This window comes from Falco biarmicus, chromosome 4, assembly GCF_023638135.1.
Source record: "Falco biarmicus isolate bFalBia1 chromosome 4, bFalBia1.pri, whole genome shotgun sequence".
In the NCBI taxonomy this organism is placed as follows: Eukaryota; Metazoa; Chordata; class Aves; order Falconiformes; family Falconidae; genus Falco; species Falco biarmicus.
Genome location: NC_079291.1, coordinates 84,391,195 through 84,621,298, shown reverse-complemented (window position 1 = coordinate 84,621,298; position 230,104 = coordinate 84,391,195). Strand labels below are relative to the sequence as shown.

General features: G+C 46.4%; 6 protein-coding genes and 1 long non-coding RNA gene across 14 annotated transcripts; 4 read left to right on the top strand and 3 right to left on the bottom strand.

The window, feature by feature from the left end:
• The first annotated feature begins 8,655 nt into the window (after positions 1-8,655).
• Positions 8,656-16,470, top strand: TNFRSF13B (TNF receptor superfamily member 13B). The gene is made up of 5 exons (XM_056338292.1): positions 8,656-8,786; positions 10,816-10,956; positions 12,208-12,324; positions 12,949-13,200; positions 14,604-16,470. The coding sequence occupies exons 1-5, from the start codon at positions 8,660-8,662 to the stop codon at positions 14,876-14,878; spliced, it is 912 nt and encodes a 303-aa protein (XP_056194267.1). The 5' UTR covers positions 8,656-8,659; the 3' UTR covers positions 14,879-16,470.
• A 5,429-nt stretch (positions 16,471-21,899) lies between these two features.
• Positions 21,900-132,859, bottom strand: USP22 (ubiquitin specific peptidase 22). 3 transcript variants are annotated; one of them, XM_056334053.1, is made up of 15 exons: positions 132,600-132,737; positions 112,472-112,547; positions 91,771-91,903; positions 78,249-78,362; positions 77,668-77,712; positions 72,689-72,790; positions 49,251-49,420; positions 42,325-42,472; positions 34,993-35,098; positions 33,143-33,301; positions 30,839-30,965; positions 27,962-28,053; positions 26,400-26,462; positions 24,389-24,538; positions 21,900-22,518 (listed from the first exon to the last, which is right to left on the bottom strand). In XM_056334053.1, the coding sequence occupies exons 3-15, from the start codon at positions 91,880-91,882 to the stop codon at positions 22,476-22,478; spliced, it is 1,431 nt and encodes a 476-aa protein (XP_056190028.1). In that variant the 5' UTR covers positions 91,883-91,903; positions 112,472-112,547; positions 132,600-132,737; the 3' UTR covers positions 21,900-22,475. The 3 variants fall into 3 exon arrangements, with proteins under 3 accessions (XP_056190028.1, XP_056190029.1, XP_056190030.1); XM_056334054.1 differs by lacking the exon at positions 112,472-112,547 and having other exon boundaries at positions 132,600-132,857; XM_056334055.1 differs by lacking the exons at positions 77,668-77,712; positions 112,472-112,547 and having other exon boundaries at positions 132,600-132,859.
• Positions 132,860-152,011: 19,152 nt separating this feature from the next.
• Positions 152,012-165,455, top strand: DHRS7B (dehydrogenase/reductase 7B). 3 transcript variants are annotated; one of them, XM_056334331.1, is made up of 7 exons: positions 152,012-152,068; positions 158,435-158,610; positions 160,208-160,323; positions 160,984-161,194; positions 161,882-161,974; positions 163,457-163,609; positions 163,961-165,455. In XM_056334331.1, exons 1-7 carry the CDS (start codon positions 152,049-152,051, stop codon positions 164,164-164,166), a joined length of 975 nt encoding a protein of 324 aa, XP_056190306.1. In that variant the 5' UTR covers positions 152,012-152,048; the 3' UTR covers positions 164,167-165,455. The 3 variants fall into 3 exon arrangements, with proteins under 3 accessions (XP_056190306.1, XP_056190307.1, XP_056190308.1); XM_056334332.1 differs by having other exon boundaries at positions 152,053-152,179; XM_056334333.1 differs by lacking the exons at positions 152,012-152,068; positions 163,961-165,455 and adding an exon at positions 163,777-163,954.
• A 3,083-nt stretch (positions 165,456-168,538) lies between these two features.
• On the bottom strand, positions 168,539-177,554 carry TMEM11 (transmembrane protein 11). Its single transcript, XM_056334334.1, has 2 exons — positions 177,420-177,554; positions 168,539-169,456 (listed from the first exon to the last, which is right to left on the bottom strand). The coding sequence occupies exons 1-2, from the start codon at positions 177,482-177,484 to the stop codon at positions 168,940-168,942; spliced, it is 582 nt and encodes a 193-aa protein (XP_056190309.1). The 5' UTR covers positions 177,485-177,554; the 3' UTR covers positions 168,539-168,939.
• A 127-nt stretch (positions 177,555-177,681) lies between these two features.
• On the top strand, positions 177,682-179,593 carry LOC130147347 (uncharacterized). The gene is made up of 2 exons (XR_008821196.1): positions 177,682-177,728; positions 178,054-179,593. It is a non-coding gene; the product is annotated as an uncharacterized LOC130147347 (long non-coding RNA).
• Positions 179,594-180,269: 676 nt separating this feature from the next.
• NATD1 (N-acetyltransferase domain containing 1) lies at positions 180,270-192,834 on the bottom strand. 2 transcript variants are annotated; one of them, XM_056334336.1, is made up of 3 exons: positions 192,615-192,834; positions 184,529-184,647; positions 180,270-183,736 (listed from the first exon to the last, which is right to left on the bottom strand). In XM_056334336.1, the coding sequence occupies exons 1-3, from the start codon at positions 192,709-192,711 to the stop codon at positions 183,620-183,622; spliced, it is 333 nt and encodes a 110-aa protein (XP_056190311.1). In that variant the 5' UTR covers positions 192,712-192,834; the 3' UTR covers positions 180,270-183,619. The 2 variants fall into 2 exon arrangements, with proteins under 2 accessions (XP_056190311.1, XP_056190310.1); XM_056334335.1 differs by lacking the exon at positions 192,615-192,834 and adding an exon at positions 186,662-191,298.
• Positions 192,835-197,245: 4,411 nt separating this feature from the next.
• MAP2K3 (mitogen-activated protein kinase kinase 3) lies at positions 197,246-229,843 on the top strand. 3 transcript variants are annotated; one of them, XM_056336881.1, is made up of 13 exons: positions 197,246-197,364; positions 216,471-216,503; positions 216,921-216,990; positions 218,825-218,873; positions 221,639-221,752; positions 222,246-222,365; positions 222,846-222,962; positions 223,119-223,170; positions 223,985-224,112; positions 224,757-224,834; positions 226,946-227,085; positions 227,821-227,866; positions 228,316-229,843. In XM_056336881.1, the coding sequence occupies exons 1-13, from the start codon at positions 197,349-197,351 to the stop codon at positions 228,397-228,399; spliced, it is 1,047 nt and encodes a 348-aa protein (XP_056192856.1). In that variant the 5' UTR covers positions 197,246-197,348; the 3' UTR covers positions 228,400-229,843. The 3 variants fall into 3 exon arrangements, with proteins under 3 accessions (XP_056192856.1, XP_056192857.1, XP_056192855.1); XM_056336882.1 differs by lacking the exon at positions 197,246-197,364 and adding an exon at positions 198,422-198,449; XM_056336880.1 differs by lacking the exon at positions 197,246-197,364 and adding an exon at positions 211,092-211,453.
• The last annotated feature ends 261 nt before the right edge of the window (positions 229,844-230,104 follow it).

Below are 230,104 nucleotides of genomic sequence, written 5' to 3'. Positions count from 1 at the left end.
TGGGGGGTCCATCACCCGCATGGACACCCCAGTTCGGTGGGGGCCACGCAGCCTTGTGCCCCCACTGCAGCTCCGTGCCATGGGGTGCTGGGGACCCACGAGCAGGGACAGGGGTGTGTTCCCATCCCAGCCATGTCCCCAGTGTGCCACCGCCCGAGGCTGGCGGGCAGCTCCTGTTTGCCCAGTGCCTTTTGATCCAGTGGAAACCGGCAACACCAGCCGGTAAATACACCCGACGCGGCGATAAGGACACGGCACAGGGTGCGGGTTTGGCCTCCTGGCTCTGCCCTCGGCCACCGACCCGCTGGCACGCACCAGCTCTGGAAGGAGCCTCCCAGCCCCAGTCCTGCACATCGGCAAGCCAAGGGCCAGCACAGGGACCCCGGTGCCCGTGGGGACCTCGACACCCATGGAGCATCACCGGGGCGGGAGAGAGGTGTGAACAACAGCCCCGGAGCAGGGGGACGGGGCAAACGTGGCAAACGTGGCAAACGGCACCTCCAAAATGCACCCCAGCCTGGCACAGCCCACCACACTTGGATGCTGCGGTGGCACACGGCGTCTCCCGCTCACCCCAATGTCCCCCGCCAGCATGGGATGGGGCCCGGCTATAAGGAGCAGCCACAGACCTTCCCAGGTTTCTTCGGACCAGGAAAAACCCGTCGGAGAAGAGGCGGCGGTGCTGTCCCCTTGCATCCGGCGCTGCCCCACCGTTTGATGTGGGGCCCGGCCACGGCGGCCTCGCCGCGCCGGCTCCACGCTGCCAGCCTGGAGTAAATAAAGGCCAGCTCAATTGCCTGCTCATTTATTAATTTTCGTTTCATCAAAGGCTACTTTAATCATCTCCCTCCTGCCATGGCCACTCGCAGCACGCACCGGGTCGCCGTTCCATGGGTTCAGGACGGGATGGTGGGGCTGACCCACTCCTGCACTGGTGGCACCGAGCCCAGGAGATGCTCCCAGGAGGGACGTGCAAGCTGCGGGGTGGCCACCCCCCCACCCCCTGCATCACTGCTTTGGGGGGATTTGCTCGCCCTTCCCTTGAACCCAAGGTTGGAAAAGCAGCATGGCCCTTCCCCAGGGAAGGAGGATTTTCCTGCGGGGATCTACAGACCCTGACGCCCTCGCTGTGGGTCCAGGGTTCACCCAGCACATGACTGCAGAGCTCCTGCTCTGACGACTTCCCTGACCAGCTCTTCTCCTACCTTCATCCCCCTCTCCTCCCTCCCTGCTGTTGTTGGATTACTGCCCACCACATCCATGCCCTGCATCCCAGAGACACCCAGATATTTTATTCCTATCCAAAAGCCCCTCTGCAGGTTGCCAGCCACCTCCCCGTGCTGTCCTCATGGTCCCCAGCTCTTCACCACCTCCTTAGGACCCCCCTGCAAACTGGCACAGCACCCGCACCAGCACCTTCCCATGCTCCCCAAGCAAGGGCAGGATGAGCAGGGTGCTGCACCCCTGGGAGAGCTTTGGGTGGGGAGCTGGGGGAGATGGGGATGGGGGCAACCAGTGCGTGTCCCCCTCTCATGTTCATGGAGGTGGGGCAGGGACCCCCAATCCAGCCTGGGGGGTCCCTCCAGGAGGGAAGGGGCTGCTTGTTCCCCAGCACCATGGGGCAGCGCTCCCCCCAAAAAAGGCACAGCGTGGGCATGGAGTGAGGCACAGGGGCCAGGACTGGCATCTCCCATGCCACAGGCTGTGCCTGCCCTGAGACGCAGCCGAGGTGCACTGTGGCTTGGGGCCACGACCTGGCGCCACGCACAGCTTCGCCGGAGCCAGCAGCACCTCACGGAAAGTGGCTGGTGCCGGGGCTGGCTCCAGTCTCTCCAAAAATCCAGCTGAACGGGACCGGCCTCTCTGCAAACCTGTTGGGCTGCATTCAGCCGCGCTGGAGCCACTGGCTGCCCATGTGCCGCAGCGTGTGCAGCCGGCGGGGCCACCAAAAACTTGCTGCCCATGACTCCCCCCTTGCACGCCCCAAGCCCCAGCATCGCCATGGCACAGAGGTCCCCCATGTGTGCCACCGAGGTGGGTGTCCCACCCCACCACCCTGCCATGGCCCGCGCCACAGAGACACCCTGTTGGGGCAGCCGTGCGTAGCAGGTCTCTTCAGCTCAGAGCCAGTCCGGAGCAGTTTTCTCAAATGAGGGCAATTAAAGTAATGGGAAAATGGAAAGTATTCATCAGGGAGCTGCCACAGCAGAGGAGGAAGGCGCTGTGGTGAGTCAGGGATCCAAACTGGAGCCCCAGCGCCAGGTAAACAAGCTGCAAACCAGGAGGTGTTAGTCACGGCCCCGGCTGTGCCGGCCCCAGCCTGGGAAGGGCATCAGCAAAACCCTCCAGCTCCAGGACAGGGTTTGGCAGCACCAAACCCCCTGGCGAGAGGACAGCAGCACCCACTCCTGGTCCTGGCGTGGAGGTTCCACCAGGACCATCCACTGCCTCCACCGGAGAGGATGTCAGTGGGATGGGGATGCGGTACCCATGGCCATGCTATCGTTTTCCTGGCAAAGGGGTGATGCAGCACTTTTTCCATCGAGGCAGGAGGAAGACAGCCCGGTGCTCCTCCCAGGTGGCCATCGCTCCCCGCAGGACCTTGGGCAAGTCATTTAATCTCTCTGTGCCGCCACCTCGCCGTCATTACTGTGGAGCCAGACGGATGGATGCCCGGGGAGAGGGCAGGATTCATGGTTTAAAGCTGGCGAGCCCTGGGATCCCCACTGGATCCAGGCTGGGACCAAGTGGCGCCAGTGAGGACTCCCCTCCTCCTGCCCTGCACCGAGTGGAGCCGCAGCCACAGCAGGGCTGGATGTGGCCCCTCCAGCCAGCCAGGCTGCCTGTGTGGGGGTCCAGAGCCCCCAGCACAGCCCTGCCTGGGGAGTATCTGGCAGGGGACCCACTGGCCAGGGAAGGCTTGGACGCCACTCAAGCCACGCTGCGTATAATAGAGGTGAAACTCACAGATTAGAAATCTGTATGGAGGTGGAAAATGCACCCATGGATGGAGGGAAAGTCCCCTGGGCCGCCCCGGGTACTGTCTCTGTGCCCTGCCCTACCTGTGCCCAACTTTCCCATTGGGAAAAATGAAAGGACCCAAATTATCCACTGCAGAAAAGCCACAGTGCTTGACTGCAGCTGATGTAGCTGAGAGAGGAGGATGCAGCTTCCATGGCGCTGGGAAAGACCACGAGGGTAGTTTGCTGGATGCACACGCGCACACACACACAGAGGCTTGAGCTTGTCCCAGAAGCCACATTAAATCATGTCCCACCAAGCAGAGATTTCCTCTTGTCCAGAGATGCCAAAATGCCTGTGAGTTCATACCCTTCTCCTAAAATTGGGCCAATGGTTAATTACACTCCCAGTCGGGTTATCGGTGGCCGGGTCCCATGGCTGCTTCCTGCCCTGGACCTCGCTGTGCTGTAACAGGGAAAATCCGGCTCTTTTGTTCCCACATGTGCCCCCTCTTTTGGCTGGGCTCTGCCTGTTGGGCCGGACAGAGCGGATTGCCGTGCGAGGGGAATGGCTGCCTGTCCCACCGGCTACCGGCTCTCACCACCCGCCTCAGCATCCCTGCTAAAGACATCATTCCCGGGCAAAATCGGGTCTCTCCGGCCTCCTCCATCACTAGCCCCCTTGGGCACTGCCCCTGCGCTGCCAGCTGCAGCCGTCGGATGTCTGCTCTGCTGACTCCATATAATACAAGTTTTACAAATGAAAATGTCACATGGCCGTAAATTAAATACTTTGAGAAAGCCATTATAATGCAGCAACACAATTAGCTTTATCAGCCAGCCCAGAGTCATGCCAAAAACCAAAGCCGACTCACTTGACAGGAGCTGCCATCCATGAAACCAAGCTAACGACCTTAATTATATTTTTAGCTTCTAATTTTTGGCTGACAGTATCCCCAATTACCCAGCCCATAATTTGCTCAGGGACTGAGATGAGCCTACCTGGTCTGTAATTCTCAGGGTCAGCCCTTTTATCCCTTTTCAATATTAGACTCTCACTGGCTACCTTCCAGCCCTCTGGAATTTCCCCGGGCTTTTTAGTGTTAAAAATTAACAGCAGAGGTCCTCGGCAGCCTGCAAGTCCCTTCCTGCGAGGGTCCTGCCAGAAAGGCATCTTGTCCTGAGAAAATCCAGTGTAAGTTGGGACCGGAGACTTGTTCCTGCCAGGTTAAAACCTCCACGTTATCTGATTAGCTGCTCCTGCCAAAGATTGTCCTTTGACTCAGCTCCTTATCTGCTGCCCACGCTTTACACCTCAGCACACAGCCCTGGCACCCAAGCATCTTGTCCCTGCCCCTTCACGATGCATTTATAGGGTTTTGTCCCCTTTTCTGTGCCAGCCCCCAGCCAAGTCAGGTCTTTTCCCACCCGGCTGTCCTTGCTCTCCGAGCTGCCTGCCAGGTTTGAGGAGCTGGCCCTGAGCACAGCCTGGTTTTCAGTAATGCTTCCCTCTCCTGATTTGCACCAGGTTTCAGCAATTTGGTTCTTGCAGCATCATCCCTGCTGATGCATGAGGGCACCTCTGGAGCCTTGCTCACCCCTGGGCTCGCCCGCAGCCCCCCGGCACAGCCGCTGCAAGCGGGCAGACCCCATGGCACAGGGGGTGCTGCAGCGCCCAGACACTGTTGGGTGCTGAGCATCCTTGGGATGATGCCCCGCTGCAGCCCTGTGGGTGGTGGCAGGATGGGACCACGGTACAGAGGGAGGAAGGGAGAAGTGTGGGGTGTCTGGGGACACCCGAACCCCACCTTGCACCAGGGGCTGGTGGAAATGGAGGCGCTGGGGCCTGGCTGGCCCCGGGGAGCGGCCAGGGCTGCTGTGGCTCAGCACCCTCCCTGGCACAGGAGCCCTGGCCTGGCGGGGGGGAGGCCGGAGGGTCCCTCGGAGGATGCGGGCTGCAAAGGCAGCCGGAGCACCCAGCACCCCGCGGGGAGCCGGGCTGGGCTAGCCAAGGGTGCCATCTCCTGGGGAGACACCAAACAGCCGGGAGCACAGCCAGGCCTGGCGTCACACCTAGGTGCAGGGTGGGCACCCCTGGGCTGCACGAGTGGGCAGCTGGGGCTGCCCCCCAGGGCTCTCCGGCCCCCCAGGCTGCTCCATCGCTGCCCTCGGCTCCCGCCTGGGCTGCGGCATCGCGGGCGTTGCGGGCAGCCAGGGCTGCTCGAGATGTGGCCACAAGCACCACAAGCGCTCCGTGGTGGCTCTTTGCCAACGGGATGGCCGTGGCACTGCCATGGTTCTGCAGCTGCACGTGGGTGCAGGCAGCCGGTGTGCCACCACGGCCCTGGCCGTGCACCTGCCCATGCCAAAAAGCCAGGCAGTGGCGCTGGCTGCTGTGCACCGGCAAGCCCGTGGCTTTGGTCACGTAGCAGCTCCGAGCTTTGCCACGAGGCATGGGCAGCAGTGGCAGGACACAGAGGTCAGTGCAGGGGATGGGCACATCCTGACCCCGGCACATTCAAGAGTACGTGTCTGCAGGGAATTAGGGTGAAAGAAATGAGTCCTCAGCAGCCGTGCTCGGAGCCATCTGTGCTCAGCCCAGTCTCACTGTTACTGGTTTCGACCCAAAATGACTCCTCTTCCCCTTCCCCCCGCCACGGCCCCTTTTTTCAGGTCCCAAAGGGAGCACGTGTGTGAGCAAATGGCTGGGCCAGGCCCAGCCCTGCCCAAGCAGAGGGACTGCAAAAGGCAAGTGGGCTGGGGAAAATATCCCAACAAACCTGCTCAAAGGGAAGGCGAGGCATCCCCCAAAAATTTCCGGAGTCAAACATTATCCACCCTGTCTGCCTGTTACCTGCAGCTCTCCTTGCAGCAGTGCCACTGGGGCAAGAGCCCAGAAGGAAAAAAGACTTTATTGTCAGGACAAAACTGAGCCCTGTCACCCCAAATAGACTGTGGCACCTCTGGAGCCGTGTGCAGGTGGGTGCTGAAGGATGCAAACCCATCTGCGTTGGGAGGGTGGAGAGGGGATGCTGTGGTATGTAAAGCTATGCAGAGGGATGCACTATGCTGGGAGGATGCATGGGGAACAGAGCCATGGATGCTCTCCCACCAGTGGCACACAGCAAAGGAAGGGTTTAACCCAGGAACCCAGAACAGGGTGCTGGCAGCTGCTGCCCGATGCTGCCTGTGTCCTGGAGCAGGCAGGGCAGGGAGCAGCCACGGCCTTGCTGCAGGATGGCAGCTCATGGGGACCATGTCTGGAGGCGTTTAAGAGCCACGTACTGTTCTCAGTGGCTGCGAGAAGGCACGGCTTCTCAGGGCACGGAGGGACGGACTGCTGGGGTGCATGGCTGAGGAGATGGGCTCCGGTCACAGCGTACACCGAGAATGTTAAAGCTGAAATCACGCTGCCTGATCTCTGCTCAGTGAGGAGGGACAAACCACCCCCAAGTGCTTCTCACTTCCCCCTTGAAGGCACACTAGGGTGGAAATTGCAAGTCTCCCACTGCTATTTTCAGAGGCAGGTTTCCCCTGCAAAACCCCGAGAGCCGGAGGGCAGGGCTGGGGCCATCGCTCCAGGGCCACGTTCCGCCACGCTCAAGCAGTGCAGGCAATGCCAAATCATTATTTCCTTTGCTGTCAGCTTTAGCTTTGCAGGTGAATGGGCCACGGGCTCCACCGTCTCCCTGGGGCACAGCACCAGCGGGATGAGGCTGTGCGTGGACAGCCACCCTTTGCTACGTGCAAAGACCGGTGCGTTTTTCCCCCAAGCCCTTGCACCATGCAGCCCCCGCTCCCAGCCATGCCTCTGCCTTCCCACTCCCTCCCAGGACCTCCACAGGTTTTCCCAGCGGGAGACTTAAGCCCAGCAGTGATCCCATCCTTCACATCAGATGCACGTGTAGAGCCACGACACGTGGCACAGCACCGGTGCTGCAGTGTCACTGTGGCCATGGTGTGCCTCTGCTCCCAGCCCTCGCTCCAAGGCCTGTGGTCCGTTGGATGGTGCCGATGCTGATGCTGGCTCCCTCCCTCCCGCAGGATCTGGGATGTGATGGGCCACATCCAGCCACTGCGGGGCTGAGCAGCCGCGAGGTGCTGAGTTCCTCTGCTTTGGACTTTGTTCCCTGTGAGCAGGTTCAGCCCCCAACGCCCCTGCAGTGGACACAGGGCATCACACCCTGCAAGCGGCCTTTTGGTCTCTCTCGGTTGCAGATCACCATGGTAAGCACAAAGTTGGAGGTTTTGAACGAAACGGAAAAAACCTTGATGCTGCCCCACTGATGTTTATAGAAAGTAGCAGGTATTACTTCTTCCTTCCCTCTTCAGCTGCTTCTGCAGAAAGGTCCCGACAGACCGAGCTGAGTCACTGTCCTGATGTGCTCTCAGTGCCCCTCGCCCCTTCCTGGTGGCACAGCCACGGCCACGGCGCAGCCCTGCCCAGCCCCTCTGCGGGAAAGGGGGAGAAACCTCCAGAAACGAATGCGCTGCCAGTTGGGAAGGGAGAAACCAGTAACGGCCCAGTCTGGCTTGGCTTTCTCTACATGTTCCCTCTGCAGCATCGTGCCACTGGCCAGAGGCAGCCGGGGTATTTTGCTGGCCAGAGGCAGCAGGGCAGCCGTGGTGGTGATGGCAGCTCGCTCCCTCCGTGCTGGCTACACCGGGGCAGGCGTGCTCAGCACCATGGTGCGATCTGGATCCCACCTCCAAGTGGTGCCGCCCGGCTACTCCTCCACAGCTTTGCTGATCAAGCCCATTCCACTTGCAGGGTGAGGCAAGATCTAAAAATAAATATACAGCTATACTCTTGGAGACTGCCAGCAGCACAGAGGTGGCTCTTTCTCTCTGTGAAAACCAAGCTGTGTTATTAATGCTTCACACACCTCCACTGCCAGCAGCGAGGGCAGTGCCAGGCTCCAAGCCTGGCTGGGACCCCCATCGCCCATGCAGGACAGGGCAGCACAGCCCTCCTGCCTCCAGGACATGGATGCACTAGAGAAAAGCAGGTTTAAAGCATCTTACCGGGGCCCATGAGATGCTCTACGTGTCGTGAGCAGCAGACAGGCCAGGGGCACGGGCTGACTGTCCTGGGGACAGGGAAAGGATGGGTGCACAGTGCCATGCTTGGTCCCAGCTGGAGGCAGGGTAAGCTGCAGCTGCTCTGGCAGGCGGGGGTGTCTGGCCCTCGGTGCCCTGCGATGCTGGTGGGATGCTGCCCCTGGGGCCACAGAGCCCTGGCGAGGGGGTCTTGCTGCTCTCCACCTGCAGCCCCGTGCACTGGCATCCCCTGTGGCTGCGTGGCCTCTTGCTCTGACACAGCTGCTCCTTCTTGGCAAAGCCCAGGAAAGCAGTAACTCACAGGGCTGCCCAATAGCTCTCCTGGCTCAGGGCAGCTGCCTCCTCTACAGAGCAAGAAGTCATTCTCTGCAGGAGAAAACATCCCTCTGGAGCCAGGCAATGCAAGGACAGGTGCTACAGAGCTCCCACCCCTGCTAAGTGGTGCAGAGCTCCCACCTCTGCAAGGTGCCTGGTCCAGGACCCCCATCCCGGCACCCGGTGACACTGAGCCGGGCAGGGTGCCTCCCTCCCTGGCCCCCGCACCCCTGGCAGCCCAGGGATGCCCAGCGAGCCAATGCAATGCGCTGTGCGTACGGCAGATTTGCATCGAAGGGATAAGGGGAAACCCCAGGAAACACATGGCCCAGGCACTAATCAAATCTATCTCTAATAATAAACCTCCCGAGCAATGTGTGGGCTCGGGGCTGGAGCTCGCAGTGCAATGGCAGCAGCCGAGAGGGACTAGACGCCGCAGGAAAGTCAAATGTGAGTCACCCCATGGAGGGGTTGCATGGGGAGGTGGGGGTAAGGGGCTTGTCTGTGCCAGGGCTCGGGGCCACGGTGACATTTCCAGAGAGCTGGCAGGGAGCGGAGGCTCTCCCCAGGCTCTTGCTGGAGGAGCAGAGCCACCACAAAGGGCTTTCACCAGAAGTGATCAGTGCCATGGAGCTGGAGGTGAAATGGTCGCTTAATGCCTTGGACAAGGGGTCCATAGGGAAGTTTGGGGTGCTGGTCCCTGGTGGGTGCAAAGACAGAAGGGGAGATACACCCGCCCCTGCTGGAAAACGCACAGCTGCAAAGCCCAGCTACACCATGCTGGGAGCACCCTGAGGCTGCCCTCCACCACCAGGCAGGATTTTTCCTAGATGGGGCCAAACACCACCTTGGACCTGCCCTCGCAGCAGAGCAGCAGTGGGGAAGGAGCTGCCCACCCTGCAGCCCCCCGGCTCAGCCCCAGATTGCTGTTTCCCATGCAGTTATCCCACCTGGAACCGCCTGTAGCTCAAGCGTGGCCAGGCTGACCGCCATCCCCAGGGCTCACCACCACCCCTGGGGGTGTTCTCATCCTTCTTTGGGTACAAAATATCTTCAAAGAGCATCTGAGGAGAGCGTCAGCCTGAGCCTCGCTCTGCCCTGGGAAACGTCTTCAGTCAGCTTGATAGAAAGTAATTATTTAATTTTATAGCAATGTTAATTGAACAACTGGGACTGTAAGGGCAGCATCCCTGCGCAGAGTGGATTTATCCCTTAGAGTGGAAGGGTTTTACAGGTGCTGCCCCAGGTAGGAGCCAGTTCACAGCTGGAGCTGCAAGGGAGGGTGCTGCGCAGGCAACGGCAGGACAGATGGACACGCAAAGTGCCCAGCTGCCACATGGTCCCAAGCCCTAGAGTGAGAGGAGAGATCCCCATCAGAGGGCAGGGGCTTGGCTATACAAAAATCAAAGTCCGGCTTTGTGAAGGCAATGGCTCAGCCTTTGGGCACGCCAAGGCCAGCGCCATGCTGCAGCATCGAGGAGCTTTAAACCTTTTGGGCCCCATCAGCATCAGTGTCGTCCACTCGTGCAGGAAACAGCTGCGGCTCCCCAGCACGGCTCCGCAGAGGGATGTGGTTGCCCACGAGCCCTTTCAGTCAGCAAATGGCACATTTCCACCACGGCCACCCTGGTGCTGGGTTAGTGCTTCCTGCAGTTGCTCAAGCTTGCTTGCTGCAGACCCCATGCACGGCATGGCACGGCATGGCACGGCACGGGATGCCGGCAGGCACTGCTGAGCAGTGGGGCATTAGCAGGGACCGACAGTGGCACTCAGGTTGTCTCCAAGGCCAAACCCTGCAGTGGCACAGGTGAGGCTGCAGGCAGAGACATGTGACAAATAGCTCTTTGCAGGGACAAGAGCACGTCCCTCTCCAGGCATCCCAGCTGGCGCGGGTGAAACCAGTGCTTAAAGCTCCCCCAGAGAGATGTCCCTCCTGCTGCTCAGGGGAGATTTACACATCAAAATCGGGTTTCGTTATGATGCCAGGACACCAGAGAAAGATGTCAGAAATTACACACAGGAGGGCACGCACTGCCCTGATGTCACAGAGGAATTCAGAAGTTTCCAGAATTCAAAATTGTTTCAGAAGATGTTGCCAGTAGTCATTCTGGTCGTGTTTCTGTTATTTTCAGAAAAGCATGTAAAGACAGGAACGGTTCCCACTGCTCTTACCCCTGCGGGCAGATGCGTGTGTCCCCAGACCCGCAGGGCACAGCACAGGACCACCTGTAAGCCAGGGTGTCTTCCCTGCACGTCCCCTGGGACTGGCACAGGACACGTTCCTGGAGGCTTATAATTTGAAAAGCTTGCCAAGCCTGAAGCAGGTTTGGCCATACGCTCCTGCCCACGGCTAGGACCAGAGAGGTGGGGCACAGGCGGGTGTCCCCCTGCCAGGGGTCCCAGCCCTAGCGAAGGGACGGGGTGCCACAGGGCAGCCCGGTGGTGGCCACCCCGTATCCACTGGCCTCTCATTCTGCAGCCATGGATGGGACGCACGTCGGGCGGGATGCCATGAACAACTGCACAGACCAGCAGTACTGGGACACCCTCGTTTGCCAGTGCATCCCCTGCAGCCTTGTATGCAGCCGGCCCACAGTGAGGAGGTGTGCTGCGCTGTGCGGTGAGTGCTGGGCACCTGGCTGCGGGGCTGCCCTTGGGCTGCGTGCCAAGCGATGGGGCCAAGCTGGGAAGGGGGATCAGGCGCTGGGATGAACTACAAGGCAGGCTCCGAGCCAGCTCAGCTTAACAGAGCTCTGAGCCAAAAACGCCAGAGAACGTGAGAGCTTCCCAGCGGTGTCTGGCAACAGCTCAGCACGGACCAGGATCCAGTTGCCCACACAGAATCATAGAAGCATTTAGGCTGGAAAAGACCTTTGAGATCACCAAGTCCAACCATTAACCCAACACTGCCAAGTCCATCACCAAACTGTGTCCCTAAGCACCGCATTATGCATTTTTTAAACACCTCCAGGGATGGTGACTCCACCCCGCCCCCGGGCAGCCTGTGCCAGTGCTTGATGCACATCTCTGCACTGCTCCTTTTGGGGGTCACTGGGAGCCTTCCCAGAGCTGCACCAACACTCATATCCCCCCAGCAGCGACACCTCACCCTCCAAAGGCCATGCCTTGAGATACAGCAGGTTCAGTCAATGTGGATAACGACAAACTCAAGCTGTAGCTTTGCACGGCTGTACCTGCGAGCCCTGTGTGGGGCAGGCATCAAGGTGTAGTGGTAACAGGTCGGGAGGAGAAGAGACACGATGTACTTTGCACCCAAAGCCTGTACACAGCCCTGTGCATGGCCCCTTCCCTCCCCATCGAGCCGCTGTCTGGGACTGTTGCACCCTGTCCCAGGGCACAGGGGACCCAGCCCTGCACTGCGGCTGCATGCAGTGAAAAGTCACGCCTCCCTGTTGAGGAGAGGAGATGCCATCCCCGGAGTGCTGAGCCAGTGCTCGGGCAGGTTTTGGTGTGTCCCAAGAACCCGTGCAAGCTGCAGGGCAGCGGCAGCTCTAAGAGCAGCAACCCGGAGCTCCGTGCCACAGGTGGGTACAGCTGCATATGTCTGGCTGCGCATCGTCCCCTCCTCGCCTTTCCCCGGCATTCCTCACAGAGCCAAACACCACCTCAAAACCTGTGGATCTGTCACCCTGCCAGCGCTGGGGCCGCTGTCAGCACTCACAGCAGCGTGCAGGTCTCACCTGGCGCCCGTTGGAGCTGCGACCTTGTTCGGAGCAGCCGCGGGCTCGTCCTCGCACAAACCCAGGTGCCCGGGGTGGTGGGAGGGCCGTGGTGTGGGAGCCTTGTGCTCAACTGACAGGGGAGGAGGACGTGCTCAGGGCACCGTGTTCACCTCGCTCCCCTCCCGCAGAGTCCATGGACTGCAACAGGAAAGCCGGCTTCTACTATGACAAGCTCCTGAACAACTGCATCAACTGCACCATGGTCTGCGGGCAGCACCCAAAGCAGTGTGCCCCGTCCTGTGAAGGTAAGGCTGCGCCTGGGGGCAGGTGGAGCGGGGATGTGGGGCAGGACCCCCGGGGCTGGGCTGGAGGAGGGGCCAGGTTATGGGACCTAAGCGAGGGAAGGGGCAGCAAATCCTCTCTGCTTTGTCCTGGGGGGTTGCGATCTCGTGCTGCCGTTTCACTGGGACCAGGGAAGAGGAAACCAGGGCCCCCGTCCCTCTCACGTTTTCTCCATCACGGGGCGTGTTTCCCCTTCTGCGTGTCAGTGACTTGCACACCCGTCCCTCGGCCCCACCAGCCGGGGCAGGGTCGGCCGTTGCGTTTCCCACTTTGCTGAGTCGCCTCCAGCCCTCGGGGCAGGGGAGTGGGAGCAGGAGGGTTCTCCCTGCCATCCACAAGTCCCACACTGGGGTTGAGATGCGATCACTGGAGAAGGGAGGAGGGTGGGAATGGGGTGTGGGGAGGGTTCTCGTCAACCTCGGCACAGGAAAGAAACGCAAGCAAGCAGAGGCGATGCATAGCTGCTTGCAAATTCTTTCCAAGCGGAGCGCACAAGTGCTATTAGCACTTCCCTTATCACAAATTCAGTAGCGTGAAGCACGTGCCTGAAGGGTTTCTAAGCACACCCCTCTCTGCCTGCCCCACAGCGGGTGCCCTGGGGGCCACCCCTGCTCCGCCAGCCACCCTGGTCACGGCCTCGCCACCAGCGGCTGTGCTGGAGCCGAAGTCGTGCATGGAGCAGGAGCCGTGGCTGGTGGTGTACCTGCTGCTGGGCCTCTGCCTCTGTGCCCTCGTCTGCTTCCTGCTCCTGGGCTGGACCCACCTGCGCAGGAAGGGAGAGGTGGTCTCCTGCCAAGCCAGCGCGGGGACCTGCCACCGCAGGGAGGACTCCTCCAAAGGTGAGCGCTGGGGGGACTGGGGGAGGATGGGGAGCTTGTGGTGGACAGGCTCCCAGGTACGGCTGGGACGGACACAAAGCAGGGCCAGCTCACAAGGGGAGGGAGGAAAAGTAAAGCTGGTGACATGCTGTGTGGTTCAGTCTGAGCCTGGAAGAGGGGCAGGACTGGGCTCCTGTGCCCCGGTTCTCCACCGTAACCCCCGCCTCAGTCACTCTGCAAAGCCACAGGCACAGCTTCCCCCTGCCATGCAGGGGCTGGAGCAGCAGCATCAACCACCAGCTCTCCAGTCTCCATCCCCAGGCTGAGGGGCAGCCCAGCCACAGGCAGGGGAGTTGCAAGAAGCCGATCCTCTTCCAAAATGCACCACAGGCCCCAGGGCTTCCACAGCAACTGCAGCAACTGGGGCTGCACTGGGGCAAGCTGCTGCCTGGCGAGAAGCCCGGTACCACTAGCTACTTGCTCCTTCAAATGGGCAAAGGATGCGGCTGAATTCCCTTGCAGGATCAAACACCAGAGTTTTAGCTCAGGAGCCAGAGGGGCTTTGCAAGACTTTGCGCTAAGGAGGAAAGACAGGGAAAGGATGACATGGAGTAAGCCAACATAGAGAAGATGTTTGTATTCTCCCTCCTCCTCTCCTCCCCTGCCTTTACAAAAACAATTGTCTACTTACCTATTTATGCATACACGTAGATGTTCACATATGTGCACCTCAGAGCCAGTCACACTGGATGTCAAAAATCACAGAGAGAAAGCCCACGAGCTGGTGTGTCACTTGGAGCCACTCTCCAGCAGAACGGTAATTCAAGCCATTCCTGTCTGCTGTGGCCAAAGGACACGGTGGCATTGAATGCTTGCTTTTAAGAGAAGCTGCCAGGTTCAAAGAGATTTACTGTGTCCTCTTTAATACTCCTAGTCTAACCTTGCTTCTCAGGCCTCAGATGACACAGCTGAGCCCTTCACAGCCAGCGTCCAGCCTGCGGAGTGCTGTGGGTCCTGCGGGCAGCCAGCCTGCCACGCTGTGCTGGCTGCAGCTCTGGAACCTCACACCACGCTGCGCCATCACATTTGCGTGTGCTACAAAAGTAGTGTTTAATTAGAAGATAATTTACATATAAGGTTATAAATATTGTAATTTCTTTAGTGCTAAACCTCCAGCATCCCTGTTCCAGGCACTTCCCAGTTTCCCCCTCAGCTCTCTCCTGGCAGGACTGGGTGCAAGCGTGTAGGCGATGCATTACATACAACACACGGTGCCGGGGGCTTTATCCAAGAGGTGGGAGGGGGGTGTCCTCTCCCATTCCAGGAGCAGCTCTTTATAGGCTCTTGTGTAGCAGTACAGAGCATTTCTTTTGTAAAAGGTACTCCTAAAACCCCTTAAGCTAATACACATAGTTTACTTGCAGATCATCTGGTGGAAGCGGGCAGCGTTGGTGATGGATCCACTGGCAGCAGGGTCCCAGAGCCAATGGAAACCTGTAGTTTCTGCTTCCCTGGACATGGCTCCGCTGTACAAGAGACCAAACCATGCCACGGCACCTCCTATCACATAGGGGAAAGAGCTGCTCCCTCTCACACCGGGATATGCAGCATGGGAAGTGCTGGGGCCATTCCCAGCCCTGACGATGGTCACTTCAAAATCATATGTTCTCCTTCACAAGAAAAGACGCCCATGGCATGACTGTAGCGAATGTTCCTGCACAGGATCAGAAAAGAGGGATGCTCCCTCTGCCCCCAAAACACAGCTGCTTTACCCTCCGTTCCCAGTGACTGTAACAGCTTCTACCAGGACCAGTGGACCTGGCCCAGCCTTTGCCCAGGGCTGTAGGCTACAGACAGTGCTGCCGGTTACAGACAGTGCTGTTTAATTTGAATCAGGAAAAGAAATTCTCATTATTCTTGTGCACTCCCAGTGATAGAAGTCGCTTCCCATTTAGCAGTATCTTCATCCTCCGCCTTGACCTCTGCAGACCCCTCTGTGCATCCCCGTCATTGGGAGCGATGTCTTGCAGGGGCTTTTCATCCTGGTTCCACCATCAGCATCACTTTGTCTCTGCAAAGGGTGTTGATGCAGAGCCAGGACCAGACTGTGGTGTCCACCAGTCCCCATGGAAAGCACACCTTTCCCTGCTTGAAAACTCTACCATGTAACAGAAGCCATTTACAAGCAGAGCTATAAGAATCTCAGACATGGACTCAGACCCAAGGACTTACTCATGGAGGTTATAATGACCACCGAATGCCACTGAGGTATTCTCAAGTGTGGCGTGTTTTCTGACTTTAACAGAAATTTCTTCACAGGACAGACTATTTGGGAAGATACTATGTGGAAAGCTCCACTGCCAGCTTTCAACACAGCTTGGGAAGGCAGGAGATGTTACGTGTGATGGCGAGGCTTGGCCTTGTGGCAGGACATGATGCTGCATGGGAGGCGCTGGGACAGGCACCAAAATCCCCAGTGGAAGCGGGTTTAATGCAAAGACTCACCCAAGGCTGAGAACTTTCTAAAAGACTGAATTTATGTATGTCTGGTCTAGGTTACCCAAAAAAGCCGGTAAAAGTGATGAACCAGCTAGAGACAGAGCTGCTTTAAGGGAAGATTTTTATCAGCCCTGGCTTTGAAAGCTAGTATGGAAAAATATGGGTTTCAACATGTAACCTGAAGTTCTCATTTCCACTAAAGGAGAGTGTAGGAATTTTTTGCTTGGTGAGAAACCACTCCTGGTAGGAGCTCATCCCCTCCAATTTCTCAAACTAGAGCTTCAAACTTTGAAGAATAAACATGAGTCAAAATATGCAGAAATTGGTGCTGGGAGACAGCAGGAGAAAGTATGAGCAGATAGTTACAACAGACTGTCCCCTTCATATTATGTATTTCTTTAAATGTCAACGTATTCTTACCACTACAGAAGGCACCACTTGAGGGGGACCGCAACAATGGTGCCATGAGTGATGTCCAGCCACCAAGCAGAAAGGTCTGAATGTCCCCGTTAGAATAAGAAAGTGCAAGAGGTGGTTTAAGGTGAGGACTAAGAGCTCATGCATTGGTCCAATAGCTGGCACATGGGCCAAAGCTTTGCCATCTTGAGTTGCTCCAGGAGCCAACCTGACAGTTCTCCAGCCCGTTATCCGTGTGCGTTGCCTCTCATCTCCTCCCTCTGTTTAGCAAAGTCCCGCTCCGACAGCAGCCCAGGGGGTGGGTTTGCATTGTGCTGCATTTGCATCCGAGGGGAGAAAATGGGCGCATGCAAAATGCAAATCTTGTTTTACTCAGGTGGGCGTCCTGAACACAACGGGTGGCCCTGAAGGCCACCGGCTCACAGTGCGATGGGGAGAGCAAGGGCCTACCCGTGTGCATGGAGAGCAACCGGCAGGACCCCGGCCACGAGCTGGGCCTGCTCCCGCGGGACCCCCCCCCCCCCCCGCCACCTCCACCCCCTCAGTCCGTGGGCCCCACGGCCTCCTGCACTCACCCTCCCTGCCTCCCGCTCCCTCAGCCTGAAGACCCTTTTGGCGTCTCCCCTCGCGCAGCCTCCCCCTCCCCAGCACCATCTCCCGTGGCCTTAGCTCCTGCCCTTCCCTCCTGGGGACTCTGCTCCCCGGCCGCCTGCCCCACCGCCTCAGTGCCCACGGCCCCCCACACCACAGCCCCAGGCCCTGGGGCATCCCCGCTCGCCAAAGCTCCGAAGCCTTTCAGCCCCACACGCCACCTTGGCCTACGCTCACACGGAGCCCCCAGCTCTCCCTCAGCCTCTGCCCCCGCTCAGCCCCGGCTGGGCACCTTCACACAGGCTAATCTTCAGCTTCTCCCAGCCTCTTGCCTTCCCTTCTAGCTCAGCCTTACTTACTCCTCCTTGCCCTCCCACCACCTTTTGGCATCTCGTCTTGCTCTGCCTTTCATCTCCCACACCCTTCGGCCTCCCCAAGAGCCCTCGCTTGTGCTCTTGCTCACCCTCTGCTCCTGCTCATCCTCGCGCTCCCCCTCGGCCTCCCCCAGCCCTGCACCTGCTCTCCCTCAGGCTCCTCTTGGCGCTGACCCTTGCCAAGCCTCTTGGTCTGTCCTTCAGCTCCGCTCCTGCCCGCTGCCCTGCTCCCCCTCTGCCTCCTGCACCCTGATGTCCTCCACTCCCACCACACCTCCCCATCAACGTGACCCCCCGCTCAGGCTGGGCCCCCCCACCCCTGGAAGAGCTGGCTTTGCCCCTTCTGCTTCCCCTCCCCACAGCCTTCCCGGGCAAATCACAGAAGGGTTTGGGCTGAAGGGACCTTAAAGACCACCTAGTTCCACCCCCCCACAGTGGGCAGGGCCCCCTCCCACCAGCCCAGGTTGCCCCCAGCCCCATCCAGCCTGGCCCTGAGCCCTGCCGGGGATGGGGCACCCACAGCTGCCCTGGGCAGCCTGGGCCAGTGCCTCGCCGCCCTCACAGGGAAGGATTTCTTCCTGATAGCGGATCTAAATCTGCCCTCTTTCAGCTTAAAGCCATCACCCCTTGTCCTGTCACCCCATCCCCTGTCAAAAGCCCCTCCCCAGCTTTCCTGTGGGCCCCTTCAGGCCCTGGAAGCTGCTGTGAGGTCCCCCCGGAGCCTGCTCTTCTCCAGGCTGAACAGCCCCGACTCTCTCAGCCTGTGTCCATAGGAGAGGTGCCCCAGCCCTCTGAGCATCTCCGTGGCCTCCTCTGGGCTCGCTCCAGCAGGTCCGTGTCCTCCTTACGTTGGTGCCCTGGAGCCGGACGCAGTGCTAGGGTGAAGGGGTTCTGCACTTACCCTGAGGCAGCACCAGCAGGTCCCCCAGGCACCAGGGCTGGGAAAGCCCCCAGCCCTTCCCAGCAAGGACAGGGCTCCAGGAGAAGGAAAACCCTCACGAGCAGCCACGGTGCCTCGTCACGCTGCCCCTTCCCAGCACAGAGCTCCTGCGGGCAGCACTGGGGACACACAGCTTCAGCCCAGCTCCAGCACCCTGTGAACATTCATGTGTCACCTCTGGGGACAGGCGCTTGTCACCCACGGGAGCCCCTGGCCACGCTATGAGGCCCAGTGCAAGGAGATTCAGAACCTTATTTAAAAATAGGATAGAAATAACTGAACACATGACACCAGCTTTGCACTCAGGGCATCTCCTGAGGACCAAGGGGCATCAACTATTCAAACGAGAAAGCTTTTAGGAATGCTCCAGTTGGGCTGGGGCTATCTCTCTCATCACCCTGTGGGCTGGTGCCCCAGAAACTGGGCAAAACACTCATCAGAAGCCAAGTCCTTCTCTCCAGCCTCCATACGGCAGAGGGGAGCATTCCTCACCCTCACAGATACTCCCTGGAGGAGGGGAGGGCACATGACCACTGTTAGTAGCATATAAAAGGTAACATGGAGCAACTCAAACAAATCAGCAGTGAGAATAATATATAGGGTCCCAGCTGCAACACGTAGGTGCTGGAGAACCAAGAGGAATCGATGGTTTTGGTATGGCATTTGCAGCCACTGGCCAACAGCTCTGCGGAAGGGTAGCTGGGAACATCACTGAGTGTTAGAGGGACATTGTGACTCTGGGGCACAAGCACTCACAGCTGGCCCGAGTTTAACTACAGGGCATTAAGGGCACAGATTTTGAGCAAAAGCATCCACCTGGGGGTTTTACCCATTCTCCCATTTCTGCTTTTGCTCAGGTTTTCATTAGGCACCAGCATCAAGTAAAGCTTCATCTCTAGTCTAGTGGCTGAGGGACAAGAAAATATTACACCTAAACCCACTGTCTAGCTATTTTTGTGCCCCAGGTAGAGCTGGGCTCATTGCTGGTAGATAGCAGAACACACACTCCAACGCGAGCCGGCGTCGCACCACTCTCATTTCAGCCATTCCTGCAGATGCTTCCTCACAGCAGACGAAGCTGTGCCAACAGAAACCTGAACCTCAGAATAAACAAGTCACCCCCAAACCGCTCCCCAAAATGAAGAGGGTCAGCCGCTGAGGCAGCAGTCACTGCTGGCGGAGGAGGCAGCCTCTCGCTGTCTGCCAGCACGAGGGAGGCACAACTTCACCACCAGCCATTCGTTAGCACCTCGCTGCGCAGCCAGGCGTTTTGCAGTCGGCGCTTTCCTAAAGGCAACATTAAGACAGTTCTGCGCAGGAGAAACCTCCCGGTTCTGCAGGGAATAAACCCTGCGGACAAGCTGCATGGCTGCTTCTGAAGAGATGAGGGCTGAGAGAAGGCTGTTTGAGAAGCAGCAGCATGAGGGGTAGTGCTGCTTGTGTGACAGCAGCTGCTCTCCCATCTTTAGAGGAAGAAGGAAAATGCTCTCTCCTCCTCTAGCAACCTGTGCTGATTTACTGTGGCTGGAAATAGCAACACGCCTGCTATGATTCAGGGAGGCACACGGGGTGGGATGGCAGGGGGAAGAACAGAGTAAGACCTTTTAATACACCAGGAATTCCGCTTTTGAAACCAGAAACAGAGCACTGAAATCTCCCACCGAAAGCCACCTGCACCAGTGCAGTTGCACAGAGCACAGCCCTCTTCACCAGCTTCAGATGGGGGGGGGGGGGACGACACACGACATATCCCCTCCTCCTCCACTCTACTGCTTTCAGACCCATATGCATAAAAAATGGGCTTGGATTTTTAATTTTTAACTGTTACATGATTGGTCGTTGGAGCTGAAGCACCAAATGGAGAAGAAGCTTTTTGGAGATGAGGGTATAATCCCTTGCCTTCCCACACACGTTTTGGAGGAACATAGGAGATGTACCAGCGCCCGGACTCCTCTGCTCCCATTTCCCCCACCCAGATGGCTGGCCTCAGCCCTAAACGATTTGTTTCTAAAGGATTAACAAAGCAGACTGCATTAGCTTCGGTGCTCGTGGAAAACAGAATTCATTTGTTCAGGCTCCGGCATCCAAAAGCAGCAGCCCAAGGCTCAGCCCTCAGCACCACAAAGCGAAGGCATCGTGCCACCACCAAAGCCATCTGCCGCGCGGTGGCAGTCCTCCTCCGGCAGCAGGACACGGTGGGGACGCCAACTGCAGCAGCCCTGGGAATAATAAACGCCTGATTCTTGTCTTCCTCTGCAAGCTCGCTGCATTATTAAAAGGTAGCAGAAAGCGTTGTCAAGCATCTGCACCATACCGTGCCGGTTCGGGGAGGGAGGGGGCCCCTTCCCGCGCGTGCACCGTGCATCTGCAGTTTGCCAGCCATTTTTCACTGGTGACAAGAACGCTCAGGTTAAATCTTGCAGCACCCAATTACAACTGAAAATTATTTCAAGCATGACAATGGGGAAAGACAGGTTACAAAACCTGAGTATGCCATCACCTCTGCAGAGCTCGGGCTGCCTAGGTAACTCCCACACGCATTTTCTATGTCTGATTTGATATTCAAGGTGCTTCAGTTAGCTGTCCCTTCTTCCTTCCCTATTGCAAGCTGTCATAGAAACCTCCTGATGTACAGAACTGCCTTTTAATCTTCCAGTTTGTGTACAAAGCAAATGCAATTCCACTGCCTTTTTGTTCAGCTGCTCTCGTAAGATGCTTATTTAAAAAGCAAACAAACTCCCTTCCCTTATGTTCCTCCTATTGCTTCTGTTTCAGACCATTTTCCACCTCTGTCTCGGGCAGGCTAGACAGCTGTAACTCGTTACTAGCACAGAATCTAAAAGGTTAAACCCATCCACGTTTTTAACCACACTGGTAAAGTCAAAGAATGGCTGTCTGGATGCATACACTGAGCTTAATGACCTTTTTGGTGTGGCTCTTGCACCAATTTACACTGTGCCCAACTCTTACGCATAGCTCTCTGCAGGTTCCTGTAAGGAGGGGAAAACAAAGCTGGTTTTGCTCTTTTCAGCTCTCTGTTCTGAATGGTTTCTCTCACAGGCTGCAATTCAATCCACAGCCCAGCCTCCCGAGAGCAAGACACCGCACACAAGCGGTTGCTGCTGGTGTCTGGACAAGCCACCGAAGCCACAGAGGGGGAGAAAAGGAGCAAAACTGCGTTTGTGACAAAGCAAGAATAAGCTGGTGCACTAAGTGCTGCAAGCTAAGGACACCGATATGGAGGCTGTTGATTCTGCAAGGAGGAGGAGAGCGTGTGAGGAGTTAATCCATGTGGGAGGATACAAGGAACCAATACCAGCCTAGCACATACCAGGAAAATGTGTTGTTTACTTAAAACCCGAGTGCACTGCAGAAGTGCTCAATAGCAGCAGATCCACCGCTCAATGCTGCCCCCAGCAGCAACCGTTTCTAACAGATGGTACATTTATCAATGCCGAGGTTCTCTCAAGTGTCATACACACGCCTTCGGAAGGCTGCAGGGGGGAAAAAAACCAACCAAACCAAAAGCAGCAACAAGAAAACAAGCAGTTTTGAGAAAATTCAAACTTATTCACAAGGTTTAAAAAAAGAACCAAGACCACTCTTACAGTATAAACACGCCAATTCATTAATTTTTACTGATGGTTGCATTTATGAATTTCATTCTCGTGAAAAAAGGGAATAAAAGGAAAAAAATTAAGAAAATAGCTATTTATAGAAAACAAAACAAAAAAGGGCTCAAACAGAAAAGAATCTGTGCCGATGCTTTTGATGAGCAGTCCGATGGCATTAAACATTACCTGTGCAAGCAGGCATGCTTGAAAACCTTTCTTAGTACTGTAGCTTCAGTTCCGCAATCCAGGATTTCTTTTACGGTTGTTGGAAAAAAAAGAGCCTAATAGTTTCATACTGTATTTATTTAATAACTAAAATTCACAAATAAAAAGATACTTGCAAAGTCCTTTAGTTGTGTCATCCCCTCCTCCTCCTCCACTCTACTGCTTTCAGACCCATATGCATAAAAAATGGGCTTGGATTTTTAATTTTTAACTGTTATATGATTGGTCGTTGGAGCTGAAGCACCAAATGGAGAAGATGCTTTATGGAGATGAGGGTATAACCCCTTGCCTTCCCACACACATTTTGGAGGAACATAGGAGATGTACCAGTGCCCGGACTCCTCTGCTCCCATTTCCCCCACCCAGAGCATTCCTTTCATTTTATATTTCCTCTGTTAAGTGACTGACTGTAGCCTCTTTTTTTCCCCCCTTTCTGTCCTTGCGGGACTGCATACACGTCGAACATTGTTCATTTCTTACTCCGCCAGGCTTTGAGTCAGTGTCAAGTAGGTCCTGTTTCAGCTCAGTGCTAGTTGTTTTTTAATGGGTCTTTTCATTTCAGGTAGGTTTGTGTGTCGATTCAGAAGGCTTGCTTATTTTCTTCCTTGTTTATATCTGACAAGCTGCTGGATAAGGCTATTCATACTCCAGGAACTGTTTGTGATAGAACAGCAAATATCTGCAAGAAAGAGGTACAGCTTCAGTGTTCTGCTACATGTCGGAGCAAATTAGTATTTCTATTGATGCGATCATAAAAAATGAGAACTATTAATTTCTGTTTTCTTTTAAATTGGAAGGAATTCCAGGGACATGCCAGTTCCCAACAGTAACCGTGGATGAGGTGGAGGGAAGCCAGCTCACATCGTTTTAACAGCAACTCAGGAAACAGAACAAGTGTACATCAAGAGGCCAAACCCTCTTGTGGTACAATCCACTTCGAACCTGAAAGCTCCACAAGACTGGGCCATGTTGGTGCCCAGACAGGCAGTATTCATTTAACACTATCCTGACACAAAATACAAGAGGTGCTTTGAAGATGCAACTGTTGCTTTGGAGTGACATTACCAAAGCATCAGACACTTGGGATTATCGCACACTGCCTGCCATTTCCTGTTAACAGGAGCAAAACAAAGAATCAGGCATGTGGGTGAAGGCCCATGTGTCCCAATCAAATATCTAATGTCTCAATCTGTACTCAAATCTGGTGTTTTAATAGGATGAAATTCTTCCTGTCCTTAATTACCTTATGTGTGCTGCTACATAACAGAGCCCAGCCCTCAAGCAGCTATATGTCAGGGGAAGCAGACTCATGCCTGCGGACTCTTGCCACGCCACACACCCCGACACACTCACTGCATGACTCTCCTTAGAGCGCTTCAAAGCACTTTTGAGACTTTCCAATTACTATCTTTCCATCTCACGCCCTATGGAGCTTCCCCTACACAATGCAGATCTACTTAGTGTCAGCTTTTATCTGAACCAGGGAAAGTGGATCGGAGCTCAGACCAGCCTTTAATGACAGGGATGGGCACCAGTTGCAAAGTGTATCCTCTCCTCCTTGCCCATGGCAGTTTCTTCCACAGACATACCCTGTCCCAGGGCCAGAGCTAGCCACTTGTCACTGAAGAAACACAAATTCATTTTTCTGTTGACCTCAAAGCAGAAGTCACCTTGTCGTATCATTTAACACTAAAATTCGGCTATTACAGGACAGATTTTTTTTTACTTCCTGGTTGAAGTTCAAGAAATGAAAAAAGGGGAAAAATCTGTTACAAAAATTACAAATTGAGCATCTGTGCCTACAGCAATCCATGGAAATGTCAGGAAAATTTAAAACAACAACAATAAAGGCTTATCTTTCCAGTACCAAGCCCACAGTTGAAAATGCAAAACATGAAGACTTCAGATTACCAGTGACCTTACTCTCAAAACACGTATCAGTGCCCAATGCATCCCTCAGATGAGAACACAGAGATGCTTCCCTTGCAAGCTACTGCTCTGCACACCCAGTACTTGTCTATGCAAATACCTGAAGCTGTAACGTCACTCTGAAATCAGTTTAAAGCCAGGAGCTAAAAACCAGCTCCTGTTCTACTTTTGCCTCCCATAAAACCTTACCACTCTGGTTCACAGTATTTTCTTAATGGCTTTTCTTCAAATCTTTTACTCTCACGGTAATCCAAAGGTTTTGCAGACAGCCTGGATTGCGTCACGGAGGTAAATACTGCTCCTCCACTGGATGATCATACCCCTTTGGTTTTCAGAATCCCTTCCATTAGCAAGCAAGAATTTGGAAATGAGCACCAGCTACAGACACTGCAGAGTCAAGTGATGTCCCTTGTCCTTCCCCTCTCCCTCTTCTTCCTTCAACAAATCCCGGATAGTAACACAACATTCTGAAGCACTGATATATACACAGAGGCATTAGATAGTCAAAGAGAGAAATATTAAGCCTTCTCTATGATGAAAGGGTCTTTTAACTGAAAGGTAGGAAAACCCAATAAAGGTCAAAGTTTCCCTTCCTTTCCCTTTTCCAGTTCACAACTTACCCTTCACTGTCTAGCACATCCTTAATGCTAGCCTTGGTGATAATGGCATCATCACACTTGAACCACTGGTCCTTGTGCTGCCGGATGAAGCTGGTATAGTGCCCACTCTCCAAGGTTCCCTGGTGATTAACTACTGCAAACAAGGAATACCTGGTACAGAGAAGAGTTAATAAGTGGATCAAAAGCAGAAAAACAACAGACATTTTAGACAGAAGCCTGTGTTCATAAACACGTATAGCAATAAACCACCAGCTCTCAACATTAACCGGGAAGAGGGCATCCTTGCCCAGGGAAAAGAACCACATTTTCCTTTTTCTGTTTTGCTATTACTGCAGCACTGCAGTCTGATGACACCCATCAGCTTTACCAATACTGGCTAGCAAAGATTTTTCTTCTAAAATAGATCAATATTGCTGCATTCCTGAAGAGGACCACTGACTATCTAGTCTGACATTCTATTTCCCTGAATAAGTTACTCCAGTGAAACAGAAAAAGGCATTTGAGGGATGGGGAAGGAGGTAGTCTTAATTATAGCTAATCTTCACTCTTTCTAGTGATAAATTGCTGTACTGTTTAGTTGTCCTTAGTCTGGAAAATCTGTACCTATTTTGAAATACTGAACATACTCAGCCTCGACTTCCAGCTTTCAGATGCTGGTGCACATTTGCCTGCTAGCCTGAAGACTAGCAGACACATCTCTGTTCCAAAGAAAGGTGTACCGATAAGCTAATCAAGTTGCTCTTAACTTTTTTCCCCTTTTCTTTTCTTAAAAAGAAGACTGAAGTCCTTGGCTCTTTTGTTCTAACCTAAGATTTTGTTTCCAGTCTTAAATATACTTGTGGCTCTTTTTCAAATGTTCTCCACTAACTCTTTCTTAAAATGCTATCCCCAAACTGGGATACAAACACAGCTGCACAATGGTAAAATAATCTCTCTAATCTCACTTGATATGTCCTACTTACATTCAAAATCCATGGAGCTCTTTTGACACAGTAGTGCCACAACAAGGCGCCTATTCAGCCGACTGTTTACAGAGCCACTGATTTATAAAGTCACCCTCTTGCTAGTGGAGTCCTGCAATCCAACCAGGACGGACACCACTCCTTGGTCCTCATGGAAGACTCTAGGATTGCCCCAGCTGCTTACCGGCATCCAGCTACTAAGCAGCTCAGGTGCCTCTGCTCTCATTAATCCTCTTCATTGTTAACAACTTCTCCAACTTAAGTCATTGCAAACCTCAACACTGATCAGCTGTTTGCTTTGCTAACACTTTAAACACCATAAATCTCATCAATAAATTGCTATGGGCCACACGTAACACCTGCCTGGTATCTGCTCCTACGACAACTGCACTGAGACCTGGTTAGCTAGTTTTAAAATCTGTTTATTGTGTGATTCCAGTTTCTTAATGAAACTTTTAGTGCCAAATGAAGTGCCCTGAAGAATTTAAATACACATCAGCACATGAACAAGGTTTTTTTAACTTGTAAACTCATTTTTAAAAAAAAGTAAGGTTTGTGTGACCACCTGTATTCCCACAAAGCTATGGATGTTGGTTTCATTTACACTCCCTTTACACCCTTGAGCAAGTCCCATATCAGCCCATCATTTATGCCGACTGGAATGAATACCTGCCCAAGAGAATCCAGAATTGCTGGGGACATCTACTTGGGACTTTTGAGTGTCAGTGTTCTATAAACTTTTTCCGTCCTCTGGAACTCCCTTCGCTACTGCAATAGAATTAGGATTATTTAAAAGGAAATACCCATCGCTTTTAATTTTCCTCATGGACCAATTGCTGGGGTTATCACCTTCAGATCTGACAGTCAGCTGCCACAAAGCCACAAAAGGGTAGGCAACTGCAGTGAACGAAGCTTTCTTTTGCAACAGTTCAGACTCGCTGTGCTGTCAGATTGGGTAATGCCCTTTGCACCGCAGCATACACAGTGGAGCATCTCCTCCTAGAAGCCAACTACCTTTCACAATAGGAGTCACAGAATGTACCACTTACTTATTATCATTGTTTAGACTATCCGTCGGCTGCTGGTACTGCCCGTTCATTCTGCTCTCTTTACTGCAACACACATACACACAAAAATCCAGTCACTTAAAGCAGTGGCTTCCCAAACCGAGGAAATAGGTTTTAACTGACACAGCCTGTTTGCCAAATCCAGATCCTTATTCAAAAGCACAATGCTGCTTAGCAGCAGAGAAGCGCTGCTGATTAGGATGCTAAAGATGCTTTATTTGTTCTTGCAGCAATGCTACATAAGAGACACCGTTTTTCCTCCTGGTCAAGGCTTCAGTGCTGCAAATACAGATTTGTTTACGTCAAATGTCCTATCCAAAAAGCCTAAAAACAGGTTAAGAAAAGATTTGTATTTTAAAACTGGAAAAATACCTAATTACATCAATCCTTTATCCTGTGATGGGTCAATCATCCTGGCTCTGACTTGTAAATTCATTTTGTGTTTTGACAGTAGCAACAGGATTATGCTGTTGATTTCATAGCCGATGAAATTCAGATTACTGAGTTATGCCTGCTGATTATCCCGTCTATATTCCATTATGCTTGATACCTTTCATCAGCAGAGCCTGCTCTATCCAGGGAGAATTCAGCACAGAGGAACACAGAAGTCTCAAAATCTCCAGAATATACTGGAATAAGCCATATATTCTTGATACATCACTATTTGACAGAGCTTTGGGGCCCTCCTTTCTCTCCTAGCAGAAGCATCTACTTTTCTTCAGGGCAGGGGGGTGGCAAGCTTGAAATTGGTAGTAAAATTTCAGCATCAAATAGAGCCCCCTGTGTGAAGAGATGCCATGTTTTGAGAGATGCCATGTTTTGGGGCTTTCTGCATTGCTTCAGGTATAAATTAAATCTGAATATCCTTTTTTATATTTGAATGGAATACCTGACAAATACTTGTTACGTGAGCTGATCAAATTCCTTTCGTAAAGGTATAGTTATACAAATGTCACACCTCTTACAAACCTGGGATGTGGGAGAAGTCTTACTGTTTAAATATAAATTAGAAATACCTATTTTAATCTGGACTATGCTTTTTCTTCTTGCAGCATTCTCTAAATAGAAGTTGAACCTATAAAAACAAAAGCCCCCGGGCTTTGCGTGTGTGCAGGAATGAAGAGGAAGGAGTTTTATAACTTCAGAACGACTAGGTTAGGCATTAGGTTATGTCTAGTCTGCCTAATCACACAAGATACTGGTAGGTGAGCACTCAGGGGATGGGACCAAAGCGGAGATCTGAAGGCAAGATGGATCCGAGTCTATACATTTAACATGCAACCAGAAACATAACACACATTAATAAAAAAAAATAAATAGAAATGTTGAAATATAAAGCTTTTTCTGGCACACAAAACTTAAAAATTTATCTAAAAATTAGGTTTTGAAAAGATGTACGTTTCAAGGAGAAGCTCACAGCAGAAATATCATTATACATACTGTTCTATAACCTTGATTCAAGGATGTTCCATGTTTCATGATGCACATGTATGAACCGGTAAACAGTTCTGGCCAGGTCTTTGGGGGATTTTGTTGGTACACACCTGGAAGCCATGAATGGTGTCATGTCCAGCTCCAGCGGAAACGAGACATACGTAGTGATCTTTCGCCTCAGTTTGGCTGAGTGTTCAAACCGCTGGAGACAAAATGGAAGAATTGTTTTTTCTTTAGAGAAAGGCTAACTTTTCTGTCTTGTATAAATGTCCTACGCTTAGGAACAGTAACATTAAAGCATATTAGCAGTCAGTATCGAGGGACATCCGCAGATTTTTTTCTACCAACTATTTAGGCTGGGAACCCCCATCGAAGTGGTAACTCACTTCTACCAACGGGGGCTGGGGGCAGAATACAGTATTAATTAGAGTCTTTAATATCTATACATAGAAACTTATTCCCATCTGACATTAAGAAAAAAATATATTAAACAGAGAGAGCACGCACAGCCTTTACCCAAACCAGTGTTTGTGCGACGCACTATTCAAATGTACGGCTGCTGCCTACACCAGCCACAGAACTGGTGACAATGGAAACTTGGCATCAGATTCACACGCTTAATCCACCCATCCAATCATCTCAAGTGACAGGAGTCAAGCCTACACAGGAATACCAATTCAAATTAAGGCAAAAATGGAATATGATAATAAAAAAGCCTTGTCCCTTCGCCAAAAGGAGCCTGCAGTACCCACCATCCTCTCCTCATCTTCTCAATCGAACATTAAATGGAAACAGGAACAAATACCAGAAAGAGATGAATGAGTTTCTATTTAAAGGCAGCTTCTCTCCCCATTTCTCAGAAATTCTGCTCTATTTACACTTCAAGTTAATTATTTTCCAATTGTGGTGCCATAACAATTCCCTAGCAACAGATCCAGACATGAAAAGCTAAGACTTCTGCAATTCTTATCTTTTGTGTTTCTTTCTTGCGTTAACACATGAAATGAAATTTGCATTTTGCATGGACAGGACAACACAATCACTTAGGGAAAGTAATTTATTTTCAAAAAAATCTTCGATCATTCTGGGTAACACAAATACTGAACTGAGTGAAGGGAAGGGACTGAGCACATTCACATCGCCTTCCTCAAAGAGCGGAATCACCTAGGTATTGTCTTGCCAACAAAAAAAACCAAGCACCCAGCACCCCCAAAACTCCCCGCAAAGGCCAAGCAGCCATCCAAGCACTCCTGAAACCTCAGGTCAGTCATGCAAGAATACTCTTCAGGAGGACCGCAAACAGCCAAAGCAGAACAAAGGAACCATGCTACTATCTATTCCAGCCAGGCTACTTTCTTTGGCATGTAACACTGCATATCATCTTGGTTAATACTCCAGATGCAACTGAAGAATTGCTGGTGTATATGGGGGTGAGCATCTGAAGGTATGATTGTCCTAAACAGTCTGAAAAGACCTATGATTACAAGAGATGGAATTCTTTCCACCTGTAGCACCTTTTCCAGTAGAAAACAGAATCAATCTTTTCTCATGAATACAGACCTTCCTGTGGCATTCTGTTTTCGTGTCAAGATCTCTGCATTTCATTAACAAGCTTCTGTACAAGCCAGAATTTGAAAACTTAAATTGCTGCTATGCTAGACATGGAGTTGCTATGTAATTTAACAATTCCAAGCTACAATCATTGCTAGAAAACAGTCCGTGACTTGCTCAGTGAGACCATGACACTATAGTTACATGGATTAATAGATTTTCCACTATGAACGTACTGGCCTAGGTTAGAAGACTACTGGAAAATAAGCCAAAAAACCTGCTTACATGCTACAGCAACGTTCGGCACGCACTTTGCCATGACAGCTACAAGATAAAGGTCTAATTCCAACACTATTGAAGTCACCCAGGTGTTTTACTGAAGTTCAAAGCCTAGAAACGGTCCACCAGAATTGAACAACTGAACAAAGTCTCTGGAGCAAAAGGCTGGAGCATGTGTTCTTTCAGTTCACCATTCCAGAAGTGGAAAGAGAAGCACCACAAGCCTTAATTTGTACACAGCACATAGGCTGCAGGTTTAAAATCTGTTTCCAGTCATCATGGCCATAGGTAATATGCCATTTTCCTTCATTTAGCTTATGTGACACTAGTATCATCGTCAGATAAGCAGTTTCTTGAAACACTGGTCATAGTAAAAGCTGAGGCCAGTGACCATCAGTTGCTGCCTAGAAATGACAGGACTATCATTCTGTCCCAGGAGACACTCAAGACCTTAGAGGTCTGCATCTGAAAAGCTCAAGCAGATCGAAGATGCAGTTAAATTACTACGGTGGCTGCTTCTATAGAGGCCTGTGGCATCACTTTTCGAGGACCCTTTTGCCTCTTGACACAGAATGACCTTCACCTTCTGCGATAGCTGCCTACTTCGCACCAGTCACACACTATGTTTAAGCTATAAATTGTACAGGACTAAATATCTGAGGGCACCAACTATGACATCACCTCTCATCATTGCACCTGACATAATCTGGATTGGAAAGGCTGGAAATTACATTACCATTGGGAAGACAGAAGAAGCCTTCTCCACTGCAACTAGTAACTTTTTAATGCTTTTCCTTCAACGCAGAGCTCCTCTGTGGCACTCTTCCAGTAGAAGTGTCGGGTAAAAATTTTTACCATGGATGGTAAGTGTTATTGGAGATTGGTTTCTATGCTCGTTCAGGTATTGTACTAGCCTTCCACTACGTTTCTAGATTCTGGGTTTTTAGGTTTCCACAGACATACTGCAAAGCTGCATTATAGATAACATAATACTATCTTAATAGAAAATCTAGCTGGGCATGCAAGCTGTTCTTTATATTAATTTCATATCATAAAAGATTAGTTCAGCGAAAGCCAGAAGATATGTCCAGGAATTTAGCTCATCCTCTCAGAGAGGAATGCACTTCCTCTGCTCTGACTGCCCCCTGTGAACTTACTTTGAGATGAAAACAGGCCACAATGGGTAACTTCTTCATAGTGAGTTGTTTGGTGGATTCCTGGTAGCTATGGCAACCACTACATTTGATTTTGGCACTGCTTCCTAGATGTTCTGGCCTTGTAAACCTGAAAGAAACATTAAAAAGCAAAAGGGATGCACAAAACAATCAGATGCTTTTCCACACATGCTGAAAACATTTCATTTACTTCTGGGTCACTGGACCCACAAGAGACAGAGCTCATGGCTTTTAAGTGTCATTTTGAAAAAACCCAACGCCTGCAATAACATAAAGTGCTACGGGTCAGATATCCAAATCTGACATTTATCATCACTCTTCTTGGGAACATTGCGCTGAAACGCATCAGTGTCTGAGAAAGGAGCTAAATGTTTGTTCATCCCCTACAACAGGACAGCTACTTTTCATGCAGAAAGCAAAGATCTTTTGTTTTCAAAACCAAAAACATTGATGTGGAAGTTCTGAAGCAAGATGACACAACTTCTGTGCTCAGCTGCATGCTGTCTGCAGGACACTCTTCCACCTTGTAGCCCTCCAGGGCTAGGATCAAAGCTCTGAGATGGAAAGGGCTGTAAACACAAAGTTCTTTTCAAAACACAGTATCTTCCAAGAAAACCCAAGTGTTGACAACTAGGAAATCTCTTTTAAAATTTTCAGACTGAACTACTCAAGGGAGCTATAGGGAGAGGCTATTACAGAATAGGGAACTGCTTAAGAGAAAATATACTGCCTCTGCGTTCTCACAACAGATTAAAGCAAAACGTGGCTCTCTTTCAGAGACCGTCGGCACCAAGAAGGCTAGGGGGGTGGACTGCTAAGTCTTCTCCAAGCTTAGCCTTCCACAGGACAAATGATCATCTCTCCAGAAGCTGCTCTACAACTAGGATTTTTGAGATGAAATACTCTGAAATATAATTGAACATTTTACATTAACACACACACTCAGCATGTGAGGGCAACATGGTATCAGCTTGCCACCAACCTTACCCTTCTGTTTATGTGGCCTCTAGCGTTAAGTGATCATCACAGCCTCTTGGTCTCCCCTCCTGTTTAACACTATTTCCTTTTCCTAGCCTATGTACTGTTTTCTGCTTTTTGATTTTTTTTCTTAAGTCTGTAAAAAAATCACTTCTATCTTTGTTGTTCCTGTTGTTTAGGAGTGCCTACACCTTTCTGGGTTTTGTCATATTCCTGCTCAATCCCTCCTTTTCCAAGCCAGCTTCAAGCTGCATGGCCACACTGGTTGACATGAAACCACATACTCTCCTTGTCTGAATCTAATATCCAACCTGTTTGCTAACTTTTGGGTAAAAACCTAGACCCATACTCTTTATCCATTAGTGTTCAACTTCTTTCCAAAATCCATACTCTTTCAGAGTATCTTTGAACCTGGATGTTTTTTCTTCCCCATCATCATCTCTCTCTGATTCTACTAATCCCCATGTCGAAGAAAATTGCCAGAATTCGATCAGTTTTGCCTCTTGATGCATTCTTGCATCAGCAATTTCTCATTTGTACCAATTCCCTTGTTTTCTTAAAAATACTGATCTTAAAAGTATCAAGAGGGTTAGAAAACAGATATCAGAGGCTATGGATTTTTTATTTCAGGAGGATTAGCTTTGCTCCAGGCTACAAGTAACTTCTTCCTCAGACAAATATCTTTGACAAGTATCTGCATTTACCACAAGAGAATGACTTTCAGGTCTGCTAAAAAATCCAAGTTAACTGTATATGAAGCCATAACGTTCCCTCATTACCTGTTTCCGAGATGCCCAAGTGTCCTGCTCAGAATTATTTTTTCTTTTTGAAAGCTCCACTCCTTTAATTCTTAATGCCATCCCCACAACAGAGCTGGCAGTAGCTGACCCTCAGTTCTGCTTAGAGCAAAATCAGATTCATGCTTGGTGTTATAAATTAGATAAATATTAAATGCATTGTGAGGTCTTTATGTGCTTGCTTAGCTGACATAACCAAGAACACAGAAATGGACGCTAGTGGTTTGGATCATTTAGAACCACACTGCCGGGCAGCAGCCAATGTAAAATTTGTTTTCTTTTTGCATTGCATGGCAACTGGTTTTGATTGCTTATGGTTAGGCTTACTGTTGCTCTGAGCCTTCTTTGCCTTCTCACTTTCTCTTACGCAAAAAAAAAAGTATAAAAATGCTGTTTCGGGATCATGCCACGACAAAGCATCACTTACTCCCACTGTTCAGTGTCACCTGGAGAACAGAACGAAGCCAAAATCTTTTTACCCCACCAAAATTTTATTTGTCTCATTTCATACCTTCGCAAGCAGTCTGTGAGAGTGGTGGTGCCTGATACATGGCTTTCCCCATTTACGACACTGCCATCACTCCCCGGACTCAGTGGCCAGAACGGGGTGGAAGAACCTGGCAAATCCAAACTGATGTCCCAAAACGGGTCTATCGTTGTGGAAACGCCACTACGAAAAAGAAAAAGAGTTTAATACACGTTTAAAGGAAGTAAAATTAACAGTCTCTCTCCCTTTAGGGTGCACACCAGACACTTTGAAGAACCGTGGGATCTACATCACCCCTAGAGGGCACTCAAAGACGACAGAAAAAACAGTTGCTCCAGAGGGTTCTCCCAAAACTGACTCTTTTTCGGAATATTTAAAAGCCATATGTTTTAGGAAACGTATGTGATGTACTTAATGCAAAATATATGCATTTAGTATGTTCTCCCACTCACTGAAGTTTGTTCACTGAACAAGCAGGGTTACTCAGAGATAGAGGTACTGGTCGGACTACTGACCAGCACAAACCAGTACATAACACCTATGATAGCTACATGCAATCCAACTAGTTTAGAAGCATGGCTCGCTGGTCAAGACAGGGAAGATGGTGCTTATGGCTACTTCAGTAGAGTGCCAGATACTTTTGCTATACAGTAGTGCACTGAATGAAGCTTTGCAGTTCATATTAGCATCTCCGACGGCATTTGGAATTTGAGAAGCCAAAGAATAATTGCATCAAGAAGCAGCGTATGTTCCTGATCAGATTTCTCTACAAGACAGCTGAAGACAAGCCAACAGCTAGACTACGGAAAAAGCAACTAAAAATTTTAACTTGTATTGACTCAAATCTTTCCTTCCAACATTTAAATTTTTAAGAGAACTCCAGAACTTCGGGGTCTAAGGTCCTAATTTGGAAGCATTCTCTGTTTGTACTCATTATGCTGATTTTTTTGAGTCCTCTCTTCCTCTACAACTAGTGTCTTTCACTCTGCAAGCTCATTAAGCCTACAACGTTCTGCCTTTTTTCCAGCTTCCTTTATGCAAAAGTTGTCAATTTTCAAAAGAAAACTCCTTTTGTTGAAGTTTCATCAATGCTAATATTGTGTCATAACATATCAAGCTTTTCATTATATCATGTAAGGATTCTCTGGCTCTACCAGGGAAAGAACAAAGTTTCATATGTTTTCCTTACAGTAAATCTCCCGCAAATCTCTCCAGGAAGCTGAGAATAAAAGCAGATTCAAACAAGCACAGCACAACAGTCCATCTGCAGGACAGCGTGCGTAATTATAAAGAATGCATGATGGAACAAAAACCAAGAACCCTGACTTCAGCACTATGGCAACACCAAACATCTTGAAATAGAAGTCAACTTGCTCCAGTACACAGAGTAGAAGAACGAATGCATTTTTCCTTGCTCTTGTAAAACATTCTTTTGCTGGTACCCGAAATTACATTAGATATCAGCCGCTTTGAAGCCTCTCCTGGTGGTATGTGAGGCTCCTAACTGTGGGAAAATACGGTTGCGTATCAGAATTTTCTTCAACTGTAGTGGCAACTACATACTTTCAAACCCAAAGGGATCTTGGAAGTCTTTTACCCATGAACCTGGGGAAGAACAACCTTTCACAGACCAGTAAAACCTTTATGTCCCTAAGCCTGTGGTACTTTCCAGGTAGCTTTTTTGGTATGTCTTAATATGTGATAGTTCACTGGCTACAGATTGCATTTAGCTGATACTGTTATTTCAACAGTTCTTGTCTCACTGGAATTTTGCTGGTATTTTACTGGTATTCAAGAAAGAAAAGATTCAGCACATCGTTGCACTGGAGGGTGTGCAGATACAAATCAAGAGTTCAGAACCAGAAAAAACTTACTGGCAGACTTGACAGGTAACATCAGACTGCAGTCCGCCTGTGAAGATTTGGTCTATGATGCAGTTACAGTGGTTGGGGTTGTTGGCCTTCTTCCCATTATCATCACCTGTAGGGATGCAAACACAGACTCAGAAGTCAAAAATCCTCTGAGGGCACAGTGGTTTCTCTCGGACTGTGTCTCCAGTAACTCTTTGTAACACAAACTTATAAACACACTGCAAGTTCACATAGACAATATAGAACCCTGAAAATGTTATGCATTGAAGAAGACCCAAGGACACAAGAAGAGAACTTCTAGAAAAATATAAAACATAATCAGAGGGTGACTAGAGGCAGTTAACTCCCATAGAGGTGAAGCTTTAAGCAGTTAGCCAAACCCCTACCTCCCTTTACAGAGGTTTGCTTTGTGCTATCTGGTATCAGTTCCTAAGAGGAAGGAGTTGCCAACGTGGTTCATAAAAATGAATATTTAAACTTCACTTAGCACCATGCAACATTTGTATCTAAACAAACCGTCATCCCTTTACCACAGAAGCACTGGGTTCTGCTTCGGCAGAGCATTCAACAGCACATTATTTTCCCACATCAACAAAGGAGAAATGTCAACAAATGCAACTTTTTTAATTCTATCCCAGGCAACTTCTGAGAGTACAGTGAGGGCAGGAGGTTTGTGCAGACCCATTAATCTCCAGCCTGCTGTCCTTCCAACATAAATAGGTGTACCTTCTGTTTGCACCAGTGAGAAAATAAGAGATGTCCTTATCTGAAGCAGGAAGCGCCGTGTCTTCCTCCAGCTTCTTCAGAGACACGGCAATCCTCTCAATTCCCAAGTGAGACAATGAACACATTCCCATCTTTTAGGGATTATAAACTGTCACTGCAGGTCTCAGGAGCACAGCAATTAATTTTTATTGAGTGCTAAGATTAGGCTAATTCAGCTTTCTTAGACTAACCAGAGCATTAAATAACCAAAAATTCCTTGGCACAGTTCTTGCCTTTGAAGCCTACTTCCATTCCTCGTAGGTGAACTAGGAGTGACACACTTTTTCTTTGATTTCCAAGACTTTTCTCCATATTTTCCTTGGGTAGGACAGATGCAATTGGTTTTCCTTTGTACAGAGATGCACACACAAACAACTTCACAGCACCAGCTCATTATTTTATAAAGTACCTGTTAAGATACCTTCCAATCTCCTACAGCAGAAATGGCTAGGGCAGAGTTAAGTTTTGCCAGGTTTCCTAGCATCTGTAACTTCCTAGGAAGTATTTAATTTCTGAAACTGGAATACTAAGATGTTGACTCCTCAAATCCCAGCTATTCTTCAAAACCAATTAATTTCTGGTCAAGTAGATTAAAAAAAAACAAAAAAAAAACCACCTGAAGAAACTAAAAGCACAGGGTGAAAACCTGCAACTTTTCTTGTGTCTAAGGTGCTCTACCTAGAGTCTTCTTGCAGAAGGAAGGAATAATTGTATTTTTTTTCCAATGAAGCTTTAGAAGTTTGTTGAAAAATATTATATAAACTGACAAAGGTTCCACCTGACACTGGAAAAGCGCACAGAGGCGACACCTACACTAAGCTGCAATGGGCCACTTCAGTTAATTAGATCCTAAATGCTGCAGAAAAGCTCTCATTCAGCTGCCTCTTCAGAAACTTTTGTTTGAATTGTCAAGAAAAGCATATTGGTTCCTTAAAATGGCTCTTGAACAAAATGCTCTAAAATTAGATTTCAAATGTGTGAGGTTCAAGTTGGGGGTTATCAGACCCAGTCTCAGGCATTCCTTGACGGGAATTTCAGCTAAATCTTGCTGAATTTATTATAAGGTCTTGATTATGCTAAGCTAATGAATGGAGCATACAGTATGGAGATGGTACAAGACATTCTTCACCTTTAGAGAAAGATCACTTATAAGCTCTAAAGACTACGTGCGGATTTTCAAAGACGAATTTAATGTTTTTTATCTTTTTTAAAAACACTCAGTTTTCAAGAAGCAACATGCAACTGCCACATCCCTGTAATCTCACCATTTGAAACATTATCTCCCTCTGTTTTGTTTCGAGGGGGCAGAAGCAGAGAAACAGCATCTAGAGGTTTTCCCTGGACCATGGGTACCATCCCTGCTGGACACCTTTAACAGGCAGCCATTTCTGCCGGCAGGAGAGAACCAATACTCCCTTTTCAATTATACAAGTCAATTAGGATCAGTGACGAGAGGGTCTCAAAAGAATATCCTGCAAGCTTGTTTCCAGCAAAAACAGAAGGGCATTACCCACTCAACATTATTTCCCATGACATTTGGTTGGAGAGGAGGAAAAAAAAAAAAAAAAGAAAAAAAAGATTACCACCTACTCACACTTGTCAATATGTAACAGATGCTGAGAGGTGGTATATTATGCAGCTGAGAACTAGAAGCTGCTAGATTGTTGTACTCAAGTTAAGGTTCCCTTCAACATTTCTGTCTTACAAAGTAGGTTTTAGTTTCATACATTTTTTGTTTATAAAGCTGGTCATAATTCCTACTAGGAAAATCAGCAGCTTCTTTGTAAGACATTGGACAGCACAAGACTAAACCCAAACCTGAAATACATCAATGTATACACCACTGTAATTACGAGAATGGCAGAAAATTGAGTTTAAAAGTTTGGATTCAAATTAAATGCAACTCTTCTTTTAAAAAACCCAGAAGTCACTACTGTGCCTGTGCAATAACTAAGCTTGTTAGAACTTTTGTTCAAATATATAGGTATTTAATATACTACTAAAGGTAAATCATACATAGCAACTGTAAGAACAGCTATAGATTAATTTTTTAACATTGCTTTTGGTTTTTAAATAAATATAAGTAAGTTTTGCCTTCCATTGTGTATTTTAAATTAGAAAAAACAGATTTTAAAAATGCCAGATTTTTAAAAGGGCATTTATCAAAACAAGACATTAATGTTAACTTTTCTGCTCTACTGTGTCCCCCAGTGTCCTGAGCATGTGGCTTGTTATTCTTTATGGCAGAGTAGTGTACACATAAATTTCTATGGATCATAGCAGATGACATGTTTCAAAAGCATATGCTTTAACGGTTCCTAAGAACATCATGCAGAATTCATAGAGCAGGGTAGTGTTTTACTCCCAAATCTCAGCACGGCATTCTTTCTCTGTCACGATACCTAGCACCAGGCTTCACGTTTGCTTTGTAGCAGTCCTCCTTAAAGATGAACACAAAGTGCTTCACGAAAACCAGATAAATGAGGAATAATCAGCTTTAAAGTACTACTGGTTTTTTTGATAGACAACTGAATAACATTGGCTGAATAAAGTTTGTGATAAAAAAAATACAGGATTACTTCAATTTTTTTATCTTGTTTTTTTGAACCTTTGTGTACAAATGCCCATCTCTGCCACACTCTGTTGCCTGACAGTTGTTGCTATTGCAATAAATAACACACCCTCCCCCCCATGGCCAGTGATTTCCCTGGTCTGAACACTAACTTTGGAACTGCGGTCTTGGTCCATACAAGAAAGTAACAATTCTGGTCTAAGTTTCTCCACGTTTGAATGTGTCGGAGACAAAGTTAGTAAACTACAAAGTGTTCGGATAATTGGAACCTGACTGTCAGGGCAGTTTGCAGAATTAGAACCCGGAATTTCTTTCAGAGCACTGATAATTAAGATGTATCCGACATGTCGACTAAAAGCTGACCCAATGCTTTACAGACTGAGCAGAAATACCCATTATTTACATTCCTCTAACAAATGAAGGGCCCTGAAACTCCTGAAGGATCCCACATGCAGAGTGGAGTATAGTTGGTACTTGTTCTCCACAGAGAGTCTAAGAAAACATGCAAGAAGCAACAGATCAATGTCTGATCATTTTCAGCATCTTCTACAAACCAAACATAGTCGAGAGACTGAAAATCAAAGTTGTTGTGCATTTTAAAGATCAAAGGCAATACATGCCAAAGTCCAGGTGAAGTGGTCAGACTTCGGTACAAAGGTGGCCACTACCTGCACAGCAAGGCTGCTAACAGCGTTACTCTCATAAAGAAGCTACTGTCCAATGTAGAGTAAGTTCTGAATCTCATTTGGAAGCTTTTGTGGTGAGAAGGACCACAAATACCAATGTAGGATGACATTGCAGAACTCCTGAGTGCTGCCATACCAGCAACAGAGAGTGGAACAGCACAAAATGCAGGTACAACCTCAAATGTCATTTATAGCAGCAACGTTGGAAAAAATTCAGATTCAAGAAAGCTCTTGCTTTTCCAGTTGGAGTATGCATCTAAGGAGAGACCTTGTGCACACTTTGGGTGACTGGTAGAGAAAGAGGAGTAAAGAATAGCATAGCTTTTTTTTTTTCCCCTCCACCGGAATACTGCTTTCCAGTTAGACCATCTTTCTCCAGCTGTTGGAATGGAAACCAGTGATGCACAGGCATGACAAGACCTGATCCCTTTTATTCAGAAACATTTTGTATTCCTCCAGAGCACAGAGGAGCCCTGGTAAGTGTTCAGAACATGCCCTGCACAGATGCTACAGCGCAGCACAACGCTGCCAACACAAGGAGAGCCATCACCCACCAAGACGGGATTTACATGGGTGGTCACACAGGGATCCCGGGCTTCCAAAACTTTACAGTTGCCACTAAAACGAAGTATATATTCAACCAGCATTAAAAAACCCCACCAAACAAACCAAAACGAACAACTACCTGTGCCAGCCAGCCTATATTATCATCTCAGAGCAGTTAATTTTATACTTTGTAGGATGCAGTTTTATAAAACTTATCTTTAAATGCACATCAAAATCATGTATTTTTCCTAATTTACACAGTGGCAGACATCAACAACAAGCATTCACAGCTCTCTCTGACTTGCATTAGGACACCTCTTAAGAAGCTGAATAAATGGAATGGAAAAGGAGTAAGTGATCAACGTCAGCCAAACAAGTATCACTGGATATTTATACAGTTCTTAGCATGAGGAACACTTTGATTTACTTTTGTGTCTGAAGCCTTTGTGATCACAAGTAATGTCCAAAAGCTGGGGCTTTGGGACAAAATTTTCCCCATGACTTTATTTTACTTCACTATGTGTTAATCTTAGAACTTGATTAATACTGACTGGAAACTTTAAAAGTTTTTTTGATTCGGTAAATTATTTAGTATTGGCAGGGGAGTCATTATTTATTGTAGCTTTAGGACTTAATTCTCACTATTAGTAGTAATATTTTTACATATGTATACTTCACATTTGTGTGTGTGCCTGTGTGCATATACAAGTGGGAAAATGTTCTCATTACGTAGCAAACTAGTTCATTCCAGAAGTGGTTTATCATGACCATACTTGAAATTCTGGTTTAGATTAACTTGTTTGGTTCCCACACAACTGCTCAACCACTTCTTTTAAACTACCTTGATGTGGTATAGATTATTTACCATCATTAAATAAAAGTCCTTCAATTTCTTCAGAAACAGAAATTTAAGAACCTGAGTACACAGATGTCAAGGATCTAGTGCTAATGCCCTCCCACTAGCAGCACTAACAGCTTAGTTACGCCCATGCAAGTAGGCTCTAACTTCAGGATATCCATCAAATAACTGAATTGTCCTTGTACTGAATGTAAATGGTACCTTTCCCACAATCCAAAAAAACTCAGTGTTAAAAGGTGCAAAACTCCCTAATTCAATTCAAGCTGGCTAAAACCCTTATGAAACTCAGTAACAATTCAGAAGTCAAGTGTTTTTAACACATTTGTGACATCCAAGAAGTAGTAAAAGAATACGTCCGCATGCATACACTCTTTCCAACAAAGAATGTCTGACATATCATTTTTTCAGTTTTAGGACAGATCACAGTTTCATTTTCATTCGGGATGGAGAGGCCAAACAGAACCAAAAGTAAAGAAACTGCTGAGAAAGCTTGATTGTGCTGGTAATTTCAGGAGATACATCAGATAGATTCTTCATTTAACGCCAAATCACACTTTAAAAATGTCTTTTCAGATCCTTTATCAGTTTGGAAAGAGCACAGGGACCTTTATTGTTGCAAGTTTTTCCTTTACAATTCTGAGAACACTACTACTTCATGAACTAATCAGGAAGTATATAAGAATTACAAACATCATTTTATATCAAAGATGACGAAAAAGCTTCCAGATTTGTTGGATCAATGGCCAGAAACTTTAACAGAACCAAGAAGTATTTCTGTTTGCAGCTGACTGTATTTGGTGTTAGGTGAGAAGTCAGTATTTGGGTCAGCTGTTCCTTACAGTACTTCAACACTAGTTTAATTAGGCTTACTGAATTTCAGTTGGTGATTGTCAAACAACAGATACTAATAATTACAGAAGAAGTTCTATGTACTCCTGTCCTTAGAAGTACTCTTTTTGGAGAAGACTCTTTTGGAGGACACCTATGATGAGTCTGAACAAGCCCATCAGCTGCCACGTAAGACTATCTCAAAGATAAAAGCAAGACTTCGAAATGTTTCAAAGAAGCAGTAGCAGCTTTCCCTTTGATAGCCCTCTAATAAGCCAAAACACTAACCTCTAAGTGCTGCTTCTAAGAGCAACAGAGGAAAGTTCAGTGCTTTAAAGCTTATTTTCAGTCACTAAGGATTTTTGTTTGTTTGTTTTGCTATTAACCCTACTGTTTTTCCCTTACAAGAATAATAAAAATTTCTGTGCTTAAGTAAGTGAATCAAGCTAGGTCAAATGTTGGCAGATTGGGAAATTTTCAGTTCAAATTTTGTTCAGCTAACTAACGTGAAATACGTAATTTCATATATTACCACCAAATCAGTTCAAGACTTAAGACACTTCATCTCTAAGCACATGCCACTGAATATTTTTACTGTATTGTACAATTATGTATTTTTATAGAGAGATTAACAAAACAAGATACCAAAAACAAATACTAATTTTTTTATTCACATTTCTGTAAGTAATTTGGCATCATAAATACAGTAGGATAATATTTTAGAACAGCCATAGCCTCCCCTATGTTATATTCATTGGTCCCATGACACACTGAGTAAGAGTTCTAACTACCTCAAGTATAAATAGAATTAAAACAGCAATTTAAAAGAAAAGACAGTGACTCATAACCAATACAAGAAGAAGGTGATTCAAACCAAGGTACAGGCTTGTCTGCTTCTAACTCCAGGTAATTTTTGACAGTTGGAATTGTTTATTTATTTATAAATCTTTTCCTTTAAGTCTACCAAACATGTTAAAAGGAATTTGCTAAGACTGTTTATTGAAAGACACTACAGGGATTGTTCTACCTCCTTTTGATCCAATATTCCTTGTTGGCTGAAGACTCGGTACAAGCCTTACCTTTGCAGTGTCTGTGTAGCACATCTAATGCAGCAATGAGGAACTCGTGTGCATCTTGTTGCTCGTACCCTGCTAAATGCCGTGCATGAGTCCATACCAGGTGCAATAACCTATATGGAATGTGAGGAGATCGGTGCCCAGAGTAAAACTGCTCAAAGCAAAGAGAAGGACATGACTGTTAACAAGTTACACAGCCTCAGTGCATTTAATTATTAAAAACTTAAATGAGTGCAATTAGTCAAATAAATTAAAACCATTTAATTCTGATGGCCTAATAATAAAACACAGAGACATAATTTTATCACAGGCTACTGAAGAAGTGGTCTCAGAACTGAGCACCTCAGTTTTCTCCCTTGAAATTCCATCATTTTGTGATGGATTAGCCAAAGAAAGGCAGGGGAAGGAGGCTGAGGAAGGTGGACACAAACAACACTCAAAAATGCCTTGCTGATACCACTGGGTTTTATTGAAATAGCCAGGGGTGGGGGGAAGTAGGGAAGAATCCTACATTTGCAAGAAATCAGCAATTTTTCATAATTGTTCACAAATTATACGCCCCCCAAAACCAGGACAAAGACTGAAGATGAGAATACTAGAGGCCAGCTGTTGGCCAGCCACTGAGCCAAGCCATGGTAACGCGCCGCATCCAACGGCTGCACGCACTCCTACCTTAAGGAAAAATTTACAAGCAGGATAGCAGCCTCATGCCAGTATCGGCCTTACACAGTATAGCTATTACAGCACAAGGCTTTAGAAACAACTTTATCCAGCACAGCTGCTTGCAGAACTGAAGGTACCACTCCATCCGCCTATCCCCAATGCCAGCTGCCCATCAGTGCTCCTGCAGGGTGTCGCTGCCCAGAGATCTGGTCCTGGACCAGCTCCTGCAGCTGCTTCTTAATCTGCTTCAGTCGAAATCTGATGAGCTGGCTACAGGAGCGACTGCAATTGCCCCCCCCAGGTGATTTTGCCAGAAGCGTATCAGAGAGCGCACAGACAAATTATTCAGTCAGCAAAACCATGATGTGAAACACCACTGCTGAGCAGTGACACACAGCTGGGGAGGTAAATCCGCACAGAAGAGGACAGAACTGCCTACAGAAATCCATGCTCTTTTTTTTTTTTTTTTTAATAAATATAAACCAGCCAGGTCCCACTTTAAAAAAAACAAACAACCCCATCCTCCCCAAAAAAACCTATTACTAAGGGTCTGTGTTTTCCCAGGTTAAGGTGCAGCTCCTTCCTTCACTCTCTCCATTTCTATCCAGGTGCTGCTGCTACAGCTCTCATACTTTCATCTTCCTGGGTTCCCACTGCTGCTGCTGCCGATTCCAGCATCCGGGGTCAGATCCTAAAGCTGAGTCCCTTCCCGAGCAGGCTGACCTCTCTACCTGCTCGGCCCCTGCACTGTGATACCAGCTCCAAAAGCAAAGCAGAGTTCCCAAAAGAGTTTACTCCCTCGGCCTTCAGGTTGTATTTAACATTTTTAAGAAGGGAAAATTTTCAAGTCATCCTGCCTTCCCTACCTAACCTTTGGAAAAGGTATTTACCAGTAAAGTGTGCCTGCAACACCACAATTTCATATTGTGTGTTCATAAGGCAAACTTTTATTTTCCCAAACAGAAGACAGTAAGCAGGAAAGACACAGAACAAAAATAAGAGTTAAAACCCCAGCAGTAAATAATTTATCACTCTCATTGGAAAAGCGAGGCTTCCTTCCCCAGCCCTAAGCCTCTCCCTGCCCAGTCTCTGAGCATTTTATACCAGTGCAAGTATAGGCATCGGGGCTACAAACCTACCCAGATAAAACACACCGTATTTTCAGGGACACATAAGGAAAAGGCAGTACAATCGTCTCATCTAGTCCTCATATACGTAGGGTTTTCTAAATGGCTTTAGTATTATTTCCTGGCAAAGAAATTTCTTTATTGCAAGCTCTGTTTTTTCCAAACAGGAAGATACACCTCTGCAGCCAAATAACACAAAATGCTTCTATAAATAAATAATAATAATAAAAAAAATCAATAGTTAACTCCGATGCCAGCAAGAATGACACCAAGGGACTGGAGCAGTAGTATGGTAATTGAAATCTGCTGACGCAGCTGCTGCTCAACATAATTCAGGGAACTGCAGCAATAAAACTTCTCTGTTCTGTCACTCCTTACAATTAGTCCCAGAGCTCTCCGGTCATTTTAACCAACAGCACTCTCCGTAATTACTCCATTGCAGACACTAGACCTGCCAGCAGATTTTACATTCTCTAGTGCTTCGTTAGTATTAGAAGAATCTAACAAGAAGCTTTATCAAATTATTAGCCATTAGCACACGGAAACTAGAAACACACCTAGTAAGAATGCTGTTGAATACATGTGGGGGTGGGGGGAAGCTTCACTGTTCTAATAAAAATGAAACAAAAGGATCTAAGTACATTCAATGGTAATATTTTAACTAGAATGTATAAAACTTCCACCCCATCTCTCGTTTCCTTGTTGCTGGGAAGAGCAGCCTACTGGAGCTGTTCCAACCCACAGGAAGGAAAAAAAGTCCATGTAAAGTCTTGCTCAATCACTCTTACACAAACCTTCTCATTAAAGTGTGCAAATATAAATAACGATGTATAGCACAGTTCTTACCAATATAATTTAAAACAATTTTTCTTTAAATTTGTTTTCAATTCAGCAGTATCAGTTGTTTATATCAAAGAGAACTAGTTCGAGCAATTTGAAAATGCTTGGTAATACACTGTTAGATCGCTGTTCCAGAATAAAAAGAAGAAAAAAACCCCAAACCACCAAGCCAGGATTCAAAGCCTCCATTCTTACACACAACCCAAGTAACAGTATTTTCTTTTTTTTGGACTTAAAACACTTGTTCTCTGATTTAGAGGATTCTAAGCTTTGTATTTTGCATGATTGTTACCAACAATATACAGATACCAGTCAGGTTTAAAAAATAAAACAAAACAAAAAATCCACCACCACACACATCTGTTCTTTCTCCTTTTGCCAATAACTCATCACAGAAGTTTCCTAATTACATGACCAAACAGATACATATATACGATAGATCAAATGTATCAACTGAACAGTCTCTGAGCTTTGTAATCAAGAATTTATAGGCATAAATCCTGTACAATTTGAGAAGCTAAAACCTCCTCTTGGAAACTGGTTCTTAATTAAGACTTTCAGCGTTCTGAAAATTTACAATGGATAAATGGAGTGGCCAAGATGCGTGCCTTTCAGAATAAACACACACCTGGCTGCAGGTTTCCCAAAGAGCAATGGTTCAAGGAGTCAGAAAAACCATTCTGCTCGCACACGCCCTGTGCGTTCTATACTTATCTCAGAGAAAAGATTTTACTAGGTCAGCACAAACCCTGCACTTCCCGTGACAAAACGCAAAGCCTCTGCCTCTGTAAAAAGCCGTAACTACTTTTTCTCCCTTCTACCTTTGCTGTAACTTATTTTATACACAAGCCATTTCAACAGCGTACCATCTTAAGACATCAAAGCCATAAATCATCTCGTTCTTTTTCCTTTTTGCCCTCACTTCTCACCTCTCCACGTAGTTGTGCTGTGCACTTTGATAGGCTCATGAGGATGAGTAATGATGGGAATAAAGAAGGCTTTGTTCTTTACATCTCTGGTAGATGTGCTGCATTCTGCTATATTCCCAGGTATTCTCACTATTCAGAGTACACAGAGATACAGATCTGTTAATCCTACCATCCCGAATGGCCGTTCTGTAAAGGATTTAGATAAACCTTAGGGTGTGGACCATCCCAAAATTAATTTTCATTGGTGAAGCAAAACTAAAACACAAATGCCAGTAGGTAAAAAGTAGTGCACAAACCCTTTCTGCCAAAAGGCTCAATGAATGGATTATGTGTGCTCTATCTTCCCTCCATCCAGCTTCACCACTATCTGTTATTCCCAAATCCTTTCCATTCCTTTTCTTATGCAGTGTAATTCATGTCATGATTCTATTGAGAAATAGGTTTCAAGTAGCACAAATGAGAATGTTAATTGATGCAGTCAAATATTTTTAAAACAAACAGAGGTCAATGCTTGGCATATTTGCAGGAAAAGCTACCAGGGAAAAAGACCCTCGATTCTGAGAACCATCCGATACTCATTAGCCACCAGTAACCTACTTCAAGGTGGAAGAACTTTGTAGCTTCCTATTTTCACAGAAAAATCACACAAACTATGTAACTAAAAGATCTTAAACAAAAGAAGGAACAAGACAAATAGCAAAAACTTGCCTATTTAAGTATAGGAAGTTTTATTTAACATTCCAAACAATGTCTCTTGCTCCTGGAGAGTTCTTACTGGCATGCATTCACCAGATCCCCTGGCATTCCATCTGCCTAAGATCACACCTTCAGAAAAGAGGGGCGGAGCGGAGATGAAGTTAACCCTTGCCCTGATCGTTTGTCACTGGGTAAAATGCCTTGGGATAACTACATCAGTTAATCCCGGTGGGAAAGCTACCTAAAAACAAGACAGAACCTGAACCAAAGTTTCCACAGTAATTCAATTACAAAGGAATTCTTAACCAGAGCACTGACATCTCCACTGGTTAGCCTTCCTTCGCTCAGAGCACATCTCTGCAAAGACAGCACAGGATCTTCATCATAATCACTGCATATAGCAGGGACATGAAACTATAATCAGTCTGCTCCAAAAATGCAACATTTTGGTTTTAATTCTGACTGCAGAGAAATTAAAACTCACTGGGAAACAGAATTTTACAACGAGTGCTGACAGAGCTATAAACATAACATGGTATTTACTGCTTGCAAGTTAAAATAGACCGAGCTGGTTACAGACACTACAGTTTGGCTTGCAGAGGGCTAAGCTCTAGTTTTACTTCAAGGTGGTTGAGTCACTTTTTGCTGTCCTCCCACAGCACACAGCTGCAGTATTTCAATGTGAAATAAGGACAGAGACCCCTGCACTGCTATCTTCACAGTCTGGTGTCACAGATATGGCTCTTCCCTCATTCACATACCCCCGTGTCACAGAACGTTAATTATTAGAACTAATGCAAGCGTAGGCGTGAGTTTTCACTGGGGAAAATGAAGGCTGAGATTCCCAAAGTTGTGTGTGAAATTAAATTTTGTTACGACCGTAACGCAAATACTGCATTTAAGCCCTGTTTTGGGTAACAGCCTATTCTTTGCTACGTGCTTGTACATAGTCTAGCAAAAGACATCCTAGGCCATCAACAGGGCTCCACATGCAAAAATGGAAATAAAAATCATTACCCAGACAGTCCTGATCTTTCCTCCAACCCCTCAATCTGTAACGTAACACTCATTTCCCCTTTCCCAAGGGATTTTAAAAAAAATGTACGTGCATAAACAGAATGCGGTGATATTCACTGAAATGAGACTTTATACCACAATTTGATGAGAGGATATCAAGATTAAAATAGTACCTTTTAAAAAATAAGTAAATAGGTTTCTATATTAACAGCATACAGAAACTGTATATTTCTATACCATGACTGAACTTTTTTATCTAGGCAGAGTGATTTTTCCCCGTTTAGCTGCATGCCTGGTTTCAATAAACCTCCAGCTTCCACCTATTGGTATGCTTGTCTCTTGTTTTTACCTCCTTTCCTGACAGACTCAGGGATAACTGAAAAATAAATCAAAAAATAGGAAGTATAACATAAAACTAACGACTGATAAGCAGCATGAAAGGTAGCAAATTAATGAGTGCCAAATATAAGCAGAAAACAACTTTGTCCTGGAATGTCTGAGGGGGACTTTACCTTCCGTATATGCTTAACTCACCTGCAATGAGCAAAAAGAATCACCTCTGGTGAAAAAGGCACAGAAGTAAAATCAAATTGAAAATCACAAGATAAAGCTATTTTCAGGCTTTCTCAGTTTGAACAAACTTCCCTGACAGCATACACACAAAAGACATGCTCTGCATACAAACATCTCCAGCTATCTTAAATACCTTAAACGCTCTGTGACAGCATGCACTATAGCTTGCCTTTTTTTTTTTTTCTCCTGGGTTTTTTTTCCGGTTGTTGGGGGTGGGGTGGTTTGTTTTTTTTACTTACCAATAAAGCAGATCCACCACTGAGGGAAACGCACAGAACTGGATTGATTTGTTTTTAAAGACTCAGCTTAAAACTAGAAGCCCAAGTCTAGCCACAGTCCTTACATTACTGATACAGAACTAAGGCAGTTAATAAAGCTCTTTGACTATTTATTAAGGAAAAGCCTGTGCCTGTCTCCTGCAGCACAGGCTAGACCTACAGAGAAAGGCACACTGCAAAGCCAGACACCTGATCCAGAATGGGAAAGAAGAGTTGCTCAATACACAGAAGGTACAAACTGTACCAACGCATTCACTTTTCTACACCCTCCTGGCCATTAACGGGTTTCACGTAAGAGTTGATAGCAAAGATGTTTCTCCCTGTTAGAAACCACTGAATCAAGATCTTTAAAATATTTATACAGACCTACATAATCCAGCGCCTTAAACCACAATGCTATATACTACTGCTTTAGTCTCATACCCATTATCACCCAAAGAGCCTGTGACATATTTTCCAGCTACAACTTGCACCTTTAATTAAAGCGCACATTCAGCTTTAAGACTATAGACTCGCAGATCAGTCTCAGAAGAGCAGGCAGCACTGTAATTATTTCCAATACCAGCTTTGCCTAAACAAGAGTGACTTAAGAATAGGAATTAAGAGGTCAATAGCTTCTTTTTCAGTAATTGGGTATTTTTGACAGTAAGGTCTCATTCAACCTTTATTGCTCTGTTTTGCCACACCTTGAGGGAAAACATAATTTACATTCCCTTTATATTTGCAAATAGAACACAAGCCCGTTTGGGCTAAGAACCAGCCAGCATCTGTAGAAAGGCGATGCTACTGCTGCAAACAGCACTCACCTCCTGAAAAAGCGTAGACATTTCACAGACCAGACAAGAGCTGGGGCTTTGCATTTCACATTTGTGCCTGTCGGAGAGGAAGAAATCTCGCAGCAGTGGAGTGTGGGTAAGTGCCTGGACAATACAGTTCATAAAACATGTGTTCCCAAGATTGATTAGCCCTCGTAGACCTATAAAGACAGAAGGGGGAGGGGATGCATAAGCATTATCAAGTTAACAAAATGGTGTATTTGCATTTTCATGTAGTTTTCACAATATTGTCACAGATATACTATATATGCATAGCTCCAAGTACAGTCTTATATTGTTTTAGGTAGGCTATTGGTTTTGATGTACTCAAGTCACAAGTTGCCACCAACAAGCTTTCTGACCTACGCTAGGATTTGTTTTTTAAATGCTCAGAAAAAAAGGGTACACTGAAGTACAGCAACACCAATAGCGTTATTTTACAGTGGCTGTTTTGCCATACATCACCAAAACATGCCCCCTCCCCAAGCTGATACCAAAGTGCAATGACAACAACTGTTAAGTCGCTACAGTAAGAAACCAATATGTTAAAATAAATCAATAAGTAAGTTTTCAGATAGTTTAAAAGGCTTTCCCTCATGCAGGTCACGAAGCCAGAATAAAGTTTTTGCACTGTTACAATGCAACAATCATCTTCCTAAGACAGGCAGCAAAGGAAACAGCCTTGATGAAACAGTCAGGCTGTGACATCCAATGCAGACTTAGCTTTTTTTTTTTTTTTTTTACAAAACCCAAGAGCCGAACAAAACAGCCTGAAAAGAGAAACTCTGAACAATACTGGTTCCACACTTGTTTTAGCTAAGTTAAACATTAATCTACAGTATACATCAAAAAATTCAACTTGGCATAAGAGGATTCATCACACCTTAAGTCAAACGTTCAGTAATGCCCAGAGACGATTTCTTGTGCTTGGAAACCAAGATGCTTAAAGGAAAGCTCTTTTGTTGCACAACAGAAGAGAGGTTAGGAGTGGGGAAAGCTTTTCAGTCATTTGCAAAGTCTAAGTGAGAAGAAAAACATGCTCAAATCCTTGAGTATTCTTCCAAAATGTTAACATAATACCACCACACAGGAGTGCTAAATGAGACGAGCATCAGGTGGACAAGAATGCTTATTTTTAATCAAAAACTTACTTCGAAACAAAATAAAATGCACCGATAGATACACTTCTGGTATTAATTTAAAATTAACATAGTCCTCTTCTGCAATATAAATAGGATTACTACACAAACAGTGAATGAAAAAACAGGATTACTTGACAGAGAATGAAGAATTTCCTTGCTATTCCGGGGGGGGGGGGGGGGGGGGGGGGGGCAGGCAGGGGGAGTATCAGCTGGCAACGCTGTGGTAATTAAAAGTGGTGCAGTTCCCTTGCAGTACACCAGATAGTGCTCAAAGGGCTCTTTAGCATCTTATAGCAGGAGGTGTGGTCCAGTTGCTATGTTACCAGAGAGAAATGGCACTCCATCAGCTTGAACTGCATACTGAGCTGTAGGCGATGGACACAGAGCCCTCTCAATTTAATTTCCCCCCCACCCCCCGTATCTAATATGCAACACTGTCCTCCTTTTGACAGCTTCCCATTGCTTCCGTTTACTCAAAGTGCAGGACAAAGTTTCTCATTCTATTACAGTAACTTCTATTGGGCAGAACGCTTATTGCAATTATTTGTTTTATTTTCATGCTGGGAGGCAACAAGTGTATGCACAACATTAGCAAAGTGTTAATTAAATAGTTAATTTGTTGTAGCAGCTTGAAATACGGTGTGATGCTTCGACTTTGTATACAATCCTGTTTCAATCCCCAGCCTACACATCTCTGCAAACAACATCACAACAGAACGGTGTTTATGCTGTGCAATGGAGAAATGTTTGGTTGGTGCCTCTTACCTACCTCTCCCCTGTATTTTCTGTTTTAAAATTACCGGTTTTATTTAAATCCCAGCCTGTAAGGCTCCCTGGACATGCCTGAGATGCAGCAGGGTATTCTGAGAAGCTGAAGACTCTCTCCCTATTTCTCCCTGGAAAACTCTGTCCCTCTTGTTAGCGCTGGAATTGCAAGTCAGCCTGCACACTGCAGAGGACTAGTGGAAAACCAACAATCCATCTAGAGACTCACCCTAGCACTTATTGGAACCTAATTGAGCAATCACAAGTAAAAGCAAACACATAAAGGCAGCTTTTTGGAATCATTTATTAAGCATCATTTATTACATGCCTGTGGCTGGACCTTCTTTCCCTGTGACCACAAGAATCAAATCTTCCTCAAAGTTGCCACCAGAAGACTAGTTACAGGCGTCAGAAGGCTCCCTTGGTTTACTCTGCTTGCTTGGTCTTTTGGTGTCAGTTTTTCATGGGTCTAAACGGAGTGCTTCATAGACTATGACTTCACTTGAATGAAGAGAGACAAAGTAACCTGCAAAACAGACAAGGCTGAAATGTGAATACTCCAAACTCTAATAAAAATCAGGAACTGGTGAATGTAGCAAAACATGAGCACTTACTTGGCTGAAAAGGGAAAAACATAAAGGAGCATACATCAGTCTTATCCTTGAGGGAGCAATGACTGCAGCTGCTATACTGTCTCTTAAACTGACATTTGAAATGAAACAGGTATGATGTGCTGCACTACAGCTAAGATACCGCATAACTAATTGCAGCATATTGGAAAACATCAAAGTTTCATGTACATAAAACTAAAGAGCTGACAGAACTCAGAACAACGTATCCTCTTGTGCTTGACTTTTATGGGAAAAAATGAGTTTGTTGGAAAGAAAAACAGCTAAAAAATTAAAGCCTGTACAGCATTCTGGTCAATAAAATATTAAGAATGTTAAAGACCCGTCTGCCACACCTACTCCCTCCCCATGAATAAAGCCTGGCAATATTTAATGGGAATAGTCAAGCATTGCAACATGTGGGTCATAAATTAACAGAAAAATGATGTGCCAAAGCCTCAAATGCAGCAGTCCACTTTGGCTAGCATCTTTGTCTCCACTAGCATCTCATCAGTGGACTGCATCTGTACAGAGGAGTGGGCTAACTGTCTAAGGACTGCCAGCAGCATCCAACCTCCAGGAATAAAGCTGTGGTACTCTGCAAACTTCTGCTGTGCTTTATAGTGTTATCTTTATTTCTGTTTCTTATTAGCTGTTTCTGAAATAAGCAAGAGCAACCAATGACATACTTGACATCTTCTATACACAGATGTGTGCTCGTGGCAAGCGTAGTTAGCAGAAAAGCACTTTTTACTTCTGAACCTTGCTGATGTAAATGTAAATATTGGAACGAATTATTTCTGTCAAGGCAAAGTTGTCACCTATGATATAATCATAAAAACCAAAATACCCTTTTATCATCATACACGGTGTATGACCCCTGCTCCCTTTCTGTCACGTGCTGGACAGGCAGGGCGTAAGCAAAGCAGCAAAAAAAACCCAAAACCCAAAACAAAAAACTACTTCTGCAATGCCTTGAGCACAGGTAAACCCATCTGAGAAATCCTTTTTACATTTTGTCTCAGAACTAGGTTCTAAGCAGCTGGCTTACCTTTGTCAGCTTCAGTTCTTCAATCTTCTTCCAGTAACGGGTTTTGCTTTTTCATACATTCAAACAGATCTGCAACACTGGGCAACAACACTTGTTGTGATGAAGGGAGATCTAGAACACTGGTTCTGCAAGTCCACCCACGCAGGTGAGATGAAAAAGCCAAAACAAGATAAGGAAATTCCACTTCTCTGTGAAATGCAACTGTACAGCTATTAAAGGTGGGAAGCAGGGAAATGAGAGGACCACACATGAATACAAAATACAGAAAAACCAATCAGGTGCCTATCTTGCTCTCCTGGAAGAGGTTCTGTTTGTCTCTAAACCTCGGCTTCATGCTGGGGTATGAAAGACAGCAGGCAAACCAGTCTGAACAAATATTACCACACAGAAACCCGTGATTTATTTGAATGAAGGTTCTGGAAGCAATAACATAGGTCACTATATAACACAGTTTTGAGACAATCAGGAATCATTCAGATGCACTAAAACATAGCCAGCTTGAGATCCCTTTTACACTGAACACAGGCTAGCAACACCTTAGAGCAGTTTTTTGTCCCCTACCCCCAGCCCTCCCAGTTCCCCGGCTGGTGTTGACATTTCCCTGAAGCACCATCAGACAGTATCAGAAGTCAGTGCAAGGTGAGGAGCTGCTTGCTTGAACTATTTAAAGAGAGCTCAGCATAACCCTTGGAAATAAACAGTGTAGCATGGCAATGAAGATTTCTAGAACAATTCTGGAGTTTCATCCTACGTTCATACAACAGGAACTGCAACACCATTTAAGAGCAGCTTTCTGAAAACGGATTTCAGGGGAGAGCTGCCCTACTTAGCACCTGAAACAAAAAACAGATTCTCTCTCAGGTTTCAGGTGCAGGCCATACCACACAACACTGGCCCCACCTGCATGCCAGAAGCAGCACTGCTTTGCTAATGGGGTTAGTGACAGCAATTATTCTAAAAAGATAATACCTTTGGAAATAGTAATTAAAGAAATACTCATTTCAGAAAGCAGCAGTATGCAGATAAGTGAAATTACAAGTCCGCACAGGAAAATACATGGCGTTCTGTGACATAGTGATCATGTGAGTTGTCAAAAAAATAACTGTGTGGTTTAGTGAACCCAAAGGTACCTGCAGAAGCAGGAATACTGAGTCGCATGTATTAGAAAAAGCTTTTTTCAGAGGTTTTCACAAAGAATAGTTTTTTTACAAATACACTTACCAATGACACGCTCTGGTACCTCTCACTGTTTAAGAAAAACCTACATAAACTTTTGCCACAGCCAAGTTAAATGAAAAAAAATTCAGCCACGTGATCTTAAAAACTAACTCAATAATTCAATGTCTCTACCTCCAGCAAACAGACAGCATGCAATCTACCATAAATAAAAAAATAATCACACGGGGGGGGATGGAAAGAAAAAAAGGTGTTCGAGCACAACCTGAGCTTCCAAAAAGGTACTGACTGTATTCTTTAAATTCAAAAACAGTTCTATAGCTTTGCTGTATAATTTGTAAAGAATGAATTGATTTTCCTTTGTTTATTCCTAAAGGGAACAAGCAGTTTGACCACATTAAGTTCTTATCTTAAAAGGAAAATTTTGACATGCATTCTCAGAAGTTATCTTACAATTCACCTGAGTTCTGGCAACCACGTCTTATACTTTTTCCACCACTTCTCAGATACAAGGCAAAAGCATGAATTTATTCCTGCAGTAGTAAGCCACTGAACTTAGGTATTATGATTTCCTTATATCACAGAAAGCTATCAAGACAGAAAAAGTGGGGTTGGGTTGGTTGGTTTTTAAACACTGCAAAAATAATATACAGAAATATTAAAGAATAACACAGACCCCAAAGGGGTTTGATGAACACAGGAGGGAAAACATTTATGGGACCTGGGACACAGCTGAACTGAAACACATGCTGGGACTACAGTGTAATGCTTTGCCGGGAGGAAGCTTGCAGCAGCCAGGAGGGCTTTGGTTCCAGTGCCTGTTAAGAGGAGCACATACAGAAGTATATGAAATGTTTAGGGATTTCCCCACCCCCTTTCACATAAATTTCAAGAGTTAATAAAAATGCCCACACAAAATTCAGTTGGTTTTTAGGCCACATCAACAGTACTACTCCAGGAACATTGCTTATATTCAAGAAAAAGCCTGCACAATGGCAAAACTACTCTGTCAATCCCAAAGGATTATTTCCAAAAAGGGGTAAAAATCTAGAAGATACAAAACAGAAGAAACTTGATAAAGAAAATGCATAATGCTAAAATAATATGAACCACTCAAGATGCTGAGCAGTTATAAACTGCTGAGTTCAAGTAAGACAATGCACATTTGCAGAGGCGAAGCCTGAAAACCGTGCATTGCCTACACTGAACACTCCTCTGTTTTACGTAACCACCAAGCTACAGAAAAAACCCTCACTAAACAGAAAAGCTACCAGGAAGAGAAAATGGGTATGTGGCTTTGGAAGACTAGACTAAAACTATTCAGTAGAATGAAAAAAAGATGTGGCAAGATCCCGAAACATCAAAAAAATGAGCAAACCACAGAAATGTTCTAGGAGCTCCTGTAACTAGTGCGAGCCCAGTAACATGAAAGAACACCACCAGGATGATGAGACCACCCGCTTTGAGCAGTGCTGAGCAGCAAGATCAGGGACACTTAAGGCTGCACCTCCAGGCTTCTTGTCATTGCACCTCCTCGCTGCGCTGACCCTCTCCCACCTAGCAGGCTCACTGCCTCAACTTCCCACTGAAACCACCTTCCCAAGTCACCATGGGCTCTTCTTCACCAGACGCACCCTGCTCGGTCCTGCAGCTGATCAGCATAAGCAGGTTACAAATGAGACTGCTTATTACTATCCTTTTGCTTGGTACTTAAGGATCCCCAGCAGGTATGTTAAGATGAACACTCAGGGCAACAATCTTTCCTCTTTGAGTTACTGCTGAACCAGGTGAAAATGTGCTGAAATTCCCTTGTCTTTATTTTTCTCACTTGGCACCTTTTCTCCAGTTATTCAAGGTTGCTAGGTTAGTTATTGCTCATTTTGAATCATCGTAAATCCCTTCTGAAACAAACTACCTTCCTCGAGCTGTACCACTACCACCACCCACTCCCCAAGCCCCCTCAAGCTATTCAATCACCAAGAGGAACAACCTGGAAACTTCACTCACTCTTCTGCTCTACCTGACTTTTAAGCAAAGCCTTCTAAATCACAAGCCAAAAGAGTTCTACAGCAGTTATTTCTTAACTTATAAAAAGACATTCGTAATACATGTTATCAAATTTTCTATGTATCTTATATTTTATATATTAATGTAAGTATTTTCCTATATTACATTATTCCATTTTCCCTATTAAATATTATGTATATATGTGTGTGCACCAAGATTCATAAGCCACGTTGAATCCTGCAGTTTTGGGAGGTTGGGAGGATGACTGAGTGCATCTTAAATAAGTTCTAAATAGAACATATCGTTACACAAATCTGGATTTCTTTTTCCTCTTTTAATCATAAACATTTCTTTATATCACATATATCATAAACAAATATTTTCATTTGGCATGGACAGGAGTCAAATAAAAAGCCAGCCCCTACCATCCAGAAGCCCTAACAGACACACGCATGCACCCTGGTGCAGTTGGAGAACACTTGTTCTAGTTTAAATATCTGACCTGTGCAGACACCATTTGGGGGCGCTGTAAGTCAAATCCATTCTGTAGAGTACTGGAATTAAAAGATAAATTAAATTTATCTGTATTTATTGCCACTGCTTACCCTATTTGAACGCACAAGAAGAACGAGGTGGACTTTTTTTCCTTACATTTACTGACCTAATGCTGGCATATCTCTCTCCACCACCATCACCCCTTCTGGGAAACTCTAACCTAAGAATCCAAGTACATAAGAAAACTAATTTAAAACATGGAAGAATCTGAAAACAGAACCAGTCAGTTTAAGACCATGAAGCACAACTCCTGTTAAGAGAGAAAATAAATTACAGCACTATTTTAAATTTACTGCATTATGCACTGCACCATAAACTACAAGTTTACCCACCCCTGCACAGACAGAAAGGCAATTACATCAGAAAAGGCTTTCTGGAAGGAAAAAGAAATTTAACTTAGGAAAAAGAAATATTTGCATTCTAAATGAAAACCCATCTTTAAAACCTTCCAGTTTCTGGCAAAAGGATTCTGGATCACTGTGTTTTTTTCCATTACTATCGAAATAACAGATTGCTCAATAGAAAAAAGTTTGCTTATGTGTACAAACAGGAAAGTGTCCTTGAGCTTGTTTCCAGTTGAAAATCTTGGAGTCCAGCTATAAAAGATGGTACACCGGAGCACAGGAGTATATGCTATGAATGGCCCGTGCATACTAAAATCCCTATGTTGAAAGAAACAGAATATAGTAAATACTGCTCCTTGTATGTATCGCCAGCACCAGCAGAGAAAAACTATTTAGATAGATGAATCACCCAAACCCCAAAAGTTCTCAGTTTCGCCATGTTACTGCTGTACAGAGCAAGTGAAATTCGTCCTCGTTACTGATCTGTTTGTTTATTACCACAGCTTTACCCAGAGGCAAAGATGGGTTGGTCGGTCCATTTAAGGAATTAAGAGGCACAACTTGCTTTATAGCTGAGTAACTGGCAACTCAAAAAACCCTGGGAAATATACCCGATGCACTGAATGTAAACTGTGACCTCAACTAGATGCTCTGCCACTTGTTTTTCTTAAGGTACTCTTACTGGCCAAGGGTGTTTGTTTTTTCAAAAAGCAAGTAAATTCCCCAACTTTCAGATTACCAAATAGTTCAAAAAAAAAATCAAAACAACATGTCAGTTTACATTTCCCAGTTTTGCTGTTTGTAAGAAAAATCTCATGTCAAGTGTTATGGCTTAAATGCAACATTTAAATGCACGCTCAAGTACTTCATGCAGGTTCACATGGCAACATTAAGTCTTTATTTCAGTGATTCCTGGCACAGGTGCGTGCAACCGGGCAGTTCTAGAGTGACCTCAGCATTCACAGGAGATTGTTCAGATGTATTCTTTTTTATGCTGTGTTAGGATTGCCATCCAAAAGTCATTTGTTTTTACTCTTTCTCCCTTAAAACATCCCCAAAGCCACAAAAAGTTACCAATAGGTAACAATCCACCTACATTAAATTGTCAGGATACATGCACGGCGATATTTGCAGCTTCTGTTCAGCAGCAGAGATGAACGTATTTTCTAGCTTCTCTATAAGGATGACCTAGTTCACCCACCCCACAACGTAAAAACAGCAGCACTGGTTCTGTACAGGCAAGACTAAGCAGTGCACGCCAAGTAAATGTGGTTACATTCTTCATGCAACCAGCTTCAGCGCCTCTGCGCCGCATTCCCCAGCGCTCCTTGGAAGGCTCATTACTTCGGGCACGGCGCCACGTGAACATGTTCATACTGTTTACAGACCCATGCTGACACTGCGCACATTCATGCTGCTCTGAGCCTAAGCTGAATTTGCATCGACTTAGTGTAGATCGAGACACCAATAATGTTTTCCCCAGCATTTAATTTGTCCCAACCCCTCTTAGTTAACGGGGAATTGATTACATTCACTATTTTCATTCAATAGCTTCAGTGACATCACATAATATATACTTAGAGAAGGGACAAACTACATCAACATAGCGCAAACTTAATTGGAAGACAGGACAGTAATTCAAGAGCAACTTGTTAAATGGATGAAACTATCTGAAATCAATTAAATTCAATAAAAACAATTGTGGAGTAGGAAACACGAAAAATTAAGTGGACAAACACAAAATAAGTAGCAATGACTACAGCAACTCAACCTGAATGACTTCACACGGTGCTGTAGTTCTGAGGCAAACAGCATTTTGAAACTTCACAGGAATACGAGAAGGTCTGCGAGGTGATTATCCTGCCTAGGTGGCAGGAAAACCTCTGCTGCGTGGTGTTCGGAACCGAGCACCCATTCTAGGCAAACTGCGGGGAAGTCAGGAAGATGAGCGAAAATTTGCATGAAATTAGTATTTGAGACTGGAGAAACAACCAAAGAACCCACTGGTTGAGTTAATTAATTACAAAAGATAGTGCTGATGGAGTAACAGCCAGGCTGACAATCTTCAAGTACGTTACAGGCCACTGCAAAGAGGACTGTAATTAACTCTTGGGGCCTACCAAAGCTATAAGAAAAAAAATAGACTGAGCGCACAAGAAGTGAAATTTAATTAGATATTAAAAATAATTGTCTCACAGTTAGAAAACATCGCAATAAGGGAGTCTGAGACTCCCAGTTGCTGGAGTGGTTCCAAAAGCAGCTCCATCTGCCATCCGGAATGGCCTAGTACGTTGACCCTGACTCAGAAGAGGTGTGTAACGTCCCCTCACTTTTTCATCCTGACTGTTCACACATCCAGATTGGTATTACAGTGTGACACAGAACACACAAACTGGCTTTGACAGGGAGGAGGGAAGGTGAGGGCATTTTCAGACAACAGCTAAGCCCACCTAGCAGCTCGCCGATGCCAAAAGGGATGCTCCCCTTGCACCGAGCTGGCATGACTCCGCAGTGAAACGGTTCACCTTGCTTGTCTGACAGCAAACATAGCCTCACCTCAAGGGGATGAGCTCACCACCTGCAAACAGCGATGAGGCTCTGACCCACCTGAGCAGGTTCACACAGCTCACGGCAGGTCAGGACAAAAGGCCAGTGCCAGAACGAGGGAGGGATGCAGGAACTGTCGGGGTGTCTGAGAGAGACACCTCGCATTCCCCCGCTGTAACAGACTTCCAGTGCAGGCAGCTGTCTAAAAGCCACAGGCTGTGTAGCAAAAATAGCCCTAATGGCTGTGTCCCTACTCCTACCACATGGCTCCAGAAAACAAAATTAACTGCCCTGCTGCCACTCAGGACGGGATAGAGAACAGGTAACATCTGCTGCTAGAATCAGGGCTGCTAACTATGCTCAATGTCATTTTTAGACTACATAGGTATTCTGCATATGAGGTTTTGCATTTGTGGCTCAATGCATCACCCGTTCACTTTAGTAATGCAAAAAAGTCACAGGACAATGCAAAGAGATCGCCTGGATCCGGTATTTCAGTTAACTGCCTTTGTGTCATACCTGCTAGTGTGTGTCAAGAAACATTTAAATTTGCAGCAGCAGTGCTATAAATCAGTTCTGGAAGAGCTCTGCAGCATCCCTGTATCACGCTGTACATTCAATTAAAAGCAAATGCATAACATTTAAACAACACTGGACTAAAGGCTCTGCATAGGAGATACATGTTTGTAGCTTATTTAAACAAAGATTTTCTAGTAATGATATAGAAATAGTCAGCAATAAATAGGAGATGAGATTCAAGAAAGGTCACCCTTAACTTTGCCAGATTTGGGAGAAAAAATGCACATCTCTAAGCAATGACTACCAGTGAAGGCTTTACCACAGATTCTTCCTCAGGGCAACAGATTGTCCTGTCCACACAGGCTACTCAGACATGTCATGTTGGAAGAACCTAAGGGCAAGTGACATCCTTGGAGCAAACAGATCAAACAAGTTACCAGGAGCATGATCAAACACAAAAGTGTAGCATTTTATATTATTATTGCACAGATGAAACAAAACGCCCAAGCCAGCCAATGATTCCTGAGCGTTCACAGCCTGCCAGACACAGGAAAGCACTCTCTATACTATACTTACAATATGTACATCTTTGAACCAATTCGCAAACTAACAATGCCAAGACATGAAACATTTCACAGCCTAGAGGAGTTTCCGTTCTTTGCCTTAGGGAACACTCCCTATCATTTCATTTACCTGTAGATACTTTTGTAAGTTCAGTGGTGTGCAAGCACTGTGTGCCCCTGATTCTCCAGAAGAATATCAACCAGTTACACTTATTTTTATTTCTTTTTCTCTGGGCTAAAAGCACTTTGAATAAGGCAGGCAATCTCTCTCAGCAGCATGGCATGGCAAGCCAGGCTGTGAGGTTACAGCCTGTCATTTACTTTTCAGTAACTGTACTCTTGGGTTAAGACCAAGCACAGACGAGGCAAGAGCACTTGATGTCCTTTAAGTTCTCATTCTTCTGATCTGATGGTAATTGGCTCATATGTACACACCCTTGGCATGGTAAAATGAGTCAGCACTCCTAAAATATCTGGCAATACAAACAAACAAACCTCTTAAGTTTAATTTTTTGTACAGCCCGTGTAAACAGAGAAGCTGTTTCAAGCGAGACAAGGGACTACAAATATTTCTTCCCTGTGGATTTAAATTAAGAAACATGCTTCCAAAACAAAACAGAACAGAGTGTTTTTAACCAAACCACTGAAAAATGCATTGAATCTTCCACTAAAATCTCAGGAAACATAGCTACAGAAGACCTTAGGAAGTCACCTGGGTCTATTTCTCTACCTCAAAGCAGAATTAACACTACCTGTATTAGTCCTGACAAATGTTTCCCTGAGTTGTTGTTACAACTCTTCAGTGATGAGATCCTGCAGTATCCCCTGATGTACTTTTATTCTGAAGTGTTTCAGTGTCATCTCAGTAAATAAATCAATGCAGAGTTTAAGAAATGCAACAACATTAATACAGAAGATACACATACACTATGAAATCTACAGATAAGCTCCCCTACTTGCAGTATTAGAGCTTCTGCATTGCAATAATTTTTTTTTAATATTTCAAATAGCAATACCTTTACAAAAACTCCTGAAATGAGGGAGGAGACAACTTGTTCAAGATACTGTGGTATCACTGGTTTTCTCCACTAGAAATCCCTGTGCACACGAGTGGGTATGGCATGAGCCATTTTTCCCCCCATATGCTTCCCCACAAGAAGGAAAAGATGACAGCCAGACAGAAGCCTTCTGTGGGCCAAATCTAGTCAATGCATCCCCAAATTTATCACAAATATAGAAAAAAGGAACAGATCAGAACACAAGCAAAAATACTTCCCTTCAGAGTAAATATTTTGCTGTCTTGTAGCTGCAGAGCATGACAACAACCCTGATACACAAAGTTTCATGTGATGAGTCCACGAGGGTTGGGTTTTCATCTAAGTAGGATTGAAAAAATAAAAACCAAAAAATTCAGGTGCAATTTCTCCTGGCCAGGATGTGAAATTGAATTGTTCTTCCTGTAGCTGTGGCTTGTATTGTAAGTGTAAAGAATAATGTGAGTTTACAAAGAAAAAATAAAAAAGAAAAATACTGCCAGGGAAAGGCCTTTTCATAAACTAAGGTGACATAGTTAAATCCACACCTAAAACTGATTTTAAAATATTTATATATGGAATAGACATCTATATGAATTTATTGTTTCCTGTAGCAAGTTTAAGTTTAAAATAAATGTGGGGTGGGAGGGGAAAGGGGAGCTAAAGTCAATGATCTCTGCAGTATGCAAGATGAGTTTTTGAACCCTTTGGTACGTTACCTAGCAGGAAAAGGACACGTCAGCACCCTGCAAATAAAGGCTCCCCCCTTTATTTTTCCTTCAAGAGTAAGGAAAACATTGGGTTTATATCTGTAATTTCTTACCTTCAACATTTTTACTGACCATTTGCATCACAAAATTGTTTTTCTCTCTCAGGTGTCTCAGAAGAAACCAACGCACCCTGTTCTCAAAAACAAAGCTATACAACATGTAATCATCCATGGCAAACATTTCTATTTGATTCTCTCAGCTGAAGAGTAAGACCAAAAAAGACATTTAAGTTCTGCAGCAGAACTTGTACCAAACTTCTCCGAATTCCTATATTGGCATACCAAGACCCACTGATTTTGTCTGTTACGCTTCAACCTGATCCAATCTCTGTCATGATCTAGCAGTGAGCAAACAAACGGGAGAACACACACATACAATCTGGATCTCCAATTTTCAGAACACGCAATAGAAGAAAACACCTTTCATATACGAAACCAGAAATAATCATATAATGATTTGATACTTAGTAATAGATTTGATTATCTGATCCCTGAAACACATGAAGATGGAAAAGAAAGATGAGACACGAAGGACTTTAAGCACATTATCACATCAAGAGCAAGAGAAACAAAAAGGTGCCTATTCCTGCACAGCAGAAAACATGACATGAAATGACACATACAGGTACATGCACTGCACAAAATGCCTTCATTTAACAATGAAGCCAGACCTCTTACAGCTGTGGTGCTCGTTGTACCCTCAGATACACAGAGCGGAATTAAAGAAGTTCAATAAAGGTATGGAGGAGCTCCTAAAGCAGCCACATAACCAAAACAGGAGCTGCCCTGTCTCTCACAGCCTACAGAGCAAAGTTCAAGCCATTAAAGTCCTATGAAGCAGAGCAGGAATATAATGATTAATCTGGTAACTGCAGGATGGTTGGGGAGAACAGACAGAAGACATCCAACATCAAAAAAGAACAGCAGTAGGCAAAGAACAGGAACCGTGTTTGTCAAAACAACTGAATGATCAGTATGGAGCATTATGACCACTACCTTTTAAAAGCTAGGTAAGTTGTAGACCCTTCCAGGTGGTTTTATATGGCAACTTGATGGCAAAGAAAAAAAGCCTTTCTACAAAATAAAATACTTCAAAAGGTGACACAAAATATTCTCTTTGCCCTCCCCCAAAAGCAGCCAAACTGAAAAGCTCAGTGAGATCTTGCATGATCTGCACAGAAGCATAAGACTTGCAGTGAGAATCCTGTGCAGATGGCATTTTTAAAGAACAAGAGGTACTCCCACTAAACTGACAAAATAAAATTCACACCCGCAGACGTCCTTTCCCCCCAATATCACACCATATGCTGCCTACAAGTTTTTACCCTTCCTCAAAACAGATTTCAGAAATTAATAACTTGAGGAGTAGGCTAACTGCCAATGAAATTAAATGCATCCAAATGTATTAATATGCACAAATTATTGTTGATGAATTGGCACAGAGCTGTTCCAACAATCCACAACACACAAACCATGCCACATGCTGTTTATGCATATTCCTAGTTTCAGTATATACTGTATCTACCTTCTGTCCACACAAAGCCCAACTCTAGATGCAGACACGAAAGAGCAGAATGGAAGGTCACAGTAAATATAATCCAAAAGCAATCCACAAAAGAACAAAACTGAGATGGAGATTACTGGCCTTGTTGAAAATGTCATGCTCTCTGTAATGACACAGAGTTGATCAGGTTAAAATACAGAGGTAAACCAAAGTTTGTTTCTTTGGGTTTTTTGGGGTTTTTTTGGTTTTGTTTTTGTTTTTTTTTTTTTTTTTTTTTTTTTTTTTTTTTTAAGAGTAAGAAGAAAAACCTTCTCATGCTAAGGGTGCATCTCTGCCCATGACAAGATGATAGGCACATGTTGAGGCTGTTACCAGCGTAGCTACACGAGCTAATTCTGAACTTCTTTATCTGGTCTTGATTTAGAGATTATGAAAGTAACTTTGCATTGACTGCATCACTGTCAGTGAAAATATACCCTCCATTTCAAGAAAGGCTTTGGTTTTTAGAGAATCACCGCATGATACTGCCAAAAAAAAAATAAAGCTATAGCCTGCAGCTTGGCATCCTGTGGCCAAGAAAACAGGGGACATACCTGCTAACCTCAGGGGTTGCTGTTGCAGAAGGGTGAGGTCTGCTGCTTGTTCTGACAGACACAGAAAGCCAAGCACTCTTAGTACGTCTAGTTTTCTGTAAGCATCCACTGTTCTGATGATTTTTTTTAAGCTGGTAAAACTTAAAAAACACTAAAGAAATGCCCTGATAAATTTGTTTTAATTTTAAACAAACAAAAAGTACTTCATCTAAATAAAGGTATCTTGCTCAGAGGGCCAGAATCAAATGCTGGCTATATATTGCTGTTGGGTTTTTCTTGATAAGAAAACTCCCATTCCCATAAAAACCTGTTCAAGCAGATAATGACAAGTGACTAACATTTACTGCATTTTTCATGTTAAAAGCCTACTGTTTTGACTGCATATTGAAGTTATAAAATTACTTGGGGAAGAAAGCACAGGAAAAAAATTAACTACTTCTCTCTCTCTAATGGTAAGACAAATACTTGAGTCAGCAAATATTGTACACTTGAAAATTGAATCAGCATCTAGGAGGGGGGGGAAAAAGGCACTTCTTTGTGCTGCTACCTAGCTGGATCCAAATGATAAAATTTCACCTGAAGAAGTGCAGAACACAATTTTAGAAAGTCAAATTGAAACACTGTCTGTAAACTAAAAATTATGTGTATTGATCAGGAACAAACATGGATCCCCTTCAAAAAAAAACAAGCCCAGAGGAGGAATATCAGGTTTGAGTTAGAAGTCTGGAACACTATCCAAGTCCTGGATTAAGAACCCTGTCTTCTAAGGAATTTCACATTGTGAACACACACAGTGTATCTTCCTTTGTCTCAAATCCCCAAGAGCCACCTAGAGTTAAAAAATTAAAGTATTTTCTATGCAAGTAATATCATTGGCAATTTTCCTAGACAGGATAACAGAAAAATTCAACCCTGACTGCAATCTGCTTATTTCACATACAAGTAGTTTTAACTTCGTACAGTCTGCAGGGGTTGTATTTGCGGTAAATATCCCTGGAGATTAGAATTCTAGCTTTAGATACTTTGATGCTTATGTCAACATTTCTTCGTCTGCAATATTTTTTATTATTGCAGCTACACACATGCCGGTACATTGGTGTCTCTCTGCTCTTATTTCCCTGCTAATAAAACATGCAAAACAAACTTTACAGGGAAGCAAAAAAAAAGTCAAACCATTTCACAAACTTTTTTTATGTTCTATGTATGAAAACCCACTACTCCTCAGACAGCAAGTACACCCAAAGGTTCTACTCAGCTTGCTGTTCTGTTTTAAACTACACTGCTCCCACATAAAGCCATGCAAATTAAAACCTTCAAGCAGACCCCTGAACCAAAGAATCTCCTCCAAAACATGTTTAGCACATCACTGCAAAAGCTGTTTCCAAAGCCAACCTACCATCAAGCTCAAGCTTCAAGGTAACTTCTCCACAAAATTGTGTTTCACATTTTGTTAATTTTTACTGGAAACAAAGCAAAGGCATGGGATTTATTCTATACACAGATACTGCCGAAAGAACAATCTCAAAGTATCATTTCTAGGAGCTGCTAAGAATATTCCTGATATACAAAAGTTAGGTCTGGTGGTTTCTTCAACAATCCATACACACTCCAAGAAGATCAACTGAAAAATACTGGGAGGGCCAACAAGGGCTAACACTAACCATGATTTCATTGAATACATAATTTTATTTTCCCAGCTATCCCACTACTATTGCCTGACACTCCCTGGAGAAAAGATGTTAACTGGTTTAGACTTCAACTTGTTAGAGCATTTTAACTTAAAAGCAGGACTAAACCCTTGGGGGAAAAAGAGTTCTTTGTAAAGGGAATCAGTATCCTCCTTTCATTAATCTTGACGAGCTGAAAAACATGCCCTGCAAGTTTCAACTATTTTTCAATCATCAAGCAAAAAGATAAGCAAACATTAGGTACTTGGAAAGAGCTTTTTTTTCTCTTGGGGAGGAGTGTCTATAAAGGCTGCAAAAGGAAGAGCCATAAACTTTGAGGTTATCCATATACACTACTGCAGGAACCGTTAATGGGCATAAGCCAAAAAGGTAATTTAGATTTCAGCCATGCTACTGATTGTTTTTAAAAAAGTAAATTGATAAATACAATATAACTGATTTTAGAATCTTGGAAAAAAAAATTCACGTAATTATGTAATATTTACTGTAAAAATATTAAACTAAATATGCAGCAATATAGGCTACATGATCCCTGATGCTAACTTCTCAAAGAATTTCTTCTTCACACAGGATCCTAAAAAGCCTGAAAAGTTTGTTTTCTGTTTAAAACCAACTTCCTAGCTTTACCCTAATTTCAAGCCTTACTAAGGTGACAGCCCAAGACTAGTTCATCTTTGCTGGCTTTGCTATAGCCAAATGGAACTACAGCTCAGATGGTGTGTGACTTGCTGTCAGCAACAGGAGGTTGCCCCTTGCTCCCAGCCACACATCCCATTCCCGTGCCATCCCCTCCTCACGGCAGCTTTGTGCGTGTCAGAACCTTTGTCAGGCTGTTGAGTGCACACAAAAGAACGTTGCTCTTGCAAAACCTCCACCACCAAGCAGTACAATGTTTTCTGCCAGGTTAATGAACTGAACAGACTCTGCCACCAGCTTGCAGCACCAGAGTGAATGCCCAGGAGAGGGTGGGACCATGTGGTTGGAATAAAGGGGAAGCATACACAAGGGTGAAGGGAAAAAAAGGATCGTCCCTGACAGAGGAAAGCTGTCTACCTCAGCTGTAGCATGTCTTCACCCTTAGCAGGTATTAAGAGAAAATTATACTGCTAGTTCTTTTGCTTAAAGCACAGCACCAACATGGAAGGAGGGGAGAGGGAAAGATAATAACGTCTTCTTGCTTTCATCACAAATGCTTTTTAGAGTTTGGTTCTCTTAATGTTCAGTAAAGAGTAAGCCCCTACAAAACCGTGACATGAAATGAAAGCAAACAGGACAACTCATATACTGGAAGTCATCATTCCTTTCTGACAGAGGGCCTAAAATTCAAACAAATATTGAGATAGTAAGAGCAGAAACCCCCCTTCCCCTCATTCCTCATCTGGGATGGAATAAGCATTCTGAAGAAGTACTATATCAAATCTTGAATTTCTTTTTGAAAAGTCTTTTGCAGAGAAAAGCTTTATATTTTATACTGCGGAAGAGGTAAACTTCAAAAGTCTAGTAAGACTTTCCAAAAGCAAATCTTTACAAACCTCAGCAAGTAAATCACAGGTTATGTTTTAGAACTCTTAAAAGATTCACACCTCATTTTGCTTAAGATTCCCTGGAAGCTTCAAGAGGAGGGTTTTTTAATTTATTTTTATTATCAGGTTTATCAATTTTAGACCCAGGAAAAAATACAATTCAGTGCAATGGTCAGAGCTCACGACAAGGTAAAACAGGAACATGGGATCTTCCTGATAGAAGGGTAGCGGGTTTTTATTTTACTAATCTAACCTTTTATGAAACAGTTAATTTCTATGAAGTTAGGTGAAAAAATTTGTCACAGAGGAAACAAGTCACCTGAGCAGTCTCAAAGGTGGTTTTCCTTTCCTTCATCACACAGCAGTCTGAAAAAAATTTAAGAATCAAAGAGACTTCTATTCAAGGTGCATTTTGTGTGGTCATGATTTCAAATACAGAAGTATTACTGCTTACAAATCAGGAACTTTGAAATTTAAGTTACAGCTAAAAATTTGGTGCTGTACTAAACCATATTTTTCATTCTGCTTTACCATCTGAGCTACCTGGAGTAGCGTTCAACCAGAAGCAGTACGCCAGAAAGCTGGTGCCCACACAAATAACCTGCAAATATTAATGTAGCCCTCAACACCTTCAAGTCAGCACTGCTCCTACAGAAGTGGAATGCTCCTGCGAGCTCATCCAGAGAACAAGAAATATTTTCCAGGCCACTGTTCCTCTTCCCTTGCTACCTTTACAGGGGAGGCTCTGCTGCAATATTTATTCCACTCATGCTGCTCTTTGTCACATCGCACTGCTTAGCATTGCACAGCTGCAAAAACCACCTGCTACTCCCATGTAGCTATTGTTTTTGCCACCTCCCCCACACCTCATATCATTCTTTCTGAAAGGGATTTGCTCAGCCTCCTATAAAGGCTATCCCCTCTGCCTTTTTGCAACACTGCAAATGGGAATCCCAGGTGGCTCCTGCTAATTACCCATGTGCCTTGGGAGTCTAATTCTTCCTATTGTTAATACACCAATCTTTAGCCACAAAGTCACTTCATATGCTAATCAGAGACCAGCTGATCCCACACTAATACTTCATGTACTCAGCAGAACTGATCTGCTGGGGCTATTAATGATAACAGAGCAAGACAAGCTTTGGAAAATAGTTCCCAAAAGATACTGTATCACTTTCACTTCTAGTCCAGTCCTGTAATAAAAAGATCTGCTTGTGAACTTGGAGCTTGGTCACTACCCTCACTTGCCATGGGCAGCCCCTTCATAGACAAGAGGAGACTGGAAAAATAAGATTTTCCTTTCACACTGCTAGAATCTAATAATTGTTAAGTCTTACCTAATTTTCCATATAAAAGTTCTGGTGTTTATAGGATGTGTGAACCACCAGCTTCAACCCAAAATCAAGATGAGCATTTCTATGAATAGAAACATTTTTATGAATTGAGTAGTCTAGGCTATGATTCAGTACTGCTGCTGAGAGCAACACACAGTAACTCATGGAATTTCTACTCTCCACTCACCTCCTGCATTCCCCCACAATATGCCATCCCTTCAGCCTGACCTAGTTCACCTGAACCCCACTGCGCCAGCACAATGACAAAGGCAGCATGCTGTAGCACCTGGGGCACAACAAGGTCTGAGAATGCCTTGAGCTGATACCAAAGAACGTATGTTTATGGTTTGAGTAGACTGTACGCTCTTCTTGAATGTCTTGAAATACAGAAATTCCATCAACATTTCAAGTCTGCCAGGACACCAGAATATGAAATGCCCCCCAGAAAATCTACACTATGCAAGGATCTGTCACCATGGCTTCTTGCATGCAGATAGCTCAGCGTTTCCACTTGGTTAACTGTGTTCCAAGTCACTTTGGAGATGTTTATGGGCAACATGGGAACAGCCCTTTGTTTATAATATCCCAAAAGGCAGGAATCAGCACAGTTTCTATAGCCTGTAGCACGCCTGACGTAAGTTTTCATTTGAAGAGCAATTTGCTCAATGGCAAAACAGCAGTTCAAGCAAAGTTACCTACTATCTTCTTACTAGCAGGAAAAATATCCATGAGATGAAAACACACACCCTTTTAAAAAGAGAACCAAGCAAAATTTATGCATTTTTATAGAGTTTCTGGGTTTGGGGATTTTTGTTTTGGTTTGAGTTTTTTGAGGATATGAACAAGAAGTTCCTTCTTCAATTGCTTTCAAATTGTCACTCAAGTGGAAACATCATTTCATTTTGCTAAATCAAAAGCTAGGAGTTTTGCACAGTATCTCCTCTAATGAACTACCAGTTCAATCCTCCATTATAACATATTCATTTCATGACTGAGTACTCTTCAGATTTAATTTATAGTGCCAATGAAAGACAAAAGATTCTGCAGCTGTATAAAAGTTCAACAGCTCAAAAAGTAGCAGACACATCCAGCTTTTTGAGAAGCATCATGAGATTGCTACAAATCTGGAATAAAAAAACCCACACTTTATGTACAAAGAAGGTTCTGCCATAGAGTAAAACATTCACATAAATGAGTGTCATGTAAATAGTATAGATGTAATGGGAAACTACAACAAAACATATTTTACCACCTAAGTGTGTTCTACATATAAATAACATCAGGTTTAACGTATTTTGTTATTAGGGCTCAAAATCATATGCAAGCCTTTCACATACAAGTATACCCTTTCAAGGCCGTGCCTGTCCAGGCTTCAGAGTATGCATTGTCCCACCGAGTTCAGTTGTAATACTAATGCACTTGTCTTACACAAACGCTGAAACAGGCATCGGCACAATAACCACTTCAGAAGGTCATCGCAGAGCAGTTAAACATGCCACCTCCAACCAACAGCCGTGTATCTCTGGAGGCAGGCCAGAGAGCCACAAACCCCCCTGGCCTTCCTCTTAAAACAGCTTTGCAGAGCGCATTTTATACGTAAAAGGCAGCTGGGTATGCTTTAACAGACTCTTTTCTAAACAGAGCTCATCAACAGATGTGCAATGCTTATTATAGATGGTTACCAACATCATCTTCATTTTCAGAACCAATAAAACTGGACATTACGCCTATTCTCCGAGCCATTTACCTACCTCAAAAGATAAACTGGATTCACTAATATCTGCTATGGGATTGATAAAAAATTGAAGTCAAAAGAATTGAGTATTAGAAAAAGAGAGAAATGGAAATGTCCAGATAATTGCAGCATTTCAGCCTACATATAGGCTCTTCACTGATCTGAAACTGCAAACAGACAAGTCAACGTGAGGAAAGTGAAGGGGAAAAGACTCTGAAACAGATATATATTTAGCAGCAGGTTAGATAGAGAGAAAAGGCTCAAGGACAATGGCAGGTCTTTTCTTCCTTCAGCTAAAACCCCCAATGTATTTTTGTGAAAGCAAGCTAGTCTTTTGCTTTTAACTGTAGCCCAAAACTGCATTATGTCTCATGGGTGCTTTGATTTTTTTCTCTTTCTAAATCTCAGCACATAGACAGCTCCAGGGCTCAGTAGGAGAAATTCTTAAAAGCATGCCTGCAGAAGTAAAGAGATCAGTCATTCTCTTGTCCCCTGTGTTCCACCAGTGCTCCCCCACCCGTGCAGCGTTGTATGAGATTTCACGCAACCAGACATGTCCTTTTTAAACGGACTGAAAAATTTTAAATCCTTTAAGCGTAGGCATAGCATTCCTTCAAATTGGAAAGGGAAACAGAGAAATGTGCTTCCATTCTTCAGAAAGAATTTTGAAGGTGAATGTGACCTATCAAACTTCTGTTTTGGCCCTGCGCAGTTACATTAAGTCATTTCTAACAGCCTTTACAAAACACACTGCAGTTTCATACAACACAAAATCCCGGTGTGAACATGATGCAAGCAATCTTTGCCTAGTTATTTTTTCCTAGGCTGCCTGAAGTTTCTAAAGACCAGATGTTTTTCCAACTGTCTTTCCTGTTCCACTATTGCAAATGCATAGGCCCCTTCTTTAGAATTACCATTCTATACACATTTCAACTTACTACAACTTACTCTGTGCTTCTCAGTCCATTTTTCCAAATAAATATACACAGATTTTGGATTAAATATGACTTAATGTATTAGAAACATTACAATTTTTTAGCAACGATGTTCAGTGTCTTTTGACAAGAGTGAATGTGCTGAAAGCATGACGCATTCTCATAAAACAGCAAGTAGCTTAAAAATAGGAAAAAACTTTTTAAACAGTTTCCTGCTTCCAGTGTCTATAGCTATATCTTCAACCTTATACTGTCACCATTAAAACATTAGTGTGCATTTAACAGTATAGGAAAATGCCCAATAATCTTGATCAGAGCGTGTCAGGAAGCTAGTTTTAACTCCCTACTCCCCCAACCTAAAGACAGCAGAAAAAAAATTGGAAAATGATGTTCATTTCCATTACCCTTATGCAAATACTCTCCAGCCATCAGTAGATATGCCTGCATTTCAGAGAGTTCTTTGCTCCAGACTACTGAACTCTAAACATTAAACATTTGATATGCATTTCAAAACTGCTATTTGATACACGCTGGTGAACGTATTACATCTTTTCAGAGTCAATATGAAATTGAACAGACCCCATCTAGACTTTAGAATATGAAGCAGAAAAACATCAATGTACTCATTCTGTCAGCTAAGAACAGATTTACCAACAGACTGCTACAGTTAGGGATACATCCCAACTACAGGATACATGCATACACCTGCATGGGATCTCTCATGACAACTTGAGTAGAGCCAACATGATCAATTTCTGTTAAAAGTCTTTCAAGGCATATTGTAAAAAAAAAAAAAAACAAAAAAAAAATGTTTTGTAGCTGTTACACAAATAAATCTTCATCAGTACCTGAACCAACAGAGCAGATACCCTTCTACAGTGAGAAAAAGGCAGTGTAAAATAAACTTATTTTGTTTTCCTAATGGTTAAGGCAATCCACTACAATTACCTCAGCGTAAAAATACTTATGGAAAAACAACATAATTTTGAACATACAAGTGGCTGAGAATCAACTTCGGAAGGATTTCTAGAACTTACCTATGGTGCAGTTTGTGGTTATTTTTCTCCGCTTGGGGTTGTGTCGTAGCAACTCTAACTCTCGTTTGGTTGGCTCCCATGTTGAATACTTCTCTCCAATGCCTAAGCAGACGAAAAGAAAGTTTCAGGAAGTTGTTTAGTAAAAGGATTAAAAACTCTGTCCAAATAAATATTTTCAACATGCTGTCCATTAGGTTAGATTCAATCTATGTACAACTACAAGAGACTGATTTCCTTCTGCCTCTCCCAAAAAAAATATTGTTCAGAAAGAAATCAACCCATCTTCCAACAAGTAAGAACTAAAGGAAGAAAAGCACTACTTACAAAAAGTACCAAGCCCAAATAGATTTTTCCATTACTGGATTATACTCCTCCTTTCAGTTAAAAGAAATTCCAGCACAGGAATAAATCCACTATTACTCAAAACTGCATTTCTTTGTGCTCAGAGGAGGTCAAATGACAGAACCACCATATGATTTTAGAAGAAGATACAGGATAACCAAGAAACGTCATTACCAAACTTTGACAAGTTATGAAATAAACCAAAACTGACCCAACATAATGGACAGATACATGCTTGGTCTTTACAGGTAAACAGCAGAATACAGTAATTCAAAATACTAAACAGTTACTATGTGTCTTAGGATATACCATTACAGAGCATGACCTCTCCTTATACCCACTGATGTAGGATTGGGCAGTAGCAAGTTCTAATACTTCAAATTCACTTTACTGCCAGTATCTAACATTACCTAAAAATGCAATTAGTAGTAGGTTTAAACACAACCCTCCCCGCACCAACCAACCGGCCAACTCTCCAGATACTTAACTACCCTTTCTCATGAGCTGCAGCTAAAATCTGCCATTACTCTCTTTAAACATCAACACTGTATTTCCAATACACTTCTGTTCAAAGGAAAGCGCAGTAGAAATAAGTCAGGTAAGCAGTACAGAGAATAGGTCTGAAGTAAGCACGGAGTTGCGTTCAGCGTAAATCTGATACAAGAAAAACACAGCAGTGGAGACCCATGTGCTGACCAGCAAAGTACTGCTGCAGCATTCTATGTAGCACAGAGAAATTACTATGCAAGGTCAATTACAGTGAGTCACAAAAGCATCTTGGCATTAAAAATAAAGAATAACAAGATGACAAGCAATCTATTCTAAAACTGAGGATTAAAGTCAATTAAGAGTTATTTTTCACGGAACGCATGGAGCAGAAACAGTGCTGTGCTACAGAAAATAAATTATAAATCATACATATGAAAAGAAGGAGAGTAGAAAATACAGCTAGAGGCTTACACATTCTGCATAATATACATTAAATTTTAATAGCTCTTTGATCTTCATTTTCAGAAATTGCTATGCTTGTCAGAAGCTACCCACCCAAAAATGTTCAATTCATAGTTACTACTGACCCTCCAAGGTTCTAGTAATAAAAGGTCTCATCTTCAGATTCTTGAGGACTAGAAAATCCTTATTTACACGGATGCACCCATCTCTCACTTTGACCCAACAACAGATTTATGCAAGTGTAAGAAAGAATACCAGAATCATATAGTCCCTTTCCTTTATCCAAGGTTCAGCATCAAGCTACACACCCAGGAAAACAGAAAAGGAAACTAATTACTGTGTAACAGATTGATGAGATAAAACAGCTGCAATGCTTTGAATACACTATACAGTATGCATAGGCAAACGAATGAAGCAACTTCAGAGACGCACATATGGACAGTTCACATATGACAGAACATTGGCTTGCAACAAGTTTCATATTAGATGTTGTCTTCAGCAACCCTTTCCATATTTGTAATACTCCCTCAGGAATTTATATAAATCGGTTTGAAAAAAGCTCAAAATAATTTTGAGCACTGTGTTAGTACCAGCTATTGCACTGGCCAGCTGTAAACTTGAACTCGTGCATTTGGTTCACTGTAGTTTCAACACAGCCAAACAGAGTCAGTATAATCTGATAACAGGATTAAATCTCATAATAAATAAAAACTTGGATATGTTGACGTCCTGGTTTAAATCAAATGTAAGAAAATTCACACCTGGAAACACATGTGCGCTCAACTTTAGGCATGCAATAGTTCCATATATGTTAGCAGGACTGTTCATATATATATATCTATATATAATTATATAGCTTAAATGCTTATAGAGGATGGGGACCAAAGCATTTCACAAGAGCAACTCTTCAAGTGAAGTTAAAGATGACAGACAGGATTACTTTGCAGGATTCTGGGTGGATCAAATATTCTTCAATTAAAAAGAAATGAAACCAAACAGAAAACTATGTACAGCTAATGCCACAACAAACACAGAGCAAAACAGACAGAAAACTTCCTTACACAAGTCTTTCATTAGAAAGAGCACGTGTTAAGTGAGAAACAGAAATTAAAAAGTGTTCTGTTCCAGCTATATAATTTAACAAGAATATTGAGGTTTTATTACTCTTGAAATTATGGGAAAAAGCAAGAACCGTTCATTAGGAATGGTTCAGTGTTTAGAAGGTTTTTTTTTTTTTAAAAAAAAAACCAAAACACACAAAGAAGGAAAAAGGTTTAATAAAGATTTAATAACATCCACAAACATGCCAAAAACTCCAATATAAACTACCTTAAACAAATATTTGCAAAACATGCACAGGTTACCATTTACAATTAAAGGAAAGTAGCGTTATAGGGTGAAAATTTATCATTTTAAAAATGACGATATAGAAGAGCCAGAGATTCAAGTCAGCATGTGAAATCTCCATCCAAGAATTAATTTTATTAGTTAAAATATACAAACTGTCATTTTTAAGAGACTTTATCAGGGACATATGGACGAGTGAAGGAAAAGGCAATGGAAGGCTCTAGTTTATAAACATCACAATTTTGCAAGTAATCATTAATATAGCTCGTTTACTTAGCTATACTTCATCCCCTCCCCCAAAATCCAAACTTTAATTAGAATGAAGGGCTCTGTATTCTCACCTCCCTCGTTATTAAAGAATATTCAATACCAAAGGGGGGGGGGGGGGGGGGGGGGGGGGGGCGCGGGAAAAAGGCAGAGTTGCAACTTGTTCAGAGTTACATCATATAACCCTGAACTACAGCTGGACATGGGAACTCATTACACTAAGAGTTAATATTGCAAGAGTATGAAATGAATCTCATGATATTTGGGGTTTTTCTTAAAGTTCTTTCTCCAGGCATCATGTTGTTATGTGAGCATCTATTAAAGTATATACGAATATCCTTCAAGCACTGTGGACAGACGTTGTGTAACATTCACACTTCAATTTTTAAGCCAATCTCAGTTTTTGTGGACTGGATTCAGTTCTTAAGTTCTTTCAGTTGGCAACATTATCTGAGGTAAACTCACTCTGTCATAGAAATATAATACCAAGACACTGAGAGTTTGGGGTTTGTACTAATCCTGACATTCAGTTTGGAAGAAGAAGGGTTCAACCCCTCTTTACACTTTATGTTCTTTCAGATAACCTGAGTCACTATGGGAAGGAGGCGACGGATTTAAACAATGGAGAAAGACTGAAAACAACCCAACATAATTCTCCATTATTTCTCCCACGATTCTCCCTTTCTCATTCCTTAGATTAATTTGTGGAGAAACACACAAGGTTTCATGATAAGCCATAAAACAAAAGATCCTATGCCGTGACTTTAAAAGACAAGATGTCTATACTGTGTACTCCAGTAATTTGAAGTGTATTGTTGTCTATTCCTTCATTTTATATCTTCAGTGGTCATTACAGATTTGTTCTCCAGGGTCAGAAGATGCAATGTGCATTCATGCAAATGCATTCATATATTTAATATGCCATTCATTAGTCAGTTAACCAGTACAGAGGTGGTTTTCTGCCTGGCAGTTCCTCTCACTGATTCTTCCCTTCACCACCCAAGTCTGGTCCAAGATGACAAGATGTACAGTCTTGTGGCTGTAATTATCTTCTAATATTACCTATAGCAGCCTGATGTCCACTGGAGAACAAACTGGCTGCATCTCAGTCTAAAAGGCACAAATACATCATTTGCTAAGGACAACATTAAAACATTGCTCTTTGAACATACATATTCAGAAATAAGGAACTGTGGGGCTGCCTTCTTCCGTAGCGTCACAAAGAAGCGTTATGTTGTCTGTTGATTGGTTTAGTGCCCAAAACAACACAGTTTAAGAAGGCTTTGAAGGAGTTTTCAGAAAAGGTGCATAGCCTAAGTGGAAGGTTTAAAAACATGTTCCCATTTTGTCTTGCTTTGAAAACTAGTGTTTTGTGCTAAAGCATTTTAAGCTGTATTTTCTTTTTCTAGGACTCACTGGCATCTCACTATCCTCCTATCCTGTGACACAACTCCCTCAAAATGGGGAACAAGCAGAAAGTAGAATGGAATCTGTAGTAGGAATGCAGTAAAAGCAGCTATACTTTTGATATGCCATCAGAAAAGCTCTAGTTAATATGATGTTAGCTGCTATTTTTTAAATTGGAAATTAGGTTAAGAATGGTTTGAAGTCGTATCAGCCCTGACTATGGCTGTCACATTGAAACAGGATGCCATGGATTCAGTAAGAGACATTACTAGACAGAAGTTATCTGTTTTCAAATACAGACTTTCCCACTTTAAGAAAACATACCCCCTCCTAGAGGCCACTGGAAATGGAGGATGACAAGCCTTTTTTAAGTGATACTTTAAAACTACTCAGTTTAAGATAACTGCTACTTCCTTTCCTTAAAAAAAAAAAAAAAAAAAAAAAAAAAAGGAGAAAAGGTTTATTTTGGAGTAGTTCTATCAAGGAAAGGGCATATGAAATCAAGTCTGCTGTCATTATTCAATCATTGGAACATATCCAAACAAGAGGAAAACAATTTGCACGATAAAACTGGCATTCTTAACTGTGATTCATGTCTAAAATGGCAGGATAATCAGCAAAGGGACGCTTGTTAGTGAAGTGCGTCGCCAGCCCACGCCTCTTACCTGTCATTGTACACTGGTAGTGAGAAACCACTGTTGGGGTGAAGGCTAAAAAAGAAAAAATTAGGGAAAGCAAACTGAATAAAACAAATGTGTGTACATATATTTGTGTGTAAATATTTCTACATAGATACTGTGCGTGACCATGAAAGCACAGGTGTGTAAGCAAGCTGGCACGTTCTATTAAAAAAAAAAAAATCATCACACACAAGGGTGGCATTTCATGTGAGGGGAACAGATTTATTGCCTATATCACGTAAATAAGCCTAAAGGAGCAGACTGCTACATTGTCTACCTAATACAGATCTGACTCTCATATTATGCCAGTATTGCAGGATTACTGTTAGATTTTTTTAATACTTTTTGCAATTAAAAATAAAGTATTTTTGCTACATTTAGGTGTGGCGCACATGTTAAACTAAAAGTCTAACTCCTGGAAAATAATAGCTAGAGATCTCTCTCCCATGGCCTGCACTACTATCTCTAAAGAGCTTTCCTCCCCTTACCGGTTTTTGCCGTTGACAAATGGGAGGGACAGGTATGATTAAAAACAGAAACAAGAAATTCAGGCAGGAAAACCAAACCTTGTAATTTCCAAGCTTTTCGTTGTTCTTCTTTGGCAATTTGTTCCATGTCTTTGTCGTATATGTAATCTTGACACATAAAGCAGTATATACCCCCATACAAAAGGTCTATGGCTGCAAAACAGAAGGGAAGTTGGGGAGGAGGAAAAAAAGATGTGAGTTCATAAACTAGAAGACATTTTAAAGCAGGCTTCCAAGTCAGGCACTCTTTCTTCTCAGGTTCCACAAAACGTAAAATTTGTACCTTAGAATCTGGAGAGTGATGGGGTGAGGTGGGTGGGGAAAAGAGAAAAAAAAAAATAAACCCAGAAATCTTTCCAGTTACAGTAAGAGTTACTCAATTGCTTCTGGCACAGCAAGAAAAGTGTGCAAGGCAACAAAGCATTAGCTGCCTTTAAGTTGTTTGTAATTCACAATATACCTTTCAAAGGACGTAAGTAACCAAAAGGCGTAATTACAGTGACTGACTACAACACATGCAGAACTAGTACTGTACGCTTTGATACGTATTCAAAGTCATTAAAATAATTAGAAAGCACCTATTTAAAATCCAAACTAAAGCTCAAACAGAAGACAGCAGCAAAAACTCAAAAGAATCTTGTCCAGGGGAATGGTTTTCCAGAGTAGTTAATTCCACAGGTTGTATGTGTCTCAATTTCTTGTTTCACACGCCCTTTTAGAATGGAGGTATGAACACTGACCAATGTTAAAATTATTTTTCTTACACAATCTAAACAAAAGAAAGCCAAGAAATGAAATAAATTAGCTAACTGGAAAACGACATTTTGTTTCAACACATACTGAGGAAGAAGTAAGTGCAAACTAATCATAGCAAAATGCTGATTTTCAGTACAGAGGTATGGAAAAAAGCCACAATCAAAGGAAAGTGTAAAAAGAAAAAAAAAAAAAAAAAGACACATTCAGTGGGCACTAACAAATTCTTAGCCAGCTACTGAAATACAATCCGCACCTAGCAGACAGCTGAGGAAACACATCAACATTCTCCCTCAGGAGTATATCCTCCATTTCTTTTATTTCCAAATTCCTCTTATTTCCAGATAAATAGCATTATTTTAATAATCTCACTACAGTGGAAACTTGTTATAAACAAAGGAAACTATTACCACATTAGGTGGCCTGCAAGAAACAGCACTGAATTTCTCTGACGTCACAAGCCACATGCCACGCAGCAGGAATTCTGCTGTCGGTCCCGTCAGTGGGCCAGGGCTTGCGGTTAAAGTGTCTTGGTAAGCTTGGTAAAGTTTCTTTCTAACCATGTTTCATCCCACCCTTCACAGCCTCTACCCATCTCACAACCTGCTACACCTCTCCTTTAGTCCTGGGCACCCTTTTTTTTTCCTCCTCTTTCAAAAATCACTTTTTCAATGATTACATCAAATTGTTTGTTACTTCTAATACATAATAAAGGGAACAATTAATTTAAACCAGTTTGCCTAATGTCTATTGGCTGTCATCTTGCTGATGTGCCTCATCCTTTTGTTTTGTCTATTGGGACCACCAACAGTTTGTGGAAGAGGACACTGATCGCTTGTGTTACCTGGTATAATGTCCCAACAGCAGAATTTTCAGCCTGGTGCCTGCAAGACTTAATACAACTCCTCTAGCAGAATATCATGAAAGCGGATAAGAAGCTTAGCTGTGGTGGAGATCAGTAACACAACGCTGTGCAACTGGGGTGTGTATGTGTAGTATCACAAAAATTAGAATATTTCTCCGTTATCTATTGTACTACCAGTTATTCCCAGGTTTCAACAAAGAACTGCTGAACAGCCGAAGTATTGGTCTCAAAACGTGAAAAACCAAATATTGTTCTCCATATACATTTTTTTAATAGATCCCACAAACAGCCTCCCTCCCCTCCAAGTAACAGGACAGGGCTGGCAGCATATTAAACAAACAGGACTCTGTGAGCACTAACACTTTCAATCCACCATCAGAACCAGCTGGCACACGTTGTGCTCAGAGGATTCCTTACTTTTCTCAGCTTTCCGGATTTACACACGAGTGATGAAATAGAGGTGTCAAGATCAAAACCAACAAGAGACCGCCTTACACAAACCACCTGTTCAGAGCAGAATGAATTTCTGGTCTAAAGAATCAGAAAGCTGAAACAGAAACACTGGCAGAGCGAAACCCGCAATTGTCCAGCGCCTGATTAAGGGCTCTTGAGGAAACCTCCTCTCTCCAGCATACTTAGGTGAACAATGCAGCTGTACATATGCCAACACTTTCAATGTCGTTAAAAAGATTGCAATAGGTTTTGGACAAATTACCTCAAGCAGCAGTGACATGGCAGCCGTACCGGCCAGTCATGGCAGGAGGATGGGCAGGGGGTGTTTCTCTGCATAGCCAGAACATGGACGCTCTGTTGCAGGATCCTCAGAAGAGAGCCCACCAGGGTCATTCCTAAGTTAAATCTTTCAAATTGGTATGGTTTGAATTTTTCCCTTGTAATAATATACTTCAGCTTTCTTATTCTGGTCATCTTGAGGTGAAAAGGAGTGTTTTCTCTAGGGCGAAATACAAAATATCTGCTACTATGTCTCCCTGGTGAGCCACGGCGCCCGCAGGGCTGGTGTGCAGGCCCTGATGGAAGAACCGCTGAAGGGACCTTCTCACTGACAGAAGTTCTTCTAAAGCAAGCAATTCTTTAGCCCTAACTGAAGTTACACCATACGAAAGGAACAAAGTCCATATAAAACTTCCTCCCTCAGATGATTTTTTTTTTTTTTTTTTGGCGGGGGGCAGGGACAGGATGCATTCACCTCCTCATTAGCCACAGGCTAAAATATCTCTTTATTATTATTAAACTGGCTGTGAAGTTCTACCCCAAACTGAAACACCTGACCAGAAAATTCAGTAAGAAACACTATGACAGCCAAGTACGAGAATACACGTGTAACAGATCTCACCTTTTATATTAGTATTTTGGATCACAAAACAGGAACAGGCCTCAAATTCATGAAAGTTTTGGGAACTACTACCCTAGAAACAATGCCTTGATGTTTCAGATTAATCCGCTGCCAACCCTGCCGTGAGGGCCCATGTTCCTCATGACTAACATCTCTTTCAGGATGCTCCTCCAGACGGGCTGATGCTGATACTCCCACCTCCCAGTACCTGCTCTTCCTAACACTACCTCTGCCCCTCTCGGAGGGGATGGGGGATAAAATCAGTGTACTTTTGAGTTTTATCGTAATACACACAGATAATTGATTACACTGGAAAAATAAAAGATACATTGAGTGGAAACATACTTTTTTTCTTTCATAGGGAAGAATCAGAAGAAATTTAAGAGAACCATAATGTCATCTTGTTAAATGTGAACAATCTAGTTTCTCATTCCAGGAGTTCAAAATACCTACTTGTGGATCATAGGCAGAGTAATTTAAAAATGAAAAGGCATCTTGGAATGTAATTGCTTTGCTTTTATATCTTCTATGCTAATAACAGGCTACCTTATTCTGAAGTCATATCTCCTCGTACCCCTTCCTATACAAAATTCTAAGCAGCTGCAATGCAAAAAAGTCAAAAGAGATCTCATGTTTCATTTAAAAATAAAGCTATCAGCCTGGAGAAACAACGAGGCATCACAGAAGATCACGCAGGAATGACAGCGACTTTATCTACTGGTGCAAGTGACAGTAAGTTTCGGAAAACAACAGCTCAAGGGTGAAAGTTTAAACTCGGGCAGCAAAAGGTCTTCAAACTCTCCATCTGGGAACCAAGTGAAGTGTTTTGTTTAAGCCCCAGTGCTTTACTTTGCCAAATATATCCACTGACGTCCTTGTGAAAATGTTAAGAGACCACAGATGATGGGAACATATCAAAAATATGTAAGAAAGCAGGGAAATGTGCCACATCCAGAGTGTGAACATGCATGTCTCATCCAGCGAAGGAACTCATATATTCAGTTTTTGGAGGATCCAGGTGAAGAGAACTAACATTGCTTAGCTGAAAATGGGATACTTCACCCTCATCTTATGACAGCCTTCCATCAGATACGACATATTTGTGAATCACGTTTTGGTGATTCACCATCTTCCTTGGAACACTGGTTGTGTTCAAGTAGAACAAAACACATGCAGCAACTCCGAATTCAGGTCAATTTTACCTGTATTGAACTTAATTCCACTCTGAATTGCTTCAACTCAATCTTGGCATGTTATCAACCTGAAATCAACACACACTCATATTCTATGCAAGTCACCTACATTTTGCTCAACTTCTGGAACAAAGGAGACTAAATCGGTAATTTTTTTAGATAGTATTCTAAGTCACAAGTCCTAAGTAAGTACATACTTCCTAATTTCTCACCTCAAGTGTTAATCATTAAACCAGTTTTGAATAATAGTATCAAATTCACAAGAAGTGATCTGCTAAACTTCAGCCAGCTCTCCACTTGTTCTTGTATCTGACATATTAGAACAAAACAAACCTGATTGCTTTCCTCCTGTTTTCCTAGCACCTGCATCACAGGTCAGAATTCCTAAACTAGTAAGATATTAAGGTCTACTAATACGAGTAAGAAAATCTTACTAATCCCAATAAGAAACAAAAAAACGCCAAACAGCAACATCACCCCCCCAAAAAACCCACCCAAAATCCCAAAACATAAACCACACCCAAAACATACAAAAAAACCAACCCCAAAACCAAAAGAGAAGCCAAAACACACTAGCAGACTCATCCGATGCATCAATCAACTTACATATTTGAGTTTTTGCCAGGAACTAGTGAGCAGACACATTAAAGGCTATTCACTCTTTTTCCTGATCCTCTCAATCTGTATAAAAATGATCATAGCCTTAACTCTTTTAGTCACAGATATACTTTAAAAAAAAAAAAAAAAGAGAGAGAGAGAAAAAGGCTAGTTTTGCTCAATGGTGCTTCAACCTAGCTTCCACTCCATTGAGAATTGCAGGCACTTACTTTTAGGGGAAAAAAACCCCAAAACCCAAGTTCCTTTTGTGTAGAGGAATAAAGCTGGGTTAATGAACTGACAATATACAACTGTGGTTGGCTTCAGGGGCGGTGGGTTGGCCAACGTAGATAAGGTGCAGCTGTGGCTGGTTCTGTTACTTGGTTGGGCAAATTGAAGGTATCTCCACTTGTAGAACAAATGGGCAACTACAAGGATCTTAAGAAGTTTTTCAGGACACAATGATGTAAAGACCTTGTTGCAGCTGGCTAGTTTGGATAGTGCTGTGACACTTTTGTTGCCAAAAATGTAGCATCAGATACCCCATCTTTTAATACACATTTAAAATTATAGCCACAGTTAAGCATTATGCTTTCCTCTCACCATCAGTATTTAAGAGAAAGGGTATTTTCTTCTCCTAATACTTGAGCTAAAACCCTTCTATTCTTTAAATACTTCTTGTTCTTTATTTAAACCAGCAGCTAACAGGTCAATGTTTTTGTGGGTTGTGCTCTAAAATCTCCAAGATGCTTCTTGGTCCCATACAAATCCATAATTTTAATGTTTAAAGGGACTGATTTACCTGCTACTGCAACATAGCAAGTACCCAATACCACCCCACAAACCACTTAAAACTAGGAGCCAAACGGCCAGCCTCTACGCTGTACACTTGCCTCTGATGGTCTAAGTGTCACCCTGCATGTGCATGTGATTTCAAGCCAGGAAAGATAAGACGAAGGAAAAAGTGTCCTAGTAACCCTAAGGAATCTAGATACCAAAAACATTTTTAGCTGTTAATTGAGAGGAACGACAGGCTGTCAAAGCGTTTTATGTTAATTTATTATGAGCAGAGTATTAACTCCAGCTCCTTGACCTCATTCAGATATACATATCATACACACACCCCTCATGCATGCACACACACAGTATACTACAGAGGAGTCTGCAGCATGCCTATACTTAAGTTGCCCTGCACTTCCTATTATGTGTTTTACCTTTTGTCAGTCTTCTCCCTGCCCTTCTCCGACCCTACAACCTTCAACACGTCCCGTTTGCAGTAAACCTTTGAAAACCAAAAAGAATGAAATCCTCCTGCCTAAAGCACCTTTTCTTGATCCCACAGAATATTATTCAGGTTTAAAGGAGAGAAATTGTTAAACACTCCCTACTTAATCATGCTGGGTTTTTTTTCAGAAATCTGGGGGCAGAATCCCCAAATCACAGCCACCACGTTTTGTGCTGCTCCATGTAAGATATGATACAAACTGCTTATGCTCATCTGCATATTTTCATCTGATCAACAATAGAAACTTACTTTTTTTAATTAAAGCAGTAGTAAGATTCAGAACTGCAAAGAAGTTAGTAGTTGGGTCTGAGGCAAGCAGATGCACACAGAGCTGGCAATATGCACATTAATATTCAGGAGGTTGGCTTTCTGAGGGCTAAGAACATTCCACGTGTACAGAGAACTCTTCAGGAGTCATTTCTCTCCTAAGAGGAGCTTTTGAGAGTGAGCTTGCAGGAGCTTATCACCACCTGAACTTACCAGAGTGGCTCCTAGCAGAAGACAACTGTGATGAACAAATGCCTGCTGACTTCTTATGAGTTCAGTCTAGCTCAAAGTTTGAGCTAAGCTACAACAATACCATGCTGGAATGTGCATCGCATAAGCAAGTGAGAATTTGCCTGCAATACTTTGCACATTGCATTCTAGAACAGCAGGTATCTGTAACAGCTATAAGGAATACTGGAGATTCAAAGCCATACCCTATGGCTGACCTGTATATCCAAAGTGCTTTCTTCCTTCTCCTCCACTTCCAATCAATGATTCTCTGGTTGACATCACAAGGACATCATGTTGAAGTACAAATAGTTTGTACTTTCTACTATTAAATTTCATCTCACTTCTATGACTGTAGTCAATGAGGTTATTTAATTCTTATCACAGGACTACCTAGCCCTCCTCAGCATAAGCAACACCTCTGAACTTTGTAACCATCATGAATTTCAAACACAGACACAATTTCTTCTCTTCGATTACTAGAAAACAGCAGCAAACCAGGACTGGTTCTGCTAGGGAAGGCCATGCATCCTGCACACTCTGCTTTCAGTTTATTCATCATCAGTCTCCCTTTATCCTGTTTCACACAGACTACAATGCTTACATTAATCCCCGTCACTTCTACCTCAAGTAATAATTTCCAAGGGGGCAAAATGTCAAATTCTTCACTTGATCTAGACAGATTATATCCACCGTATTTCCTTCTTCTAAGAAAATCAGTTATATTATCAAAAAGATGTATCAGTCTGACCTGATCCATCTCTGACAGAACTATAAACCACTGTATGCTGTTTTCCATTTGCCTTCACCTCCTTAACAGGATTTTTTAACCATCACCAAGCAAAACATCAGAATTCATCAAATCAAGAGGCTGGTAAAATGCCCAGATAACCTTTTCTACACCTTTCTGAGCCTAGATGCAAAAGAAAAAACCAAACTGCTACTCCAGTGCTGCAACAGACCGTGCTGGGAACTGTTTTAATTGCCCCTTTCACACAGAGTATAAGAAAAGTCTCAGCTGGTTACAGAAGAACTCTAGTCTACTGTCATCATGCAGAATTAATGCTACAGTTGACACCTTCCAACTCAAATCAAAATTAAACAACTTTCAATGTCGCTCCTTTAGGTAAGTGTTGTATTTCTACATATTAAATTTCAACAGAAAGGTATGCATTAACAGCAGTAACCAGATTTTTTCCTTTGACCAACTTCAAGTATAGAAACCAGCTTTTTGTCATGTTTCCTCTGAATCAGATGAAAAAAATTAGTTATTTGTTTTCTAGGGGAAGTAGAAGCTTTTTGAATTCTTCCAAAAATCCTCAACTTAATCTATGAGCATTATATTATGGTCACCCACCCAGTTCCTCTCACGACAAATGTATTTATTGGACTGAACCTTACGTCAGCATATACTTAGAAAAAAACATTCCTCAACAAACAGCTTGTTCTCTAATAAATAATGAATGTACTCTAACAGGACTAATTCTGAAATGAACCATTGCCAGTCTCCTTAGAAACTGAATGATAGTTCAGCTTTCCAGCTGCTTCTTGTTTAGCCTTTCAACCACTGAACCTCAGTCCTGCTACTTCACCTACCTCTATTCTTAACTCCAGAACGGGGCCTTAGAGCAGACCAAGACTTCAACCAAAAACTGCACTATGTGCTGTTTCAGCGATACTACTCATGTGCTGAGTGCATCTCTAACGATAGACGCGTAGCATGGAAATGCATGAGTTGGCTCCTTACCACGGAGTTTAAATAGGTCTACACAGACCTTTGATATCATAATTGAACTAATCAACTCAGAATGCAACACTTTCCTAAGCTTCATACCAATGATTTTTCTGGCAGCTAAGTGTCTGCATGTGTGTATTTATGTATGTGTGTGTACATACATAAATATATATTAAAAAAAAAGCACATGGGGAAAACTCCCAAGCAAGGTTACACAAATACTCCACTCTCACAACCATTAATTCTGCTTTCTCATATAACCCCCCTAAAAATGTTTTAATCATTATCTAATAGAAACAGAAAATACTCACTCAGAGAGAACATTAAGACTTCACTTGGTGTCTGCCTAGCATTTTTCAGTCCCAACCAGGAAACTGATAAAAAGAATCACTGTTATGGCTGAGATGAATTCTCTCTGCAGCACTAACCTCTCTTCTAGAGCTACTGTTCTGTTGTCTTCCAGTTCCTACCACCCTGGGACTAAGTTACTATGTCTTTTCCTTCATTGAGCAACTGCAGAAGAGATAAGGAAGGGACCGACAGTTTTTACAAGGACAGAAACTACCAGCAAATTCCCCAGGTGCTGAAACCCAATTTAGAAAGATTACATAGGAAGATGGCAAAGTATGCTGATGGCACTCATGCATTTAGAATAATCAAATCTGAAGCTTGCAGAAAGCTCCAGAAGGATTTCAAGATACTTAGCAAACAGGTAATACCACCAAGAGTGAAACTTTTATCACTACCAGTCAAGGTAGCAGATGAGTAACAATTACTACTCAGGAAAGAAGTCCTGGGGTCACTGAGTATAACTCCCAAATAGCGTCAGCTCAGTGTTAAACAGCATGTTAAGAAATAAAATAGAAGGGCATGCAAGTATTAACTAAGAATACAAGTCATTAGTAAACTCTTTTAATCCAAAGAGTTGTCACTACAGATAAGACAAATTAGAAGTAATAAAAGAAGTATGAGGAGGATCTTGAGAATCATACAACAGTTTCAGTAAGAAAAGCTAGAAATAGTTCAGGATCCTACAGGCTAGAAAAAGAAAACATCTGATAATATCAAAAAGATCAAGAATCCCAGAAGAGATCAACAAGGATTTTTTACTCACCATTTCTCAATTCCTCACAAAAGTATACAGAACAAAGTTACAAGATCCATAATAAATTAAACCAGAAGAAACACATGCATTTTTCATATGGCTCAGAAAAAAACCGTGGAACTCGCTGCCTTTTCATGTTGTGGGTACCAAAAAGGAACGAGGCTTTAACACTGGACAGGCTACTGGGACACAAGCACCTAGAAGCAGTCTCCTGTTCAGAAAGTTTTGGAAGAGCAGAGTAGTAAAAAGGAAAAAATGTTTAATAACTATACTGCTGCCTATTCTCTAAGCTACCTCTGTTGACTGCTACCAGGTGGAAGGCTAGGTATTTGTGACATAGATTCAGCCAGTACAACCACTTTAAAGCAGCAAAACATGTTTTATTAATTTGGGAGAAGAGGAAAAAAGGAAAAATTAAGGATTCTCTATTAGTTGCTGCTATTGCAATTTTAGAATCTCCTGAAGTAACAACATCCACAGACTGAGACACTATTTTGCTTCGGCTGCTGGATTTCAGATCTGTAGCATCTATAATCAATGTCTATTACAGTGAATTTTTAAGTACCTTACAGTGCTCGAGGAGGGTACAGCCAGCCAGCCCTGCCTTATCTGCTCCTGACAACTCCTTTGCATACTACACATTTTGACACAGACGTCTCTGAGCAGCCCTAGGACAAACCCATGGGTGTTTATAACCGATAACATTTTCATGTATTTGTGGGTGGATGAGGGATGCCTACACAGTAAGAAAACAGCAGTGAAACAGAACAGGAAAAGGCTAGTTTGAATAGTCCCAAGCCTTCAAAGTCCTGGAAAGATCAGTCTTATCTACCCTCTTTCTAAAGGTTTTCACACCTGTATAGAAATTTTACATTGCATTAACAATTCCCCACCCAGTGGAAATATCAGCCTATCACGGTGATCAACTAACAGAGACTGCAATGCAGGGATTAAAAAAAGCAGCTCGTATAGCTGGATCTTACTTCACCTACCTGTCACCCACATCCACAACTCAAGGAACATACTAAAATAAGTACAGCATTTATTAAATATACACTGAACAGGCAAGCAGATGCAAGAACATGGATATCGCTATAAGGTCTGAGTGTCAGTGTCCAATTTCTGTTGCTCAGGGAAGCACGGATAAGGGGTAAATTTTAAAAACACTCTGGACTATGATCCTAAAGCTTCCTGAAACATATAGCAGTTAGCTGCAAAAACATCGCTTCCAGTGCTCAGACAGCTGTTACAGCTGAAACCTATGACATTTCTTAGAACTGTGATTAAGTGTGCAGTTCCTGCTAGTCTCCATGGAGACTGATGTTGGCTCAGCAAAAAGTCACCAAGTATTTTAAAACAATTCCTGTTCGTTTTGAAATTTCAAAACACTTAACTTGGTTTTGCCTATCAGAATTGCAGCAGTAAAAGCAACCAAGAGCACTAGCAAAACTAGAAGAATATTTTTACAGCTCATTTCATATGCAGCTGGAAATTAAACACCAAAACATAAATTTAAAAAAGAGAAAAGGAATCTCCAGAACTAGAAAACAAGCAGTTGTACAACCTTCCTATTATGTATATTTGTGCACCAAGTACATTACATTTAGCTGCAAAATAATCTTTTTGGCATGATACAATACTGTATTCTGTACTTTGGCTTGTATAATTAACTCTTGCCCTTTTTATCTAAAGGCTATTCCTTTTGGGAAGTACCTTATCTCACATGTTCTTAATTGTGTAGTACCATGACAATAATTACAACAGTCTTTAAGCAGGAGAGCATCTTCAAAGAACCTTCCTCCTCTGTCCAGTTTTGGTTTTCCTTTAAGGAAACAGAAGATATTTCACTACAGCAGACAACAGCAAATTCTACCTTGCACAAAAATTGACTTGAAGAATTTAGGCTTCCCAAATACAGAGATAAAAGAGCAGCTCACAACATGTGCAATTATAAAGCTCTTTCAAAAGGTTCTCCATAAATACGTAGGTGTAGTGGTAAAAATATTACAGTGTTTACACAGTATCCACAGATAAATAGGCAAATACTGTCTATGGTCTCAATTTAGCACTGTATTTTTTTTAAACCTGGCCATAAACTTACACTGGCACAAAAGGGTTTTTTATACGTGTATACACTTTAGGTAAACTAAGGATTTCTGGTCGAGTAATTTGTATTTCTGCATTGGTAAAGATTCCCAAGTAATTTTACCTAATGATTTGACTTCAAAAGCTCTTTGAGATTACACCCTGCAAAAGCAATAAGGAAACTGTCATACAGGGTTGGTTTCTTTTTTTTTCAGTTTTCCAAGAATGGTTGAGGTTGGCTGGGAGCCCTGGGCATCACCTTGTCCAACTCTCCTGCTCAAGCATGGCCACCCAGAGCAGGTTGTCCAGGACCATATCCAGACTGCTTTTGAATATATCCAAGGACAGACACTTCACAACCTCTTGGGGCAACCTGTTCCAGTCCCCAGTCACCCTCACAGTAAAAACGTGTTCCCTGATGCTCAGCAGAACCTCCTTTGTTTCTTTTTGTGCTCAGTGCCTCTTGTACAGTCACTGACACCACTGAAAAGTGCCTGGTCCCACCTATTTTAACCATTCTTTCTTACACTTGAACAGACTGATGGGATCCCTCTGAGCCATCTCTCCTGTAAGCTGTACAGCTGCAGTGCTCTCAGCCTTTTCTCCAAAGAGGTGCTCCAGTACCTCCACCACCATTGTGGCCCTTCGCCAGACTCTCCAGTAGCTCCAATCTCTCTCTTACTGGGTAGCTCAGAACTGGACATAGGATTCCAGACCTGGCCTTAAAAGTGCTTACCAATTTCAGATGTCTTCTCATACTAGTACAATTCATTTTTTTTTCTCCTGAACTTACAATTTAAACTACAGCTATCTGTGCTTCGGTTTATTCTGAATATTGCTGCCTACCTTGACATCAAGAATTATGACCACATCACTCTCAAAGGCTAGCAACTTCATAAACATTATGAATATTCCATATTATTTTCCAGTACTCTATTTTTCAAGGCATGTACAAACTTAAGCTTTACCACTAGGAAGCCCAATTTTTTTCTTTCTTGACACATATGGAGGAAGAAAGTATAATGATTTATTGTTTTAAATAATCTTTTCCATGAACTTACACGTCAGTTTCTTACATGCACAGGACTACACAGCACTGTTGGTCTTCTGGAGCATCTTTGTCTTCATGGACAACAAAGACAGTTTGTTCCATAAGCATTTAGGATAAATTAAATGAGAATGGCAGTCACACTGGTCAAGAGAGTTTCTTCCATAAAATAGTACCTTTTTCCCTGTTTCTTACAGGATATTCCACCAGGAATCTATTTTCATTTGAAGAAAAATTGCGTTGTATGCCAAGCAAAATTGTATACATACGTTTTGACACAACCAGAATTTTACAATAAAATTATCAGTATTTTGCATTATAACTCTAAAATGTTCTAAACTCTAAGTATTAAGTAATTTAGAACAAAACTGAATGCTTTTGGGTTTGAATATTATGTAGCAAAGATGACAGAAGAGAGGAACTTGTTGGCATTTTACCAACTTTGAGGCTGTTGAGGGGAAGGTACTCCATTTCAGTTAAACTATTTTCTCATTACTTATGTTATTGACCCCACTGGAAACAAGAAGCCAAGACAGAAAAAAAAATCACCACCCACCCAAACTTTAAAAGTTTAAATGATTCTTATTGTTACTTGATTAGTCTTTTTGTGATAGGAATGATGGATTTTTCCTCAGCAAGAACAAAAAAGTGAACATGACCTCCTGAAAAAAAAGTTCACTAAAATGAAACAAATGCTCTAGTTGAAGGCACTAAAGCAACCATGTTTCACACTTGGGGGAAAAAAAAAATCACTGTCCACACACATTTTTATTATTTTTCCCTATATATGGCATTAATTCATTAATACCAAGATACTGAACTTTAATTCGAATTTTAAGTTGTGAACAAAACCTTGTCTGTGATACAGTGGAAGCTTAAGCACCAACTTTAAAATAATGCCACTAAACTAACCTAAAACACAAATAAAATTGATCTCCCTGTTTAATGAGGTAGCTAGAAGAAAGTATCACTTACTGGCCTGGAATTGACAGGGATAATACAGCGAGTTAAAAAGCACCAGTGAGTATATCAGGGTGACAGCTTACCTAAATTGTGTCGCTTTGTCTTTGCGTGCTCGTGAATATGTTTCTTTGTAAAACAGCCAAAGAAGACACAGTAGAGGCAAGAGTGGAGTCTGTTCAGGTGGGCACCACACATATGACAAATGCACGACTTTGCCTGAAATAGCAAAACAGACACAGAATGTGAGTGACAGAAGCATACCTCTAAGACCAGCTAAACTGACATCAATGCAACTGCTAGCTGTCCCTTTGACTTGGTGACTTTTGAATGCTGCAGATCAGCAGGGGAAACTGTTCTGCCCCCATGGGACAAAACCACCAATCAGCCATTAACAGAGAAAATTCTTCTATTCGTCCAATGCATCTCCTAGTCTTGGTAGGGAGCAGGTCTCACCTAAGGGCACATGACAATCAACCCACATACAGCTCTCGGCCTGGTTTAGTGAACACGCCAAGCAGGGGTAAGCAGGCAGTGCTGCTAGAATACTCACACAATCCTACCGTTCCCTCACTCCACCTAGGCACTCCTGCTCCCATACCAACCACGAACAAGAAGAGTGACCCGCACAGCCATGTGCAAAGCAGGAGAAAGTGTGGGAAATGGCCCTGCCGCTCCCCCTGCGATCAGCCTGTGTCAGCTCCTCCATCCAGCTCACCATGAGCCATACAAACATCCACTGCTGCTGCAAAACCCCTGGGTGTTACAGCACGGGCTCAACTTCACAGCAGCACAGACGCCGAGTACCAGGGGAGGGGGGTCTCGATGCATCTTGCTGTGTTCTTCAGAATCGCCCCCAGCCACAGCCCCTACCTGGAAGCAATGGCCTTTGCTGCCCAAAAGCCCCTTTGCTGAGCTGGTCCGGCTTGCTAACCTGGGAGCTGAAGCTACACTAAAACTCATCTTCTGTCCGGTTAATCAGCTGGGGAGGATGGGGGGAGATGGAGCAGTCTCAGATGAACTCCAGAGCTGGGGGAAAGCAGATGTCCAGCAGGGAGGTGAAAGGGGTGAAGAGGCAGGAGTTTTGGGTGGTGGGAACGCAGCAAGAATTCTGCTTTTTCATGGCACTGAGCTCCTCTGTTCACTCAAAAGCTGTAATGTAACCCAAACATTAAAATGTTGATGGGTATATGGCATTTTGTTTCTCTGCTGGGAGATTTTGCCAGATTCATTAACTAGATTTCTCTGTATCAGACCATAAAACAGTGCTGCAACATCAAATCCATACCAGTCAGAGAGTCACACTTTTGCCTCTTTCAGACTGGCTCTGAACCAAGTGTGGAAGCCGGTGTCCTGACTACTCCCCAGAGCAACCCAGAATGGCCAGGGATGCAATGAAAGTTACCATTTCTAATTTTTACCATTCCAGTGAAAGTTTCCAGGAAATTAATAAACATGTAAGCCTGACGTGATGGTCTGCATTCCTATGATAATCATACGCTTTAACAAATGTGGGAAAAAAAGGCAATTACAAAACCAGACTTTTTTACTATCCATCATATTTGAAGCACTCATTAAACCAACACCACCCAAACCCTTCTCTTAGCATTAAACCCAGGTACTTCAATAAATATTACTCCACACAGTAAGAGCCTTGAAGAGAGTTTCAGGGATGAGTCTTTTGCTCAACAACACTGAAAATAATTCAGGTCCAGTGCCACCTGATTGGAAGACACAGACAGGATAAATTCCACACAGCCAATTCATTTTTTATCTCAGACAACAGCAACTGCATTCAGACATATGTTTAAGAGTAACTGAAGCTCTGTAACAGCTCAGAGCTACAGAGATCACTTACAGAGGCAAACCTCATTTTACAGACTAATCTGAAAATACTATTCCTTTGCTTGCCAATACAGAAGCACCTTTTTTTCTTCATATTAAAAAAATAAGAATTGATATTACTAAAATACTAAGCTATCCTTTAATCCAGGAAGTGCGCTTCATAAAAAATAAGCCCCCAAAGTTCTTCAGTAATACTTGCCCAGTCTGCCACAACTTAAATTTAGTGCTGAATAAATGATGCACGATCCTGTTCTCTAGTCTAGCATTTTTCTTTCAGAATACTTATGGCTGTTAAAGAAATAATCAACAAAGCAGCTTGCAATATGCTGCACTGTGTAATTTTATTTTCAAGCTTCTACAAATTGACTTAAATCCTGAATCTCACATGCTGTGTATTCAAAGTTCTCCTAAGTTCTGCTAGATGAAAATAGAACGGTTGAATCAAACTCCACACACCTACAGAAAGAAATATTTTAAAGTAGGGCCAAAAAAAATTCACCACCACCAGCACAATTTCCATCTTTAGAAAAATACTGCAGAACTGTCAAACTGTTGCCTAACGGTCGCTCTTTGGCTGCAAAAGCTAAATAGGATCAGGCTATCTGTTAAGATTGCTGCTATGACAACAACTCTAGCAACTAGCTATTTTACTTAGCCAGCTAAAAATAAATCTTTTAGCATTAAATGTATTGTAAACAGATGACATAGCCTAAAATGTTTGGTTTTTACATGCTTCCTAACAGGCAGAAAATTCACTCCATAAAAGTTTTTATTGCAATGAAAATTAAGAGAAATCAAAGAATGCAAGAAAAAAATTCTTAGTGCTAAGTTAAAAGAGAAGTTCAATCACTTATTTAAAGGAAGTTATTTTATCCATATCCTCTATTTGTTCGTATGGCTCAGGATGGTTTTTCTAAAATTGTAAGAAAACAAGGTTAAAAGACAAGAGTAAGGGAAAGAAATCAATATCAAAAATCACAGTGGCTATTCTTAGACTAGATTATCTGTCTCCTTTTCATCTGTCTTGCTTTTAAACAATTTGCTAAGTTAAAACAAAGCTGCCACCCTCCCACCCCACCCCAAATAATCAAATTACTTAATTTCATAATACTCCCACCCCTGCTCACATTTCTAAAGGCTACAGTCTAAGAGGAAACCCAATACTGCAAACGAGTAATCAAAATCAGTCTGATCCATAAAGTCAAAAGCTTGCTTTAAAACACAACTTTTTTACAAAGTAAGTTAGGTCTTGCTTATGGTCTAGAGGCTTTAGGGAAGTCAACCAGCATTTTGGCTGCAGAATCAACCTGTCACTTCTCCTTTTCTCTGGTATGTTCTGCTAGATACAAGAACACCCCTTCCTTATCCTAAGACATAAATGAAAACAATTCAGGTCTTCCCCTTCCTCCATACCCTCTTTCATTATTCTGCTCCCTACTTGCTTCTCCTCCTTTAGTCTCCTCATCCTCTAGTACTCCACTCTCCATCTTTAACCCTATTCTCTCTCCCCACACACTCAGTCCCACATCTTATGTCTCCAGCCAGTCTTCCTTCAGTCCAGACTGAACCTCTGTGTGTCCATCTCCTTTAATTTGGTTTGATATTCTAACAAACTGCACACAGAAACCAAAAGAGGTCTCGAGTGTTTTCTTTCTGGAAGACTGTGATCAGTTTTTTCAATGACAGAAAACTGGAAAGAATGGTCCTGCACAATATAAACTGTGTACACACAGAGACACACACAGAGAACAGCTGACAACATTTCTGACAAAGCTGAAGAAGTGAGCAACATTAGATAGCCCAATTCCCTCTCCACTGTTTTTTCCCTTACTGATCTTCTTTTATGGCTACTAAAACAGTGGTAACTCACACACCCAAACCCCCAGCAATGGTTCTGTAACTTCTTTAAAGGAGGTTTTAACAGCCTAGCAAATGAGGATGTAAAATCTAGTGCACAACACACAAAAGGGAACTGGTTGTCATCACCTGTAACACAGGTCAACAGAGTCCATCTCTAAAAGGCTACATGCTCTTACTATTGTTACTAGCTATGATATCGAACAGAGTTAAAAAGAAAGCAGCAGGCATCAGGAGGTCAAAAACTAGACTGCTGACACTTCAAGCCTCCCCAGACTGTCAGAACAGTTTATTATTAGTTTACCATCCTACCATTAAAACAGCAGCGGAGAAAACTAATGTACCCATCTGACACTGTTTTGCCCTAGCAGTTCTTTGTCCAACAGTTCCCGTTCCTCCTCTCCTTTCTTGGGCCAGCTCAGGCTCCACGTAAAGCAAGAACGTCATGCTGGGTACACAGTGCCAGTTGCTCCAAAAACCTAAAAACCTGTTTCAACTTCGTAATATTGGCTCCTCAAATCAGCGAATGGCAGTTTCGAGTGGCAATATACTATCACTGCAAAGCAGAAAAAGCAAGAGGCATAAAACAGACCTTAGCTACTGCAAACTATCCTTCCATATTCCCACCTATTTCAGAAGTAGCTTTAGAAGCTCAATTTTTATTTAATTGTAAATGAGAGGAAAACATCTTTTTAAAGAAGTTTTCCATTAGGGCACTTAAGAAGTCTTGCTCCTATGCTCACAACGAATGTTAACACAGGACTTTCAGAATAGAGCTGTTTTCAGTTACAAGCTTGTAAGCTGAAGACCACCTACCTTCCACAGTCTGCAAACCACACTCACCACAAAGGTTCGGGGGAAAAAATGAGCAAGGTGACGGTAACAAGACAGTGGGAGGCTTGGGAAGTTAAAAGATGGTAAGGAAGGTATGGCCACACCGTATGTGGTCACAAATAACCCAAAGCATCAGATTCTTAAGGTGCTCTTAAAGCAAATACACTAGCTATGGATCCCTGCAAGGGTTTCATCACGTACAAATTCTTAGGATTAGGAAAGTAACAGTTTCTCAGTACAAATCTACTTCTATTTCCCCACCTTTAAGTTTCTGCCTAAGGCAGAACATTTAGACACATCAGAAACAAGAGGAGGAAGTATTTAAATTTCTAGTAAGTTATCAACATTATTGACAGTCTTTGGAGGGGTACACTTCTCTTTTCAGCCCAAAACCAAATCTAATTCTTCAGAAGGAACTTTAATCTCAGTCTATGCAATGAAGGTGTTTGTTGTGCAACTTCAAATATGCCTATCTACAGAATACATGTGGGAAATTCTCCCTCCACGCATAAGTTTGTCACCATAATCTGCTTTGTTCCCAAGCAGCATCATTTGTGCTCCAGAAGCGTTACTTCTGCTCAGACAAACTATTCCTTACAAGAGGTGGACTTGAAAGAAGGGGAACTCCAGGCACAAGGAGACACTAAGGAGTCCCACTCAGGGCTGCTGAATTTTGAAGCAGGATTTCTGTGAGAAATAGAGAAGCCTATTCCAAAGTTAACATTGGTACAACTATGGCAGCAGTTACTTCGGCAGGAGAAGCTGCTAGCCCTGAAGTCAAGAGGCAAAATTTAGCAATGCTATGAGATGCCTAGCAGCAGAGTATCTGTCATTCTCAATACCTTCCCCTCCTGTTACAGCTTTATAGTTCTATGTTTAAACTTGCTTTGAGTTAAAACTAGGTATTACGAGAAACAAACACATGAAGTCCCATCCTCTTTTCCCCAGTGATGCTTCCACACACTGGTGGGAGAGGCAAGGAGGCTAAAACAACCCAGGAGGGTCCACTTGCTCAGAGCCTTAGGAACCTGTGACAGCTCCTGCAATAAAAAAAAAAAAAATATCCTCTGCTTTCTTGAATTCTTGATCCCTTACAGACACAGGAACAAAAGTCAAGAGGCCAATTTCAAGCCTGCAGTGTTCATTAGTTTAAGAGCACAACAGGGAAAAGAAAAAACAAAACAAACCCAGAAAAGTCAGGCTTTCAACTGAAACTTTTCAAATATGAAGTGCAAATGCCATCACTGTGCCACAGATCAAGACATTTAAGGGAAATTTAAACATTTACACATATTCAGAGTTCCTGGTCTTAATATTTTAGATACAGTCAATCCTCTTGGTCACTCTTTGCCTCTCCTATTCAACTTGCCATGTCTAGACTACAGCCTAGGCACAACTTATTTCTATTCTTACCCACCCATGTTGCAACCAGTTCTTGTCCAAATGTAACACAGACACAGCAGCACATGTTGAGTGACAAAGAGCATGCTTCCCTTAGCCTATTTTTTTTTTTTAAATAAAAGGACAGATAATCACGAAAGGACATATAACCGACCACTGCTGCTTTCTTTGCTGAAGATGGAGATACCATGGCTATTCCAACAGCAGCATTTCCTTCTGCCTTGTGGGAGGAGAAAGGCAATATTAAACCGCAGCTGACAAGATTTATTACTCTTGAGTACTCTTTGCACCTCAAGAGCAACAAAATTAGGTCAGATCTGCCTTACGACATTTCTATCACTTCTTAGTCTACATTTACGTCAAGATTCACTGTCCTGCTTTCCTAAGGCAGGCATGCCACACACCCGTCACCCGTTAGTATAGTGGCTAGCATATTTCATAACTTTAAATACTTAAAACTTCAAAGCCACGTTATTTGGTTTCAAGAAACAAAAAGAAGGAATTGATCCTACAGTTCTCCATGGTATGGCATATTAATCACTCCTCCATATGCTGATAGGATGATTCAGAGTAACTCTGAGTCAGCACACATTACTGACACATCAGCTCTTAAGAAAAAAAAAAAATCAACTTAAGTATTGTTCACTCATTTCCTGCAACCAAGTCTTAATTATGATACTGTCTGATTAGAAATGCCAATTATTTTTTTAAAAGAATACACCATCAACATTGTAAATTTTGTTTCCAGCTCCTTAAGGTCAAGGGTAGTAGTAAAGGCTTTTTATTAGTACTAGCAACACTGTGTACTAGTTAAAGAATTTTGTGGTTCAGTAAGCGTTCAGAAAGTCATCTTAAAAAAAAGCGCCAAGTACATGTAACTTCTTAAACTGAGTTGTTCTAAGTGTTTGTTTAGATAGCGGCAGAAAAACAATTCAGTATTTCAGCTCTGTTCAATAGCAAACATGAAATCTAAGGTGCTTGCTCTGCACCAGTGTATTTGCTGGCTCCCATACTGGTGCAGCAGAAAGACGTCTGCATAGCACTAGTCTGCTAACAGGGCAATTCTAGGAAGCAACTCGAGGAAACTTTTTTTTTTTCCCCTCCAAACCGATAAAACTGTTCCCTTACACCTTACTCAAGATGCTAATCCCAGCAAGGGCATGAACTACCTGTTTTTTTGATAAGGCAAAGTAACATGTACATTAAACTTACCTGTTTAAACCTCAATCATTTTATCTTAATTTAACCCTGATTTTGAAAAAAATATTAGTTGCATAGTACCTAGCACCAGAGAAATAATGATTAAATATTTTCTGCAATTCAAATCTTTAAGGCAATTCTTTTTCCCCTCCTATCTTTGCTAGACAACTAGCAACCACACAAGAGAAAGAAGACTTGAAGTGTTTGAGGCCAAGATCAGAATATTTTGAATGATCTGCTTAATTAGTGCTTTTTGGTCTAGAAGTTTTAAAAGCACACCAATTCTATTCCTTTCTCAGTTATATTTTTTAGTTTTGACAAATTCTCTCAATTTCCTCATCTGGTAGTGACAAGCCTCTGCTAAGTGTTCTGTGGTGCTCTGATGCCAGGCTGACAAATTCTCTGGAGGCTGGAGAAAATGAGAGTTTATCCCAATTAATAAAGCAGCCTGAGCTACCTTCTGCAGGAATGACAGCTTGCCACAACAGCAGTGTGGCTAACCCACCAGGAACCAAAGCACGGTTGGCCAAACATTTTGATTGGGCCAGGATCTCCATCCACAGAAATAATAATGGTAGAACTGAGTTTTAAAAAAGAAAAAAAGAAAAAAGAAAAAAAAAGACCAATTAGGTTGTTTCCTGTTTCTGAACGGGTCTTCTCAAGTGTAAAATTAAAGACAAAAATGACTGTGGAAGCCTGACAATATTTTGTCTTGTGCCTTTGGACACAGTAAACAACTGTTTTTATTCTCTGCTCAAAGGGCAGGAAGATGACAAGAGAGGTACCATGCCCTCAAGGGAGTTAGCTGGTCACCAGAAAAATGCTCTAGAGAAAAGCAAATTGTTAGTAACAAAAAATAGGCACTGACCCAAAGACAAGACACAAGAGGAACACGCAGGTAAAGCCTTCACGTTCATGGGGCACAAGCAATACGCGGGGCTGCTTCGTAACACCTGAGCAAAGAGGCCACCTATGAAAGCATCTTCTAGACAACGCCAGCTGGAAGCAACAACACTCAGAATAAGCTTGAAAGGACCACAAACATCTTTTGAAATAACACTCTCCATTCTGCTGAAGGATGAAAAATGTGGATTATGTTATCCCAGAAACTTCGACAAAGCAGGTAATATCCCAGCATCCACTGACTTCTGAATCAATAGCCAGAGGATCCACTTTGCTTCTCTAAACTGTACCACAAAATAGGTATATTACCAAATAGGTAATTAAATTAAAAAAAATAGGATATTACCAAGCAGTTCTAGAGCACAGGGAGTAGTTACATTAGTAGTTCCAGCCCTGAACTGCCAGGGGCTCATTCCCTATCACTATTAAGGAAAACAAGGGTAACTTTTCACCAAGCAGCAGTAGGAAAAAGGTGCTGTATAAAATAAGGAGACTCACTGATATGAACTGAAAGCATCAAGTTTGAAATAGCTTTGAGTCCATTAAAAAAAATAAATACTGCAAACAGGTTCCACATAAAAAGCTTTAAAAATGCTTCCATACATATTGAGTGTCAGGTTATATAGTAGTTTTTTTTATGACTCCACATGCTTTTCTGAATTCTTGAGTGCATTCAATTTAGAGAATAGCATTAAAGACCATTTACCACTGTGTCCAAATGTACTACAGCTGCAGAGACCAGTAAAGGGGGAAGAGAGCGGGGGGGGGGGGGGGGGGGAAAGAAGGGGGCAGATCAGGAAAATCACTGAGTTATTTCAGGAGAGACAACCTCCTCTCCCTCACTTCCCTATCCAGAAATACTAGGCTGATACATACAAAGACTGATCTATGGGGCCAGAAAAGCCTTTCCAGAGCCCTTCTTCCAGAAAGAACCAGACCTCTTGAGGGCAGGTAGTTCAGTTCTCATCTACTGAACTTGATCTAGCAGTTGCTGACATTATATGCCGTTATACACTAGGCTCACCCTATCCTAAAGTGACCTTTCCCATTCCCAAGTGAACTACTTCAAGTCATTTCCCGCCCCCCCCCCCCCCCCCCCCCCCCAAGAATAACGCATTGGTTTTAACATGGTCTTTCATTCAGTAAGATCAAAACTCCAATGAGGCTCTGCACTAAACAAAGATGGAAAACATCAGTACGCTAGTCTTCTTCATCCCCTTCTTACTGGAAGGGTCTGGTTTAAACTGTTCTGCATTTTTCTGAACTAAGGTGACTTAACGTGAATAGTCCTCATCAGCATGATTTGTTCCACTGGCTGTTAGGTGGAAACACCTCAAAATGAGGGGCAGTGACACACATTTAGAGCAACTGCAGCTGTCTGTGCAGCAATCCCACCTTCCCACTCCAAAACAATTAGCCGGCTATGCTGCTGGAGAGTTACTTCCCTTGACAATCTGTACTATCTTAAGCTTGAGTACCCTGAAGGGAACTGCAGTTAAAACTCCAACACACTCGAGGTAAGGGATCATATGGATGGGCAATAGTTGGAAGAGACACAACACCACAACACGTTTTTCTGAATCAACTCTGCAACAAAGGCATCTTCTTAAATAAGAACAATGCTGGAGATAAAGTCTATCCAAGCTCCAAAACCCACAGCTTTGGTTCAAGGGCTCTTCTCAAGAGCAGCGCAAGCCAATTAAAACTGGAGAACTTTGATGAAATTAACAATTTTATTTGGAGGTGAAACAGATCTGACTAGGTAGCATTTAACCTCTACATACAGATTTTTTTCCTGCTTTCCATACTCTGGATCATACATCACACCAAGAGCTAGACATTATTCAGATTTTTAAAATTTTTATTTATTTTAAAAACCAACTTTTTTCCGATTTTTGTTTAGTATGAAATTCCACAGGAGGTACAAGGCTGTAATGAAACTTGGGAGGGAAAAAAAAAAAAAGTTGCACAAGTTGAAAGCCAGACAGCACAAGCTAGAGGAGAAAACAGGAGGATGCTCTGAAGCTGTAATTTTGGTTTTCCCATATACAGTCACAGTAGTAAAAAGCTGCCTTTCAACAAGAACAAAGCAATTCCCTGGAATTCAAATAACTATGCAGAAATTGCTTATTTGCTTCTCCTTTGGTAGGTGTGCATCCCCACCACTAGCATTTACAAATCTAAATGATTTCTCGAGTACTCTATAAAAGATGCATTTAAGAGCCTTTTGTGTTTTTAAACCATTTAAATAATGGATCTTGTTCAAATTAAATCCCATGTCCTTCTATAGGAAGATTATTTTAAAAGTGGAAACTGTATTTGCCTTGTGAAAACACGTAAGCTGCTGAAGGTTCAAAAGCACGTCTCTTTCCCCGAATAGGTAAGATGCGTGGCTATGTTCTGTGTGTTGATTTTTATCTATTTCCTGCAATGCACCACTGCAGTAGCAAATTTCACATGTGAACAACAGGCTTGCCAATACCGCAGTAGTGTATTCTAAGATCCAGTGCAAAATCTATTACTTTACCTCGCCATTCCCCCATGTCAGCAAATCGTGGAAATGTTTTCAAACGTCCTGTTAGGTAATGTATTGATCTAATCTGTGAGCATGTGACTTGGGAAGCAATTCAAGGAGCGAGCAAAACAGAAAAACCTGTCTGATGCTGTGCAGAGTCTTATTAAACCCTGCCCATGCTGCAGAGACTGTATTTTGCCCTGCATAAAACTAAGAAATCAGATTCTTCATATGAAAACAAGTATGTTCTTGGGAAGTCTGCCATACTGCTTTGATGGAAATACTCTAGACGGCATCCTTTCAGAAAGGAAAGAAAAAAGGAACTTCAGGATATGTAGGATCAAAGTCCTAACTGGTCCTCCAGCCTCATTTAGAAAAGCACAGATATTTCAGCTGTCCTTTAACTACTCTAGGATGTCCATAAAAATATGTGAACTTAATTAGCCCACATCAAAGTCAAAGCAATTCTGCTAGTAGGAAAGATGGATGGGATGATGCTACAGCACAGATTCTCTGTGGCACGACTTATTTATGGGCATGACTTATTTACGGGACAAATACTCTCAGCAAAAAACGAGACTAGTAGAAAATGAGCAGCAATAGTGTGACAGTGTACATCTATTAGCAACTATTTTGTTTTATTTAAAAAGAAAAACAAACCCACAAACAACGCTGCACTAAACAGGGTAGATCCATTGTTGAGCCTAACCAAAAAGCATTCGTCTGGTAAAAAACATCTCTGCTTTTAAGAGCTTCCTACAAGTTATGCACCATTCTGTCAAAGACTTTAAGGGTTATTATACATGACATTTCTGTATTTACTGTAGCAGAGCAAGCCAACTGGTAGTACAGAAACTAACCCCATTGCTTACAACTTCTCTGACAATGTAGGTTTCAATGATGATACATATGACAAGCAAATAGGGAACACAAGCCAAACTCTCTTCTTGCCATAAGAGTAAAACCTCTTCTTTGTCTAACAGGAGCTGAAGACAAGTTCTAGTCCCCTCACAGTGCCTACAAGAAAAAAAACTTTACAAAACAGTAAAATAAACTTCCCTTTTGGTTTTACAAGAGCCATACAGAACATTGCTGATTCCCCTTCCAAAGACAGATTTGGCCAAAACACCACAAACCATTCCCAAGAACTACATTCTTCCCTTAAAAACATGCCAGAAAAACATGCTGATGCAGAAAAGACTATTAACCCATACAGACCAAATAGTCACCACCAGAGAACAGGTGCATTCCCTAAAATTACATGGCAAGTCTTCTGGAGAAAGTAAGACAGAACATTCACAGGGTCTCAAACCACAGTGCTTGTACTGGTAGGAAGCACGAAGTCGAACTATAATGAACAACCTACAGATTTTGCTTGTCTAATTCCACTTACGACATTGGCATCTGAGGACAAATTTATGTTCACCCAGCTATGTGTGTACAGGAATACTCTAAGCCCACTAGCACATTACTACCTAGGAACATCCACAGAATGAAAGCAACTCTCAATATGCTTAGAACACGCTTTGATATCTAGTAAGCTGAAGCTTACTATTTCCTCATAGCTCAGTACAAAACAAATTAATAATCATTTTACTAGAGCAAATTAAAAGGTCTTTCACTCACTATAAAGTTTCCATGCAGATTTGCAAACCTGAAGTTACAGAGACAAGACAGACTGTCAGAACTGCAGTCCCCTCTTCAGAACATTTAAGATTTAGACAGATATTCTGAACTCTACAGACATGAAGTCATCTTAGAAAAACTTATTAAAGCAATATGAACACAAAACACCTTTTGGAAGAGAAAAGGAGTTTGGATTTCTCACACTAAAAACTGTTAACATGAATGACTCTTCAGAAAAAACCTAACGAACTGGGAAATAAGCATTCCCATGACAATTTTATTCCTTCGACCATTCAAAGAGTTAGCAAACTGCTGTGGTCCCACAGAATAATCATTAATCACAATATATGTAGGAAGGTGGGTGACAGTTTCTTAGCAAAGAGCTGCTCTGTCTTTTTACGTACAACTTACAGCAAAATACTATGTTTTAACGCTTCACACTGCATTCAGAACATTAACTTGTTTTGCAAAGTAAGTTCATTTTACCTGCCTCTCAAAGGAATGAGCTGGGAAGAGGGGTGCAGTTACATTACTACTGCTCGTCAAGATCAGGGAACATGAAATGCTAACTCCTGTTGTTCAGGGGGGATTGGGGGATGGGGTGGTTTCCAAGTAGAGAAATTTTGATTCCTCTAGGTGATTGCAGAAGCAATCAAAAAATCCTCCCCTCCACCCCACAAAGTAACAACACCCACCCCACCCCCCCAAAACCCAACATAAAACAAAACCACATCACAACACATTCAATTTGGTACTTCACTAGTAAGACGTGGTTTTTGGACCTGAGTTTTGAGCATCTTGTCCACTTTAAGAAAAAAAAAAATGCTGCTGTAACAAATACTTGCCTTTTTTGTTGAAATACTACACTACAGTTTCAGCTGTCTGCTCCTTTCCACGTGCCCCCAAGATACTACCAATTAATTACCTCAAAACCAACCTACCATTATGACAGAAAAGCGCCTACGTTTGTTACATTTGAAGTATCTCTAACCTTACCTAGCTGTATTTAAACTGAACCTGTAGTATAATATACAATCTTTGTATTTTGTGTTGAAATTTCTGTTGCTCCCATACTATAGAACTTCAAACATACACTGGCAGTAAACTCAAAAACCCAAGGACACTAGCTCTCGATGGTTTCCAAGTGCTACTGAGAAGCTGGGATAACTATCCTTGGACAGATTTAATACTGTAAAGGTCATAGTGGCTGTGAAGCGCTTTCTGAATTTCCATCACTTATCAGGACTGTTAAAAATACTTTTTTTTTTTTCCTCTCCCAACAAAGTTTCAGTTATAATGCTGAAACCTTCACCTGAGAAACGTAGGATGACAACCTTGCAGGAAAAATCCTTGCTTCTCTTCTCTTTTCAGTTTGTTGACTACAGCTGAAAAGATCTTCTCACATGTTGATTTTTTTCCAGCAACATCCAGCCACTCAACAATATTTCGTTGGGTTTTTATATGTACCGAATAATAGCATTAAATAAAAATCCATATATTCCCTTCTCAGAGATGCCTGTAAACCATTAACACATTACATTTCCTGTATTAGTGACATTGCTTAGTTCAGAAGAACTAAGGAGACAAATTTCTGAATTGAAATTTTTCAATCAAGTGTAGAGAAACCCATCCTGATATTTTTAATAATCAGTTCTCCATGTTACTAAAAGGAGTACTATTAGAAAAAAAAAAAAAGGTGGTTGGTTGGGTTTTTTTTTAAGTCAGTCACATGCAAAGGTTTGCCCTTTTTTAATAGTGTAATTACTTTATTTGTATTTTTTTGATGCATCATCATCAGTAGTTTTGACTTCAGGAAATTTACTTTGAATCTCATCAGTCACAGTTTAATAAACATACGGGAAACCTGTAAGTGAAGGGAGCTGACATCCAGGCCCTAAATCTGTTCACTGACATTTGTGTAAAAAAAAAAAAAAAGTCTATAGAGCCTCACTGCGATGCAATTTTTTGAGGAGCAACATGGAGAACCATCAAAGGGATTCAAATCTTCATCTCAACCCAGCTCAGACTCTTGCCTGCACTGAACATGAGAACAGGAGAGCACATGTGTGCAGGTCAGGCGCCGCACGCTCACAGCAAAGGGACAAGGTTCTACTCGTAGCGCCTTTAAACTACAGGAGTTCACTAAAGTCTGTGCTTACTGCTGTAGAGATCCAAACAGTTACAGACAGGTATTTTTGTTGGTTTTTATTATTGTTGTTGTGGGGTTGGGTGTTGTTTGTTTTTTATTTAACTTCCAAGCAACTGCTGCATCTTATTAAAGAAAAAACTCCTCTGGCACCTGACAGCAGAGCGGAAAGTGGCCAGAGCTTTGTATATTTGACTGGTACTACCCACAACATTTTCACATTCAGCCATAAAACCACAGAAGAAGCAACTGCAGCTGCAAACCAGAGCCAGGCATTGTGGGTCTGGAGGAGAGAAAAAGGAACAAGGGCACACAGCCCAACCGGCAGCAGAAGAGCCCAGGGAGGCAAGGGGAACTGTACCAGAACCCAGCTGCTGCTGTCACCCCCAGGGCCACAGGCAGAAGCAGAGGAGCAGCACTACCTAGCAGAGCACTGAAGGTGACGCAGCACTAGCCTTGTAACTAAGGCTCCGTAGATCTCAAGACTGAAGCCCACTTTACAGTAACGCATCTACTACAGGTAAGTCTGTCTTTGTCTACAGCTAAGGACATAAAATCCAGCAGTCTCAAAATCCGTGAGTGATCACAGAAGATATAAAGCAGTATCCCTTTTCCCACTGGCAAGTGTTTTCCTAAAAAGAAAACATCTCCCATCACTCACAGCTACAAGAACTGAGAGACAAGAAGAAGAGGGGGCACAAGAACAAAAACATTTAATTTCCACAAATACATGAAGAATAATCTTGCTGCAGCAATTCCAGTGTCACTGTTGTGGACTTGCAAATAGTGATTCATGACTATTTTGAAATAGAATTTCTATGCCATACTTCATCTTCTAACATTTATCCTATTCATTCATAATTTGGACCAAACTGGAAAGACACGTGGCTGAATTTCAGAGTCTGAGTACTCGGAAGTTTTACCAGCTTGAGACCTGGCTGCAAGACTGCAGCAAACCTGAGAATTAACCCATCCTTAGACTCCAACTAAGTGCTACACATTGATGGTGTGCATAATCTCCTACAGCAAAAGATAGGAAAATTTGACAAGAACATTTTGTGCTGACCTGCCAGACAGTGTTCTCTTCGCTTAACTTTTGTATTTACAAAAGGAAATGCTAAGCCCTTAACTCAGTTACCAACATTCCCTCCAACAAAGGCTGATGACTTGAGTTAACACTGGCGGCACGTAAATGGTGCTGATTTCCACATCTTCCTTTTTAGTAGGCTGTTTGACTAAATAATGCTGCACACTGAAAACAAAAATTAGATTACAGCATTCAGTTTCATGTATGAACATTGTGCTTGTTTTGTCATTTAATGCAAAAATTTAAAGCATGGACATAAAAATTAGTTAAAACACATACAGACTGCAGCAGCCAGCTGGGCTCAATGGACAGGAAGGCTTATTAGGCAAAGCACATGCTTTTAGCTAGAACACACCTCTGCATTCCAAAAAGAAATCCCATCAGGACAGCAAGCTTTCGCAATACAGGGATAAGAAAAGCAAGCAAAAAAATTCCCAGGCTGTTGGCTACAGCGAAGGCCTATTTCATAGTATCAATAACAGATTCTTCCTCCTATTTTCCTTTGCACTTTCAAGGACAAAATAAAACAAAACCCAGGTACTTCCACCTCTGCCATTTTACTAGCTGTGTTTTAAAGAAAAGCCTGTCTCTAGAAGAGCTTCACCTACCCTCTGCTCTTCCAGAGGAAGATGTTGGAAGGGCTGTAGGAGAAAGGGTGAAAATACAATTAAGTGCAGATAACATTGCTTTCAGGACCTAAAACATCCCCCCTCCTTCCATGATACGAAGCATGAAAGCACACCCACAGCTGTAAGCATTACATAATCTGCCTGTGTAAACACCAGTTTCCTTCTGAATTAAGTTTCATAAAATTCTAATGCTTCTATTAAAATATGAAGGATGGAAAGGGAAGATGACATTGCAGCCAAAGTGCTATCCAGTCCTGGTGAGATAAAAACCCATCCACCTTCACACTACCAAATACAGTAAATACTGAGCACCCTTCTAAGTACCTTCAGAAGAGTGTGGAAAGTTCAAAAACCAAAAACACACAAACCAACCAAAAACTGTAACAATTCAACACTATCTTACAAAGCAATTGGGGAGTTCTGAGAACCATTTCTTGTAGCTAGCTCCAAACTGTTGTTAGTGACCTTTTGAAAACAGCACAGCTTTTACTTAAATAATTGAAGGGCTGAGGTAGACAAAATCCTAAAACTATTCCAGTTCTTGAAATCATTCAGAGTTCTGCAGAGCAGAGCCATCAAGACAGAACGCTTTTGACACAATGCCATTGTTTCATTCCACAACGCATCTTTTTGACAGTACTTCAGAACTCATAATATGCAGGTTGCTTCACAGTCTCACAACAGAACACTCTTTACATACTATAAAACAAGTTACAAGACAAACGGTCAAAGGTGCCAAAGAACATCTTGAAACTATATCCAAAACAAAAAACACGTATAAGTCTCAGCGACAAAGACCTGATTTTGAAAAGAAATGCAAGTGGATTCACCTTCAGCAGTTTCAACTACTACCATTATACACATCAGATCAGTGGAAGTACCCACACACAACACTCTCACCTTTCAGATGCTCTACTAGCCGTTACCTCTGTGCCCTGAAAGCAAGAAAAAGTAACATGCTACATAATACATACTATTTTCCACTTCTTTTTTTGGTGAAGACTAAGATTTCTATTAAAGATTTAATTTTGCCCACTGCCAGAGCTAGAAGAACAGTACCTTGATGTAGAAGACAATTTGACTGTCAAAGTTAATAAATTACTCCAATTATTCTTTGATTAATCACACAGAAATTAAGAACACAGAGAAAAGGTTCTCTAAGAGGGGGAAATTTTCTGAAGGTTTGCACGCAAGTTCAAGTGTTTTTCATCAGTACTGTGAATCTCCGTGCCCAGGCATTTCTTTCTCAGTAATAAAATAATTTTTGGAATTAAAGTGCCAAAAGACTTAATCAGAGCAGGATTTCCTGACTGATTTCCCATTTCTGATAATCAAGTGATGGCAGTGGTAACTGATGAGCGAAATGGGGGAACAGTACTACCTACATGTGTTTAGCCCAAGATCTGCATTAGGACTCCCCAGTTCACCAATCCCAGGTAAAACTTATCTCCTAAGAAAAATGAAGAAAAGATTTATCAAATATATTCATACTCCACATGACCCTTTGAACAAGTGCTTTTGCACAGCAAACTCTTCACTATAGTTTTGCTAGAGAAAAGCCAAAGGAAGACACTAAAAAAAGACAGGAGAAAAAAATTCACATAGTGGATGGGTTGGGAATGCTGGGAAGAAAGGAGGAAAACAGAACTGTAGTGAACGTGACAACTTCTTAGGTATCACTATTGCAGGTGACTCCTTCAGCACTTGGTACAAGAAACATGAATTATATATAAATGCTATTCTGTGCAGCGTGCAACTATTAGAACATTTAAACACACAGACATTTAATGCAGCTAAAAGTTAATTTCACCACTCTTGTAAAGACTCATCTTCAGTTTTACTTAAGACGTACAGTTTTTCCTCCAAACTTTAAACTATTATTTCATGAAAACAAAGACAGTAACCCTCCAAACATCATCCGTGATAACTAGCAAGCAGGAATAACTATTTGTACATATCTCTTCAAATTCTGTAAACTAGCTCAGTTTTTGTTTCAAGAAAAAAAATACATACATCGATTTCCTCTCCGTATCTTGCAAAACAGGAATATTACAAATAAGACCAAAACTTTCAGCCAGCTTCATTCACATCTCCCTTTCCTTTCACTGACTCTTGGGATACTTTGCATTTTGAGAAGAACTATCCCATATATATGAATCCTCCCTGTTAAATGAAAATATATTTTATGTGCATAGATACACACGCACTAAAAAAGTGTAACCACTTTACCTGGACAAAAGAAAAGGGAATCTGAATCTCAATTTCCTGTAAAGATGGCTTCAGAATGGACTTTATGTACTCGTAACACTGAGGACAGAGGTCCAGGAAGCCATTGCAAATTTTCCGTTCAAAAATAGTATCTGAACACAGGTATAGTTTGTATGATGGGAAAATACATGTTTTTGTAGAGGCCTTGCTCTATTTATGTCTACTTATATTAATGCCACAGACATTCAGTAGTTAGCATCACACTCTTGGACAGAAACACACCAGTTTCTGTTAAGAGCAGAGAGACCTTTAAAAAGAGATGAATGCACAAGGAGAAACTACAAGACGTTCATCAGTTAGAGCGTGCTCTGGAGCACACGCACCTGACAAATTAGTAGCATGTGGCATTTTAGTAATAACAGTGCCTGCAGAAGATGCTTGAAAGAAGAGAAGACAGCCTGCTTTGGCATTAGAGGTGCTTGCCAGCAACTACTCACGCACATGCCATTGATCCATTCAGACAAGATAGTCAGAATTACGGTTACTGTCACATTTGTCAAGCATAAAAAGATGTAACTTACATTCTACCTGACATTAGCAAATAATGGGCCCACAGCACGCCATTAACACTAATAATTAAGATAAGTAGTGTTTCATTTACTGAAAGAGCATCTGTACAGTAAAGCTGCAGGCTGCTTTCAGATAAAATTACTCAGATATAGTTTACAGTTTATCTTATCGTAAGAGTTTAAGGGTACTTGGGTACACACACATTTTCGTGTAAAGCAGAACACAGAAAAGAACTTCAGTTGTATAGCTATAATAACGGCGTATTTAAATACCCTATTTAGAAAGCAAAAATCAGTGATCTGAGGACTCCCAGTTGAAAAAAAGACACAACTGAATATTGGAACATGGACTGGTGGAACAAATTGCTTTTTAACTCCTATGGCAAACATGACTGAGCTATTTGCAAACAGCAGTTGTGACAAAAATCAAATCATCTTCTCTGATCATCCAAACAGAGGTTGGATGTTGCTGGCATCTACAACACCAGACCAGGCCACAGCCAGTGATCTCTTAATTCTGTTCAGTGGAATCTCACTTTAACGCAGTTGCCACGATTTAAATGAGCAACAAGAACAGGCAGCCTCCTGTTCACCAGCTGAACTCCCATAGCCTGTCTAATGGTGAAGTGGAGCCTGATGTTCCTCAGGACACTTGCTCAAGGACAGCAGAGCTTACTCAGAGCTGAGAAGGAAATACCTGCTAGAGTCTGAAAACAGGACAGGAAAGCAATATCCAAGCGTCCTTCAAGTACAGCTTCAGATTTGAAATAATGTTCCAGAACAGATGGAAAAAGAAGGCTCCAACATTCATGTACTTGGAAAAAGATTACTGCCATCTTGATGATAATTCTAAAATATGGGGCTTGTGCATGTGTGGAGTTAGTTACACCAACACTGGTGTAACTATCCTGTGTTCCAATGTAGAACTGCCTGCAGTATGAGATTTTAGTAAGATTGAATTGAAAACTAGAGACAAAGCTGTATCAGCAGATCTTATAAATTCACTAAAAAAACCCACAACAACAAACAGAAAACCCCAAAACAAACAAAAAACCCCAAACCCAAAAAAGCATTATCGGAAAAAAGGTAGTAGCTGTAAAGTCTCACAAACCACTGTGCAAACAAGTTGTTCTGTTACTTGGTTTAGAATGTAAGGTGGTCATCTGAAACAGAAGGGCTTTTACAGTTCATAGAAAAATCATTCCTGGACTAGCTCAACACTTCTCCCTAAGGTGTAGCTCTTCGAACATCAGAAGTTCAAACTGGTAGGTCAATATGTAAACAAAAGACGTAAGTGAAATCCTGGGTTTTTTGCAGAGGGGTTGGGTGGGGGCATGCTAGGTAAAGAGGAGGAAAAGAAAGCAGTCCTATACAGATGAATTCCAGCTACCCAAGACTGCTGGACAAGCAGATAATGGGTTGAAATACCCAGAAGTCCATTTAGAGATAAGAAACCATTCTGCAGTTCTTCAGAGAAGAGATTACTACCACTCAGGATTTGCAAGCATTACAACACTGTCAGCTGCAACATCTTAAAAAAACAGATTTACTATGTTTGATAAATATTCAAAATAAAGTCCATCCCCACAGCCATTGCGCTGCACATACAGTATAAAACATGGGGTTGGAGAATTTACAACAAGTGCTATACCATTTTACTCACAAGTTAACTAAAAAAGTGGCTCCTTTCGTATTTTACATATTGGCCAGACTTTCCCTGTAACAGTCAACGTAATAATGAACATTTAGCAAAGTTGAGTAAGATATTACAAAAACAAGATTGCCCACCTCTTTTGGTTGTTTTTTTTTCCCTAGCATGTTTTTGAAATAGACTGTAGAGCAGTGCTCTACAGTAGTGACAGTCTTTCAACAGTGGCCACTATTCCCATCATTCTCCAACAAGACTCTTGGGGAGGGAGCAGAGGAATTGCATATGCATTTACAAGAAGACTACTGTCTCCATTCACCTGTTCTTTGTAGCAGTTTCATCTTTCCTCTTGACAGCAAAAGAAGATTCTCTCCTTGGGCAGCTAGATTCTGGTTCTACTGAGGAAAAAAAAAAGCAACAGCAGCTCTTTCAAGAGATAGAAGTTCTTTATTCGAAAGGTTTTATGCAGCTCTTTTGTTGCCAAGCATTCTCTTAGAAAACGGGGAAGAAATTCAGAGTAACCATTACTATTGTACATGATTGAAAAAACTACTAACTGCCTCTTTTAATCAAACAAAATGTGATAGAAACACCAATAGCCATACACATCCAAAGAAATTGCCAAAAAAAGGTAAGGAGGGGGGCGGGGGAATGTTCTGCCTGCGATCTAGCTGTGAAAAAACACAGCGGACCTTGAACCCTCTTTAATCGATCACTAAATTAGTGAACCTGAGCCTTAAAAAGGGAGAGAAGAAACAGATTCTGTACTATATTGGATACCACACACCTTGACGTATCTCGTATTACCATTCTCTGCTTTTCCTTCCCAAGGTTAAGCAAATTAACATTGACTATGTGTGTGCAGTTTTTTTAATATATATACAAAAAAAACCCCTAACCCTAATTAAAGTAAAAAATCCATGGCCAGACATGGAATAGTAAAACCTCAAAATTCAGACCGAGACATTAAAAATTTAGGACTTGGAAACACATTTATATTGGCCAAAAAAACCCCCAAACAAACAACAACCCTGAGCTCTACCAAACAGCAACATCACGAAAAAAGAAGTAAGTGTTCTTACAGGCTTCTAAATAACAGAACACATTTTCTTATCACACAGCTCTGGCCTCTTATGATATGAGATAAAGTTCAATAGAAGTCTTCCACAAGACACTGGGATTAAAATGAGAAATAAATTTCATAACTGTTTACAAAAATTATTTTCATTTTTAGTAGAACAATATAGATGAAGTCACTGTATGTCTAACACTAACACAACTGAACAGCAACTGTTCAGTGTACCAGTACTTAATAACTGAACGTAGGCTGACTGGAACAACCTAAGTGACATTTTTCTTCTTTTATGGTTAAGACAATACCACGGAGAAGGGGAAAGCTTTACCAAAAGCAACTACTAAGGCCAGCCTTTACATACATTTTTTAACTTCTTTTTTTTAAAAAAATAATTACCTACAGATACACGTACATCTAAATACAAAACATCAATTCAGTGCAAGACACTGCCTGACAGATGAGATAGAATGGTGAAAAAAGTTTAATGAAGCACAAGCTTAAGAAAGAACCAACCACATACTTCAAACAGAGACTGCTAGCAAAACTAATAAAATTAATGCTTTGTTTGTTGATCATACATAAATTACAATTAGAATTTTATTGCTCTGCATTTTGTTTAAATATACCTCAGTGTACCTTGGCACAAATCTACGCTTCAAAAATCAACAGAGTAATTAGAAACACTGTAAAAAATTAGTGCGTTAAGTAGTATTTCCATAATTTCTCGTAAGAAATTATTAACAGACATTAGATACCATAAGCAGTGCTTTTGAGGGACTTAAAAGAGTATACTCATTTGGTTTTCCAATTAAAAAAGTTATCATTTCCAACTGGCTTTCCATCAGCCAACATAACATTGCTTCAAGATTCTCTCTAAAAACCAAGGCATGGTGGTAGAATCAAGAAAGCTTATGCGCTACTACAGCAAAGTGACAGGTTCTTGGTTTTCAGACTGATAGAAAAATTATCTCTTAAGTGGTTTTAAATTTGAATTTCAACACATACATGCACCAACAGAGAAAGTCATCAGTTATGTTTAACATGTAACTACACTGACTTTGCACGGAATTTAAGCATTTAAAGGCAACAAAAGAAAAAAAAAAGCAAGAAGGTCCATCCAAATGAAGAAGCTGTGTTCACGTAAACAAGGAGGTTAAGTCCACACAGTAATTTCTGCTGACATTGTAACGTCCCTCAGGGAAATGAAACTTGGCCAACAGCAGTCAAATCCACCAAATCATACCACCAAAACCCACTCAGAAAAAAACAAAAAATCTAAGCCAGAATTGTATTTCACCTTTGAGATACAGAGAGATAGTTACACCCGAACAGCAGGCTTGCTTGTTCTACGCTGCTGGAGTAGCTAGTTGCTGGAGTTACTTCCCCGGTGTGTCCTCACTGCTTACACCAAGGGGGTTCCAAGCTGTCCATATCATGACACTCTCTTCCATCATCATCTCACCACCCAAAACAAGAGACTTTGCTTCCAACTCTTCTACCTTCCCTCACTTTGTATTAGATGTTGTATGGGCTTCCATCTCTTCTTATTTTCAGTTTACTTATTCCCATACTGAAATGGAATGTTTTCGTTGTGCTATAAGGTGGGAATGTATAACAAGTGGATATAAGCAGAAGACTGAACAGCAGAGAAGCCCGAACAAGCCAGAGGACAGATGGCAGGGGTTTGTGTCCTGCCTTCCCTTCAGGATTTTCAGTTCTCTCCCCAAGTCAACATGGATAGTCTGCTAGTATCCACAGCTACCCCATAAGTGGGGAATCTACCTGATGCAATCTCAAAAGTTACTGGATTGCATTCCAACGGGGAAACATCATCAAAAGGTAGGACTCCACAGGCGCTGCCCCAAAGCTGCGAGCCGAGGTCTGAAATCAACCAGTTCAAGCAAACAGATAAGTGTAATGCTGCTCCTCTCCCAGCTAACAATGGAATTTGGGAGCGGGGGGCGGGGGGGGGAACAACAGCTGCTTTGGACTTGGAAGATCTGAAACTGCTGTCTCACTGGGAAAGAGAGAACTAGGGTATTTATCATTATTTCCTTGTTCTTACCCACACTACAGCAACACGAGCAGTTTTCAGAAACTCTTAATTATTTATTGCTCCCAACATACTAACAAATATTCTTTGACAGATGAGGCATATTTTTCAGTATTCTCTTTCATTGATCTAGCTCGTCCCTGTTCCCACAACTAAGACAGACTTAGCAACACCTCCTGCTGGGTAGGGTATTAGCTGGTATACTAACGGCTCAATAAAGCTCCAGACCCTTTACCAAAGTTAGTGTAGTAACAGAAGTTTGCACATGCTTGGCATCGCGCGCAAAAAAAGAAAAAATTGTATTTGCGATTAAAAATAACCACAGTGCAATCTGAATTTCTCATAAGAACAGAGAACTCATCTAGCCATTTGTTGTCAACAAACGCCTGTTCCTGCACTCACAGAAATGGTACCAGTAATAAATTCAACATCCATAACACACATGGTCAGACAGATGCAGCCTCCATCTATCATTCACTCAAGACATGTCAGTGGGGGCTACAAATACAACAGAGGACTCAACCTTTCTCTCATCAGCTCTGAAGAGCTGCGTAGGCCACCCCAGCAGTAGGATAAAGCTGTCCTGGCTCTTAAAGCCCCTGTAAACAGAAAAAATGAAAGCCTAACACATATGCACAAGCCATAGCACCGGTATGGGGGAGACAAGGGAAAACACAGGAGTGAGGGAGAAGTGAATTAATAAGTCTTTTACCTGAGCAAAAACCATAACTGCCTTGGCATGCTTCACTTGAAAAACCAGTTAAGAGCTTGAAGCAAAACCAGGGGATTCTTGAGGAAAGTATTACAATAGTGTATCACCAGTAATCTCACGTAGAGTAGAGCGTAAGTATTACATGAGATCCCATGAAGATTTCCAGTTCTGATCTCTTGCTTTGTTTCTATGGTTATAAACATGCACAATGTGGGGTTGGGTGTTTTTTTGTGGACAAATAAATGGTCTTTATGCTTTGCAGCAGGATTAAAGAAGAATTCGAGTACTGCCTCAGGCCTTCTTGAGAGTACATCCAGTTGCTTAAAAGCTATCCCTGCCAAATAAAGAGGTGGGTTGGTTTATCCAGGTCTAAAGTCCTCCCTAACTCTGATCTTCAAGATAGTGTTTCTTACAATCTGGTAGTGCAAATAATTGAGGCACAAAGAATAAAAAGTAGGAAAGGCTGCATGTCACAATTTGTGTGACAGCAGAGCCAAACTCTCCAATGCCACGTTTTTGCCTGGATCTTTATCTGTGAGAACACATTTGTAGTAATGTAACATCCACGGCAACTTCTCTTAAAATATGAGAGGATAAAGTTATTGGTGACACAACACCCAGCCACTGGATGTTTTGAGATTTATGCTGGAAATAAACTTGCTAATGTGCTTTTTCCAGTGTATGTCAGACTAAACAATTGGTAAATCTCACTTCCCTGGTAAGCAAACACCACCATGCACAAAACGTAGTTTTTTCCAGATGCTATCCACTACATAACTCGCATATTTCTACAGCACGTACATGAGGGCAAATGTTAAGCTGTTCTGAGGGACCTCTGATCCTACAGCCAAAAGGCACCAATTTTTCTCTTCAGAGCTCTGCAACATTTCAGAGACAGAACAGCTAATGTAACGCCTTGTAGAAGCCTTGCGAGGGACAGATGTGACCAACTAACAATGGTGACCTGTATTCTGTGATCAGGCTTACGGTATCTTCTTCTAGCAAGCCCAAATAACAAGGAGTTTCTAGGTTACAGCCATAAATTCCAGGAACAGGATATGTATCCTTGGGCATTTAGAGCAGCATAGAATAAAAATTCTGAGTGAAATAAAACTATAATCACCTAACCTCACTAAAGTAGCTGTAACTAAACCAAACAGCATCTTACAGGCCAGTGCCTAGATATGCTGGCCATTACCAAACAAGAACTTACGAAGTTTCTCCTTTTGAAGGATCGTAAGGACACAGATGGCAGAAGTTAAAATTGTTTGGAATGAAGCCAATGTAGTCATTAGCACATGTTCTTAAAGAAAACATAAAACTTCCCGAGCACCCAACTATTGCCGAGAACACAACTAAAACAGCAAGGGGGACACTGCTCAATTCCTTTTTAAATTCCCCTTACCCAGCCTTAAAAGCCTTCCTTCCTTTTTAACCTGAACACAAAACAGAACCTCCCTACAAGCAAAACCAGAAAAATTAGCCATGATCAGAAGTTCATCTACCTCTTCACTAGCGCTCCACAGGAATGTGTTTTACTATATAATAGTTTTTCCTCCCTGAAGTCAGAGCAGTCATAAAAAAGGGGGAGGGGAGGTTGATTGCACTAGTTCTACAGCATCTGGCTATGCAATAAGACTCTTGAAATAATTTTCTCTACTGTAGCATATAGCCAACAAATCTGGCAAGAAGCAACTTTAAGCATGTGTTGCTGTGACAGCAATGAATTATCACCCCAGTCTGCAGCAAGATTAACACTTACAACCTTGGCATGAAGAGCAGTCTGCTCAGACAGTGTGTCAGGAGTAGTGCTCCACAATCAGACTTGAAAGGGTGGGCTCACGTTAAGAAATTAAGAGCACAGAAACGCAGACATTTGCCTAAACTGTAAACAAACAGATAATTTCTAGGGAAAAAGACAGTGTACGGCCAAAGAAGTAGAAACACCAAAGGAAACTCAAGGTATGGAAGAAAGAAAAAAAAAAAAAAAGAAGCAGCCATTGAAAACAAGGTACTGCCTGTGACAGAGGACATGCTGTAAAGAACAGTTACAGAACAAAAAAATAGAAAACAGCTCACCAGATTTATCCTGCTTAACACAAAAATATTAAAGTATCCGGTCAAGACAACCTGACATGAAATAAGACACTCTGAAAGCTACGTGCAAATTGTAGAAAAAAAAGCGATCACCAAGTCCAACATAGGACATTACTCGTGCCAAGTTGGAGTTTGTCACATCTTTTGTGTTCTACAACAGTACGTGCCATTACCTGTAAGTTAAGAGCAGATTCAAAACCAGCTTTGGCCTCACTGGAAGGTCAGAGGTGACATTACATCAAACCCAACTCTACTAAGGAGTTCTGTTTGGCAGATTCATGGTCATCCATTCCACTTTTCCAACTAACTGACCACAAAGAGAAGAAACCTGAAAACAAAGCTCCTTACCATAAGCTTCTTAAAACAAAAACCTGCAGAGGGAAGTGAAGAAAGCCACGAAGCTCAAAAAAACATGGTGGAATCTCCTTCCTGCTTGAACACTCACCACACAGACCTGCTTCGGCTTTGCAGAGTTGATAGGACTATAAAGCCTGCCTTCTCTGCTCTTTGATCTGGTTGCTAGACATTTTTCTATAAAAGCAGTTAGGAGATTCCACCAATCGTCATCTTCACCTCTAATGCAACTTTACTTTGTGAACCAGAAAAAAGACGTATAATATTATGCTGATATTTCACAGATTATGTGTTCTACTTTCAAGATCTTAACTTGAAGGAAACACTTTAAGAAGTTAAGCAGTGTGAGTTGAAACATATGAATAGGTGAGGTTAAAGGATTCAGCACTGAGGGAAACCAAGACAAAAGGATTCTGTCGCTTAAAAAAATAAAATAATAAAATCTAATTCACTAACTATTAGCAACAGCTGCATAAAAAGTATGTTAAAGTGACAGGAACAGTCTAGTGGGCATCACAATCTGCATGGTTCTTTACACAGAACACAGCTTTCTGCATGACAAAAGGAAAATTTTACATTTCCTTGAAAAGCTTTATTTCAAACACATAGCTGTAAGTAGATATAACATAGCACCAAATTCAAATATGACAGCATGAGAGAGAATTAAAAGCATAATACGTGTTGAGAATTTTGTAAGCAAGTGATTACAATTTACCTACTATCTTACTAGGAAATTGGTTCCAATTCCCTGAGATTAGAAAGTTCTCCAAGTAAAAAGGTAGCAAAAATGTTGTCTAGCAAAGAGGAGTAAACACTGAGTTGAGGCAGATCCTGTAACTGAAGTCAGTTTGGAAATATCTACTTTGTAAAGAAATCAGAGAAGTGCACCTAAAGCTTTTTAATACTGGCTTGTAATGATGAAATTAATGTTGTATAGGCTGGGAAGACCAACCTCCATCCAAGGGGCATAGTTCAGTGTTAAATGTCCACACACCTGACTCCAGTCTTCTGGGGCAGAGAGCACTTAAGGTCCACGGGACTGCTCTGAAATACTCACTAATTTATACAGATCACACTTACTGCTGCTATCTATGGTTGACCACTCAGGCAAACAAAAACCAAACCAAATCAACCCTAACAGAAACACATTACCCCCCAACTTACACGAAACTACAAGGGAGCTAAAGTACAAAGTTTTGTTTTTAAATCCCCCAGAGTAGCTTGTAAATTATTTCTCACCATGCTTTCCCAGTACTTTATTACTTCAGGCAAGCACATCTTTCATGGTAGACATAGCCTTATAACACTGCTCTTTGCTAACAAAACCAAAATGATGACTGAAATCTACGTAGCGTCCTACAGGATCACAAAACTACCAGCATTCTGTCTTCAAGAGCAGAGAGAGGTATTATTTAGGTTGGAATATGATAACCACTGCTTTCTGCAGTCCGTTCTCCTCCTAGTTCACTCCTCCAGCACAGATAACCTTTGGAGCAAGGAAGCTACAAGGCACATCCTTCCTTGCCTGCTCCCACTAGTATCCATAGAGTTCTGGAGGTTGACAAGGGTGTCAAAGTAATTTTTTCCTCTGAGGAGATGGTATTATTATTATTATATTACCGTGTTGAGTTTATTAGCTTATTTAAATCAAGATACTTGAAATATCTGACCAAAATAGGCTTATGGCCTCAGCTGGTGGGTTTTTCTCTTCCAGCTACAGTTCAGCATGTCGGTTTGTAATAACTATCTGTGCAGCAAATGCCACCAGAGTAAAATCCAGGCTTGACAGCTATTTTGGGCTCCTGGATTAGAAGTGTTAGCTGCATTAATGGGGCAATGAGAACAAAGTCTTCTGCAGCGAGAGCACGATGAAACACCAGGTGAACTGGTGTATTAGCTCCTCTAGAAAACTCCTGTTCAAGCAGCCCTCAGGTAATACAATTCTTCAAGAAGTTTCACTCATTTACTCTACTCCTCTCCACAAGATAGAAATTCTCAATGTATGGTTTTTATGAGGTGCATCATCTGCAGATGAGGCTATTCTGCTGCTGCTTGAAGGTAACTCCTAAGTTTGCTCTTGAACACAAAGAAGGCCAAAGGGGGGAGGTGGGCCAGCAGGTCTACCTGAACATAATGCAGTAATACCAACAGATTGCACTGCATTCTAAGAAATAAATGTCTTTCAGTAAAACTATAAAGTCAGATCACCAAATGAAGGTATTAAAGCTTCTGGTATCTTTCATTCTGAGCATGTTTACAGTTGTCATTCTAAAGCAGCAAAATGAAAGAGTTTGGGATTTTGTTTCATTTTGATAAAAAAAAGACAAGCTGCTTCTTGTCTGGCTATCTTACAGATAACAGCATTTTTCAATAGTCAGGAAAAAAAAAAAGCCAGGACAACACACCAGGAAACACCACACTTGCTCAACGTTAAGATTATTATTTTTTTTCAATTTGATTATCCATACAAGCTACAATTTACAGTACAAAACAGATACAGTACGGAAGCAGAAAACTAGGAAAAAGGAGATGCTAACACATTCAAAATGTTTCAAAAGCCGAACTCTGTACTAGGCATCTCAAAAAAGGACCCCCAGCCCAGTCCTTCCCATAGCTGCACCAGTGCCAGAGGAACAGGGAACCAGCACCACCACCTGCCTGAGGACACCCTGATGGGGCTGCAGAGCTAGCACCTCTGCACCCCAGGAAGCACGTCAGGGTTTCACGGGAGTGCTGCTCTTCTCCGGCTGTCTCCATCTGGCACACCAGTCCCACAGGGCTACAGCCAGCTGGCACAGCTCAGAACAGCCTTGGGGCTGCTCTAGACTACACAAGGGAGTAGGCCAGAGGAAAACCAGCACCATAAAGAGCTAATTTACAATCCCATTATCCCATCATCCTCAACTATATGCAGCATGAGCATGACCTAGGCACATGCCCTGTGACGAGGTGCTTTAAACGACCAAACAAAAAAGTTACATCATCTTAACAATGAGTTTGATTATAAAAGACAGAAATCTTTACTTAGAGACAGGCCTTTTTAAAGAGGGAAACAAGTGGCTCGTAACTTGATTATCTAGAAAAACACTATTAATTGCATTAAATTAAATGTAATATGAAAGTGGATTTTCTGTAATAGCTGATCACAGATTACGGGCATTCTACACTCCCTGGTTCATTTATTTTTCACAAGGAAACTGGAGTAGAAGCAAATTATTTGCATACAGGAATAAGTCCTAATGACTGCAAACGTAAGACAAGTTTCACCTATCAGGCTCAGCACAGACCAGGACATCTGTGAAAGCCTGGCATGCTCATAACAGCAGGCACAATCACGCTGTTTTATAATATAATAATAAAAGAGGTTACTTCATGGAACCCTATTAGCCACACTTTACAGAAGAAACCATTAGTATGTGGAGAACATTCAAACACAGTCAATCCATCAGTGGCAAAGTCCAGAGGAAGGCAGCGGTTGTTACTCAAACTCCCTGTGCAGCCTCCATGCATCACTACTCAGGTCCTCTCCCACCACCCCAGCACTCCTCCCCTCAAGCTACCAATGCTACAGCTGTTGGTTCAACCCTATTCAGGCGAAATATTATTAAGAAGAGAAAAAAACCCCAACTTTTTCATCTTTATCTGTTCTTTCTGGTTAACAGTACAATCGCATCAACACAATGCAGCAAACAGTATGGCAGGAAGAGTGTGCAGCCAAGAGCTGGCAATTCCTTGGACTGTTAGGGAAAGACACACATACACCCAACAGCTAAAGAGCTGGATTTCAGGTTCCCCACTCACCAGTCTTCGGTGATACGGCACAGAAAGGCCCAAATTTCACATCTCTTTGCTTTTCTCTAGTAAATCAAATGTTGCCCTGTCCTGTACCTGAATAGCATTTTTCTCATTCAAATCATCTGCCAATTCCATCACATACTTGTGTCTCACTAATACCCACATATATAACTAGTTTCTAGATTTTAATTCAAGCTTTTAAAATCTGTCAGATTTGCTAACTCATCACTTTCTCCTTGATGTCATTTTCTTGCACTCTTTTACCACTGCTTAAAACAACTTGTCTGCAAAACAGTTTCAACCTACAGGCACAATATGCTTACAGAATTAAGATTGCTTGCTTTATAAAGAACTGCTATAATAAAGTAATTCTTAAGGCTACCACTAGACTTCCGTTTTTCTGCAGTCAAGACTTTTGCAATATACAGCCCAAGACAGACAACCTGTCCCCCCCCTCCTACTGCCTGAAATCTTTCAGTAAGAGCCTGACTACTTGCATTCCAGTGATGAGATGTCCCTGTGATCTCAGACATACCAGGATCTTTCCCCTCGTCTCCTTTTCATAGAATACTTAACTGCATGGATGAACGAAAGATTTACTTAGCGTCATAAAGCAATTTCTCTAATGCTCCATGTATATTTTTCACACTTGGCACTATTTCACAAATATACAGTGATATACTTCATATAATTATGAATGTTGGCACCACACCGTTGCACTTTGTTTTAGGCCCCTTCAATTACTAAACAAGTGGTTGAGAACAACTCAGGATACACAAGTATGAATCAATTCCAGTACCTGAATCAACGCAGAAAAATTACAAAGAGATGCAGAAAAGAAATCAGACTTATCGTAGCAACTCTAGAACTTACACATCAAGTTACAAACAGCAGAATTACTATGTGACAAGGAAACACATCACTAAGAGTAGCAAGATAAAATTATGCTGGACAAAGCGTAAGATCAATTTCCTTAAGGAACAGCCTCATAATGACAGAAGAGAGCCTTGTTCCTCTTTATGCATGTAACTAAAGTAACTCTTGAAACCATTTTCACTGCTTGCCCCATCCTGTTCTCTACATCACTGTTAGAAGCATCCCACAACCAAACCCACAACATGTACTCACGAATGACCAAAGAACTGAGCGTTCATCATTCAAATAAACATGTCCAGTAACAAGTTTTTTGAGGGGAATGCTTGCTAAGACAGCATGACAGAAGTCAGCAGTGTCCAGAAAACAAGATTATATGAGAATTTTACCCTGGTCACTAGCTGACAAGCAGGACAGTGATCAAGTTTAAGAACAATACTGGGCAGTAATATGAAGATAACAAAGCACAGCAAAGAAAAACATGAAACCTCAAGACAAATTTTGCATTTGTCACTGGAGGGCACAGGGTCACAAAACCTCACCCAACCTAAATGAGGTACTGAAATCAGTCAGCTATCGCAGCTGTCTTCACTTATGAAGTTGTCGCACATCTGCTGCACAATAAATCTTACCTTTATTTACCAAGTATATTCTAAAGAAGGTCCCTTAATCTGACTTGCATGCAGTAACAAGTCTGAATGCACAGACAGAAGCACAAATTATAACGGGGCAATCTTTTTGAAATAACATCAGGTGATTCAAAGACAAGGAGAGAAAGATTAATCTTTTTTTAAAAAAGAACATAAATTGGGGGAGGACGGCACAGACAGACACAAAAATAAATGTTATAAGCTGCTGTTTCCTCTCCTTGTGCTAACACACACTGAAGTAATAGAATTCAAGTCTGTACTTCACGCAAAACAAAAGTCCTTTAAAAACAGAAGCAAAACATGTATCTAAAAGCCTGGGCAGTCAATTCAGTAACATGAATCCATCCTATTTTAAAAAAAAGGCTACTTGGATGCATGAACTTCTGAGTGACAAGCGAGGCAATCACCACAAATGCAACTGTGCGCCACATCAGTGTCTGATACTCTGTCATCCCCATCACTTAACTATATTCAAATACTGCAGGGTCTTCCATGTGTTTAGGCAAAAATAAAGTTACTACTAATTTGGTAACTTTTACTCTTTCGTTTTATACGCACTACTTCTTAAATTGTTAACACACACACACATATATATATATATATATATATATATATGGATGAAAACTTGGTTTAATATACTAGGGCAAAAGCTGCAACACAACTCCAGATTAAGATGCTAATGAAAATGAAAAGAAATTCTAATAATCTCTTAACTGAAATGTAGATTAATCATCTCTTCAATTAAATTCTACATAAATATAACTTCATAAGTTCAGTGAGTTGTATTTTTACATCTTACATATATGTGCAGAAGAGCTCAGCTGTGTGTGCAAACCACACGTCACAATGCAAAACCAGTACGGTATAGGAACAAGACCATGTAAGTATAGTTAAACCAAGTTTTCTTTTCAGACTTAGTACTAAGGCAGTGTCATATTTAGTGAGCTTCTTCTCACTACTACTTTTAATATGAGGATATTTAATATGTTTGACATGTTTAGTGTCAGAATTTGTTACAGGACATGAGAACTCGCACTAACCCCAACATTTATGCTAAAAAGACACTACTTTTTCTTTCAAGTGTGTTGAAAACAACTTTTGTTACCATGGTCTTTATTTTTTTTTCCTTGAGTTTCACCTTATCTAATGCCCAGATTATTTTTTTTTCAATGACAAATTTAGTATACTGTAGACCTTCACAGAAATATCCCAGGGATATGCTGACATCACCACTTATACTATGCAAAAGGTAGACAAGAGCAGCCATGCTCATTTCAAGCTCCATTAAGCACAGGAAAAGAAGAAGAAGGGAGGAAAAAAAGTTCTGTTTACCAACTTGGAAAAGCAGAGAGAAACAAAAACATAAAAGAGTTTTAAAGTAGTATTACATATAACTGAGAGGGTTTCCTTATTTAAAAAAAACACACCTTCAGTAACCTACTTAAGTAGAGAACTGAAAGAGAGTAGAGTATTTGCTGTATTGAGCACACAAAAGAACTTGACAAGATAGAGTGCTTGCTGCTAATCAGTTACCGACAGGTAAAGTGAAGCTCAGGTTACTTTGAGTCAACTGGTGTCTGGTAACAGTTCACTTTAGTGATCATCAAATAGGTCTTGAAACAGATAGAATTATTCTTTTTCTTAAATGAGAGAGATCAACACGGCGGAAGCTGTCCTAGCACCAAAGTAAACCACAGATCCTACTGGAGCTGCCATGCCAGTTGCATCACTGTGGTACCTCTGCTTGGAGAAAACGTGCTTTGAACCAAACAGAACGCAGGTTAATTTTGCAATGAGTAACTCTTTACAACATTGATTATATTACTAGCTAATGCAGCAAAGTTCTTACCTTGAATTAAGCAGAGTGTACATAAAAGACTGCCAAATCAATATGTAAAAGAATACAACTACAAAGACAGAGCTTCCATCCAGTCAGAACAGATCTATCAGCTTCTAGAACTGCTTCTGCTAAGAAAAGGTTCCCAATTCAGGCCTCTCAGATAACATATGGCTCTCCCTACGCTCCAGCACTGCTTGCTGACAACACAGTCCCAGATAACATAATAAACTGTAATGTCATTATAGCATTTCACTCACTTAGTTCCATTGTCCATAGGTAACAAGAGATTGGAGATAGCTGCTCTGGGCAGCTCTTTCTGTCCAAGTCTAGAAAGGCTTTAACAGTGATGGCTCTTTACATGACCACAGAAAAAAAAAAAATTACTCTTTAAAAATACAGTTCTAGTAAATCCAGCAAAATGCATATGGGTCACCCTCAGATAGCCTTTCTTGTGATGCCACTATAATCGATACATAAGCAAGAGTACATACGTGTCCCCCCCTTTAGATGCTGCCATGTACTACAGACTTTATAAATACTTGGAGAACCATGGGAACACAAGTATTAAAAAACCCAAACCCAACATTTTCAAGTAGCTATCAGTCAAATGAAATGGAAAGGTATGGCTAATAAAAAAACCCACCCTACATCTTCCGGGAAGAAGACATCAGGAAACCATAGTCCCACGTCAAAATAAACATGGACAGGAAAAACTACGAGTGCTAGGTTTAACATGAGAAACACAAGCTTTTGAACAGTTAATCTTTCTTTGGTTTAAAAGAAATCAGCCACCATTGGGAATCAAACCAAGAGTTGCAATGGCACTTGCTACGAAGCAGGATCCCCAGAGCACGTCCCAAGGGAAAAGATATTTTTTTCCGCTCAGACTCAACTAGCAGTAAGTTGGGAGAAGGGGAGTCAGCAATTCACAAGCAGGCAACTTACACTATCAGTCAGCAGCATTCACCTGTTAATTTGTTACTCCAGTTACTAAGACAGAAAATCCTCAATGAAAGAAGGAGAGTAGAAGGTTTGAAACTGATTTGCAGCTCCGGTTTCATGTTAACGCTACAGATTAAGGCCTGAAACAAAAATGCGGCTATCAGCTAACCTTTGTTTGTGGTTTAAAGCTTCGATGGCTTAAAGTAAAGCTCAACAGATAGTCCAACAAATCAAACAAAGCCATTCCACTCTGCTCACCTTCACACTACTAGCTGTCATCCCAGTTCAAAAGCTTTCGCCATTTTCAGTATCGAGCATGTAAGATCACTGATTGCAGACAAAATTAAAAAAAGATGCTATAACTGCTCCCAACAAACAGCCTGGCTATGAGCAAACCTTGACTGCTGATAAGACTACAGAAAGGGAAAAAAAAAAAAAAAAAAAAATGCCTTCTTGTCCAGTGTAACTCTATTTTTTTTCCTTCGCCAGCTTGCGCAGCTCCATCTTCCTTCTCCGCAACATGGAACAAATAAAAGCATGGGGAAAACTGCATTTATTGTGCAGTTATTAAAAAAAACAGGGAAGAAAATGCTTCCAACACAACTACTATTCATCAGTTAGCTTCAGTTACAGGAATCTGTGTAACCTTTAAATCAATACTGCAAGTGTTGACCTGAGACAGAGAGAGAAGCGCTAGGCAAGTCCTGATGGTTCAGATCCCACAACTCAAGAATTGCTATTCACCACCTCAGAGTTCACGGTGCAGAACTAATTCCTAACATTTGGCCCAGAAACCAACCATTTATTTAAAAAAGCACGGTAGAGGATACAAAACAGGGATTAACACCACTAGAAAGAGTAAGTTCTTGTATTACATTCTTCTTCAGCACCAGAGACATAAGCTCAGCGGAGCACTGTCAGTCTGGCTTGTCCCACATATGCACGGCTCTGCTGCGGGAGCTAAAATCTCCTGTCTGGGTATCTCTCACCCCAAAGATCGTGTCTTCAGACCAAAAGGAAAGAGAACATTACCTTCAGCAGGTCTAAGGACCTTTTTACTCCTTAGAGGTTAAGAACTAAGGAAGATTGTTCAGGTATGAAACTGAACAATGAAGCTTGCAGTCCATTTTGACACTTCTTACAAGCTCTCAGGGAGAAGGTAGTCCCCACAACACATGGCAAAGAACATCCTTCCTGAGTGAATCGGCCAGTTCACACAGGCAGCCAAAGCAAAGTATGCAGCTGAAAAGACAGACAGGCTTCTTGAATCCTGGACTCCCAAACTCTCCACAGGATTTCTAATCCAGAAGTTTTGTGCATACGCTAAAAACGGTAAAGAAAAACAAGCCAAGATTTCCTATTAATTTAAGCAATCAAAACAGTGAGCCTGAGAAGGCGGCACAGCCTGGTAAGGTTCCTTGTCCATCTGTTATGGTACAAAGCAAATTGCCTAAGCAACACTTCCCTGTTCCTGGACAGGTATATGGGGCAAGGCTGTAAAGGAGAAAGCAAGTGAGCAAGCATGCCTCAACAGGCAGGAGATGAAAAGTTCCACCATTAGCTTACCCTGTGACTGCAAGGTCATTCTAGCAAGAACTTAAAATGTTGATTTAGACTGTGAACCACAATACTTGCTACCGAAAACATAACATGGCATTTATTTGCCAAGACATTATTAAGCTTTTTCTACTTTGAAAGTTAGGAAATGAACCAAAGAAATTTCTGTTTTGAGTACCTATGAATCAGTTATCTGTTAAGTATCGTAAGGAACGAAGGACTGAAGTCACAAATACATGGGGAGACGGATACCTGAAGAAAGGTCATCACCTATAAAATAAAATGTTTCTTCATATCTGAAAGCATCATGAAGGGTCCATGTAAAGAGAAAATAATGGAGAAACAACAGAAGCTCTCAAACAGGAAGAAATATGCTAGAATGCACCCGCTGTCAAATAGAGTGTATAACCCCTGACAGGCAATTATTCTTCGATCTATTGGCAGAAGCACAGAACAAACATTCTGAAATTCCAGATAGGACCTTGTACATATCATGACTCTAGTCACAATAGCAGTTTACTTTTATCATTCAGAGCCTTTTCAGAGCAATGACAGTAAGAACCATCCAGAACAAGACAGACAGTTTGTCTCCAAGGTGTGTAGTCTAGCAAGACAGAATTTAATTGTAAATTTAGCTTCCCTTCAAGCACTGAAACCATTACTTACCAACGCCTGGACACAATGATGCATCTACATGTCTAATTACTCACTGACAGGGACCAAAACCTACATTCAGCACTGCAAAACAGATGTTTCTCATCTGTAATTCTAAAGGAATAAGCAAATCATTTGAGGTGTGAACCTACAGAAAAATGGAAAAAGCTAACATGAAGGGATGGCTTAAGTCTTCTTAGCATCCTTTGTCTGTTCCATAATTCCTGGAGGGGTGGGGGGGTGGGGTGGGGTATTGGTGTCAAATGTAAGGACCTCTCATACAGTGTTACTTAGTTGAAGTGTGAGGTAATTTCCACATCAAAATATTCAACGTAAAGTCCATGACCTACAGAAACACAGGCTTTACCATCAGCCCATGACCTACAGAAACACAAGCTTTACCATCAGCTTATTAAACAGATTCTATCACAAATTAAAAATCAAGAGTTACAGGTCAAACCCCTAAAGCCAAGACAGTCAATCCTAATTTTGTGCCACTTTACATACAACTTGAGCCCTGAAATCTTGTTCCAACTTTTAATCACAACTATTACAATTTCAAGAGTCATTCTTTGGATTTCTTCCTCGTCCCCTTTTCCCGTTCCACTCCCCAGCATGACAAGACAGGTTTTGCCTTTGCTTAGGCTTCACCATCAGCAACACATTTACACCATGGCAAAGCCTCTGCCTAGAACAGCACGTATTATGACTGCTGCACTTTACTACTCCGGCCAAGATGCAGTGAGCAGAGGCAAGCTACAGCCTCACTCCTCCATGTAGATACAACAATGCAGCATGACGACACCTCAAATCCCAGCACAGACAACGCTTCAGAAGTGAACACACTCCTAAAACCTTCACCAGAGTACCAGTATCTACAGAGATGTACACATAATTACCTCTCGCTTCTGACTAAGAATTCAAATGCACATTCAGGAGGTAGCCTTCCAACGATAAACTGTGCTTTACAGCTATGCTATTCGCAACACTGGCTGTAAAGCATACTGAGCTGAGCACTGAAGCTCATAAAAGCTTATTCGCAGAAAAGGTAGGTATTAAAAATGAATAGCAAACAGCGTTAAAATGGTCTTCCAAAGCATAACGCAGTAGGCAGTGGAAGTGAAGTGGGAGGAACGGACACTTTCTGCCCCCTGCAGTTGCCATTGCTAGCTGGATTTTTAAGACAGCCTTAGGAGGGATAGTATGCTACCATTCTAGAAACCTAACGATTTACATCTGCCTATCACCAGACAGCCAAGACATCTTTTACAGCTAGGTTAATCTAACAGTTACATTGACCAAGGCTTCCCATTAACGATCAACTACACACGTCAAATGTTTTTCACGATAAACAAATTATGTGCATGTCCTTGATTTTGCAACAAAAAGGACTATCACCTTTTACCAAACCTCTAATTTGACCTCATTGTTTTGATTAGGATTAAGAACAAGAATCCTCACCACCAAATCGGTACTCTAAAGCAGTCAGAACTATGCTCCTAAAATATATATATACACACATACATAATATATGTATATATAAAATATTAAAGGACAAAAGACTGTTTTCTAGTTATTAGACTATAAACATGCCTCCAAACAGAAAATACCATTTATCAAATTTTACATGTAAATGAGTAAGGCATACATACAGACAGCATTTCAGTAAAGAAAAATTCCATGGAAGATCTCATGCCCATATGCAGGAGAGGTAAGTACCATAACTGTTGCTTATATACTTTCTTCAATCTTTGTGAATATAGACTGGGATTTGAACCCCAAATTCAGCTAGCCAAAATGTTTCCCTATACATGATCATGTACTCCCACATATTTCAGGTTGGCTGAATTCAGGAATCCAACTATTTTCAGACTGGTAACCTGCTTGAAAAGAAAAAAGGGGGGTGGGGGGTAGAAAGCATTTTTAGGATGTATTTGAGAAACTGGTGTTTTCCATGAGATGATAGATAATTTTGAAACAATGCTGTTCTGCTTTAAGAGCCTGCCCGTGCAGAGAGGAAGTGAGAACAGATTGATTACAATGGGATATTATTTATTTCCAGCTGTTTTTTCAAGCAATGATGAACACATCACTACCATTAGATTCCAGAAGAAAAAACCCTAACTGTTGCAGCATACAAATGGTATGCAGGTTACAAAGGATGTTCCAGATTAAAAAAAGTAGAAATTGTGCTAATGAAATCTTATTTTCCTTCTTCCACATAACATTTGATTTATATTTGTCTGAGACATCTTCTCACTTGTCATTTTTTTTCTTCCACAGCACACGTATATTTTTTTTCCTCCATTTAAGCTACAAGTACCGTGTATCATGTATCAATTTGTATCTTGACACACTAAAGGCTAAATAAACACAGTTTGACTAATATACTTCACAATGTTGGTTTGTAGGGGATTATAAATACTAAAACCAAGTTTGACTGTATTTTGCAGGGCTATCAGGTTAACTAAATACATTTGAAACGCTTTTCTTCTCAGATCCCATTTTTTTCCTCCAAGAAAAAACTGGATTATCCTGAGAACACAAATGAAATACGGAAAAACGGTCAGCCACCTCATCCCTGAAGTACATCTCTCATACTCTAGGTCTAATTATGACTGAGCAGCTTAATGCAAAGCAACTGGGCTGAGAAAGTTTTCAATGGGCTGCTTCAACACAAACACAAACCGTGCTGTCCCAAAAACCAAGTTTTGCTGTTGCACTCCCCTCCTCAGTCATGAAGCGATGACTGATAGAAATCTGCCAAGTCACTTTGAAGCGAAAACGAGTAATTAGTTGTACAGTTGAGAGAGAAACACGCATGTGGACAGGGATGTCATTTGAGAAGATAGGGGGGGGAAAAGTGCTCTGCCCCTCGCATTATGCCTCAGTAACAGGGATTTCTGCCTCAGGAACAGGGATTTCTCCTGGGTTCGCCTGCACAGGGCATGCCCCCAGCACCAGCGCACCCCTTCCCTGTGCTCCAGGCTGAGTCAGTTCCTCCCCCGCCCCCCCCCCGCCGCCCCAATGCAGCAGGAATTCCCTTTTCCAAGTGGATTATCACGATGAGCAGTTTGTTTGTTGTTTGGTTTTTTTTAAGGGGGGGGGGGACACAACAACATTTAAAAAAAAAAAAAGAAAGAAAAATTAAGCAAACCATCCCCCTCACTTGCCTCAGCCACCGTGCCCCCCCCCCGCCCCGGGCCGCCCCGCCGCAGCCCCCCGGCTCGGGCGCGCCCCCCGCCGCGCCCCGGCGGCACAAAGCTCGGCCGCAGGCCGGACGTGCCCGTTGCCCCGGGCCTCCCCTCCCCTCCCCTCCCCCCCCCCCCCCCAGTATTCCGGGAAGCTCTCGCTGCCTCCCGCACCTCCGGGAGGAGGCGGCGGCGCTGCGGAACAGCCCCGCTGCGGAAAGCCGGCCCCGCCGCCGGGGCAGGTGGCACAGAGGGAGGCCCCGGAGCGGGGGGGGTGGGCTGGCTGTCCCACTCCATCCCGGCGCCGTACCGCCCCCCCGCACACCCACACACCCCGCCACCCCCCCGGAGGCCGGAGACACCGAGCGCTTCCTCCTCCCTCCCTGCCCCCACAGCCGCGTGCCGGAGCCCGGGCCCAGCCGCTGCCGGCGGGGCGGGGACGGCGCTGGGGCCGGGGGGGTCGGGCCCACCTGCCCCGCGGGGAGGTGGGCAGGGCGGGCGGGGGGCCCGTCCCCTCCCCGCAGCCGCGGGCAGGCCGAGGCGGTGGAGTGCGTGTGAGCGGCGGAGGGAGGGCGGAGGGAGGGGAAGGGACGGGAGCGCGTGTGGGGAAGGGACGGGAGGGGAAGGGGGGTGGATGCGGGCCGCCCCCGGTACCTTGCGCTTCCTGGTCTCGGCCGAGCCGCTCCACACGAAGCACTGGTAAATCGCCCGCAGGTTCTGCTTCCAGTTCTCCACCTTGAAGCCGGTCACATGGCAGCACCCGGCCGCCGGCGGACTCATGTCAGACCCCCCCACATCAATCCGCCCGCAGACGGGCCGGGCCGGCGGGCAGCGAGCCGGCCCCTTCCCCCCCTCCGCAGCAACCGCACGGACACGGCCGCGGGCACGGGCCGGGGCGGCCGCGCGCCCGCCCGCGCGCCCCCCCCCGCCCCCCCGCCGCGCGCCCGCCCTCCGGGGCTCCGGCCCCTCACGCCGCCGCCTGCCGCGCGGCCTCCGCCGCCCCCGCGGGCTGCTGTGGGGGCGCGGGCAGCGGCTGGCACATAGAGCCGGGGCTCCGCGCCGCCACGGCCCCCCGGCTCCGAACAAAGCGCGGCGGCGGCGGGCGGGCAGCGCGCACTCCCTCTCGCCCGCCCTCTCCCTCACACACAAAGATGGGGCTCTCTGAGGCGAGGAGGAGGAGGAGGCGGCGGCTGTAGCGGCCGCTGCCGCCCCCGGAGTGGCCGCCGCTCCCTTCTACCTCATAGAGGCCGCTGTGGAAGCGGCGGGCGGAGGGGAAGGGGAGGGGGGCGCTGGCGGCGGCGACCCTGGCCGCGGTGTGAGCGAGCGTGTGTGGGGAAGGGGGCGAGTCTCCGCCCGCCGCCGCTCCTGCTCCCCCAGCCGGCCGCCCGCTCGGCTCTTGTCTCTTTAAACCACCCCCCCCCCACTCCTTCGCTGTCTCCTTCCTCCTCCTCCTCGTCCGCACCCCCCTCCGCCCGCCGTGAGCAATGGTCCGAGCCGCTAACTCAACCTAGCCCGCCAGGCCCGGAGTGGGACAGACCAACGGAGAAGGGGCGGTAGGTGCTCCCTCTCTACCCCGCCACCCCTGAGGGAGGGAGCCGGAGCGGGAAGGAGCGTGGCAATTGGTGTCGCCGCCCGTCAGTCCGCCACCGGGCCCGCCTCCTCTAGCGTCTCATTGGTTTCCTTCCTTTTCTTCTCCCCCCTCCACCCTTCCTACCTAGCATTTCCCTCTGCCGGAAAGGGGCGGGAAGAGCTCGGCCTGAATGACAGAACGCGCGGCCAACGGATAGGAGGGGCGGGACCTGGTAGCGAGCGTTGTGACTGGACCGGTCGGAACGGTCGTCAGTCACGTCCCAAGGCGAGAAGGGACTGGCGGCGACCGGCGAAGGGGCGGGTTCTCCCAGCGGCAGCCTGCCCTGTGGGGGCAGCGCTGCTGTCACATCCGCTGGTCCCGGCTGTTTCGCTGCTCCCTCAGTGATTTCCTGAGGGGAGAGGGGCGGCGGCGGCCGGGCCGCTCCCCGGGGCAGGGCGCCCTCCCCGCCTGCGCCCGTGTGCTTAGCAGAGGCCCTGCCTGGCAGCCTCGGCCTCCGCGCCCCTCAGCCTCTGCCCCACCCCCCCGCCCGGGGCTGGCTCCGGTAGCGCCACAGCGGGCCCCGGTTAGAGCAGCCGGTATTGCGGGACAAACCCAACACGAGAGACAGGCCCTCCCCCATCCTTATCGTTCGCAGGTTCAAACAGCCGAGCGTGGCTCCGCGGGGCAGGCGTGGGTGTAGCAGGCCCCGCCGGGCCTGAGGGTCGGGGCCTGGGGGAGCTCGCTGCGAGCAGCCGTTTGCCCCGAGGGCCGTATATGGTGCCTCTCACCGCCATCCCGCTCTCCCGGTGCTTCCACAGGGAAGAGGCGGAAGTAGGGTATAACCAGAACTGGTATTATTTCAGCTTTTTGCTATAGAAGAAAATGAGAAGCCAATGAAAAAGACTTGAATCTGTACATACTTCTTGGCTTGGGTGCTACGTGCGCTATGGGGTTACACAATGGTGGAGTGAGGCAAGAGGAAAAGGATGGGAATTTTGCTGTGATTTCTGAAAAGCAAGGCAGGAGGCTTTGCAGAGGCTAGGTTTTTAGACAAGCCCTGGAAGGCCTGTGCAACAAGGAAGGTAGTGGTTAAGTACCCCCGCGTTATTCTATCAAGACATTTTTCAGTACATGTCCAGCCTACTGCTGCACTGGCAGAAATCAAAGACAATTGCAACTAGCACCTGAGGACTGAATCACTTTCAGTTTTCTTCAGGGGTGTTGCCATTTTAGAAAGAGAGCAGGGTTTCTGGTAGCAAGAGAGATTTTGTTCATGATTCATGTAGAACCATAAGGTTTGGTGGCAAAGCAAGTAGGGAATGTAGGGCTAGCAAAAGACCTGAGTTTATCCCCTCAGACTGTGAAGCAGCAGCAGGCCAGGCTGTCCTGCCAGCGTGCCATATGGGAGACCTCCTGTAATGGCAACGTGGATTTTTCAGTCTGCCTGGCTCATGCCGTTTGTTAGCCTCTCTCTGAAATCCTTCTTCCATGCAGTTTGGGGATTACGGCTCCAACAATAAAGCTAGAATTGCCCCACAGGAGAAGAGAGAGATGCCAAGAGACAGGAAAGGGCCAAATTATCCCACTGTGTACACAAGCTGGTAGAGGTTGCTAGTTGCACTGCTAGCATTGCTAGTAGCACTGCATATTTCAGAAGATTACATGTGAAATCTAGAATGAATACATTCTCTTTGACCCTACATAATCTTTAGACCTATTAAGTCATCATAACGAGCGTGCAACCTATACCTCTTCTTGAAAAGGTAACAAGAACGGGTGCTGCACATACTTCCCACAGGTTGACCCATCACCCTCAGAAACATGTTTACTCGTGACTGTGGCAGAATGCTTCCACCCATGGTCACTGGAGTGTTGCAGCCCTGGCACCACCTACCCACCCCAACGCATCAGACCATGAGACATTACGCGACTGCTGAGCCCTCATCCTTTCTGTGTGAGAAGGCCTTTGCACCTTCCTGATGCTAATGAATAGAGTTTAATGACCCCTGTGTTGAGCATTTCCCACATCAAGGAACGGCTGGACGTCTCGCTAAAACAGCCATTCCCTGCAGTCTGAATGGCTCTTTTATAAACATAAGAAACAGTATGAACCAATTAAGCTATATTTTCTCGAATGCTTGGGACAAGCTCCCCAGTGATACCTACACAGCTTCCTCTTTCCTTCCTTTGAGCCCCTTATTAGAGCCCTTTGCTTGCAGTGGGCGCAAAGCAGCTGAGGCTCACTAAACTACTCACATACCAATATCAACACTTACATGATGGTTAGTAGGTTGTTTCCCTGAACTCTACTGCTCTCAAAATCTCCATCTTACCTTGTCCTAGCTCCTAAACGGTTTGGAGCAGGGACTTTTTTTTTCTTTTTTGCATTTATCCGGTGAGGATGGTGAGGGTTATGAAGTATTATAATAAGTGATAATAACTGAGCTAAAGTGAAACCTTTTTAGAGGTGAGAAGGCTCTCCCAGTGTTAAAAACAGCCTCATGGGTTTGGTGATGATCCTTTTCTACTTCCACTAAGTCAATGTTAATATTCCTTATTGACTTCAGCTGCACCAGAACTGTACTCTAAATGCTGCACGCTTGTCATCGCTTCACAAAGACAATAGCAAAGAAAATTCTCACGTGCTATGATCAGGCATACTCTTTAATATCACTCTGATTTTAACACCTAATCTACAGGAAGCATATTCAAAAGAGTGTCTCACCTAAGAAACGTCATAAACTGTTTTTAATAACCTCGATCTTAACATCTACCAGATTATTAGCAATGAAAAACCGGCAGGAAAATACAGATCTCTCACATTTACTAATCAAACAACTCTTTTACTGTCTTGAAAGAAATGTACACAAGTCATGATGGCATTCTGACATCATCTGCTAAACTAAGAAGTAACGCAAATGAGGTCTCTTGGATCTTTCTCATCCAGATACAAAAGGGCCATCAAAGGAAGCTATTGATTAGTTTTATTTCAGAAGTCAGCTTCAAGCAGACCCTGATGTCTCTAACCATCTGCCTTTTCTCTGTAGCCTTAAAATTAGCTGGTCTTCCACGCCCAGTTTCCATCATGATGAATCAAGCCAGGACATCAGCTGTGATCACTTGGTAACAAGAGATGTTGTAAAAGCACATTGACTGCTAGAACTTAATATGTGATGTTATCTCTGTGTGTCACTATGTGTCTCTGTCATCATATGTCATCCCAGCAAAAGCAGTGTAAATTCCTTTCTTCCTATATATGCTGCAAGAGCTCTGGTTTGTATGTTGCTATAAAATGTACAATCGTTTATCTAAAGAAAAATTGCAAAACGTGCATGAGGCTACGTGCTGAGATGCTGAGGAGAGGCAAATCAAGGAATATACCAGACAGTATAGATATCAGCTGTATCAGGGGAACTCAAACTTTATGGTCAAACATTCACTAATCCCACCCATAGCCTGCTTTGCCAATAGCAAACAAGAGCAAGGTGTGGTGTCTTTGTTCCTACCGTCCTGGTCCTGCTTTCTTAGCCCATGTCACTGCCAAAGGCATTCAGTCTCCTCCTAGGTTCTCTGAGAAAAGATTCACCACCTCCTTCCTTTCTCTGAAGTTTCTCACTACAGGCTTCCAGAAGGAATCTGGAAACTCAGTGCTAGACACTGCTGTTAAAATAGTATTTTCGAATTTGGCTTTCTTGTGGAGCCTAAGGCAAATCAGCCTCAGAATATGGCCCATTTCATTCATTATTAGCCAAACTGAGTCAAGTTCCAAGAGTCCAGGTGCCCTGATGTCAGTAGCAGGGCAAAAGTATAAATACATCAACTTTCAGGAGAACTGACCACTGCTTTCAAAAGCAGCAGTCAGAGTGAGCCAACTCCTACCCTCGACATCCCTCAAAAAGATTACCAGCATCTAGTTCAGAGTGGATAGAAGTGAATGGGATGGGTGATTAATGTCCTAACAGCATCTAGTATTTATTCTATGCGATCTCAATATTTCCAGTTAAACAAAACCCCCGACATTAATACAGTCTAAATCCAAGATGAGAGTTATTCTTACGCTGCAACAACCTACTGTTACTAATCTTGGGCTTTTCTCCATGGCTACCACATCAAAACAGGAGATAAAGATAAAAGAGAGAATTTCTGCCAATGGAATATAAGTCTATCTCTCTGAAAAATATAAGATTCCAAAAGGACAATACATGTTCAGTGCCCCACAGATTCTGAAATTTTCATGGAGATTGCAGAGTGTCTGTGTTTGCTCAATGTAGGGTGTGGTTCCCTATGCAGAAATAACAAGAATTGTGAGTTTATAGACACAATCGTTTTCTTTTGAGAAACACCTGCATTTGTTAGTGTTTCCCTCTCAAAGAAGTATTTCCTTTGGAAAAATACTAATTTTTCTCTCTGGCCATTTCAAGAACAAGTACAGCATTTAACTGTTCCTGCTCCTTGAGGTTTCACAGCCCACCACTTGAAGACCTGCTGAGGATGTGAGAAGTATTCTCTGAGACACAGTAAACCCCTATGCAGGACCATCCGTGACCTCACCTGCTACCACTGGGAGCTGAGGCCCACTGCCACCTCCCAAAGGCAGAAGTGTAGAAATTTAAAGACTGACTCTTAGGGAACATTTCCAAGGTATGGACATTACCTTTCAAACTTAAAAAGTTCCCCCAAGGTTTTCCAAGCACCTTATTCTCCATAAAGAGGGGTCTCTAAGACCGAGGTGCTTATTGTCAATGAACCATTTTGGAACCAGAGTAACAATCCACTCTAAAATAAGTGTAGTAAAGAACAGGTCTTGAGATTTTTTGAGGCCAGCTCCTGACTCGGTGAGCTTGAGGCAAGCTCTGGAAGAGGGTACTGCCATTAAACCCTTTGCTTTCTATCTTATCAAGACACCTGAATCTTTCCTGTGAGGTATAAAAACTTCAGACTTTATAAACACTTCTTGATTGTTCCAGCCCACACAGCAAAGGTGACACAACAGCACAGAGCAGCAGTCAAAACAAAATAGGAGTGGAAAATAGTGACAACATTTTGTCAGGTAGTAATTGTTAACTCAGGGCCTGCTTGCTACACACAGACACGCACACACAAGAGTTTACCAGTTTGCTGTAGTTTTAATTTACTCTTGGGCATAGCTTGGGAATGTCTCTAGAATAAAACCTTTTGGTGCAGCAGATAGCTTGGGAAAGGATTTGCCTCTGGGGGAAGGAAACGATTTCAATCCCTCCTGTGTCTCTTGGAGGAATTTTTAATTTTTAAGCATTGATGATTATGCTAATTAGTGCTTACCCTCAAATGCCAATGGAATATAAATGTTGATAGTAGCTAAAACATACTGCAAATGTGCAGCAAACTCTTTCTCCAGAGAGTCATCCATGTTACATGATAGCTCAGCTGGGAAGAAGCAGCATTCTTCACATGGAAAAGCAAAGTAACTGTATCTTCGATCCATGTCATCCCAAGGTGGCACTTCTAAACTCTGCTGGATAGCCATGAATCAATTGTTACTTTATCCCTTGGGCACGCTTTTCCACATAATATGTGTTAAAATGTCCAATGTAGTTCTCAGGTAGACTTTTCCTTTGATCAGATGTATAAGCAACATGAAGGATTTAGCTACAATCCCTCACATAAACTTGGATTACAAGTGAAGCTCTCTGAAGTTTGAAGTTGAAGAGACTGAAGACCCTGGCTCCAAAAATGGATTTGAAGGGGGCTATTCAGGAGCTTGAATTGCTTGCTGGTTTGAAATTCAAGGACTGAATAGCTTGCAAAGTTCCTAATTCTGCACATGCTTGGTAGAACTGAGAAAGGAACTCGGGAATACATTGCTCCTTAAGTGTCATCCTGCTTCTGGTAGAGCAATCAAAGCAGACTCTAAGTAGGAATTCCTCCATATAAAAAGAAGAGGAGCCTGGTTTGGGTATTCTGAGGTAGACTGATGCTGGACTTTAGCACTCACTCCTTTTTGGCTTCCCCTGACCCAGGTCTCCAGATATGAACCCATTTCTTCTTTTATTAACAGACACAGAGAAGTTAGCTTGTGTGCATAGGGCTAAAACGCTAGATCCAGTTATGGCATCTTGTTCTTGTCACAAAGAGTCTATTTGCTCCTGCAGGCACAAGGACCCTCCATGCTAATAACCAATCCATAATACAGGAAGATTCCTCGGTACCTCTCTCCTGCATTTTTTCAGACACTCTAAAAAAGACAAATTCTCCCACAATCTAATAGGAAGGAACTTACAGAACAAGTCTGCTTACCAAAACCTACACAGAAAAAAAATTTGAAACCCTAACCAAAACATTTTTAACACTGAAATATATTTTTAAATCTTTAGTGATTTTTTTTTTCATCCTAGCTCAAGCCTTTTCTCATCTAAGCATTAGGAACTTCCATCCAAGTAGTACTACCATTACTTAATCCAAAACATTTAAAGCACATCAGGTTGTATGTCTGACTGCAGGGCTTAAACCTCTGGAGATATCATAGGTAAAATCTGTTGCATGGTTCTGCCTGAAGCTGATTGCCTTCACTTCTCAATGAAGTTCATCTGAGGTACTTCAGACACCTCACAGTCCGTACGGAGAACACTGTGTACCTGCTCATTGATCTCAGGGACAAAGTACTGACCTTGCTACAAAACCGAATTGGTTGTATAGTCCCTGCTACACCAGCTTCTCGGAAAAAAAAAAGGTTTTGTTTTCAGCCCGATCTACTAGTAACGTCACCATGTATCAACCGTAACAGCACCTGATAGGTGCCAAGTTAGAGATTTCCACATGGCTCAGTCCTAGTACAGAGGACGGAGAGGCTGCCTGAATCCACAATATTCAGTGACAAAGGGTTAGTTCAGCTGCACAGGTCCTGCCAGAAGGATGCTTGTCAGTCCAGGGAGTACGAAGACAAGCTGACTCCAAACTTTGTAATCGACTCCTGAAGTTTTCCCTTGGAATCATGGACCCCTGTATAGCTAATTCAAATCTACTGAAAATAAGCTTGTCTTTGTGATCTTTTGCAGACCTCTTCAAAGTAGTTCGCAGACTTCCAAGGATCTGTGGGCCATAGGTTGAAAAGACTACTAGAAAAACAGAATGCCTGCACTCATTTTTCTGAAGATCATTTGTTAGATTTCCCATCAGCAGTGTCACAGGATGGAACCTTGGCCCCAGTTGAACTTAACAGGAATTTTGCCACTGACTTAAACGGAGCTAAAATGTCACTCCTGCTATTTGTCAAGTCAATTGCATCCAGACAATACTTTAACATCTGGCTTCAGCTGAACACACAGAAAAGTTCACTCCCTTAGTCTCTGAAGACAACACAGAACATTGGCTATCTCAACAAAAATGAAAAATTAGTTCTTGGCAAGCTGCTTAGAATAGAGTGGATCTGTCCAGTGACACTATCGGAACCAAATACCCTTTCTTTAGCATATAGTTATTGGCAACAGCATCAACAGATCCTCATTTTCTGGGAAGAATGTCAAAAGCAATCTACTGTTGAAAGTCACGTCATTGTAAAAACTTTGTTTAGACAACAGATCTGTCCTCATCTGTGGTTTCCCACAGACAAGGGGAGATTTCACCCAATTCATCTGTTTCCCAAGCCATTGGAAGGTCCCTAGTTAGGTTAGATAGAGCTGCTCTACCTAAACCCATCTCCAAGTATGATGATCATAGCTGAAGGACAGCTGATGTGAGCTCATGTCCCTCCCTAAAAACCCCACTGAGACAAGGCATTATCATTTTTTCGTAAAATACTCAAGCTAGATCAACCACAAGTGGGGTACATCTTTTCATAGCAGAAAAAAAAATAAAGCTATAGAGTTATTTGACCAGTGGTGGCTTTAAAAAAAAAAAAATATTTGAATGGGAAGAATCATCAGATGATGTCTGGAAGAAAAGGAATGTGCAAGGAGGGGGGCTTTTATGCTTCAGGTAGACAAGGATGCGCACACTGTTGTTCCCTGCTCCATGTACTGGTGAGTTACCATTCTGCACACCTGTGCGAAACCAGCTTCCCTCCATCTCATTGCATCCCCTGGGAAGCAAAACCAAAATCAGTCTCCAGTATCTGATGAGCCTTAATTCCCAGCACTTAAATAATTAGCTTCTCAAATGTACGAAAACAACTCTCATTTTCTGGATTAATGAAGGAAGCTGGGTTCCACTGAGCAAAGCTATTATGGAGCTGCTAATGCACGGTTTGATTTCATCGCCTGCCACTAAACACAGAGCGATGTGGGCTCCTGGGAGAGGAAGAATACAAGGAGATCAAGGCTGGAGGGTTGAACTTGGAGGCAGTGGGGGAAACCCTAGCAATACTTTGTGGTTTTATGCAGAGGGAGGGCTAGTTTTATTTGTGTGTCTGCTGAGTTTCATCTGGGTTTATGAAGATGCCATGTAACCCAGAAGGCGGCAAAAGCTCTGGGAGATCCTAAGGGGTGGGTAGTTTGCTTCAATGACAGACCAGGCAAAGGCAATTTCTGAAGCAGGGTAACAGAAATGTAACGCACACAGATGCCTAAACCTTAGGTAGCCGTGCAGCAGCTTCTGCCCAGGTTCTGTAGCTAGAGCAGTCCAGGATGGCAGAAGTGTGATGCAGCAGCTGTAATGCGATGTCTTTAGTGGTACTGGAGCCTGCTTGTCCTCCCTGTTCATCTGGCTTATGAGTTAATAGGAAACTGGTTGCAAAAAGTAAGTCAGTCTTTTTCTTGCCTCCTCTTGGCAGGTAACAGGCATATAAACTCTTCAAAACAAACTTCTGTTCTTTCTTTTATATCCAGGCACAGGACGGGTGATTTCATTTTTCCTAACTGGATGGAGAAGGGACTGAGACAATGTCAAAAAAGATGCGAAGGTTGCTTTGCTCTGCACCCTGGGAGATTTAAACCTAGGCCATATTATGTGAACAACCCAACACTGTTAGGACTGTTCCCTTCCCCTCTCTGCATCACTATTTTGCTGCCTTGCCCCAGACTCTAGTGTTTCACACAGGTGAACCAAAAACACCCACTGAACCTGTTTGTGGTACATCAAATGGGGAACAGAGAATAACTAGGGAATCAGGGCTTCTGAGATGTAACTACAGCTATTCAACAAATGCGAAGTCATGCAACTTCTCAGACAAGGGGAGCTGGAAAGGCCTAGAGTGTTGATTTCCTTAAATTCTTCAACCATCAAAAAGCCCTTCAGTATGTGTCATTCTCACTCACCCATTAGAACATCCAAATTAGTAGACATGCAGTTCTGGGTGTGGATTTGGAGCTAAATAGCTTCCTACACTGAAGTTCTTCTAACTGCAGTACAGGGTCAATATGCTCCTAAGCACCTAACATCTGTCACACCCTGCACAACAAAACAGAACAAAGCAAAACAAAAACTTTTGACCTCTGTAAGAAAAGCCTGAAATCGTAATGGAAGCCCCGAGTTAAGAAACCTTGGTGCAGACATGCAGCAGGAGTTGAGAGATTAATGGGGAAATCAATGGAACTGTGATGGCTTATGCAGCAAAGTTTGTGCTTCACAGCCCAACCTTCAAAGACAGGGACCAAGGACACTATGGTCCTCCAGACACCTGAGAACCTCAGCACCTTCCCAAATCAGGAGCAGTGCTCTAGAGGTGGCCATTCAAAATTAAGCATCTTTGAAAATGCAGTCATGTCACTTCTTACGTCAAGGCTTGTTGGACCACTGAATTCAGAGAAGTTACACCCCATGTAATTTAGCTGAAGCAATCAGGAAATAATTACGTACAGTGGAGAGTTAAAAGACAGTCATTAAACTGTACAAATAAATAACTGAAGTGACTAAAAAAGCCTACTTTTGGAGCACTATTTAATGTAAATGAATCACTTGGTGGACAATGCAACAATCATCTGTTCAGCTTCTATTCATTATCAAAAACAATACAAAAGGATTGGCAGGGAATAGCTGTATGCCAGAGGGAGCCCTTTAGGAAATACCACAGAATCTGGACTGGCTTTTGTCTGTTCTTCTATTGTGTTCTGACAATGCTTCACGAATTATGTCCAACGTCACTTTGGTTATCCTCCCCCCACCACCACCCACCCCCCCAAGAAAAAAACACAACAACAAAAAAACCCAAAAAAACCCAAAACCCCCCAACAAATCAGCCCAACAAATCAGTAGTAATCTTGGCCTTTCAGAATGCACTGAAATGCTTGTTCATGTTAGGAAGACTTCCACACATTATGTATCAGTTTTGCCAAGGCTAAAAAACTGAGGATGTGTGGTCTCAGGCATCCTGGGAAATCCCACTGCAGGTGATGAGGCAAAATCCTTTGTTTTGGGCAAAAATCCATTAAGTTTCAAAGAAATCATCCCTTATCTTTGAAACTTCAAATGCTTACTGGATTCAGTACTTCAGTGAGTTATATACTCAGTAAATGAATCTTTTGTTACTCAATTTGAAATGGCACTAACCTCGCTAAGAAGCTACTTTTCAATAGGTTGTATTTGTACTGATCATCCCCAGCGTTATCTGGGGAGTTATCTGCAGGAAACTGCAAGCGAAAGGGAACCTCCATTAGGGATCTGGGGAGGTAAACATACCAGGCAGACACCTATGCTAGAAGAAACAGAGGCTAAGAAGACAATATCAAGCACTAAAATACTGTCATTATGCTTCAGAACTGATGATCCACTGACATTCACATCTGTTAAGAGCTACTGGTTTGGAATATCTGAAAGTTCAAACTCGGTGGCATAGCAGGTACCCATAGGAGTATCCTATCTTACCTGGTTCCTTGGCTCACTCCTACGTTGCTGCCGCAACTTACAGCTCCTGCAGTGTTGCTGGTTCAACTCTTTGTAGACGTGCAGTGTAAGCCAAATCACTGAAACAGTCTGCGTTAAGAAAAAAAGACAACAATGATACACAAAAGAGAAAAGAAAGGGGCAGATAAGTAGGCTTTGCTGCTGAGAAAAAGGCATGCGGAACCGCACCCAGATTTGACTTCTCAAGGTTGTCTTCAAGGTTATTTTATTTTGTATTAGACAAAATCTTCGGCTTTTCAGCAAATTCCTGCAGCCAGAGATTATTTTTGTCAAACTCAGTGATGACAGAGTATGTGGGTTTCTAGTTAACACTATCTAAAACTTGAGATAGAAATGCACACTTCATAAAATCTTGCTACTAGCTCAGTCTTCCAAATAAATTAGACAGAGATGGCATCAAACCCCCTAGGGCTTATGCTTGCAAAATCCCCACCAAGTTAGCTGCATAGCTTGGCTTGCAACTTGGGAGTTTTCCTCACAGCATGTATTCAGAGTGCCACTGAAGGTGGGACTCGAGGGGAGGGCTGCCAGCCCATACTGGGACTATTTATGATATTACTATTCCCAGCTTCTTCCTATCCTTCAGCTGAAGATCATTACTGATGAAGCAGAGGCAAAATGGGTGGCATATCTTCTCTGTGGCCACCCCAGTTCAGTGCCTGGAACCGTAATGCAACCTGAAATAACTGGCAGTTTAGATTTATATGCTGTGAATGGTGATGCACTGTCCTGCCTGCCACCTTGAGTACTGGACAGAGACCTTTGACAGAGGCTGGGGCAGCAACACAGAAAATCACTCTGCCTGGAACTGCCAGAGCTCTTTTGGAGACACCATTAGTATCACAATTACTGTGGGACTTTAGTTCAAGATGCACAATTCTTGGTACATACCAGGCCGAGCTGCCATGTAGAGTTGTGAAAATGGATGGTTGTAACACCCTAGAGCAGGAATCCTGGATGCTGCCCCTTCACTAAAAATTTTTACCACTGGGCAGGGGTTGGAAAGGGAAGGGACAACTACTCAGCTTCTGATAACAGTTCATTTTGCAAGACCGTTGCCACCATTTGCACTGACACTTTTTTATAGCTATCTCTGTTAAAGGACAAAAGATGTCCAGTATCCTTTTGGAAGGAAAAAAACCCAACCCGATTATGTTAACACCCAGTACGTTAAAGGCATCATCCTACTAGGATACACTGAGAAGAAATCAGAATAATTAACCCCCTTTGTTTAATAAACTTCCCCTAAAATATCCCCGAAAACGTATTCAGTAAAATTCTATTCCTCCCTGCTCTGGTGAAGAATTTTTTATTTTTTTTTAGTCCCTCGGGTGGACGCTTATGTCAGGTCTCACTGTAATTACATATACCTCACAGCAGTGCAGGGAGACTTAATTAAGAGAGTCACTGTAGGTGTGTTGTCAGACAGATATAACCTAGTCCTGTTGGAGGAGGTACTAGGATCCAGCTGCAGTGGGCACATTAAGGAAGACAATTAAAGTTTGCAGAGGGTTTGAGATCCTCCTGCAAAAAGCAGCTAGGACACACCCAGCAGTCTTTATTCAAAGCCCCTCAACTCCATCATCAGGGAGTCTGTGGTTTTAAAAATCTCTCTGTACTCACCAGGAGACGCTCTGCTACACCACAAGATTTCATATTCCCTGCCCCCCCCCCCTCCCCCCAAAAAACTGTGACTCACCAGTTTCAAACGGTGACATTTCATTCCCAAACTATTCTGGGAGCAGCTGGCTCCATAACACATGGGGATGTGGGGAAAAGGGAGGAGGGAGGGAAGAGCCAGATTGCAAAGTGAAAACTACTCATTCTCTCCCCCACACAGGTATGTTACTTTTAAATTTCAGAACCACATAATTTGGGACACGCTGGCAAATTCCATTGGAGCAAAACAATAAAACAAGCACATTTCAGGGAAAAAAAATTAATCTGCACACGCCAGTGATGCAATTCTCTCTCAGCCAGGAGGGACTGGGAGAGTGCTTTGCTCTCCAGATCTAACAGATGTGAGGAAACGCACTGTCCCCAGTTCTTAATTTCCTTCTGAGTTTGAACCCTGCAGTTCTGGGCTGCTCTGTCGAATGGTTTCTCTGTGATGCAGACCCAGGGTTTAGTCATCAGCAATATCTTCTTAATGATGAACAAATGTATGTGCAGTGGGAAGATGACAACAGGGGAATGACAAAGAAATCACTGTCAGCTTACAGTCCCGAGAGGAGTTTTGTGTCACACTGCAGTTTAGCACAGCTTGTGTCCCTGCTGCAGGGACGTCACTGCCATAAGCATAACATCCAGCACGTGAGGACAGGGCTGCTGCGGGTGCTGGCCTTGTGGGCTTGTCAGCACACACATGAATTTGCTGTCACTGGTGCAGTGCCAGAGGCAGAAGCATAATCTCTCCTGGCCTCAGACTATAAATCCGTGCATGGTTGATTGGCGTCATAGCAGCAATCCAGCCCCATTCATTAATGTTTGTAAAATTCCACGGGGAGGGAGCTGTAAGTGATGTAACCTCGCAGGCTCCCCGAAGGGAGGGTCCGGAGGCACGTCTGCAGCGGGCAAGGCAGCCTGGCATGAAGGCAGGGGCGCAGCGGGCTGCAGGTGGCCCCGCAAGCACACAAATGCCAACAAATGCCATCGCTGCAGGCAAGTGCCAGAGGGGCGAGAGCCTCAGGGCAGGCTTGGCAGGGCCACACACCCACAGGGTGGTTACCCCCCCTCTGTGCTGGATCCTGGATCGGGTGCTGGGGGTGGGCAGACCCATTTGCCCTGCACACACTGTCATGGATGATGACAGCGCACCACCACACACCCTGCTGTGTCTTGCACTGTACAAGCTCATAACCGATCCCCGTGCATGTCCACACAGGAAATGTTTGATTACAATTTCATTCATCTCCTCAGCTGCCTTTATAAAAGGGAAGGCTGTTCTTGCAGCGTTCTCTACCCAGCAGCGGCTCGGGACCTTGTGCTGGCAGATTCAAGCCTACTACCATCCTTTACTTGGGGAAGCCTTCCTGAAACCGGTGCTCATTCAGGGAAGAGGAGGTTGGCTCGCTGCTTGATACTGGCATGCAGCAGCAATGACCTTGGCTAGGTAACCATCTCCTGAATACAAAGATGGATATAAAAGCAGCAGTTCCCTTTTCAAAAAACAACCAATCTTCTGCTAAGGTAGGGAAAGGCAGTGGTTTGTTAAATGCATGCGTCTGTCAGAGCTGAATTTTTTTTTCCCAGCTTCCCTAAATGCCCTTCACCAGCAGAGAGGGGGAGGGGACCTGCTCTTTGAAGCCTTTTCCTTATGGGAATAGAAAACACGGAAAGAATTCAATTCTCTGCCATAGCTCAGCAGCACTGATACACGCTTCAGAAACCAAAGCCCAGAAGACAAGCTGGCTGGTGGGCGCGGGTGGCTCGGAGCCTGTATTACTACCCGATTAGCCTTGCTCAATATCCAGCATCATTAAGTGTCCCCCGTAGTGTTAAAGCACAGAAAGAAGAGGGGAAGGAATGGAGGCTGGGGAAGAAAAATTAGGAAATTCTGTGCAAAAAAGAACTGCAGTTACTCCAATCTTTGATCACAAGCACCATCTAGTGAAGGGAAGGATCACTGCAGCAGGCATGGCTCGGGCAGCTGCAGCAACCACAAATGGAATTTGACTTTCACCACAGGTTTGCTTACTAAAAAAACCCAAATATCACCATATGCACAGACCACGCGGTATCTGAATGAACAAGAACATGTCCAAAAATTGCTGCCCTCTGCGTAAATATTTCTCCAGTGGAAACGTGTTCTCCTCCTCCCATCATCTCCCACCAGAGAATCTCAGCCACCCCAAAACCCGCAGGGAAGGAGGCACACAGGAAGAGAACGATTTCCATGTTATAATTTGGGAGCTAAGGAAAAGAAAAGGTAAGTGGCCGGTCCAAGGTCATGCAGGAAGCCAGAGGCAGATGCGGGAATAGAGATCAGCCACCCTGAACCCAGGGATGCCTGAACAATAGCACAGACTCTCTCTCTGTTGTCATTTAACTCCTTCCTAACCCACCAAAACCCAGAAGAGGGGTAGGCTAGCCACTTCTCTGCAAACGTGCCTGCTGCTTCACAGCTCTCAGGGGCCCAGCCCTCAGACCCTACCGGCTTTGACTCCTCCAAACCAAAGAGGGAAGACAGCAGGGAGGGAAAGGGTTGGATATCCTGAGATCTGTGAAGCTGCAGGTAGCAGTTATTTTTATACACTGGGCCTGAGCTGTCCCCTCAGCAATTAAAGCAACACAATTAGTATCTTTTTATGGAAATGGTACCTCAGCTTTGCCACGTCTTCATTTCTGTGAGTGATAAAACATCCCTATCTCCCCTGAAGCCGTTCAACTCTGTTAGAACCGTTGTGGTGTGTGAGGATCTTTAGCTGCAGGAGGAGAGGATATTGCTCCCTCTTCCCTGGCTTTTGGGTTAACTGCAAGCATTGGGGATTTGCAGCAGGATCACACATCAGAAATGCGGTTTCACTAAGTCTACACTGTTCTCATACTGAGCTTGGAAATGCTGCAGTGCAGGGTCTAATGAAGACAGTAATTATAAACAACTGGTACCAAATCCTATAGAGACCAACTTAAAAAAGAAAGACTTGTGTCATGCAAAAAAACTGAGTGCAGTGAACTGAACCTACAGTGAAATTCTCTGAGAAAAGAACTGAGGGCAGTAGTGACCAGGTGTCCAGCACCAATTCTGCGAAAGGACTCTGATGCCCTTGACTCAGACCCCAGTTCCAAACCAGAACTATAACTAGCGCAAAAATCAAGACCGCTTTCTTGGGTCTGCTGCCTGAAAGGGCCACAGACAACTACCTACAAAGAGCTGCAGGGGCAAAGAATGGAAAAAGCCCCAAGAGCCCTTCTTTCTCCGTTTCCCACTGTAGATCTGTTTCTTCCCCTAATGCCCTAGTCTGTTCTCATCCACTCCTATAAACCAAATCTATGCAAGCAGGGAGGGGAGGAGGAGAGTCTGCACTCTTGCATCAGAGGCTGAGACAAGAAAATCTTTAATCATGCCACAGCCCTTTGAACATTTATGTTTTCTAGCCAAAGGCACTGTCAAATTGGGAGCTTTCAGTTCAGACTAGTTCAAGGATGTTTTCCCTGGGGAAGGTTTTTGTTACCCTGTGGGGATTTCTGCACAGATCTCTGCTCTTAGGGTAAAGCAACCAAAGCTTTTCTTAAGAAAGAAGCTACATCTTATACTCCTAAAAAAAAAAAAAAAGGTGACAAATAAAAGCCCAAAAGAACTAGAGCACAAAATTGTTGCCCTAGAGAATAGGGTTAAAAGGCTGTAGATCTGCACTCAGTGATGCTTGCAGTAAAGCAGATGTCACCAAAGACAAGTGCAAACAGTTCCTTGAGTTTGGAGATACTTTTTCCCCTCACAAAAGAGCTCCCACACTTCAGGAGAGCACCACAGAACAGCAGGATGTTTGTCAAGGAAGCGTTAAAATGCTAAAAGGATTCCAGCCCTTTGCAGTTGTAGCCCAACACACAGGGAAATAGAACGGGAGACACTGAGTGCTAATAAAACCAACAGGCGTAGTTTCCGAAGACTATACCAATGTCTACCAGTCGGGCCTGTACGGTCTCCAAAACAAAAGTCCTAGATTCAGGACAGATTCCCCTCTAATGTTTTGGAGAACAAAGGCACGTCAACCTAAGTCAGTCACCTAACTGCCATCCAATGTGCAACATCTCCATCAGCAGGTTTAAATCAAACGTGAATTTGTCTCTAATGACACTATGTTAACTTAAGAAAATGGAATCCAAATCAAAGCAACAAAGCCAAGCCTTAGTTCAGTGGATTTCCTTCTCAGATTGCAACTCCCATCCAACCCTTTGCTATACAACTCGCTACTTGTACAATCACTGCAGGGCACCTGGTTTCAATCAGCTTTGCCAGCACCTGCCAGTCTGGTCACAGACTACTCCTTATTAAAATAAATGGGCTGACAGATACCAGGTAAATGACCAAAGGAGCTTGGACAGAGCTCTCAAGCAAGTGCTGCCCTGTAAGAAGGGGAATACATTAGGCTACAGCTCACCCTGCCCCGCTCTGGTGGGAAAGATGCTCTGAAATGTTTTTTTCTAGCTCCAATTTTCAGAAGACTGAACTGATGACAGCTTTCAGTAAGGCTGTCATGACTACCTTCTTCTGAGTTTTATTTTTCAATTTATTTTGTGTAAATAAAATTATTGATTCTTTCCTTTCATTTTGCGTTGGTCCTAAAGCCAAAAAAGTGCATTACCATCATACGTTTCAGAATGCAATTTTTAAGGAAGATCTTGAATTCTTTTCTCCTTTTTCCTGAAATATTGACCCCTTACTAATGACAAACTCACACTGAAGCTGTGAATTTATTTCAGTATTTTCCTTATTAGAAGAGAGGAGCAGAACAGTTATCATAAAAAACTTATGATAAAACTGTCTTTCAAACAGCTGTCATAAAAAGCTAACCTTTATCTCTCTGCTGTTCACAGGGAAAGACATCTGGAATTAACTGCCTCTGGATAATGCTGAAGTATTTCCGACTGCCCTCTGTAAATTTATCTTCTTCTCACACACACCATAACAAAAAGGCGGAAAAGCTCCTGGTGCTGGGATGAGGCCACGCACCCCTTCCTTCCTAAGGTTAAAAGCTCCTTACCCCACTGAGTCCACTTGGACTTTGGGATCACTGGGGCCTCGGGTTTCCAAGGGCCTGCTCAGATGTGAACCGCAGCAGAGCTGTCACCTCAACCTGAAAGCAACAGGACCTGCAGTGCATTCAGGCCCTATTTCATCGCAGACAGACTGAAACGCATCCGTACCACTGCTGCAGCCCGTGAGCATCACCGCACACAGCTCACTTAAAAACGGAGACAGCAGATCTGCCCTGATGGTGGCCTGGAAAGGGACTCTGCCGAAATGCCTCTTTTTCTCCTTCCACAGGAATTCCCCCATTGCTGCTCCCAGTCCCACCGCATCCAGCTTGTCCATCTTCAGCCTTCAGGCGGAGACAGCAAGGAAGAGCTCAGGTCAGTCTAACCAGCAGGTAACGGCCTTTGCGAAGGGGCGGCCTCCACGGATCCGGCCTGGAGGCCGCACGGGTGACCACCGAGCCCCCCCCCCAGCCCGGCAGCCGCAGCCCGCCCTGCTCAGCCCTCCCGACAGCCCAACGCCTGGGGCTCAAAGCTGACAATAAAAACGGTAGAACCCACCCGCAGCTGCCGGCGCCCGGCGAGGCCCAGCCGCGCCCACCCACCGAGCATGCCCCTTCCACCCAGCCCTGCGCCCCCCGCCCCGCGCCCTCCGCTGAGCAGCCCGGCCGCGGGCCGCCCGCGGAGGCCCGGGGTCAGCAGTACCCATGGGGCGGGCTGGAGCCCCGCGCTCCCGGTGCAGCCGGTGCAGCCGTAGCGCTGCGGCGGGACGACCACCGCCTCCCCCGGCGGGGCGGGAGGCCGGGCCCGCGGCGGGGGGAACCCAGGACCAGGAGCGCCGCGCCCCGCCCGGGCGGCCTCTGCGGCGGACCAGGGCGTGGGAGACAGGCCGCCCTCCGGCACCTACTTCCGGCTAGCGGCGCGGAAGCGCGGCCCGTCATTGGGCGTCCTGGCGGAAACCCCGCCCCTCCCCGGCGGCGGCGCAGGCGCAGGCGCGGGCTGCGGCACTTCCGGCGGTGGCCATGGTGATGGCAGTAGCCAGGTAGGGCCCGGCGGCTCCTCTTAGCCCCTCTCCGGCGAGGAAGCCCCCTGGGGCCGCCCCGCTGTGACATTGCGGTGCCCGCCGCCGCTGGCCTCCGCAAGGGACCCAGGGGTAGGCGCCGAGAGGGCTGCGGGTGCGGGCTTCGGGGGGGCGGCAGGCTGGTAAACGCGGGAGCAGCGGGCGGCGAGGCCCTGGGCTCTCAAATGCACAGTTCTTCCCCGTTACGACCATCAGATAAATATTTTTATATAAATCAGGGCAGGGACAGGCGTTAAGCCAACTCTTACTTTCTCACTATGTTTTAGGCGATTCTTGATTTGGTAAACGTCTGCAAAATACTTTCTCTGGCACAGCAAATGCTTTAATTTTCTAATCATGCCATTTTAATTTACCATTGTTTGTGTTCCAAACGCCAACAGAGGATTTTCGACTGGGAGGGTTGGAAATGAAGTTTTTAACTGAATAAAAGTGGCAGGAAGAATTTTGAGAAGATTATTTCTCAAGTCCAGTCTGATTTTTGGGTGCTGGAAACATATTCTTTCCCTGTTCCTGTACCATGGGGCGAGGTGGTGGTTTTGCGTAACAATTATGTAAAAACATAATTAAGATGCCACTGAATGACTACTGAAATACAACAGATAGTTTTGCTAGGCGTTGCTTCAAGTAATGCTTGTGAGGTGGTAGCTGGTTCAAATCACACTAGAAGAAGTGACTGCAAAATCCTGCAGCTGGCACTTACCCACCCCTCAGCAAACAAACACTTGCTCGATGTTGCCAGCTACTTAAAATGAGACCCACCAGCCACCAGTGCATAGCGCTTCTGTAGCACTCTTGATAACACCAGCTGCTGACAGTTTTTTGGAGAATTCCTGTTGGGTTGTTGTATTCCTTCTCCTGAACCCCTTCTGTTTTCTGTTTGAAATGGCTGTATTGTGGCAAGGAGCTCTGTCCAGTTCCTGCATTCTTTCTTAGGAGTTTTACTGGTTTCTGATGACCTCAGTGTATATTTGACATTATTTTCCGCTTATGAAGTTTGGAATGAAAGCTGATTACATAAGCATGTAAATGCACTCTCACATTTCAGTAATTCAGTTGTTTGAATTAATGTAATCACTTTCTTCACATTGGGTTTTGAATGAGATTTTTTTTCAAACTTAACTTGCCATTTATGGAGATCTTGTGCATCAGAGAAACTGTCAGCAAATTTCCCCTTGGCTTATATTAAATCACTGAGTTAACGGACAATGCTATATGACTTTTTTTTTCTTAGATGTCTGTAAGTTTGATTTCAGTTTCTTTCCAAAGCAGTTGCATCAGTAAAACTGTTTAGCGGATATAAAATGGAAGTAATGCTCACTTTACTCCCTCTCAGACACGGCTTATGAGGGGTTTAGTGAATTTGGTCTGCTGAAGGGAATGCCCATTTCCTCAGTAAATAGCGGGTTTTGATGAAGTGTGATGAGAAACTCATCTGTCCATTCAGTTGTGCTCACAGTTCTCAAAAATCCTAAGGGAAGAAATTAAAAGTCTCTTTTCTTTCAATGAGCATGACACCCATTTTAGAGTGTGCACCGTAACATCAGCATACTCCCAAAAAACAATTACAGTAACCGAGAATTGCAGCTGGTTCACAAGTTGCCTTTCCCCCTGCTCCCACCTAGAGCACGGAAAGACTAGTATTTGTCTTGATGGATGCTCTGGATTCAAGACTATAAATTATTTGATTAGTATCAGAAATAATCTGAGAGTCATTGTAAGTTTCATATAATTTTGAATTCACTTCTATCTTTTCAGTCAGGGGGTTAAATTACCCCCACATTTGAAAGGTCACAGACCATATTCCTGAGGTTTGTTTTTAGAGGCAGTTCTTGGCTGTGCTAGCATTGGACAGCGTGCATTTGCTTGGACTGCTGCCATTTCCAAATTTAAGTCGGGTCTGTCCTGTTAAAAGACCAGAGGGAGACACCATCTCACAGAGTCACTGGCAAGTGAGTTCTTTTCAAAGGTAGGATATTGTGCTTTCTTCAGACTAAAGTCGGTAGCTAGTAAAGCTTGGAGCTGCTGTGCTTCTGGACAAGGGCTTCCTTAGACAAAAATTATTTTTTTTCTTCCTTTTATCCCCCCACCTTTTAAAGGACACCTTTTGATTTCTGAAAATAGCCTCCCAGTTGCTCACATTTGTCATGTAAAGGACAATGTGATTCTAGGTGGCCGAAGGTAAAGGAGAATAGGAGTTGTTTAGGAAAACTACCATGGTTTTAGTTCCTTGTAGGACTTGATCTCATCTCTGCTGCCTTTAGTGCACTCTTGACCTTATTAACTAAGATCCTTGTTCCTTCAGAAATCATTGTCTTGGCTTTTACAGGATAACATCCAGTTTTCATTTTAAGGGGAAAGTTGTGGGGTTTTTTTCTGGATATATGTGATTCCAATCACCTGTATTTGCTTACATTATCAGTGCTGTTATTTTTGCTCTCTAATAACCTGCATGTTCCAATCCTGCCTTTTGGGATGGAGAACAGAGAATTACAGGACTTTATCTGAACCAATTATGAGCAGTGGCTTCTCTCCTGCAGATAACCTGGTGTCATACATTATCTGTTAAGAACGAATAACAGTTTTTCTCAGCATGAACACCCAAATTTTTGAACAAAGGTGACAGTGGGGTCTCAGACCTTTGAGCAAGAGGTGTGAGGATAGCCAGTTCATTTCAAATTAGGTGTGGAAAACCATGTGTTCCCACCCTCCCCTACATCTTTAATGTGATGTAGCTTTATCTGCCCTCGGATGTCTTTAGCTACTTCAAAGCGTTATCTATCATAAGTTGGGTTTCATGCTTTTTATCTTCTTCTCCCAGCCTTTTTCTTGCAACTTAGCATTTTTGTTGATGTGAATCAAGTGGGGTTTTTATCTATGATTATCTCGTTCTCCTTCAGATTGCAGCACTCTTTTCCTCTGGCCTTTGCAGCAAATAACCCAATACTGAACAGAATATAACTTCTCCTTCAGGTTGCAGCAATTCTTTCCTTTGCTCTTTCCACCAAATAACCCTGAAAACTGAACAGAATGTAACTGCTACCCTGTTGTGTCAGTAGCCTGGCACTGGCCTCCGTACAATGGATATTGTTGAACATACTGCAGTGTGGCACTGTGGCTTGAGCCTGTTTCCATGTTCTCTTGTTCCACTGATATTTATTTTACAAATTACTTTTTTCAGCATGTTCAATATGACAAGCTAAAATAAGGACTCCTGGGTTTGTCATATAAGCTGAACTATGAAATCAAAGCCAAACTTGTTGCTGTAGGTCTAAGTGCCGCAGAATCTTTCCAAAATAATTTAGTTGCACTAGGTTGTCCTCTTTCTGAAGTCTGACTGAACTGAGATTTCCTTTGTTCTATGTCACTTTTTAAGGGACCATTTGAGTACCTTCCTTGGAAGAAGGTATTACAACTGTATGCCCTAATAAAAAAAGATATACATCTCTGATCAGCGAGTCCTTCTTTCTTTTCCTTAATCCAGTTTTTCTCTTCCCCATCCCGTATTCCCCTCCCCATGTGTCAGAGGTGGTTACCTGTTGATTCAGACTCTAGCGTGGAAGCTGCAAAAGTGGGTTGCTGCTGCTGACTGGGTTCTTGGCTTGCTGCAGCCTTCAGGCAGAAGTTGGGTAATTTGCTCAGTTCCTGTGTATAATATGGAGAAGGAAGGGTAAAAAAAGAAGAAGAGAGAGAGAGAAAAACAAAGACTTGGAAAGATTTTTCAACTGAAAAATGATTAAAGGCAGACCTTCTTTGTTTAGAAAGTAAATGAGTAATATTTGACGTGATTAAGGAATAAGTTAACCAGGCATAGCATAACTGGTTCATACTGAGCAGCAATAGATGCTGCCTGACCAAAACACAGTTAGCTTTTAGTTGGTAGGCTTGGGGGCTCTTTTCCACCAACTCTGTGGCAAAAGGTTCAGTCCTTGCAAAGTCAGCCTTTATTTTTGTTACAGAATGTGAAAAAACGATGCTGTGATCAAACATGGGACTCCTTCCTGTCCCCTACTATGGTTTTGTTAGAAAAGGTGTTAGAAAAAAACCCTCTTCCCAGTGACTCTTGCGTCTGCTTTACACTGTCATCTGCATTTTACTGAGATCAGAAGCAAAGCTGGTTAGGGCCAGATTTTTAAAATGCCTCAGATTCAACCTGGGCTCATAAAAGAAGTGCCACTCCACCTGTCAGTTCCCACCTTGGAAATAATGAAAGGTCCTAAATGGGAGCATTTTTGATCCCAAAATGTCTTGTAAGCCACACTGCTCAATGTCAGCGCAGCACCTGCTGTCCCTGCCCACATCTTGTCTTCTGAATCTCAAGAGACCTTTGAGAGAAAAAAAATAAAAAGGGATAACAAAGAGGGCAGCTGCGTGAAATAACTGGCTGAACATGAACCAGTAAGGAGAACCTTCTTCTAATCCAGCCTAAAGAAGGGCAGTGGCCTTGGGTATAAAAGGCTCTTTCCCAGGAATTATTTTAGGGGCAATACGCACTCTTACATTAACTCAACTCTACCAGTCCTCTGCTATAATTCAGTACAAAATACACTCCTGTCAGTGCACTCAGTACAAAAAGGTGGAGGAATAAGATGCTGGTCTGAGTAGCTGGGTGCTGTGCTCACGCACTGCTTTGCAATGGAATGAGTTTAATCCTCCTTTTGGATGTCTGATTTCCCACTTTGGGCATATTCCCCATGCCTGGGAGAGCCTGTGGCCTGGATGTCTGTCTAGCCACATTATACACAGCGTATTACACAATGATTACACATGTATCCATCTACACTTTGTAGTTACATGACTTAGCTCAGGAATGGGAAACTCCATAGTACCTTGGGAAGAGTTGTATACTAACTTGGTGGTTTTATTTTTAGACCTTGTGAAGCTTATTTCAAGCTAGCTCAGCTATCTTTATGTCTTATTTTATTGTGTTTTGGCTATACCTTCAGAAGTACTTATTTTATACAGTTCACTACTGTTTCAGCAAGCGAGTCTGTTTACTAACCAGTTACTTAAGGAATTCTGTCCAAGCCCCCAGTGGAAATCTGGAAGAGCCTGACATTTTCCGCATAGAGTATGTAGAGCCTTTGCCATCCCCTCAGCTCCATACAAGCTCAGTCCTACTTAACGACCCTGAATTCTGGCTTAGCATTATTAGCTGCCTCTTGTTTTCTGCTTTTCATGCTGTCCTTTTGTTTGAAGTAGTGTCTGAGATGTGTGCTCAGACCTTTCCAGTATCAACCTACCTTGCAGTTCCAAGTGCAAGAGTTCACACTCTTATCTGCACAACAGGGGAGATGTACCGATAGTTGGGTTTGACTTTGTCTGTGACCCAAAAGTTGTGTAGATTCCAGGAAGGGCTTGTAACTGACTTTACTGTGACACCAAGCATGAAAGCTTGGGGAAATTTACAGTGGGAAAATTAGTGGCCTTTTTTATAGCAGAAGTATCACTTACTCTTTGGCCACGTAGTAAGCTGTAACTTAAACTACTCCCTTGAGGGCAATGGCTTAACGAAGAGATTAGGGCTGTGCACTGGTATCAGAATCCAATTCCAGCATGAGCTAGGTCTCATAAATACCTTTAGCGTGAGTTTCATTAGCAAGTTTAATTTCAGTGTATTAGAACACAGGTTCATGCTGTTAAACTGCACAATTAATGTTGGCACGAAAGTAAAGAGCATAAATGTAGGCTTTAGCCTATTAGATTGAACATGTGGTTCATTTAAATTAGAAAACTTGTCGCCACTAATGGGTGGTGAAAGACACTGGAGATGGAAGCGCAGCTTTCAGCACATTAAGCAGATGATGTGCTCAGAGAGAAAACTTACTCTAAGCCTCTAGAAGATAGACTGGCTTATATCCATGTGGGATAACACACAGTAACTGGTCTCTGGCATGTAGATACTGTGGTACTGGTTGTTCTAGAGAACTCTACGAGATTTTATTACAATAAGAAGAACGCAGAGATATATCCCACCCTGAGGAGCTTTCACTCTAAATACATTTTGCACAAGAGAGTGAATCTCGAGTGAAATGTGGGAACAGCACCTCTGAACCCAAGTTTGTTACATGACAGCTGACAAGATCCAATGCCAAGTGTCCTCCTGGGATGTTCAGATTAGCATTTAAATGCCTAAAATTGGATACTGATGTGAACTTTTGAAAGTCTAAATGAAGGGGTGAGGAAATCTTTTGAAGGTACCTCTGTATGGGATTCGGTTTATAGGTGGTCTAAGGTAGGATTAAGAAAAAAAGAATTCCCTAGTTTTCAAGCCTTGGCTAATTTTCTTGATGGTGAAATAGTCTGTTTCCTTTCATCTTGTGGCTCTAGGAAGACGGTTCAGAAAGGAAAACTCATGGATCTCACAAGCACAGTCATCATCCCGCTGCTTTTTGGCAGCTTGGGGATCTTTGCCCTTTTTCGGCTGCTGCAGTGGATGCGGATGCGAGCTTACCTCCAGGAAGCAGTGGTCGTGATCACAGGGGCTACCTCTGGCCTGGGAAAAGGTAGGTATGGAAAGAAGGGCACCAAAGGCTGGACAAGCAGAGGTTAGTGGAAGGGGTACCTGTTGGAATAAAGCAGCAATGAGCAGAAAGTTCCTACTGCTCTGAATTTTGAGAGACATAGTTTGCACAGCCGTATCAGTCGTAACTATAGCCAGTGCAAATTTTGATGCAAGAAAGTCTCAAAATTTGTTAAGGGAAATTTTAATCATCCTGTTTATCAAAGCAAGGAGCAAGTTACACTGTTGTGCTGTCAGGGGTCTTTTAACTACATCCTGAAAAAGCCAGGAAGTCAAATCGCTTCTCTAAAACTTCCCAGAACTGGTGTTCTGCGTTCATGTTTATTGTATTTCCAGACACCCTGCCATACTTTCCACTCCCTCTCCTTGGCCCTCACCCTCAATTTCAGGTACTTTTTCTCTTGTAGTATAAATCTATCCATTCTAAAGTCAAACTCTTAGCAATATTAATGCCAGTGAGTGTTTTTTTTCTAAACAAAACAGCAGTATTTTTTTCCAAATAAAGCTTATTCTCTGTTTGAGTGGATACATTCCCTAATTCTGCTTTCTATAATTGCTTTAAAAGCTTCTTGAAGAGAAGACAAAGTGCTCCCTGCTGTCAAGGCTTTTCATTAGGATAAGTACATTTATGGAACAAACAGAGCTTAAATTGATGCTGTCTCTGCATGTGATTTTGTTGGTAAGGACAGGGATGTTCAGTAACTGAATGGCCAAAGGAGATGAAATGGTCCTCTCTGCCTGTCACAACCAGAGAGCTGGGAACGGTAAAAGAATTTGTATTTCACATCAAGAAGAGAGAGAACCAGTATCTCAGGAGACCTTCCAGCTGTGGTAGACTGGGCAGGTGAAGTGCTGTGTGTTGCTGGGTGTACAGATTTCCACCACCGTACAGTGAAGTCTCCTCCCTTTCTGACACTCACTGGCAAGATCTTACACCATTCCCTTCACTCCCAGTTAGTAACATACTGGGCCACCTCTAATTACTGTGCGTTCCTAAACACCCTTTGCTGTCATGCACAAATAGGGAGTTTGTCTCATGATCACAGAGGGGTAGGGTAGAAGGACATGCCATTGCCTCAGCAGCTGGTAGCACAGAGGACAGTAGCATGGCATGCCTTCCTCAGCCTTTCCTTGGTGAAGAGGATCACCCTGCTGAAGCCATTAGCGCCGAGGCTTCCAAACCTCTGGAGGTGTTCACTAAAACTGCAGCGCCTAAGACCAGGCTCCGCTGCGTTAGATGACATATACAAGGTAACTGCAGTCCCCGTTAACAAGAGCGTATAGTCAAAAATTAAGAGGCACAGGAAAATTGGATCAGCTGATGGGGGAGGATGTGTAAATAGCACAATAACTGCATAACCAGCACAGTAACTGAGCACACAAGCTGCCACGTGTCTGCAAAGTCACAGGAAAATGGCATCTTGCTGTGACTTCACCAACCAGCCTGTCACTCAGGAGTAATAAAGCCACCTTGGATCCTTGACAACTAGAAGAAGCTTTAGCCTGTCACCAGGTATGATGTGGGTCTGCTGTGTGTCATTCAAATATCTACTTTTCTCTCTTCCTTGCTTCCTCCAAAGAATGTGCAAAAGCCTTCCACGCAGCTGGCTCCAAGCTGGTGCTCTGTGGCAGAGACAGCGAGAAACTCAAGGATCTTGTGCAGGAGCTTTCTACTGTGACCAATCACCGGAAGAACGTAAGTGTGGGAGGAAAGGCTGCTTGTCCCGTGTGGCTGGGATTTCTGTTCACGTTATTACAGATCTCACAGTACTGCTTGTGGGTTGTTTGTTGAGCAATAGGAAAAATGCAACTCTGTGGTTAGGGATAGATACTGCTGTAGGAGTACATTGAGCTGGCGTGTCGTATCTTGTGAAAACCCTACAAAAATAAGCCATCTAAAAGACTCCTTGCCATGCAATGGAAGGGAAAGCACGTGAGTGGCAGAGTGCCCAGACCCCTTGCATCATATGTTATATCCTGAATCTGGAAAAGTGACTTTCCTTCTGTTGGCTTTTATTTTTCATGACTAGTTCTGTGGACAGTGGCTAAGAGAGGTATTGTGGGCTTCTGTAGAGAACACAGGGGTTAAGGTTTTTACTTTTTCAGATGCATTTTCTTTAATAAGACAGTCTTGAGGACGATCTCACTTGCCCCTTTCCTAGGCTCTGGTATAACAAACAGGCTACAGGAGCAGAGAAAAACAGGAGCACAATCTGCTTCTGTCAGGTAGTCCTACCAGGTTCGGACAGCCCTGCTTCTGTGCTTCCAGAGCTGGGAAATCCCATCGCGAGCGTGAACATACAGCGCATTCAGCACAGCCTGACCTGATCTTTTGCTAACTTCTGTTTATTCACAGACGCACAAACCTCACACTGTGATATTTGACCTCTCAGACACTAAAACTGTCCTAAATGCTGCTGAAGAGATCCTGAAGTACTTGGGTCATGTGGACATACTGATCAACAATGCAGGCATCAGTTTCCGAGGCACAATTGTGGACACAGGACTGGATGTGGATAAGAAAGTCATGGAAACAAATTATTTTGGTCCTGTAGCCCTCACCAAAGGTACTCGTGGTCTGGTTTACAGGGGGACAGTGGATTTGGCTGATACCTTCTGCAGGCCAACACAACTAAGCACAGCTTTACTTCTGTTCGTAATTGTATTTGGTACAGTACAGTGTAAGAGGGGAGGAAAGTTTTGCTTTATGAGCAGGCCTAATGCTTGAGCCTGACTGCATGGGGACTACTTGATTAGAGATACCATCTTGTTTAAAACACCTCCTGACTCTAGTCTGGCAGGAACTTAGGGAGAGAGAGAGGGTTAGCCTGTCCGCCCTGGTAGAACACCAGAGAACACAGCATGGGTTCTAGGTGAAGCTGTAGCTTTCCTAGGAAGCTGCTTTGGCTACACAGAAAGTTCAGCCTGAAGTGCGACAGGTGCAGGGAATGGAAAGATGTACTGGTGGCAAAAAAGGGCAAGTCCTGCTGACCCTGCCTGTGGGAAATCATAGCAACTGTAACAGCCTTTGTGCAGCTGCGCTGGCACAAGGAGACTCCTCAAAGGTGAATGTCCCAGCCAGACTGCAGCTTCAGTCAGAGGCACCCTAAGCACTGTCCCCTGCCCAAGCCCTACACTGAACAAGGATCTTGTAATTCATTTAGGCATCTCTTGAGTGCTCTGAAAGCATTGATTCTTGACAGCAGCAATGGCAGGACTTTTATTCTGAACGGGTCTTTTCTGTCTTTTGCTAGCACTTCTCCCTTCCATGATCAAGAGGAGACAAGGGCACATTGTGGCCATCAGCAGTGTTCAAGGCAAAATAAGCATTCCTTTCAGATCCGCATGTGAGTACCTCCCCAGATGATGGGGAAGACATATTTGGGGCACCAGACTGAATGAATACTTGGCTACTGCTTCCGTAGAGAAGCTGTAGCTGTCCATAGAGCTGGCTGCATGCAGGGAAGGCAGAACCGTGCATCATTCTCAGTGCGGTCACAAGTCACTGGCAGCTGTTGAGGAAGGCACTCGCAAATACAAAATCTTAGCACTGTCCTAAAGTTGTTAAGGAATGGGGAAGAAGAGCATGTTTTCAGTGTCTTGAAAACAGCTTGATATTCCTATCTTAACACTTTAAAGTCCCTGTAAACTTTCTGATTAATTCCGTAATTTTACTGCATTTTATGCTTTTTTGTTTACTTGGTTCATCTCCTTTAAGAAAGTAGGAAGTTTTTGTTTTAAGAAGTTATAAAGTGCCATGGCACAACCAATGCCAAAATAAAAGCCTAAACAGTTACCTTGATCCAGAAAACTCTACATGCTGTGTCAGTTGTGACAAGAAATGATATCGGTGAGATTACTGGAAAAAGCCTTATAAAAGATGGAGGAACTAAAAGGAGAGTGTTTGGCATACAAACATCTGTAAATCCCTGAAAAGAAACATAGAAATAGAACAGTGGTGATGGCATAAGAACGGTGGGCGTGATGCTGAGTGAAGGAGAGCCTGGAATGTCTGGGCCATCTGGTCTTGCAGGTGATGTGGGTCTGACTGCACCAAGAGTGTTCTGAAGAGCTTCCAGAGTGTTGCACAGCAACCCGGGCTGTGTGGGCCTGGCACATGGAGCTCAGCTCCTGCTCAGGTCCTCACACAGGGCACGTGGCCTGCACCGAGCGCTATGCTGCTGGCGTCAGCCCTGCAGCCATGTTGAGATGATGGCAGTTATGGTAGCAACCAAGTATACGTGGGAAGGGAGTGAGCGAAAGGAGTCACTCAGCCATTTAACAGGGGGAAGTCCTGCCCTAGGCCACGCTTCTGCGCTCCTGTCTGCTTGTGTGATCAGGTTTTGACTTGTGTGCAGCCAAGCCCTGAGCCCGCTCTGCAAGCCCGTAATGCTGAGCGTGCGCAGGGCAGCTTGGCAGTGGGCGGCAGCTCTGCCCTCCTGTGCTGGCAGCGTTCCCCCAGCTCACCTCATCAAATGCTTCCCAAGCCAGGCTTTGCGTCTCCTTTATCGCAAGTGGGAGGCAGCCTGGGTTCACTCCAGAGTGCTTTGGCACGGCTGTGATATTAAGCTCAGGATCCTCGCCAGTCTCCTACTTGAGCATTTACATTTTGCCCTCCTAAATTGCCTCTCCCCCACTACCTGTTGCTGCTGCCATTCACTAAAAGAAAAAAAACAACTCCAAACCACCAAGCCCAGAAGTTGGAAAACAGCTGCTGGGTTCTTGCTGAGAAGTGGCTGCATTGCAGTGAAAAACCCGTTCGGGGGAATGAATCTGCTTCATATCCCTGCTCCTTCTCCTTAGTGTATAGTCCTTTTCCTGTTTTTCAGATGCTGCTTCTAAGCATGCTACCCAGGCTTTCTTTGACTGTCTACGAGCAGAGGTAGAGCAGTATGACATTGATGTGACAGTTATAAGCCCCGGATACATTCAGACGAACCTCTCTCTCAATGCTGTAACAGCAGATGGATCTCGCTATGGAGGTGAGATAGGATTTTGTGCCCTGTATCTAAAGCATCTCCACCTCACCAAGTTACTCCAGTGTGCTTGCAACATACGGCCTCTGGTGGGGGCACAGATTAGCTCTGAAGTATCAGAAGACTTTGGATGCAGGGTAGGAACACTAACTTCCAAAATTTACCTTTCTTAGACAGCAACTACAGACTATTAGCCCAACCATCAATTACACCTGCCTGTTCTCCCATACACAACTGATGTAAAACCCCAAACCGTAGAAGCAGCCATGTGCAGTGAGAACAGAGCATTCCTAGGAATAGTACTTCAGCATGGGCTTACCCGCTGGCGTTGGTGCTTACTGGGCTTTCCTTTGGCAGTTACGGACAAGAACACCGCCGAAGGACAGACCGCTGCGGAGGTCGCGCAGGTGGTTCTCAATGCAGTGGGGCAGAAGAGGAAGGAGGTACTGGTAGCCGGCCTAACACCTTCCCTGGCTGTCTACCTGCGAAACCTCTTCCCCCGGCTCTTCTTCACCTTAATGGCAGCGAGAGCAAAAAAGGAGAGAAAAGCAAAGGACTCTTAGAGCTCAGCTCGTTCGAGCAGTAACTGTAGGGAGAGGCTAACCCCCTGCAGTTTGGCTGGGCCATCAGTGGAGGTGCTCCTGCAGGAAAAACCTTTCTCAAAATGCTGCAATTTACCATTGCATGGAGAGTGGGAAGTGGTTTCCCCCCCATCGGGGCAGGCCCGCTTGCTGGAAGACAGCACCTAACCGTCACCTGAAGAAGGGTGCTTGGACAGAGGGAGGCTGCAGGGGGGGGTCACTCCAGGGAACATACTTTGCAGCAGGGGAGGCCCATGTGCTGGAAGATAGCATCTTATCTCGCCTCACTCCAGGCACGCTCAGCTTGGCTGGCCTGCTACAAATAAAACCCACCTGTTTTGCCTTCACACAAGCAGATCTTAGTATTCCCCACCCCATGGCCCCTGTGAAATACACTCCTCAGCTGGGAGCTCTTGTGTCTCCTTCCCACTCCTTCCAATCTGACCTAGAACACGTTGCTTGAAGTGGGAAACTTCACAGAACCTCTGCTTGTTAACATGCCAAATCATCTCGTATGTTAAGCTAAAGTCAAGTCCAATACCACTTTTAAAGAAGTAACTGATGTAAAATTTAAGTTTTACTTGGCGATTATTTTATCTGTCTGAATCATGCCTTACTGATGTACAGGGACATTTAACTGCGCTACCCGACAGCACAGTATAAACCCCAGCACAAGTTAACGCAGGGGAAGCACCGAACAGACAAACTGGCGCAGCCAGGTAAGCCGTTGTGTGCGAATGCTGCGCTGCTGACAGCAGCACACCTGGTCCCCCCCGACCTAGAGCACAGAGTGGCCGTGATTCTGTAGCTGCCAGGCACACTGCCTCATGGCAAGCAGAGGAGAATCTGTGTGTGCATAGGGGTAACAGTATAGGAGACAGACCCTTAGTTCTCATTTGTTTTAAAGCAATCACAGATACTAATTAGGATCACATCCCGTGGGGAAGCGATACCCACTTGTTCACACATCACAGGCTGCAGGGATTCTGACAGCCTGAGGGAGTGCCCTATTCCATTCTTCACCCCTTCTCCTCATGTGAGGGATGCCAGCACCACTAGGAAAAAGGCACGGCTGCACAGATAAGTTCAATAAGGACAGAAATAATCTTTTTAAACTTACAATTGAAATAAAGCCTACTAGTCGGAATGAAGGTCCAGACCCCTGCTGCCACCTCCATGCACTTACCAGCATTTTCCACGTGTACTGCGTTGTGTGTCCTGCCTGTGAGTGCACATCTGATGACAAATAAATTACATTGCTATGAAATAAATCCTTTGTTCTACTTCAGCTCCTCACAGCAGGTAACGTTAGAGGAATGGAATGCAGGAGATTTTTACTTTTCTTAAATTCCTGCAAGGTGCTATCGTACCAGTAGTATTTGCAGAGCAATATATTTCACCCCAGCCCTCTTTACATCATCTGCTAGCTTACAGTAGGCAGAGTGTGAATCCACACAGGGCGTTAGTCATACTAAGCCTCTGATACAGGTGTGCAGGATCAGCAGGACCTTCTCTTTCAAAAAGCCTTTTCTTTACTACTACAGGTTTATAAATGATAGCTCTGAGAATCCATCCCAGATGATGACCAGGATGTGTTTAATGCTGCTGCTGCTCATTTAGGATATTCCCTACCTTTTATCACTGGATCTGAAGTTGCAGATTTGTTACGTAAAGGCCTAGGGTTGAAATTACAAATTGAAGCTCTCAATTCTCTTTCTCTGAAAGAAAAAGAGGTTCATATCTCTTTTTCTGTTAAGACAGGAAACCAAGGTGTTATCTTCTCTCCCTCTAACGGAAAGTCTAGGTGGAGTTTCTGTGAGCATTAGTTGTGCTTTTCCTTTCCTGATTTGCATGTTCAGGTCCTCCATTTCTTGGCAAAGTACAGTACTCCTGCCAGTTTTGTCCAGCTGCTCCGTCTTCTGGCATTTCAGGTCATGGCTACCCAGGAAGGACTGAGGGGCTGCTTTGCATTTCTGTGTTACCGTCCAGGGGGCTGAGGGGTATAACACATCAGGCCTGAGGGAAAAAAATTCCGTGTGGGGAGTTAGTATAGTTACTGTTTGAACTACAGCTCCAAGTCAGAGGTTACTGAGAGCATGCACATTACCCTTTGAAACTGAATTCCCTCGGTGTGACGAGAGGAATGCAGCACACTCCAGTTCACAGCACCTCCGCAATGGTCTGGATGGGCAGCAAAGCGTGTGGGGCTCCTGAAAGGGAGGCTCGTCCTCAGCCACCGTAACCCACAGCTACTGGCACCGGGAAGGCAGATGCAGCAACCATCTCACACAGCGCACCAAAACACACAACCCTCAAGACCCCTCTCGCCCTCCCAGGTCACCTCGCATAGTTACAGCACCGCCTTACTAATAGCCAGGATGTCACCAAGCATTGTAGCTAGGTTATCACTAATATTTCTTGGAAAACAAGCCCACCTACGCCCCATCCACGTCCTTTCCCCCTTGGAAGGAGTGAAGGATGCATTTTCAAAAAAGATCTACCTGTTGTGACAGCTAAGCTGACTTTTCAGCTTTCCTCCTGCAATAAGAGACTGCAGGAAACTTGCTCATTTTTAATTCCAGAGCCTTCGATGTAAGCCGTGCATTTAGGCAGCCTACCGAGGGTTAGTCCATCTGCCACAGCCATCACTCCAGGCAAGGGAAAGCTTAACAAAAAAGTGCCAGGACCACAGAGGTTTCGTGGAGAGAAGGAACTAAGAGCCCTGACAATTATTCTGCATTGATTGAAAAAGAGCAGGAACGTCTTGTGTGTGGCTAGCACAGGGATAGCTGAGGGCCTGCTGCAGCACTAACGTACATACTAGCTATGGCATATCTGCCATTAGTTTAAAATTAATCCAGTAGATGGGACCTTAGAAACAAACCCCAGGACTCACAGGGCAGCCTGCCCAGCAGTCTTGGCCTAACCGCAGAAAGATGAAGTAGCTGCATTTCTTCCCCTCCTCTCTGCCAAGGCAACTGTACATTGTTGCTATAAATAGAGCTGTACTGGATCCCAGCTTATTTTAACCTTGGAGGGAGACAACGCAGCCACTGTACCGGCAAAAGGGGCAAAGGGCTGTTGCCACCTAGAGATGTCTCGATGCCACCAGAAGCTTCCTCGGGGCCATGGGCCTGCTGGGAGACAGCTGCCTTCACCAGTGATTAAAGTACTTGCTCAGAATTCCCAGCAAACCCCATTTGCCCAGCACATACACAGCTGGGATGTGTGCCCTGCCAACACAAAAGCTGCATCAGCAGAAAAGCACCAGTTGGAACCGTGGCCAGAAAAAGCCTGCTGCAGTCTGGAGGCAAGCACTTCTCGGTGCCTGCTCTTGCAGTTTGGAAAGATAAAGATAGAACTACCAAAATTGGTTTCCAACCTCATGAGATGCCCTCCCAAGGTCAGCGCTTCAGCTGCAGAGGTCAGGCTGTAACTACCCCTGGAGCAGGCAGTACACCTGCGTGCAGGCAGGTTTTATTACAGGGCTTTGCTCTTGTGTTCAGCTCGTAACGCTTGAAGCCGTGCCAAGGTGGCCTTGTGAATGCAAGCCACACCTGTCTGCCCTCTGGTCGGAGGGCACTGTAGAAAGGCAGCTCCTGTATTTTAAAAGGAACTGGCAGATCTTGCAAAATATTACATACTTCCCATTCTAAGAGTAAGATGTTGATAGTTTTGAGCTAAAAGAGGACTTACTGCACAAGACTGAACTCTAAAACTTCAGATAACCCAGTTACAAGATAGGTGGATGCCTGGCGGTGGCAGCACACAGCTCCAGGAGCACACGTTCCAAACAAGAGCGTAGTCAGGGCGCAGCCATCCAAGTTGCAGCAGCAGCAACAAAGCGCAGAGGTAAGACAGCCAGGTTCCACCTCAGCAGCCCTCAGCTGTGGTATGACACATCTCAGCAGAGATGTATCCGCCCTAGAAAGAACTTGTACCAGAACTGAGCAGAATGTGTTTGTAGCTGGAAACTCAGTGTTATCTCCATTGTGCAGAGCAGTAATGGCTGGAGGTGGCAGGGCAGCAGAGGATTTGGACACCCTTAGCCCCAACCATGAACACTGAAGCAATTACCAAAAAAAAGATATAAACACTGAGGGAACAGGGAAGCCTCTTCCAAGAAACACGACTAGGCAAGCAAAAGGGAAAGCAACACTCTACAGCTATTCCTTCAGCAGATGGCTGCTGTGAAGTAACATGGATGCTGCTGCCATGTGCAGTAGACAAGAGGAATATTGGGTCTGTGTGTGAGCATGCGTAAATATCACCACCAGAGTTCTCACAGCAAAGCCTTCATCCCCTGGAAGCACACTACGAAAGGGAACCATGCTAACAGTAACAAGAGAGCAAAAGCATTTCAAATTCTCATCCTTTAATGGTCAATGATAACTTCTGGCTGGTTCTGTGTAATACAATTAAACAATATACTTAAATGTTTCAAAAAAAAAAAAAAAAAAAAAAAAAGCAGCTCTCACACCCCTCTTTCTCTAGCTTTCTTTCATCGACGTTCCGCTGCTGGATTGGACTCCCATGGCCTAACATACAGCTCTCAAGTCACCACACATCCACATCTTAAGTGTCATGAAGAACTGAAAAACCTTGGTGCACCAGTGATGTGTTATTTTAAAAATAACAGCTCTATTAAACCAAATCCTTCCCAGTCTCCACTGCTTCTCAAAGAGGAAAAACAAAACGTTACTGTGGGAGTCTCAATACGCTTGTCTTTATGGGTTTCTCTCTTCCCTGCCGAAGTCATACAGCATAGAGTTCATAGATCTTCTTTACACAGTACACCAGGGCAGCGAGTGCTATCGTGTTGTGCAGTCTCTTTCTGTGCAGGTCGTCCTTCCTCACCAGCACCACTGGAGTGGAGGAGGTGAGCGTATGCAGGGGCAGGCGGGAAAGTTTATAGGCATCGTACTCTACTTGGTACTTGCAACAGGGATCAAATTGCCAAGAGATACCATAAAGGGTGCAGCAAGCCACGCTCAGCACACCAGCGGGCAGGGAGATGTAGTGAGAATAATCTACTGGAAGTGCCAGAGGGGTGAAGAGACAGGTGGTGCCCGCTAACACGGCGGTCTTGTGCAGGCAGTTCCCGACAGTGATCCAGCGGGCCGTCTCGTCCCCAATGCGAGTGGGCTCTATCACTATGTATTTGTACTGCGCTTCCAGGGCCTGCTCCAGCTCATACTCAAACTGGTCCTGTGCATTCTCCCCATTGTAGATTTCATGCACGATGTAACAGTCCGTGGAGGACAAGGTGACCCTGTTAACAGGAAACACAGAATTAAAACTACAGAGCTTAAAGACAGGCTTCTCACCCACCCAGCTGTGAGAACAGAGGAGTGCCCCAAGTGAGGGCAGCCCCTCAAGGACAGTCACCGCCTCTGTTCAACAACAAGCAGCTTTTTCAACTCTATTTGTTTCACATCAGCTACGTATGCCCGCTGTAGACAAAGTCATCCGAAAATAAGGCGATGTGTTTTTTCTTACCTTTTCCTAACTTGGAGGAGCTAGAACGTTTTGAGAAAATAGGATCTTGTTAACAATGCTGAAATGGTTCCTCACACTGACACCCAAGCAGTTTCTTAGAGATATGGGAAGTGTCTAACCTTAGCGACCACACCGCATCAGTGCGTGAACGAACCAGCCAGACTTAAGCAGTTTTCACAGAAAATAAGACTAGCAGCTCATCCATCAAGAGGGCAAGTTGCACTGGAAGGTTTTGAGAGAAAAAGCATCTTCAGATGAGTATGTTTGCTTTCTCCTCACAGTAACTACCTCCTTGCCACCGATGCAGCTTGCTATTTAATGCTTCATAGTGAATCAGCCTAGTAAATCCATAGAAATTCAACAAGGATGGCCAAGAAACATTGCTGGAAGTGAAGGTGAAAAAGGTAGCAGAGCACTCTATACAGAACGGTTTGCTCCCTCTCCCGAAACAGGACGCAGCAAAGCAAGGAAGGAACATTTCTTTAATGCAGGCAGGCTTTCACAGGGAAGAAAGAGCTGTTTGCTTTACATGGAGCACGCTCTCCGCTGACAGGGGAGTTGCAAGGCTCGTACACATCCCTCATTTCAGTAGCACCTTTTAGCTACCTGAAGTCCCACCAACCACCCTCTTCACACACACCACTTTAGCTACAGCTACATGTGAGCAATAGGATTTTGACTATATACCTGTGCTGAGGAAGGCTAAAACCTTATCTGTTAGAATGAGGTAAAATCCTTCCTTCTAAGCAGAAGAAATAACTATTTCTGACACGCCTGTGCTTAACCAGAGCAAAACTGAGCACGTGGCCTCTAAAGGATAAAAATATCTATCGGATCCCTTTAGCAGAAGGAGAACAAATCAGACATATTTGACCTAAGCACAGCGGACAAGCTACCTCATCCCAACATTTAGACCCTCCCAATACTGGGAGGCAAGACACTGCTGAGGTGGAGAATGAAAAGAGTACTTTTTGCTGCATTAGTACAACGGCACTTACATGCATCCACTGGAAAATAAGGGAGAAAAATACACATTGGTAAGCTGACGTGTTACCAGACGTTACCCTTAATGTGCAGCTCCGTTCATGCTGCAAAGGGTATCGTGCGGTGGCCATGTGTAATCAGGAATGAATACTGTTAAATTACAAGCTGTTGCCAGAAGTAGCTGCTTTTGTGAACAGTCGCAAACGTATCAAACAGCAGGACCCAAGATGCACCAGCCTCTCTCAAAGCAGAGTAATAAGCAGTTTCATTAAAAATCTGGCTGGAATTTATATAAACTACAAGCAAAACTCAAATTATAAGCTCATTATTGAGTTCTGCAGTGCATTTTCCCCTTGGCCTGTTCACAGGTAGAAAGAAAAATAAAAATCCACCTGAATACTGTGTATGCCAGAGGCTTCTTTAAGGCTGTCAACTTGTCAGACATTGTTTGGAAAAATTATGATCGGCTCCTTCAGCACAGGATGTGGTGGACTCTGATAATCTGTAGTGAACTGGCAAGTATTTAAACAAAAAATTTGAAGGACAGCACCTGTATAAAAATTTTACAGAATACTACACCTCCAGTATAACTAAGTTTATCAGCTAACATTAAAGAGTTTCTAACAAAGAACTCGTTAACCAGATGTTACGCTGATACATTAGGGACACAGCTGGCAATGGTTTCTGCTAACAATCTTGCTTCTTGATGACAACTGTTTCAAGTGCACTTTCTTCCAAATCAGAAATTCCACTTTTATTACAGAAGACGTGTTGAGACTTCAGGTGACTCTGTAAAACAGCACCAATGACTCTGTGAAACCACTTGCTAAGGCATAATGACTTCAGGGAGAAGCTATTGCCGAGAGGCATTTTCAAGCTGGAAGCTGACCCTGTGCTAATATAACCCTCCAGATAAAATTAGTATTTCCTACCAAGGAGCATTTTCTACGTTTTGTAACACCTAGGAACATGCAGTGTGGGCCTGCAAAACAGGGAAACAGAGAAGCAGAATCAAAATTCAACTAAGAACTCTGCAGAAGCTTAGTAACAGCACAGTAGCCCAGTCACCCTAGAATCTCCCTGCCATCACTGGGAAACAAGAATGAAGCAATGCCATTTCTCCTCCAACTCTACAAGAGCCATGGGGACCTGGGCATCTAACTCCAGGAATTTAAGTCAAGTAACTACATTACATGGGATTTCTCCAGGCTCAGCATCAGAACAGGTGGCACTAACCTTTTGGTCTCATTTTTCCTTGCTCAGGTCTTGCCTGCTCTTCCCTCTGAATGCCCCTTTTTCCCTTTCACCGTAACATACACAAGCAGAGCCATGCCACAAGTGACAGCCACCTGTTAAAGAGAGCAGGAATCCAACAGACTTTGGCCAGAGGCAGTACTGTCTACCTCTTCTGGAATCTTTTGGCTTACCAGGCTCTGGGGCTTTACAACAATTAAGAAAAGCACAATCCTCCTAAGTCAAAACAAGCAGAATTTAAAATATCATCTGTGAAAAAAAAAATCACTGGGAACTAAACTGCACAAAGGCTTCATCCCTGATAGAGTCTGGCCCCCTAACTATGTTGTTTCTCCAAATTAGACCTCTAATATTGGAATAAATCTATCACAGTGCTGAAGGTGCAAATGGCAGAACAGGCAATCCAAAAACAAAGAATGGAAAATTAGCTCTCAAATAGGACACACGAAAAGCCAGCAAAGCAAGCAGAAAAATCTCCATTTCTTTAACAGAGGAAGTGAGGTTTATCACATACTATTTCCACACAAAGACTGGCTGTCCCTGGAGGATGGAAAGCTGAAGACTGGTTTGTTTTCAGACGATATAGAAAGAGATGCAGATGAGGTACATGGGCTTGAGGTTTTAGACCTTGTTGGCATGCAGAGTAGACAGAGGACCTCGATCCACAGAGGAAATCTCTCCTGACACAGCCTTTCAATTGAACACAGCGGCTGCACATGAACAAATCCAGTCAAAGCAACTGGATTTGCTCAAACACCGGAGGCTATGGAATTTGCCTTTTAGAGCTTGTCCCCCACACCCCAGTGATGACAAACAAAAATGCAGAGCTATGCAATCAACTCCAAGCTGGCATCCACTGATTATGAAGTGTGTGACTTTATATAAATTCCATTTTACTTAAAAGAATAGTAAATAACCAGTGTCAGAGAGGACATCGTTACAGAAGTCATAAAATGATGCCACATATTCAGAAGCACAGCATGCTGTTTACTAGGCAGACCAGAACCTAAAAGCAGTTATTAATACTATTCAATCAAATTCTTTCCCAGGACCTGTCTCCTCAACCCCAAAAAGAGGGCCAAGTTAAAAAGTTGTACAGCTTCTCTGCAAGAATAGCTCCAGACCTTATATCCAACTACTTTATCCTATTGCAGCTTCATGCATTCTATACTTGAGAACTTTTAAGTGTCTCATTCCTGGAACCAAATGAATGCACTGATGAGGGAATGTGACAATACTCTCAACCATTTGGCATAGCAAGATGAAAATAATTTAAAAATCACCGATATATAATTCTGGTGGTACCAAAGTTATAAGGAATCAGTTGTTAACAGAGCTACCACCAGCAGGAGAGGCAGAAGTCCGTCTTCGCTATAGGGCAAGCTTCAAATTACATTTGGATTATCTTCCTAACATGGGAATATCAGAGAGCACCAGGAGAGCGGTGCTGCAGCTGGCTGAACAATAGCAACTCCAGCGGTTTCCCAGTTACAGCCCTCACAGCAGCTCCATTGCTCTGCCTCCAGCTTGGAAGAACTCTCCTAGCTGCCTCTTGAAAACAGCAACCTGTCCGTTAAATGTAAGTTTCGGCTGATAGTCTCTATGGATGAAGAAATAAATATCCTTCTAAGGAGGAGGCACAATACCACTCAGTGTGAGAGGACCTTAAGTTTTGCCAGGTGCCAGCTGGCAAAACAAAAACATACAAACAGTGCTGAAAACAGGGCAGATGGTAACATCCTGGAAGAAACCTCAGCATCCTTCCACCACTGTCTATTTGCAGAGGAGAAGGACTGAGCCTCCCGAGTTTGTTACCCTCAGCCTAATGGTACTCCTCTCGATCTGCCAGGCAGTGTTCTGGCAAGCATTTCAAGTCATCCAACTATTGCAAAATGTTCAGAATCCCAATTAGAAACAACCTCAATCTGCAAGAAGCATTGGTACAGTTCTGTTATTTTTAAACCCCTCTCAGAACACGTAGGTCAAGTTTTGTTAGGGTTTGGGGTTTTTTTTTTTGGAAAAAAAAGAATGTTCCTGGACAGCAGCATTGCTCAGAGCACCAAACATACATTCAAATTAACTGCAAACAAAGACCAGTCTGATTAGTAGTTAAAAAAATAAGAAAGGAGAGGCTTGCAGGAGTGTGATAACACCCATCACAAGCAGCACACACATCCAATATCTAGTTTAGTGACACAACAGAGAGCCTGCATGCTGGCCATGCAAGTGAACTGCAGAAAAAGGACATTACAGATGGCCAAGGCACAGTGTCTGGGGTCACTATGAGCATCTCAGCTAAGGTTAAGTCAATATAGTCACAGCATGACAAATTCAAACACTAAACTTCCCTCCCCCCACATTAAACCCTTTTTGAAATTTAATTTCAAGTTTAAGGAGCCGAGCTGTGGTCTGGCTTCAATTCTCAGTGAAAATAGTCCACCTCAAACTTATATTCAACAGTGCGTTTTTGTACTCAGCAGAGCTTCAGGATATGGTGTACAGAAAGTACCAACACATCTGAGCTTAAACACCTGAAGAATTGTTTCTCTGCTGAAGGTCTGCATGATCTACCAGTCTCTGGCCACCAGCTGTGGCTGTCAGGCCTATGGCTTTAAGGACATTCTCAGCAGGCTGTCACTGCGTGCATTAAAGTGGAGGAAGAACAGGAAAAGTGTAGCAATAGAGCAAGACTTTTGTTCAAAATGTACCTTAAATGTACTCAAAATGTACCTTAAGTACAAGCAGGAAAGAGAACAGGAAAACATAGGTGAGATCTTCAAGCAGCCTTGGCAAGGGGCAACACTACTACGGAAAACACCACCAGACCATAACAAAAAAACCCTCCCAGCCACCAGACAAAAAGGAGGTGTCAATTTTAAGTCAACTAATGATTAGCCAGACTAATGGAAATAGGTCAATCATTGCTGTAAGCAAACAAGAGTACCAGAAATCTGAGCAGTGCAGGTAGCGAAAGGAAAGACCTCTTTAAGGGCGCAGAGAAACCAGTGCAAGCAGTGATGACATTAAAGCTGTTCTTTCTAGAGTTTGTTAGAACATCTCCCTGGGGAACAAATGGCATTCTGTCTTGTGTTCTGGCGGTCATCATGCTGAATTTTATACAAAAACAGTAAAGTACAATTCAGCGTCTGTTCTATATAAAAAAGTTGGTTTTGTCTACAGATTAACAATTCCCTTCAGACAAGTCTCCATTAAAGAGTCTATCCAGAATGAAGAAAACCAAATATTTATTTGGTTCTCTTTGATGTTTTGGGTTATTTTGTTTAACCTTATTATTTTACCACCAAAGTGCCAGCTGGAATTCACAGCCAACATCCTTTGAAATTAATGTCCTTACATTTAGTCCTATTGAGGAAAGCACTTTTTTGACCAACTACAGACTTCTCTGTATGAATAAAGTTGTTTATGGAGGGATACAGTCTCCATAGATAGAATTGCTGGACTTTCTTTATTTTTAAATGAAAGCTGGTCTAGTCTAATAGCAGACAGTATTTTATTCACTGCTGAGTCTCCTCACACCACCTCCCAACACACAGATGCCTTTTAGACTAGCTGGCTGACAACTACAGAAACTCCTTCAAGCAGCCCATTTATGAGGAAAACTGGATTAACATATTCAGTTTAAAGGAATGTGTCTTTGGACAAGAATCCTGCCCGGTGTAAGAAAACTGTATTCATCATATAAAAAGCATATGTCATCATTTGATGACATCAGGCCTGCCAGCACTGCCTTTTACACAGCTTGCCTTGCCAGCAGTCAAACAAGATCGGTAGGTGTGATTTTGGATTAGCCACTGATGGAGGGAGGCAGAGGCCCAGTCATGCTTATCTCCAGCTCTGCAATTGCAAGGAAGAAGTAGTACCCAGGTGACATCACCTGACACCTATTAGAAGGATGATCTTCCACCACATTCGTGCAGGATGACTGACACCTAGAAGAACCACCATCTTTTGGTAGGGATCGCGGAGCGCTGGTCAGTGGTGTATCTGTTGGTCTATGTCAAATCTGTTGTTCTGTCACTTCCGTGCTTTCTTTATACTCAGCTATACACTTCTCATTGGCAAAGGAAAAATAATACATACAGCAGGTGCACAAAGTAACTCACGTTTGCGAGTATTTTTGATCATAAGATGAAGAGTAATCACAGCTTTAAAAAAATCACCTCAAACTACAATTACATTATGGTATACTTCACAGATTAAGTTACAAGGTAACAATCACTTTTAAGTCTGCATCAATGTATTGATTTTCACACTGATAAAATAATTTTCATTGAAGTGCTCTTCTCAGGTGTTTTTTTTCTCCTTCACTTCTGCTGGGAGGACAGGTCTACCACATGAAGACTCAACACCTCCTGTGCTTAGTGGTGTGGCAGGTGCCAGGCACGGGGTGCAGCCAGCTTTACCGCTCTGCCACTGAGCTCCGTGGTATTCTTAGTTGTTTATATAAACCACACTGATGCAGTAATTCCATTGGCTCTTCCAGTTCAATTACTTTTAAATTCCCTGAACACAGACAGCATTCCTGCAATTCACATTGGCACCAGAATTCTAAGGGCTACTTGCGGCTCTCATGGGCTGTAGAGATTCAACACTATCGAAAATAATTACAGCAAGGGAAGAAAAAAAAGCAAAAGCCACAGCAAAAATTGAGATATCAGAGTCTCTGGGTAAAACGGCAGGACAAAAGAAAACTCCTCGCAATAAAAACGCAGCAGCTTTCTGCGGCTGCTGGTTACATCAGTCTGCCCTGGGGCAAAACAGGGAAAACGCCAACGTAAGGAAGCACAGGACTTAAGCAGACATTTTAAGTAGGTAAAGAACTGTGCGTACTGATTTTAAAGTAACTCAAGAAGATTTTCCCCTGCCTCTTTCTCCAGCTTTAAAGTTACGCTTCCTAAACTTCCACAGCTGCTCTGCGGATGGCTCCAGCACGTCCAGCCGCTCCCCCGCCCCGCCGGAGACAGAGCGCGGTACCGAGCCCCGCCAGCGCCGGCCCCGCAACGAGGGAGCGCGGCGGCTCCGCGCCGACCCCCCGGCGGCCGGGACCGCCCGCGGAGGGAGGTCACCCTGGCGGACTCGCCGCTGCCCTCACCGCCTTTAAAAATAGCCCTGGAAGGAGCCTCCCCAGGGCCGGCCCTCCTCCCCCCGGCCCCCGGCGCCGCATCCCCGCGGCGGGAAGGGCTGCCACCGCCACCCCGCGGGCCCGCTGACCTTCCCCGGCCCTCCTCGCGGCGCCATCGCCGCGCCCGCCCACCGCAGGGCACCGCCGGCCCTGGCGAGCCCCTCCGGCCCGGCCCCACCTCGGCGGGGCCGCGGCCCGCACCCACCCTGCCCGGCCACGCTCCCCTCGGCGCGGCCCCCGCCCTTGCCCCCGGGGTCGAGGGGAGCCTCGGGAGGCTGCAGCCCACCTCCTCCCGCTCCCCACCTGCCCGAGGCGCCCCAGCAGCCCCGCACCCCGCACCCCGGCCGCGGCTCACCTCTCCCGGCCGCCACCGCTGTTGGTGCTGCCGGGGCCAGCGCGCCTCCTTCCCCACGCCGCCATCTTGGAGACACTCGGCTCGCAAATGTCTCCGCCAGCAGGCCGCGGGCCCGCCGCGCTGCCCGACGGGAAATGTAGTGCGCGGGGCCCGCCGGGACCACGCCGCGGGCAGGGGCACCCCGCGAGCGGACTACAAGTCCCACAGTGCCCCGCGCTGCCGCCCGGCCGCGGAGCCTCATGGGACGCGTAGTCCCCTCAGAGGGTGCGAGGATGGCGGCGCTGGACGGGGCCCAGGCCGGGAGCGCGGGTAGGGCCCTCTGCCAGCGGCAGGTGGAGCAGCCCCGCGGCCCCGGCCCCGGCCCTGGCTCCAGCTCCCGGTCCCTTCTGCCGGCGGCCCCAGCGGGAGCGGTCTGGCTATGGGAGGAGCGCCGCCGCCGGTCCCGGCCTGCCCCGCGGCCCCGCCATGAGGGGGATGAGGCCTCCGCCGCGGGCGAGGCAGCCTGGGCCGGGCAGGAGTGCGGAGGTGGCCTCCAGCAGGAGCGGGGCCAGCTGTCGCTGAGGTTTGGTAGCCCCGCAGAGTCTGAACGCTGCCTTTTCCCCCTCGAAAAGAAACATACGATTTATGTTCGCAGGTGGAGGAGGAGCGGAGGACCTCCTCAGAGCAGCACCGCCCTAGGGAAGAGAGACTGGCCTGTGTTGGTGCCAATTTGGCCCCTTCAATCAATCCTGAAAGAGTGGGGAGTCTCGACCACTGCTGCGTCTCTGAGGAGGAATAACAGTTTATAGCCAAACACTTCACTAGGAAACAAAATGCAAGTTTGCCATTCCTACAAGTTTCCCAGCTCCTGTCGATCCAGCAGCAGTTGATGCAGAAGGTTTTGTGGGGGAGTCCCAGGACCCACTCTGTCCTCAGCTTCCAGCCTTGGGGCCACTCCCCAGCACAGCAGAGTCACCCAAGGGGGCCTGTGCCAGGGTGCTTGAATGGTGTATCTCCAGGATCCTTGTGCTTCTCTGGGGCCTGCTGTAGCTCCTCCCAGTTCTGAGTCGTCCCAGGAGAGGTTTCTCAGGAATTAGTTCTCCCTTAACAAACAGCAGCTTCCTGCTCTGCAGCCTCCCCTCTCTTGGACATACACTGAGCACCCTTTGGAGAGCACAACTAGCCCTCCTCCAGCCTGACAGTGCATGTCAGAAGAGCAGCACTGTTTTTGCATCTCCTGTTCCTAGAAAATCTCTTTTTGACAACGTTATTTCCAAGTGATGTAATGTAACTAAAGAGGACAAGCTCATGGCTGCCTTCACCTTCCCAGACATCGCAAGACTGCTCTACCAAACTGCAGGACCCTCCTGCACCCCTGCTTTCTCAGCGGTAATTTGGGGGTCAGCTGCTTTGGTGGAGGTAAAAGGTGCCTTTGGTGTTTGGGAAGTGTGCCTAGCCTGGCAGAGCATGCGGCCAACCGGCAGCATTGCTGGGACAGGCTGGAGCATCGGACTGTCTGGAATGTGGAATGTAAACAGAGCGTGTTACCAGCAACAGCCTGGCTTTGTGCTGTCTCTTGGGAGCAGCAAAACCCACACTCCTGCCTGCTCAAATTGCAGCCCAGGGGCCACTTGTCACTTGTCATGTTGGATCCAACCGTAACTGTAAATAAGCTGTGCCCCTTCTCCCCCCACCCTCCCAGCCCTGCCATTTTCATCTATTGAAACTCCAGCCTCAGCCTCTGTAGCTTGCACCCAGCTTTAGGAAGCAACATTAACATGCTGTGCTGGGATCCCAAGTGCTCGGGCTGTGCCCCCAGGGCTGAGGAACAATGGCTCCATCCAGGAGGGAAGCGCCTTGTGTTTCTCTGAGTCACCTGCCTGCCTGCCTTGCTCTGGACCAGCACAGCAAGGAACAACTCCACCGGCTGGCTATTTAAATTATTTCCTGCCTTTATGTTTTCAAACACCTTAAATCCAGAAGACAAGCGTTGAGTGCTCAGGAGAGGCTGCATTTGCAGGATAACTCCCAAAGACTCCTTGGCCTGCAATCTCAAAGCTGGACTGATGAGTGTGAGCAGGGGTGGATCATCCGGCAAAGGAGAGGAACCAGTTGTGATCCCACTCACCCAAGCTCTATGCAGTCATCACGAGGTCAGCCAGCTCTATGACCTGAAATAAAATTCAGTAGCTTCAGCCCGTGCCTCCCCGTTCATTTGCAATGGGAGCATGCCAGGATCTGGCTCTAAGGTGCTCCATGATGGGAAAAGGGTGATGCAGGTAGCACCCAGTTAGGTGACCAAAAGACATGAGTGGCTGACTGCAGGTCACAGAGAGCTGCGGCCAACACCAGACCAAGACTCATCCTGATCCTAGCAAGGGTCTCAGGGACCCTCCAACATCCTCACCTCCTAGATGGGGCTTTTGTTGCACAAAATCCTCTTCCTCATAAGTGAGTAGTTTTCTCCGGTTTTTTTTTGGAGTGGAAGGTTAGGCAGTAGGAAAGTGGACACCAAGTACACAAACATGCAGACCCGGTAACTTCTGCCTTTTCTCTCGCCTTCTCCAAGACACTGACAGATGTGCAGTAGTTACTGTCTAAGAGATTTGGGTTTAGGTTTGTTAGAGGATGTGAAAAAAAGAGAATGTTTATACATTTATGTAGAAAATGAATATGCAGCAACAAGGTAGCAAAAATCATACCCTGGACATGGACTGGAGATCAGAGTTGTTTGACAGGACCTGTGAAACAGGCTCCCTGCCAAAGTGACCCAGCCCAGCGGTGACAGTGCCAGGGATGCCCAAGGTCTCCTGGTTCTGCAGGCACCTCCTCCTGCCTCCCATCAAGCGCAGCACAGTGAACCACTGTGGGTCAGTTAAGCCACACTTTTTATTGTATTGTATTCCATGCATTATGTTCATGTTTTATAGTATGACAGAGGGAGGGAATAAAGATAAATGTTAGACATAAACAAAAGCAGAAAGGTCATTTGTAACAGGTCCTGAGAAGGAAAGGCACATTGTAACCACCAAATTCAACAGAATGGAAACCTTGGACAGAGGAAGACAATGCTGGAAAGTGGACAAGGGATGGGATGTTTCAAGTTGGGTGCTGTGGAAGCAGGTTTGACAGCAATCTGCATTTCCCCACCCACCAAAGTCTGTAGTTCAAATGGGTTTGGGGATCTCAGTATTCAACGGAACCACTTCCATACTCCTGTTGCCAGGGAGAGTCCAGGACCCTCAAGTCCTCCAGGCTTAGTCAGCACCAAGGGGAAGCACAGGACTCAAAGCTCCTTCCTGAAAAGACCAGCTGGAAAGGGCAGCTGCTGGAGAGGCAGAGGGAGGGCTGCCCAACACCAAGGGACCCCAAGCCATCTCCAGCCTGGCAGTGCCAAATCACAGAAGCACCACAGACCGTGGCATCGCTGGTGACCTGTGGGTATTGCTATTCGCTGACTTCAAAGACAAGGGGAAGGGGAGGCCGGGGCAGAGGATGGGTACAGCAGTGAAACGGTTGGCACAGACACTGGCACACATCTCCATCAGAAGGATTGTAGCACCTCGAAGGGAAGCAGCAGCAAAACAGTGTGCTGTGCCTGATTTAAGGCAGTGATTGCCATTTGTGATCCAGCACCAAGGTTCCTGCCAGGGCAGCACAAAAGGCTCCAGAGCCAGGCTTGGACACTGGGTCACTGCAACACTGCTGGTGCAGCAACTGCAGCACACCCTCCAGTGAGCCGCTCTCATGCAGTGGACACAGTGGGGTACTTCTGGGAACTGTCACGCAGTGGAAAAAGCACAAAACCAGCAGAGGCTTTGCAGTACTGGGTTCATGCTATTGCTCCCACGAGGCAACCAGATACATGTCTCTTCCAAGCACCCAGCCCCACTGTGACAAAGATATGACAGCGTTGTATCTTGGCTTACAAGAGAGGAAATGGTTCAGCTTCACCTTGGGATCAAGAGCAGGGACAGTTCTGTCATCACTTGGCTGTAACAGAGCCAGCCTTGCTCCTGTAACTAGATGTTGAAGTGTTTTGCATTTTAAAGACTGAACATGTAGCAGCCCAGATTTCTTCTTGAGCCCCTTTTCTTTAGTTTGTTACCTGCAACCCCTTCCTAGTCCCTCTAAACCACACTGAAGGTCACAGCCTGGCTGAAATAAGCAGCAAGAGGGCAGCAGAAATGTGATGTAGCGGCAGGGCTCGATGCCTTTACTAAGCAGCACAGACTAGAGATGGGTCTGCCACCAGGCACAGGTCCCTCCCCAGGCAGGTGGCAGACACAAGCAGGGGTCTCACCCTGTGGTGTAGCAGGGCAGGGATGGAGTTTGGGAGCTTTTACTCAAGCCTGCAGGCAGAGGGCTGTGTTACAGTGGTAGCAGGCAGCCCAAAAGCACAGGCTTCACCTCCAGCCAGTGGCCAGAGGAACAGCTCAGGGCCTCCCTGACCAAGACCAGGCACAGGGTCTCCATCTCTGACCAACCCAACCAGGAGAGAAGGTTGTAGGAGCTCTTGCCTTTGCCACCACAGACTTTGTGCTGGGCTTGGGGAGAGGGCTGAGCTGCCTCTTGGCTGGGGCTTCAGTCGGTCTGTGGCACAGGTTGTAAACTTAAGTTCCTGCTGAGATATAGGCTAGGTCTGGATTTGGCCTCCAGGTGAAAGGTTTTTTTATCTTGTTCTGCCTGGCTGCAGCCCCCAGTGGCTGCTCAGGGCTGGCTTACCAGCAGCACTGTCCCCCCACCCACAGCACAGCCCTTGGACACCGCAAAATCCTAAGAGCTTCAAGGAGATGCTCTGGGGTCTAGCTCAGGCCCTGGGAAGCCTGGGCAAGGCAGGACAAGCCAGAAGCAGGCAGTGCCCTACAGTGTTACCTCTACATCCGACTGTGACAGCGCTGAGCTGTGCTACAGAATCATCATCCTCAGAGGTAACAGCACGACGCGAGGGTCTTCCTGCTGCTGGTTGAGGACCCCGCAATGCTGCCAGTGCCCTGGGCTTGGAGCTGTGAGGAGGCCAGTGAGCAGAGGGGTAATGCCCTAAGCCAGGACTTCTTTCCAAAGGCTGTAAGAAGGAATCAGCATCCCCACGGAGGCAAGTGGCTCTAGCATCAAGCCCTGGGGATGGCCCAGGAGCAGGTCCTGGAGGCTTTGCCCCCATTGCTTTCAGGATGCGATGACAGCTCAGACTTTACAATCTGGGGTGCAGACAGAGGTGCAGGGCTGGAGTTGAGGGAGATGGGGGAGTCTTCCTCTTCAGCTGTAGGAAACCACCCTGGTGCCTGCAAAAGCATGGGATGTCCCCTCATTGCTCAGGCCAGGGCTGGCTGTGGAGGCTGGTGCTCTTCTGAGCAGGCTGTGTCCACACCAGCATGGTCAACACCAACAGCAGGGAGCAGAGACAGCAACGACAGCCCACGACCCCGTGGGCATGTCATGCTGGGGCTACGTACAGAAGGCTGGGCAGGAGCTGGCATCCCCAGGAAGCAGTGTCTGCAACTCAGCCACCTTTCTTCCTCTGCACACTCATGCTGCATATGCTCTGCCACAACCCCTGCAGTCAAAGCCCACTCCTCGCATGGCTCCTGTCTCTAGGCTTGAAAGTGTCATGATCCCCGTGTCTCCACGGCCAGTACAGCAAAGCCTCTGAGGTGCCACCATGGCCCACATGTTCTTATCTGTACTCCATGTGGGCTTGTGCAAGGCTCGGTGCCCAGCAGATGCTGCAGGGGATGAACCTGCCACAGGGCTGGGCTCCTCCAGCACCTTCCTCTGTCCCACAAGGCTTAATCCACAGCATGTGCCCCAGCTGCCGGGTGGAAAGGGGGGGGCTGGTACCTTGTGACCACCCCTAAGCAACATCCCTCAGTAAGTTCACAGCTGTCACCAAGCAGAGGGAAGAGGATGAGGTGCAGATCAAGTCATCCCCTGGTTTTGTGATGGAGTTTGGTGAAAAAAGTCAACCTCTTCCACCCCTCTGGCTTGGTAAGAGCACTGGGGAGCACCACATGTGCCCAGAGCCAGCCTGGCCCAGGGGCTGTAGCCATGCTCACACGTGGGCAGAGAGGAGGAGGTCGTGCCCACACTCGTGCACCACATGGATGTGCTTGAAAAAATGGGAATTGCGAGTGTGGGAGGGGGGGGTTTCCTGAGACCGCAGAGAAGCAAAGGCCGCGTTGAACAGTCAGAGACGGGTGCGCTGGTGTCAAAGCAGTCCTGCCTTAAGGCTGCAAGTGTTCCAGGTACTGCGGCAGCGGGTTCTCCTTGACGTATTTCTGAATGTACCAGCACGTCAGGTGAGCTTTCAGGTCCTCCTCCACCACAAAGTCCAGGGCTGCCTGCAACCAACCGGAGAGGACAGACGGGTTACAACCAGCACCCCCAGCCACGCTCCTCTGGAGCCTCAGGGGGGTCCTGACTCCCACACCCCGCACGCAGCTGGGGGAGGCAGCAGGTCACCCTTACATACCCACTGTGCGATGCAGGTGGAGGGAGACGGCTGGGGAGAGAGCACAGCCATCCTGCCACAGCCTCCACAGGGTCCCCAGTTTAGCCAGAGGTGTGCAGGGACCCCCCAGGTAACCCTCAATGCATCCAGCCTGGTGGTTACTGCACTGCAGGTGACAAAAGGCCACCTTTGTCACCCATTTGCCCTGGCGTATGCGGCCAGGGTGCAGCTGTGACACCAAAGCATCATCCTGCAGCCCCCCCATCACCGTGCTCACAGCTCCCCAGCTCTCCCTGCATGGCTGTGGGCCTCAAAAGCAGAGCCCAAGGCAGGAAAGGGACTTAGGAGGGCCTTGAACCTTTGAGAGGAGGGGGTCCAGCCCCCAGGAGAGGCTCTGCGTCAGCCCCTGCACGGCGGGCATGAGGGCTGCTCGCTGCGAGGAGGAAAGGGCCAAGCCTGGGTGAGCGCCTGGATGTGCTGGCACCCACCAGCCCCTCTCGCCACCAGAAATAGGAATGTCTGATCACAGATTGCCAGCTGCCCCTATCTCCCATCAGAGCAGGGACGGTTCCCAAGGGACACACATGCAATTCCAACGTGACAGGGCCCGGCTTCAGCCAGGGTCTCTAGCCATGGCCGGGACGGCAACAGCTTCTGCCCTTCTGTGTGTGCAGGGCTGTACCTTTGCGAGGTGCTTGGCTATTCCTCTTCCTCGATAGGCGTCTGGTACTTCTGTGTGCTGCAAGTCCACGATCCGCTTCCCCACGTATTCGTAGAGCAGCACTGCCTTGTCATGGCAACCTGGGGGGTGCAAGAGAGGGGTGAGGCTTGGGACAGCCCCAGGCCCCAGCCCACCGTCTGATGGAGCCATTCACTGGGGAGCCCACAGGGCAACGGGCAGCTTTGGGATGGCTACAATAACCCTCACGCCTGTGGGAACGGCTGTGGCGCCGGGTGGGAGACTGCTTTCGGTGACACTGGGATGTCCTTGTTGTCCCCCCAAGGTGTGAGCAGAGGCAGGTCTGCCCGGCCTTTCCAAGCCCCTGGACAAGGGGCAATTTTTCTCCCCAAATCGCTGATGTGCCAACACAACACGTTTAGGGTACTAAAGCAGCTGGCAGGAGGGCTGAGATGTGTGGATGGAGGGAGAGACAGTGCAAAAAGAGGAGGGGGAAGATCAGGACAAAACTGACGCAGGTAATAGCCAATTCCTTTCTCTCCACAGCACAGCATTCTTTGTCATGGTATATAAAACAAGACAAGACTTCTTGGCCTGGTTTTGCAGCATTTGGATAGACGCATTTTGGGGAAGATGCTGGGAGAAATGAATCCCACAAACACACAGGAAATCGCACACAGGTGTGCAGAGGGGTTTGTGTACACACATTTACATGCGTGCACACACACAGGCTTCCTGTTGCAACACCCTGACCTTTCTCACAGCAGCTCAGTTACAGGAAAAAAGAAGTTTCAGCACACATGTAAATGAGAGGAAAGCTAATAACACCCCCTGCCAGCTTCAGCTGCAGGACCTGAGCTTCTCTCTTCAACGCAAAAGCAAATGTTTCATTTCTAAAGGGTTTCTGTATTTAAAAGTGAGTTTCAGAAATGCAAGCTTCCAATCAAAGAGACAAGCTCAATTGAAATAACGGAAACTCTTCTTCTCCCTCCAATGGTTACTGGGGGGCAAGGGGCCGCAAGGTTCACCTGCATTTACCATCTGCCATTGCTGAGCTCAACACGCTTTATTTTATTGCATTTCAGCTGACAACTCCAGCCTCATTCTCCTGACCCCTGTATTTGAGAGGCACTAGAAATGAGCCCATCTGAATTTTGTGTTTCAAGAAAAACAGCTCAAGTTTTTGTTCCTGCTCCTTTTAGGCAGAGACTCAATCCTCCTACAAAGCATGGAAACCTTTGCATTTCCAGGCTGAGTTTATTCCTGCTGGTTTCTACCCGCTCGTTCTTGTGCCAACATTGTTCTTGGGTGGACATAAATAATTTCCCTCCCTGCCATTCCCCTGAGTATTCACAGGCATCAGTCCTGCCCCTCTCAGCCTCTAGTACACCAAAAAGCCAAGCTCCCTTACTCTCCCTACAGATCCTCGATCCTCCGCCCTGTCTCAGGATGGAGGGTTTGGGGTGAACTGCTGGGATGGGCAGAGGTAATGGGGTGGGGAAGGGGCTGACAGGGTGCTCACCTGTTCCCACTTACCAAGACCAGCACAGGTGAGATCCTATTGCCCCATTTGACAGCTGCAGGTCTTTGCAGGAGGGAAAAAAAAGGAGAACCACAGCATTTCTCCACGTGGATCCAGGCTGTGAAATGCTCTTAAAACAGCAGCTTTCACATGCTCCAGCCTTTCCACTCTGCTCTCCTCCCAGGCTAAAAATTTCCATAGCCTCTGTCTAAGGCTTTGATAAGTTTAAACTCTTCTCCAAGTGATGACAGAGAAAAAGGCCTCATTTTTTAAAAACATAACTTTTATATATAGCTACTATCTATTTAGAAGCATCACACACACAAATGCATTTTAAAGCAGAAGACTATGCAGTGTTTGGAGCACCTCAGCTCTGTCCTGGACAGACTTTCCCTCGATATTTGCTGTATCACAGTAGCACCACAAAACCCCAGACAGGACGGGAGCTGCAGGGTGCCACCAGCGCACAGATGAACACACACAGAGCCCAAAGGATTTTACAACCAGCTCTGCAGAGAAAAGCAGTGTTGCTAATGCTGTGGGGAAACCGGTCCCAGCTCGGAAAACCACTGCAGCTCAACCAAAGTACATAAAAGCATCTGTAACATGCTCACCTTGGTGATAGAAGCTGGAGCCACCCAGCAAGGACATCAGGGACACTGGTGCCATAGGGTTTGGTGCAGGCCCTGCAGGTGACACAGCTTGGGAGGAGATGGCTGCTTCGTCCCCACTCCTGCACAGCCCCAGGGCTAGGCTGGGCTGCACCAAGCTCTCCTTGTCCCTCATCTCCAGCTCCCTGCTGCAGGACGGTGATGGCAGGTGATGCAGAGCCACGAACTGAGCACCCAGATTGCAGCAGGAGCTGATGGATGTGGGACACAGCCAGAGGTGAGCGGTTACGCTTAAGGGTCACCACAAACACCTCCTGCAACCCTGCTGGGCAAGAACATGCCAAGTCAAACCCATAGGCAGGGCACAGCTGGACACGTGGGACTGCAACACCACAAAGGCTGGAAGTGGGAAAAAGCCATGGTCAAAGGAAAAACAAGCCAGGATCTGAAAGGACAGCATCCCACCCAGATTCTCTGCTGCCTGCTGTTGGGCTGGGCACTTGGGGCAGCCCTGCCTCCAAAGTGACACCGGCCCTCAGCACGGGTCCTGCAGGAACAGCCTCTCCTAAAGGCTGAGGTTCCTCTTCCTCTCCTGAAGAAGGCTGAAGGTGGCCAAAGGCTCACAAAGCAAGGGGAAGAAGCAGCCAAGGGAAAGCCCGTTTCCTTCAAAACCAGCTGCTCTGCACATCCTCTCCACGCTGTCCTCACCAGGGACCAGAGCCTCTGGGAAAAGCTGGGTGAAGCAGGCTGTACCCCCAAACCAGGACTGTTCCTAGGCTCTCCATAAGCAGCTCCATACATAACCCTCATTTCCCCACCAGAAGACCTCCCTGGGGCCAGAGGGAGGACACGGGGCAGCAGAAGCACCTTGCTGCAACACGATGCTGGAAGAAGCCAGCCTTGCTGCTCCGTGGTACCTTGGACACGGGGGCCTGCTCCCAGCAAAGGGAATGTCACAAAGCTGGGGGAGCTGGAGGCAGGATTGACCCCTCACAGGAGCAGCCCAGCCCCAGCTTGTTGCAGGTCCCCTGCCAAGAGAAGGACACAAGCAGAAGCCGCACCAAAACGTGACATAAGAGAGATGCCACCAGCCGGCATCCTTCCTGTCTGCCTCTCCCCCTACGCTTCAGGGCAGGATCAGGGCAGGGATCCTCCCAGCCTGCACAGACTGAGCTAGAGCTCGGCAAAACCAGCTCGGGCCTCGGCCAGCCCCAGCAGTGCCCAGCGAGCCCGAGCATGATGTTTGACTTGCAGATGCTCCCCTGCACAGTGCCTCAGCTTCAAGGCCACCACCAGCGAGGAAGTCTGAGTCAATGCAAATCAGCACAGCAAGGAAGAGGAGCAAAAGGCTGCAGGATGAAAATGGCAGCCATGGCAGCACAGCTGGTCCCCAGCCCGCCCTCCCTCAAAGCACAGGGGGCACAGGGAAGGGGAAGCTTTCCTGGGAGGTGGGCAAGGGACCAGCTCTAAACTTGCTCTCCATGGAGGGTCTCTACTGGGACCAGTAGCACAGAGTTTCCACCCAAGCAGGGTGGATGGTTTTGAGCAGCAGATGAGGCCCCTGCACCGCAGGCTCAGCTGTGCCGCCCCCACAAGTCCCCAGGCCAGGTGGCTCACGAGCCTTGGGGGATCAAACAGCCAGCCTGGCCCCAGCCCTGAGCCGAGGAAGGGACATGGCACATGTCTTCCCAGCCACCCCACTCCAGCCCATCCTTCTCTGATCCCCTCTCCCAGGGCATGCACAGTACCTGCCTGGCGATGGGGATGATGCAGCACAGCAGGATGTGTCCCTCCAGCCCCAGGCCCTGTCCCTCTGTGCTGGTCCCAGCCCATGACACACCATTGTGTGCCCCACACCGGAGCAGGGCAGAGGCCTGGCAAGGGCGGGCTGCTGCCTGCAGGCCGATTTCTGTGCTCTGTTGCCAGCTTTTGGAGACAGCCCCTGAGCTCCAGCCCCCTTAGGGCTCTGCTGCAAAGCCATTCTCCAAGAGCAAGCAGGGAAAGATCAGACACCAGCCCTGTTTCCCACTCTCAGACCCAGGAAAGCCCAGAGGCAGGCAGCAGCGCAGCTATTCTGGCTGCTGAGCCAAAAGGTGGCCACCAAAAGCTGCGTGTGGGGCGAGCTGAGAGGATGAGATGTCCTGAGGAACCAGCGCACCCCAGGCTGGAGCTGACTGCACACAGCGGGCTGGCCTTGCCCCCCAGGGAGCCACTGGCACGTTGCTACGGAAAGAAAACACAACAGAGCCCAACAGGAGCTGAGTGGAGATGGCACAGCCGTGATGGAGGGGCCATACTTGCAGGAGCAGCAGTGGGGGGGCACTCTGCTTTGAAGCAGTTTTCCGTTTAGGAGCTCTCTTGAGATGATGGCAGCATGGGAGAAGAGTGGGGACATCTTGATGCAGTGTCCAGCGACCAGATCCTTTTGTGCCCACTGCAGAATCGGTAGCTTCCTCCCGCCGGACAGCATCTGCCCAGCAGAGCTGAAAACACCAAGGCATGACCGGCTCTAGTTCTCCTAACAACCCTGAGCCTGGACTCCTGACAAGGAGCTCCCAAGACTCAGACCAGCAGCAGGCAAAGCAGGAGCTCCCAGCCACTGGATCCTGCCCAAACCCAGCTGGGGAGGAGCAGGCGGTTTGGGAAGCGTGGCTTGCTGCACCCACGTGTTGGATGAATGGGAGTGCGGGTGTGCCAGAAGTCCGCACATCCCTGAGGAACTGGAACTGCTCAGCACATGCAGTGAGCCCGTCTCCCAACTGGAGAACCTGATGTGTCTGATGGGCATCAAGAAATCAAAGAGGCTGCTGCTAGAAGTGCTGTTCCTCTGCCCCAAGCAGCTGTGCCAGCAGCTGGGCTGACCAGCTGACTACTTTGGGGTGAGGGTCTCTTTGGGTTTCTTGTTTTGACCAGAACTTTTATCTCAGATCCAAAAAAACCACCCCAACTATTCCTGCATGATATAGCCTGTATGATTCCCACAGAAGTTTTTAGCTTCAACAAATTGATGTTTTCCACCACAGTCACTGCATGGGGAGTTCTTTGGCTAGCTCATGCTGTTAGTCACATCTTAACCGATGACAAATCCAGTTGGGCTTCTTTCTACCCTCCTCTTGGAGGGACAGCGAAGCTCGGTGAGGTCTGGTTATAGTCAGCTTTACTTTCAGCTTCTCAATGCTTCTGCATTTGGGATGCAAGGAAAAAGGGAATGCATTAAGTGAAGCACCTGTTTCTATCAGAATTTTAAGAGGCACGTACAGCAACAAGGGGAGAGAGGGGAACAACGAGCAGAGAAGGGAGAGACAGGGCAACCCAGAAAACACCTAAGGCAATTCATCTTTCTGGCATACAAGGAGGAAGTCCCGAGATGAGGTTACATGGGGGTGCAGAGACAAACACAGGACGATGCTGAAAAAGAACACTTTCACAACTAGTTCACAGCTTTCTCAGGCCTCTTGCTACAGGGACATCCATAAAAATATTACTGCAGAAAGTTTTCTACCCACCATCACACTACCGTAAACCACCAACCATCAGCCCAGAGACCAGCTATTACTGAAGACTAGCAAAGCCTGTCTCCTTGGCCCCTGAGCCCAAGGCTCCTGCGTTTTCCCAAAGCATCACCCATGCTTGACATCTAGCTGGAATTAGGACCAAGGCACCTGGGACAAGCCAACCCTGGAGTCCATCGCTGAGCTGCAGGTTTGCCCTGCAGCCTGCTGTTCGTCTCTGCCACAGTGCATGACATGGGACAGAAGCACTCTCAGAGGGACACGTGGGTCACATTGACGCCAAAATCTGTGCTTGACCTGTTTCTTGCCATTCCCCTGCACGCAGCAGGGAAAACCTGCCAGAGCATTCAGTACCGCTGACGCGCATCTTACCAGGAGCGGGAGCGATGAAGAGAGAGCAGTGCAGGAAATAAACACCCTGCCACGCACTCCCACAGAGATTGTTATCTTCTGACCACCTTCCAGGGCTTGGCTGTTATCTGCAAATGCCTCACAAGAAGGAGAGACAGATCACCTGCTCCGCGTGGATGTTAGTCAGGCCAGCAGCAGGAATACCATCATGCCAGGACAACGCTCAGCTCTGCTCCCTTAGGTGAGCAGCGCCGAACTCACAAAAAAAGGGTTCAGTCCACCTGAACTCCCAGAAACAAAACCACAGCCCTGATCACAGGGATCCACCTGCAACCTGGGGAAGGCTGTGGCTTCCCCGAGCTACCATGGTCCCCTCCTGAAGCGGCAAGTTTTGTGCTGATTCACACGTGACTCCCAATGTGGATCCCACCAGTGACACCCTCACAAAGTTCATCCTCTCCAGACCTGACTCATCACCACCCAGCTGCCAAACGCTGCTCTACCCATGGGGTGGCTGGCAGAGGTTTTATTCAGCAAACCATGATAAAAAGATTACATTTCCCTAATTACCACTGGTCCACAGCTCTCCCCTCTCTTTCGGGTGCACCTGAACTCTACCGACAGCGACAACAGCGTTACAGCTCTCGAGACGGCAGCGGGGACCCGTCACCCGGGACCTCGTTTGATCTCTCTCTGTTTGAAATAAGCAGTTGGTGAAATTGTTTTCTCCGCACCCAGCACACACGTCTCCTCCTTCCTTGCTCCACCACTGCCGAGCCTCCAGCCTGCACTTTGTAATTAGTGGTTGAAATGAAAATGGGGGGGGGGGGGGGGGGGGAAGGGAAGAGTCTAAAATAAAATGCAGACTATTCCTGTCGTTTTATTGAGAATGCCTCCTACAGTCTGCATCATTTCTAAGTATCATTTTTATTTATTGTTTTAAAAAAGGCAACTACCCTGTAATTTCTGTTGGGCACTGAGGTGGCCGTTTTACCCAGTAGTTCTCAGCATGACAAATGGACAGGGAAGAGATGCTGGGATCGTCAAATATTTGGGATTAACCATTAAGAGGATGGATGGAAAAGAATCGGCATGACATAGAGAAATTTTAGTGGCACTCACTTTTTTTGTTCACTCCACTCAACACGTGGCAGAGCCACTGGCGGGGCCTCCACAGCCCCACAGCCACTCGTGACAGCTTGGCTCTGTGCTGTGGGTCCCACCAAACCAGGTGCCAGGCACCCACAGCACCGGGACCCCACGGGCTGCTCACACCGGGGGGCTTCCCCGCAGGAATCCCCCCAGAAGAGCCACCCAGCAGCTCGTCACATCCCCAACGCCAGGTTGGTGCAGCCCCTCCACATCGCCCCAGGGCACCTACCTGCTCCTGGGGGGGACAAGCTAGTGTGTCATCCCCCCCTGCAAACCCACCCATGCCAGCACAGGGCTCCACATGCCAACACCAGGCAAGAGACCCCCAGACCTCACAGGCCAGCTCCCAGGGGGCAGGAAGGATGGGGGGCACCAGCAGCAACCAGGGTCACTGCAGAAGTACGGGGCGGGGGGCTCAGAAGCGTATACGGGGGCTTGGGGCAGGGGGGCTCTGAAGCACATCGGGGGGACCAGGGTGGGCACAGGGGGACTCAGAAGAGTACTGGGGGGGCAGAGAGGCACGGAGAGAGGCCCAGGGGGGCTCAGAAGCGTACGGGGCGGGGGGGGCACAGAAGCACACCGGGGGGAACAGGAGGGGCAGAGGGGGGCTCAGGAGAGTATTGGGGTGCACATGGGGGATCGGTGGGGGCACGGAAGCACACCGAGGGCACGGGAAGGGCACAGGGGGCTCAGAACTGTACGGGGGGGGCACGGAAGCACACCGGGGGGCACGGGAGGGGCACAGGGGGGCTCAGGAGAGCACTGGGGCGCACACGGGGGGACAGGGAGGGGCACAGACACACGGCGTCGGGGGGAGCGCACAGGGGAAGGTGCGGTGGGACCCGGCGGCACGGGGGGAGGGGGGCCGGGGAGAAACGGGGGGCTGAGACCACCCTCCCCCGAGGAGGCAGAACCGGGGAGCCGCGGCCCCCGCCCCTTACCGTTCAGCCGCACGGTGAACTGCCGCCGCTTGCGATCGTGCTCCACCTGGATGGGGCAGCCCTGCTCCAGGAGGCCGAGCGGCGCCGAGTGCGCCATGGCCGGGCCGGGGGAGCGGCGGGGCCCGGCGGGGCGGGGGGAGCGGCGGGGCCGGGCCGGGCCGGGGCCGCGGGGCTGCCACCGGCGCGCGGCCGCAGGAAGCCAGCTGGGCGCCACGTGCCCGCCGCCCGGCCAATGGCCGCGCCGCCGTTTTGTTTTGGTACCGCCGCCCGGCTCTTAAAGGGGCAGCGCACCGGCCCCGCTCCGCCGGCCACGGCGCCCCCGCGCGGGCGGGCACGGCACGGGCTCCCGTGCGGCCCCAGTGCGGCCCCAGTGCCCTGTGCGGGGCCCGCACCCGGTACTCTGCGCTGGCTTGCTGGTGCTGCACTGGGTATTCTGTACCGGCTTACTGGCACTGATCCCGCACTGGGTGCTCTGTACTGGTTTACTGGTCCCACACTGGTCTTGCACTGGGTATTGTGTACCGGCTTACTGGTCCTCCACTGGTCCCACACTGGGTGTTGTGTACCAGTTTACTGGTCCTGTATTGGTCCCACACTGGCTACTCTGTACTGACTTACTGGTCCCACACTGGTCCTGCACTGGGTATTGTCTACTGGCTTACTGGTCCTGCACTGGTCCCACACTGGATATTGTGTACTGGTTTACTCATCCCACACTGGGTACTCTATACTGGCTTACTGGTCCCACACTGGTCCTGCACTGGGTATTGTCTACTGGCTTACTGGTCCTGCACTGGTCCCACACTGGATATTGTGTACTGGTTTACTCATCCCACACTGGGTACTCTATACTGACTTACTGGTCCCACACTGGTCCTGCACTGGGTATTGTCTACTGGCTTATTGGTCCTGCACTGGTCCCACGCTGGATATTGTGTACCAGTTTACTGGCCCTGTGCTGGTCCCACACTGGGTACTCTGTACTGGTCCCACACTGGGCACTCTGTACTGACTTACTGGTCTCACACTGGTCCTGCACTGGGTATTGCGTACCAGGTTACTGGTCCTGTACTGGTCCCACACTGGGTACTCTGTACTGGTCGCACACTGGGTACTGTGTACTGACTTACTGGTCCCACATTGGTCCTGCACTGGGTATTCTGTACTGGCTTACTGGTTCTGTACTGGCTTACCAGTTCTGCACTGGGGCACTGGTGCTGCCCTGCTGTGCCATCTGCTGTACAGTAGTTACTGTACTGGGTCCCCTGCCCGGCTACTGGGTTCTCTGCGCTGCTGCACTGGTGCTGTGCTGGTGCCCTGCGCTGGCACTGGAAGCCCCAGGTCACGGCCCCCGCGCGATGCTCTGTCCCCCCAGGAGCAGGCCCTTCCCCAGGGAGGGGGGCCCGGCAGTGCCCCGCTGTGGGGCGATGCCACGTCCCGTCACCCGGCAGCACTGCAACCCCCTGAAAGCAGCAGGAGGCTGGTCAGGGTGGCCGCAGACGGCCGGCTTCAGGATGCTCATCCCAGCGGTCCCAAAAGCGAGGGAAACCTCCTGCATCAGCTGTCACAGGACACGGTGGACACCGGGGGGGGACACACACACAGATGCCGTAAGTGCTGGTTGGGGGACGGTTGCACTAAGCACCCTCAAAACCAGAAGCACTTGAGCTTCCACCCACCACACCGCGTCCATCAGGGTCTGCTCAATCACCCCAGCACGCCCAGCAGGTGCAAAGCTGGGGGAGAAAACGGGGGTGCTTGTGTCTGTGCTCATCGTGCTGTAGCCGTGACACTGCGGTGTGTTTGACCCCAAAGCTCTCGGGGGCAGGAGCTGAGCCCGTGCAAGCTGTCTGCACGCCGGCGGCTGCCTCTGTGCCAGGCAAACAGCAACACTCAGAATTAATCTGGAACTAGTTAACGGCTCACCGGCAGCTGCTCTGCACCTAAATACCACCTCGTGTAGCTTGGCCCTTGGTTACTCATCCCTTTGGCTCCTGCTCCCTGAGTTAAGAGCCCATCAGCTGAGCCATGGGGGCACTCGCTCTGCTGGGTCTGTGCCGTTCCATCGGCTGGTGCCGAGTGCTGGCGTTGTGCCCGTCGGGCTCCCGCTCTCCCGCTCCCGTCAGGAATGGGTGCCCGTGGGAAGGGGTGCCTGCTAGGGGAGAGGGCTTCCTTACCCCCCTCCTCATTGAAAGGCTAAAAAATGTCGGTGGTGAGAGGTTCTCCCTCTCCTCATCCCCTCCCAGGCAGCCGTTGCTCCGCCGTATAGTGGTGCAGGGGGATAAAAATGGCAAAACAGCCGGCACAGGGAGCAGGGGGGAGGCAAACGCGCTGCAAACAGCCGGGCCAGGTACAGTAGTGGTTTTGCAGGGAGGAAGATGAGGGCAGGGGGGAGCCTGGGGCAGGGCCCAAATCCTGCACCGTGCTGGGAGCTGCGAGGGAGCTCTGGTGGCCTCTGGCGTGCGGGGTGCTCAGGAGTAAGCCAGTGGCTTCGCTGGGAAGCCTCAGGAGAGGGGAAAGGAGAAGCAGGTTTTGCACAAAGGTGAGGGGCTCCTTGCTGGCTTTCTGGGCCACCTCCCCGGCTCGCTGTGCAGGGGACACCTGGTCCTGCTGCAGGGGCATTCCCAGGCCAGGCCAGTGGTGGCCAGTGAGGTCTGGCCCTGGGATGCACCCATGCTCCCTCCCTCTGCCAGGCTTTCCTTCCAGAACCTGCAAACCCACCACAGCAGCACCTCAGCAATGCAGAGAGCCTTCCAGTGGTGCCAAAAATCCAGCCCCCTCGGCAAATTTTTGGGAAGCGCTTTGGATCCACCGGGATGCTTTGCTCTGCCCTTGCTTGTGAGGATTCTCTCTGCCTCGAGCCAGAGTTACAGCCACCTCTGATGTTTCAGATACACTTCTTCAGCAGAGTCCTCCTCCATCTGCCTGAGCCGCTGTCCTCGGAGCTGGCAGAAGGAGCCATGCTGGCAGACACTGTGAGGTTGCAGGAGAGGTGCTCCCAAGAGGTCCTCATGCTCTTCCACTGATGAGGAGGTGACCAGATGCAGCTTCTGGTCCCTTGCAACCCACGGGGGTCCACAGGCTCCCTCCCCAGCCCCACGCCTTCCCACCCTGTTGGATTTTGCTGCCAAGTGTACCCCAGTTTCCATTCGTGCTTTGGCAGCACTCCTGCACTGGAAGACCTTGGAGCAGGGGACAAACCCCCACTTGTGAAGTGCCTGGCAATTCAGGATGGGTGAATAAAAGCTGGGCAGCTGTTTCATCCACCCCTGTAATTGCAGCCGGGGCCAGCAGCGATCTCCAGCCATGCCTGAGGATGCAGGTGGAGGAGTGGTGCAGCACGCAATGCACTTGGGGACAGCAGGGTCGTGCCCTGCACTTGTAATGACACCCTCGGTGCTGCCAGCATCCAGGCCAGGTGTCGAAGCCGGTCCCACCGGTCCTCGTAGGTCCCTGTCCGGCTGCACGTTCCCAAAGGTGCTAACGATGCTCTGCCCTGCAACGGCACTCTGAGAATCGTGCACCCAACTGCTGCCCCAGCCCAAAACCCTTCAGCTAGCCGGGTTGGAGTTCAAACCCCGTGGCTGATTCAGGGATTTGTAGATTGAAATGCCAGAAAGGGCCACTCTGCTCCCACCTCCGGCTCGCCCAGCTCGGGCAGTGACATCTGCAGCTCTTGCATCAGAGCTCACAACCCTGCGGTTGCGTTGGGGTGCAGGTTTTTTAGAAAGACTCCTCGCCTGTGTTGAAAGACTTGAAAGGTGGTGAAGGTAATTGTTCTCCCTATTGAAAACCTGTCATTTATTTCCCATTTGAACTTTTCTAGCTTCAATTTGCGGCTGCCAGACCTTACACCATCGTTGCTGGATTAAAGGACCATTCGTGTCCTGGTGCAGAGGCAGCCCCTGGTCCACCCAGCTCCTTCCCTCCTGCAGTGACTCCCGGGTTTTGCAGCTGGTTTTCCAGCCTTTGAACTGATCCGAAATGTTCCATAAATGCGAAGCTGAGAATGGGCTGGGATGGACCAGCCAAGGCTGCCTGCAGCTGCCCCCGCGACCTCTCCGTTGTATCCGTATGGATGACACTAAGCATTTTGGCTGGAAAATGGCACTTGCAGCCACCTTTTTGCTTGTCCAACTGTATCACTTGTGTCCTGTGGAGCTGCAGCCCTGCTCAGTGTCTGGGGGAGCATCTTTGCCATGGCACATGCCCCAGCACATCGCTGGGCCAGGAGGGAGTGATTCCCCGGTGACACGGAGAGGGATAAATCCCCACCAGCTCTTCAGCCAGGGCCACCAGTGGGACCCGGGGCGTGCGGGAGCAGGGCCCCCGCAGAACATGTGATGAGCTTGGCCGGTCTCAGCTGCACAGCAACCAACCTTCCAGTCCCGTGCCCCCGTGCCAGTGCGTAGGGCGAGGTGTGGGGCAGGATGGGGACCCCTGCGCCCCAAAGGCCACCTCCGCCCTGCGGATGCCGTGGCGGGGACACCTCGGCTGCTCGCCCGCCCGCCCGCCCGCGTCACTTCACCTCCAACAACCGCCCCCGAGAACCGCGAAGCTTTTCCCGGCTGCGGCAGCTGACCACGCCTCCTCCCCGCCTCTGACCAATCCCGCCGCTCGGAGGGCGGAGCCTATCGGTCACAGCCCCGCCCCGCCGCTGTTCCCCGGCGGCCGCCGCACCGGGCCGCACTCCGCCGGGGCCGCGCTCTGCCCGGGCGCCGAGGGGCCGCTGCCATGTCCCTGCCCAGAGGTAGGGCCGCGGGCTCCCTGCGTCGGGGCCGGGGGAGGAGGACGGGGGGCTGCGGCCGGCCGGCGTCTGGCGTTACCGGCGGTGGCGGGACTGTTGTTGCCCAACCGGCCGGGCGTGGGCTGCTGGCTGGGGCTTCCTCTGCGCCGGGCCTGCGGGCCGCGCTGCCGGGCCCGGGGCGGGTGCTGGCCCGGGGGGGCCGGGGGGGGGGGGGCGAAGCTGCCGGCCTGGGGAGCGATAAAGCCGGGCAGGTTTCACCCGTGGCTGCCGGACCCTGCCCCGCCAGGCCCACGCCCGTGGCAGCACCGTGGGCGCCGTGGCCGGCCGAGGGTGAGCGTGGCCTTCATCCCGGCCCGCTGCGGGGGGCAGGCCGGGGCCGGCCTCCTTGTCCCTGCGGAGCCCGGGGCCCGCGGCCTGGCAGTGATCTCAGTGCCCCGGTGCCGGCCTGTGGCGCTTCCCACCGCCGGTGGCTGGCGGAGGTTCCCATGTATCGCCGGTGTTGTGGGTAGACGTGGCCGTGACTGGGGTGACTTGGTGGCCATCCCCAGGTGACCGCCATTGGCCCGGGGTGGCACCGCCGCCGTGCCGGGATGCGGGGAGATGGGGAAATAGCTTCGCTGGTGGCTCGGTGCTCCAGGGAACCGGTTGCATCAGTGCCGTGAGCACAGGGAGTACGGTTGCTGCATCTCTTATCACCGGAATAAAATTTTCGGGGTTTTCCTTGTTCGGGAGTGATGCGCTGGAAACTTGAAGTCAGGAACCATGTGAGCAGATGAACGCACCTCGGCGTGACATTTATTTTCCCCCCCTTTTTGAAATGATCCCTGTCTTAACCGGAGGGAATGTGGACCTGAGTTTCCTGTTTGCTGTGTAAGCAGGGGGTGAATCAGCAGCGATGTACGGTGGTGCTGAGCGGAGCTGCTGACTCACAGGTAGGAGCACATGCCTCCCGCCGCCGTCCCGCGTTGGAAGGGATCAACCCGGCTTCTTAAAAAGGCTCCCACCGGGGCACCTGAGCCCAGAGCACGCGCTCGGTTCGCAGGGGGCTGCCTGCGCCTCACCGCTGGATGTGTGCATGGAGGGAAGAGGTGAGCTTGGCCGAGGGACCACTGATGCCCCGCGGGAGACGGGGCCCGAGCTGGGCCCAGCAGGATTTTGGGGGAAGCGGTCTGCCTGACAGCTAAAGGCGATGCCTGCGGGAGCACCCGGGAGCACGGTGATTTCCTCGGAGGAAGTTGGGAACCCTTCTGTGGCTGCAGGTTTCTGGTTGCACGGGGCTGTTGGTTGTGGCAGACCGGTTCATTCATACATCACTGCTGATATCCTTTGCTGGAGGTGTTGCACGTGTGCCGAGTGCGCCTGGTCTCTGCTGGTCCCAGCAGCTCTGGGTCCCCACCTGACCTGAGCTCTTTTGCTTTTGTCAGGGCAGCATTCAGCACAGGGATCGATCCTGAGCATGTGTAATGGATCTGCATCTTCAAAACCCTCCTCTCTCCTCCTGCTAGCTGTCCACCGTGCTTCTGCTCTGTTTTGCAGCTGCCTCAGCAGTGCCAGCCCTCCAAGCAGGTTTGCTGGCTGCCTCGTGCTGCATAGGGATGCTTGCAGGTCCAAGTGTGTGCTCCCGCTGCTGGGACTGCAGGTGCTGCTGGCAGCACTCAAAACAGCTCCTTCTGCCTCACGTTTCAGGTGGACAGAATTTAAGCTAAATTTCCCTGATTTTCTTTAGGGAAATTCAGTAAGCGTTGCGGGTTTCCTTTTGCTGGTTGCGTTCTGTTCTTGGGCGTGAGTTGATCAGAGTTGTAAATGGAGGCCGCTGCGCTGAAGCTCTCGGGTTGGCATTTTCCATGATAGATGCGTACCAAAACTCACCTGCTGTCATTTTGGCTTAGTCACGGGGTTGTCTCCTGCCTCGGGAGTTTTTGGGGATGCGCGTGGCCGGCCGTGACACTCGCGATAGGAATGGTGCTGGGTGAGAGCTTTGCCTGCTCTGTGCTAAACATAGCTTGTGAGATAAACACCTTCGGGGGATTACGTGAAGCTTAGGAGGGATTTTGGCTTTCTTCCTCTTCCCATTGCCTGTATCTGCTTGATCCAAATTATCTGGCAGGATCAGGTGTGTGGGGAAAACTTGCTTGGTTTCAGTGTTATCTAGTGCTGTCAAGTCTGATGTTTACCAAAATGTGCAGAAACTCCCTGTTGTCTCAGATCGCCAAAGCTCCCTTGAACTTGCCATTGAACTGGTGGCACTGAGGGAAGGAGTTGCATGCTCCTGAGTTGCTCCTGTGTCCTCCTTGCAGAGCTTTCCAAGGGACACAGCCTCTCGCTGCAGATTGCAACACAGGGCATGATTTTGCAGTGAAGTCTGCAGCTTTTTTGGCTGTGGATGCTGTGAAGGGAGGGGTCTTGTGTCTGAGAGGTTGAAGCAGGAGAGGATGATGTCCCGGGGAGTTTGCAGCCTTTGGGTGCATGCAGAAACATGGTGGAAGGTGCCAGGTCTGCGTTAGACTGTGCCCACAAATCCAGGCTGCTGCCTTTCTCCTGCAGCTGGAGGCAGATTTTCTGCCTGCGTGTGCAGCCCGTGTGAAGAGCTGTGGCTGTTGGCTGCAACTGGGGAAGCCCCTCGTGGAGGGACAGGCAGGAGGCACGTGTCTCCCAAAATGGGGGAGTTTGCTGGAGAAAGCAGCTGTGCAGCTGCAGGGAGGGAAGGGGCACAGACGGGGTCTGGAGGCAGCAGACCTCCTTGGCCTCCCCTGGGCTCACCCAGCGCTGATGCCCAAGTGATTCAAAAGCAAATTCTTGTCTTCAGGGAAGAGATCTTCCTCCAGGAAGATGGGTGCTGTTGGGAGAGCCAGGCTGTGTTTCTGGGGAGGCTCAGAAAAATCAGTGGTGAGACATGCCAGAACCTGGGGATGAACTGGTACTTGTTCTGGTGGTGTGTCTATTCTGGGTAGGTAAATAAGCGGTGGGGACGCGTCCCTCCTGTGCCCTGGCTGTGCCCTCCGCTGGAGCTCTCCACCGTTATGCAATTCAGTCGTCTGTGAATCCTGTACTGTCTCGGGTGCCATTCGCACATCTCCTGCCGCCACCCCCCTAAAAAAAAGGCAGTTCTGCTGAAAATACACTGGGGCTGTGACCTGCAGAAGCAGGGCTTTGGCTTCGGGCTGCTGTCTCATCCGGGCAGAGCAGCCACCAGCCTGGTGTCCCCTGGGTGTGCGTGAGCGGGGGGCTGGCAGGGGTAGGAGCTCTGATCCCCCAGAGCCAGGTTTTTATTTTAAGTTGAAGCATCACAGAGCTTGCATCCAATTAATTATAACAGTCAGAGAGAGCACAGCGCTTTGCCCTCCTCCCTGTGCTGCTATCTGCTAGCATAACAGTGGGCGCCTGGAAAATACCATGTTGGACATAATAATATTTAGCCGTGCTTCAGCAATCCGTTTCTCTCTGTGGAAGGATGCTCCCCTGCTTTGTTTCAGTGGATAATGCTTCTCCCTGAAGGCGGCTGCTTTTATTTTCCAGCTCCAGGCTGCAGTCCAGGGTTGAGCTGGAGTTTGCTTTGCCCCCGTTGTTTGCAAAGGTGGTCGATGCTGGGGGAAACTCCTATGGGCTTTGTAGAGCTTCCCTTTGGGGGCCTGGGAATGGGTGCGGGTTTCTGGTCCTGGTGATTTTGTGACCCAAGAAGCTGCTGCCGCGGATGTGGGGCTCTGTGGGTTTTTGGGTGGAAGATGGTTTTCACTGGTGTGAATAAGGCACTGCCTGGGCAGGCTGTGCGCTGCGGATGGAGCTGGGAGAGGAACTTGCGTTGGCTGGGGAGGTGATTTTACCAAAAAAAAGTTTGGGGTTTCACTGGCATGACTCAGGACTGCTTGTGGGTATGTATGGAGCTAGATCTACCCACCGCCTCTTTTGCTGACAGAACTCTGTAGCACAGGTCAAGTGTTAGCTAGGGATTTTAAGTCAGGGAGAGGGCAGAGAGGATTTTTATGGTGGAAATGAAGTTTCCAGTTCTTTCTTTTAACCTGGGAGATACCCCATCTCCCCACAGCCCCTTATCTGTGTGGCGATGATGCTGCACTGATTTTGTGGCAGCGTTGTGAGTTTAAAAGTTCATTGCCCCAAGGAATACTGTAATTACCGTGCAGGACTGCAGCTGTCTCAGATACCACAGTGTAGTGTCTTGTGGCCCCAACTGGCCTCAGTTTGTGGTGGGTCCAGGTCTGTGCTCCCTGTTCTGGAGCTGGGACAGGGCTCCCTGCCTGGACCTTTCTCTTGCAGCCGCTTCTCTGACCAGTGAAAGGCTGGAGCAGAGCTGCTGCCTGTGCGGGATGCAGGGGGTTATGGTGTGGCTGAAGGGAAGGATTTGGGGGTCTCGTGGTCCCAGGGGGTAGGGAAAGGAGGGAATCGCTGCCTAATGCTGGGGGAGGTTCTGGACCTGCACTGGGATGAAGGCAGTGGGGAGGTGGACACTCTCCAGCATCCTTCCCCTCACTAATCCTGTGCTGCGTTGTCCATGTGACTTAATTAATCCACAGGCATAATATCACGGGGCTTCTTTGCACACTGTCTGCTCTGTTGGCCTGCTGGAAGAGAGGTTGGATAGCACTTTGGAAGAGCACATCCCTTTTGAGCCCTGGAGGCTGGTGGGCTCTTCTGTGTGGCATGGTTGCCCTTGTGTGCTGCTAGATCTAACGCAGGGGGAAAGGAGGAATGGCTTGAGCCTGGGGCTTTAAGGTTAGAAGGGACAGCTGTGAGCATCCTGCTCAGCTGGGGGTCAGGAGGTTGCTTCCAGGAATTACTACAGCCAGTCCAAAGGCTTTTGGGCAAATTAAGCCAGATTGTGTAAAAAGACACCCGATCTTGCTTTTAAACATCCAGTGCTGGAGTTTGGTTTCTTTGAAATGTGAGTGTTGTGACCTCGGGGAGCTGTGTGGTGCTGTGGGATGTCTGCCCTGGCCCTGGAAGCAACGTGGGGAGGGAAGGAGCAGCGTGAGGGTGATGGCCTGCCTGTTGCCTCTTTCTCTGGGTGCTGGCAGGGTGCAGGAAGGGCTGGGGAGGGTCCGACGCCCACCAGGCTGCCACAGCCTCCATCCTCCTGCCTGCGCCGTGCTCTGGGAGCATCACTGCTGAGCTAGGTCTGTCCCATGCTCTAAGCCTTAATTTCATTATTTCAAGTGAGATGCCTGTTTTTTTCCTTTTTTTTATAAAAAAAATTCCGTTAAAAACATAACTTGAGTGGAAGAGGAGGCAGGATGAGGAGGAGACAAAACTTACCAGAAGTTGTTTGTAGAGCATCCACCCTTCCTCACCCCACACCACCACCAAAGAAAAATCTAGTTTTGGAAAGGAAGAAACCTCTAGAGTGCTCAATACAAGTAATTTCCCATCAGAGGCTGCTAACCTTAGCTGTGGTTTGGCACTGGCATCGGCCAAAGGGCTTGTATCGGATGAACCTCTCTGATGATGACAGTGGTGCTTGGACCCTCTCCTCCCTGGGAGCTGCCCTTTGGGCACCGAGTGCCGCTTGGCACAGAGTGTTTGTGCTCTGCTGCCTGGATAGCACCTGTCTTATCTTTTAGGAAAATTAAAAGCAGCTTTTAACGATTGGATTTTGATCCCATAAAGGTCTCGGAGATTTCTAACGAGGAATGTATAAAACCCCGCAGCAGGGATGGGGTCCTGCCGGCATCTCTTTGGCAGTGCCAAGAGCCACGTCCTTCCTTACCGTGTGCTGGTGGGACTGCGGTGCAGGGCAGAGGGACAGGAGGGGAGGAAGCTCGTCTGCAGGGCTTGGCAGGTGACAGTCATGTGTCTGACAGATCATAAACACACAGGGCTGGTTACGTGGACAGGCTGGGGGTGGTTTAGGGGAGGATGACGAGGTTATCTAGGGAGTGTCAGCTTGTCTGGGCTTGCAGGCCAGCGAGATACTGCGTTGTGGTGCGTGCGTGTAAATTCCCTCCTAGTCTGAATCTGGCAGGGTCGGCTGGTGAAGCAGCTTGTGTGTGCTGCAGCAGGAGCTGGCTGCGGTGGGTCAGGTGCCATGGCCCTGGCTGTCTTTACTGGTGCAATTTAACAGCAGCCCTTGGAGCTGGCAGCATCCTGCTGCAGCTTGCTGGAGGGCATTTGCCATAGCTGGAGCAGAGGTCCTCTCCTGCTTCGTGCATCTCTCCCTGCAGGAGACTGTTTCCTATTAAAGGTAGCAAAGGGCCAATATGCTGCATGGTGGAGGTGTTTTTTGCTGTAGGATGGAGATCTTGGTTTACTTGGTGGCAGAGTGGAAAGTTGAGGCTTGCGAGGGAGGCGATGGAGCAGCAGAGCGTGCAGCTCCGAGGACAGTCCCTCTGAATCAGTCCGGAACGTGCGCCCTGCGGCTGGGCACGGCTGAAGGGGGTGTGTTGTCCTGAAGACGTGAGGATGCCTTCGCAACTCATCACTAAAAATGACGTGGCTCTTTTTCTGAAAGCCAGATGTGCTCAGCATCATGGCTTTTTAAGAAAGCTGCTCTGCATAGTTAAAAATCCCCTGCCACTGCCGACCGCTTGGTTTCTCTGCTGACACGCTGCCAAGTTGCACCTCAGCCAAGGATGAAATGATCTCGTGCTAATATGTTGCTTCGGCTGCTCTTTGTCATCTTCCAAGCACTTCTTTTAAAAGGTGCTTGGGGGTAGGTGACGGGCCCAGCCCCATGTGCCTGTTGTAAACCCCCGCGTCTGCACCCAGAAAACCCCTGCCAGCACAGGGCAGGGCAGTGCAAGACATCTTGGTGTGCGTGCACGTGTGCTCAGCTGGCTTTCGAGGTTTCCCTGGTCTCCCCACAGCTAGAATCATCCACCCTGTGCCGAATCTGAACCCGGCTCACCCACGATGCTCCTTGTCAGCTGCCATCCCCTTGGGCAAGAGCTCAGTGGTCAGAAAAAAAAGGATGCAACTGTGCAGAAAGGAGGATGTGAGTGCCGGGGGGGTGGGAGGCGGGCGATGATGCTGCTGGGGGACCAGCATGGACCTGTACCAGCCTCCGTGCTGTGCTCCGTCTGTCTCTCTTGGCAGCACCCATTTTCCTTAAGGCTGGAAGCACCTGCCTGTTGCCAAAAAAAGGAGGATGCGGTGGGTGTTTTAGATCTGCTGCTTGTACAACCCCCTGTGTTCACTCTTCGTTAGGATCTGCAGCCTGCTTCCCCCAGGTTTTTAGTTGATCCCTGCGATTGCTTGGCTCTGAGCATCGATGCCTCCATCAGCGGTGAGGACCAGGTGCTGGAGGATGGCTGGCACCGGCCGGGGCTGGGGTTGTCCTCTGAGCGCAGGGTCCCTGCAGGGCTGTGCTGTGGCTGTGCTGCCTCTTGTGCTCTGCAGGTGCTGCTCGCTTGCCCAAAAGAAGCTTTTTGCAGGTATTAATTACACCTGCCCCTGCCTGGTTTCTTGAAGGATGCCTGGGTGGTGAGAGTGAAGTGGAGGCTGGAGGAGGTGCCTCTAGAAACTACCAGGCAGAAATTGTGAGTGAATTTTAATTGAAACTCTTATCAGCTCTGTGTGTGCTTTGCTCAGGTGCTAGAAAACAACTTGGCTTTTCCTCCAGCATCTCTCCCGTTCATGTGATTTCTTTGTGTACATTCCAGGTTGCTGCAGGAGTTTACCCTTAATTTTGGACCCACAAAGAATTTCACGTTCGGTAATTGCAGATTTCCCCATGGGGTTTTACAGTTGCAGCTCAGCGAGGGAAACTGCTTGTAACCATCTCGGGGAAGGGAGCCAGCGTGTGTTTCCCTTTATCTCAAACAGGTTTGACGTTTCACATGTCTCTTTCCGGCTCCTCTCCTTGTCGTTTCATGTGCTGCCCTGCAGAGCACTGCTCCTTTCCCCAAAATGCTGATGTGAGGCTCACTCTTCAGGGGTAGAGGGGGTTGTAAAAAATGCATTACTTCTTATTTAAATGGAAACGGTTCTTAGAAGCCCTGAGCGTGCCCTACGAGAAGCTGCAGGCTGAACTGCACTGAGTCACAGCCTGCAAGCTCTTGAACTGGGACGTGAGCCAGATGCATTGGGACTGGCCCGTCTGCAGACACCTCTGGCTTCCTGGGATGGAGTGACAGCTCTTTAATCCGGCTTTACCAGGAAAAGCCTGCAGTGCTCACTTCCCCTGAACATTGCAAAATTGCAGTGCAATAGGTGGACTTGAGAGAGGTAGGTGAGGAGTGAAGAAAGGGGGTGGGGAAAAAGCCCACCCAAAGGGACCAGTGGAGTGAGGCTGTGCCTTTCTTACTGGTGGCTGTGTGGGACCACGGTGGTGAGCTGCGGGCACGTTGCCTGTGGAGCCTCTGCCTTTTGCAGGCATGAATCAAAGCTGTCCTGTGGGTACTGGATAAATCTGCCACAAAATAGGTGTTTTCCCCATGCAGAGCTGGTGCAGCCTCAGATAAGAGCCCACAGGGAGGAGGGGGCGGTGCAGGGTGGTACTGGGCAGCGGGGCTTTCAGCGTGCTGGTGGTCCAGCCTATAATGGGAGGTGCAGATTTCTGAGCTTTGCAGCAGGGAGTTTGGAGGAACAAAGGAGAAATGTTTGCAGGTGATTTCTGCAAAACGTGGAGCTTAGCAAGTACGTTGTGCTCTTTTACTTATCTGTCTTTATAAGGTGTGTATATGTATATCTATGTATCTTTAACTTCCTAAACCAGTGAGCAGCAGGAGCTGATCTCATGGACCAGCTGGATGTGGGACTCGTTCTGGGAATGTGGATGTAGCCTGTCCTCTGGGGCAGAGGAGCAGCGGTGGGAGGGCAGGAGGGGTGCAGCGTTGCTCAGAGGGGTGGCGTGGCTAATGCCAGGAAAGGGGACTGCGGGTCCGGCTTGCTGCCCTGAGCCCTCCTGGGGCTCTCAGGAGCCAGCTCTCCCCTGGCTACATCAGCCCTTACTCCCAGCCCTGTTGCAAGCAGGTTATGGGGACCAAACGGGTCACCTGCCACCTCTCTTGACTTGGGAGCATCATTAGTGGTTAAGACTGATGCTTTTCAGCTGGGTGCTGAGGTTTGAGTGTGGTAACAGGCTTTTTGTGGAGACAGGGCTGAGTGCTGGCCTGAGGGGAATTGGACAGTCTCTGTATACCCTGGCTGCTCTCAGCCTGTGGTTTTTCTTTGCCTCATCCAAGCTTTGGGAAACATCCTGGTTCCCCCTTCACCTTGTGATGGGGGTGGATTTCTCTCTTGGAAAACCTCAGTGGACAAACCGTGGACTTGAACTGGCTGTGTCTACTTTGCGCCAGCTCTCTGGCATGATAAGCCCTTCGCATTTGTGTCTTTTGTTGGTTCCCTGGAGTGGGGAGGGGAGAGGGTGAGAGGCAGGGAAGAGGGGTGGCACTGAAGATACACCAAAAAGAGCAAAGAATTGGTGTGGGACAGCAGGAGCCGTAGGACGGTGTACCACAGTGCTTGCCTGCTTCTTTCTTTGAGCTGCTGGAGGGGCACTGAGCTTTGGAAGAAATGATTGAAGGCTTACCCCGCTCCTCCACCCTGGAGATGCAATGCCAGGTCACTGCCGGAGATCAGAGGTTTTCCTCTGAAGGTGCACAGGCTTTGGCTGCCCGAGCTGTGATGGCATCGCTGGGACATCCCAGGAGAGGGAAAGCACTCCAGGTCCTGGAGGGTAACGTCACTGCGAGCCATCTGAGCCAGCTGCCTGCCCTGTTCCCCAGCGCAGATGCTGGTTTCAGGAAAGTCCTGCCTGAAGCCTCTGGGCCAGGGAAGCACCTGGGTTGGTCTCTTGTTTCTGCGCCTCTCCCAGAGCAGGTGGCTGTGGACTTTGAGGCCTTCCTTGGATTTCCCCCCTACCCTGCTCCATAAATTTCATTTTCAGAGCAGGTGCCTGTGGTCTTACATCATTTGCAGAGATGAAATCATTCTATCCCTGCCCAAAATAAATTGGAGGGAGGGTGGTAGAAAGCTAATATTTTTTATTTAAGGCATTGCATTAGAAGCAGAGGGGGAATACTTTGCTCTCTTGCTGAGTTTACAGAGTTTTGGGGGCACCTGGAAGTACTTGAATTGTGCCAATTTGGATAGAAAAAGTGTGTTGACTCTGGAGTTGAGTTACAGCTGACAAAAAGTCAAATGACTCTTTTCCTATCCCACTACCTGACCTCGTGCCTCCTGTCAAGCTGATCTATTCCAAAAAGAGTTTGAGTTTTCTCTCCCATCAGGAAACTGTCAACAGCCGGTCACATCAATTCCAAACAGATGTTTTTTCATGGCTTCACCTATGGGATGAGAAATCAAAGGGAGGAGCATCGCTGTGGGGAGGGCTGGGTACCCCTGCCAGGGAGATAGGTACAAGTGACAGTGCCTCTGCCTCTTCCTTTTTCTCCGAGTTTGGTTTTTTTATGTTAGCATGCTCTCTGCTTTTCTCTAAGCACTGTCTCCTTTGCCTTCTGCTGACAAGTAAGGTGTTGGGGCTGGGATTGCTTCCAGATCTTTGTCTCATGGCTGCACGCCAGTGTCTCCAGCCCGTGCTAGTCCCACGAGATGGCTGGTGGCCAAAGGTTTCACACTGGCCGTGCACCCTGCAGGCTGGCCAGGCTCGTGTGCTGCCCAGCTTCGTGGTTCCTGATGAGCTGTGGGTTGTGTTAATTGCCCATCCCAAGCATTATCCCACCCCCTCACCCCAGCCTACCCTTGGTGGGTCCACGTTGGCATTGCGCAGATGAGCTTTGAGGAGGTACAGCCTCTCGCTGCTGCTTTTTGGGGGAGAAAATCCAGTTGGAGCAATGGATGCAAAGGAGGAGCGTGCAGCCCTGTGGCACCGCTCCCAGCGAGCGCTCTGCCCGCCCCGCGGCGCCTGCTCCGAAGAGGTGCCTCTCTGTCCATAACCACCTTTGCACCAGGGTTTTGCACAAGTTGTGGTGCAAAGCAGCACAACTCTTGGCATGTATGTAGCTTGTCCTATAACGGCATAGTGCAAATACCAGCTAGCTGGTGCTTTTCAGCTTCGTAAAGCAAGCCTGGTCTCTGCTTACATGTGGTTGCTCGGAGGGGAGCCTGTGTGCTCCATCGTCGCAGGGCTGGATAGCAAGCTGCCACCTGGGAACAAAACACAAAATCAAACGTTTTTTCCAGCCCTCAGGGTTATGCAGGTAACCTAAAAATAAAACTGGAATGTAACTGGGCGGTGACATCCTCCTGGAGCTGCTGGCAGAGCCGGCCGTGCGGTGTTATCTGGCTGGTGCACAGAGGCCGGGTGTGGGTGGGAGCCCCGGAGGTGGCAGCGGGGACATCGGCCTCCCAGATCCCTTGCTGGGTACCAGGAGGTTGCACCCTTCTCTCTTGCATCAGTCTCCCTCCCGCCCAGCCCTGGTGGCACCGTTGGGGTGACATCCTGCACCACTGGAGATGAGCCCTGCGCAGTATTGGTGGTTGATCGTCCCCAAGCGCCATCCGAGGGGATGAGAAGGATGACCCTGTTCCCTTTCCGATTGGATTTGTTCAAAGGCTTTGTTTAAAAAACAGAGCTGCAGCAGAGTTTCCAGGCTGCATGTCCTCAGGCACGTGGGGCTCTCCCGTGGGATGTGCACCTCGTGGAAAGGCAAGTGCATCCCGGGCTTGGGGCAGCCTTGACCAGGGAAGCTGCTGCAATTCCCGGCCAGGTGCTGAGGTGCAGTGGGCATCAGGCAGCGTGGTGCTGGGACAGCATGGCCAGCTGGGGCACGGGCTTTTCTCTGCTCAGAGGGGAAGGGGTATCCCGTGAAAGTCACCCCCTCCCCTTGGTTAGGCAGCAGCTCTTCTTTTGGGGCAAGTGAAGCCATTAATTTTTTTCTAACTCTCCAACACACGCCTATAAAATAACTCCTGGCCGACCCTAAATGGGACGTTCCCCTTTTTCCACTCAGGGCAAAGCGGCTCTTCCCCAGTCCCCCCGGCTGCGCTGGGGACCCAGCCTTAACCAAAGCGGCCTCGGGAGATGCTGGCTGTTGGCAGGGGAAGGGTGGGGAGTGGGACCCCCGCATCGGTAGGGCACCGCTTGAGCTCACTGCTGTGCTCTTCCACGTATTCAAGCCAGCCCACCCCACCGGCAGGAGGCTGTGGGGAGAGGTGAGAGCCATCCTTGTCCCTGGCCCCCAGTGTACCTGCACCTGCAGCAAGTGCCTTGGCTTTGCCCCTGTTTCCCTCCCCTGTCGCAGGGTGACGTTCCGGCACTGAGGCGTGGGGAGGTTTTCTTAACTCCGGTGCAACACCCGATGCCTTTTGTTCCTTCGGGATTACCTGTAGCGTGTAAAAGCCTGATGATTAGTGGCAAACGGTGCGCGTCTTTCAAGGCCAGACAATTTCTACTGCATCAGCAAACTTTAGAAAGAGCTGCCAACAGTGAGACTTGAAAGGATGCTTGGGTTGGTTTGGTTTTTTCTTTTTTTGTTTGTTTGTTTGTTTTATTTTTTAAGATGCTTTTTGAGATGTTGGGAAGCTCTGCTTTATACCGCCCTTGGTCCCCAGGCACTGAAACCCAACAGGACTGATTCAAAGGAAATCGTGTTTCCCATCCCACCTGCTGGGTGCAGGACTTTCTGCTCCAAAGCAGCGCTGACTTTCTGGCTGTCTGTAAAGATCCTTGGAGCATCATATGTCTGGGTCAGGGAATTAGCCATCAAGCCAGAGAGTTAATGACAGGAGGACAATGCAACATCGTTCTCTCCAGGAGTGCCGGGGACACGTGCTGGTCGCTCTTGGTGCCATCCGTGATAGCAGCTCCTGCGTCAGCATCCTTTATGTGCTGATGATCTGTGCCTGAAACTATACCCTGGGAATGGAAATGTGCCTGAGAAAATATCTTCCGCAGTCCTTCTGGGGCTTATATAAACACTATTTAAAATTAGTCACTCATTATGTTGGTATGTGCATTTACCTTGACCTCTGACTTTTCTGCCTGCAAATGTGTATGGCGCAGCACAGCCTTCAACTTGGGGAATAGCTCAGGAGCAAACTGGAGGCATATTTTCTATAATTAGTTTAAGGTAAAGAAGCTGGCACGGTATCTCCCCTCTAGGCTGACAGGGAAATCAAAAACAAAGCTGCAGCCTGTCAAAGCTGAGGCTGGCTTTGATCCGGAATGTCATGCTGGCTTCTGCCGGGCCGGTTTGGAGGGACAGGGGAAGAGCAGCAACACTTTGCCGTAGCTTTTCTTGCATGTGTTTGCAGAGAAATTAATGATAGGGTTTTTTCCACGCCTTCACCTCTCTCCCTTGCTATTTACCAGCCACATCCATGCAGCGATTTATATTTTGCCACCAGAGATGCCGTCTCGGTTGTCACCCTGGAATAGCTGCTAAGCTCCGTGCCAGTATTGTCATGGAACAATATTTCTACTATTTGTTGTGGTAATAGTTGTTAGTGGCAAAGCAATTAGCGTGTCACCTGCAGCACCAAGAAGCGTGTGACCTCTTTCTATCCTGGCACCCCCTCTGTGCCCGAGCCAGTGAGCGTGGGCTTGTCTCTGCACTGGCCAGCTGATGCTGGGTGCTGGCAGGACCCCGCGCCAGGCTCGCTCCGGTGGGGTGCCTGGGGAAGGGGGGTGGAGGAGGCAGGAGTGGGCTCAGCCTCTCTGCCTGCAGGCTGGCTTTGGATGGTTTAATTTGTCGGAAGAAAACGCGTCCCACCGGGATGCACTGTAGCAGCCCAGTGCCTCAATGGCTCCCGGCGCTGGAGCTGGCTCCCCCCCAGTTTCCTGTTGACGTCACCTGCTATTTCGCTGCTGCAGTTTTTACAACTGTTGAGCTTTCAAGGGTAATCAGAGCTGAGACCGGCCAACCTCGGCAGCTGCCGATGAGGGAACACGGCACTACCTTCCCTCTCTCCCCCCGCTCGCCTTCGTCGCTGCTCCCAGTCTCACGGACCCCCGGGAGCTGGGGCCCCTGGGCGAGCAGAGCTGCGTGAAGCTGGCGAGCGCTTTGGGCCATGCATTCCCACTGAAAATAATCACTGGGGTTTGCAAGAAGAGCTGTGTGCTGGATCCTGCAGGATTTTTTTTTTTCCCCTCCCTCTTCCAGTCCGCCCCCATCCCTCTCTTCTGCCAGGCGTGCCGGCGCTGTTCTTCATTTCTGGGAAACCATGGACAAGAAGCAAGGTAGATGTTGCAATTTCCAAAACACGTGGTGGGGTGGGGGAGAGCGAAGGGCTGGTTTTGGTGCTAAAAGGGGCTGTGTAACTTTTTTGGGTCAATCCATGCGGTTTTACTTCTTCTTGCTTGTGCTGGGGGTCATATTTGCAGCTGGGGATCTATTTTTAAACCTGGAAACTGGCATGTTTTATGTGGGGTTGAGATACTGGCATCTTAATTGTAACAAAAAAACCCAAAACCTAGCGTGGCTAAAGGAAAATATTTGGTAAAGCTAGCTCCTGGCTCTGGTTTTGGTTGCATTCCTGGGATGCAGGGTTTTCCAGCAGCTCTTGCATGGTCGTCCCCTGCTAAAAAGCCTGTTGCATTAGGAAGGCGGGTGCCCACGGCAGGCAGGAGCTCTGATTCAGTGCAGACAGGTTGGTTTGGGGCTGCAAGGGGCTTTTTCTGAAGCGTGGTTTTTTCCTCCTTCTCGCTCGCTTTTTTTTTTGCAGAAGTGACGAGCACGGGGCGGCAGTGACCCGCAGGAGCCCCTCTCTGCAGCGGGACCTCAGCGGGCTGATGAGTGATGGCTTTCGGCAGGTTGAGAGCCCTTTTTCCACTTCCACAGATAGCTTTTTCCACTCTCAGCAGTGGAAAATAGCACAAAGTGTGCCTGTGAGGAGCTGGCTCTCATGACCAAAGCAACCAAATTCCCCTCTCTGCTTTGCACCCTGCCTCTAATTTATTCCCCCCCCCCCCCCCCCCCCTTGATGCTTTTTTGTTCCAGCGCTGTTGCAGCAGGGCTGGGATCCACCCTCCAGCCTTCTGCCCCATCCATGGCATTAGACTCTCCTCACATCGAGGAGAAGTGGGATGCATCCGAAACATTTTCCCCAGCCCTAACGAAGCGGTGCGGCTCTCAGAGCAGCCTCCTGTGCCGCAGCTGCCCCCGGGACTTCACCTGGGGCTGGAACCAGAGCCCTGAGGAGGCAGCGGAGAGGTTTAATTTCAAAGGTCGGCTCAGGCAAATAGTTTTATTTACAGTTCTTTAGATTGTCCTGTTCGTTTCTCTCCACCCACACCAGCAGAGTGGGAAGGATACACCTCCCGGGGAGAGGTGCAGCTCTATAGGACTGAAGTTGGTGGCGGCAGGACAGGGCTTCGGTGTTGAATGAAGCAGTTCCAGGAAATGTCTGTGGCAGTTCTTAGCTGGTGGAGGTTATAGCATGAGAAAAAAAAATCTAGCTTTTTTTTTTTTCTTTAGGAGGAAATGGTTCCTTTCTTAGCATGAAGGATGCAGTTACGTGCCTGTGGCGTCACGTGGGTTACAATCTTGTCCTCACCAGGAACTTCTGTCAGCTAATTTTCCCCTGCCCGGGTGCAAGGCGCTGTGCCATGTGTCCCCGCAGCTGGCAGCCCCTTCTGCTGCCCAGGGTGCCACAGTGGCAGTGCCCAGCCATCCTGCCCGCTCGGGGCTGGCAGGGGTAACCGGGATGTGTCCCCACATTGCCTTGTCCCGCTGCTGCCTTTTTGCCCCCCACGGAGGGATCTCCCGAGGGCAGCTGTGTTGCTCTGTGCTTGCAGGCACACCTCCCGCAAGAGCCCAGTGCCCTGGGACGCTGGAGCATTTCCAGGTGACATAAACTATGCTTCGTGTTCCAGCAGTTCCTCCTGCACTGGCCCTACTGGGATCCCAAATGTGGGAGAGATGGTGCTGAGTCCCAGGCGTGGAGCAGGGACAGTGCCCAGGCCTGCGCTGGGAAGGAGCTGAGAGCAGCTGCCTGCGGGGGCTATAGGCGAGCGCTGCCCCCCCAGAGTGCCCCCGGGCTTAAATTGCAAGGTCTTGTCATGCCCATCCCACTGCCTCTCTACCCCCCTTTTTTTTTTTTTTTTTTTCTCCCCTGCCCCCAGTCCTTCCTCCAGCCTCATTCACCCTGAAACTGCCTGGGCTTTCCTGGGGGGGCTGTAGAGGCTTGGCAACAAGGTCACCCCCCCGGGGGGTGATGCATCTGGCTCTGGGGCTTGCAGCAGGCAGCCCCGCAGCCCGGGGGTGCTTGGGGGGCGATTGCTGGGCTGTGCAATAACGGGGGGCTCTGCTGGGCCCCCAGCTCCTGCATCGGGGCTCTGCCTGCCGTGAGCAGGCTGTGCAGAGCTTCAGGGCAGGGCTGCTCATCATCTTTTCTTTTTTCATTTTTCTTTATTTCTTTTTCCTTTATGTTTTTTCTTTATTTTCCTTTGTAAAAATTTTTTTCTTCCCCCCCCGGCTGTGCTCAGGAGGCTGGGGTGCCCACCCGCTCCTCCCCGCAGCAAGCAGCAGGAGCTGGGGCCAGCCTGTGGGCTGCTGGAAAGCTCGTGGCAAATTTGGGGAGAGCTGGAACAGCGAATCTGATCTCTGCCTCAGCTCCCCCGGCTGCAGGGCAGCGTCGTGGGTGATTTTATTCCTGCAGGCATGGGCTGAGCTGAGTTTTCCACTGATGTAGGTGGCCCACCCGGAGCCTGGGAGTGGTGGCAGAATACTGCCGGTTTAATCAGTGCTTTTTCATGTTGGAGGTGGGAAATGCTTTTTGGGGCTCGGCAAGACGGGGTGGGAAGGGGCTGGTCGCTGACCCTGGTGGTACAATGTTGGGAAGTTCAAAGGCAGCAGTTTTGGGGGTACAGGGAGGTGGGCTGGCGTGTAGGACCCCTGCTGTAGCAGCGTTGGTGGGGGATGGCCAATGCATAGAGGTGTTAAATGACTCCTGTACGGTGCAGGGGGCTTTCACTGGGACCCTCCCCGATGCTGCCCCCGCTAACCCAAGCTTGCCAGCCCCCTCGCCTGCTCCTTGGGCTCCACTGAACAAGGTGCCCCATTGATTCCTGACCCCAGGCTGGGTGCTGCCGGCTCCCTGTGGCCTCGCTCTTGCAGCCAGGGCTGAGGAAGGGCAGCCGCCAGCCTGCGGGACGCCTGGCTCCAGCAGCCTGCGGACCCCGCTCCTGCTGCGTGAGTCACCCCGGCACAGAAGGCGCTTTGTGTCGGCTGTGCGGAGTTACTATGGCAATTGGGGAGAGGGAGAGCAAACAGATGAAGCAAAATACCAGCTGGAATGGGATGGGGGGCATTTCAGGGCTTGGTGTAGAGGTCTGGCTGATAGCTGCCTGTGGGGGCTGCGTGCAAACCACTGTGTTTCAGAGCAGGTCATGGGGGAAAAATGCTCGGTGCGAGGCTCCTGGTCAGCAGCGAGCTACATCCATCCCCTGGGATGGGATGGAATGGAATGTGTGCTCACAGTGAGCTCCCCAACCTGCCTGGATGCAGAAGGACTCTGGGGACCCCGGTTTTTAGGCTTTGTGGTCAGCCTCCCACACTGAGCAGCGAGACGCTGTGTGAGGGGAGGTGAGGCAGTTCTGAACCCATGGATGGCATCTTTTCTTTGGCTCCATTTGGCATTTGCTCTCGTTGTTGCCTAACCAGGTGTTTTGCAGTGCCATCAGTGGGCATGCTGGGCTATCGATAGTCCCCTTTGCAGCTCTGCTGGGTGGGTGATGGGGAGGGGAAACTTTGCAGTCTCATGAATTAAAGGCAGGATTGCCGTGACATGGTCAGGTCTCCAGCGGTGGTTTCCAGCCAAGTGGGATGGGTTTGGGGTGGTATTGCTCGCTGGCTGGTTTCATTGAGCTGGAATTTCACATTCCTGCTGTAGCTCATGGGAACTGCGCTGGTCTCAGACCTTTTGGGCTGGCTTTGGTGCAGGAAAGGTGGCAGATAAGATGGGGGTATGGACTGATCGGCGCTGATTCCCTCACCCTGGAGGGATGCTGCTGGTCCCGCAGTTAGGACGTTTGCAGTATTTTGCAGACCAGCTTTTACCTGCAGCCTCAGTGAGGTTTGCACTGGGGGAAGGACAGGAGTGGAAAAGTGGGATTCAGGCACACGTCTTAGCTGAGGCGTCTGGGGCTGGTAGGGGACAGGGATGGGGACAGGGGCTGTCTGTTCTGGGAACATGCTGGAGTTGTATCATCCTTTTGTCTCGCTGCTGCTGTGGGAGGTCTCGCATGGTGCTGCGTCTCTTGCTGCAAAATCCCAGCTCCTTTGCCTCTCCCCTCCCTTCCCCAGCAGCCTTTGGAATGCTGGACTTTGTCTGCACGCCTGTTCCTCCAGGTAGGAGCTGTTTTGAAGGGCTGTCCAAGGCCATGCCGAGCCATCCGCTTCCAGCCCGGTGCCTGCAGCACACCTTGCTCTTTGTGCTTTCCGATGCATCTCCCTGGTCTGTGCGGCCAGAAGCGCCTTTGGCTGCAAAGTGCAGCTGCCCCCTTGTCCCCCCTGGGAGAGATCAGGGCTCTGATGCTCTCAGCTGGGTCGCTTCAGCCCCCACCCCAGACCCTTGTGGTCTCTTTACCTTCCCAGGTGAGCAGCCTGGGGTCCACGGCACTGCAGATTGCTGACCCTCAGCCCTGCGCAGGTGTCCTCTGCCCATTGCTGCCCCCCGCCCCCGTGCTGGTTATCCCCCGCGTTTGACCTGCCTGGTTTCCCTCTGCAGCAGCGCGTTGTGTTATCTCAGTGCTTCTTGGAGGCAGAGAGGAGTGGGAAGAGAGCATCACCTTGCCAGGCGCTCCTGATGGGATTGCGCCGTGCCGGTGGGGTCTCAGTGGCCACAAGTCGGGCTCTGGCCAGCTCACCGCTGGCTCTGGTAGCCAGCTCTTGGCTGGGGTTGCCCTGCTTTCCCTTCACCGCCTGCGGGGTGTCCTCTCCTGCTGGGACGAACTCCCTGGTTTTGCTTGAGGTCTGATGGCCGTCGTCCTCCATGCCAGATCCCACCTGAGTCTGGCTCTTCCCGAGAGGTCCTGGCTGGGGGGTGGGGGCTGGGGGGCAAGGAGCAGCCAGGCTGGGAGCCCTGTGCATCACTAATGGCGTGGGGACCTCTTGTGGCTGGAGAAACGGGGACTAGGCCAGGCTTTGCTGGGCTGAGCTCTGGCAGCCCTTGCGTGGGACCGTGAGGGGTACCGGGCTGTACCCAGCTCCTCTGGAGCCTGAAGGCTGACCTGGGGTCTCCTGTCTCTCTTTCAGATTCCAAAGGATCCTTGGAGCCGCACAAACCGGGTAAGTGCCCAGCGGAATTCGCAGCTTTAACCCATCTCCTGAATGTCAGTAATGAAAATCCCCAAAGAGAGGGGACTGTTAATGGCCGTGAAGGGTGAAGAGCACTTTTGGGGTATCTGAGGAGCACTGCAGGGCAGTGCTTGGCTGTGAGACTTGGGAAATGGTCTCTGCTGGAGCACCCCTGCAAGTGCTTGACAGGCATTGAGGCCAACTTGTGCTTCTGGCTCTTGCCTGAAATTTTGGGCAAATGGTCGTGAGCACTGTAACCTTCTTGGCATCTTGCCATAGCTGCATAGTGTAGGGGATCCAGGCCCTGCCTCCCTTATGTGACGACTGCAGGCAAGAGGATGCTTGAAGGAAGAAAAGTAAAAATGCCAGTTGTAACCCTAACCCTAACATGTGCATCTTCTCTTCCAGTGAAAAGCAAGAAGAAACGGGACCTGAGGATAACATGTGTCCCCATCAAACAGCCCGTTGCCAACACAACGTAAGCATCTTTGCTGCTTAAAGCCAACCGGTACTTCTCCGGAGCTGGATTCAGCGCTGTCTCGAGGGGAGACTTCACAGAATCAGCATAGTTAATTTTTTTCTTAAGCTCTGGCTTGTCGGTGATGAGAAGTGTCTGCACGCACGTGTGTGCAATTCCATGCACAGTGCGTGGCTTTCTGGGAGATACCTTTTTTTATTTGTTTGATTTTTGGCTGAAAGGCAAAGGCTTAGAGACTGGTGGGAGACTTTGGTCTTTCTGCCATGGCTGTGCTGATGCCAAAGGGCAAAGACATGGTGGAGAGAGCAAATCTGCCCAAGGGAAGAGGAGTGGAAGGTTGGTTTTTTTTCGTGCGAGGGAAGAGAAGGGGTGGTGGCAGCTGGACCATGGTGGGAGCAGGGGAGCAAGGGTTGGGGGATGCTTTGCGTGACTGGGCATCCTCCCCCTGACCTGTGTGTCAGGGCCAGTTTGAGTTGTTTGCAGCTCCTGACCTTGGTGCGAGGAGGATGCAGGCATCTTAGGTTGTGTTGCTTGGTGCTGAGGGCCTGCACCCAGCAGGATCTCAGGGCATTGGAATTTCTCTCTGCCCTGTTTGCTTCATGTGGCTGCTGCAGGGCAGAGCCCAGGGTAGCGGCGCTTAGTTTGACAAAGAGCAGACGGCTAAAATTCCTCTTCCGTGGTGCTTCTCCAAAACACTTTGGGCTGCATCTCCACTGCTGAGCCTTGCTTGCTCCAGAAACCTGTTCCAGAGAGCAGTGAAATCTCTGAAGGGGAAGTACCACTACCAAAACTCCCAGGTAGAGAGGGCAGATCTGCCAGAGGAGGAGCTGGGGGAACTCCCCCGTTAATGCTGTGCAGCCAGCACGCACATGCAGAGCCCTGCATGCAACAGCCGTCTCCTCCTCCCACAGCTGCATCTGTGTCTCCCCTATTGGTGTTTGAATTTCCCCTAGAGAAGGCATCACGCCAGAGTTTGTGGGGTGTTTGCATGCCCAGAGTCCACAACTCTTTTTCTCTGTGCTTTTCAGGCTCCAGTGCAAATATTTGTGCAGTGCAAATACTTTTCTGTGAGCCTGAAGTACTTCCTTGAAGCTGGAGGTTGCTGTGTGGCTCTGATGGGAATTGAGAGGTTAAACCAGTTGGGCAGTCTCCGCTCTTAGATGGTCCTAGGGGATGGGGAGAACAGAGAAGTGAGGCATGAGGGACAAAACGCTCATGCCGGTTCTAAAAGTACCGTGCTGCCTGTAATGGGAAATGGGCAGCGAGGAAGAAAAAAAGCCATAAAGGAAGACTTGAGCCTGCACAGTGTTGTGCAAAGCGTGACACTGAAGTGCTGCCTGCTCTGCCTGCCACGCTGCCTGAAACAGGCCTGCGAGTGTACACAAATGACTCACGGGGGAGGAATTACCTGTAGTTCCCTCGGTGTGTGTGTTTCGGGCTACGTGGCTGTCCTGTTACAACACCTGCCTGTCAAAACATGACAGCTGAGCTGCTCTGCCACAGAAACATGTCATCCTGTCGGTCTCGGTTCCCTGGGCTCATCTCCTGAGCAGGGATGGTTTCGTAGCCTGTTGGATTGATGCATGTCTCACCTATCTGGCTGTTTGGGATTCTTGCTGCCTGCCTGCAGCGACTGCCTGGTGGGTGTGGGGTTGAGGTGTCACTGGCACGATGAAAGCATTTGTGGGTGTTTGGAGGGGGCTGGTTTGAACCCACGACAACAAGGCATGGTGGAAAGCAGCGGCTGAAAGTGCTTGAAGGAACATGAAACCTGGCTCTGGCCAAGGGGGTTAATGGAGCTGGGCTTTCTCCTGACTCTTCTCTTTTCTTGCAGGCCCCCGAGGAACTTGGACTCCAGAGCGTTCATTACCATTGGAGATAAAGTACGTGTCAATGTGTTTTCTTTTTTGCTTGCTTCCAATTTGGTTTGCCCCATGCATGGAGAGCTTTATGGATCATGCCTGACAACCTGTTAGGTCAGATCTTGGGATCTCGTAGCACCCTGTGAGAAGGACAGTGTCCTCCTGTGCCGCCTCATGGGATGCATCTTTGCAGGGATGAAACATCCCACAGCAGGATGTTTTCCCTGTGAAGCAATGGAGCATCTGTGTGTATTTAGAGCAGTGACTGCTGGGGAGCTGAGCATGTCACCCTGCCTGCAAGGTGTCTCTGAGCCCGTGCACTTGCAAGGCAGGTGGGTGGCATCAAAGGCTAGGTGTTTGGTTTTGTCCATAGTGGGAGGTCACAGTGGTCCCTTGACAGCCCCACCAGCCACCTCAGTCTGAAGGGATGGACCCAGCCCATCTGCCCTAAATCAGTGTGGCCTCACCACACTCTCTGGCTGCCCCAAAGTCCCCTTTGTCCTGACTCTGCAGGGCTCTGTTGCTGCCCATGGCCCAGGAGAAGCTGGGCACAAAGCTTCTCTCCAGCTCTCCAAAGCCTTTCCTAGTGACCTGATGAAAAACACTGCTAGAAATAGCCACTGTGTCTCTTTTATTTCATTCTCTTGTTACGGGCTCTCCTGGGGCTGCAGAAGGCTGTTTGCAAGCGAGCTAAAAATACCATGTGTTGGATCAGCCCTATATCTAGCTGCTTACCTTCCAGGCTGGGAGGTGGCTTGGCTGGTGGGATCTGGGCCCCTTGGTGCAAGGTTTTAGAGTTAGGGGAGAGGAGGGGAAGCTTTGGCTGGGTCCAGGGAATAATCCTGCTGCCTGTGCCATTTTCTGGCCATCGTGTTGTGTGTTATTAATAGCCTGGGGAGAGATGCTTTCTGTAACAGCCTGGGCACGGTGTGTGCAAGGGTAGTGCTTGGGAAAAGCTCTGTAGACTCGCTTCCTTGCCTGCTCCGGTGTTTGCAGGAGGGGTCTGGTCCAGGTGTTTTGGAGTGGCATCATGGAGGAAGAGGGCTTGGGCATGAGGCCAGCTTTAAGCCACGGGGGTGGACGATGACCTCATGTCCATCGGATCCATGCAGGCGATGCCGTGCATCCCATCGCCAGGGGAGGGGAGCGCTGGCTTTGTCGGTGCATCGCCTCTTGTTGCTGGGCAGGGCACTGCTGGTTCCTGGCGTGTGCTGGGAACTGCCAGCTTCTGGGGAAGCCTTAGGGTAAATGCCAGGAAAAAAAAAACCCACCCAACAATAACCTGGAACGAGTGCAGAACACGTGTCCTGAAAAGCACCACCAGATCCTTCCTGGAGGCCCCCGCAGGAGCTGTGAGCCTGCACTGCTCCTCTGCCAGCTGCCCGGGGCGGCAGGGTGGGGGGTCAGACATGTCCCCCTTAGCCCTGCTGTCCTCATTTCTGGATCCAGTGTCCTGCCCAGGAAAGGGCCGGCACCTTCCTGTGCTGGGCAGCACATAGCTCAGCGCTGAGCTCAAGCGCAGACCTCCCTTGCTCCCCGCCTCGGCCGCCTGCCAGGCACATCTGGCTTGAATAAACGGAGCCGGGGCTGGCGGCAAGGTCCGGCGGAGCTGGTTGCTGCTCGCCATGCTGTGGCCAGCGCCGAGGGGAGCTTGCTGGCCAGGAGCCCAGCAGCCACATCGCCTAGCTTGGCTCCGTAATGCCAGAGGCTGTTTCCTCTCTGCTCTGGGCGTCGCTCGCAGGCACGGTATCCGGCACTGCGCCTTGCGCGTTTCCCACCCTCACTGCCTTTGTGGCTACTGGGGTAATTTGGCATCCTGGTATTATTTTAGTTCCCTGAGACCGGAGGAAAACTGGAGGTTGGATAAAGCCTGGCTAAAAGAAGGCCTGTGACTTATTAGGAGCGATGAACACAGCATCCAAAAATAGCCCGTGTCTCACTCACTCAGTTTGTGCCCGGCCCAGCAGAGCAGGCAATGACAGGGTAACGCGTCTTTAGGGAAACTTGTGTGTGGGTTGTGCTCCCTGCTGCATGGGGCACTCACTTGTCTGAGCACTGGCCATGGGTTTTTTCCAGTTTGAAGTGAGACTTGCATAGTTGCACTCACCTGAGCTCTTTCATTGGTGCTAACTCACATTTTACCTTGCTGGCTGCTTTCTGATGGTGGGAGAAAGTATCAAAAGTAGGCAAAATCCGTTTGAACTCCCTAATAATAGGGAATTGAGTTGCTGGGTTCACCTGGGAGGCTTTGCACAGGCAGAGGTGTTATTAGACACGTAGGTGTGTTTGTGACTGATGATTTCCTGGGTGCAGGGTGAGGTGGGGGATCCCTGGCTGTGCATGGGGATTTGGAGCTGTGGCAGAGGCTCCCCGTATTGGCACGGGAGCTGTTAAAATCCTGCAAGTAGCTCAGCAACAGCAGAAATACCCTGGTGTGGGTAATCCCGGGCCGGCAGAGGCATCAACCTTTGGTACCCTTTCCAGTGGCAGTGTGCCCTGGCTTAAAGGATGAAAGTCCTGATCTCTAGCTCTACAGGGGGAACTAAATGAGCCCCGGCGAGTAGGGATGAGAGGGTTTGGGCTTTGGTTCAACAGAGCAAGACTATACCCATCTCCTCCAAGCGTGGTGCCTCTGGTACATACAGGAGCTGGTGGAATCCTGTAGGTACCATTGTTTGGAAATGCTCTGCATGAGCGAGCTGCAAGCGTTGGACCTCTGCTGATGTCCTTGTTAAGCGTGCTTGTATCTTTTTTTTTTTTTTTTTTTTTTATCTCTCTCCCTAAAGAACTTTGAGGTGGAAGCTGATGACCTGGTGGCAATTTCAGAGCTGGGCCGTGGGGCCTACGGCGTGGTGGAGAAAGTCCGGCACGCGCAGAGTGGCACCATCATGGCCGTGAAGGTGAGGACAGCTGCTGGCTGAAGGGGATGGAGATCAGGATGTGCAGTTCCAGGGGGGTGGAGAAATTCTGCTGAGCTCCACTGGTTGCAGCAAAATGGGGACAGTCTTGTCTCCGTTCGGCAGCCTCCGGTATTCCTGCTGTGGTTTGGCTGTTGAAGGGTTTGTGCTGATGGTGGCTGGGCACTGTGGGGTTAATCAGCAGGCTTTGAAATCCAGGCTTGGTGCCTGCAGTTAGATAGTGCAAGGTTTGGATGTCAGAGTGCCTGTCCCGGCTGCTGGTCTGATCCTGCTTCCGCTGCAGGGCTTGCCAAGTGTTTGTCCTTCATTCAGGTGCTGCCTGGAAGAGGGCATCTGGGCATCTCCTGGTGCTACTGGCTGAAAAATAAGCATGAAGTGCTTGCCGTGGCCTCAGAACCACAGGTCTGGGTCAGGCTGAGGGATAATGGTGTTATTCCACCTACATCAAACCCCTCTTCTTTCCTGTTTGCCTCAGAGGATTCGAGCAACTGTGAACACTCAGGAGCAGAAGAGGCTACTGATGGACTTGGACATCTCCATGAGGACAGTTGACTGCTTCTACACAGTCACCTTCTACGGAGCCCTCTTCCGTGAGGTACTGAGCCAGTGGAAGGCTGGTGGGCTGCACAGCACCCAGGGCCTGTGCGATTGCACTGGAGGCACTAAACTGTCCCAAACCACCTCTGCTGCCTTCAGCTCAGCTGGGCAGTTTGAGGTGCTGCCGTGACTTAAGTCAAAGGCTTGCCTCTGTCAGGCAGTGTTGGCCAGGTCCTGTTCCGCACTTCTGTGGCAGATGCCCAAGCACATTGCCCGTGGCCTGGACTGACTTCGGGGTAGACCCTCGAAGGGAGGCCATCACAGGTAGTTCTGGTGGTACCTGGAGATCTGTGTGCATCGCTACCTAGTGCAGAGCCTGTGTGCTGGCGGTGTGGCCAACAGTGGCTGTGTGGCAAGGACTTTGGCTTGCCCTGTGTGGAAGGGGCAGTGTCCATTTGTCCATCCATCCCCACCGCTTCCTGCAGCTCCTGGGGATTTCCAGGGAATTTCCTCTCAACTGCTTTCTCTCCATCTGCAGGGCGATGTGTGGATCTGCATGGAGCTGATGGACACCTCCCTAGATAAATTCTACAAGAAAGTACTGGAGAAGAAGAAAACCATCCCTGAAGACATTTTGGGGAAAATGGCAGTGTCTGTGAGTGCCTCTTGGGTTCTTATGTGGTTTTGTGCATCCTCATAGCCTGTTGGAGGTCTCTGTTGAGGCCTGCAGCGTGTGGAAACGTGCGGTGTGTTTGCAGTGGAAGGCTGGTGCTGTGTGTGGCTGACGGGTACTCTTTTGCTCTGTCCCCAGATTGTACGAGCTCTGGAGCATCTGCACAGTAAACTTTCCGTAATCCATAGAGGTAGGTGCTGGATGGGGTTAGCATGATGTTGCTGGAGATCTAGCCTTGACATAAATTATGGGAGAACTCCTTTCCAGGAGGTGTATCCCTCTGGGATGCCTACAATGGGTCTAATGGTACTTGGGACCATGGTGGACAGATGTAGATGCCCAAGGCCTGTTCCTGAGATGTATCCCTAATGCGTCTGCTGGCATGACGTTGGTCTCTTCCTCCTTTCCAGATGAAGGGTTGGCTATAATAACTGGATTCCTCACTACCCGTATTTTTATGGGCATCTCTGTCTCTGAGTGCAGAGGTGCCTCGAAGGCAGCTCTTGGGGACAAAATCCCCAAGCCTTCCTGGCTGGGTAGTTCTGCCAAGATGAGGGCTGAAGGAGATCTTATCAAGTCACAGATGGGAATTTTAACACCCAGGTCTTGCTCTTCATTCTGGTATAGTTGCTTGTGTAGCTGTGGACAGATCATGATGGACATGAGACAAGCTGTTCGGAGAACTGGGTAGAGGTGGGCTTTTAAGGCTGTATTGGGCGCATAAATCTCTCCTAAGGAGCTGGGTGTTAACTCCTCAATGTTTTATTTTAACCTTTCAACTTGCTTTGTTAGAGAGGAAGCCTGTTCTGCCCAGAGGGCATGGTTATAGTTTTATCTGTGAACAACTTCTATTGAAATAAGAGTGGTGGGGGCTTTGTCTCCCTACCCCTGTGTTAGGGCCTGCCTGGTCCCCTCCCAGGTCGGCAGGGAGTTGTCCCTCTTGTCTCCGGCTCTGTGATACCTCTGCAAAGGCTTGGTCTGCCCTCTCCTGTTCTCTCTCTTAGACGTGAAACCTTCCAATGTGCTGATCAACAAGGAGGGACATGTAAAAATGTGCGACTTTGGGATCAGCGGCTACTTGGTGGACTCTGTTGCGAAGACCATGGATGCTGGCTGCAAACCGTACATGGCTGTAAGTGCTTGTGTGGGACTGGAGCTGGCAGCCTTCAGCCTTGACTCGAAGAAGCTGCTGCTTAGAAATTGGTCTTGGTTCACGTCTTCCCTGAGATAGAGACCACTTCAGAGTGCTCTGGACTTTCTGACTCAACAGAGTCCTCCAAGGATGGGATTAGGCTCCCTGTAAGCCCTGCTGTGTGTGTTAATCCTGCAGCAGATTCTTCCTCCGCCACTTTCCATTTGTGGAGGGGTAAAAGACTGGCTGGTGCTGGTTGCGGTGGTTGGAAGGGCTGCTCCTTGTTGGCTCGAAAACGCTGAGGCTTTGCTTGGCAGGATCATTTCAATTCATCCTCAAGTCAGTATGAATTTCCCCTTGCCATCTGTGGCATCTGTGTGGGTAGCTTGTGCTCCCAGGGCAGGGATTGTGCTGCAGGCATAGTACAAGTTTCACTCAGGAGCTGGAGGGGAGAGTTTGTGTGAGTTGTGTGGAGCAAGACATGGCTTTCACCTGTGCTAGATTTAACCTCAGACCTTGCCTCTGTGGGGACATGAGCATGAGGAATACGCCCAACCTGGGGTTAGGAGCCTGAGATTTGCTCTGTGGGGTTTGCACTGGGAAAACGAACTAGCGTTGTAATATCTTCCATTTTGCTTTTACAGCCGGAAAGAATAAACCCTGAGCTGAACCAGAAGGGCTACAATGTGAAGTCGGATGTCTGGAGCCTGGGGATCACAATGGTAACACCAAGGGCTGTGACTGGCACCCTGCAGCCCTGGGGTTGGGATGGGGTCTGTGCTGGCAGTGAGCCGTGGCAGCTGGTGGCTTCATCCCTGGGTGGATGCTCACCAAATGGGGCTGAATTCTGAGTGTGATAGCTCAGGCCACGAGATGAATTACCCAGGGCGTGGGGTGGAGGCACTGCCCTGTGCACACAGGGGTCCTCGCCCTAGGGCAGGTAGCTGTGAGCCAGGGTGTGCAGCCAGCGTTGCCGCAGCTGCTGTGGCTCTTGCCAAGTTGGCTGGCGAGCTTGCCAGGGGATAATCCATCTTCTTCCCCTTCTTTACCTTCTTGTGTGTTCCTGATGGATCCTGGGGGGATACGTAAAGGCCTGTTATTCCCACGTGGTTCCTTTGTACCCCTCTGCTTGGTTTCACAGAGCTACTTGTGTACGATGCCAGCTCCAAATAGCTCCAGTCACCGATATCTGGATGATAGTGGCCTTAGCAGGGTATCCTAGAGTCTGGCTTTTAATTGCTCTCCAGTTCCCCATGAACTGGCTGGAGAGGCAGTCAGTGGAGCAGGGTTTGCTGCAGCTGGGTCACAGCCTTCCTGCATGCACCCCCCCCTCCCCATTAGCAAAACCGTGCAGGAGTATTGGGGTGAGTTAACCTGCCCTGCTGCAGCGAGGGGTGCTGTGCACGGTTTGCAGCAAGTCCTGCCTGCAGAGTAGCTCAGAGCAGCCAACAGGAAGGGGAAATACTTTCAGTTCCAAAATCACAGCTGCTCAGGATGGTTTATCTACCTCCTGCAAGAAATGGATCTTGCAGAAAGCAGCTGCAATCTTCTGGCGCCAGAGGACAAAGGAAATCCCAGCTGTTGGCTCGAAGGGGGTGCCGCCTGGGAACATGTCTCTCGCTTTCCAGGAGACTGTCTCTCTCCGGGTAGATTATTTTCAGGAATTCTTCTTGCGCCCTGTTAGACGCGGCCTTTGTTTTGGGCGCCGCATCCCTGCGTTTGTGCGCACCACGCAGATCTCTTGGCAAATATTCCTTCTTCCCCAGCTGGTTTTGTCCGCAGTGCCAAACCCGAGCCCCTCTCCTTCGTGTCCCAGTGCTGGGCGGGCTGGCTGGAAATGTAATCAGCTCCGGCTTTCCTCCCGAGGTGCAGGAAGCTGTGGGATGGGAGACGGCGTGAATGGTGAAATGTCTGAACCTTTCCAAAGCTGGATGGGAGAGGGGACCTTGCTGAAAGCCTGCCAGCCTGCAGCTGAACAGAGCCCCGACCTGATTCCCTCTAATGTCTTTCTCCTGGGCTGGCTTCCTGTGTCGTAGTGTTGTTTTGATTGATTTTGGACCAGCCAGTTTTAGGGCCATGGAGCTGCAGGGCTGATCTGGCCTTTCTGGGCTGGTGGCTTCATTCAGTTTCCTGGCAGCAGGAGCTGAGCATCCCAGACCTGAGCCACAGGCAGGCAGGGGCATCTGGCTCTGTCCTTCCAGTTTTTTTTTTTCCTCCCATCCCATCCTGTCCCATCCCACCAGGCAGGTCCGGAGGTTCTGTTGCCCATTTCGAGGTGGGAGCTGACCCTTGGCATGAGGGGGCTGCCCGAGAGCTGTGACAGGCTTTTTCCTGTTGGAATGGGTGATGGAGCAGAGGTGACTTGTGGGAAGGACCCAGTAACTGAGGTGGTTTTAGCAAAGATCTTCATAAGTGATGTTCTAGCACTTGGTTTTTCTTGGGTTTGTGGATTTTTTTTGTGTGACTAGCTCACACAGTACTAGCCTGAGGCCCAGATTCTTCCTTATGGTGAGCAAAGCACTTTGGAAGCCAGTGCAGAAACGGTGTGCTGTTATTATCTTTTAAAATAATCCCATTTTACATATCTTTGGTGGCTTCCTGTAAATGCATTAATATGCTGAGCCAGCCTCAAAAGGAAGTATTTTTGGCCTATGGGTCTTTATATTTAAAAAAAAAAAAAAAAAAGGGAAAGAAAAAAAAGCGGTATGACCCAAATTGAAAATGGTTTGTAAGGAAAGAGGTTTTTCATTTTGAATCTGAGCTGGCTGAGGTAGCAGGCTGTGTAGGGTCGTTCTCGTCCCAGTGTCTCACGTCAGCGCGTCTCCATCCTCAGATCGAACTGGCCATTCTTCGCTTCCCGTACGAGTCCTGGGGGACCCCCTTCCAACAGCTCAAGCAAGTGGTGGAGGAGCCCTCACCCCAGCTGCCTGCCGATCGCTTCTCCAAGGAGTTTGTGGACTTCACAGCACAGTGGTGAGTCTCCAGCAAGGACTGGTGGCTTCTCCCAGCCTGACTAAAGGGGAGCCCTGATCCATGGGGGTCGGGGCAAAGCCTGGGGCTGCATTTGTCATCCTTCGGGAGCCTGTTTCTCCCCACCTCTACGTACTGAGGCTAGTGCTTGGCCATGGCAGGAAGCACTGCCCAAACTGGTTTTGCTCTTGGCCTGACTCACCCGGGCTGGCTGGAAGGCGCAGAGGTTTCTCTTCCCCTTTTGCTGTTGCCGCTGCTGAAATTTCGGTGGTTTCTGGCAAAGCAGCGATGAAACGAGAACAAACCCCTGGCAGCATCTGGGTGCCTCTGGGTGAAAGCTGATTTGTGGTTTTGTGGGTAGCTGCTCGCCTCGGAGGGTTCCTCTGCCCTCTGTGCGCTGTTTGGAGCTGCTGGGCAGAGGTGAGCCCACCGAGGCAAGGCTCCCGCTCCAGGTGGTGGGAAACCATCTCCTCTCCTCCCCATGTGTTCTGGTCGGCGCAGGATGGGCTGCAATGAGCTGCTTGGCTTTTGCTTTTTGTGGCAAAACACTGAGTTGTCCTTTCCCAGTTACCTGCCTTGGCACTTTGCTGGTGGTTCAAACCTGCTTGGCCAAGGATGGGTGCTGCCACGAGAGGGATGTCCTGTTGGTTGGGCAGGGGCTATCCTCTGTGACAGACCACATACAGCAAAAGAAAAGGAACCTACAGCCTTTCTCTCCCTGTTTTTTTTTTCTTGCAGCTTAAGGAAGAACCCTGCTGAACGAATGAACTATTTAGAACTTATGGTAAGTGTGGAGCCATTTCTACTGGGGTTTATCCTGCCACATTTTGAAAGTCAAATGAGTGGTCCAGCAGGTCTTTGGGAAATGGGACAACAGGGCATGTGGGTGATTTTTCAGGCACGGAGCGGGATGGGTGTAGTGTCTCTAAGGTGGAGGCGTGTGTTGATTTCATGGGTGTTAAGGTCAGGGTGTTTCCTCCCTTTGTCCTGCCTGCTGGTGGTGTGTTCAGAGCTCAGATGAGGGGGTACAGCTGCCAAGGGGGGCTGTCCCGCTGGGTTAAACCTGGAAACAGCAAACCTGAAAATGTTAGTTAAGCTGAAGGATGGTCTCCGTGGGAGCCTGGGGAGGAGGTTGGTGGCCACCTCGCCAGCTGTGTGACATCCCCCAGGGGCTGCTCTTGGGCTTATCTGTCCTTGTGTGTCAGCTAATGTTGTCTTCGGTCTTGTTGGCAGGAACACCCTTTCTTTACCTTGCACGACACCAAAGAGACTGACATGGCCTCCTTTGTGACAGAGATCCTCGGGGAAGACTCCTAACTCAAACCTCACGGCTTCACGCAGTCCCCTCCATCATGGCTTCCCCGCAGAAGAGTGAATGAGGACTCCAGTTAATGGTGGTTTGCACAAATCGCACTTCCCCAACCTGTGGGCACCTCCAGCCTCACAACCTCTTTTCTCTTTGCCCTGTAAGTGAAATCCCCCACGATGAGCCTTTTGAAGCCAACACCTTTCCAACTAAGCCACGGAGACTGAAGGCTCAGGAGTTCCCTGCTCACGCCAGCGTATCCCTCCTGGGGAGGGGACCGTGCCCAGGCACTGAGCTGGGCCAGGGCAGAGGGTGCCAGAGGGCATCTCCCCTCCCCAGCAGCCTGGTGCATGGCACAAGGGGGTTTGTGTTTCTTCGCTGCCTGGCGTAGGCAGAGAGAAAAAATGCTGCTGCACTTGCCCCACTCTCCTCCCCTGCCTGCCCCAAGCCCCTTTCCCAGGCTCTGGTCTCACTCACCTTCCCTTTGTGCCTGGCTCTCTGCCCCCAGGAGCCTGTGCAGCTTTTCAGGGGGCTGTGGGGCTCCCTGGGCGTGCTGCTCTTCACACCAGAGGCTGCTCTAATGCCTGGCTCGTCATCTTAATGATTTCTGAGGCAGCACTAGACTGGGTGTCCCCTTCCCTCAATCAATGCACCGCTCCCTTGAAAAGGGGGGGAAAAAAGGCATTTTTTTCAGTGAGCCCACCTTGACGCTTTCCCCATGGGATTTCATCCGGCACGTAGCGCTTCCTTCCCCACGCGGGTGCAAGGTGGCTGAGAGACAAGCAGGTCCCCGGCGCTGCCCCTCTCCCCTCCAGCCCTGGGCTGGGAGGTCGCGTCCTCTCTCCTGGCATCTAATGCCTTTCGCAGCCCCTGCCCTCCGCCTTCCCTGGCTCCGGGAGAAGACGTTGCTCCATCTTCCTTCCAACCTGGAGCTCGTGTAAGACCTCGCACTGTGACACCCGTTCGTTTCGGAGGCCGTGCTTGCACCCTCGTGTCCCAAACCGCCTTCCAACCCTCCATCTGCCCGCCGAGGTGTCAGCCGAGATCGAAACCCCAGCGACTCGCACGGGGGCTGCTGACAGTTGTACATTTTATGTCTATATATAATGGACTTTGTAACATGTTTCCTAGTTTTAATCTAACTTGCTATAAATTAAAGCCCTTCTGTGTGGGAGGAGGGAGGAGCAGTTCCTTCTCCGCTAACAAATCCACTGTGAAAACCTGATGTGTTTCCTCACGCTCCCAGCCTGAGCACTTGTGCCAGGAGCTACGGGAGCAAAAGGGATTTCTGTCTTCTACTGTACATGATCACGGGATAAACGCACCGCTGTGGATTTTGTTGGGATTTTTTTAATCAACTGAGTTTTCAGAGGGATTTTTTTTTTCCTTTTCTAATATATATTTGTGTGTGTGTATGTGTGTGCGCAATACATATATATTATATATTTTTAAATCAATGAATGTGTGAATGTCTATGTGGCCAGCAGATTTGGTAAAAGGGCTAGCTTTTTTCTGGCTAAATTTAGGGTGGTGGGGAAGGGGTCACTAGAAGACACCCTGGCCTATGACCTTTTTTACAAAAAAAAAAAAAGCATCTATTTTTTAAATTGAATCTTATAAAAATGTCTTTCCTGAAACTCATGCCCTGGACGTCTGGGTTTCAGGGTGCGTTTCCAGCGTTCAGGGTCCCGCACCCAAGGAAGGATGATGTCCCTG

Excerpts from the sequence above, each read along its gene's own strand:
- USP22 (XM_056334054.1), bottom strand. The coding sequence starts at position 132,725 with ATGAGTCCGCCGGCGGCCGGGTGCTGCCATGTGACCGGCTTCAAGGTG. Across the intron at positions 78,363-91,770 it reads GACAAAGCGACACAATTTAG|CCATAGACCTTTTGTATGGG; the intron begins GTAAGCTGTCAC and ends TCTGTTTTGCAG. Across the intron at positions 24,539-26,399 it reads AGTCTAAACAATGATAATAA|GTATTCCTTGTTTGCAGTAG; the intron begins GTAAGTGGTACA and ends TCTCTGTACCAG.
- TNFRSF13B (XM_056338292.1), top strand. The coding sequence starts at position 8,660 with ATGGCCCAGGCACTAATCAAATCTATCTCTAATAATAAACCTCCCGAG. Across the intron at positions 8,787-10,815 it reads ACGCCGCAGGAAAGTCAAAT|CCATGGATGGGACGCACGTC; the intron begins GTGAGTCACCCC and ends CTCATTCTGCAG. Across the intron at positions 12,325-12,948 it reads GTGTGCCCCGTCCTGTGAAG|CGGGTGCCCTGGGGGCCACC; the intron begins GTAAGGCTGCGC and ends CCTGCCCCACAG.
- MAP2K3 (XM_056336881.1), top strand. Across the intron at positions 222,366-222,845 it reads ACGGAGCCCTCTTCCGTGAG|GGCGATGTGTGGATCTGCAT; the intron begins GTACTGAGCCAG and ends CTCCATCTGCAG. Across the intron at positions 222,963-223,118 it reads TGGGGAAAATGGCAGTGTCT|ATTGTACGAGCTCTGGAGCA; the intron begins GTGAGTGCCTCT and ends CTCTGTCCCCAG.
- TMEM11 (XM_056334334.1), bottom strand. The coding sequence starts at position 177,484 with ATGGCGGCGTGGGGAAGGAGGCGCGCTGGCCCCGGCAGCACCAACAGC. Across the intron at positions 169,457-177,419 it reads AGCGGTGGCGGCCGGGAGAG|GGTCACCTTGTCCTCCACGG; the intron begins GTGAGCCGCGGC and ends TCCTGTTAACAG.
- NATD1 (XM_056334335.1), bottom strand. The coding sequence starts at position 186,833 with ATGAGGGACAAGGAGAGCTTGGTGCAGCCCAGCCTAGCCCTGGGGCTG. Across the intron at positions 184,648-186,661 it reads CTCCAGCTTCTATCACCAAG|GTTGCCATGACAAGGCAGTG; the intron begins GTGAGCATGTTA and ends TGCACCCCCCAG. Across the intron at positions 183,737-184,528 it reads TAGCCAAGCACCTCGCAAAG|GCAGCCCTGGACTTTGTGGT; the intron begins GTACAGCCCTGC and ends GGTTGGTTGCAG.
- DHRS7B (XM_056334331.1), top strand. The coding sequence starts at position 152,049 with ATGGTGATGGCAGTAGCCAG. Across the intron at positions 160,324-160,983 it reads TGACCAATCACCGGAAGAAC|ACGCACAAACCTCACACTGT; the intron begins GTAAGTGTGGGA and ends GTTTATTCACAG. Across the intron at positions 161,975-163,456 it reads CATTCCTTTCAGATCCGCAT|ATGCTGCTTCTAAGCATGCT; the intron begins GTGAGTACCTCC and ends CCTGTTTTTCAG.